At 36.6% G+C, this 288,358-nt stretch overlaps 1 protein-coding gene across 3 annotated transcripts; it reads right to left on the bottom strand.

Annotated features, from left to right (window-relative positions):
- Positions 1-55,888: 55,888 nt before the first annotated feature.
- PCDH11X (protocadherin 11 X-linked) lies at positions 55,889-225,448 on the bottom strand. Of its 3 annotated transcripts, XM_070366006.1 has the most exons (5): positions 225,143-225,448; positions 155,222-155,808; positions 118,222-120,705; positions 116,565-116,615; positions 103,951-115,106 (listed from the first exon to the last, which is right to left on the bottom strand). In XM_070366006.1, exons 2-4 carry the CDS (start codon positions 155,759-155,761, stop codon positions 116,577-116,579), a joined length of 3,063 nt encoding a protein of 1,020 aa, XP_070222107.1. In that variant the 5' UTR covers positions 155,762-155,808; positions 225,143-225,448; the 3' UTR covers positions 103,951-115,106; positions 116,565-116,576. The 3 variants fall into 3 exon arrangements, with proteins under 3 accessions (XP_070222105.1, XP_070222107.1, XP_070222106.1); XM_070366004.1 differs by lacking the exons at positions 103,951-115,106; positions 116,565-116,615 and adding an exon at positions 55,889-57,624; XM_070366005.1 differs by lacking the exon at positions 116,565-116,615.
- Between the last annotated feature and the right edge of the window lie 62,910 nt (positions 225,449-288,358).

Here is a 288,358-nt window from a genome sequence, read left to right as displayed (position 1 = left end):
ATAATTTTTGACTTGCGTTTTTTTTCTAATTAATTCCTCTTTTGTACAACAACAGCAGGCAGTGGTGGGCTCATCAGGTAGCCACTCATGCTTTTCATCAGATCTTGCATTATTGTAGACTGTCAGACCACTTAGCAAACCACAACTATAAATGCCTGTTGAATATTTGATTTTTACAAGAATGAGTCATGTTTCTGTTGGATTAACTAAAAAAAAAAAAGAGGTTTATCTGGGGTAGTGATCAGTTTGAAGGAACTCAGTTCATTTTTTTTCCTTATTCAATTTGTCATTCAATGATTGAATGGTGAGGGAGGTATAGCTAAAAAAAAAAAATAAAACAAGCAAACAAAAATACTGTCAGTTATAGCACTGTAGAGTCCACTATTAAACATTTTTTGATTGTAAGATGTTTGCTATACTATGAGCATCTTGGAGACATGGAGCAAATCTTCCCTACTATTTATATCCAGAGCCTAGCAGAAAATTTTAGTAGCCACTCCATAATATTTACTGAATTAATAAAATAATTTCAATTCTCCTTCCTTTCTGATATGAAATAAGTGGTAATGCACCTTCATCATTTTTACACATACCCTTCATTAAGGCAACACAAAATGCTCTATAAAATCCCTCATTCTTTGCAATTATCACTTGTTAAAATTGCTTTTTGTCCTTTTATACACTTTGGAAGGACTGATGCTGAACTGCAGTATTTTGGTCATCTGCTGCAAACCGACAACTCATTGGAAAAGTGCCTGATGCTGGGAAAGATTGAGTACAGAAGAAGAAGAGGGTGTCAGAGGATGAGATGACTGGATAGCATCACTGATGCAATGGACATAAACTTGGACAAACTTTGGGAGTTGGTGAGGGAGGCCTGGAATGCTGCAGTCCATGAGGTCGCGAAGAGTCGGACAGGATGTTGGACACTGAAAAATAACAACAAAAATTGCTTTCCTAAGCTGTCCATGAAAAGATATCATTAAAGAGCCAGAAGAAACTTGGAATGCTATGAGAAATCATTTAAATGGGATGTGCCTGGTCAAGGGTCAGCTTGACTCTGCTTTGAAAGAAATGTGGTATGTCGTTGGTGGAGATGTGTGTGGAGTGCAGTTCAGAAAGAAGGAATGGCTTAATCCAGGATCCCAGAGCTATTATTAAAAGATTAATACTTCTAGTTCAGGTTAGAGTCGTCAGTTTCTTAAACATTAAATTTTCTACTCCACATCTTGCTTTCATTCACTTCAATTTTGTCCTAAACTTAGAGTAAACAACCACAGCTGTCTTTAATTATTAGAAATTAGAGACCGAGAATATTCTTGCTAATTTTAATGCAGCGTAAGATATTAATATATCATTCTGTAAACTCCTCGGTGCCTCCTCAGTTTCTGATGTACCCCTCTAACCATTGATTATTGAGAACTTCAATTCTTATTTGATGTATCAGAACTTGGAAAATTGTATTCACCTGAATTCATTGCTTTCAAAAAATGTTTGCTTTCAGGTAAGACATTTGACAATAGCTGCTATATTACTCTTTTGCTATTCAGTAATTGCCATTTGGTTATACTTCCATTGGTTATGAAGATAAGGATTTTCCAAAATTTTGTATTTCAATTTGTAGGAACAAGTATGATGACTATAGTTCCACACAATTTATAATCACTTTATAGAGAAATAAAAGCATCTTTCCTAAAATTTCACACACTCTGGGGGAAAAAAATGTCAAATGGAGGGGAACAGCATGGAATAGTGTAAAGATTCCCAATGTAGGAGTAAAGAGACTTGGATTTTAGTCCAAGCCCTGTTATTAGCTACTTGTATGTCTTTGAGCAAGTCATTTAGATTCCCTGAGTTTCTGTTTTCTTATCTATAAAATTATGTGCTCCATTTTCATGGTAAAAATAATCTAATACAAATGTTGATAGGAAGAAAAACAGAAATGCATTAAAGAAGACAATATAAAAAGTAATAGCCGGTCATTATTCTTTCTTGTCTTGCACTGACACTTTAGCAAAAGTATTAAGGTGCTTTTAATAGTTTTAAGCAATACAAATTATACATTAATCTCAACCCTAGAAGATTAACTTTTCTCCATTCATATTCTATATTTTGCTGGATAGCAGACTTGATGTTTTAGAATTTGTGTAATCTCACTCTCAAGAATAAATCTACTGCTTTTACCGTGGTTATTTATTCAAAATTGATACCCTATTCATGTTTGTTACAGACATATAAACAAGATATCATTAGTACACTATGTTTTCAACCTAAATTTTATCTGAATGCTGTTCAAACAGTTTCAAAACGCATTCAGATATATAGAAAATTCAATATCTTTGATTTGCTGTTAAATTTTAAACTGACAAAACTGCCCTTTAAGACATATTGTATAATAAATGCAGACATGAAGTACTAAACTACACATATCATAAGCCTCAAATCATCAGAGATATCACTAGAATTTTACTATGACCTAAGATATTGGAAGAAGTCCTGGAAATTAAAAAAAATGATGGCAGCTGCTGTCATTGATGCTGGAGCCAAACCAAACTGCAATGTCCACATGTAATCAATCACAGTGCCCTGGGCCTTGCCTTTATCACCATCTCCAAAACCAGAGCCCATGGGTATAAGATGAATAAGCATGATGTCATGAGGAAGTCTGAGCAGTGATGAGAGGGAAATATTGAGAATCAGGCAAAGAAGCAGTGGGATAGCAGCTGTCCGCAGAATATAAGTAGGGGTAAAAAGCGAGATCACTATTTCACCTATTCAAGAATCATGCTTTCTATACCTATTATGTACCAGACACTTCTGTGTGCTAGTGATTCAAAAATGAATTAGACCCAACCTTGTTTATCAGAGAGCTCCTTGTATAGGAAGTGAAGCATAGACACATAAATATTAAATCACATTTAGCGGTGATAGGTGCTACAAAAAAGCTATGTGCAAAATGCAATTGGTAGTCCAAAACAAGAATCAACTGCCCAGAAGACTCAGGAAACTGTCTGCATGGGACAAGGGGATCATCCAACGATTTGGTGCTTATGAAGAAAATAGGAATTTTCCAGTTGAATTAGAGAGTCAAAAGGAGTATAGGCAGAAAAAAGCACAGGTGAAAAAAAAAAAGGGACATGAAAAAAGAATTCAGGCTAAATGGACTAAGTTTAGCATGCTCAGCTGGAGGTCTTGGTGCATGTTGTGGAGGCAGGAAGTTAAGAAAAAGTAGAAGTGAAGAGACTAGAATAGTAGACTGGAACTAGCTGATGAAACATCTCATCTGCCATGTTAGAGAGTCTTGATCTTACCCTACATTCAACAGGGAAGTCAACAGGATTTATAAAGAAGTGCTTTTTAGAATGTTATATCTGAGGAAAGTGCACAGGGGTAATTTGATAGGGAAGACTACAGGAATGAAGGGTGAAATATTAATTGGGAGACTGGGTTACAATAGTATAAACAAAGATTATAAATCCAAATGTTTTCAAGTGATAGTCTCTCAGTCATGTCTGACTCTTTGCAACCCATGGACTGCAGTTTGCCAGGCTCCTCTGTCCATGGGTTTTTCCAGTCAAGAACACTGGAGTGAGGAGTCATTCCCTTCTCCAGGGGATCTTCTTGACCTAGGGGTCGAACCTGTGTCTCCTACATTACAGGCAGATTCTTTATTGTCTGAGCCACCAGGGAAGCCCAAATGCTTTCAAAGGCCTGGCAAATAATGCAAATGTGAAGCTGGTTCCTGCCCTTGCCCCTTACCTCAGACATTTAATTAAAATAATTAAATAAATAAATGTCTAGGCCAAATATCACTTAGGATAAAATTTGCTTTAGGGATGCAAGTTTTTTTTTTTTTTAACCTAGGAAAAAGGAGGATAACATTTTGAATTATGTAATGAAGAAATTAGGAATACAAAAGAGATGGTGAATTCCAGATCTATTTGAGTGCTGCATAGAACTGTTCCAGCTATTTCTGAATCCCTAGGAAATCAGCTGTTGTTCAGTCAGTAAGTCATGTCCAACTCTTTGCCACCCCCTGAACTGCAGCCTGCCAAGCTTCCTTATCCTTCACTCATGCCCATTGAATTGGTGATGCTATCCTATCATCTCATTTTCTGTCACCCCACTTCTCTTGCCCTCAATCTTTCCCCACATTAAGCTCTTTTCTAACGAGTTGGCTCTTCAGATCAGGTAGCCAATATACACTAAAAATTCCATGTGCGCTGACCGACTCCATCCAATAACAGCTAAGGAGAAAGTAAGAGAGAAAACCCTGCTCCTCAAGCACTGTGAGTGGAAAAGAACTCTGCAGATATTTAAGTGCTAAATCATTTCAGTCATGTCCGACTCTGTGACCTTATGGACTGTAGCCTGCCCGGTTCCTCTGTTCATGGGGATTCTCCAGGCAAAAATACTGAAGTGGGTTGCCATTTCCTCCTCCAGGGTATCTTCCCAACCCATGGATTGAATGGGAGTCTCTTATGTCTCCTGCATTAGCAGGCAGGTTCTTTACCACTAGTGCCACCTGGGAAGCCCAGATACTAAAGATATAAGTCAACCCCATTAAAAAAAAAAAAATATATATATATATATTGAAATCATAACTTGGCCCTAGCAATACAGAAAATTGCCTAGCCTTAGTCAGAAGCTGTTTTATTTTTTTATATTATATATTTGTTTTAAGGTGGACAGTAACTAGATTAAACAACTGTGTAAAAACAAATGAACAAAACTATGCTAAAGCAGTGAGAAAAGCCAAAATGACTATACCATTAAAAGTTATTTTCAATTGCAATTCTGCTATAACTTTATACAAATAATCCTTTTACTCCTTCAATCTATACCTAAATAGATATATATCTAAATATTATCTACAACCATGGTATGGCAGGAAAGATTGCAGACAGAGTCCATTTAGACTTGAAGTGAGAGAAACATAAATGAGGAAGTACAGAAACCTAATTCTAAGGGTTGGATAATTTCTGGAAAAAAGGGAGATTCTAATGGATAAGAAGAAGAATAGATTGAATACAGGTGGTTATCTCAAAATCAATATGGAATGTTAAAATGATTTCCCCCACTTAAACTAACTTGATCATAAATTATTATTGAGGTAATATGGATAAATATTATTTTAAAAACTACTATATGTGATTTTAAAAAAGCACCATATGCAATTCTGATACATTTAAGCATACGATTTAAATGCATTTCCTGCTTTTGAAAATGACTACAATTTACATATTTCATTTACCTAAATATAGTAGGTCTCATATATGTCAGGTGGTTAATGAATAGGTTAAGTGAACAGTGGTTAGTTAGCATAATAGAATGGCAGACTTTATGTCAGAAGATTGATATGATATGCTTAAAAAATTTAAGAGCTCAATGAGAATTTAGGGTCTTGATCATATCACAGCTGGTTGCTGTGCAACCTTAAATAAAACACTTAATCTCTGTGTTCAAATTCTTCTTTTGTGAAGAAGGATAAAGGAAGGCCAAATTGCAAACCAAGAGTTCCTTTTAACAAGCAGTCTAACATTCAGTGCCCTTGTAAAATGAGAGAATGTCTAGCTTTGAAATAAATTTGGGTGAAAATTTTAATTACCCCAAACTAAAAATCAAGATCTTTTATCTGTAAGAATGGAATAACTGTGCCTTCAAAATTACATCAATTAATTTCACTGCATGAAAGCAAAAGTGCACTTAATATCTAGGGGTTACAAACTCAAAGCTTCCAAGAGCCAAGCAAAAGTCATAAATATGTGACGTTTCCAAAATACAAAATAATATGAGATGATGGGTTCTATGAGCAATGAGAGAAAGCATATCTTACAATAACTCTCACATTCTTTTTTTTTTTTTTTTTGTCCTAAACATTGCCTGTAAAAGCCTGTCTTTGGCTGGATTCAGACAGTGTGCCATAAGATTGTGACCTCCAAAGCTTGCCATCTATTAGTAGGCCCTAAAGTGTCTCTTTTCACTTGGGAAGTCATACTGCTTCTTACAAGTCAGTAAACTATCTTATCAATGGCCAGTTTTTTCTTCATTTTATCTGATGCCATCAACAGCATTTAACCTATTGGATCACCCCCTTCTCTTAGACAACTTCATTCATCTGGCTCCCCAGACACCACATACTCAGGTTTGCTTCTGAGCCACTCCTCAGTCTCCTAGTTAGTCTCCTAGATCTATAAATGTTGGATGACTCTAGGGTTTATTCCCCTCTGTTTCTACACATTCACTCCTTTGGTGAATTCCAGTCTCTCATCTTTAAATAACAGCCATATGCTGTCAATCACCAAATGTGTATTTGCAGCCCAGAGTTTTCTCCTAAACTCCAGATTCCTATATCCAACTGACCATTTAACATTTGGATATGGATGTCTGACATTTCAAATTTAAGATGTCTCAAACTAAAATCCTGTTTTCTTCCACAAATGTGCCTCACTTACATTCTTTACAATCTCAGTTAATAGCAACTCTATTATTTCAGTTACTGGACCCAAAAATCTTGGTGTTATTTGGAAATCTCTGTTGTTCTCACACCTTACATCTTAGTCTGTTGGGGCATCATCCTAATTTTACCTTCAAATAAATATAGAATCTGGTTACTTTTCAGCACCTTTGCTGTTTACATCCTGTTTCAAGGCACTAGTCTCTCGCTCCTGGGAATCACCGAAGTTTCTACTTACTCCATTAAGGCAAAGACAGTATTCTCAGCACAGCCGCCAAAGTGATCTTTTCAAAATTAAAGTAAAATTATTTCACTCTTTTGGATAACAGCCTGCCACAGTTCTCTGTTCTACTCTGAGTTAAGTGATTACCCTCACAGTGGCTTCTTCAGTTCAGTTCAGTCGCTCAGTCGTGTCTGACTCTTTGCGACCCCATGAATCGCAGCACACCAGGCCTCCCTGTCCATCACCAATTCCCGGAGTTCACTCAGACTCACGTCCATCGAGTTGGTGATGCCATCCAGCCATCTCATCCTCTGTCATCCCCTTCTCCTCCTGCCCCCAATCCCTCCCAGCATCAGAGTCTTTTCCAATGAGTCAACTCTCTGCATGAGGTGGCCAAAGTACTGGAGTTTCAGCTTTTGCATCATTCCTTCCAAAGAAATCCCAGGGTTGATCTTCAAAATGGACTGGTTGGATCTCCTTGCAGTCCAAGGGACTTTCAAGAGTCTTCTCCAACACCACAGTTCAAAAGCATCAATTCTTCGGCACTCAGCTTTCTTCACAGTCCAACACTTACACCCATACATGACCACTGGAAAAACCATAACCTTGACTAGACGGACCTTTGTTGGCAAAGTATTGTCTCTGCTTTTCAATATTCTATCTAGGTTGGTCATAACTTTTCTTCCAAGGAGTAAGCGTCTTTTAATTTCATGGCTGCAGTCACAATCTTCAGTGATTTTGGAGCCCCCAAAAATAAAGTCTGACACTGTTTCCACTGTTTCCCCATCTATTTCCTGTGGCTTCTTACAAGACCCTTAAAATTATCTCCCTTGCCACCATCAGCATCCCCTCCCACTATGTTTTCTCCTAACATTTCCCCTCAGTTTAAGTTGCTTTATCTGCACTGGCCTCCTTGTAGTTCCATGTACATCCTGGTAGTGTTTTAATGTAATCACCTAATTATTCCCTCTGAGCGGAAAATTCTCCCTTAGATATTTTCTTAGCCAAATTCCATACCACATTTAATATTTCTTCAACTATTACCCTTTCATGAATCAGACCCTGACCATCTACAGAACTGCCACCACCCCAAGCCCTGGCACTTCTAATCCTGTTTACAATGCTCCAGAAAGGCTATCATATATTAATATTCTCTAAAATTTAGTAACTTGATTAGCATTTAATATTTTCTCTTCCTTTGCTAGATTCAAAGTGCTATGAGAACAGATATATTTTATTGTTCATCTCAAGCACCTTGAAGAATGTCTAGGCCACAAATATTCAGTAATTATTTGTTGTGGTTTATTAAATCATCAGAAAAGACAATTCATCAGGGAATTTAAATTCAGTTTTTAGAGTCTTGGTGTTATTTTTATGATTATCAATAAAAGGAAGTAAAATAAATGATGTGTTAAGTGCCTACTATGAATTAGTCACTGTGCTAAGGTATTTACATATATTATCCCATTTTATTCTTAGACAACCATGTCAGAATGGCATATTGTGTCCTGTTTTCCAATAATAAAGTCATATAACTTGTAAGTTACATAGTCAAGCTTTGCACCTATGGTTACTTAACACAAAATCTATGACACTCAAAAAGAAGTTGTATGACGTATATTCTTTAAGATAATTAATACACAACTGTAAAATAAACCCTGGAAACATAAGGATAACTGTCCATAAGATTGATGTACAATTAACCAAAGTCATCCATTTACAATTTAACATTTCTGTTAATGGTTTGCTCATATTATAGAAAAAAAAATCAGATTTGTAAAAAGCCTTCTACCACTATAAAACTGAGAGTAGAGAATTGATACAAATGGGAAATACCCCTAAATATAGAAGCTTCACAAAATATCTGGTAATTTTATTTTTAAAGTATAGCTTACATGTAGCTAACATGTTGTTTAGGCTGATTTTTAAAAAAATATGTGAAAAATTATACTAAAGACAGTAAAACGTGTTTTCTTCCAGTTTCACTTAAGCTTTCAATGCTTAGAATTGAACAGATCAGCTACTTGAAGAAATATCAAGGGCTTGTCTGAGAGCTTCTGTTCACTGTCAGAATTCTGCCAACTAGTTTCCAGAACAGGCCAAAAAATGTGTCACTTAAAACGCTAATGCATTGTCTACAAGACAAATTGTTCACTAAGGGTGAAGTAACTGTTTTCAAGAAGAAACAGCTGTGTTATCATTAGAAGTAAAGCTCTCATGATTATACAGCCACTTATATCAGAAATTCAGCCACCTTAACTGCAGTGTACAATTTGTCTTCCTGATTGGATTCATTGTCTATGTAACTGACAAAACTCCCTGGTTTAAAGCCTATTCACATGATGGAAATTAAGTAGTATGTTTGTAGAGATATAAATTACTCTAAAGCCTTCCTCAAAAGAAGAAGTCAATGTCCTTTCCAACCTTGCTAAAACACCAAAACATGCTGAATAAGCTTAATTGAATTGTTTTATTTTACCAAAGTACGAAAAGCTGTTCCTTTTTATAATAATTGTGACCCCAGGCTCTCATAAATGAATTTGCTGCTCCCTTTGAAGAAAAAGATCAAGAAAAATTTCCCAAGTGCAAAATCAAAGAGAAACGAAAGCTTTCTTTGCTTACTTGAACTATACATCTTGTCTTACTGTTACTTTAATGTTTTCTTAAGTAGTGAAAATTAGTACAGAACAGGTAGTTATGCTTTTTTCTCCCTTTCCCATTCTTCTAAAGAAACATATTTATGAAAATTTCTGTGATTTTTAAATTATGATAACTAAGTACATTTGCATGACATTAATACTACAGTTTACAATGCCTTGCACCTTCACTATCATTTGGACTTCATAGTCCATTCAAAATTTGCAAGTAACTAACAGTGACAGACTTTACTGTCTTGGGCTCCAAAACCACTGTGGATGGTGACTGCAGCCATGAAATTAAAGGAGGTTTGCTCCTTAGAAGAAAAGCAATGGCAAACCTAGGCAGCATATTAAAAAAAAAGACATTACTTTGCCAACAAAGGTCCATATAGTCAAAGTTGTTTTTTCCAGTAGTCGTGTATGGATGTGAGAGCTGGACAATAAAAAAGGCTGACCACTGAAGAAACGATGCCTTCGAACTGTGGTGCTCGAGAAGACTCTTGAGTCCCTTGGACTGCAAGGAGATCAAACCAGTCAATCCTAAAGGAAATCAACCCTGAATATTCATTGGAAGGACTGATGCTGAAGCTGAAGCTCCAATATTTTGGCCACCTCATGCAAAGAGCTGACTCATTGGAAAAGACCCTGATGCTGGGAAAGATTGAATGCAGAAGGGGAAGGGAATGACAGAGGATGGGCTGGTTGGATGGCGTTACTGGCTCAATGAAGTTGAGTTTGAGAAAATTCTAGGAGATGGTGAAGGACAGAGAAGCCTGGTGTGCTGCAGTCCATGGGTTCACAAAGAGTCAGACATGATGGAGTGACTGAATAAAAACAGTCACTGAAAGTTTATGAGGCTAAACCCTGTATAAGGTATACTAGCTGTATCATAGCATTTTACTCTCAATGAAATAGGTATCTTTATAGCCCAATTTTGAGATGCAGAAACTGAGTCACATAAAACCAAGGAAATCACATATGAACACACAACTCATAAAACAAAGTAGAATTCATGCTGTCATAGGTCTGTGCCACTATTAAAAGTTATTCTCAATTGCATTTATAAATTAAGCACTCTCTCCCATTTTGTTGATCTATAATGCAAAGGATTGTGGTGGGGTTTTTTTTGCATCATGTTTTATGACATTTGATGTTTAAAAAAAAAACTATAAGAATCAGAACTGCCTTTATTGAGTGTCTGCTAGGAATTCATTACGAAATTTGCCTTATTGCTAATTTTGACTAGAACCATGCAAGATAGGTATTATTATACTTATTTTATGAATGAGAAAACTGAGGCTCAATGAGTTTAATTAAAATATCCCAGGTCACATAACAAGAACGGGAAGAATCAGGATTCCAGGTCATTGACTTTCCATAGACCATATGGCCAAAAGGATGACAGTCCTTTGACCATCTTACTACTTGGATGCTCAGTGAATTCTAAGCAATGTGTCTCTAACTTCCTAAGGGGACAGTATGTTTTAAAACAATCACAACTATTTTCTATATATAAAAAAAAAAAAACAACTTATTTTCTGTCTAACAAAACATTATTTTCTAAGACATTGCATGCAAAATGAGCAAAGTCTTGTTTGGATACTAATTTTATAGTGTAAATTGGTACAGGGAAAGCTGCTTCGACATGTGGATATATTTGTAAATGTTGCCTTTGGGCTTGCAAACTATTCTTCTCTGGAGTAAACAAAATGCAAATATAATTAAGCTACCCTTTCTGAGGTGACCTCTTTTTAACCAACTATCTTTTTTAATATCAGCTGCATTCCTTTGGGTAATAATGGGATAGTTGGAATTATGCAATTATATTGTATAGTATTTTAATTAAAAGATGTGTCACTGAATACTTAAACATTATGTGTCTGCCAGAACCTACAATGATTACGCAAATGTGAGAGAGCAGGGGAAGAAAATATACATCTTTTCTGTTTATATTTCAATTAGATTGTGAAAATTCATTGCTGAAACTGAAAATTTCACATTTTCTAACAGATACAAAAAGTGCAGAAATGCTGTTTTTTAGTTCTAAGCTACATCAAATTCTACCAATATTAAAATATAGCAAATTCATATTTTATATGTATATGTTATATATGAACCCACAAAGTACAACTAAATTAGGTGATTCATTTTTAGATTTATAACAATATAGGGTCAGAAATCACTATGTTTTATTGTAATATTTCAGTGTGGCATGGTGAACTAGATTCTTCCAAATTGATAAGTTCTTCTGGAGTTGAAAATAACACTTCTAATACAATTTTTTCAAGTTATTTGATAATAACATGGAGTGTTAAGCATGGCTGAAGCACATTATGTTAAAGTCCTATCAGCCTCAGAACAACTAAGCTAAGACTGAATAAGAGGAGATGTACAAGAGAAGTAAAAATATACTTTTGCTGTCAAAAGGGCTGTGGTCTAGAATTAGGAACATGAGTTTGGGAGATTTGTGTTTAACACAAACTAGCTGTGAGATCTCATGTACCATTCTTTACTTGCGCAGGACTCGGTTGGTTTAATTGTTAAATGGAAAGGAATGGGAAAGGGAAAAGGAAAGGAAAGGAAAGGGAAAAATAGATGCATTTGTAGTATGAGAGGGGAAATACTATTGTACATACAAATCTAAGGTATTTCTATTTTTATTTTACTGTTCATACTGAAGATAGATTGACTATTAATAGTTAATGGCATGGCCCTATTGGGAAAATATTAACATGCCTCAGAAAGAACTATAAAGAAAAGTGAACTCCCTATCCAAAATCCATTCTTCAGAAATCATCACTGCTAGCAATTTCTTCTCTTATAAGATTTAAAAAATAAATGCTAAGGCTTTCTATTTGAGTGAAAAGTTGTTTTTAAATCAGTTTATATTTGAAGACTTGCTTTTCCAACCCACTACACCGCTCTGATTTATTTTGTAGTACAGATGTGTGTGTGTGTGTGTGTGTGTGTGTGTGTGTAATGGGGGTGGAAGCAAATAGGCTGTAGTAGGAAGACCTTGTTCAAGTCCCAGCATTGTACCTTATCAGCTGGGTTGCTGGGTAAAAAGTAAAAACTCTAAGTATACATTTCTTATCAGTAAAATCAGAATAGTAATATTCCCTCTCAGAGCTATTAATGAAATAAGAATATGAACATGCTTTTTAAACGTGAAATATTAAGTTGTCATTATGAGTATAGTTTTTAGAAAACACAAATATTGATCTGTCTAGTAGGAACAATGGAATAAAGTACTCCCAAATTCAAGATGCCTACTCATATCATATTGTTAAGCTGTTCTGCCCTTTTTCTACTTTGTCAGCTCTCTGGGAATGTTGAAAACTGACTATGAAATAAAGAAACATTTCTGCTTATCTCCTTTTCACACAGCAGTCTCACCTACAGAGGTTGCTCACAACTTTCCAATAAATATATACAGGTAACTAAAAAAACAAAGGAAGAGCAAGGGAAGAAAGTGACACAAAATCAGTTCCCTTCAACATCTCTCCCATAAATTTAATTTCCCTTCACCCAACAAACTGTCAAAAGCAATAGGAAAAAATATAGGACAAAATCTTCAGGTAAAAAACACATTTTCTCTATATTCTAGGAAATAGTGTTCCAAATAAGTCAATTTACCTCTGAAAGTATCAAATATTCATGTGTTCAACTCACAGAATGTTGCCTTCTGAAAAAGCTTAGAGAGCCAAAAGTACCATTCTGTAAACTTCCATTCCTTTATAGGTCAATGTGTTTGACTTCAGAGCATGTAACTAACAGTTGCTTAAAGAACTCTCTTAATTGAAGCTGGACTTATATTAAGAGATAGCTATAAGGAAACAGAGAATGGGAAACCAGTTCTTTCTAAACTGAAATAAAGAAATCAGGTTCCATGATTTGTGGAACTGACTTTGTGTTCTTTGTCAAGTCCCTTAATTGTTTGGTCCCTGTCTTACTCAACTATAAATTAAGTTTAACTCACAAATGTCTCTAGAAGGCACTGAACTTAATGCCTGCTGTCAATAAAGTCAAAGCTTGGAATTGCACATTTGACATACACGGCCTCTAATTCTTCTTTTAGCCATGAATACAGGGGAAAGAAGGGTATCAAAAACTGGGGCTGCAAGGGCCCATCACCATGCTTCACATATAAGAATGATAAATTGTGTTTGTGTGAATGACCTCTATTTCTCCTCTTCTGTGCCCTCAAATGTAACTGAAGAATAGAATACAATAAAGAACCTTCCTAGCCACTATAATTTTGTCATTCCATATTCTTCTCTCCCATTCACTGTCTTTCATTTTATGTTATTTTCTACTCATTATAATTCATTAAATTAGAGGAATATCATAACTTTGCATCCTCGTTCATTCCTTCTATTTGTGATAACTTTAAATGCATCCTCTGTTTTTCCTTTAAAAAGCAGAATGCACTTTACTGAAAACAAAAGTGAACAGACTGTTTCCCATTTTCATGTATCTTTAAAATGCTGACAACTTCAAATTCAGTATCTTTCATCGTTATGTAAAAAACATCTGCAAGAAAGATAGAAACTCATTGACCCACAAATTATAGCTAGATTTGGCACCATTTAAATTAAATGTCAGCAGTTTCCTTCAGCTCAGGCCTTATCTCTTTCTCCTGTTTTTCAAGAGCTGTTGCTGAAGACCTAAGGGTCTAAACTTTTACTCTATTCATTACAGGCCATCTCACATTGCATGTTGCTAGGCCACAGAGGCACAGATATGAGATAGCATATGATCTAGCACAATCTGTTGGTTCTCTAAACAAAATATATGTTAAGTGCTGCTGATGGAGGAAAGTCCAGAAGAGAAAACCACACTTTAGCAAGATCATTTTCAAATAGAAAAGAGGATGTAGAAACATTATTTAAGTTCAATGGGTATAAAACTTTATAGTATAACCACCAAAATTCTCTTTTAAGTGGCCTTCATGTAGCCACAGTAAATAAGTTTTCAAACAAAAATGCTATTGTTTATTAATATAACATGGTTTAATCATATTAACATTGGCTTGTATTTCTAGCTAAAAATCTGGATGTAGCCTACAATATAGAGTTTTAAGCAAGATTCAATGTCTTTATAGTCAACCGACTAATAAAAAGCATATAGTGTGAAAATTTTGCATCTTTAACAAAAATTAAGTTCAAATTCTCTTAATCACTTCAGGGAGAAAAAAACAAGCCTTACGAATTTGTTACTACTGCAATAGATGCTATCAACAAGATACTAATAAAAATATTATCTGTCTAGTGGGAACAGTGCCAATTTGTCTTGAGGGCCATCTTATTAGCATTTTTTCCAACATTATTAATTATTAACATCAATTCATATCTCAAAATTGAGACTTACACTAATGTTCCTAACATCATGAACTTTTCTATAATGCTGCTATTCATACGTATAATAAACATTAATCTTATATATATAGATGTCGACATGATCCATGTTATCAAACTACATAGTAGAAAAGAATCTGACTTCCAGACCCGACTCCCAAATAATAGTGATAGAGCAAATATATCTTCTCTGGTTCTCAGTCTAATTATAGACTATTAAGTAATATACTAAGATACATTGATACTTTTGTCCTAGGGCTTATAGAAAAAGTAAAACCTATTGGTAAGATACTAACATGCATGTAGGAACAAGATACAAATTTGAAGAAGACAAGGCATTTTGTATTTGTGGCTAGACCTCTAATGAAAAAATGAATAGTGGATGCTGAATTTCTGACTTTTTCCCTCCTGTGCCAACTTTCTCTGAAATTAAAATGGCAGAGCTGTAACTAACACAGATACCCTGGTAATTATTTAGTGAACCAGATGTGTCAATTCATTTTACTTTTGTTACAATAGCCAATCTGATATCTCTTCAAGGTCTTTCTGCATCACTTTGTTTAGGTTGTGATTAGACTCTCTACTGGTTGATATGTCCCAAAGCAAATTTTTTTTTTTTACTTGCAATATAGTTACACAAAAAAGCATCAAAAGAGCTGTTGCATCCTAGCTTTATTTGTCTATCTATCTGTCTCTTTATTGGCAGTTTTATCATTTTTCAAAGTTGAAAAGTGGTAACTTCTTCTCAGCAAAAATGAGAAATCATTAAACTGACCAAAGAAAAATGATAAATAGAAAACTATTACTAGATGCTGAACTTAAGTAGTCAAGAAAATGTCATAAAATGTTTTTATTCAATCTATTTCAAACTTTATGTGCCAAAACAGAACTCAAGTGTTAATATGTTTACATTAAAACAGAGGTTACTGATTAATAACTCATCCACTGTCAAATCAACTCTCATTTGCAACAAATTTACCTAATTCATCTGTTATGTGTATTCTTAAAAGTAATTGTCATTCTAAAGTATTTTAAGTATGTAGAATCTTTCATAATGGATAGATCTTCTAGAAAGTTTGCTATAAAATGAATTTCCATTAAGTCTATTTTCCAATAGAGAGGCATGGCAGAGAGGTAAGGAATATTGTTGGGATACTTAAGGGAGTTTTGTTTTTGGCATCCAGCTCTGATAACTAACAACACTTTTTAGAGGTATTTTAGAAAGAACAAGGCATTAAGAGTTACAACACTCATGATAATGACAAAATAGCTGCCATACCAATGGGCAGGTCTAGGATTTGCTGCTAGCACTTCTACTGCAACTTTAGCAGGCAAGGGCCCCTCAAAGAGCGATGGGAAGCTTTCCTTCCCAGCAATGCTGAGGGATAATCCCTCATCTATAATAATGAAAACGTTATAAATTTCCAAACCCTTAGCTGAGAATCAACAGAAAATGCAATTTTCTCCATGGCTTTATTAATTTGATGAGAGGAAAAGTCATGCATGTTGATTTGCTGTTTATCATGTGATTGTTGGATTGGGACAATTGTGAAAAACAAATACAAAGACGTCAGAAGTTACAGTAATTTTTCCGAAAATTTTGTGTTGTTAAAAGTTCATGTCAATGTACTGCAAAAATCACTACAATATAGTAAAGTAATTAGCCTCAAATTAAAATAAATTAATTTACAAAATACACAGAATATCAAAATTTAATAGCCCTCAATGATTCTAATTTGTGTCCGAAAAATGTCTGCCCTGTTCTTAATATTGATAATAATGCAAATGATTTATAAATCTCTTATGTTTAAATATTAGGGTTATGACTTTAAAAATCACGTAGTAGAACAGAAAGGCAATTCTTCAAGTCTGCAGAAAAATGAAGTCCACACAAATGCTGTACCATGAGTACATCTACTGTCGTGCTGTTTTAAATTGTTTCAAATACTATACTCACACAGTTTTCCATAGCAAACAGCAGTTGCAGTTGTACTGACTTTCAAATGGCTTTCACTCCAGTGGCAGAGGCTGTTTTATAATCCAGGTACACTCACATTTAACACAGTGCCCCAAGAGTAAAATAACAAACCATGGTTGACTATTTATCATTTCTACTTGAAAAATGAAGATCCATTATTTACCAATATTTAGGATGTAGTCATAAATGCCTTCAGCTGAAAAGCTACAAAAATGTCTAGATCTCCTTTTAAAAAAATAATAAGGCTTCTCATAGTAATTGTAACTTCCTTATATCTCTCTAAACATGGGAGTGATTTCACAAGACTCCTTTAATGTACACTATCCCATTTTTCAAGATGTGAAAACGAATTCTGATTTTTTGAAAGCAAACTTTAACCTAGGTAAAATGTATCTTGTGCTAGGCACTATTCTAAATATTATGAATAAAGAAGGAACAAAGTAGACAATAATCACATGGAGCTTACACACTAATGGAGAGAGCAAAATACTCTACCCATAACTGTGTATTTTAAAATATTTTATGTTTTGAAGTATATTTTGAAAGGTAGAAATATATTTTGGTCTTGTAGTATGTTCTATGAGAACTTAATATGCTAGGATAAATTGCTAAGTCATGCAGTTCTGTCTGATGTGTCATTTTCAACTCTCAACTCCTATGAGGCTGTTCTCTTTAGTGGTTCACTTGCAATCAACTGCCCTTCCTGTCAAATATGCCCTTACTTTTCCTCATCATTTACTTACTAGTACTGGCTTTTTGTTCTTATTTTTCTCATTGCCTACAAAATTCTTGCCCAGCTTTTTAAGCAACCATGATGTATAAAGTTTAAATTCTACTCCATTTGTAATATCCTCCCAATCATTTCAGTCTTTATTTCCTCCTCCTCTGAACTTTTATAGTACCAATTAATTAATTATTGTTCCTTTCTGATTAATTTTGCAAAGACTAAACTCTTACAATATATCTAGAATGGATTTTAAAGGTCTTCAAATCTAATCTCATTTTATAGCAGAGAAAACTGGGTCTTAGAAGCTGAGTAATTTACTCAGTCATCCAGGTTACAAATGCAGAAGTAGGTTTGAAGCCTTAGCACTTGATTCCCAGTGAAGATTTTTCCACTCCACCAAATCTGTTTATACACAACTATTTTGCTTTTTTTTTTTGTGGTCAATAATCTGTATTTTATAATAATAAAATACAATCAAATTCCAAACTCTTTAGCCTACAATAATATCTCTCAGGTTAATTAATTTATTTAGAAACCAAAGTACTTTCTATTGTATATATTTCTTCTTACATAGGCCTCTCTGAAAAATCCTTGGAAATTTTTATCTGATTAACTAAAAGTGGACTGTTTCAGTCATTTCCTGTGCTTGTTTAGTTCCTATTGTTTGAACTCATTTTTGTAAGAATCTTCCTTGAGATAATCAATTCCCAAAGATCATACATACCTTTTTACTGCCCCTTCCATGCAACTTAACCTTCAAGTGACAGACCCACCACATTATTGCCAACTCCATGTTGCCCATATAGTGGGCAAAACTTCAACTATCAAATACAGCTTTTTCCTTTGGCTTGCTTTGCTTGCTGATTTATTGTGTTTTTATTTTACTAGTATTTCTTTTTAAAGGAGATAATATTGGGTTTGGGTGGCTTCCCTGGTGGTTTAGATGGCAAAATATCTGCCTGCAGTGCAGGAAACTTGGGTTCAATCCCTGGGTCAGGAAGATCCCCTGAAGAAGGGAATGTCAACCCACTCCAGTATTCTTGCCTGGACAGTTCCATGGACAGAGGAGCCTGGCAGGCTACTGTCCATGGAGTCACAAAGAGTCAAACATGACTGAATGACTAACACAACACAATATTAGGTTTAAGCTTCCCTTCATAGGAAAATTAAAGATTTCACTTAAAAACAACTTTATTCTAATAGCAATTAAAAGCTCTCAGTTAAAGGACAGCACTGGAAGCTTGAAATCCAAGAAGAGTAAGACTGTTTACATGTGAATAAAATATATGAATACCGGAAGCATCTTAGGTTTGCTCCTAGGAAATTCTAAAAACAAGATTGCCATATTGCAAAATTCAAAACATTTCAGGGGCTTCAGGCACCTAGATTAGAAAGGTGAAATAGGTTGAGTGGAACAACTCAACAGAATGCCTTGAAGGCACTTCTATCTTAGTGCTTGGGTCTGATTTTAGAACTAGAAAGAGAATCTGCCCTCTGATTTTCAGAAATTTGAGTAATTGGGTGGCTACCAGCAGGTTGTTCAAGTTGCTGAATGTGTATACCTAGAGAGATTATGATTTAAGGTGGCCATATTCCACATACCAATCAGATAACTGGAAATGACTCGATTCACTAATTTTGGTACAGTTTCCATGCTGAGGCCTAAGGCAAAATCACTCTATATGTTACCAGAAGAGTGGTAGAAAAATATTACTCACACAGAACCCTGCTCTATAACACTTTTGAGAAAAATCTTTGTAGGCATTTTTTTTCCTCCCTAAAATTTATTTTTCACCTTTTACATAGTTCGTGAGGTTCTCATGGCAAGTATACTGGGGTGGTTTGCCATTCCCTCCTCTAGTGGATCATGTTTTGTCAGAACTTTCTGCTGTGACCTGTCCATCTTGGGTGGCCCTTAACAGCATGGCTCATAGCTTCATTGAGTCACACATGCCCCTTCTCCACAACAAGGCAGTGATCCATCAAGTTAGGAGAGAGAAACATCAACAACCTCAAATATGCAGATGATACCACTCTAATGGAAGAAAATGAAGAGGTACTAAAGAGTCTCTTGAAGAGGGTGAAGGAAGAGAGTGAAAGAGCCAGCATAAGACGAAATATTAAAAAAAAAAAAAAAGCCTAAGATCATGGCATCTGGTCCCATTACTATATGGCAAAAAGAAGGGGAAAAGGTGAAAATAGTGACAGATTTCCTCTTCTTGGGCTCCAAAATAACTTCAGACAGTGACTGAGCCATGAAATCAGAAGACGATTGCTTCTTGACAGGAAAGTGATGACAAACCTAGACAGTGTGTTGAAAATCAGAGACATTACTCTGCCAACAAAGGTCCATATAGTCAAGGCTATGGTCCTCCCAGTGGTCATGTATGTTTATGAGAGCTGGACCATAAAGAAGGTGAGCGCTGAAGGATTGATGCCTTCAAATTGTGGTGCTGGAGAAGACTCCTGAAAGTCCCTTGGCTAGCAAAGAAATCAAACCAGTCAATCTTGAGGGAGATCAGTTTTGAATATTCACTGAAAGGACTGATGCTGAAGCTGAAGCTCTAGTATTTTGGTTATCTGACATGAACAAACGACTCATTGGAAAAGTCCCTGATGCTGGGAGAATTGAAGACAGGAGAGAGGGCGTCAGAGGATGAGATGGCTGGACGGTATCACCAATGCAATGAAAATGAACTTGGGCAAACTCTGGGAGATGGTGAGGGACAGGAAGGTCTGTCTTGCTGCAGTCCATAGAGTCACAAAGAGTGGGACACGACGACCAGGTGACTGAACAACAACAACAACAAAGATTTCTTTAAAGACTCTAACTGCAAAATTATATTTATTTATATATTTTTTCTTTTTTTTCTTTTAAATATAAATTTATTTATTTTAATTGGAGGTTAATTACTTTTACAATATTGTATTGGTTTTGTCATACATCAACATGAATCTGCCACAGGTATACATGTGTTCCCCATCCTGAACCCCCTCCTCCTCCTCCCTGTACCATCCCTCTGGGTTGTCTCAGTGCACCAGCCCCAAGCATCCAGTATCATGCATCGAACCTGTACTGGTGATTCGTTTCATATATGATATTTTTTTTTATTTTATTTTTAAACTTTACATAATTGTATTAGTTTTGCCAAACATCAAAATGAATCCATCACAGGTATACATGTGCTCCCCATCCTGAGCCCTCCTCCCTCCTCCCTCCCCATACCATCCCTCTGGGTCGTCCCAGTGCACTAGCCCCAAGCATCCAGTATTGTGCATTGAACCTGGACTGGTATCTCGTTTCATACATGATATTTTACATGTTTCAATGCCATTCTCCCAAATCTTCCCACCCTCTCCCTCTCCCACAGATTCCATAAGACTGTTCCATACATCAGCGTCACTTTTGCTGTCTCATACACAGGGTTATTGTTATCATCTTTCTAAATTCCATATATATGTGTTAGTATACTGTATTGGTGTTTTTCCTTCTGGCTTACTTCACTCTGTATAATAGGCTCCAGTTTCATCCACCTCATTAGAACTGATTCAAATGTATTCTTTTTAACGGCTGAGTAATACTCCATTGTGTATATGTACCACTGCTTTCTTATCCATTCATCTGCTGATGGACATCTAGGTTGCTTCCATGTCCTGGCTATTATAAACAGTGCTGCGATGAACATTGGGGTACACGTGTCTCTTTCTCTTCTGCTTTCCTCAGTGTGTATGCCCAGCAGTGGGATTGCTGGATCATAAGGCAGTTCTATTTCCAGTTTTTTAAGGAATCTCCACACTGTTCTCCATAGAGGCTGTACTAGTTTGCATTCCCACCAACAGTGTAAGAGGGTTCCCTTTCCTCCACACCCTCTCCAACATTTATTATTTGTAGACTTTTGGATCGCAGCCATTCTGACTGGTGTGAAATGGTACCTCATAGTGGTCTTGATTTGCATTTCTCTGATAATGAGTGATGTTGAGCATCTTTTCATGTGTTTGTTAGCCATCTGTATGTCTTCTTTGGAGAAATGTCTGTTTAGTTCTTTGGCCCATTTTTTGATTGGGTCATTTATTTTTCTGGAATTGAGCTGGAGGACTTGCTTGTATATCTTTGAGATTAGTTGTTTGTCAGTTGCTTCATTTGCTATTATTTTCTCCCATTCTGAGGGCTGTCTTTTCACCTTGCTGATAGTTTCCTTTGATGTGCAGAAGCTTTTAAGGTTAATTAGGTCCCATTTGTTTATTTTTGCTTTTATTTCCGATATTCTGGGAGGTGGGTCATAGAGGATCCTGCTGTGATGTATGTCAGAGAGTGTTTTGCCTATGTTCTCCTGTAGGAGTTTTATAGTTTCTGGTCTTATGTTTAGATCTTTAATCCATTTTGAGTTTATTTTAGTGTATGGTGTTAGAAAGTGTTCTAGTTTCATTCTTTTACAAGTGGTTGACCAGTTTTCCCAGCACCGCTTGTTAAAGAGATTGTCTTTAATCCATTGTATATTCTTGCCTCCTTTGTCAAAGATAAGGTGTCCATATATGCGTGGATTTATCTCTGGGCTTTCTATTTTGTTCCATTGATCTATATTTCTGTCTTTGTGCCAGTACCATACTGTCTTGATAACTGTGGCTTTGTAGTAGAGCCTGAAGTCAGGTAGGTTGATTCCTCCAGTTCCATTCTTCTTTCTCAAGATCGCTATGGCTATTCGAGTTTTTTTGTATTTCATATATGATATTAAACATGTTTCAATGCCATTCTCCCAGATCATCCCATCCTCTCCCTCTCCCACAGAGTCCAAAAGACTGCTCTATACATCTGTGTCTCTTTTGCTGTCTCACATACAGGGTTATCGTTACCATCTTTCTAAATTATATTTAAATCTCTAACAAAATTATAGCTTAAATCTGTATCTCAAAAATTAGATCAATATCTAGTATCACATGAAAGAGTTTTAAACATAAATTTCCCTCCAACTACTGTGTCAAAAAATAATAAAATTTTTTGTAGAAAGTATTTGTGTGAAATATATCATGCAAGTGCATATATGTCCCCTAAGTGTGAAGAGACAGAAATGGATGACTCCTGTCCTCCCTATTCTTAAATTGCTTCTTACCTGTGAAATGGAGCAGGACTCTATGGCATCATTCCAGGTACAAATCCCTGGTTTCCTGTTTGTAGGAAATAAGTTTCATTCAGCCTCCTTGAAGTTCTCTGAATTCCAAAGGACAAATTCAAACAATTGCTAACCAGGGAAGGAAACAACTACAGAAACTAATAAGGAGCAGCCAAGAGACACTAGTGCAGCCTTGGGGCAGGGTCCTGGTTCCTCCTCAGTTCAGATCATTTCAGTAGCTCAGTCATGTCCAACTCTTTGAGATCCCATAGATTGCAGCATGCCAGGCTTCCCTGTCCATCACTGACTCCTGGAGCTTGCTCAAACTCATGTCCATTGAGTCACTGATGCCATGTAACCATCTCATCTCTGTCATCCCCTTCTCCTCCTGTATTTCCCAGCATCAGGATCTTTTCAAATGAGTCAGTTCTTTGCATCAGGCAGCCAAAGTATTGGAGTTTCAGCTTCAACATCAGTCCTTCCAATGAATATTCAAGACTGATTTCCTTTAGGATGGACTTGTTGGATCTCCTTGCTGTCCAAGGGACTCTCAAGAGTCTTCTCCAACACCACAGTTCAAAAGCATCAATTCTTCAATGCTCAGCTTTCTTTATGTTCCAACTCTCACATCCATACATGACTACTGGAAAAACCCTAGCTTTGACTAGGCAGACCTTTGTCTACAAAGTAATGTCTCTGCTTTTTAATATGCTGTCTAGGTTGGTCTTAGCTTTTCTTCAAAGCAAGAAGTACGTGTCTTTTCATTTCATCACCATCTGCAGTGATTTTGGAGCCCAGGAAAATAAAGCCTGTCATTGTTTCCATTGTTTCCCCATCTATTTGCCATGAAGTGATGGAGTGGTACATAACAAAACACCTTTGAGTTCTTCTGCTGGAACTAAGGCCCACAGCCAGATGGAGAATGGTACCCTCAGGCTAAACACAACATTCCTGCAGCAGTACCCTGTCATTTCACCAAACACCAATCAGAAAAAGTCACACATCCTGCAACCCTGACTCCAAGTTTGGCTGTAAAATCCTCTTCGCGGAAACCATTGGGGAGTTTGGGGTTTTGAACACAAGTCACACATTCTCCTTGCTCAGCCCAGAAATAAACATTTCTCTGATCCAAACTCTAATGTTTTGGTTTATTTGGCCTCACTGTTCATGGGATATACAAACTTGTATTTGGTAACACCTACCGTTTCTTTGAGTTTCCCTGGTGGCTCAGATGGTAAAGAATCTGTTTGCAGTGCAGGAGACCTGGGTTCAATCCCTGGGCCAGAAAGATCTCCTGGAGAAGGGAATGGCAACCCATTCCAGTATTCTTGCCTGGAGAATCCCTTGGACAGAGGAGCCTGCCAGGCTCAAGTCCATGGGGACCTGAGATTTGGACATGACTGAGTTATCATAGTTTCTGTTATCTTATTAATATCAAGACTTTCACCTGGGTGAAGTTAAAACAACTGTTTCTGGAACCCCAATATCAAGGTGTTTCAGCCTGCTATATCCTGCTCCCAAAACACACACTCCCTTAGTTTGCAAGCACAAGTGTATACTTTTAGTGTCAAAATTTTTATCACAGGTCTCAGAAGGAAAGTAAAATTCTTCCTGGGGAATAATTTGATAGTATGGTTTTTATGGTAAATGCACCCCCTTGTTGACCACTAGCCAAAATCAGCTCTGTGCATATAGGCACTTGGGATTAATTTTCATCATCTATAGATACAGTTTCACTAGGCATTTCAGAATTAAATTACATGCCCCCCAGCCCAAAAACTGAAGCATGCATTCAGGTAGAAAACATGCAGAGTAAATAAAATGAAGATTGTATTAAGGTCCAACTTCAGTGATTTTAACTCAGCCCGCTTTATAAAACACCTAGAAGTATTGAACTATCTCTATAAATATGGATGAACTTTGAATAATTATAATGGATAGAAAAAAAGGAAAAAGTGGGAATTAGAGAGAGGGTCAGAGAATGAAATCTAGAATTAATGAAATGCAAATTATTGCTATATGTTTAAAATGTACATTGCTTCAAACTGTGCTTTGCATAGAAATGACAAGCTTTTCCTAATTGAATATTTTAAATACAAAAAAAAAAAAAAATAGAAAAAGGAGATAGATTTGAATCCAAATCCAAACTCCAGACATCAAGCATGGATGACAGAAACACAGTTCCCCTATAATTTTTATGTTCATTCACAGTGTTGCTGTTGTTCAGTAGCCCAGTCATGTGTGACTCTTTGCAATCCCATGGACTGCAGCTTCCCTGTCCCTCATCATCTCCCAAGTTCACGTCCATTACATCTATGAGGCCATCCAGCCATCTCATCCTCTGATGCCCTCTTCTGCCTTCTATCCTTCCCAGCATCAGGGACTTTTCCAATCAGTCAGCTGTTTGCATCAGATGACCAAAATACTAGAGCTTCAGCTGCAGCATCAGTTCTTCCAATGAATATTCAGGATTGATTTCCTTTAAGATTGACTGGTTTGTCTCCTTGCTGCCCAAGGGACTCTCAGGAGTCATCTCCAGCAACAAAGTTCAAAGGCATCAATTCTTTGGTACTCTTCCTTCTTCATTGTCCAGCTCTCATAAACCTATTTGACCACTGGGAAGACAATAGCCTTTACTAGGAGGACCTTTGTTGGCAAAGTGATGTCTCTGCTTTTCAACACACTGTCTAAATTTTTCATAGTTTTCCTGCCAAGAAGCAATCATCTTCTGATTTCTTGGCTGCAGTCATCATCTGCAGTGATTTTAAAGCCCAAGAAAAGAAAATCTGTCACTACTTCCACTGTTTCCCCTTCCATTTGTCATGAAGCAATGGGGTCAGATGCTATGATGATTCCTGGGTCGGGAAGATCCCCTGGAGAAGGGTTAGGCTACCCTCTCCAGTATTCTTGGGCTTCCCTGGTGGCTCAGATTGTAAGGAATACACCTGCAATGTAGACCTGGTTTCGATCTCTGGGTAGGGAAGATTCCCTGGAGGAGGGCATGGCAACCCACTCCAGTATTCTTGCCTGGCAAATCCCATGGACAGAGGAGCCTGGCAGGTTACAGTCCATATTGTGGCACAGAGCTGGACATGACTGAAGTGACTTAGCACACACAAACAGTCATGATCTTAGTTCTTTTTTAATATTTAGTTTTAGCTGTTTTTTTCACTCCCCTCCTTCACCCTAATCAAGAAGTTCTTTAGTTACTTTTCACTTTCTGCAGTGAGAGCGGTATCATCTACATATCTGAGGTTGTTGATGTTTCTCTCGCCTATCTTTCTTCCAGCGTGTAACTCATTCAACCCAGCATTTCTCATGATGTGCTCAGCATATAATTTAAATTAAGAGGGTGACAGGAGATACTCCTCTTGTACTCATTTCTCAATCTTGAACCAATCTCTTGTTTCATAGAGTGTTCTAACTTATAATGTAGAAAGCTTCCTCAACATTTATACATTAATTGTATAATGTTTAAAGTATAAATTATAATATCCCCACAATAAGAGTATGAATAAAAAATAAAATTTAATGTCTAGTTGAAGCAAAGTAATGTGGATGGGCACTTCAAAAGTGCCTCCTCTATATTTGATTCTGGGACTGTATATAATCTATGTGTTCTTTCTTTTTTGTCAAATGGAGATAAAAATAACACCTATAGCTGAAGGTGTATTGCAGGGATTGTGAATACTGCAATCAATGTAAAATACTGAAACACACTAGTGCACTAAATAAAATAGCTCAGAGTATGCAAGAAGGAGATTATTTTTTTCATATGTGTGTATATGTGTACACACACGTGCATGCAAAATATTCCTCATCCACTGTATTTGGTGTGTGCCTCATTTAAAATTATTATATAGGTACAGCATCTACTAAAAATTGTTTTGCTACTACTGGAATAATTGAACATACAAAAAACGTATTACCAACTAAGTTATGAGGGAAGCTATTTTGAACACACTGCATTTTCAGAACATCAAAAGACATGCTTTCTTACTCATACAATTTTCAGATTTATTATAAAGTACTTGTGCTCTGATTTTAAAAGATGTTTAAAATAATAGAGATTACATTTTTCAAGGTTAGTACCAGGAAATTGTGCATCTAGCTCATCATGAACAACAAAATTGGTCTTTTGTTATTTTAGGGATTAAAGAGGACTTTGAAAATTAGGAATTTCATTTAGGGTATATTTCACTTTACTTGTAAAGGCTAGAGTTATTTATATTTCCTTCTAACCACCATAAAATCTTAGTGCTTCAGTTTTGATTGCTAACATGTGACAACAAAACGAATGTATATGTCACTCTAGTATTGGAAGATTTACTTGCATATTTTAGGGGTGAGGTTTAAATATTTACTCCTGAAAGATTATAAAGTAGAAATAAAATTAGTGACTTCGTACAGAGTTTTTCACTTTATCACCTGAATGGTATTTCACTTTAATATAAACTTGACATTAGCTTTCCATAGGAACACTGTGATTTTAAAAACCTGATAATTTCCAATATATATGAAAACAGTGACATCATCTTGACATTGTAAAAGGTATACATAAGCTCTATGATGACACAGAAAAATAAGTGAGGCAGCTGCATTTATTATAAAGACTTTCAGAGAATAGAGATTTTAAGTATGACTATAGTACTGTGTGCCAGGTGGTGGTTTTGACCTAATTATTCATGTGATTACTTCATAGATTGATGTATTTGATATGTTTTAAAGAGTATTCATTTTAATAGTTTTAAATGTCCTTTTAATAGTTCTACAAAAGGATTATTTTCTGTCAACTAATGATATTAAAAACGTTACACTAAATAATAAACACCTTAGTTTCATATTACATGGGTTGCTTCAATGTGTAAGTCCATTTCAAAACTAAACCCACACATAATTCTTTCACTATTTTGAAAGATCAACTAAAATAAACTATTTCAATTTGCATTCTATTAGAACATTTTCCTTCCAAGCTATTTTCCACAGACAGAGTTAGTGTATAAATATTCAAGAAAAATGAGGATTTGTTAAAGGATTTGATGTTATACAATGCACTGCACAATTCATTCAAAAAATCACTTCATATATTTTATGTTAAAATTTAAAAATTAGTATTGTATAGATTTTGAGGGTGAGTATTCCTATTGCCTGATCTGAAATACAAAAACGTTAACAATTTTTGAGATGCTGCAGACCACTACTTTTCAACACAACAGTTTCAATGTAGTTATGGTTCTCCTATTAGAATTTCATAGTAAACTATTTCTGTGGTACTTCTTACCAATTTTACTCATTTCAACATTAGTTTCAATTTCATCTTCTGTGTGTGGAATAGTTAACCCTAATTTTATCATGATGTGATCAAGGAAGTCCTACTGTTGTTCTGTCGCTCAGTTGTATTTGACTCTGAAACCCAGTTGACTGCAGCATGCCAGGCTTTCCTGTCCTTCACTGTCTCTCAGAGTTTGCTCAAACTCATGTGCACTGAATCGGTGATGCCATCCAACCATCTCATCCTCTGTCTTCCCCTTCTCTCCCTGCTTTTCAATCTTTCCCAACTGTGTATTGAAAGTGGAAAGCTGTTGTAGGTCTGTTTCTAGTATTGAAAAATAACAGCAAAAACAAAAATCCAGAAAGACATATGATTTTGGACCAAGCAGTTCTAAAAGGAGAAAAACAGTTAAGCAAGCTAAGGTGAAATCACAGATGGTTCTCACCATATATGTCAATTATTTTAAAGATTATATCAAAAGCTGGAAATAAACTTTTAACCTGTTATTGTTTTTTTTTAATTTAATTTTATTTTTTTACTTTACCATATTGTATTGGTTTTGCCATACATAAACATGCATCCAGCACGGGTGTGCACATGTTCCCCATCCTGAACCTCCCTCCCACCTCCCTCCCCATACCATCCCTCTGGGTCATCCCAGTGCACCAGCCCCAAGCTTCCTGTATCCTGCATCAAACCTGGACTGGAGATTCATTTCTTATATGATATTTATATGCTTATTGCCATTCTCCCAAATCATCCCCCCCCCTCCCACAGAGTCCAAAAGACTATTCTATACATCTGTGTCTCTTTTGCTGTCTCGTATACAGGGTTGTCATTACCATCTTTCTAAATTCCATATATATGCATTAGTATACTGTATTGGTGGTTTTCTTTCTGGCTTACTTTACTCTTTATAATCGGCTAAAGTTTCATCCACCTCATTAGAACTGATTCAAATGTATTCTTTTCGCTGGCTGAGTAATACTTCATTGTGTATATGTACCACAGCTTCCTTATCCATTAAACTGTTATTGTTACTTACATTCTAGTCTGAATGAAATAGAGAACGTCATGGTTAACATAGTTTATGTGCTCTCTTTTAAGTTTGTCAAAATTTTTTTTCCTGTTTTCAAATGTCAAATCTGATGTACTGATGGATTAAAAATTACTTGTTACCTTCTTAGTACTCTACCTGCAAAAATAATTTTAAGCAACTGTTTATGATTTATGTATGCATCAAAAACAATTTTGATTCCAAAGTATAGAAATATAAACTTTTGTTTTAACAATAGTTTCAAGTCATGAAACAAATGGAGGAAGGGAAATATGATAAAGAAAAATACAGTAAAAGCATCTAATAAAAATTACATCCTTAGTATATTTTATGTTTCTTAGTATTAAAATTTTTAATGTATTGATTTTGGAAATATCCCTATTTTCTGAACTCAGATACAAGCATTTTTAACAATTTCTGAGGTACTAGAGACCATTACGTTTTTCATCAGTTTCAATGTAGCTATGCTTTCGAAACTATTGGAATTTCTATCTAAACTGCTTTTGTAAGTATTTCTTCAGTCAGTTCAGTTGCTCAGTCGTGTCCGACTCTTTGCGACCCCATGAATCGCAGCACACCAGTCCTCCCTGTACATCACCAACTCCCGGAATTCACTCAAACTCATGTCCATCGAGTCGGTGATGCCATCCAGCCATCTCATCCTCTGTTGTCCCCTTCTCTTTCTGCCCCCAATCCCTCCCAGAATCAGGGTCTTTTCCAATGAGTCAACTCTTCGCATGAGGTGGCCAAAATATTGGAGTTTCAGCTTCAGCATCAATCCTTCCAATGAACACCCAGGACTGATCTCCTTCAGAATGGACTGGTTGGATCTCCTTGCAGTCCAAGGGACTCTCAAGAATATTCTCCAACACCACAGTTCAAAAGCATCATTTCTTCAGTGTTCAGCTTTCTTCACAGTCCAACTCTCACATCCATACATGACCACTGAAAAAAATCATAGCCTTGACTAGACAGACCTTTGTTGGCAAAGTAATACCTCTGCTTTTCAATATGCTATCTAGGTTGATCATAACTTTTCTTCCAAGGAGTAAGCGTCTTTTACTTTCATGGCTGCAATCACCTTCTGCAGTGGTTTTGGAGCCCGGAAAAATAAAGTCTGACACTGTTTCCACTGTTTCCCCATCTACCTGCCATGAAGTGATGGGACCAGACGCCATGATCTTAGTTTTCTGAATGTTGAACTTTAAGCCAAATTTTTCACTCTCCTCTCACCAATAAATAAAAAACATGACTTTTTAAAAGTTAAGTTTTTGGTTGTCTAACTTAAATATTTAATAGTATGATTTTGGTGAGCTGATTTAAATCGAATTTCTAAAATATGTTCAGTCGCTCAGTCGTGTCTGACTCTTTGCGACCCCATGAATTGTAGCACACCAGTCCTCCCTGTCCATCACTAACTCCCGGAGTTCACTCAAACTCACATCCATCGAGTTGGTGATGCCATCCAGCCATCTCATAAAATATGTAACTGCAACAAATTTATTGAGATATAATTGTTATATAATAAATCATACAAAAAGTAGACAATTTGATCAGATTTATGTATATGCAGAGCATACCATGAGAAATGCTGGATTGGATGAAGCACAAGTTCAAATCAAGATGTTGGAAGGAATATCAATAACCTCAGATATGCAGATGACACCACCCTTATGGCAGAAAGCAAAGAAGAACTAAAAAGCCTCTTGATGAAAGTGAAAGAGGAGAGTGAAAAAATTGGCTTAATACTCAACATTCAAAAAACTAAGGTCATGGCATCTGGTCATATCACTTCATGGCAAATAGATGGGGAAACAGTGGAAACAGTGACACTTTATTTTGGGGGGCTCCAAAATCACTGCAGATAGTGACTGCAGCCATGAAATTAAAAGACACTTGCTCCTTGGAAGAAAAGTTATGACCAACCTAGACAGCATATTAAAAATCAGAGACATTACTTTGCCAACAAAGGTTTGTCTAGTCAAAGCTATGGTTTTTCCAGTAGTCATATATGGATATGAGAGTTGAACTATAAAGAAAGCTGAGCGCCAAAAAATTGATGCTTTTGAACTGTGGGTTGGAGAGGACTCTTGAGAGTCCCTTGGACAGCAAAGAGATCCAAGCTGTCCATCTTTAATGAAATCATTCTTGAATGCTCATTGGACGGACTGTCGCTGAAGCTGAAACTCCAATACTTTGGTCACCTAATGGGAAGAAATGACTCATTTGAAAAGGCTCTGATGCTGGGAAAGATTGAAGGCGGGAGGAGAAGTGGACAACAGAGGATGAGATTGTTTGATGGCATCACCGTCTCAATGGACATGAGTCTGAGTAAACTCCAGGTGTTGGTGATGGACACGGAGGCCTGGCATGGTGCACTCCATGAAGTCGCAAAGAGTTGGACACGACTGAGTAACTGAACTGACCTGAACTGATACTCTTGAAACTGAGAGCACAAAATAATGAAAAATTTCCTCAACCCAAATATCCCTGATACTTCCCACTCTGCAGGTAATCACTGTTTTATGCTTTTTTATCATTATATATCAGTTTACATTTTGTACAATTTTATGTAAATTGAACCAAACAGTATGTGCTATTTTTAAATCTAGACTCTTTCACTCAGCATAATTGTGATTCTTCCATATTGTACATGTTCATTAATTTATTTTTTTACTGCCAAGTAGTATTCTATTGTATTGATATATCAATGTGTGCTTATCCATTCAATTATTGATAGATGTTTTTGAATTGTTTACCATTTTTGATTCGAAACAATAAAGTAGCTAGAAACATTCCTATACAAATATTTATAGAAACCTAAAGTTTCATTTATTTGGGGGTAATCATGAGTGGAATGCCTAGAACACATGACAGGTGTGCACTTATCATTTTAATAAACTTCCAAACTTTTTACCTAAGTGGTTGCACCATTTACATTTAGACTAGCAGTTAGATTTCCAGTTCCTCTAAACACTCATCAACCCTTGGTCAATAATTGGACACTATGGTCTATTTTTCACATTTTAGCAGTTTTAACTGGTGTGCAACTGACTACCCTGGTGACTCAGATGGTAAAAGCATCTGTGTACAATGGGGGAGGACCCAGGTTTGATCCCTGGGTCAGGAAGATCCCATGGAGAAGAAAATGGCAACCCACTCCAGTACTCTTGCCTGGAAAATCCCATGGATGGAGGAGCCTGGTAGGCTACAGTCCATGGGGTTGCAAAGAGTTGGACACAACTGAGAGACTTCACTTTTGCTTTAATGACTAATGATGGAGAAGGCAATGGCACCCCACTCCAGTACTCTTTCCTGGAAAATCCATGGACGGAGGAGGCTGGCAAGCTGCAGTCCATGGGGTAGCTAAGAGTAGGACACGACTGAGCGACTTCACTTTCACTTTTTACTTTCATGCATTGGAGAAGGAAATGGCAACCCAGTCCAGTGTTTTTACCTGGAGAATCCCAGGGATGGGGAAGCCTGGTGGGCTGCTGTCTATGGGGTAGCACAGAGTCAGACACGACTGAAGCAACTTAGCAGCAGCAGCAGCAGCAGCAGCAGCAATGACTAATGATACTAAGCATCTTCTCATGTCTTTTTTTGCCATCTGCATACCATTTTTGGTGCATTGTTTGTTCAAATTTTTTGCCTATATTTTAATTGCATTATTATTTTTGAGTTTTGAGCATTCTATAAATTCTGAATTTACAACCTTTATCAGATATATGATTTGTAAATTTATTTCTTAATCATTGGCTTGCCTTTTCATCCTCATAAGTGTCCCTTGAAGAAATTTAAAATTTTGAAGTTAAATTGATCAATTTGTTCTTTTGAAGATCATGATTTTTGATGTCATGTTTAATAACACTACCTGATGCAAATTCATAAATATTTTATTTTTTCCTCTAAAATTTTCATAGTAGTAAGTTTATGACATATTTGTATTAGTTTTTGTATATATTAAAGTTATGAATTAACATTCATATTTTGCACCTTGATATCTAATTTTTCAGCATAATTTAGTGAAAATACTATGCTTACTCCTTTGCATTACCTTTACACTTTTGTCAAAATTCAGTTGTTCATAAACAGGTAGATTTGTCTATGGAATCTCTTTTCTATTCCACTGATCTATGTGCCTCCTCTTCTATCAATACTACCTGCATTTCTTAACTATAACTTTACAAGTCTTGAAATTTGAATTGTTAGTTGTCAAATTGTGTTCTTCTTTTTCAAAGTTGTTTGGAATGTTGTAGTTCTGGTTCATTTTCAAAACAGTTTTAGAATCAGCTCAATTTCAAAAAAAATCTGCAATTTTGAAAGGGGTTGTGTAAATCTATAGATAAACTTGTAAGATAATTAATATCATAATAGCAACAGTTTTTACCCATGAACAAAGTATATTGCTATTTATTAATATAAATCTTCTTTGAATTCTGTTGGTAATATCTTGCATGTTTCTGTCAATTTTATCCCTACTTAGTATTTTTATTCTATAGTAAATAGCATTGTTTTATTTTTATTAATTTTTATTGAAGTATAATTGATTTATGATTCTATATTAGTTTCTGGTGTGCAGCAGAGTGAAAAAATATACATATTTCATTTTCCATTATAGGTTATTACAGGATATTGAATATAGTTCCTATGCATTACAGTAAGACCTTGCTGTTTATCTATTTTATATATATAGTAGTTTTTGTATCTGTTAATCCCAAATTCTTAATTTATCCCTCCATCAGTGTAAAGAAATCCAATCTGAATAACTTTTATTACTTTCTATTGCCTAAATGCACTGGCTAGAACCACTAGAATCATGTTTAAATTACTACTGAGATATCTTTGGCTTTTTTTTTTTAATATATATTCAGGGTTAAAGCGGAGAAGGCAATGGCACCCCACTCCAGTACTCTTGCCTGGAAAAATTCCATGGACGTTGGAGCCTGGTAGGCTGCGGTCCATGGGTTAGCTAATAGTCAGACACGACTGAGGGACTTCACTTTCACTTTTCACTTTAATGAATTGGAGAAGGAAATGGCAACCCAGTCCAGTGTTCTTGCCTGGAGAATCCCAGGGACGGGGGAGCCTGGTGGCCTGCCATCTATGGAGTCGCACAGTCGGACATGACTGAAGCGACTTAGCAGTAGCAGCAGCAGCAGGATTAAAGCATTAAGTTTTTTTACCATTATGGTGACGTTAGCTTTAAGTTTTTCATAGATGCTCTGTATCAGGTTGTAAAAGTTCCTTTCTATTCCTATCTTGCTTAGAATTTTTATGAGGATCAGATGATAAATTTTGTTAAATATCTTTTCAACAACCGTTATGATGACCATGTTTTATTTTCCTTCTTGAGTTTTTAATATGGTAAAATGCATTGATTAATTTTTAAGAGTTAAATCTGTCTTCTATTCTGGGATAAATCCCACTTGATCATGATGTATGTTACATTGAGTTTGATATCATTTGATATAATTTTGTTTATAATTGTGTGCCTATATTCCCTAAGGTCTTGAGTTTTCTTTTGTTGCTTTTATTTAATTTGATATAGGATGGTCTTGGCTTGATACAATGAAGTGGGAAATACTCTCTCCTCTTCAGTCTTCTGGAATATTTTTTGTGCAATTAGCATTATGTCTTCCTAAAACACTTGGTAGAAATCACAAGTGAAGAAATCTCATCTTGTTTCCTGTGTGTGAAGGCTTGAAACCATAATTATTTATCTTTAATAGATAGAGAACTTTTCACCTTATCTATCCTTCAGTAAAAATTTAAAATTAACTTTTGGTTTGATTGGTTTTCTGTTCTTTGTTTTGTTTTATTTCTAATTTCATTGGTTCCGACTTTGGTATTTATTATATTTTTCTCTGATTACTTTGAGTTTAATTTGTTTGTTTGTTGTTGTTGTTGTCATTGTTGTTCCAGTTTCTTAAAGTGGAGATTGAAGTCTCTGATTTTACACTTTGCTTCTTTACTAATAAAGGCATTATAAATGTTCTCCTATTTCCTTGTTTAGCAGCATCCCACAAATTCTGATAAATTGATGTTTTCAGTTTTATTCAGTTCAAAACATTTCTTATTGGAAACATGATTTATTTATGTATGTTATTTAGTTTTCTCAATTATTTGGATACATTTTCTAGATGTCTTTCAATTATTGATGTATACTTTTGTGGTCACTGAACATATTTTGGATGCCTTGAATTCTTGAAAATTATTGGAAAAAAAGAAAAGTGTTATAGTGCAGAGTCTTAGTAAATTCTCTGGCAGTGCTTGAAAAGAATATATTCTGTTGAGTGGAATGCTGAATAAATGTCTTAAGGTCAAGTTGTTTGATAACGATGTTCATATATGCTGCATCCTTTTTGATTCTCATTATATTTGTTGTATCAAATAATGAGAGAAGACTATTGAAATCTCTTATTAGAATTGTTGATTTGTCTTTTTTGGCAGTTCTATGCTTCATGTATTTTTAGTTATATTATTGGATGCATAAACATATAGAATTACTATGTCTTTTGGATGAACTGATGTCTTTATTGTTATGAAATATCTTTCTTTGAGATAGTGAAGTACAGGGAAGCCTGGTGTGCTGTAGTCAAAGAGTCAGACATGACTTATCAACTGAACAACAACAACAAATACCTGTTAGTATTCTTCACTTTTATATCTGTTCTTCTGGTATAAATATGAAAATGAAACTCGCTCAGTCATGTCCGACTCTTTGCAACCTCCTGGACTATACAGCCCATGGGATTCTCCAGGCCAAAATTCTAGAGTGGGTAGCCATTCCCTTCTCCAAGGGATCTTCCCAATTCAGGGACTGAACCCAGGTCTCCCACATTGCAGGCAGATTCTTTACCAATTGAACCACCAGGGGAGATCTGGTGGTGTCAATATAACCATTCTAAATTTTTGGCTATTTTTTGCATAGTATATAATTTTCTATCATTTTAACTATTTGTATCTTTATATTTAAAATGTATTTTTTGTTAGTAGCATTATAGTAGTCTTGTTTTTTTTAATCAAACCTGACAGTTTCTTCATTTTAATTATTTATACCTATTCCATTTAATTTGATTATTGATATATTTATGACTGTTAATAATTTTGCTATTTGTTTTCTGTTTGTTCTTTGTTCAAGTTTTCCCTTCACTGCCTTCTTTTTTAAATTGAACCTTTATGATTCAGTTTTGGGCTTCCCAGATGGTGCTAGCAGTAAAGACCTCTTCTGTCAATGCAGGAGATGTAAGAAACACAGGATTGATTCCTGGGCCTGGAAGATCCCCTGGAGGAGGGGGGTTTGCTTTAGAATTAGAATTGCTTTAGTATTATTCTGTATGTCTTTTAACTTTTCATAAATTTCTTCAATTGGTATTATAGTAATTCTCATGTAATATAAAATATTTACTATTGTATACTTCCATTTTTCCTCTCCCATTAGCCATTATTGAAATATACTTTACTTTTTACTTGTATGTGCTATAAACTCCACAATATGTTCTTTGATTTTGTGTAGTCAAGTTACCTTAAAAGAGAGGAAATAATATGGAAATATCTTATATAGTTAACCTGTTGTTGTTTCTAGTGCTGTACATTCCTTCATATATACCCACATTTTTATCTTATGTTTTATCTTTTTTTGCTTGAAGAACTTCCTTTTACATTTCTTGTAATGTTTGTCTTCTGGTAATAAATTCTTTCAGCTTTTGTGTGTCAAGGATATCTTTATTTTTGCCTTCAGTTTTAAAAGATATCTTCAATGGCTATATATATATATTTTTCTTTTAGCACTTTAACAATCCTCCTTTTTTCATATTTTATTTTCAATAGTTTGTAGCATGATTTCTTCATATTAACAGATCTTTTATTCTTCCATGTCTAATCAGATGTTTATCCCATTCTGTGAATTTTTCCATCACAAAGATTGTAGCTTTCATCTCTAGAAGTTTGATTTGAGCCTCTTTAATATCTTTCATGGGGCTTTCCTGGTGGCTCAGACAGTAAAGAATCTGCCTGCAATGCAGGAGACCTAGGTTCAATCCCTGGGTTGGGAAGATGCTCTGGGGAAGGGAATGGCACTCCCGTATTCTTACCTGGAGAATCCCTTGGACAGAGGAGCCTGGTGGGCTACAGTCCATGGAGTTGAAAAGAGTTGGGCACTAATATCTTTCATATCTAAACTTAAATTTTGAACATACAGAATATGATTCTAATACATTTTTAAATGTCATTTTATGCTAATTCTCACATCTGTTTCAGTTCTGGGTCAGTTTCTATTAATTCATTATTCTCCTCATTATAGTTTATGTTTTCCTGCTTTTATGTATACCTGGCCATCTTTATTTGGATGCCATCCATTTTACATTCACTTTTTTGGCTGTTGGATATTCCCATTTTATCTGAGATTCATTTAACTTATTTAGAAATAGTTTGATCCTTTCAAATCTTCCTTTTGTTATTTGTTAGACAAATCCAAAATAATACTCCATCTAGGGCTATAGTCCCCACTGCTAAGCAAGATCTTCCTGTGTATTTTACTCAATGCCCCAGAAGTGTGAATTATTTCAGTCTTACTAGTGGGAACAAGTACTATTCCCAGCTTTATGTAAGCAACTGACAACATTTCCTAGTACTACCAGATAGCTTTTCACTGGCCTCAGATGGTTTCCTCGCACATACACTGATGAATAAGCTGAAGAATACATGAAGGAGATCCTCTACTCATCACCAGGGCTCTCTTTCTTTGTAGCTCTCTTCTATTCAACACTGTGTCCTGGAAACTCTAGCCATCTTGGTCTCTTTGGATTCCCATCTTTGTCTCCTCAACTCAGGGAGTTTTCAGGCTCCATCTAGATTATCTCTCACTGTGTTTTGCCCTGGAAACTCCCTCAAGATTGTACACTGTGGTAATCTTAGAGTTTACCTCATTCTTTCCTGTTTCTAAGGGATCACTATCCTTCACTGCCTCAAATTCACAGTTTTGTTTTATACATTATTTCTCTCTTTCTTTGCGTTGTTTCAGGTGGTATGGTAAAGTTGATCTCATTTACTCCATCTTGGGCTGAGGCAGAGTTTTTATGTAGTTTTAAAAGCCACAAGCTTGCTTCTGAGGATGTACTTTATGAAAAGAGGTTTCAATTCATAAATTTCAGGCTGGTTTGACTTCTCCGACCTTTGGCTATTAAAGGGAACTTGTAGCAATTTTGATTCATGGCAATATTTATTTATGCATAGTATTATTCTTTTGAAAATTTGACATGAAGACAGATACATAATTGAAGCTAATTCATTTTTGAAGGGATTGACACAGTTTCATTATGTCATGTCCTATTATTAATTTTCTCAATATGGGAAGAATTGCATAACATTTAATGGCCAATTTAAAATTAATGGTGGCTTTATTGGCCTAACTAGACAAGTAGACATATATAATAAATTTAATTCAATTACATGAGATATAAAGGTCTTATTTGCATGAGGAAATTGAGCTTAATTTTTTAAATTGATGAAGAAAATAAAAATGGCTTAAATTATATCATACATTAAAGTTGCACTATGGATGAAGGAAAATTATGTACAGGCACTGAAGGCAAAGAGTAACATTGTAATGCATTAAACTAATGAGAATAACTAATAAATGTAGTCACTATTCTACACTTATAGTAAAAGCTATGTATATCAGAGTCAAAATCTTAAATCAGAAGATTATTGAAAGTAACACAGGATTATCAAATATATTTCCTCATATTATTTTTTAGATACATGAAAATGTGGATAAAATAAAATGGAAAAACTGATAGCAGTAATTTCACAAGCAGACAATATCCAAATCTCCTAAATGTTATTGCATTCATTTGAACTAAATGATATCTCATTTCCTTCATGATGCATAAATTTTGGACTTTTAATATTTTTTCCTATGTATGATGCACTGAAACATTATTCTGACTTAAATCACCAGGCATGTTCATTTTACAAATTGCAGAAAACAACTGGACAGACAGTAGTTAAGAGGAAAGCAAAGAATTTCATATATTAAATATGAAAAAAAACTTTTAATTGCACTATGCTTCTAAAAATATAACAGCACACTATTTGTGCATATTATTGTTTAAAAGGAAAAATAGTCATGTAAACTGAGTTATAGACATACAGAAGATGCCTATTCTTTTGTTTTCCTTCTTATTCTGTATATGGATAATTGAGTGAAAAAAAGTCAGTGAGTTTAAACCCATCCTCTTTTATAAAATCGATATATAGTTTTAGGAATATGGATGATATTAGGTGGCATTTATATAATCAGTTATATAGCATTTCAATATAGTCTCTTAAAAGCTATTATTTAACAAAAATTATTCTTTTGCCAGTTGTGACTTTGAATTAAAGTATTTAGGTCATTATCTAAATAATTAAAATAACATATAACATATTTGCATACATGCATGCTAAGTTGCTTTAGTTATGTCTAACTCTGTGCGACCCTATGGACTGTAACCTGCCAGACTCCTCTGTCTGTGGGATTCTTCAGGCAAGAATACTGGAGTGGGCTGTCATGCCCTCCTATAGGGGATCTTCCTGTCTCAGGCATCCAACACGCATTTCTTATATCTCCTGCATTGGCAGAATGGTTCTTTACCATCCAGAGCCACCTGGAAAGCCCATAACATATTTAAGCTTATTGAAATAATAGTTAATACTAACAGTGAGAAAGTAGTAAGGATCCTCACTGAACTTCTAAAAAAGAGATAAAATATTAAATCCATTCAATTATCATTTTCTTAACAACACTTTGATACAGACAAGCAATGAACTTTACTCATTCAAGGCTTAATGCTATGATAATACAAAAACTTCAACTAAATCTGAACTTAAATAATAAATCAATCATAAATCTTTCATTTCAAGATTCTCAAAGACCAAAACAAAGCAAATAACTTAAAATCTTACCTCCAAGTTAATAGCAAATGGCAAAAATCATAAGCAAAGAATCATTTCCAATATTATTAAAATTATACTTTCTAAGGGGCAGGCTATATATTTCAAAGGGAGTTTTAATTTCAAAATGATAAACAAGTCAGGAATGAAAATACAGTTGTAATTTGTAGGAGTTTGAGATAAGAGATCAAATATGTTCCTATATGGGTATGAACCAAGTAAGTGTGAAGAAAGTTCACATTTTTCAGGAAAATCTAATTTTCATCTTGGAAAGACTACCAAATACTATTTATCTTCAAATTTTTCCAATTTTTTTAAACCCCATTGATTGCAGAGTACTGAGGAGAAATACTACTCCAGTAGATCCCAATCAACTGAAACAACACACCCACTCCTGTATCTTATATAACTTGATAGAAAAACATAAAGCTCCTGGATAGAACAAAGAAATTCATGTTTATCCCCAAAAGGAGCAGTAACAAACAAAAAAGTGATAGAGTTTGGTAGATATTTTCAGGACTAGGTCACTGTGTGTGTGTGTGTGTGTGTGTGTGTGTATGTGTGTCAGTCGCTCAGTTGTGTCTAACTCTTTGTGATCCCATGGATTGCAGCCCACCAGGCTCCTCGGTCAGTGGGATTCTCCAGGCAAGAATGCTGGAGTGGGTTGCCATTCACTTCTCCAGGGGATCTTCCCAACCCAAAGATCGAACCCAGGTCACCCACAATGCAGGAAAATTCTTTACCTGCTGAGCCACAAGGAAAGACACTAGGTCACTCTAAAGGTTTAATTCTCTATCATTAAAATACTGAAACACTGATAATATAAAATAGAATATAAATTTAGGAATGAATGATGCTTTCAGAAAATATCTTTAGAATAAGTGACAACAGAGTGGGGAAATTTCAGTGTAAAGAATAGAAAATAGCTATCTGTGAAAACTGAAATATTTTCTTTTATCTGTCACTTATGTCATGGTACTCCTTTCATTATCCTTTTAGGAACTTTCCTTCAGCTCAGTTCAGTTCAGTTCAGTTCAGTCGCTCAGTCATGTCCAACTCTTTGCGACCCCATGAATCACAGCACGCCAGGCCTCCCTGTCCATCACCAACTCCCGGAGTCCACACAAACTCATGTTCATCGAGTTGGTGATGCCATCCAGCCATGTCATCCTCTGTCGTGTCCTTCTGCTCCTGCCTCCAATCCCTCCCAGCATCAGGGTCTTTTCCAATGAGTCAACTCTTTGCATGAGATGGCCAAATTATTGGAGTTTTAGCCTCAGCATCAGTCCTTCCAATGAACACCCAGGACAGGTCTTTAGAATGGACTGGTTGGATCTCCTTGCAGTCTAAGGGACTCCCAAGAGTCTTCTCCAGCACCACATTTCAAAAGCATCAATTCTTCGGTGCTCAGCTATCTTCACAGTCCAACTCTCACATCCATACACGACCACTGGAAAAACCATAGCCTTGACTAGACAGACCTTTGTTGGCAAAGTAATGTCTTTACTTTTTAATATGCTATCTAGGTTGGTCATAATTTTACTTCCAAGGAGTAATTTCGTGGCTGCAGTCACCATTTGCAGTGATTTTGGAGCCCCCCCAAAACAAGTCTGACACTGTTTCCACTGTTTCCCCATCTATTTCCCATGAAGTGATGGGACCAGAGCCATGATCTTAGTCTTCTGAATGCTGAGCTTTAAGCCAACTTTTTCACTGTCATCTTTCACTTTCACCAAGAGGCTTTTTAGTTCCTCTTCACTTTCTGCCATAAGGGTGGTGTCATCTGCATATCTGAAGTTATTGATATTTCTTCCGGTAATCTTGATTCCAGCTTGTGCTTCTTCCAGCATAGCATTTCTCACAATGTACTCTGCATATAAGTTAAATAAGCAGGGTGACCATATACAGCCTTGACGTACTCCTTTTCTTATTTGGAACCAGTCTGTTGTTCCATGTTCAGTTCTAACTGTTGCTTCCTTTTTTAACATAAATTTATTTATTTTAATTGGAGGCTAATTACAGTATTGTATTGGTTTTGCCATACATCAACATGAATTGGTGACGGGTGTACACATGTTCCCCATCCTGAACCCCCGTCCCACATCCTTCCCCATACCATCCTGTTGCTTCCTGAACTGCATATAGGTTTCTCAAGAGGCAGGTCTGGTGGTCTGGTATTCCCATCTCTTTCAGAATATTCCACAGTTTTTTGTGATCCACACAGTCAAAGGCTTTGGCATAGTCCATAAAGCAGAAATAGGTGTTTTTTCTGGAACTCTCTTGCTTTTTCCATGATCCAGGGAATGTTGACAATTTGATCTCTGGTTCCTCTGCCTTTCCTAAAACCAGATTGATCATCTGGAAGTTCACGGTTCACGTATTGCTGAAGCCTGGCTTGGATAATTTTGAGCATTACTTTCTTGGCATGTGAGATGAATGCAATTGTGCGGTAGTTTGAGCATTCTTTGGCATTGCCTTTCTTTGGGATTGGAATGAAAACTGACCTTTTCCAGTCCTGTGGCCACTGCTGAGCTTTCCAAATTTGTTGGCATATGGAGTGCAGCACCTTCACAGCATCATCTTTCAGGATTTGAAATAGCTCAACTGGAATTCCATAACCTCCACTAGTTTTGTTCGTAGTGATGGTTTCTAAGGTGCACTTGACTTCACATTCCAGGATGTCTGGCTCTAGGTCAGTGATCACACCACCGTGATTATCTGGGTCATGAAGATCTTTTTTATACAGTTCTTCTGTGTATTCTTGTCATCTCTTCTTAATATCTTCTGCTTCTGTTAGGTCCATACCATTTCTGTCCTTTATTGAACCCATCTTTGCATGAACTGTTTCTTTGGTATCTCTTATTTTCTTGAAGAGATCTCTAGTCTTTCCCATTCCATTGTTTTCCTCTATTTTTCTGTATTGATTTCTGAGGAAGGCTTTCTTATCTCTCCTTGCTATTCTTTGGAACTCTGCAACCAAATGGGAATATCTTTCCTTTTTTCCTTTGCTTTTCCTTTCTCTTCTTTTCAAGCTATTTGAAGGCCTCACCAGACAGCCATTTTGCGTAGCAAACACCCTCTTCCAACAACACAAGAGAAGACTCTACACATGGGCGTCACCAGATGGTCAACACCGAAATCAGATTGATTACATTCTTTGCAGCCAAAGATGGAGAAGCTCTATATAGTCAGCAAAAACATGACTGGGAGCTGACTGTGGCTCAGAGCATGAACTCTATTGCCAAATTCAGACTTAAAATGAAGAAAGTAGGGAAAACCACTAGACCATTCAAGTGTGACCTAAATCAAATTCTTCACCTAATAACCCTTAAAACTGTTAGTACTAGATCTTCTCTAGTAGCATGATATCTATAGCCATGATAAATTGAAAATACATTCCAATATTTTTCATATTTGCATAGTCTATCTTTTTATACAATGGCTCTTTTAAAATTTGTATTTCCTAGACTTGATAAATAATTGCGATAACACAACTTGCTGAGATATTTTCTACCTGAATTAGCGTACATTGAAATATACTTGTTTCTCTTTAAAATTTCTTGTTTTCATTAAGCTGTGTCTGTTGAATTTCATTGCTTTTTTACTTTTTGAGTTGCATCTTATAAAATTAACTGTTCTCCCAACAGCCCAATAACTCTCTGTTCATTTTCCACTTTAAGATGATTTGTTTTAGACACAGTGTTATTTCAATTTAATTATACTAACAGATATACAGTAGGATTCCAGTCTATCTTCTTTTGTTTGTCTAGGACTCTCAGGTGGGAAAAAGCAAAACTGAAATATCCTTTAATTCAGTAAAGAACAACCAGAACAAAAATCCTCTATTGAAAAAAAAAAAAAAAATGAAGATGGCCTCATTTGGATTTGTGACATATCAGGCATGTGAACACCAACAATTTGATGGACAGAACAAAGTTACTAGGACTTTGTGTATAAGATTAATTTAATTAGTGTACCCCAAAGTGAGATTTTAAGATCATATATTGACCTAAAGTCTAACATAAACTGTTTCTAAAACGTTCTGAAGAACTGGATCGGATCTCCCCAGCCTATTTTAGCATATCCCAGAGAGACTCATAGACCATGTCCTAGTACTAATGTGTATGAACCTTATATCCGTCAGAAATAATCTAGCTAATAGAGGAGTATTGTTCCAAGAATTTCCAATTTGAACAAGAAACAAAGGGTGACCTCTAAATCTCAGGAAAAATAAAGCCACGCTCTCAGAAAGAGCAGATTATCTGTTTAAAAAGTTAAAACTAGAGGCACAATAGCAATTGACAGACATCTTCAATTACGGATTCTAGTCTAACTCAAGCCTGGAGGAACTAAGTATTCCCCTGGTGCTGGTAAAATTTGAATGCCATTAATCAATGATTCTTATCACTTGGACTGTGGAGCTCTACAGTAACATTCCAATGGTCAAGGACAACTAACAAAGGGAACAGCAAAGTGTAAGATGAAGAAAAGCCCATCTTAAAAGAAAATAAAAGTTAAATAGCTGAGGTGAAATATTTAGCTATCTCAAGAAAATAATAGTGTGCCTAGGATTTTAGGCCTGTTGCTGTCATAATTAACAGACTGAGAATTTTTTGGGGGGGGGGGTGGAGACATATCCTTAACCACAACACTGCTATCACTCTTTCTCAAAAGCATCCTTAACAAAAGGACCATTAAAAATGTTTATACTCAGAAATCTGATTTTTTCATGTGATTTGTGTTTATTGCTCACATGTTATGGTTGTTACCACTTTCTTACTAGAAATTTTTTAAGGGGAGAATTTAACACTGATTTCAAGAAATTTGCTTAGGCTTGTCTGACACCTAAAACATTCACTTATTCACACCAACTATCCATTCAGCAATTCTTATTTACTGACAAATTTAGAAATAAGTGCTTACTACCTAAGCGAGTTCATAAATATGCATTGATTTTATCAACAAACTAGGAAACTAGAGTATATTTTAATAAAAAATGCATCTAAATATATCAAAATTACCAGCTCACATTAATGTTGTCTTTCCTATATAGGCTGGATTCTTTTTTCCTAGAGACATTTGCTTTAAAATAATCAAGGGTGGAATTATCTTCAAATATTTGCACAGAGAACCGTGCTAAATTGTGTTTGAAGGTTGAAATAATGTATTGTAGGCATTTGAACTGCCTCTCTTGTAATAAAAATCCACTGACTGAAGTAATATCATACATATGAAAAAACGAAAGTGTGAAAATGTTAGTCATTCAGTTGTGTCCGGCTCTTTGTGATCCCATGGACTGTAGGTCACCAGGCTCCTCTGTCCATGGAATTCAGCAGGCAAGAATTCTGGAGGGGCAAGAAGAAGAAATCTTCAGGCAAGAAGATTCCCTTCTCCAGGGAATCTCTCCACCCTAGGTATCAAACCCCAGTTTTCCTGCATTGCAGGCAGATTCTTTACCACCTGAGCCACCAGGGAAGCCTTATTATACATGTAAATATCCTCCAATATTTTTACATAGGGCAGCTCACTCTTTTCTTTAAAAAGAAATGGTCAATGAGTAGCCCATTCTCTCTCCCAAGGAAATAATTTACTCTGGTGTGTCAGAACTTTCTGAATACAGCTTGGCTTGTAAATTACTTCAGTCTTTCAACTGGCTTCAGTCAGGGATTAATAAGTAGCAACTAGTTTGCAAGGCATAAGTCTTCTTTTACCAGTTAGAGGTGATTTTCAAAATAAGTGAATCAAGGACCCACTTATAACCAAAACAGTGATGTTTAGTAAGTCAGCAATTAAATAATGTTTTTAATGATAATTTTTTATGATATCTACAGAAAATGCATCATTTCAATAATGATCACTAAAAGAGGATTTTCCACCCAAAGATAAAGGAATCAAGGTTAAAAACAGTTGTGTAATTCCAGGAGCCCTATACTCCTGTAAGAGTTGTGGAGAGAAAGGCAGTACAACCAGTCTATACCACCTATTTGAAATCCTAATTTTAATTAAATCATTACTTTAATAAAATGATTGTAGTATGTTTTACATTATTAAATAGATACTATTTAATGATCAGTATGTTTCAGTACAGAGTAACTCTAGAAATTATCACTATCTTGTCTCTGTTTCCCCCTTCTACACACTTATCCATATTTGTGCTTCTCTCTTCTCCACCCCCATGTTCTTCATCTCTTTTCCCTCTTACTATAGATTCTCTCTGCCTTATTTCTCCAACTGTCACCCTTTTTTAATTTGCTTTTCACTGAAATATAGTTCATTTACAATATTTTGTTAGTTTCTGGTGTATACCAAAGTGATTCAGTTTTTATATATATATATATGTATTTATATATGTATACACACACACACACACACACATATATATATATATATAAGAATATACACACACATATATATAAAAGAATATACATATATATATATTCTTTTCATGTTCTTATCCATTATGGTTTATCACAGGATATTAAATATAGTTTCCTGTGCTAGACAGTAGGATCTTGTATTTTTTTAATTGTCACTCTTTCTTTTTAACTGTACTTCTCTTACTCCTCTTTGCCCTCTTCCCATATTTCTCCATATTTCTCCCCTTCATCTTTACTGTTCTCTGTCCCTATTTCACACTCCCTTTCTCACTTTAACCTCTCTCTCTGTCTCCCCTCCTACCCTTCTTCACTCCTTTTCTTTCCCCCCATTTTCCCATCCAAAAATCACAAAACTGCATGCCACATTTTGTCATTTCTTTTTTTTTACACTCACACATAATCATATATAATGTTTCAAACCCACAATTTTTGTTTGGCTCAACTTTGGTCAGGAACAGACCATAAAACATTAAAAGAGTATTTTTGAGTGGATAATTTTTTTGAATTTTTTTTTTTAATTTAAATTTATTTATTTTAAAATTAGACTTCTTTCTAGGATTCAATTGCATTCATCAAACATGGAAAAATATTATTTTAGACATCATTTGCTGAACCCAATCCTTGACAAAAGGCTGGTTTATGCATATCTAAAATGCTTTTTTTCTTTTGCAGTTAGGAATTATTAAATAAATCATAAAATTTTAAAAACACAGTTAGGATTAGCCTTAAAATTAATGCAGTACAAACTATTATGAACTTCTTCAACAGAATCCTCTGTAAGTGGCCATCTATCCTTTGCTGTTTAAATTCCGGTATTGAGAATCTCACCACCTCATTAGATAGTTCATTCCATTTTATTAGAAAACCATGCCTTCTAATGAAATAAAATCTGTCTGTGTAAACTCCACTCATAGGTTAATACTAATTACTCCTAGTACATTAGTAGGCCGTTTCAAAATAATTAATTTTGCCTTTCATAATTTTTTTCTGGCAGCCCAACATGCACATAATTTTACTGCATCTTATTATTATATATTAAAAAAAAAACCTTAAAAAAAAAAAGTTAATTGAGTCATCCCAGTGCACCAGCCCCAAGCTTCCTGTATCCTGCATCGAACCTGGACTGGCGATTCATTTCTTATATGATATTATACATGTTTCAATGCCATTCTCCCAAATCATCCCCTCCTCCCTCTCCCACAGAGTCCAAAAGACTGTTCTATGCATCTGTGTCTTTTTTGCTGTCTCGTATACAGGGTTATCATTACCATCTTTGTAAATTCCATATATATTCATTAGTATACTGTACTGCTGTTTTTCTTTCTGGCTTACTTCACTCTGTATAATCGGCTTGGGGCTGGTGCACTGGGTTGACCCAGCGGGATGGTATGTCGAGGGAGGTGGGAGGTGGGTTCAGGTTTGGGAACACGTGTACACCCATGGCGGATTCATGTTGATGTATGGCAAAACCGATACAATATTATAAAGTAATTAGCCTCTAAAATAAATAAATATAAATTTTAAAAAATTAAAAAACTAAAAAAAAAGTTAATTGGAACAAATTGAAAAAGTTTCCAAAAGGTTTTCTTTCCTGCAAATTTATGCTGACAGTTAATTTAAAATTAATGATCACATACACACACACACCTTTGTGGGAAAGGGAAAGAGAAGTGAAAATATTGCCTATAATGAACCCGAAAGACTAAGTTCTCTTTCCAGAATACTGTTTCTGAATATTTCTTCTAGAATTTCTTCAACTTTCAAATATTATATATTTAGAGACCTAAGTCTACTTAAGACTAACCATAGAATGGCCACACAGAATTTGTCCATGTGCATGTAAATTTTATGCTTAGATTTTGTGTCTGAACACCATGATCACAGTTATATTTACACTATACTGACTGACTCTGGGAAGACATTAGGCCATTTTCAGAGCTTACCCACCATGCCTTGTAGTGCCAGCATCAAGGGCCAAGTCATGGCATCAAACCAAGTTCCAAGTCAAAATGAATACTTCTCACTGTGTTGGGAATTTTGTGAAAAACTAAGCTCTAAATGGGCTGGAGGTTGTGACAAGGACACCAGCTCTGTTGTATCTGGTATCTAAAGGCTAATCATTCCACTTTTCACTTTCAAGTTGTACCCCAAAGTTTCCTTCTCTTCTGATCAAGAAATAAAAAATGTCTCTCTGAATAGTCTCCTTTTTAGCCCGTACTCTTTTTCCCAAATATTTCCCCTTGTGCATTGTTTAATATGTTATTGTTATAGAACTACATGACTGTGTTTTCCCACAGTTCTTTAGGAAAAATTCTTTTTATTCTCTTACTAATCTTCTCTCTCTCTCTCTCTCTCTCTCTCTCTCTCTCTCTCTCTCTCTCTCTCTCTCTCTCTCTCTCCCTCACATACACAGTCACCACTACTATCAGATAAGCTTCTAAATTTGGTCATTTTTTTATATTTAAAATAGTTTCTACCCATCTCTAACAAGTTTTTCCTATCACTTTAGTGCACTAAATATCCTATGTTTCAGAGCTATCTATAGACTTTGGACTGATATAACATCTTTATGAGTGTTTTGCCTTAAAAACGCCTCTTATTGGGTCTATTTCCTCCTATTTTCTTTCTAATTCCTGAATTTATTCTGAGATATTATTTATATGTATTAATATTAACCAGTTTTCCTACTATTTCATGAATTGCAACTTGCTTTCTGTCATTTCTAACATCTTCTTTTTAAATAGATCATCCACTGTTTTCCTCAATGGAAATTTTTTGTAACTTGCCAAGTGTCTGAAGAACATCTAATCACCAACATATCATGAATTTGCATAACACTAATGGAGGAACAGCAGTGGTAAAACTAACAAACTTTCTGGGAATCAAAATTTACAGAGTCAACTAAATCTTTATCATGTATCTTTCCATATAGACTCCTGGAATCTGTTTAAATGACTGAAATTATTAAATGTGCTAATTTCTATTTCACTTCCTTTTCACTTTCTCTACTATAAAGTTTAATTTCATTAAGTGTTCCAGATTTCTAGTTTTAAGAGAAAGCCTGAACCCTTACAAGTGTACAGGTAAGAATGTTATGTGCTTTGGGGACCAATTGAACCAAGATAATCAATAAAGATCCCCTTCGTGGATCACAGTGTTGTTGTGGCAAAGGGCCTTGCAGTTATGAAGGTATGAGCCATGCTGAGCAGGGCCGCCCAAGATGATGGGTCATATTGAAGAGTTCTGACAAAATGTGGTCCACTGGAGGAGGAAATGGCAGTCCATTCCTTGATTCTTGCCTGGAGAACCTCATGGACATAATCAAAAGGCAAAAATATGGGACACAGGAAGATAAGCCTCCCAGATTGGAAGGTGTTCAATATGCAACTATGAAAAAATTGAGGGCAAATACTAATTGATGCAGAAAAAATGAAGTGGCTGGGCTAAAGCAGAATGACACTCAGTTGTGGATGTGTCTGGTGATGAAAGTAAAGCCCAATGCTGTAAAGAATAATATTGCATAGGAACTTGGAATGTTAAGTCCATGAATCAAGGTAAATTGAAAGTGGTCAAACAGGAGATGGCAAGAGTGAACATCAACATTTTAGGAATCAGTGAACCAAAATGGATGGGAATGGATGAATTTAAATCAGATGACCATTATATCTATTACTGTGGGCAAGAATCCCTTAGAAAAAATGGAGTAGCCCTCATAGTCAAAAATGAGTATGAAATACAGTACTTGGTTGCAACCTCAAAAATGACAGAATGATCTTGCTTCATTTCCATGCAAACCATTCAATATCAAAGTAATCCAAGCCTATGCCCCAACCACTGATGCTGAAGAAAGTGAAGCTGACCAGGTCTATGAAATCTTACAAGACCTTCTAGAAATAACACACACACACACACACACACACATATATATGCTTTTCATCATAAAGGATTGGGATGCAAAAATAGAAAGTTAAGAGATACCAGGAATAACAGGCAAGTTTGTCCTTGGAGTACAAAAAAAAGCAGGGGAAAAGCTAACAGAGTTTTGTCAAAAAACAACACTGGTCATAAAAAACACTCTTTTCCAAATATCCAAGAGATGACTTTACACATGGACATCACCAGATGGTCAATATCGAATTCAGATTGATTATTTCTTTGCAGCTGAAATGGAGAAACTCTATAAAGTTAGCATAAACAAGACCTGGAGCTGATTGTGTCTCAGATCATGAGCTCCTTATTGAAAAATTTAGGCTTAAATTGAAAAAAGGAGAGGAAATAACTAGGCCATTCAGGTATGACCTAAAACAAATCTCTTTTGATTATACAGTGGAGGTGACACATAGATCCAAGGGGTTAGATATGATTGACAGAGTTCCTTAAGAGCTGTGGACAGAGGTTTATAAGATTGTACAGGAGACAGTGACCAAAACCATCACAAAGAAAAAGAAATGCAAGAAGGCCAAATGGTTGTCTGAGGAGGCTTTACAAATGGCTGAGGAAAGAAGAGAAGCAAAATGAAAGATAGAAAAGGAAACATATACCCAACTGAGTGCAGAGTTCCAGAGAATAGCAAGGAGAGATAAGAAGAACTTCTTAAAGGAATCATGCAAATAAATACAGGAAAAAAATAAAATAGGAAAGACTAGATATTTCTTCAAGAAAATAGGAGATATCAAGTGAACATTTCATGCAAGAATGGACATGATAAAGGATAGAAACTGTAAGGACCTAATAGAAGAAAAGGTGGCAAAAATGCACAGCAGAACTATGCAAAAAAAGATCTAAATGACCCAGATAACCATGATGGTGTGGTCACTCACCTAGAGCTGAAACCCTGGAGTGTGAGGTCAAATGAGCCTTTAGAAGCATTACTACAAACAAAGCTAGTGGTCATGACAAAACTGCAGTTGAGTGATTTACAATCCTTAAACATGATGCTGTTCAAGCGCTGCACTTAATATGCCAGCAAATTTGGAAAACCTAGCAGTGGCCACAGGACTGGAAAAGTTTGGTTTTATTTTAATCTCAAAGAATGATGATGCCAAAGAATGTTCAAACTACCACACAATTGCACAAATTTCATACGCTATCAAGGTAATGTTCAAAATCCTTTAAGCTAGGCATCAGCAGTACATAAACTGCTGAAAACTCCAGGTGTACAAGCTGGATTTAAAAAAGGCAGAGGAACCAGAGATCAAATTGACAACATTCATTGAATCATTGAGAAAGCAAGGGAGTTACAGAAAAACGTCTACTTTTGCTTCATTGACTAGGCTAAAGCCTTTGACTGTGTGAATCACAAAACAACTGTGGAAAATTATTCAAGAGATACGATTACCAGACTATCTTACCTGTCTCCTGAGAAACCTGTGTGCAGGTCAAGAAGCAACAGGTAAAAATGAACATGGAAAAACTAACTGATTCAAAACTGGGAAAAGAATAAGACAAGACTGTATATTGCCACCCTGCTTATTTAACTTATATGCATGCATCATGTGAAATGCCAGGCTGGATGAATCACAAGCTGGGATCAAGACAGTTAAGCTAAATCTAAACAACCTCAGATATGCAAATAATAGCACTCTAATAGCAGAAAGTGAAGGAGAACTAAAGAGACTTTTCATGAGGGTGAAAGAGAGTGAAAAATCTCACTTGAAACTGAACATTAAAAAAAAAATAAGATCTAAGATCATGGCATCCTGTTCCATCACTTCGTGACAAATATATTGGGGAAAAGAGGAAATAGTGCCAGATTTTATTTTCTTAGGCTCCAAAATTACTGCAGATAGTAACTGCAGCCATGAAATAAAAAGATGTTTGCTCCTTGGAAGGAAAGCTATGACAAACCTATACAGTATATTAAAAAGTAAATACTTCACTTTGCAGACAAAGATCCATATAGTTAAAGCTATGGTTTTTCCAGTGGTCATTTACCGATGTGAGAGTTGGACCTTAAATAAGACTGAACACTGAAGTATGATGCTTTTGAATTGTGGAGCTGGAAAAGACTCTTGAGAGTCCCCTGGACTGTAAGGAGGTCAGATGAGTCAATTCTAAAGGAAATCAACCCCGAATATTCATTGGAAGGACTGATGCTGAAGTTGAAACGTTGGAAAAGATCCTGATGCTGAGAAAGATTGAAGGCAGGAGGAAAAGGGGGCGACAGAGGATGAGATAGTTGGATGAAATCACTGATTCAAATAACATGAATCTGAGCAAACTCCAGGAGATAGTGGGTAACAGGGAAGCCTGGTGTGCTGCAGTCCATGGGGTTGCAAAGAGTTGGACAGGACTTAACAACTGAACAACAACAACAATCAACAAAGAGAGTTAAAACTGGATTTTCTCCAGTCAGACTTCTTGGGCTTGAATGCCAGCTCCATTACTTCTTAGGTTGGTGATCTTGAGCAATTTACTTAGTGTTTCTGGGCTTCAGGTTTTTTTTTTTTTTTTTTTTTTTTAACCTAAAAAATAGAAATTACAGAAATGTATTTCATAGGGCTCATATGTTGCACACATTCAAGTGCTTAGATTAGTATTGGTATATCAGATCAGATCAGATCAGTCACTCAGTCATGTCCGACTCTTTGTGACCCCATGAATCACAGCACATCAGGCCTCCCTGTCCATCACCAACTCCCGGAGTTCATTCAGACTCACATCCATTGAGTCAGTCATGCCATCCAGCCATCTCATCCTCTGTCGTCCCCTTCTCCTCCTGCCCCCAATCTCTCCCAGCATCAGAGTCTTTTCCAATGAGTCATCTCTTCACATGAGGTGGCCAAAGTACTGGAGTTTCAGCTTTAGCATCATTTCTTCAAAAGAAATCCCAGGGCTGATCTCCTTCAGAATGGACTGGTTGGATCTCCTTGCAGTCCAAGGGACTCTCAAGAGTCTTCTCCAACACCACAGTTCAAAAGCATCAATTCTTCGGTGCTCAGCTTTCTTCACAGTTCAACTCTCACATCCATACATGACCACAGGAAAAACAATAGCCTTGATTGGATGAACCTTTGTTGGCAATGTAATGTCTCTGCTTTTGAATATGCTATCCAAGGTGGTCATAACTTTCCTTCCAAGGAGTAAGCAGCTTTTAATTTCATGGCTGCAGGCACCATCTGTAGTGATTTTGGAGCCCAGAAAAATAAAGTCTGACACTGTTTCCCCATCTATTTCCCATGAAGTGGTGGGACCAGATGCCATGATTTTCGTTTTCTGAATGTTGAGCTTTAAGCCAAATTTTTTACTCTCCACTTTCACTTTCATCAAGAGGCTTTTTAGTTCCTCTTCACTTTCTGCCATAAGGGTGGTGTCATCTGCATATCTGAGGTTATTGATATTTCTCCCGGCAATCTTGATTCCAGCTTGTGTTTTTTCCAGTCCAGGATTTCTCATGATGTACTCTGCATATAAGTTAAATAAGCAGGGTGACAATATACAGCCTTGATGAACTCCTTTTCCTATTTGGAACCAGTCTGTTGTTCCATCTCCAGTTCTAATTGTTGCTTCCTGACCTGCATATAGGTTTCTCAAGAGGCAGATCAGGTGGTCTGGTATTCCCACCTCTTGAAGAATTTTCCACAGTTTATTGTGATCCACACAGTCAAAGGCTTTGGCATAGTCAATAAAGCAGAAATAGATGTTTTTTTCTGGAACTCTCTTGCTTTTTCTATGATCCAGCGGATGTTGGCAATTTGATCTCTGGTTCCTCTGCCTTTTCTAAAACCAGCTTGAACATCTGGAAGTTCACAGTTCACATATTGCTGAAGCCTGGCTTGGAGAATTTTGGGTATTACTTTACTAGCGTGTGAGATGAGTGCAATGGTGTGGTAGTTTGAGCATTCTTTGGCATTGCCTTTCTTTGGGATTGGAATGAAAACTGACCTTTTCCAGTCCTGTGGCCATTGCTGTGTTTTCCAAATTTCCTGGCATACTGAGTGCAGCACTTTCACAGCATCATCTTTCAGGATTTGGAATAGCTCAACTGGAATTCCATCACCGCCACTAGCTTTGTTCGTAGTGATGCTTTCTAAGGCCCACTTGACTTCACATTCCAGGATGTCTGGCTCTAGGTCTGTGATCACACCATCGTGATTATCTGGGTCGTGAAGATCTTTTTTGTACAGTTCTTCTGTATATTCTTGCCATCTCTTCTTAATATCTTCTGCTTCTGTTAGGTCCATACCATTTCTGTCCTTTATTGAGCTCATCTTTGCATGAAATGTTCCTTTGGTATTTCTGATTTTCTTGAAGAGATCCCTAGTCTTTCCCATTCTGTTGTTTTCCTCTATTTCTTTGCATTGATCACTGAAGAAGGCTTTCTTATCTCTTCTTGCTATTCTTTGGAACTCTGCATTCAGATGTTTATATCTTTCCTTTTCTCCTTTGCTTTTCACTTCTCTTCTTTTCACAGTTATTTGTAAGGCCTCCCCAGACAGCCATTTTGCTTTTTTGCATCTTTTCTATGGGAATGGTCTTGACCCCTGTCTCAAGTACAATGTCACAAACCTCATTCCATAGTTCATCAGGCACTCTATCTATCAGATCTAGTCCCTTAAATCTATTTCTCACTCCCACTGTATAATCATAAGGGCTTTTATTTAGGTCATACCTGAATGGTCTAGTGGTTTTCCCTACTTTCTTCAATTTAGGTCTGAATTTGGCAATAAGGAGTTCATGGTCTGAGCCACAGTCAGCTCCTGGTCTTGTTTTTGCTGACTATATAGTAAGAACTTAATAAACCTTCTTATTCCTCTTTTTACACTCTCTAAGTGCTTGACCATCAGATGGATTAAAGTGTAATACAGTAACTAAAATAAAATATAAACCAAATAATTCACACCAACTATCATTCTCAAAATGATTATAATGATTTTATGAAATATCAGGAAAACAGGTAATTTCAGTTTTCAGAAAAAAATGACTAAACAGAATTAATTGATTGTCAAAATTTGAATTTATTAATTCATCTTTACTAATTCAAAATTACTAAATAGTATAGAAAATATAATATTCATTACCATATAAACTAGGCACCACTTAATCAGATTAAAATATTTATGTATATATACTATACCTAAATATTTGATTCATTTGCTCCTGTTAACTTTTTTTCACAAGCTTATACAATTCATTCATTCCCCTAATCTACCATGGCATTTGATCACTTCCATGACATCCTGGTGCAGTGAATTCTGTAAGTTTAAATATAATATTTAATGTCAATTTCAAGGATATTGTATCAGATCACAATACTTGAAAAGTCAACAGCATTTTGTATCATTTTCAGAGCATGTATCATTCATTATGAACTCTTACACATGCTATTTACATTCTCAACTAAGATATGCCAGTCATTCAATTCCCACTATAAAGACATTTCCACACACATCAAACAACTAATTGTTAAACTGCAATTTGAGAGTTTGAGAGTGTCTTAAAGTGTACTGTTTAGGTAAAGTCCTGTTAAATTTAAACTTCATTAAGTGTAATAACATCCTTATTTTCTTCCTCCGCCTAATATTTGCATTCGACTTAGGCTACGTTTTTTTTTTTTTTTTTCCCCTAGACTTACAGTAACTATTCATATACTCCATCAAGTCTGATAAATTAATCATAGTCCTTTTAACATATTCTCTATTCAAAGCAATCACTTCTTATATAATATATATGAATAAATGATGCTCCTTTGCACGATATAAGGCTATGTTTTTACTATAGGTGCCTGCAAAGAATTCAAACCACAAGAGTCAAGTTTCATTAGGTTTTTCATTTTATAAAACCCCAGGGTAAATAGTGCAGTCTTTTATATGCATAATGAGTGAAGTGTTAGTGCAACATCCAAGAACATATTCACAGCCTACTGTCAGTAGTGAGTACAGATAAGGGGAATCACTATAATAAATCTTGAAACTTAATTTCCAGTCTAGGTGTCTATTTGTCTCAACTTTTTTTTATTTTTAACTGAAAAATAAGTGCAGAGAAATATATGTACTTTTACCTGGCCATTTATTTCAACTATAAACTAGACTAAGTTTAACTTTTGATGGTGGACAAATTATTAATACTCTCCTTCATTATGGGCCCTTAATACAATACTTCCTCCTTCAAAATCTTGTGAATTATGACACCTACTCAAGTCTAAGTGAAGTCGCTCAGTTGTGGCCAACTCTTAGCGACCTCATGGACTGCAGCCCACCAGGCTCCTCCACCCATGGGATTTTCCAGGCAAGAGTACTGGAGTGGGGTGCCATTGTCTTCTCTGAAAGAAAGCACTGCTGCTGCACTCAAGTCTAAGCCAATGTCTAATTAAGTAGTAGATTCAGAACCTGAAAACAGATTCTGTAGGTGTTACACTGCCTCTCTCAGTATTCTCAGTATGTTTTTTTTTTTTTTCCCCTCTATCTTCCCCATCAGCAATGGGGGAAATTCTCAGAAGGATTATGACAGATATCAAAGATATGCTGCATGAGCTTCAGTTCAGTTCAGTCGCTCAGTCATGTTCAACTCTTTGGGACCCCATGAACCATAGTATGCCAGGCCTCCCTGCCAATCACCAACTCCCAAACTCATGTCCATTGAGTCAGTGATGCCATCCAATGATCTCATCCTCTATTGTCCCCTTCTCCTCCTGCCTTCAATCTTTCCCAGTATAAGGGTCTTTTCAAATGAGTCAGCTCTCCGCATCAGGTGGCCAAAGTATTGGAGTTTCAGCTTCAATATCAGTCCTTCCAATAAACACCCAGGACTGATCTCCTTTAGGATGGACTGGTTGGATCTCCTTGAAGTCCAAGGGACTCTCAAGAGTCTTCTCCAACACCACAGTTCAAAAGCATCAATTCTTCAGCACTCAGCTTTCTTCACAGTCCAACTCTCACATCCATACATGACCACTGGAAAAACCATAGCCTTTATTAGATGGACCTTTGTTGACAAAGTAATGTCTCTGCTTTTTAATATGCTGTTTGGGTTGATCATAGCTTTTCTTCCAAGGAGCCAGTGTCTTTTAATTTCATGGCTGCAGTCACCATCTGCAGTGATTTTGGAGCCCCAAAACATAAAGTCAGCCACTGTTTCCACAATTCCCCCATCTATTTGCCATGAAGTGATGGGAGCGGATGCCATGATCTTAGTTTTCTGAATGTTGAGCTTTAAGCCAACTTTTTCACTCTTCTCTTTCACTTTCATCAAGAGGCTCTTTAGTTCTTCTTCACTTTCTGCCATAAGGGTGGTGTCATCTGCATATCTGAGGTTATTTGTATTTTCCCAGAAATCTTGATTCCAGCTTGTGCTTCTTCCAGCCCAGCATTTCTCATGATGTACTTTTCACATAAGCCGGTGTAGGAGCAGTGGCTGTATGGCGCAGGAGCGGCAGAGAGGATCTACCCCACGTCCAAGGTCAGGAGCGGCAGCCGAGAGGAGATAACCCATGTCCAATGTAAGGAGCAGTGGCTGTGCTTTGCTGGAGCATCCGTGAAGAGATACCCCATGTCTAAGGTAAGAGAAACCCAAGTAAGGTGGTAGGCACTGAGAAAGGACATCAGAGGGCCGACAGACTGAAACCACAATCACAGACAACTAGCCAATCTGATCAGATGGACCACAGCCTTGTCTAACTCAGTGAAACTAAGCCATGCTGTGTGGGACCACCCAAGACAGGCAGGTCATGGTGGAGACGTCTGACAGAATGTGGTCCACTGGAGAAGGGAATGGCAAACCACTTCATTATTCTTGCCTCCAGAACCCCATGAACAGTATTCATGAGCTTAGACGAATCCTTTCACTTACCTGTTTCCTGATATTCCTCATCAATAAAGTGAAAGAATAAGACAAGGAAGCTCTTCTACTTTCATGAGGCTAAATTCCCTGCCATTTACCTTGTTTACAATATCAGTCATATCACAAGATTTTTTTTTTAATCTTCTTTGAAAGGCAGGATGCTTGATTGTTAAGAACATGGCCTCTAGAGCCAAGAAGCCTAGATCTTTTCATTACCACTTACTAGTACAACCAATTATCTAAACGCTCTGTTCCTCAGTTTGCTTATCTATGAAATGGGGAGGATAATGGAATCTATACCATACAGTTATTGTGAAAATTAAATGAATTGGCATATTAAAACATTTAGAAAAGTCCTTGACACTTAGATAGATGGTGAATTTGTTATGTGAGCTACGTGCTAATGACAACAACCTGGAATCAAATTGACTTATCACTATTTTTCTGAGCAATTTCCAAAAAGACTGTCTTGCATTGAAGAACATTCAGATATTCTGAAAAAATATGTGGCATGCTTATGTGTATTAATTTCCTGTCAATTTCCTGTCACTGCTGTAACAAATCACCATAGACTAGTGGTTTAACAAAATCTGTATTATAGACTAGTTTAACAAAATCTATATTATAATTCTGACCATCAGAAATCCAAAATGGGTCTTGCTGGGCTCTAAAGGCAAGGTGTCAGTTGGGCACTGTTCCTTTCTGGAGGCTCTTGGGAAGAATCCCTTTCTAGTTTCCTGAGCCACTCATATCCCACTTTTCTCCATTTTCAAAGCCTGTAGAGGTCAGAATGCCCAGCTTCCCATCACCATGATTTCCTGATCTGTCCTTCTCTTACACATTTAATTCCACTTTTGATTACATAGAACTCACCTGGATAATTCAGGCTACTATGCCTATCTTAATATCATCTGGTTAGCAACCTTAATTCCATCTGAAAATTTAATTAGCCTTTGTTACCTAAAGTTTCACATTCACTGATCCCAGGGATTACAACATGAATGTCTTTGGGAGGACATTATTCATCATAGCACACCATGTATTTTTTACATTGAAGCCCACAAAATATGAGTTAGTTTTTTTTCATTTTTATTAATTCAAGAACATGTTTCTTTTGATTTAGAATTTCCAGGAAGTGTTACTTCTTAGAGTCTATGTGAAATTGCAGATCCTCTGAATCTGGTTTAAGACTTAGTAGGGCATAAACATTGCTCGCTTTTCCTAAAGGTTATATGTAACAAAAGTATTTTTAAGCTCTGAAAGATATTTGCAATAGAGATCTAAGGTTCTATTATCCAGAATATCTTAAGATTTCTACTATAGTCTCAAAGTTAAGAGCATGGATTCTAGAAATAAGTGACTGTGTTTACATCTGAGATTTATGCTATGCCTCAGTTTCATAATCTGGAAAACAGAATTCAAAATATTTCATAAATAATATAATATGCATTAATAGAACAGAGTCTGATACTCAGTTAAGTGGTATATACATGTTTACTATTATTACCAAGTTATAATAAATGTTGAAATTATTTAAAATAAATTATTAAAATAATATTAATAGATCTTGACTGATTTTATAAGTACTAATTTAAGATCATGGCATCCGCTCCCATCACTTCATGGCAGATAGATGGGGAAACAGTGGAAACAGCGGCTGACTTTATTTTTCTGGGCTCCAAAATCACTGCAGATGGTGATTGCAGCCATGAAATTAAAAGACACTTACTCCTTGGAAGGAAACTCATAACCAACCTAGACAGCATATTAAAAAGCAGAGACATTACTTTGTCAACAAAGGTCCATCTAGTAAAGGCTATGGTTTTTCCAGTGGTCATGTGTGGATGTGCGAGTTGGACTATAAAGAAAACTGAGTGCCAAAGAATTGATGCTTTTGAACTGTAGTGATGGAGAAGACTCTTGCGAGTCCCTTGGACTGCAAGGAGATCCAACCAGTCCATCCTAAAGGAGATCAGTCTTGGGTGTTCATTGAAAGGACTGATATTGAAGCTGAAACTCCAATACTTTGGCCACCTGACACGAAGAGCTGACTCACTTGAAAAGACTCTGACACTAGGAAAGACTGAGGGCAGGAGGAGAAGGGGATGACAGAGGATGAGATGGTTGGATGGCATCACCAACTCAATGGACATGAGTTTGGGTGGACTCCGGGAGTTGGTGATTGGCAGGGAGGCCTGGCATACTGCGGTTCATGGGGTTGCAAAGAGTCAAACACGACTGAGTGACTGAACTGAACTTAATTATATTATAGAACACAGGCTCATTTAAAAATGTAAATTTTATATGTCCATGTGTAACGGAGAATATGGACTAAAATAAAGGTCACTTCTATATGATAGAAAATATTGAGTCATAAAATGGTTGAGATATTATCTGCTACCATATTCAAAATGAAAGAAGATCAAATATTTCTAAGGTGAGAGATGTTCTGACAGCAAGTTTGTAAGTGAAAAATTCATCCACAGACCAATCATCACTGGAGGGGCTCTGTGGCAAATTTTATTAGTAACTTTCTGGGTTATATTTTGAGTCTGTCTGGAAATCTACATAGTCAAAGGCATTTGTAGATCCAAAATTTTTCAGGTGTATGCTATTGGCAAACACTCATATTATTAAATTACAAATTAGGGTAACTGGCTATTTAGGTCTCAGTTGAGATTTACCTAAAATCGAAGATCTGCTAATGAGCAGGTAAAAGAGAATTTACATGATCCCAAGATTCCTAAGACAGAATTTTTCAAATTGTGAGCATTGTAACAATAAAATTATAGTTAATGGGAGAAAAAAATAAAACTAAAAGATAAATTCAGGAATTTTTTCCATTAATACATTTTTCTGATTATTATGTTCATTCAAAAATGTAAATAATAAATATAGACTAAAATGTCTCAATTGTCAGGAAAGAATCACAAATCAAATTTTAATAAGCATAAATGCCTACATATTTTGTAGGTTGCCCGTTATCTCTGTTAATCTTACTCTTAGCAATTCAGTAGACAATTTGGGATCGTTTTACGTATTCACTTTCCTTTTAAGTTTAAAAACTTATACTGACTGAGCAAAACTCTTTTTACAACTTCATTACCTTTTCTTTGTAATTGTTTACTGAATACAAAATATACATTTGAATTATTTAGCATAGAAGGGACTTACTGAGGGCTCTAGAGAAAATGCTTCTGGTACAATATAGTGCAACCCTATTTTATCCACCATTGCACAGAACATCTATAAATGGCCCCAGCGCTTGCACAGTGCTATAGGACTCATTACCATTATCCCTGAGCTGTGGTTCCTTCAAATGTTCTGCTAATCATTCTGTGCTCTAACATGCTCTGGAGGAAAATCTAAATGTTCCCGCAAAGTCAAAGAGGAGTCCTGCTAATGGAATTAACTGAAGGGAACAAAATGTGTTTTTGTCAATGTAGACCCCTCAAGCTAAACTTTGGAAGGTAATGCACATGGATTATTCATTAGAAACATTTTTAATTAGTGTTACTTTACACTTACTCCATAAAGGGCAAAAATAATCAAAACAAGCCATTAGGCTTGCTGAATGTGTAACTAAGCAAATTTTCAACAAGATGAGTTTACATTAGTTATCTACTTGAAAAGTACCTAATTTAAAACAAGTCACAAAGAGTGTCTAATCAAGTTATTTCAGAGGAAACATACTTTGTTCCTTTAATATTAATAATAATAAAAGTTATTTTTTTTAAACCACATTTCATTCTAGTTATTTCTATTATGAATTCCTTTCTCTTCCTGACTGGATTCTCCTTTTCTCATTACCTCACTCTTTAGTCCTGGTTGTGGAGTGTAAAGTGCATTCAAAACACTGATTTCTAAAAGATTTGGTGACAACATAGTGACAGAGAAAAAAAATATGGAAATATTCAGCCTCTGCCTCAATATTGATTTCTAACCAGCCTGAAGTGTTAATGTAATTGCTTTAATGGACAATTGTCTACAGCTTGTAAATCTGAATCAACCCATATCACTCTTAGAGTGCAGTGCCCCCAAAATTATTGATTCAAATATTGTCTCTAAAAACAAAGATAATCCTTTTTTGAGACTTCAAATTTAATTTAAAGACTGTGTGTAAGTGACACTAGGTCAGTGCTGCCATCAGCTGAATGTCAACTGACCTTGACTGCTCTGACATTTTAAACAGGCAGTTGGTAGTGATTGACTCACCAGAAAACAGCTCATTATTTATAGTGCTCTTACTGTACTGACTTGATTCTGACCTAAGTAGTTTTCATCTGCACCTGAGCAGTGTAAAATTACAGACCCTTATTGAATTGAAAAGTAATCTGTTCCTTTGTATTCTCTAATTTTAGGCTTTCATTTTTTCAGTCTCCCTGAAGGATTTATATTCTCTCCTGTGAGTGATATTCTATCAACAGTGTCCCAGGGGAAGTATTTCTGGTTTGTACATGTCTCTTAAGTGTGTATTGTCCTGAGTTTTATTTGGTGAATTAGACATTATCTTAATATTTGAATAGAGAGAACCAGAATACCAGTGCTTTTTGGATGAAGTCATTTATCATGTTCAGTTCAGTTCAGTTGCTCAGTCATGTCCGACTCTTTGTGACCCCATGAACGGCAGCATGCCAGGCCTCCCATCACCAACTCCCGAGGTCCACCCAAACTCATGTCCATTGAGTTGGTGATACTCATCCTCTGTCATCCCCTTCTCCTCCTGCCCTCAGTCTTTCCCAACATCAGGGTCTTTTCAAATGAGTCAGCTCTTCCCGTCAGTTGGCCAAAGTTCTGGAGTTTCAGCTTCAATATCAGTCCTTCCAATGAACACCCAGGACTGATCTCCTTTAGGATGGACTGGTTAGATCTCCTTGCAGTCCAAAGGACTCGCAAGAATCTTCTTCAACACCACAATTCAAAAGCATCAGTTCTTTGGCACTCAGCTTTCTTCATAGTCCAACTCTCACATCCATACATGACTACTGGAAAAACCATAGCCTTGACTAGATGGACCTTTGTTGGCAAAGTACTGTTTCTGCTTTTTAATGTGCTGTCTAGGTTGGTTATAAGTTTCCTTCCAAGGAGTAAACGTCTTTTAATTTCATGGCTGCAATCACCATCTGCAGTGATTTTGGAGCCCAACAAAATAAAGTCAGTCACTGTTTCCACTGTTTCCCCATCTATTTGCCACAAAGTGATGTGGTGGCACCCTGGTGTCCTGCACTGCAGGCAAATTCTTTACTGACTGAGCTACGATGGAAGGCCCTGACTATAGGAAAATTATTCTCATACCAATTGGTTCGATTGTCTGCAGAGGACACAGCTTGAAACCAGAAAATCATTTATAAAATAATCTTAATATTTAAGATGAAAGATAGTAAAATTGTATGCTTTACTTCAATACAAAAAAAATTACCAAAACATAAGAAAATAAGATCATAAATTTAGATGTTAATAGAAACATATGAACTATTTTGGACTTGAAGAGAACTTGGAATCAGGTAGATATGAAGGTGATAAAGAAAGATGTTTATCATCATAGCTTTATTATTTTTGTATTACTTCAAAAATCTCAGAAACCTATTATTTGTGATTCAGTTCAGTTCAGTACAGTCGTTCAGTCGTGTCCGACTCTTCACGACCCCATGAACAACAGCACGCCAGGCTTCCCTGTCCATCACCAACTCCAGAAGTTCACTCAGACTCACGTCCATAAAGTCAGTGATACCATCCAGCCATCTCATCCTCTGTCATCCCCTTCTCCTCCTGCCCCAATCCCTCCAAGCATCAGAGTCTTTTCCAATTTGTGATTAATGTCCTATAAATGATGTAAAATTAAACACATGAACAACTCTCATCAAAAGTTATGCATAAATAGGCATTCCAAATAAACTTTCTATCTTCATAAAAATGAATATATCTTAGCTGTATGACTGCTATGCTTTTGGACTCCTACATGTAAATAATTCAGATAATTTTAAATGCTTGAATTAAAAATTTTATAGATGGCTTCTTATATTTAATTCAATGATGTTATAATTCAATGCTAATGTCAGAAAATTGTTACCATTTATTTTACTCAAAAGCAACTTCAATAATAATTGAAAGATAAAACAAGTTGCAGCAAACCAAAGTTAAAGGAAATCTTATTACCTGATTATGTATATTTGATGGTTTTATAGGAATCCATTATGTCAATAATCAGTGGTGAAGAAATTTTCTTTAGAGAACAAAGAAGATGGATGACTGCAGTTTGAGTTCAGATAATTATTTGCATAAGTTTATTTGCTTATACCATGTTTGGAGAGAAATATTTGAATATATTTGATACTTCACCAGTTGAAAATAAATCTCCTTAAAGGTCTATACACACACACACAATGTTGTATTAATTTCAGAAAAGACTCAGGAAGAAAAACACATGAAAGGAAAGAGGATAGATTCACTTTTTTAAAAAAAGAAATCAGTGATTATTATCTTTCTTTTATGAGTTTGGTAAAGTTTGTGTTAGAAACAAAGGACAAACTAAAAGTCTTATGTTCCTTACAAACTTCAGGATCTTTAAATTTTATTTTTTTATTTTTTGAATCCATTTTACTTGTATCTGTAGTTTTATTTATTTTTTTAGTTTTTTTATCATGTAATTTTGTTTTCTGCTTTATTTATTTTTTTTATAGATTCCTGAACTTTATTATTTTTAATTTATTTTATTTTTTAAATTTACAATATTGTATTGGTTTGGGCATATATCATGTTAGTTTCTAAATGGAAGAAAGAGTGAATAAACACTCTATACTCTATGTTTAACTATTTCTAATGAGGTGGATGAAACTGGAGCCTATAATACAGAGTGAAGTAAGTCAGAAAGAAAAACACCAATACAGTATATTAATGCATATATATATATATATATATGAAATTTAGAAAGATGGTAACTGTGTCCCTATATGTACACAGCAAAAGAGACACAGATATAAAGAACAGACTTTTGGACTCAGTGGGAGAAGGTAAAGATGGGGTGATTTGAGCAAATAACATTGAAACATGTATATTACCATATGTGAAAAGAATTACCAGTCAAAGTTCAATTCATGAAACAGGTCACTCAAAGCCAGTACACTGTGACAACCCTGAGGGATGGGATGGGGAAGGTGGTGGGAGGGGTGTTCAGGATGGTGGACACATGTACACCCATGGTTGATTCATGTTAATGTGTAGCAAAAACTACTACAATATTGTAAAGTAATGAACCTCTATTTAGCTTGGGGCTGGTGTGCTGGGATGACCCAGAGGGATGGTATGGGGAGGGAGGTGGGAGGGGAGTTCAGGATTGGAAACACGTGTGCACGTGTGGAGGATTCATGTTGATGTATGGCAAAACCAATAAAATATTGTAATTAGCCTCTAATTAAAATAAATAAATTAAAAAAATAAAAAAAGTGCATGATTAAATAAATTAATTCATTAAAAATACTGCTACTTTGTTTACACAATTCTAAAAAGAGGACAATGATTTAAAAAAATATATATATATATACACACACACATATGAACTGAAGAGCCTCTTGAAAGTGAAAGAGGTGAGTGAAAAAGCTGGCTTCATACTCAGCATTCAAAAAACAACAGTCATGGCATCCAGTCCCATCATTACATGGCAAATAGATGTGCTTTCCTGTAGCTCAGTTGGTAAAGAATCTGCCTGCCACACAGGAGATCTGGGTTAGACCCCTGGGTCAGGAAGATCCCCAGGAGAAGGAAATGACAACCAACTCCAGTATTCTTGCCCAGAGAATCCCATGGGCAAAGGAGCCTGGCAGGTTGCAGTCCCTGGGGTCACAAGAGTTGGACATGACTTAGCAACTAAAACCAAAAACCAGATGGGTAAACAATGGAAACAGTGATAAACTTTACATTCTTGGGCTCCAAAATCACTGCAGATGGTGATTGCAGCCATGAAATTAAAAGAATCTTACTGCTTGGAAGAAAAGATATGACCAACATAGACAGCATAGTAAAAAACAAAGACGTCACTTTGCCAACAAAGGTCCGTATAGTCAAAGTTATGGTTTTTCCAGTAGTCATGTATGGATGTAAGAGTTGGACCATAAAGAAAGTTGAATGCTGAAGAATTGATGCTTTTGAATTGTGGTGTTGGAGAAGACTCTTGAGAGTTCCTTGGACTGCAAGGAGATCAAACCAGTCAATCCTAAAATAAATCAATCCTGAATATTCATTGGAAGGGCTGATGCTGAAGCTAAAGCTCCAATAGTTTGGCCACCTGATGTAGAGAACTGAATCACTGGAAAAGACCCTGATGCTGGGAAAGATTGAAGGCAGGAGGAGAAGAGAATGACAAAAGATGAGATGGTTGGATGGTATCACCGACTTAATGGACACTAGTTTGGGCAAACTCTAGGAGTTGGTGATGGACAGGGAGGCCTGACATGCTGCCATCCATGGGGTCGCAAAGAGTCAGACTCCACTGAGCAACTGAACTGAACCAAGTACATATGTATGGACTTCCTAGTGGCTCAGATGGTAAAGAATCCACAAGCAGTTCAGGAGACCCAGGTTCAAGCCCTGGGTCCGAAAGATCCCTTGGAGAAGGGAATGGTTACCCACTCTTGTATTCTTGCCTGGAGAATCCCATGGACAGAGGAACCTGAGATGCTGCAGTCATGGGGTTGCAAAGAGTTGAACATGTTTGAGTTACTAAAACACATACATATATATATCACACACACATATTAGAATGCCAAAACTCTAATATCAATTATTTAACTTTAAATTAGTTTATTTTTACTTAATATTTCATTAAAGTATTAATTTGCATTATTTGATCATAATTCTAGCATATATCAATTGAATTTACAGAGTTTTCATAGAATGTCTTCTATCAGTCTTTTGATTCAAAATTTTTAAATTCTAACCTATGGCATGGTTTTAGAGCTATATTCATAACAGTTGTGACCTCCAAACATTCTTCCCCTTTCTTTATGAACTCAAAATCAGCTAGACAGATTTTCAAAATAATTAGCCTCCTTAGATGAATATTAAAAGCTATCAAAATCTATAAAGTTGTTATGAATAAAAGGAGAAAGCCACAAAGCTAATTGATTTTGCAACTTATGATCGCTTATTGGACTGTCAACTCTTCTAGAGGGGACCACAATGCATATATATCTATGCATTCCAGCATTGTACCTGGTAAAAAACAGACCCTCAGCACATACCTTTGTTGTTTTTGAATGACTCATTATAAACCAAGTAATTTTCAATCCAACAAAGTATATATCATCAGACAGAAAATTTACCCTATTCTTTCTGTGGAGGTAGATTTATCTTTAGGAAGTTACCAAACAATCAAAAGAGATATGGAAATTGTAAAGTGCCATAAATATCTTGTGGTTATTTTGAGAAGGTTGACTTTAAACACAGAAAATTTCTACATGATTTATTTCGATGACTTAAAAGTCTGGTTACATGCTAAGTGAAATAGTTCAAAAAATATATTGCATCATCCAAATCATTCTGCACATTAAGTAATTAGTCATGTGTGAGATGGCTCACAGAACTGGAACACATACCCAAAAAGTCATGATTCACAAGTCACTCTATGGTAAGTATAACCCCTTCTTTAAAATTACTGCTTTAGAACATTTAATTTCATTACTTAATTCATTATTTAATTTCATTACCTTAATTTCTTTTTTCTTGGTAGTTTAACAAGTGTTATAAATATAGAGGCTAAAATGAGATACGCTGGACTGGAAGAAACACAAGCTGGAATCAAGATTGCCAGGAGAAATATCAATAACCTCAGATATGCAGATGACACCACCCTTATGGCAGAAAGTGAAGACGAATTAAAAAGCCTCTTGATGAAACTGAAAGTGGAGAGTGAAAAAGTTGGCTTAAAGCTCAAGATTCAGAAAACGAAGATCATGGCATCCGGTCCCATCACTTCATGGGAAATAGATGGGGAAACAGTGGAAACAGTGTCAGACTTTATTTTTTGGGGCTCCAAAATCACTGCAGATAGTGACTGCAGCCATGAAATTAAAAGACGCTTACTCCTTGGAAGGGAAGTTATGACCAACCTGGATAGCATATTCAAAAGCAGAGACATTACTTTGCCACCAAAGGTCTGCCTAGTCAAGGCTATGGTTTTTCCTGTGGTCATGTGTGGATGTGAGAGTTGGACTGTGAAGAAAGCTGAGCGCCAAAGAATTGATGCTTTTGAACTGTGGTTTTGGAGAATATTCTTGAGAGTCCCTTGGACTGCAAAGAGATCCAACCAGTCCATTCTGAAGATCAGCCCTGGGATTTCTTTGGAGGGAATGATGCTGAAGCTGAAACTCCAGTACTTTGGCCACCTCATGTGAAGAGTTGACTCATTGGAAAAGACTCTGATGCTGGGAGGGATTGGAGGCAGGAGGAGAAGGGGGCGACAGAGAATGAGATGACTGGATGGCACCACTGACTCGATGGACGTGAGTCTGAGTGAACTCCGGGAATTGGTGATGGACAGAGAGGCCTGGCGTGCTGTGATTCATGGGGTCGTGAAGAGTCGGACACGACCGAGCAACTGAACTGAACTGAAAATGATAAAAGCCTAAAGTATGCAAAATCAATTTCTGATAGTACTGTAATTTCCTTTTACTTATTCCATCATACTTAAATGTAGCAAATTAAATGATGCAAAGATTTATCAAAAACATTAAAGTTAAGTGTTTCAATGGAAAAACACATTAAATAGATTTTCTAACAGTAATGTCTTATAGCATTCCAGTTTCATAAATTGAAACAAGTATTACAAAGTTTGTGATAAAATATGTTCATCTAAAACAGCTTAAAGTAATTTATACTAAATATAATATAACCAGAAAAAGTCGTAATTACATGTTACCAAGTATTTAAGAAAGTAGGGGAAACCACTAGACCATTCAGATACAACCTGTCAAATCCCTTATGATTATACAGTGGAAGTGACAAATGGATTCAAGATATTAGATCTCATAGACAGAGTGCATGAAGAACTATGGATGGAGGTTCATGCCATTGTACAGGAGGCAAGGATCATGACCATCCCCATGGAAAAGAAATGGAAAGGGCAAAATGGTTGTCTGAGGAGACCTTACAAATAGCTGTGAATAGAAGAGAAGCTAAAGGCAAAGGAGAAAAGGAAAGATATAAGCATCTGAATGCAGAGTTCTAACGAATGGCAAGGAGAGATAAGAAAGCATTCCTCAGTGATCAATGCAAATAAATAGAGGAAAATAACAGAATGGGAATGACTAGAGATCTCTTCAAGAAAATTAGAGATACCAAGGGAATATTTCATGCAAAGATGGACACAATAAAGGACAGAAGTGCGATGGACCTAACAGAAGCAGAAGATATTAAGAAGAGGTGGCAACAACACACAGAAGAAATATACAAAAAAAAAAAAAAAAAGATCTTCATGACCCAGATAATCACAATGGTGTGATCACCAACCTAGAGTCAGACATCCTGGAATGTGAAGTCAAGTGGGCCTTAGGAAGCATCACGGCGAACAAAGCTAGTGGAAGTGATAGAATTCCAGTTGAGCTATTTCAAATTCTAAAAGATGATGCTGTGAAAGTGCTTCACTCAATATGCCAGCAAATTTGGAAAGCTCAGCAGTGGCCACAGGACTGGAAAAGTTGTTTTCATTCTAATCCTTAAGAAAGGCAATGCCAAAGAATGCTCAAACTACCGCACAATTGCAGTCATCTCACACGCTAGCACTCATTTCACACACTAGCAAAGTGGTGCTCAAAATTCTCTAAGCCAGGCTTCAACAGTACGTAAACCTTGAACTTCCAGATATTCAAGCTGAATTTAGAAAAGGCAGAGTTACCAGAGATCAAATTGCCAACATCTGTTGGATCGTTGAAAAATCAAGAGAGTTCCAGAAATAACATCTATTTCTGCTTTATTGACTATGCCAAAGCCTTTGACTGTGTGAACCACAACAAACTCTGGAAAATTCTTAAAGAGATGGGAATACCAGACCACCTGTCCTGCATCTTGAGAAATCTCTATGCAGGTCAGGAAGCAACAATTAGAACTGGACATGGAACAAAAGACTGGTTCCAAATAGGAAAAGGAGTATGTCACTCTGCTTATTTAACTTCTATACAGAATATACCATGAGAAATGCTGGGCTGGAAGAAGCACAAGCTGAATCAAGATTGCTGAGAGAGTATCAATAACCTCAGATAAGCAGATGACACCATCCTTATTGCAGAAAGTGGAGATTAAAGAGCATCTTGATGAAAGTTGAAAGTGGAGAGTGAAAAAGTTGGCTTAAAACTAAACTTTCAGAAAATGAAGATCACGGCATCTGGTCCCATCACTTCATGCCAAATAGATGCAGAAGCAGTGGAAACAGGGACAGACTGTTTTGGGCCTTCCAAAATCACTGCAGATGATGACTGCAGCCATGAACTTAAATGACGCTTACTCCTTGAAAAAAAATTTATGACCATCCTAGACAGCATATAAAATAGCAGATACATTACTTTGCCATCAAAGGTCCATCTAGTCAAGGCTGTGGTTTTTCCAGTAGTCATGTATGGATGTGAGAGTTGGACTATAAAGAAAGCTGAGCGCCAAAGAATTGATGCTTTTGAACTGTGGTGTTGGAGAAGACTCTTGAGAGTCCCTTGGCCTGCAAGGAGATCCAACCAGTCCATCCTAAAGGAAATCAGTCCTGAATGTTCATTGGAAGGGCTGATGTTGAAGCTGAAACTCCAATACTTTGGCCACCTGAGGCAAGCAACTGACTCTTTGGAAAAGACCATGATTCTGGGAAAGATTTAAGGTAGGAGGAGAAGGGGGCAACAGAGGATGAAATAGTTGTATGTCATCACCGACTTGATGGACATGAGTTTGAGGAAACGCTGGGAGTTGGCAATGGACAGGGAGGCCTGGCGTGCTTCAGTCCATGGGGTGCCAAAGAGTCAGACACGATTGAGCGATTGAACTGAAATGAACTGAAGTATCCCCAGTATCTCCGAAAATATTGAAATATACATGGTTCAATGCTCTGCCTAAGTAATTTTACAAAACATATGCAAATCATTTTTATGCTCCCATAATATCAATAAAACTTTGATGCTTGGCATTATCAGGAAGTTTGGTATTCTACTGATAAAGCACTGTTTTATTTAACCTATTAGATAATATATACTGAGGCTTTAGAAACATGCAAGACAAAATCAGCAGACCCCATAGTGTAGCTGATGGCATGCTCAATGCAAATACAATGCTTCTTCTTTTCTTTCTTGAATATTTACTTTAGAGACTATATTTGTGAATAGTTAGGCTAATTAGCTTTTCAGTAAGGCTGAAATTGCTGTTCATTAATGATGGAGGACAATACACACTGTTCCTACCTCTTCCAGTGTTGTCTGTTGAAGTCAATCTCACATTGCTTTAGCCAGAGAATATGCAATGGTATATTTTGCTTATTTTTTCTTCACCTGAGGTAGAAGTAAAATGAACAGCCCCTGAAAAATTGATAGTATGTATTATAAATTATCCAGAGTCCACTTTACTTCCATAGACTGGTTTGGTAAGAATAAGTTGAACGATTCTATGAAGACTTACAAGACCTTTTAGAACTAACACCCCAAAAAGATGTCCTTTTCATTATATGGGACTGGAATGCAAAAGTACGAACTCAAGAAACACCTGGAGTAACAGGCAAATTTGGCCTTGGAATAGGGAATGAAGCAGGGCAAAGACTAATAGATTTTTGCGAAGAAAATGCACTGGTCATAACAAACACCCTCTTCCAACAACACAAGAGAAGACTCTACACATGGACATCACCAGATGGTCAACACCAAAATCAGATTGATTATATTCTTTGCAACCAAAAATGGAGAAGCTCTATACAGTCAGCAAAAACAAGACCAGGAGCTGACTGTGGCTCAGACCATGAACTCCTTATTGCCAAATTCAGACTTAAATTGAAGAAAATAGGGAAACCCACTAGACCATTCAGGTATGACCTAAATCAAATCGCTTGTGATTATACATTGGAAGTGAGAAATAGATTTAAGGGCCTATATCTGATAGATAGAGTGCCTGATGATCTATGGCATGATATTCGTGACATTGTACAGGAGACAGGGATCAAGACCATACCCATGGAAAAGAAAAAAAAAAAAAAAAAAAGGCTGTCTGGGGAGGCCTTACAAATAACTGTGAAAAGAAGAGAAGTGAAAAGCAAAGGATAAAAGGAAAGATATAAACATCTGAATGCAGAGTTCGAAAGAATAGCAAGAAGAGATAAGAAAGCCTTCTTCAGAGATCAATGCAAAGAAATAGAGGAAAATAACAGAATGGGAAAGACTAGAGATCTCTTCAAGAAAATCAGAGATACCAAAGGAACATTTCATTCAAAGATGGGCTCGATAAAGGACAGAAATGGTATGGACCTAACAGAAGCAGAAGATACTAAGAAGACATGGCAAGAATACACAGAAGAACTGTACAAAAAAGATCTTCACTACCCAGATAATCACGATGGTGTGATCACTGACATAGAGCCAGACATCCTGGAATGTGAATTCAAGTGGGCCTTAGAAAGCATCACTATGAACAAAGCTAGTGGAGGTGATAGAATTCCAGTTGAGCTATTCCAAATCCTGAAAGATGATGCTATGAAAGTGCTGCACTCAGTATGCCAGCAAATTTGGAAAACTCAGCAGTGGCCGCAGGACTGAAAAAGGTCAGTTTTCATTCCAATCTCAAAGAAAGGCAATGCCAAAGAATGCTCAAACTACCACAAAATTGCACTTATCTCACACGCTAGTGAAGTAATGCTCAAAATTCTCCAAGCCAGGCTTCAGTAATACGTGAACTGCGAACTTCTGGATGTTCAAGCTGGTTTTCGAAAAGGCAGAGGAACCAGAGATCAAATTGCCAACATCTGCTGGATCATGGAAAAAGCAAGAGAGTTCCAGAAAAACATCTATTTCTGCTTTATAGACTATGCCAATGCCTTTGACTGTGTGGATCACAATAAATTGTGGAATATTCTGAAAGAGATGGGAATACCAGACCACCTGATCTGCCTCTTGAGAAATTTGTATGCAGGTCAGGAAGCAACAGTTAGAACTGGACATGGAACAACAGACTGGATCCAAATTGGAAAAGGAGTACGTCAAGGCTGTATATTGTCACCCTGTTTATTTAACTTCTATGCAGAGTACATCATGAGAAATGCTGGACTGGAAGAACCACAAGCTGGAATCAAGATTGCCAGGAGAAATATCAATAACCTCAGATATGCAGATGACACCACCCTTATGGCAGGAAGTGAAGAGGAACTAAAAGGCCTCTTGATGAAAGTGAAAGTGGAGAGTGAAAAAGTTGGCTTAAAGCTCAACATTCAGAAAACGAAGATCATGGCATCCAGTCCCATCACTTCATGGCAAATAGATGGGGAAACAGTGGAAACAGTGTCAGACTTTATTTTGGGGGGCTCCAAAATCACTACAGATGGTGACTGCAGCCATGAAATTCAAAGACCCTTACTCCTTGGAATGAAAGTTATGACCAACCTAGATAGCATATTGAATAGCAGAGACATTACTTTGCCACCAAAGGTTCGTCTAGTCAAGGCTATGGCTTTTCCTGTGGTCATGTATGCATGTGAGAGTTGGACTGTGAAGAACGCTGAGCACCAAAGAATTGATGCTTTTGAAGTGTGGTGTTGGAGAAGACCCTTGAGAGTCCCTTGGACTTCAAGGAGATCCAACTAGTCCATGCTGAAGGAGATCAGCCCTTGGATTTCTTTGGAAGGAATGATGCTAAAGTTGAAACTCCAGTACTTTGGCCACCTCATGCCAAGAGTTGACTCATTGGAAAAGACTCTGATGCTGGGAGGGATTGGGGGCAGGAGGAGAAGGGGACGACAGAGGATGAGATGGCTAGATGATATCACTGACTCAATGGACGTGAGTCTGAGTGAACTCCAGGAGCTGGTGATGGACAGGGAAGCCTGGCGTGCTGCGATTCATGGGGTCGCAAAGAGTCGGACACGACTGAGCGACTGATCTGATCTGATCTAGGATAATTTTCGTTCAACATCTTTGCAATAGGCAGAATACTAAAATTCCTCTCTCAAGTTGTACATCAGACTCTCTGGGACTTGGAATATGATGAGATGTCTATGATTGTGTTAAAATAATATCAAGAGGAATTTTGCAGATGCAATTAAAGTTACTAATCAACTGGCTTAATGTTCATAAAAAAGATTAGTAGGCCTGATCTAATTACATAACCCCTTTAAAAATAGACCATTTTCTCTAGCTGGTAGCAGAAGATGTCAGAGAGATTCGAAATTCTAAAAGGATTCAACACATGGGAGCTATTTCTTTTGTGGAGATGAAGTGGACCAAGGATTAAGGACCTAAAGAGTGGCCTCTAGAAACTAAGAGTGGTCCCTGGCAGATAGTCAGCAAGAAAATGGGATCTCAGTCCAGGAACTAAAATTTTCCACCACCTGAAAGAGCTTAGAAACAAATTCTTCCCCATGGCTCCAGATAAAAGCCTTGGCCTTGTGAGACCCTAGGCAAAGAACCCAGTCAAACTTGCCTGAACTTCTGACCCAAACAATTGAAAGATAATAAATGAGTAGTTTTAAGTTTCTAGGTGATCAAAGACTAACACAATATTCATTTTTTATAGATAAGAAAACTGAGTCCCAGGTAAGTCTACAAATATAAAATGATGTCCTTAATTTTCATTCTTCTTATCCAACTTACACTTGCTTTGTATTCTTACATTGGCAACTGTCTGTGAATCCCACAAAACACAATATATAATTATTTTTAAATATCCAAATATTCATAAAATTCAAAAAGCTGACAAGGAAATAATACATGAATTACTGAGTTATCAAGCGTATTAATGTGGGAATTATGATTATATACCTCCACACTCTAATTATAACCATTTTCCTTTTTGCCTTGACAGTAATAAACTGATTAAACTCCTTATTTTACTAGGTCCAGAATCTTTGGGTGTCCATAATAGCTTTTCTACATATATATTCAATTAATTATTTCAAAAAGCAACCTCTAGAGATAAGCTTAATTACTCTGACTTAGCTAGTTTCATGATTTCATAATGAATTAACATGTGAAAGTCCCTATGTGTTTGCAAATTTCAGAAATAAATATAAAATTAACTATTTTTGTGTAGACATAAATGGGCTTTAAAAATACATCATATCAAATTAATGGAATTTCAGTAATACTATTAAGGGAGAGAAACTGCTGATGTGACTTTGAAATCTGTCACTTGCTTCAGTTAGCATGTATTTGTTCTAAGTAGCTTGTCAGCCATAAGAAAAATATCAGACTATGGTTATATTAGAGTTCTATAGAAAAATAAAAGGGACAAATTAAAGTAACCCTTCAGAATGTGTCCAAATAGCAGTTTGACATTGTGTGTGTGTGTGTGTGTGTGTGTGTGTGTGTGTTTGCACGTGTTTTTTTTTTTTTTTTTTTACTTTACAATATTGTATTGGTTTTGCCATACATCAACATGCATCTACCACGGGTGTACACGTGTTCCTCATCCTGAACCCCCCTTCCACCTACGTGTATATTTATGTATGCTTCTTGGCATTATTGCTGGTTAAATACAGTTAAATGAAGTAATATGAATTGAGAAGGTAGGTAAATTTCTTGGAAAAAAATAAAAATCAATGAACTAAGTAGCAGTCAGGAGATTTGACTAGTCTGTCATAAATCCTGTTTCCCAGTCTGTGTTCCCTGTAAAGCCCCTTCCACTTCATGGGTACAATTTATACGTGGGCCTAATTAAGCTACCTTGGGTCATATTTAAGATTTATTTTTTTCATTTATATGTCCTATTCCTCCTCCATAAATATAACTCTTATGATGATCACAGCATTATAATGTTGAAGATTATAAGAATGCACCTAGAATTTTTAATCAGTGGAACTTCAGTCTGACCTATCTTCCCTTTGATTCTATACTCCTTCAACACAAATTGTTTTACTTCACTCATATTTTTCAGGCTCTCAATTAATTATTAAGATTCACTTTTATGGACGATGACTCAGGGTGGCTTGATTTTTCTGGAGATTAATCATTACTTTTGAGAAAATGTTTTCTTACTGTTATGTACCTCTGTATTTTGGTACCTGGAAAACATGAAACATACTGATGTGCTTTGTGCCAAGTGTACTGATTATATTAACTGAGGACATTGATATAATATGAGTCAAGAATGAATATTTGTTTCTGATAAGATTAAAATTATTTTTTAAGTTAAGCAACAAGATAATTAGTTCTCTACATGTTAGCTTCAACATGCCAGGGTCAGGATTACAGTGAGACGATGAGGTTTCTCTATCAGAGCACTTGCAAGACCTTGAAAGTGAGTGCCTTTTAATTTTGTAGACTAAGTGTCTCCTTCATTTCAACTTAGTCCCGGCCATGTAATGTACACTAACTGATGTTTATATTATTTAACTTTAGATCTCTTCTTCTGTCCAGATGTTCCATTCATTCAGAATTGAAGGTATATAAAATTTTCATGTATGTGTACATTTTCAGTACTTGAGAATTAAGGACAAAAGTGTGATATGTTTTACAAGTGGTGTTTGAAGGTACTAAAAAGGATGCTCACCAAATACTTGATTTCAAATGATAAGGCATCTATTTTTAATATAAATTACAGGGTAACAGATTTATCCCTGGACATGAGAAGTAGACTTTGCTTAATATAGTTATTAAAATGGTCATGCATATGTCAGTCAGTCAGTTCGGTTGCTCAGTCAGGTCCAACTCTTTGCAACCCCCTTAACTGCAGCACACTAGGCTTCCCTGTCCATCATCAACTCCCAGAGTTTGCTCAAACTCATATCCATTGAGTTGGTGATGTCATCCAACCATCTCATCCTCTGTTATTCCCTTCTCCTCCTGCCTTCAATCTTTCCCAGAGTCAAGGTCTTTTCCAGTGAGTCAGTTCTTTGCCTCAGGTGGCCAAAGTATTGGAGGTTCAGCTTCAGCATCAGTCCTTCCAATGAATATTCAGGACTGATTTCCTTTAGAATGGACTGGTTTGATCTCCGTGCAGTCCAAGGGTCTCTCAAGAGTTTTTCCAACACCACACTTTGAAAGCATCATTCTTCGGCTCTTAGCTTTCTTTATGGTCCACCTCTCACATCCTTATATGACTACTAAAGAAATCATAGCTTTGAATATACAGACCTTTGTTGGCAAAGTGATGTCTCTGCTTTTTAATTCACTAAGTTTGTAGTAGCTTTTCTTCCAAGGAGCAAGTGTTTTTAAATTTCATGGCTGCAGTCAGCATCCACAGTGATTTTGGGGCCCAAGAAAATAAAACTGCCACTGCTTTCATTTTTTTCTCCATCTATTTGCCATGAGGATATGGGATTGGATGTCATGATCTTTGCTTTTTTCTTTGTTTTTTAAAAATTTATTTTTAATTGGAGGATAACTGTTTTCCAATATTGTTTTGGGTTCTGCCATAGAGCAATGTGAATCAGCCATAAGTGTACATGTCCCCTCCCTTTTGAACCTTCCCCCTCAACCCTCCACCCCATCCCACCCTTCTAGGTTGTCACAGAGTACCACATTTAGCTCCCTGTGTTATATAACTTCTCATTAGCTATCTCATTTACATATGGTAGTGTATATGTTTCAGTGTTACTCTCTCAGTACATCCCACTCTCTTCTTTCCCTGCTATGTCCAAAGTCTGTTCCCTATGTCTGTATCTCTATTCCTGCCTTGCAAATAGGTTCATTAGTACCATTTTTTCTAGATTCCATATATATGCATTAATATATGACATTTATTTTTCTTTCTGACTAACTTCAGTCTGTTTAGTGGGCTCTAGGTTCATCCACCTCATTAGAACTGCCTCAAATGTGTTCCTTTTTATGGCTTAGGAGTATTGCATTGTATATATGTACCACAACTTCTTTATCTATTAATCTGCTAATGTATATGTAGGTTGCTTCCATGGCCATCCATTGTAAATAAGTTTCAATGTTCACTTTCAAGACAGCTTTTTCACTCTCTCTCACTTTCATCAAGAGGCTCTTTAGTTCCTCTTCACTTTCACTACCTTTTGCATTTTGTGATTTTACTTCCAAATAAATATCTTTAAAGGTTACAAAAGCTGTGTTTGAAATTCAGATAATAAACATTAAATTAGAAGTGGTAGTTGTATGAAATTCATATTGAACTATTTTGACAGGGTTTTATGAATTTTATCTCATGATATATGGTATAAAAAAACAGCCAGTCAAATTACTTTGTATATCTTAACTGAATCAAATTACTATGATTTAGGGAATAAGATGAGAGTGACATTTTGAATAAAGGTCAGACACTTTTATAGAAAACAAAATATGTATTTGACATTGCTGAACTTTGTGAACTAGACAATATGATCTGATCTAAGAATACTTCCAAATTTTACACTTGGATGTTTTGCATTTTTGCAGATCATCATGTATGCCTTCTGTGAGGATTGCAAATGTCAGTATTAGGATATATCTTATTTAAGAAAGTTAAATGTTGTATATCTAAAAGTTATTGAGAATGGTCTTTTTTGTTTGTTTTGATGAGTGTTTGTATGAACACTTAAGAACTTGCTTAGTTTCATTCTTTTACAAGTGGTTGACCAGTTTTCCCAGCACCACTTGTTAAAGAGATTGTCTTTAATCCATTGTATATTCTTGCCTCCTTTGTCAAAGATAAGGTGTCCATATGTGCATGGATTTATCTCTGGGCTTTCTATTTTGTTCCATTGATCAATATTTCTGTCTTTGTGCCAGAACCATACTGTCTTGATAACTGTGGCTTTGTAGTAGAGCCTGAGGTCAGGTAGGTTGATTCCTCCAGTTCCATTCTTCTTTCTCAAGATAGCTTTGGCTATTCGAGGTTTTTTTGTATTTCCATACAAATTGTGAAATTATTTGTTGTAGCTCTGTGAAGAATACTGTTGGTAGCTTGATAGGGATTGCACTGAATCTATAAATTGCTTTCAGTAGTATACACATTTTCACTATATTGATTCTTCCAATCCATGAACATGGTATATTTCTCCATCTATTAGTGTCCTCTTTGATTTCTTTCACCAGTGTTTTATAGTTTTCTATATATAGGTCTTTAGTTTCTTTAGGTAGATATATTCCTAAGTATTTTATTCTTTCTGTTGCAATGTGAATGGAATTGTTTCCTTAATTTCTCTTTCTGTTTTCTCATTATTAGTGTATAGGAATGCAAGGGATTTCTGTGTGTTGATTTTATATCCTGCAAATTTACTATAGTCATTGATTAGTTCTAGTAATTTTCTGGTGGAGTCTTTAGGGTTTTCTATGTAGAGGATCATGTCATCTGCAAACAGTGATAGTTTTACTTCTTCTTTTCCAATTTGTATTCCTTTTATTTCTTTTTCTGCTCTGATTGCTGTGGCCAAAACTTCCAAAACTGTGTTGAATAGTAATGGTGAAAGTGGGCACCCTTGTCTTTTTCCTGACTTTAGAGGAAATGCTTTCAATTTTTCACCACTGAGGATAATGTCTGCTGTGGGTTTGTCATATATAGCTTTTATTATGTTGAGGTATATTCCTTCTATTCCTGCTTTCTGGAGAGTTCTTATCATAAATGGATGTTGAATTTCATCAAGGGCTTTCTCTGCATCCATTGAGATAATCATATGGTTTTTCTTTTTCAATTTGTTAATGTGGTGTATTACATTGATTGATTTGTGGATATTGAAGAATCCTCGCATCCCTGGGATAAAGCCCACTTGGTCATGGTGTATGATCTTTTAATGTGTTGTTGGATTCTGATTGCTAGAATTTTGTTAAGGATTTTTGCATCTATGTTCATCAGTGATATTGGCCTGTAGTTTTCTTTTTTTGTGGGATCTTTGTCAGGTTTTGGTATTAGGGTGATGGTGGCCTCATAGAATGAGTTTGGAAGTTTACCTTCCTCTGCAATTTTCTGGAAGAGTTTGAGCAGGATAGGTGTTAGCTCTTCTCTAAATTTTTGGTAGAATTCAGCTGTGACTCCGTCTGGACCTGGGCTTTTGTTTGCTGGAAGATTTTTGATTACAGTTTCAATTTCTGTGCTTGTGATGGGTCTGTTAAGATTTTCTATTTCTTCCTGGTCCAGTTTTGGAAAGTTGTACTTTTCTAAGAATTTGTCCATTTCTTCCACATTGTCCATTTTATTGGCATATAATTGTTGATAGTAGTCTCTTATGATCCTTTGTATTTCTGTGTTGTCTGTTGTGATCTCTCCATTTTCGTTTCTAATTTTGTTGATTTGATTTTTCTCCCTTTGTTTCTTGATGAGTCTGGCTAATGGTTTGTCAATTTTATTTATCCTTTCAAAGAACCAGCTTTTGGCTTTGTTGATTTTTGCTATGGTCTCTTTTGTTTCTTTTGCATTTATTTCTGCCCTAATATTTAAGATTTCTTTCCTTCTACTAACCCTGGGGTTCTTAATTTCTTTTTCTCTAGCTGCTTTAGGTGTACGGTTAGGTTATTTATTTGACTTTTTTCTTGTTTCTTGAGGTATGCCTGTATTGCTATGAACTTTCCCCTTACGACTGCTTTTAAAGTGTCCCACAAGTTTTGGGTTGTTTGTTTTCATTTTCATTAGTTTCTATGCAAATTTTGATTTCTTTTTTTATTTCTTCTGAGATTTGTTGGTTATTCAGCAGCGTGTTGTTCAGGCTCCATATGTTGGAATGTTTAATAGTTTTTCTCCTGTAATTGAGATCTAATCTTACTGCATTGTGGTCAGAAAAGATGCTTGGAATGATTTCTATTTTTTTGAATTTACTGAGGCTAGACTTGTAAAAGAATGAAACTAGAACACTTTCTAACACCATACACAAAAATAAACTCAAAATGGATTAAAGATCTCAATGTAAGACCAGAAACTATAGAACTCCTAGAGGAGAACATAGGCAAAACACTCTCCGACATACATCACAGCAGGATCCTCTATGACCCACCTCCCAGAATATTGGAAATAAAAGCAAAAATAAACAAATGGGACCCAATTAAACTGAAAAGCTTCTGGACAACAAAGGAAACTATTAGCAAGGTGAAAAGGCAGCCTTCAGAATGGGAGAAAATAATAGCAAATGAAGCAACTGACAAACAACTAATCTCAAAAATATACAAGCAACTCCTACAGCTCAACTCCAGAAAAATAAGTGACCCAATCAAAAAATGCGCCAAAGAACTAAATAGACATTTCTCCAAAGAAGACATACAATGGCTAACAAACACAAGGAAAGATGCTCAACATCACTCATTATCAGAGAAATGCAAATCAAAACCACTATGAGGTACCATTTCACGCCAGTCAGAATGGCTGCGATCCAAAAGTCAACAAGCAATAAATGCTGGAGAGGGTGTGGAGAAAAGGGAACTCTCTTATACTGTTGGTGGGAATGCAAACTAGTATAGCCACTATGGAGAACAGTGTGGAGATTCCTTTAAAAACTGGAAATAGAACTGCCTTATGATCCAGCAATCCCACTGCTGAGCATACACACCGAGGAAACCAGAAGGGAAAGAGACATGTGTACCCCAATGTTCATCGCAGCACTGTTTATAATAGCCAGGACATGGAAGCAACCTAGATGTCCATCAGCAGATGAATGGGTAAGAAAGCTGTGGTACATATACACAATGGAGTATTACTCAGCCATTAAAAAGAATACATTTGAATCAGTTCTAATGAGATGGATGAAACTGGAACCTATTATACAGAGTGAAGTAAGCCAGAAAGAAAAACACCAATACAGTATACTAATGCATATATATGGAATTTAGAAAGATGGTAACAATAACCCTGTGTACGAGACAGCAATAGAGACACTGATGTATAGATCAGTCTTATGGACTCTGTGGGAGAGCGAGAGGGTGGGGAGATTTGGGAGAATGGCATTGAAACATGTATAATATTATATATGAAACGAGTCGCCAGTCCAGGTTCGATGCACGATACTGGATGCTTGGGGCTGGCGCACTGGGACGACCCAGAGGGAGGGTATGGGGAGGGAGGAGGGAGGAGGGTTCAGGATGGGGAACACAGGTATACCTGTGGTGGATTCATTTCGATATTTGGCAAAACTAATACAATATTGTAAAGTTTAAAAATAAAATAAAATTTAAAAAAAAAGAAATGCACAGAACAAATAATAATAAAAAAAAGAACTTCCTTAAATCTGTGGCTGAATGTTTCTACACAAGGCACCTAGAGCTCTCTTTCTGTAACATTTCATTGTTTATGCAAATCACCAAGTTGCTAAAGTAAGGTGTTTCAGCTAGGCATATGAAAGGAATACATATCATAGTTGAATATTAGTATCAACCTTTTCCAGCTTCTAATTTCATCTCTTCCTACCTTAGGTAGTACTTACTGCAAACTAATAAGACTCAACATGGGAAACATTAGCGTTGTTATTTTCATTGCTTCATATGAAGTGAAACCTTATCAAGGTGATATCCATAGACAAGCCAGAGACAGAAAGGCAAATTTGCTCATCAGCAGTCTTCTCAGATTAGTTGGAACATTTTGTTTCACTGACAGATGCTATAAATATATACATTCCAGGGATCAAAGCTTAGTGAAACTGGCTTCAATGGCTAGGTACTATTGGGCAGTGACTCTCTCCAAGCCAAAAACACGAAGTGTTATAAAGCAGACATTACTGAAGACTAAAATTACTTTAAAACTGGAAATCTAACCATATAATGTGCCTTTTCAGACAAATTAAAAAATGGATGTGACATGCCAGTTTCCACGATCTCTCCTGAACTGGTTTTCTAATATTTATTCAGTTCAGTTCAATTCAGTCACTCAGTCATGTCTGACTCTTTGTGACCCCATGAATCGCAGCATGCCAGGCCTCCCTGTCCATCACCAGCTCCTGGAGTTCACTCAGACTCACATCCATCGAGTCAGTGAGACCATCCAGCAATCTCATCCTCTGACATCCTCTTCTCCTTCTGCCCCCAATCCCTCCCAGCATCAGAGACTTTTCCAATGAGTCAATTCTTCGCAGGAGGAGGCCAAACTACTGGATTTTCAGCTTTAGTATCATTCCCTCCAAAGAAATCCCAGGGCTGATCTCCTTCAGAATGGACTGGTTGGATCTCCTTGCACTCCAAGGGACTCTCAAGACTCTTCTTTAAAACTACAGTTCAAAACCATCAATTCTTTGGTGCTCAGCTTTCTTCACAGTCCAACTCTCACGTCCATACATAACCACTGGAAAAACCATAGCCTTGACTAGATGGACTTCTGTTGGCAAAGTAATGTCTCTGCTTTTGAATATGCTGTCTAGGTTGGTCATAACTTTCCTTCCAAGGAGTAAGCATCTTTTAATTTCAAGGCTGCAGTCACCATCTGCAGTGATTTTGGAGCCCAAAAAATTAAAGTCTGACACAGTTTCCACTGTTTCCCCATCTATTTCCCATGAAGTGATGGGACCAGATGCCATGATCTTCGTTTTCTGAATGTTGAGCTTTAAGCCAACTTTTTCACTCTCCTCTTTCACTTTCATCAAGAGGCTTTTTAATTCGTCTTCACTTTCTGCCATAAGGGTGGTGTCATCTGCATATCTGAGGTTATTGATATTTCTCCCGGCAATCTTGATTCCAGCTTGTGTTTCTTCCAGTCCAGTATTTCCCATGATGTACTCTGCATATAAGTTAAATAAGCAGGGTGACAATATACAGCCTTGTTGTATTCCTTTTCCTATTTGGAACCAGTCTGTTGTTCCATGTCCAGTTCTAACTGTTGCTTCCTGACCTGCATATAGGTTTCTCAAGAGGCAGATCAGGTGGTCTGGTATTCCCACCTCTTGAAGAATTTTCCACAGTTTATTGTGATCCACACAGTCAAAGGCTTTGGCATAGTCAATAAAGCAGAAATAGATTTTTTCTCTGGAACTCCCTTGCTTTTACAAGGATCCAGTGGATATTGGCAATTTGATCTCTGGTTCCTCTGCCTTTTCTAAAACCTGCTTGAACATCTGGAAGTTTACGGTTCACCTATTGCTGAAGCCTGGCTTGGAGAATTTTGAGCATTACTTTACTAGCATGTGAGATGAGTGCAACTGTGCGGTAGTTTGAGCATTCTTTGGCATTGCCTTTCTTTGGGATTGGAATGAAAACTGACCTTTTCCAGTCCTGTGGCCACTGCTGAGTTTTCCAAATTTGCTGGCATACCGCGTGCAGCACTTTCACAACATCATCTTTCAGGATTTGAAATAGCTCAACTGGAATGCCATCACCTCCACAAGCTTTGTTCGTAGAAATGCTTTCTAAGGCCCACTTGACTTCACATTCCAGGATGTCTGGCTCTAGGTGAGTGATCACACCATCGTGATTATCTGGGTTGTGCGGATTTTTTTTGTAGAGTTCTGTGTATTCTTGCCACCTCTTCTTAATATCTTCTGCTTCTGTTAGCTCACTACCGTTTCTGTCCTTTGTCGAGCCCATCTTTGCATGAAATTGACCTTGCCTGTAACTAAAGATCAGTTATTTACAAAAACACCAAAATCAATTTAATATGTGCTAATATTTAAAAATCTTACTAGTGAAAATAGTTTAATAGTACACATGATTTTTATATTTTCTTTTGCCATATGATTTTAATTTATTTTAAAGATAGAATTACATACTGTACCTTGTCTGTATGTCATTAGAACAGCTCCTTAAAGTTTATTTTTTAGTAATTATACAGTGTGTTCATCTAGCATTATAATGGTGAAATGCATTTTTAGACAAATTATTCTTGAGTTTCCTCCAGAAGGCTTATCTTTCTTAGAAAAAAGATCAATAAGAGAGCAATGACAATATTTGTTCCAAAAGTATTAATAATTTTGTGTTTTATTTTTAAATACTGTTTTCATAAACATTTTATTTGTCACTTACTATTGTCGGGAGGAATAGCAATAACCTCGGATATGCAAATGACACCACCCTTATGGCAGAAAGAGAAGAGGAACTAAAAAGCCTCTTAATGAAAGTGAAAGAGGAGAGCGAAAAAGTTGGCTTAAAGCTCAACATTCAGAAAACGAAGATCATGGCATCTGGTCCCATCACTTCATGGGAAATAGATGGGGAAACAGTGGAAACTGTGTCAGACTTTATTTTTTTGGGCTCCAAAATCACTGCAGATGGTGACTGCAGCCATAAAATTAAAAGATGCTTACTCCTTGGAAGGAAAGTTATGACCAACCTAGATAGCATATTCAAAAGCAGAGACATTGCTTTGCCAACAAGGGTCTGTCAACTCAAGGCTATGGTTTTTTCAGTGGCAGTGTATGAAAATGAGAGTTGAACTGTGAAAAAAGCTGAGTGCTGAAGAATTGATGGTTTTGAACTGTGGGTTTGGAGAAGACTCTTGAAAGTCCCTTGGACTGCAAGGAGATCCAACCAACCCATTCTAAAGGAGATCAGTCCTGGGTATTCTTTGGAAGGAATGATGCTGAAGCTAAAGCTCCAGTACTTTGGCCACCTCATGAGAAGAGTTGACTCATTGGAAAAGACCCTGATGCTGGGAGGGATTAGGATCAGGAGGAGAAGGGGACGACAGAGGACGGAATGGCTAATAGTATCACCAACTCGATGGACATGAGTTTCTGTGGACTCTGGGAGTTGGTGATGAACAGGGAGAACTGGCGTGCTGTGATTCTTGGGATCACAAAGATTTGGACACGACTTAGCGACTGAACTGAACTGATCCATCTAACCAGTGTCATGATTCTTCATTGATTTAATGATCTCTATTACTACATGAAATAAACAAACAAACAAGCAAAAGCATTTCCTAAGTGCCTACGTGATTAAAACTGAGCTGGTTACTGTGGGTAGAAAACTAATATAGACATTGTACCTGCCATTGAAAAAATCAGTCTAGTGACTAAGTTTATTAATGAGCAATGTGTCAAAGACAGGGATGAGGATTCATTTAACGGAGGTATGTTTGTATTCAATGTTCATCATCTTTGTTTGCACATCCAAATCACCTGTTAAGCTAATAAAAAACAAAGATAGCTAGGCTTAAATTCAGATCTACTCTATCAGAATCTCACAGGAGAGATTCTGACCTCTAAATGCAATGTCAACACATAGCCAGTGTTGTTAATCACTGGTCTAGACAGTGATCAAATGAAAGGTCATCTTTATCAAAATGGTTAATATAATGTGTCAGTCAGTGATGATTCAGCTTGTTTGTCTCATTCTAATAATAGGGGAGAATGAAGTTTATTTTACTTTTAAATAAAAACAAATTGAGAAAATGCTGAAGAATATTCAATATATCATTGCTTATTAGGTATTTTAACCCTCTATGACCAACACAGAAAACAAAGACTTCAATATGCTGAATTTTATTAAAATAAGATTTAAAAGTTATTTATATATATTTGTACATTAAAGTGATGCAAATGTCAGCTTCTAGAGATATTTGGAAGCTAAAAATGTCTTCTTTATTACAATATTAAATATTTAGCATTGTACTATTTTCTAGTGTGGAATATGCTAATTTTTATTTTAAATATGACCCAACAATTAAAAGATATTATGTGTACACTGAAAAACCACCTCCTGAATTGTACTTTTTCTAACTGAATGCTCTGAAGTGCGAATTTTGAGTATAAGAATAACAAGTGGTTGGTTTTATATGTTAAAGATTAAGAATTAATGTGTTGACATCCTCTTGGATAGGAAGAACTAATACTGTTAAAATGTCCACAGTACTCAAAGCAATCCACAGGTTTAATGTGGTCCCAATAAAACTACCCATGACATTTTTTCACAAAATTAGAACAAGTAATACTAAAATTTATACTGAACCACTAAAGACCTAGAATTTCCAAAGCAATCCTAAGGGAAAAGAATAAACCTCGAAGCATAACACTCCCAGACTTCAGATAATACTAGGAAGCCACAGTAAGCTAAACAGTATTGTGTAACAAAAACAAATATATAGATAAATAAACCAGAATAGAGTCCAGAATTAAAACCCATAAAACTATGGTCAATTAATATTTGATAATAAAAGGCAAAATGTACAGTGGAGAAAATACAGTCTCCTCAGCAGGTAGTAATGGGAAAGCTGACAGCCTCATGTAAATCAATGAAACTAGAACACTCCCTCACAGCATATACAAAAATAAACTTAAAATGGTTAAAAAATCTAAATAAACTTCTAAGAGAACATAGGCAATACATTGTCTGACATAAATTGTGGCAATATTTTCTTAGATCAGTCTCCCAAGCCAAAGAAATAAAAGCAAAAATGAACAAATGAGACGAATAAAACTTCAGAGGTTTTGCACAGCAAAGGAAAACATCAAGAAAACAAAAAGACTCTTACTGAATGAGAGAAAGTATTTGCAAATAATCTGACTGATAACAGGTTAATTTCCAAAATACACAAACAACTTGTATAACTCAATATAAAAAAAGCAATCAAAAAACAGAAAATCTAAATATGCATTTTTCTAAAGCAGACATAAAGATAGACTTCTCTGTCCATGGAATTATCTAGTCAAGAACACCGGAGGCGTTAGCCATTCCCTTCTCTAGGTGATCTTCCTGACACAGGGATGAAACCTGGGTCTCTTGCATTGGCAAGCAGGTTCTCTACTTTGTGAATCACCAAAGACGCCCAGATAAAAAAGAGGCACATGAAATGATGCTCAACATTGCTAATTATTATAGAAGTGCAAATCAAAACCATGATGAGATATCACTTCACACCAGTGAGAATAGTCATCATCAAAAGAGAACATCCTCTTCCAACAACACAAGAGACGACTCTACACATGGACATCACCAGATGGTCAATATCGACATCAGATCGATTATATTCTTTGCAGCCGAAGATAGAGAAGCTCTACACTGTCAGCACAAACAAGACCAAGAGCTGACACTCTCAGATAATTAACTCCTTATTGCAAAATTCAGATTTAAATTCTACTTCATTGACTATGCCAAAGTCTTTAACTGTGTGGATCACAACAAACTGTGGAACATTCTTAAAGAGGTGGGAATATCAGTCACCTTACCTGCCTCCTGAGAAATCTGTATGCAGGTCAAGAAGCAACAGTAAGAAACAGACATGGAACAATGGACAGGCTTCAAATTGGAAAAGAAGTACTTCAAGGCTGTATATTGTCACCCTATTTATTTAACTTACATGCAGAGTACATTAGGTAAAATACTGGGCTGGATGAAGCACAAGCTGGAATCAAGATTGCCAGGAGAAATATCAATAACCACAGATATGCAGATGACACCACCCTTATGGCAGAAAGCAAAGAGGAACTGAACAGCCTCTTGATGAAAGTGAAAGAGGAGAGTGAAAAAGCTGGCTTGAAACTCAGCATTCAGGAAACTAAGATCATGGCATCCGGTCACATCACTTCATGGCAAATAGATGGGGAAACAACAGAAACAGTGACAGACTTTATTTTCTTAGGTGCCAAAATCACTGCACATGGTAACTGCAACCATTATATTAAAAGACCCTTTCTCTTTTGAAGAAAAGTTATGACCAACACAGACAACAGAGACTATTAAAAAGCAAAGACTACTTTGCTAACAAATGTCCATCTAGTCAAAGCTGTGGTTTTTCCAGTAGTCATGTATGGATGTGAGAGTTGGACTGTAAAGAAAGCTGAGTGCCAAAGAACTGATACTTTTGAACTGTGGTGTTGGAGAAGACTCTTGAGAGTCCCTTGGACTGCAAAGAGATCCAACCAGTCCATTCTAAAGATCAGTCCTGGGTGTTCTTTGGAAGGACTGATGTTGAAGCTGAAACTCCAATACTTTGGCCACCTGATGTGGAGAACTGACTCATTGGAAAAGACTCTGATGCTGGGAAAGATTGAAGGCAGGAGGAGAAGGAGGTGACAGAGGATGAGATGGTTGGATGGCATCACCGACTCAATGGACATGAGTTTGAGCAAGCTCTGGGAGTTGGTGATGGACAAGGAAGCCTGGTGTACTGCAGTCCATGGGGTCACAAAGAGTCAGACATGACTGAGTGACTGAACTGAAACCATCAATAATAAAAGCTGAAGAATGTGTGGAGAAAAGAGAATCCTTGTACATTCTTGGTAAAAATGTAAATTGGTGCAATCGTTATGGAAAACTGTATGGAAGTTCCTTAAAAAAACTAAAAAAATAGAGTTATCATATGGTTCTGCAATTCCACCCTTGGAGATATATCTAGAGAAAACTCTAATTCAAAAAGGTACATGCACCCAAATGTTCATAGCACCACTATTTATAATAGCCAACACTGGAAGTGACTTAAATGTCCATCAACAAATAAATGGATAAAGATGTGTGACATATACAATGGAATATTACTCAGCCATAAAAAATAATGCCATTTGCCACAACATAGAGGAACCTAGAGAAAGTCAGACAGAGAAAGACAACTATTATATGAGACAAAGAATATACTAAATATTATATCATATTTTCAGCCATTAAAGGAAAAATATGTACAGTGGGTATAAAGGGGGAAAGATAACAAAAAAGAAAATGGAAATAACATTCACTCTCCAAAAATTGACTTTTTATTAATTATGTAGTGTTTTGCAATTGGAAGTAAAAATATAATTTAACAGAAAAAAATTCTGTTAAATGAAACTACAACATTTCTCTATAAAAATTACATTCAGTACAAATATCAGCTATTGTGTATGAAACAAAAAAATATCTAATAATGATATTTATTAGAGTAATTGATAACCGATAGGATGAAATATAAAGATGTTTTAAAATTTAGTTACCTTAAAAATTTTTCCTATTTATGCTTATAATACATTTCTAAAACTGTAATTTCAGACTTTTGGTAAGCATTACCAAAGTTTACTTCTAAAAGCTGCTGCTTACATACTACCACAGTGTCTCTTGGCATGTCTCAGTAGATGATGCCTATATACTAAAAGCATTGAATTTCATTTTCAGTATCTATTATTTTCCCACATAATTATTTTGAATAAAATATCTGGAACAATTTTAAACAAATAACACTTTAGTCACTAAATCATGTCCTACTCTTGCGATCCCATGGACTTTAGCCCACCAGGCTCCTCTATCCATGGTATTTTCCAGGTAAGAATACTGCAGTAGATTGCCATTTCCTTCTCCAGGGGATCTTCCCAACCCAGGAATCAAACCCTGGTCTCCTGCATTGCAAGCAGATTCTTTACCAACTGAGCTACGAGGGAAGCCATATTATTACTTAGTACAAACTTATTACTGATTTTAATGAAATCTCCTCTGGTATTTCTCTATGAATTGTAATGTTGACTGCTGGATAAGTGCACAAGGTGATTTGTGTTCAATGACGTTCATTATAAGTTTGTTTATAATAGCATATAATTTAAACATCTAACAATATATTAGATAATTCATGTATTATGGAATATCTATATAATACAATAGTATATAACAATCAAAATTTTTATTTTAGAAGAATATTTAATAAAATAATAAAAGACCCATATTTTGTAAAAAAAAAAAAAAAAAAATCACTGGCGTATATACACAGAAAAAAAAACTGGAAAATATACACTAAAATAACAATATCTATTGTTTTTGAGCTGGTGGGATTGCAGGTAACTTATCTTTTCTTCTTTGTTTTATTTATCCATCTTATTTTTCAAACTTTCTACAATTATTACATGCTATTTTATAGTTCAAAAAGTGTCAATTACTGAAAAGTACAAGTTATTTTGGGAAAACTTAATGTCCAAACTTGATGGTAGTTGAAGAACTCTTTGCTCATTCATCAATTAATCATAGTTGGATTATTTCCACTAAACTATATAATAAAGAAATATAAATACATAGTTGTACTAAGTTGAATATATTTCCATCATGTAAAACTATGCTAAATACATTTATATGGGCCATATGAATGTATTTCAAAATATTTAATCCCTCAGCTCATCTTCTCACGCTCCCCCCGCCATAGATTAAAGAAATTAGAGCATCCCCAGCTTTATCTAGAAAACACAAACACATTTTTTTCATCTCAACTTTCAATTCTTTACAGAACCTTAGTTCAAAGTCTAAATACTAATCTCCAACTAAGTGCCTAAAATTTGGGAATCATGTTAGAAATGTTATTCACTGATCTCCCCATTTAATTTGTCAAGACTGATTTTCAATTCTTACCTCTATCACACTAGTCTACCCTTAATCACTTATTTTTATCTCAACACAACATTCTCCTAGCTAATTTCCCTACTTTAAACTTGGCTTCTGTCTTCTGATATGATCCTTAATTCTTTAATTAGCTATCTCATAAATAGTTTTCACTGTAATATTTTCCCACTCATTATATACATTGCATATATTGTATATGTATTATATCTTAGAAATGTGCTTATGCTGGAAATGCAGGAATTATTCTCCCAAACAACTCAAAGTCTAGTGGATTGAAAAAGATTTTATGTGACTGTGGTAAGAAAGAGGGCTTCCTGGCTAGCTCAGGTTGTAAAGAATCTGCTTGCAATGCAGAAGACCCCAGTTTGATTCCTGAGTCAGCCAACAAGTTCCCCCTGGAGAAGGCATAGACTTCTCCAGTATTCTTGGGCTTCCCTGGTGTCTCAGACGGTAATCTGCCTGCAGTGTGGGAGATCTGGGTTCAGTCCCTGGATTGGGAAGATACCCTGGAGGAAGGCATGACAACCAACTCCAGTATTCGTGCCTGGAGAATTCCCATGGACAGAGGAGCCTTGCATGCTGCACTCCATGGGGTCACAAAGTGTCGGACATGACTGAGCAACTAAGCACAGCACAGCACACACACACACACACACACACACGGGTAAGAAAGAAGTTGGTTAGGGAAGGCTTCATAAAGATGCCTGATCTGAGTCATAAAGAATTCATGGAAGTTAATCACCTGAAAAAGCAGGCCTCCACTAGGAAAAACAGGAATGAATTTGCAGAGACTAAGAGCAGAATGTTGTATAATAGAAAACGGAAAGCAATTTGACTTTCTTGAAGAATATATTATGACCCAGGGAGGGATGGGTGAAACCTAAGGCTGAAAAGTAAGCAGAGAGCTTTGTATGCTATGTTAAAAAGCTAGAGTACTTATGAAAATTATGAAAAGCCAGTTAAGGATTTCAAACAAAGAAGTGGAATGATAAAATGTACAATTGAAATAGAGCATCCAGTTATTTTATTTTTTTGGCTCACTAAGTAGTTTGCAGTTGAGCTATTTCAAATCCTGAAAGATGATGCTGTGAAAGTGCTGCATGCAATATGCCAGCAAATTTGGAAAACTCAGCAGTGGTCACAGGACTAGAAAAGGTCAGTTTTCAATCCAATCCCAAAGAAAGGCAATGCCAAAGAAGGCTCAAACTACCACACAATTGCACTCATCTCACACCATAGTAAAGTAATGCTCAAAATTCTCCAAGCCAGGCTTCAGCAATACATGAACTGTGAACTTCCAGATATTCAAGTTAGTTTTAGAAAAGGCAGAGGAGCCAGAGATCAAATTGCCAACATCTGCTGGATCATGGAAAAAGCAAGAGAGTTCCAGAAAAACATCTATTTCTGCTTTATTGGCTATGCCAAAGCCTTTGACTGTGTGGATCACAATAAACTGTGGAAAATTCTTCAAGAGATGGGAATACCAGACCACCTGACCTGCCTCTTGAGAAACCTATACGCAGGTAAGGAGGCAACAGTTCGAACTGGACATGGAAAAACAGACTGGTTCCAAATAAGAAAAGGAGTACGTTGAGGCTGTATATTGTCACCCTGCTTATTTAACTTATATGCAGAGTACATCGTGAGAAACGCTGGGCTGGAAGAAGCACAAACTGGAATCAAGATTGCCGGGAAAATATCAATAACCTCAGATATGCAGATGACACCATCCTTATGGCAGAAAGTGAAGAGGAACTAAAAAGTCTCTTGATGAAAGTGAAAGAGGAGAGTGAAAAAGTTGGCTTAAAGCTCAACATTCAGAAAACGAAGATCATGGCTTCTGGTCCCATCACTTCATGGGAAATAGATGGGGGAACAGTGGAAACAGTGTCAGACTTTAATTTTGGGGGGGCTCCAAAATCACTGCAGATGGTGACTGCAGCCATGAAATTAAAAGACGCTTACTCCTTGGAAGAGAAGTTATGACCAAACTAGATAGCATATTCAAAAGCAGAGACATTACTTTGCCAACAAAGGTCCGTCTAGTCAAGGCTATGGTTTTTCCTGTGGTCATGTATGGATGTGAGAGTTGGACTGTGAAGAAGACTGAGCACCAAAGAATTGATGCTTTTGAAGAGTGGTGTTGGAGAAGACCCTTGAGAGCCCCTTGGACTGCAAGGAGATCCAACCAGTCCATTCTGAAGGAGATCAGCCCTGGGATTTCTTTGGAAGGAATGATGCTAAAGCTGAAACTCCAGTACTTTGGCCACCTCATGTGAAGAGTTGACTCATTGGAAAAGACTCTGATGCTGGGAGGCATTGGGGGCAGGAGGAGAAGAGTACGACAGAGGATGAGATGGCTGGATGGCATCACTGACTCGATGGACGTGAGTCTGGGTGAACCCCGGGAGTTGGTGATGGACAGGGAGGCCTGGCATGCTGCGATTCATGGGGTCACAAAGAGTCGCACATGACTGAGAGACTGAACTGAACTGAACTGAACTGAATAGCTATTTGGTGGTCCATATTTGATATATATTTTTGTTTATCTCTAATATGTCTCATCAGCTTAATTAGAAATTCATAACTATACTGAATGCATTATGTTCATTTTTATTATAAATTGATATAGAAATTAACATATTTGGTAACATACATTTATACCCTTCTCTTTCAAACTCATCTTGTAGCTTACCAAACTGCAGGACATTAGAATCATACTGTATTTTAAAAATTGCAAAGGCAAATTGAAAAAGGAACTATGTGGAGAAAGTTCAAGTTGATTAAATACTTTTTGAATAGCTGCTGTTTTCAAAGTTTATTTGGTTGTTCATATACTGAGAGTGCACGTAGATGGAAGAGAGCCTTCTTTGTCTATGCTATTCACATTTTTCCAACTGACCTGTTCAGAAAGAATTATGCACCATAGTTTTCAGAATGAACTTGTTGCCTGCCAACCTTATGAAATCTAGCAACAAAAATCATTTAAAGATCATCTATCTTAGCTTAATACATGAGCATGCGTCCAGAAAAGGGCAAAGATAATGGAGAAAATCTACATCGGTTTATTGGGTGTTGATTTGGACACCAGAGGAGAAATTTGATAAGAAGGTGATAAAAGTGAAGGAACTATGAGCTTCAGAGCAAGAGCTGTGGGAGCCATAGATATGCCAGATGTGATTAAGTAGAGAGCAAGGAAAACTTGAGAGTTAATCAGATCTAACCACAGATCCTATCTTGGCCACTTACTCTGAGATAATGAACTATCATATGTAAGGTGTCTAGCTCCTTGGAAGGAAAGTTATGACCAACCTAGACAGCATACTAAAAAGCAGGGACATTACTTTGCCAATGAAGGTCCATCTAGTCATAGCTATGATTTTTCCAGTCATGTATGGATGTGAGAGTTGGACTATAAAGAAAGCTGAGCACCGAAGAATTGATGCTTTTGAACTGTGGTGTTGGAAAAGACTCTTGAGAGTCCCTTGGACTGTAAGGAGATCCAACCAGTCCATCCGAAAGGAGATCAGTCCTGGGTGTTCATTGGAGGGACTGATGTTGAAGCTGAAACTCCAATACTTTGGCCACCTGATATGAAGAGGTGACTCACTTGAAAAGACCCTGATCCTGGGAAAGATTGAGGGCAGGAGGATAAGGGGACGACAGAGGATGAAACGGTTGGATGGCATCACCGACTTGATGGACATGGGTTTGGGTGAACCCCGGGAGTTGGTGATGGACAGGGAAGCCTGGCGTGCTACAGTTCATGGGGTTGCAAAGTGTTGGACATGACTGAGCGACTGAACTGAGCTGAACTGAGCACACTGCCTGACATAAAATAGGTGCTCATTAAGTTCTCTCTCTGGCCCTTGATTCCACCATCTTTCAAATAATACAGGCAGACTTTAGGAAACTTTAGGAATGATCATTTGTAAAAGGATATTGTAGAATTGTATTGTAGCATATCACATGATATTTAAGATTCATTATTTCTGAAATAGAAGCATATCCCAGATGTAACAATACAGCTCATAAAGGTTATCAGAAATACTACAGATCTGGGAATTAGATTGGTTAGCATAATATAAAAAGAAGAGCTAGAAAGCATTTTCAATAATTCAAGTAAAATATTTATCCAAGTTCAAAACAAAAAATTTATCATTAGAAGAAAATATTTGTCTTCTTAGTTTTTCTTTTTGAATTAGGATTTAAATTTGTTGTATTAACTCTATAACATTAGTTTTATATAGATCTAGATATCTCTGGAAATTCAACCTATATGGAGATCTTTCTGGACTATTAGATTCCTTTCGGCAAAGGGAAACCTTGAGGGGAGCAAAAATGACTATTTGATGTTTCTGCCAAAGAAGATAGAAAAAGTAAAGGCTTGTGGGATGAATAGATAAAACTGTACAAATGGTCATTTGTAGAAGGGCCAATTGTAGGCATATCAGAGAGAGGCAAATTAATGAATATATAAGTTGATGAAATTGAAGAAATCTTAGCATGAAAGCCATATTTTTTTTTTGTATCTATGGTCTACTTTGTTTAAATTGGAAAAGCGTTTGGAAATGTAAAAAGAAAATGAAAACTAAGAAGCCAAATCGCACTAACCCATAATTAAGAAATGCTAAATTATCTATATAACCCAATACTTACTTCATAGTGACAAGAACAAAATATCAAAATTTCAAATCTTACCAATAAAACAAATAGATAAAAAGAGAAAGTTTAAAAATCCATGTAAGTACTTTCTTTGGGAATGTGTATGATAAAGACATTTCTCATTATTAAATTAACCAGTTAGATTTAATTAGAGAAGTAGCTGTATCTATACCTCAGTTAATACTGCAAATACCAGTTAACACAAAACTTTCTGATATAACAGTTATTTTGCTGAAAAAAATTAGAAGTATTTTTTAAATTTATTACCATGTATAAGAGTACTGGTTTTGTGGTCCACTTGGTAACACATCATTTGCATACATATCTTCTATTATTGAACTACTTTCCTTAAGGATAAATACAGGCATTACCTATCCTTGTAGTAAGGCCTTATGAAAAATGTGTACTCAGTAACTATCTAATGGCTGAATGAATGAGAATGATCATTCATCCTTATTCTTGAAAGCCATGGTTTTAGTTTTAACCCTCTGGCTACTACTGCCTCTTTTTCTTTTCCTGTTAAGCTTTTAGTTTTTTCAGCACTAGCACACTCTCCTTGTGTCTCAAGCTCTTTTTCACTAGACTCAAGTACCTTATTGCTTTAGCTATGAAAACTATACTTCTTTCAGTGTGAAAAATGTAATTTCAAAACAGCAGGTTATGTGGGTAAATGAACTTTACTCTCCATACAGTGCATATTTACCTTACAATAAGTGCAGTGTTCACTGCTCAGGGAATAAGAGAGTTCAGGTGATTTGATTGAAGTACATCACAGAGTGGTTTTACTAAGTGTTATGAAGAGTATTATAAGGACAGGATGGTCAAAGACTTATTTTCCAGGGTAGAAAGGACCAACTAGTCCAGAATTTGTCTAAGTAACTGAGGCTTTTTCTCTTATTGGATTGACAGAGATAGATACAAGGCAAGACACATGTTCTTATCTAAACATGGGGCCAGAAAATGGAGAGGGTTGGCCTATCACATACTTCCAATGTATGTTAACATGACAAGTCTCTGTCAACGGGTCAAACATCTCCCATGCCCATACATGATTGTCAACTTGGGGTTTCATTCTTTTTTTTTGTTTGTTTGTTTGTGGATGTTTTTTTCTTTTTTCTTTTTTTTAATTGGAGGCTAATCACTTTACAACATCGTATTGGTTTTGCCATACATCAACATGAATCCACCACGAGTGTACACATGATTCCCATTCTGAACCACCTTCCTCCCCATACCATCTCTCTGTGTCATCCCAGTGCACCAGCCCAGAGCAGCCTATATCATGCATTGAACCTGGACTGGCGATTCATTTCACATACGATATTATACAGGTTTCAATGCCATTCTTCCAAATCATCCAACCCTCACCCTCTCCCACAGAATCCAAAAGACTGTTCTATACATCAGTGTCTATTTTGCTGTCTCGCATACAGGGTTATCTTTATCATCGTTCTAAATTCCATATATATGTGTTAGTATACTGTATTGGTGTTTTTCTTTCTGGCTTACTTCACTCTGTATAATAGGCTCCAGTTTCATCCACCTCATTAGAACTGATTCAAATGTATTCTTTTTAATGGCTGAGTAATACTCCATTGTGTATATGTACCACTGCTTTCTTATCCATTCATCTGCTGATGGACATCTAGGTTGCTTCCATGTCCTGGCTATTATAAACAGTGCTGTGATGAACATTGGGGTACACGTGTCCCTTTCAGTTCTCGTTTCCTCAGTGTGTATGCCCAGCAGTGGGATTGCTGGGTTGTATGGCAGTTCTATTTCCAGTTTTTTAAGGAGTCTCCAAACTGTTCTCCATAGTGGCTGTACTAGTTTGCATTCCCACCAACAGTGTAAGAGGGTTCCCTTTTCTCCACACCCTCTCCAGCATTTATTGCTTGTAGACTTTTGGATAGCAGCCATTCTGACTGGCATGAAATGGTAACTCATTGTAGTTTTGATTTGCATTTCTCTGACAATGACTGATGTTGAGCATCTTTTCATGTGTTTGTTAGCCATCTGTGTGTCTTCTTTGGAGAAATGTCTATTTAGTTCTTTGGCCCATTTTTTGATTGGGTGGTTTATTTTTTTGGAATTGAGCTTCAGGAGTTGCTTGTATATTTTTGAGATTAATTCTTTGTCAGTTGCTTCATTTGCTATTATTTTCTCCCATTCTGAAGGCTGTCTTTTCACCTTGCATATAGTTTCCTTTGTTGTCCAGAAGCTTTTCAGTTTAATTAGGTCCCATTTGTTTATTTTGCTTTTATTTCCAATATTTTGGGAGGTGAGTCATAGAGGATCCTGCTGTGATTTATGTCAGAGAGTGTTTGCCTATGTTCTCCTTTAGGAGTTTTATAGTTTCTGGTCTTACATTTAGATCTTTAAACCATTTTGAGTTTATTTTTGTGTATGGTATTAGAAATGGTTCTAGTTTCATTCTTTTACAAGTGGTTGACCAGTTTTCCCAGCATCACTTGTTAAAGAGATTGTCTTTTCTCCATTGTATATTCTTGCCTCCTTTATCAAAGATAAGATGTCCATAGGCCCATGGATTTATCTCTGGGCTTTCTATTTTGCTCCATTGATCTATATTTCTGTCTTTGTGCCAGTACCATACTGTCTAGATGACTGTGGCTTTATAGTAGAGCCTGAAGTCAGGCAAGTTGATTCCTCCAGTTCCATTCTTCTTTCTCAAGATTGCTTTGGCTATTCGAAGTTTTTTTGTATTTCCATACAAATCGTGAAATTATTTGTTCTAGCTCTGTGAAAAATACCATTGGTAGCTTGATAGGGATTGCATTGAATCTATAACTGCTTTGGATAGTATACTCATTTTCACTATTGATTCTTCCAATCCATGAACACGGTATATTTCTGCATCTATTAGTGTCCTCTTTAATTTCTTTCACCAGTGTTTTATAGTTTTCTATATATGTAGGTCTTCTCTTTCTTTAGGTAGATATATACCTAAGTATTTTATTATTTCCGTTGCAATGGTGAATGGAAATTTTCCCTTAATTTCTCTTTCTATTTTCTCATTATTAGTATATAGGAATGCAAGGGATTTCTGTATGTTGATTTTATATCCTGCAACTTTATTCATTTCTTAGCTCTAGTAATTTTCTGGTGGAGTCTTTAGGGTTTTCTTTGTAGAGGATCATGTCATCTGCAGTGAGAGTTTTACTACTTCTTTTCCAATTTGGATTCCTTTTATTTCTTTCTCTGCTCTGATTGCTGTGGCCAGACTTCCAAAACTATGTTGAATAGTAGTGGTGAGAGTGGGCACCCTTGTCTTGTTCCTGACTTTAGGGGAAATGCTTGCAATTTTTCACCATTGAGGATAATGCTAGTTGCGGGTTTGTCATATATAGCTTTTATTATGTTGAGGTATGTTCCTTCTATTCCTGTTTTCTGGAGGGTTTTTTTTTTTTTATCATAAATGGATGTTGAATTTTGTCAACGGCTTTCTCAGCATCTATTGAGATAATCATATGGTTTTTATTTTTCAATTTGTTAATGTGATGAATTACATTGATTGATTTGTGAATATTGAAGAATCCTTGCATCCCTGGGATAAAGCCCCCTTGGTCATGATGTATGATCTTTTTAATGTGTTGTTGGATTCTGATTGCTAGAATTTTCTTAATGATTTTTGCATCTACGTTCATCAGTGATATTGGCCTGTAGTTTATTTATTTATTTGTGGTGTCTTTGTCAGGTTTTGGTATTAGGGTGGTGGTGGCTTCATAGAATGAATTTGGAAGTTTACCTTCCTCTGCGATTTTCTGGAAGAGTTTGAGTAGGATAGGTGTTATCTCTTCTCTCAATTTTTGGCAGAATTCAGCTGTGAAGCCTTCTCATCTTGGGCTTTTGTTTGCTGGACGGTTTCTGATTACAGTTTCAATTTCTGTGCTTGTTATGGGTCTGTTAAGATTTTCTTTTCTTCCTGGTTGAGTTTTGGAAAGTTCTATTTTTCTAAGACTTTGTCCATTTCTTCCAAGGTATCCATTTTATTGGCATATAATTTCTCATAGTAGTCTCTTATGATCCTTTGTATTTCTGTGTTGTCTGTTGTGATCTTTATATTTTCATTTATAATTTTATTGATTTGATTTTTTCCCCTTTGTTTCTTGATGAATCTGGCTAATGGTTTGTCAATTTTATTTATCCTCTCAAAGAACCAGCTTTCAGCTTTTCAACTTGGGTTTTCTAATACTAAAATGTATAAGCCAGACCAGTCTGAAGAAGAAAGAGAATGTTGACAACTCTATTAACAGGTTTCGGTTTTCATATGAGAGGGGATATGGAATTTTTCTCCAGGAAAAGCAAAATGCACCATGAAATTTAAAATTTCACACACAAGCCCAAAGACAGTTGTGGTAGGATTATAGTTAAGGCAGATTTGGCATATAGCTGGGAGGGATTGGGGGCAGGAGGAAAAGGGGATAACAGAGGATGAGATGGGTGGATGGCATCACTGTCTCGTTGGACATGAGTTTGAGTGAACTCTGGGAGTTGGTGATGGACAGGGAGGCCTGGCGTGCTGCAGTTCATGGGGTTGCAAAGAGTTGGACATGACTGAGTGACTGAACTGAACTGAACTGATGGTAATATTTGAGTTAGATTGATTTTAGATAGGATTGTTCCCCCAAAATAAATCAGAGTAACAAATACATTTTGACTTTAGCAAATGAAAGAAAAGGGAGGGTGTATTTTATGAATGATAATGATTATCTTCCCAGGGCCATGTCATATTGAGAAGCTCCTTTTGTTAAATACCCAAACGCAGAATGTGGTTCTCTGGTATATGGACTACATTAAGATGAACTTCAAAAATACGATATTAAAAACCATACAAATATGAAGGGAAAGTTCGTTCACTAGAAATGTGGCAATGTTTTACTCTTGCAAGCTTTTCCTGTTATTAATCCCTTAGCCTTATCTTTATATCCAATCTTCAAATTTATTACCCTATTCTATTATTGGCTCTACATTCCCAAGGTGTGTGTTTTGAAGAAAATAGCTACTGACTTTAAGATTGTTAGTAATTGTTTTTTATTTTACTTGGTATAGCTGGAAAACTCTCAGTAATTATAAATGAGCTAACAAAACATTACTTTTCTACTCATGGTGACGTTCATTTCCTTTACACAAAAAGGTAAAATAATTAATGAAATTTTGTTAACAATCACCAACTAGTATGGAAATGTTTTATAGTAATTTTGGCATTCCAGCATCCTGATATAAGGCTGCTTAGCAACAATATGAAAGAAAACTAGCCAAAACAAAACCGCAGTCTCCAAGGATGCTTCCTGCATGCAACTTAGAAAGATTATTTTCTGTCATAATAAGAACCAAAGAAAAAACATACCAATTCAAGAACTATCTGGTTCATTTTCATCTATTTCTAGGAAGTAGGTGGTGTATTTGCTTTCAGTGCGTGTGCAAGAAGTGCATTCCTTAAAGACGTGTATGTGTTTATGTGTATGCATATTTGTGTAATACACTATCAATTTTGGGAAGGGATATGTAGTTTCTGAGTTTTCAGGGTAGCTCTACCACATTATAATTTGGATGTTAGCTACACTTGATATCCCACGGCTTTCTCCATCTGTCCTGTTTTCACATTTTGATAACTTTGATTTTCAGTATTGAGGGGAAAGTGATAAAATGAGTTCTATCTGTGATAACCATTTCATCTCAATATTTTGGTGACAGTTTTTATGAATATACAAGCACATTTTAACTAGAGTTCTCAATATCTGTTTGCTACAATTCACTATGGAAAAAGTTTTTCTATTGAGGACAAGAATACATTTTTCTTACTGCATTTATAAGAGATGTCACATTGAGATGCTCCTTGTGCTAAAATACCTAAAAGCAGTATGTGGTTCTCTGGTATCTGGATGCTGTTAAGACCAATGGGTTAAAATTTCCCACTTATAATTTTAAGTGCAACTCATGGATGGAAAATGTAACAAGAATCAATTTAACTGAGTTAAATACTTAAAATCTTTCTAAGAATAATGAATAAAAATGATATAATATCATTTTTTTGGAAATAGTTTCTGGAAGCTACTGTTTGAAAGGTTATATGATCTAGTCATTTATTGAGACTTTGCATTTTATAAGGATTATACTAGTTTAATGTTAAGAAATAAGAAAGATATTGAAGAAAGCGTACCATCCAGGCTTCTTTCATTTTTAATAAAATCACAGGTAACATTCTTTCATTTTATCATATTCTTTCTGCTCCTAAAGGTATGTTTTCTAACATTATCTCCACAATTACACTTCTACTTCACTGACAATGGGTTAATTACTTTTGTTGTTCTCACAGAAGTATCTTAACCAAAGGAAGTGCTCAACATAATTCTGGTAAGTCATTCAGTTTAATGGAAGTACCAAAGTGCAACATACAGTCAAGGAACAAGAAGTAGTAGGTATGACAAAAATTTTGGGTGCGTGGAGTAGTAGAAGATAAGGGTGAGAAAGTATATCTGATTAAACATGTAAAATCTTTGAAAAATAGAGTAATTAAGGTTTTATCCGATATACAACATCTGCTTTATTGACTATGCCAAAGCCTTTGACTGCGTGGACCACAACAAACTCTGGAAAATTCTTGAGGAGGTAGGAATACCTGACAACCTGACCTGCCTTGAGATATCTATACGCAGGTCAGGAAGCAACAGTTAGAACTGGACATGGAACAACAGACTGGTTCTAAATAGGAAAAGGAGTATGTCAAGGCTGTATATTGTCACCCTTTTTATTTAACTAATATGCAGAGTACATCATGAGAAATGCTGGGATGGATGAAGCCCAAGCTGGAATTAAAATTGCTGGGAGAAATATCAATAACCTCAGATATGCAGATGACACCTTTATGGCAGAAAGTGAAGAAGAATTAAAGAGCCTTTTGATGAAAGTGAAAGAGGAGTGTGAAAAAATTGACTTAAACTCAACATTCAGAAATCTAAGATCATGGCATCTGCTCCCATCATTTCATGGCAAATAGATGGGGAAACTGTGGAAAAGGGGCAGAACTTATTTTTGGGGGGCTCCAAAACCACTGCACATGGTGACTTCAGCCATGAAATTAAAAGATGCTTGCTTTTTGGAAGAAAAGTTATGACCAACCTAGACAGCATATTAAAAAGCAGAGACATTACTTTGCCAACAAATGTCCGTCTAGTCAACGCTTTAGTTTTTCCAGTAGTCATGTACGAATGTGCGAGTTGGACTATAAAGAAAACTGAGTGCCTAAGAATTGATTCTTTTGAATGATGGTGTTGCAGAGGACCCTTGAGAGTCCCTTGGACTGCAAGGAGATCCAACCAGTCCATCCTAAAGGAAATCAGTCCTGAATATTCATTGGAAGGACTGATGCTGAAGGTGAAGTTCCAATACTTTGGCCACCTGATGCAAAGAACTGACTCATTAGAAAAGAACCTGATGCTGGGAAAGACTGAAGGCAGGAGCAGAAGGGGAGGACAGAGGATGAGATTGTTGGATGGCATCCCCAACTCAATGGACATTTGTTTGAGTAAACTCCAATTGTTGATGGTGTACAGGGAGGCCTGGTGTGCTGTGAGTCCATGGAGTCACAAAGGTTTGGACACGACTGAGTGACTGAACTGAACTGAAAGGGGACTTTTTTCACTTCACTGATCAAATCCGTATTTTAGGAAAGTGTTTCGGGTACAGGATAAAAAATAACTTGGACCAATGAAAGTAGGAAGCAGGCCAAACTATTAGTAGTGGAATCAGTAATTCCTGATGAAAACCTGAATAAGTAAGTGGAAAGGCTTTTAAAATGTCCAAGGTATTTTAGAGGCAAGATCAACAATATGTGGTTGCTATTTGGGTGTGACTCTGAAAACTGTTGATGACTTTACGATTCTTCCTGAAATGGGTTAAGTAAATATGCTTGCTCACTTCCAATTTCAAGGAATTTGGAATGAACAACTAATGCATGTAAGATACTCTAGTAGTGATACACACAGACACACACACACCCTTCTAATTATTACAATAAAACATTTTAATTTTTTTCTTAAAAAAAAAAAACTGTATATTCAGGGATTTTCTGCACCAGAAAAACTGAAAAATTTTTTAAACATATTTTCCATTAAACTTGCTGGGCAAGAGACTTTTTACACTAATAAAAAACAAGAGATAAACTTGACTGTTCCACATATCTACCCCTTAAAACCCCACCCCTCACCATAACCACTATCATTCTCTACATTTCTTTGCTATAGTAGAAGCTTGAGAAATATTTAACCTCATTTGAGCTCGTTGTAAACTCCATTATGTGTAGCATGTTCTAAGAAAAACAGTAGTTAGTAAATGGTATCATATTAACAATGTTCAAAGAATTTGAGTACAATAAAATGCACAAAACTAAAACTTCAGTTGAATATGAGTCACTTCAATCTACTTCACTGCTTTGAATCAGTTATCTCACAATATTAGTGACCAGGGATGCCAATATATAAAGTTCTAGTTAACACAACACAGATAATGAGTTATAACATCAAACTGCAAGATATTAATGTATTAAAAATTATTTTAGGATCCCTGATGATGTTAATGAAATTGGTAGACCCTACTGACAACAAGCACTTCAAAAAATATCAAAAGATATGTTATTGCAATGCAGAAACAATTTTATTTATAGGTATTTCACTTATACAGATTTACACATACTTTATGCACTGAAAAATACATCAAACAACCAGTGTTAGTAATTACATGTATTCCAGTTTAAAGATGCTCTATAATAGTCATTCCAACATATTTACACAAAAACCTGTTTATTCCTTTTTAAAAACTACAGCTACAAATAACAAAGCCAAAACAAAATTTTAAGAATGACTGTTTATGATGGCTCTTGTACTTTTAATCTTCACAATTTTAATGTTACTTTACACAACTTGTCTACAATGGTAGTTCTTAATACTGCTGCTGCTGCTGCTAAGTCACTTCAGTCGTGTCTGACTCTGCAACCCCATAGATTGCAGCCCATCAGGCTCCCCCGTCCCTGGGATTCTCCAGGCAAGAACACTGGAGTGGGTTGCCATTTCCTTCTCCAATGCATGGACGTGAAAAGTGAAAGTGAAGTCGCTCAGTTGTGTCCAACCCTCAGTGACCCCATGGACTGCAGCCTTCCAGGCTCCTCCATCCATGGGATTTTCCAGGCAAGAGTACTGGAGTGGGGTGCCATTGCCTTCTCTGGTTCTTAATACTAACTCCATTCAAAAGCAGAAATGATAATTACACACATCACCCAGTCTAAAAACTGAACCTATTCTCACAAATATTTCCAAAATTTATGTCAATTAATAGTCTGCACTGAGCTGTTTATAAAGTATATGTGTGTATACACATTAATAAATAATTATGTATGCATGTATATGATTATGGCAAATCCATATCTTAGCCTATATAAACCCATAAAGTGGCAGATTCATGAAACTGAAAATATGACATTGTATAGAGCACTAAGAGTCATTTATGTCTTTTTTTTGTCTCAGAGATATTAAAAGTAAATAAGGTGTTAATTCAAATAAAGATGATTATTTTAATTAATTGTTTGGTAAATATTTTAGTTATGCCAACCGAGTAAAAGTTGACCATTACTGAAGGCAAATTTATCTTAGCTTTTTTGTGTGTGCAAAAGAAGTAGAATCTGCACAGGTACTTAGGAAAAAGTTTAATTTTTCATGTATAATTTAATGTTACTGGATCTGTGAGCCTTCAGAAAACAAGGAAACTTTATGAAGAGATGCACCGCAGTTACATTAGAGGCAAAGCAATTTGGAAGTAAAAAAAATAAATAAATAAATAACAAAACACATAAGCATGTATTCAAAATGCACTGGATATGACAGGAGTTTTATTAAATAAAAGGTGCTGTGTAGGATGATATAAGGGATAAGGGATAATTAAAGTTTGGAAGTGAGGCATGAGTTTAAAAGAGGAGAGAATAACATTGTCAATGTAGATGCATGATCTTTGAACAAGTTGTCTTTATGCTTATATTACGTTTTTTTCTGCTAAAAATTTGACAAACATATAAACGCAAACATGTATGTACTTATTATACATACCGTAATCCATTTTATTCCCACTGTATAAGAATTACATAAACATCAAATTAAAATGAACTTTCTTCTAGACTCACAATTAGGTCTCTCAATTTTAAGAGTTCGATATGACTGTCTTTCAAGTTCCACATCTAAAAAGACTTCATTGTATGTACCTCATCATTTCTACAATTTGCGTGCATTTTGAAATAAATGTGTGTATAGTCTTGGAACCAACTAAAATGTATGTACGTAAAACAGAGTTGTAGCACAGTGTAGAATTTTGTTGTTAAATGTTATCAGTTGCTCTAGATTCAGATAATGATAACTTCATATAGCATGCCACTTTTTGTCCTATTTAAAATGTTAAATGTTATCAATTGCTCTAGATAAATGTTAAATGAAATAAAATAAATAAAATGTTAAATGTTATCAATTTGTTGTTAAATGTTATCAATTGCTCTAGATTCAGATAATGATAACTTCATATATCATGTCCCTTTTTGTCCTATTTAAAATGAAAAAATAATATTTTGTAGCACTAAAGTCTGGATCTTTATAGAGTCAAACAGTTTTATCAGATAGACAAAATATACCCATGTTCAATGAAAAACTGCATTTTGGCTCCAGATATTTTGGCAACACATAGATAAAGCTATGATACCTATCTGGAAGAAAAATCAGCACCTTCTCTTGAATAACTATATTTATGTGAAAAAAAAAAGGTTCAATCTGAACATCATAAATAATGTATATAATTATCTACAAGAAAGGCACCCAATACATAGTTCCAAATGAGTGATCAAATAAAATTAATAATAAGATAAATTAAAAAATAATAATAAGATAGTCTCTCATTTAAGAGTTCATAAATTAGTTTTCCAGAGTCCATGCAATTTCATTTTTGTGTGTTTTTTCTCAGCTTGAATATGAGACTTGTGTGTATGTGTGAGGTTGTGTTGAATTACTTCAAGGCTGTGATACTGAACAACTATTTGAGCTCTATATTTGTATTACTAGAAACTTTTTTGTTTAAGGTGATAGCATTTATGAGCAATTCTGTTTAGTTTTAAAGTATTATTGTAATAAAGATCTGCATTTTGAAACTGAGGTTAGAACTGATATGTAATAAGACAAATAAATATATTTTAATGCTTATTATTGGATTTCTGAAAAAGTTTTTCACCAGTATTGTATATTCGTTTACTTCTAACAACAACCAAATAGAGTAAAAGTGGTATTATTCAAAATTTCTCTAAGTATCTAATGAAACCATTATTTTGCTATCTAATGTGTTTTATCAAGTATTAAGACAAAACAATGAAAATGCTTCAAAAGTGTATTTCAAAGAGAACAACATTTTATGAAATAAATCAATGAATAATTAATAAATATAAGGCTCCAAGACAAGGGATAAAAGTGCAAATATTTCTAGAATATCCATTGAGATACTTCATTTTCATTATTATGTCAATTTGACTATCTGAAACCAAATAGAATGTGACTTTTTTTTACTTCACAAAAACACTTACTCCTAATTGGGTAGTACAGTGTATGTGTAGATAATTAAATATAATTAATCACTTATAAAGGGACAGTTAATTTTAACTGAGAATATCTAGAATATGAAAAAGGCAAGAGTTGGTTATGAGACTTTTTGGAAATAATTATATAACTTGGTTGTTCATTCTAAGGGAACTTATGGAAGGTAATTAGATGGCATTCTTTTTATCGAAAAAGCTTTTTCATTGACTTGATATTCTCACTGAGGGGAGATTAGTCTCACAGTTGAGATATAAAGCATGCCTCTTTATTATATCTTCAACTAGTCAGACTCTGCTATTTAATAAATGTCTAATCATGCATCAATAAAAATAAACAATATGCATAATAATTGAGTCAATCACCACTATTTATAAAAAATCCTGCATGTATAGTTTATCATAAAAAAAGAACATGTTTCAGTGCCATTCTCCCAAATCATCCCACCCTCTCACCCAGAAGGATGGTATGGGGAAGGAGGAGGGAGGAGGGTTCAGGATGGGGAACACGTGTATACCTGTGACAGATTCATGTTGATATATGGCAAAACTAATACAATATTGTAAAGTTAAAAAATAAAATAAAATAATAACAGGATGTAAAAAAAGGAAAAAAAAGAATAGAATACTTCTTTAATTTTAAAGTGCACCACTTTTAAAGGTTAAACAGAATTACCAACTGAATTATAAAGAAAAACTTACTGGAATAGCTTGAAATAAAAACAAATAGTTTAAAATTCTTCATGTAAGATCTATCTAAGATTTACTAAATTTTTCTACAACAAATAAGTATTATATGTCCAATAAAAATAAAGGCATATGACTATGCTACAATTTTAAAAAGTCTGCTCCTAATTCAAATACCATATAAGGCCACAGGTGTTATAATATGAACATCCATAATGCATGAAAAAAACACATTGCACAGTAGTTCTTTTGAAAAATAATTATATACAACACATACAGCTTCATAATATCATGAGAACTTTGGGTATGCTAGAAATCTAAATATTTAAAGTACACAAAACTAAGGAAAATCTAAGAAACATGTCTATTACACAAAAGCACCTACAGGAAACATTTACAGAGTATTGCCCAAGTTCATATAAGATTACTAAAATCTGCTTGTCCTATAGCACTTCAGTTGCGATGAGGTTTCATATCACACCTAACTAGAAGCACAATTACAAAATCTAATTAATTGTGACTAATGCAGGTGACAAAATTGTAAAATGAGGCAGTATTAATTTGTGTTAAAATTAGATTAGCAAATATTGTACAAAATAATGATTGAATCCAAATTCAACTTAAAAAATTATTCTAAACTGTAAATTTCCTCATTGATAACATCAACAGGATGTTCAGCCGAGAAAACAAAATTATACATAAAAGATTAACTAATAGAGTTTTGCAAAGAAAATGCACTGGTCATAGCAAACACCCTCTTCCAACAACACAAGAGAGGACTCTACACATGGACATCACCAGATGGTTAACACCGAAATCAGACTGATTATATTCTTTGCAGCCAAAGGTGGAGAAGCTCTATGCAGTCAACAAAAACAAGACGAGGAGCTCACTGTGGCTCATATCATGAACTCCTTATTGCCAAATTCAGACTTAAATTGAAGAAAGTAGGGAAAACCACTAGACCATTCAGGTATGACCTAAATCAAATCCTTATGATTATACGGTGGAAGTGAGAAATAGACTTAAGGGCCTAGATCTGATAGATAGAGTGCCTGATGAACTAGGAATGAGGTTCGTGACATTGTACACGAGACAGGGATCAAGACCATACCCATGGAAAAGAAATGCAAAAAAACAAAATGGCTGTCTGGGGAGGCCTTACAAATAGCTGTGAAAAGAAGAGAAGTGAAAAGCAAAGGAGAAAAGGAAAGATATAAACATCTGAATGCAGAGTTCCAAAGAATAGCGAGAAGAGATAAGGAAGCCTTCCTCAGTGATCAATGCAAAGAAATAGACTAAAACAACAGAATGGGAAAGACTAGAGATCTCTCCAAGAAAATTAGAGATACCAAAGGAACATTTCATGCAAAGATGGGCTCGATAAAGGACAGAAATGGTATGGACCTAACAGAAGCAGAAGATATTAAGAAGCTGTGGCAAGAATACACAGAGGAACTCTACAAAAAAGATCTTCACGACCCAGATAATCATGATGATGTGATCACTGACCTAGAGCCAGACATCCTGGAATGTGAAGTCAAGTGGGCCTTATAAAGCATCACTAAGAACAAAGCTAGTGGAAGTGATGGCATTCCAGTTGAGCTATTTCAAATCCTGAAAGATGATGCTGTGAAAGTGCTGCACTCAATATGCCAGGAAATTTGGAAAGCTCAGCAGTGGCCACAGGACTGGAAAAGGTCAGTTTTCATTCCAATCCCAAAGAAAGGCAATGCCAAAGAATGCTCAAACTACTGCACAATTGCACTCATCTCACACACTAGTAAAGTAATGCTCAAAATTCTCCAAGCCAGGCTTCAGCAATATGTGAACTATGAACTTCCAGATGCTCAAGCTGGTTTTAGAAAAGGCAGAGGAACCAGAGATCAAATTGCCAAGATCTGCTGGATCATGGAAAAAGCAAGAGAGTTCCAAAAAAACATATATTTCTGTTTTATTGACTATGCCAAAGCCTTTGTGTGGATCACAATAAACTGGAAAATCATGAAAAAGATGGGAATACCAGACCACCTGACCTGCCTCTTGAGAAACCTGTATGCAGGTCAGGAAGCAACAGTTAGAACTGGACATTGAACAACAGACTGGTTCTTAATATGAAAAGGAGTACGTCAAGGCTGTATATTGTCACCCTGCTTATTTAACTTATATGCAGAGTACATCATGACAAATGCTTGGCTGGAAGAAGCACAAGCTGGAATCAAGATTGCCAGGAGAAATATCAATAACCTCAGATATGCAGATGATACCACCCTATGGCAGAAAGTGAAGAGGAACTAAAAAGCCTCTTGATGAAAGTGAAAGTGGAGAGTGAAAAAGTTGGCTTAAAGCTCAATATTCAGAAAATGAAGATCATGGCATTTGGTCCCCTCACTTTATGGGAAATAGATGGGAAAACAGTGGCAACAGTGTCAGACTTTATTTTGTTGGGCTCCAAAATCACTGCAGATGGTGACTGCAGCCATGAAATTAAAAGAGGCTTACTCCTTGGAAGGAAAGTTATGACCCACCTAGATAGCATATTGAAAAGCAGAGACATTACTTTGCCAACAAAGGTCCATCTAGTCAAGGCTATGGTTTTTCCTTTGGTCACGTATGGATGTTGGAGTTGAACTGTGAAGAAAGTTGAGTGCCAAAGAATTGATGCTTTCTGGGATTTCTTTAGAAGGAATAATGCTGAAGCTGAAACTCCAGTACTTTGGCCACCTCATGCAAAGAGTTGACCCATTGGGAAAGACTCTGATGATGGGTGGGATTGAGGGTAGGAGGAGAAGGGGATGACAGAGGATAAGATGGCTGGATGGCATCACTGACTCGATGGAGGTGAGTCTGAGTGAACTCCGGGAGTTGGTGATGGACAGGGAGGCCTCACGTGCTGTGATTCATGGTATCACAAAGATTCGGACACGACTGAGTGACTGAACTGAATTGAATGGATAGAATGAAAATTGTTTTATAAGATTTTCAATTTAAGTCATCGAAAATAAAAGTAACTTATAAATATATTACGGCAAAACTATTCTACTTATAAAAATAATCTTTTATATTTAATGAAAAATAAGGAATTGAATTTAGCAATATTATTTTTCAGTTTATGTTCTGTGGATTTTAATCAAAAGAAAGTAATAGTCCTTTGAGTGCTTCCAGGTGTGAAGTTATACAGCATATTCTAGTTAATCAATTAGATAGTCCATAAAAGTTTATTTGATGACTAGTCTTAAGATTTGGTTTCCTTCAGTTTTCTCTATTCACTGGCTAGAATATGAACCAAAGAGACCATCAAGGACACTTCACTGAGAATATTCTAGGAGTCCATTAATGGCAACACAATAGATGCGAAAATATCTGAGATCTTGTAAGGCAAACATGTAAGAACACCAATGATTAAATTAAAAGTGTCAGCAAAGCAACTGACAAAGAAGGAATCAACTAGAAAAGTACATATTTTTGTTCTCTCTGGCCATTGTGAAAAATAGATTCAGTGATGTCCATACTATTCTCAAAGGGTAATATTATTTCTTCAAGCATAAGCAAAGGACAGACCAAGGGTAGTCAATAATCAAAAGCAGGATCCATTTTCATCAATGGCCGAATTTTAAATACTGTTAAATCTCGATCATCATTAGTTTATATGGGTAAATATTTAGCCACAAAAGCAGGAAAGAAATCATTTCAGAAGTTCCTTTCTCACAGAAATAGTATTCTGTGAGATGGGATCACTAGCAGCTTTCAAAATAATTTCTATTTTCATCTTTTACAAAGATGACACCCAAACAAATATTGAGAAATTTTGTTAAGGGATTCTAAATAACTATTTCATACTGTTCATGGGGTTCTCATGGCAAGAATACTGAAGTGGTTTGCCATTCCCTTCTCCAGTGGAACACATTCTGTCAGACCTCTCCACCCCATATGCTACTGAATATCAGTGGAGAAATAACTCCAGAAAGAATGAAGGGATGGAGTCAAAGTAAAAACAATACCCAGTTGTGTATATGACTGGTGATAGAAGCAAGGTCTGATGCTGTAAAGAGCAATATTGCATAGGAACCTGGAATGTCAGGTCCTTGAATCAAGGCAAATTGGAAGTGGTCAAACAAGAGATGGCAAGAGTGAATGTCGACATTCTAGGAATCAGCGAACTAAAATGGACTGGAATGGGTGAATTTAACTCAGATGACTATTATATCTACTACTGCGGGCAGGAATCCCTCAGAAGAAATGGAGTAGCCATCATGGTCAACAAAAGAGATTGAAATGCAGTACTTGGATGCAACCTCAAAAACGACAGAATGATCTCTGTTCGTTTCCAAGGCAAATCATTCAGTATCACAGTAATCCAAGCCTATGCCCCAACCAGTAATGCTGAAGAAGCTGAAATCGAATGGTTCTATGATGACCTACAAGACCTTTTAGAACTAACACCCCACAAAGATGTCCTTTTCATTATAGGGGACTGGAATGCAAAAGTAGGAAGTCAAGAAACACCTGGAGTAACAGGCAAATTTGGCCTTGGAATATGGAATGAAGCAGGGCAAAGACTAATAGAGGTTTGCCAAGAAAATGCACTGGTCATAGCAAGCACCCTCTTCCAAAAACACAAGAGAAGAACACATGGACATCATCAGATGGTCAACACCGAAATCAGATTGGTGATGGACAGGGAGGCCTGGCGTGCTGTGATTCATGGGGTCGCAAAGAGTGGGACACGACTGAACGACTGAACTGAACTGAAATAACTGTTTCAAGACATTTTCATCTTCATATATACAAAGGAGTAATTAGGAGTTTTCCTTATTACAGTCATAAAGGAAATGTTCACAGAAGTAGAAGAAAAATGAAGTGTTCTCTAGTTCACAGAATGTTTCTAATATTTAAAATGCTCTTTTATAATAATTATATGTACAAATGGTCATGAAGCCCCAGTAGTTGATCATGGGACATGTGAAGTATTAATTCATTTTCTTGGGTTTCATCACTTTACTTACAATTAAACTGAGGCTATGGATTTTCGAAACTCCTACTCTTAGTACACCATCTTGGTACCTGCAGGGCCTTGACTCTAAGGGTATAATGAGTTGGCTCAATTTTCACATTCCTTGAAATGATTTGAATTAAACTCAAATATTTAATTTAAGAAGTGGGAGAGGAATTATAAGATTATTCTATATGAATAACTTTCACAAAGGTAAAATTTAATTTTAAGTATTTTTCTACAAGTTGTTTATAAGTATTGCAATATAATATTGTAATTTACGTGACACTTCTCATTACCAGTAAGAGCTACAATCACAATCTTTATCATTAACTAAGTTATATTTAAAACACCAAATAGCAAGTATGTTCAAGGAATTTGATATTAATGGAGGTACCAGAGATTTGTACTGAGTAAATGCAAATGCTAACTTTTAATAGAAATCTTAAAAAAATACTGCCTATATGTCAGATATATAAGAATTACACTAATTCTAAATGCTAAATAAATCATAAACCACTTGTAAATACCTTTACACCAAAGAACACTTCAAATACTACACTAATTTAATGTATATACATAATAGACCAAATTCTATTCTCACTTTGCAAGGTAAGATGATACACAATGAAGCATTTGAATGAGAAGCCAGGAAACATCTGTTATGTAATAATTTTAAGGGTCCTTTATACTCCCTTTTTGTCACACAAAATTGTGTGTTTCTTTAACTTTTATTAGTATTGTTAGTAAATCATAAGCAGCTTAAAAAATACAATATAAAATTAAGACACATCATTCCTTCCTCAGTAAATATGTACACCCAGTTTGAGGCATTCAGTCATTTGTATAGGAAATTGGTTGATCAACATATTGTGGAGAATATGTTTAAGTGCAAATTACTCAAAGCAATGGAATGTATTCAGAAAATTAATGCCAGAGAAATAATGCAGATCTATCTAGCTGTGACTATAGTGTTGTATATTTTCCTTTGTAGTTTCAAAATTAAGATTAAAATCTTTCAAAATATCCTATTTAAATCCTTATCTCTACTCTCATATGATAGGAATTAATGAGAATTACGTTTCATTACATAAGAAATACCAGCATGTTTTTTCCAAAATGTCAGGGAGTATAAAGAACTGACATTCTTGAGAGGTAAAAATATTAAAAAAAAAAACCAACCTTATTTTTCAGTATTTATAGAAAAAGAAACATAATTACAGCAAAAATAAATTTTTAATGATTAAAGTAGTGAAACAACATGATTATAGTCGACATAAAAACCTATTAAAATTTGTTTATATAATCTAACTTTTAAGCAGAGTGATGGATATTTATACTTATTTTCTCAACAACACTGTATTAGTGAATATTTTTCAAAAAATCAACTAGAGTGTTTTTGCTTGTTGCTGTTTGGAGTATTAAAGACAATCTCTTTCCCTGGATACCTTTCAGAGTGTAGCTTGGATAATTCAGCTTCACTTCCAAACTCCTGGAGATGATGTTTAAAATCTTCAGCAATCGAACCAGGCAAGTAATTCCATGTTTCATGATTGATATATTAATCATCAGTTTGTACATCAAGACACATTATATTACATCACAATTGTTGACATTCAGAGCAAGCAAATGGAGAAATAGCATGATAAAACTTTTTTTTTTTTATCACACTGCACTATTTCTTCCACAAATTTAAAATTTTGATTGCAAATTATAGCCAAAGTAATATGAGGTTCAGTGGGACATAATCTTTAATGTGGTTTTTGTTTTGCTTGCCTTTATAGTGGGAAATCCAGACTACAAGATTAATGATCTTAGCCAAATTTTGAAATCACAAATCATTGATTTTTTTGGAAGGGGAATGGAATTATGTTGTTCCTAGAAAGTTATATCTCACTGTAGATTTCAATAGTTGATGTCCTGGAATCAGTCTAGGACAAGAAAAATAACATGTTATCAAAATCAGGTGGCTGTGTTCTAGGAGTCTTAGTTGCCAATCATGCTATGTGGCTAAAATTCATATTGCTAAAATACAGATACACAAGATCAAGGTTATGGAATTTAACAGTGGTGAATACCAATCTTATTCCAAGCTAATTCAGACTCCTCTTACATTTAAAATCCATTTATAATACCTACATTCATGTAACCATGAATTGTTTCTTTTTGAAATGAAGTATCTTAAATACATGGCTAAGACAGTGACTTGTACACAGAAGGCCATTTCAAGATAATAAATTCATTTTTTCCTATTTTCCAAATATATTTTCTTCACAATATTTTAATGGGAGAACTGTGTTAAGCAAGGCTTCTTTTTGGCATTGTATCTCTTTTATACAAGTATCAAAATTGATTCTAAAATGATTATTCTTACTGTTTTCCCAGAGTCACACCAAGCAAACCCTATCTGCTTACTCTGAAAGATGGAAATAAAAAGCAAACTGTAAGATCATCTTTCAAACTTCTTGTTTTTAATTTCTACTACAATATATACAGAAATGCCATCCAGAATACTTGTAAAAATTTATATCAAAGAGGAGTATCTTTGCTGGGTTTATACCATTAAATGAAGTGTATATAGAAAGAGTGAAGAACATTGCAAATGTTGCAAAAAATACAAGGATTCAAATTATTTTTAGTATCACATTAGTCTCCCTAAGTTCACCAATTCATGTCCAGAAGATATTTAGTAATTAATCTGAAACATCTGTCAACCAATGACATAAAATATATAATTTACCTATTTCCTAAGATCTGAAAAAGTAGAATTTCATCTGAGAACACATTGATTTTAAGATAGTCCTTTTAGCTAATTAAGACCAAATCATAACCAAGATTTTATTCTCATTAGCATCTACTTTCCTTATTTTGCCTGTCCTGTGAAATTATTATCCTATGTTTAGGAAAAGATTTCTTTGCTAAATAAAATAAAATGTCTGAATAAAAGTTATTAATTGTATTGACTTTCTCAAGATTAGAAAATAGTTTAAAAAAATAGTTTAAAAGAAGCAGAAGATATTTGGAAAACCATCTATGGTTTGCTTACTGTATGTTCTTGTCTTCATGTAAAATAAGTCTAGCTCTTAAACATCTCCATGCTTTTGAAAACAGTTGAAACCAGAATTTTCTCTTTTAACAAACTTTAAAAGCCATTCTATTAAAAATGATGCTTTGTGAAAGTAATTCACAAACCCTACTCATTGTAGGTTTTTAAGTGAATCACAAATTTACCCCCAGGAAAAGTGATATTAGGCTACACAAAACACATAAAGTGCTAGTCATAAAAAATACTTTTTTGTTGAGAAATGTTTCCAAAAACAGAATGATAGCAATGAGAAATAGGAAATGAGATCACACTTTTTAATGGTTACATATAAATAAAAACTCACCATGATGAGATGTTAGGCATCTGTTATGTTTGCCACCCATTTAAGATCCACCTTGGTAGAAAACATGGGGCTCATGTAAACTGTAGAAATAACCACTGCCCTGTAAACTTATTCAAAGCATATAAAAAACTCCACAGAGAGTAGGGTTCTATTTTACCATTTACAATAGCATAATTATGAAATTATTGTAACAAAAATGAACGCACAGCTAAATTAGTTTCTTAATTTTGCTCAGTGATTGAGAAAGGCTAACATTGTATTATTTAACTATGCATTGATCCTTGAGTGACTTCGATTCTTAAGACATTTCCTAATCATAAATTATTTTCATTGCTATTTGGAATCCTGATAGATTTCTTTAATATCTCTAACTTTGGTGAGAAGAAACTTATTCTGACTTTCATATTACTACATTTTATTAAGCCTAACTAAGTTTTTAGAAGCTTTTATTCATTGAAATTGAGATGAAGACCTTCTTAAGAGTAACACAAACAAAGTCAACATATGGCATGATTTTGCAAGAAAAAAAAAGTAGATAAATTCCATCATATAACTTTATTAAGGAAATAATCATACTTAAATTATTTAATTTAGTTGTGGATTTCTAGATACATTTTTATTCATTTCTCCATGAAATATCGTTAAGAAGACTATATAAGCTCTTGTTTTCATAATTCATTGGATTTTAAATTGCTGTACGCAGGTGCCTTGGGTCTTAATATGCTCATATTTTCCTTCAGGCCCATTAGAGAAAGCAATCATATTTCATTTTCCAAAAGTCATTATCTCTTAAGAATGTCTCTTGAAGTGCTCAATACCTTGCATGAATATGCAAATACTCAAATGAATATCTAGAGTAGAGGTCTCATATATATTTCATTCTCTTGACTGAACATGAGACTAGCATGACTTCATTTTCCTAATTTCATTCTTGCTACATTGTGTCAATACAGATGTATAAACCAAAATAATGGTGAGTTCCTAATCTGAACATTATACTCCCTTTTCATTGTGGGGGCTAGGAAGCATGGTGAGTGGGGAGGATATCTGGATGCTATTCGACTATCTTGGGTAGACAGATTTTACCAACTGAAGATGGCAGTCTCAGTACCATTAAGATTTGCTTATCAAATTCCAAAAGGTATTATTGTGATATATGCAGCCCGGGCTGTTCTCGTCCTCATGCACACAACTGTACTGAGGACAGTGTCATGACCTCCAAAAATTTTGGAGTTTTTCCAGTATATTGGAGAAGGAAATGGCAACCCACTCCAGTACCCTTGCCTGGAAAATCCCATGGACTGAGAAACCTGGTAGGCTACAGTCCATGGGGTCACAAAGAGTCGGACACGACTGAGTGACTTCACTTCACTTCACTTCACTTCTCTCTAACAGGAAGTGTCATAGTGCCATCTACAGACAACACTGCCTCTATTATAATCATCATTTCTCACCCAATTTTCCTATAATTAGGAGTCATTTTGTTGTGATTTTCCATTAAACTTAAATGAATCCATATACCTATTTGGATAATTCTGAAAAATATGATCGTTTTGATCCCCCATTGAGTCAGTAGATTCTGTAAAGCCCTACTTCAACTGAAAATAATTTTGAAAAATAAAGTTAGAAAGGTTAGTGAGAAACTTTGATTACCTACCAGTCTGGTGTGTACAGACACAGGGGTCTTGATATTTGTCACTGGATAGCTGCACTCAGAAATGCTGTAGGGATCAGAACTGCTGGAGGAACACTTGGAGATGGAATCACAGCCCACAAAGGTGTTATCAAGAGGCAGTTCCTGGATGATGTGGTGCTTTAAATTTAGGGGAGTTTCTGGCTGGATCTGGAAAGCAGGCTGTGGAGAGGCAGATTTGTAGTGCTGGGCCAAATCAGGGCTGTCAGGCTTGAAAGTAGTAGGTGTAGTGCCCCAGTTGTACTTGACCATAGTTTGCTCTTCCAGTTCAACGGGAAGGTCTAGTGTGACGGTGTTTCTATCATTGTCAGCATCGTCTGCCTTAGCTTCTTCAATAGTGACAAAGTTAAGCAGTAAGTTCTTAGGGGTATGCTTCTTCTTTTTCTTCATCATCATCATCTGCCTGTTTTCAGGGTTTGGAGTAACCCATTCAGAATTCTGCTTGTTTTTCTGAGCAGCCTTAAGGTGTGGTGATTGGCGGCATCTTACTACAGCAGTGATGAAAATAACAAGAATGACAGTTATGGTGCCAGCAACAATGGCAACCATGATTTTGACATAGTCACTTGATGGTGAGGATGTATGAGTTGTCTCAACATTTTGGGTCACTGGTATTTCAATGTTTTTGCGCACCAATTCATAAATTAGTGTAGCATTGGTCATCGACTCATTAACAAATAGATTAACATTTATGACACTGAAGAGAGAATCAGGTTGCCCTAAATCCTTGGCTTTGACTATCAGTTTGTGTAAACCAAGATCTGCAAGGACACATTTCTCCTTCAGTGTAATGTTGCCTGTTGTTTGGTCAATCATAAACAGACCTTTTGTGTTTCCTCCTACAATGCTGTAACGAAGCTCTGCATTCATGCCAGTGTCATTGTCAATAGCAACTACCGTGAAGACCACTGTGCCTGGATTAGCAGATGGTGAAACCAATTCAAAAGAGTAGTTGGAAGGAGGGACAACAAAAACTGGTTTATTGTCATTGACATCGACCACATTTATAGTGACTTTGGCAGTTGAAGAATGTGATACCCTACCACCATCCTCAGCCTTTACATTGAAAGTATAAGATTCTTGTTTTTCTCTATCAAATGAAATATTCGGTTGGATGACACCACTCTGTGGATCAATTGTGAAGTCATCATTTGCATCTAAAATGGAGAGAGTTACTGCAGAATTTTCTCCATAATCAGGATCAGTTACAGTGATTAGTCCTACTGTGCCATGTCTTGGAAGGTTTTCTGGGACATAGAAGTTGTACTCATTGTGAGTGAAAATTGGACTATTGTCATTCTGATCAAGAATGGTCACTAAGACTGTGGCATTGGTTATTAAAGATGGCATCCCATTATCTTTTGCCAGAACTGTGAATGAGTATTTTTCCTGTTTTTCTCTATCCAATTTCTTCACTGCAGTCAGAATGCCTGTACGATGATCCAGGTTGAATTCAGATGGAGCATCAATGCCTAGCAGGTAATGTATCTCAGCATTACGCCCAGTGTCTGCATCTGTTGCACTTATTTTTGTCAACTGGGTACCAGGAGAGTTATTCTCAGGAACAGAAAGACTTATGAAAGGCTGAGTGAAAACTGGAGCATTGTCGTTTTCATCTTTTAATTTGATGAGGAGCATGGATGATTGATTCAAAGGAGGTTTGCCAGCATCTGAGGCCAGTAATTTAATTGCATATTCTCTTGTGGACTCATAGTCAAGATATGCAGCAGTCTCTAGGAGGAATTGATTACTGAACACTGGCCTTAATCTGAAAGGGACTTCATGATCTGTAAAGCACGTCACCCTACCGTTATGGTCAGCATCCTTATCTGTCACAGTTATGAGAGCAATTTTGGTGTTGAGAGGAGCATTTTCTGAAAGAACCACAGTGCCATTGATTGGATTAATGATGTATCTTATGTCAATCAATGGGACATTATCATTGACATCAGTAACATTTACTAGCACCATTGCTCTTGCTGGCATCAATCCACCATCACTTGCCAAAACCAGTAACTTGTGGTTTGGAGATTCCTCCCTATCCAGTGGTTCTTTTACTGTGATAAGTCCAGTGGTAGAGTTGAGGTGAAATAACCTCTTGGCCACGCTGGAGACAAGACTGCTGAAATAGAAATGAATCCTGGCATTTTCACCTATATCAGCATCTGTGGCATGGAGCTGTGTTACTGAAGAACCTACAGGAGCATTTTCTGGTATACTGACTTCAATCTCATTCTCCTTAAAAACTGGATGGTTGTCATTTGTATCAGCAACACTGACTTGCAAAATAGCAGTACTGGATCTTTGAGGAAAGCCACCATCTTCAACCTTTACTTTCATTACATATGTATCTTTCTCTTCCCTATCTAACTCCTTTTGAACTATTAGTTGTGGCATCTTTTCTCCTTCTGGGGTTTCAATGATATCAAGCCCAAAAATATTTTGACCCTGAAAAACAAAGAATTAAACATTTTAGCTTATGTTATTATTTAATGAGACTTGTTTTCAATTACTTGAAGCCACATGACATAGGATCAACTCAGAAATAAATGCCAGAGACTTAGGTTCTAAGTCCCAAATTTGTCTATAATAGTGTCAACACAAACAAGGTGCTTAACATCTCCAAACATTTGTGAAATTTGAATTGTTCTAGAAGATGTTCTCAGGTTACAGCATTTTACAGTGATAAGTATAACTAATTTTTTGAATTACTAAAGATTTCAAAAAGAAGAATAATGTAGAATTTAAAAAGAATTATCACCATTTCACATGGAAAATGAAATTATAAGTGAATTAACCATGGTTACTTCAAATGAATTAAAATATCTTACTGTAGATTTCAGCTGTTTAGGGCACTTTTCACTACCGAAAGTAACAATTAAGTATAAAATAACCAACACAAAAGTGCATATACAACGTCTAACAAATAAAGCTAAAACCTTTGGCAAAGGGAGTAAATATGCAAACTCTGATAAGAATAAAACTTTGTGTAAAGAATACAAAATTTCCCTTTTTTTCCCCCTATACAAAAAGGTGTTAAAATGAATTTTCGGGAATTCCCTGGTGATCCAGTGGTTATGACATGGCACTTTTACTACTAGGGCCCAGGTTCAATTCATGGTCAGGGAACTAAAATGCTGCAAATACGGGGTGGCCCAAAAAAAAAAAAAAAAAAAAAGCATCTTAGAGATTAACAGCACAATGTTATTTTAAATTCTTTTTGTTTTTTTTTGTTGTTGTTGTTGTTTTTTAATTAGCGGACACAATAGACTGAACCTACAGTCAACAAAAACAAAACCAGGAGCTGACTGTGGCTCAGATCATGAACTCCTTATTGCCAAATTCAGACATAAATTGAAGAAAGTAAGGAAAACCCTAGACCATTCAGGTATGACCTAAATCAAATCCCTTATGATTATACAGTGGAAGTGAGAAATAGGTTTAAGGGCCTAGATCTGATAGATGGAGTCCCTGATGAACTATGGAATGAAGTTTGTGACATTGTACATGAGACAGGGATCAAGACCATCCCCATGGAAAAGAAATGCAAAAAAGCAAAATGGCTGTCTGGAGAGCCTGACAAATAGCTGTGAAAAGAAGAGAAGTGAAAAGCAAAGGAGAAAAGGAAAGATATAAGCATCTGAATGCAGAGTTCCAAAGAATAGCAAGAAGAGATAAGGAAGCCTTCCTCAGTGAACAGTGCAAAGAAATAGAGGAAAACAACAGAATGGGAAAGACTAGAGATCTCTTCAAGTAAATGAGAGATACCAAGGGAACATTTCATGCAAAGATGGACTCGATAAAGGGCAGAAATGGTACGGACCTAACAGAAGCAGAAGATATTAAGAAGAGGTGGTAAGAATACACAGAAGATGGTGTGATCACTGACCTAGAGCCAGACATCCTAGAATGTGAAGTCAAGTGGGCCTTAGAAAGCATCACTAAGAACAAAGCTAGTGGAGATGATGGAATTCCAGTTGAGCTATTTCAAATCCTGAAGGCTGATGCTGTGAAAGTGCTGCACTCAATATGCCAGCAAATTTGGAAAGCTCAACAGTGGCCACAGGACTGGAAAAGGTCAGTTTTCATTCCAATCCCAAAGAAAGGCAATGCTAAAGAATGCTCAAACTACTGCACAATTGCACTCATCTCACACGCTAGTAAAGTAATGCTCAAAATTCTCCAAGCCAGGCTTCAGAAATATGTGAACTGTGAACTTCCTGATGTTCAAGCTGGTTTTTAAAAAGGCAGAGGAACCAGAGATCAAACTGCCAACATCCGCTGGATCATGGAAAAAGCAAGAGAGTTCCAGAAAAACATCTATTTCTGCTTTATTGACTATGCCAAAGCCTTTGACTATGTGGATCACAAGAAACTGTGGAAAATTCTGAAAGAGATGGGAATACCAGACCACCTGATCTGCCTTTTGAGAAATTTGTATGCAGGTCAGGAAGCAACAGTTAGAACTGGACATGGAACAACAGACTGGTTCCAAATAGGAAAAGGACTATGTCCTTGCTGTATATTGTCACCCTGCATATTTAACTTATATGCAGAGTAGATCATGAGAGACGCTGACTGGAAGAAACACAAGCTGGAATCAAGATTGCCAGGAGAAATATCAATAACCTCAGATATGCAGATGACACCACCCTTATGGCAGAAAGTGAAGAGGAACTAAAAAGCCTCTTGATGAAAGTGAAAGTGGAGAGTGAAAAAGTTGGCTTAAAGCTCAGCATTCAGAAAATGAAGATCTTGGCATCTGGTCCCATCACTTCATGGGAAATAGATGGGGAAACAGTGGAAACAGTGTCAGACTTTATTTTTTTGGGCTCCAAAATCACTGCAGATGGTGACTGCAGCCATGATATTAAAAAATGCTTACTCCTTGGAAGGAAAGTTATGACCAACCTAGATAGCATATTAAAAAGCAGAGGCATTACTTTGCCAACAAAGGTCCATCTAGTCAAGGCTATGGTTTTTCAGTGGTCATGTATGGATGTGAGAGTTGGACTATAAAGAAAGCTGAGCACTGAAGAACTGATGCTTTTGAACTGTGGTGTTGGAAAAGACTCTTGAGAGTCCCTTGGATTGCAAGAGATCCAACCAGTCCATCTTAAAGGAGATCAGTCCTGGGTGTTAATTGGAAGGACTGATGTTGAAGCTGTAACTCCAATACTTCAGCCACCTCATGCGAAGAGTTGACTCATTGGAAAAGACCCTGACTCTAGGAGGGATTGCAGGCAGGAGAAGGGGACAACAGAGGATGAGATGCCTGGATGGCATCACAGACTCGATGGACATGAGTTTGGGTGGACTCCGGGAATTGGTGATGCGCAGGGAGGCCTGGTGTGCTGTGTTACATGGGGTCGCAAGGAGTCGGACACAAAGGAGTGACTGAAGTGAACTGAACTGAATAGAACTATGACATTCATAGCATATCGTTCTTTGGTGTTAATGTAAGTCCCAAGAAAAGTAAGTCCTTCCATTGACTTATTTTTTCCCTCCATTTCATCAGATTTCAACACTAGGAACAGTTTACTCTTTTCTTTCTTATGAAAGAGTAGGTACTCATGAAGGTCACTGAAAATGACAGCGTCTTGATACTACCTCTGTCTTTTTATTTTAATTGTAGTATAATTGCTTTAAAGTGCTGTGTTAAGTTTCTGCTGTAGTGAATCAGCCATATCCCATCCCTCGTGGACCTCCCTCCTACCTGCCTTTTTCACTCACCTAGGTCATCACAGCACTGAGCTGGGCTTCCTATGCTTTATAGCAGGTTCCCACTATTTCACACATGAGTGTGTATATGTCAATCTTAATCTTCCAGTTCATCCCACCCTCTCCTTCCCCCTTTGTTTACGTGTCCATTCTCTATGTCTGCCTCTCTGTTCTTGCCTTGGAAATAAGTTCATCTGTACCATTTTTTTTCTAGATTCCACATATATGCATTAATATATCATATTTGTTTTTCTCTTTTTTTTAAAAAATTATTTTTTTATTACACTGGGTTTTAATTGCTCTGCTTGGGCTTTTTTTAGTTGTGGAGAGCAGGGACTACTCTCTTGTTTGAAGCATGGCACAGGATCAGTAGTTGTGGTCCATGGGCTTAGTAGCTTCATAGCATGTGGGATCTTCCCAGACTAGGGATCAAACCAGTGTCTCCTGAATTGGCAGGTGGATTCTTATTCGCTGTACTACCAAGTAAGTCCTATTTTTATCTTTCTGACTTACTTCACTCAATGTCTGTCTTAAAGTGTATTTTTCTCTTACTTCAGAATGTGTGTGTGTATGTGTGTGTGTGTGACATAAGATAAATCTATATCTTTGCTTTTTTGTGGTCATGTGTCACTATCACTATTCTGTGTCCTCCAACTAAAAGAACAATCAAACTATGTGACTATATTATTTGGAATAAGCATTTGGGTTGAAATGTTTTAAAGTGTTCACTTAAATTCATAATGTTATAGACTGGCACAAAGGAGATTTAATTGAAGATACCAGGGTGATTATATACATGAGAACAGATGGGAACTGAAAGAAATTCATTCATCAGGTTTCCACTTTTTTCAGTAACTTAATTTTGAAAAGCCAGATTTTGACTTTTAAAAAAAAAAAAAAAAAAGGAAAGTCTTAAACAAATGACTAAATATGAGACATATATAAATGAAGCAGAGAACAAAATCTGATTCACTCTACCAACATCCTAGGAGGAAACCAACATTTTTTATGAGTATGTATAATAACTCAACATTATCTTTCTTACTTGTTCCATTGCCTGCTAGCTCACTCTCTTTCTCTGCAATTTCTAACACTTGCAAAATCTAAGCATGCCTCATAATATTAAAAAAAAAAAAAGCTCTTTAATACTAGCAAATGTTTAGAATAAAAATTGGACTTGATCCCAGACATTTTAATGTTTTACATTTTATTTGAAAATATTGTCTTTTAAGGACTATATTTTCAAGCATGTGATTTTAATCACTAACTGTTTTTAATTGAAAACACGTGCAAAACAAATGAAATGTCACTCCTAATTGTTGATAGTCAGCTCTTTTTAGCAGCTGCTTCCCTTGTGCTCAAGTTAGATGAGCTGGTTTCATAAGAAAACAAGAATACAGTATATTGAATCCTTCAATCTCAGTACTAGAAGGAACTTCAGATATCATCTAGCCTTCCTTCTTCTCCTTTTACAAAAAGGACAATGAGATTCAGTGAGGTTGGGTGATTTGCTCATGATCACACAGTTAGTTTATTGTAGAGGCATATTTGAGCACCAAGTCTCTTGACTTTGAGTTCAACAGTTTCAACTATAGTTGCCTCTTAAAAGGGATGCCTTACTGATGTTGGCAAGAATTCTTCTACTATGGAGAGTTCTCAGGTGTGAGATAATCAGCAGGTAATCATCACCAAAAAGAATAAAACAAAAAAAACCTGTTACTTGATCCCCATTGTGCCACTGACAGAAAGATTTCTATATGATATTTCACTAATAGATACTTTTGAAAACCTAGCTGATTGTTATTAATATCAGAATGATAAAATTCAAGATGCTTCTGACCCATTGTCAGAGAAAACTTTAGGTAAAGACAGTTAGTATGTAAGATAAGGTAAATCTGGGGGTCAAGGGGAAAATACTGTTAGAAAATCTAAGATCTTATGAAGACATTTTATCTTTTAAGTCTCAGAGCTTCTAGAGTGATTATAACTCTGATTGGTTCTATACTCTCTGAATTGTGGAAAGTTCTCAACCAATTTCTGTTGGATTTAATCCTCAAAGCTCAGAAATCTCCTTTATTCCAAAAAATGATTTCAGTTTCTATATCATATGGGAAGGTCATTTCTTCTCTGTATCAGGGTGTTGGAATATTGATTAACTGGATGCCATGATAAATATGGCGGCAGATTTTTTTGAGAAAAGTTAAATAAATGACAAAGTTATCCTTGGATTACATTCTCTTGAAAATGAATAATCACTGCAAGAATATGTCAAATCCTTTGCTCTTTAGGGAATGGAGTTTCAAATGGGCAGTGACTAATAATAGATGGCTCATTCTAATCAAGGCAATGCTGAATAATTGGAAGTCATTAATGCTAATGCTATCATGGGTGAACAGACATATCCTGTGGATGATGATGATGAGTGTATAGTATTCTTAGTCACCAAAACATTGTTCACATTTGTTAATGAAAATACTAGATTTCTCAGTGATCTAGTTTTTAATAGGTAGGTTGTAGCCCAACAGTCAGAGGCATATCATCATGGAGGTAGGGGGAGGGTTTGTTGGAATATGGATGGACAGCAAACCTGGGTCTTTTATCCCCTGCACATTTCACAGATTAAAAGAGTCTTTTTCGTAGTGGAGGTGAAAGTGAAAGTCATTCAGTCGTGTCTGATTCTTTGAGACCCCATGGACTATACAGTCCATGGAATTCTCCAGGCCAGAATACTGAGTGGGTAGCCTTTCCCTTCCCCAGTGGATCCCACATTTCAGGCAGATATTTTACCAGCTGAGCCACCAGGGAAGCCGAAGAATCCTGGAGTGGGTAGCCTATCCCTTCTCCAGGGGATCTTACTGATCCAGTAATTGAACAGTGGTCTCCTGCATTGCAGGTGGATTCTTTACCAACTGAGCTACAAGGGAAGGATTGGCAATTTTAGACTTGGCTTTCTACAGTTCAGACTTTAACTCAAATGTGTGTTCTTTGTGGGTTAAGACTGGGCAAGGAATAGAGGACATGAGATAGCTTTGAAACGCCTCTGGAATAAGAGCTAATTATAAGCAGAAAAAAAATTAGGACAGACAATATTAAATCATGCCCAGATAAAAGTATCTTATCCACTGAATCATAGAAAGCTCCAGGTAAGGCCATTTACAGTCCGAGTTATTTTCATAATCCAAGGCTTACCAAGCCAGTACTGACCCTTTGGGCTCTATCTTGAGACATTGAAACACTGAGACATTAAGATGTTACCTCTGACCTATGCTTTCCTGTTTTAATTTAAGGGGAAGAGGAACTCATTTCCATTTACCTAAATGTCTTCCTGATTCTATTTTAGAAGGAAGTACCATGTCCTCTGAGATCATTTCCAATTCTTCATTATTGCCCATGTCTTTAGCAAAATGGAAACATGAAGCCCAAATCTCTTTGATGTTAAGTATTTTGTCAGTAGTATGCTTTTTTAATATCATAAAATAAATAATAATCACTGGGACTTCCCTGGTGGCTCAGATAGTCAAGAATCTGCCTGCAGTGCAGGAGACAGGGAATCGATCCCTTGGTTGGGAAGATCCCCTGGAGAATGGAATAGCTACCCAATCCAGTATTATTGTCCAGAGAATTCCATGGACAGAGGATCATGGTAGGCTACAGTCCATGGAGTTACAAAGAGTTGGACATGACTAAGCACACACACATATATATGTCAAAGTGATCATCATTAGAAAATTCATCATTTTCATCATGAACAGTATGGTCATCATTGCCATTATATTCATTACATTCATTATCATCATGATTCTTGCAGTAATTTTCCTCCTCTGAAGGCACTACCTCTTCTGCATAACTGGCACACCAGTTCCATAAGTCAAGACAGGTATCTTCTACAAAACACAAGGAACCAACACAGTCAAAATAAAATTTTAATATCTATTCACTTTGAAAATTAAACACATAAGCTACTGCTATCTAAATGAATTATCAGCATCAGTTCAGTTCAGTTCAGTCGCTCAGTAGTGTCCGACTCTCTGTGACCCATGAACTGCAGCAGGCCAGGCCTCCCTGTCCATCACAAACTCCCAGAATTCACTCAAACTCATGTCCATTGAGTCAGTGATGCCATCCATTCATCTCATCCTCTGCCGTCCCCTTCTCCTCCTGCCCACAATCCCTCCCAGCATCAGAGTCTTTTCCAATGAGTCAATTCTTCACATGAGGTGGCCAAAGTACTGGAGTTTCAGCTTTAGCATCATTCCTTCCAAAGAACACCCAGGGCTGATCTCCTTCAGAATGGCCTGTTTGGATCTCCTTGCAGTACAAGGGACTCTCAAGAGTCTTCTCCAACACCACAGTTCAAAAGCATCAATTCTTCGGCGCTCAGCTTTCTTCACAGTCCAATTCTCACATCCATACATGACTACTGGAAAAACCATAGCCTTGACTAGACGAACCTTTGTTGGCAAAGTAATGTCTCTGCTTTTCAATATGCTATCTAGGTTGGTCATAACTTTCTTAACAAGGAGTAAGCATCTTTTAATTTCATGGCTACAACCACCATCCGCAGTGATTTTGGAGCCCCCAAAAAATAAAGTCTGACACTGTTTCCCCATCTATTTGCCATGAAGTGATGAGACCAGATGCCATGATCTTAGTTTTCCTAATGTTGAGCTTTAAGCCAACTTTTTCACTCTCCTCTTTCACTTTCATCAAGGGCAGTCCTAAGATGGCAGAGGAATAGGATGGGTAGACCACTTTCTCCCCCACAAATTCATCAAAAGATCATTTGAATGCTGAGCAAATTCCACAAAATAACTTCTGAACGCTGGCAGAAAACACCAAGCACCCAGAATGGGAGCCTATTTTCTTCAAAAGGAGGTAGGACAAAATATAAAAGATAAAAAGAGAGACAAAAGTGTTAGGGATGGAGACCCGTCCCAGGGAGGGAGTCGTAAAAGAGGAGAAGTTTCCAAACACCAGGAAACCCTGTCACCAGCGGGTCTGTGGGGAGTTTTGGAATCTCAGAAGCCAACATAACCAGGAGGGAAAATATATAAATAAATAAATAAATAAAACCCACAGATTATGTGCCTAAAGGCAACTCCCAGCAGAAAAGTAGCCCAGACACTCGCATTTGCCACCAGCAAGTGTGGGCTGAACCGGGAGGTGCAGGATGCATTGCTTAGGGTAGGGAACGGGCCTGAATACCCTGGGGAAAATCTGAGGGATCTAACGTGAGATATCAACCCAAACTGTGGGATAGCCAGAGAGGGGGGGTGGGGGGGGGAACAAGAGAGAGAGCTTTCCCGCGAAAAGCTCTAACCTAAGGCACTGCCAGCCTGTTCACAGAACAAAGAACTGAGCAAATACCAGAGGAGAGCAAGCAGGCTGCAGACTGGCCCATCCCCCACCAGAGGCAGCTGGAAAGGGGCAATCTTGGCCCCAGAGATGGCATCCTCTACCAAATTGAGAGCAGGCTGCCAGTTGCTAAGAGTCTTCCTGGGATCCTGGACAGTTGCCATCCCCCAGGAGGGTCATAGCCAGAGACCAGCTCCCCAGAGGAAATATATGGCACACCTGAGACAGCGCTTCTGCTGTGCACCCAGGAAACAAAACTGCTGGGGCAGGGGAGGTGATAAAACGCACCACCCCACCTAGGAGTGCACTCGCCAAGCACCTGGTTGCCAGAGTTGCTCAGGTCTGGGAAGGGCACAAAACGCAGGCCCAACCGAATCTGTGCCTTTGTGGAGTACCTGAGAACCTGAACATGAGTGACTTAGACTGGGAAGGGAATGCAACCCAGGACCCACTTTAGACATTTGACCTGCAGAGCAACCTGGAGCCTGAGTGTACACTGGGAAAGCACACATGCCATGAGCAGGGGCAAACCCAGTGAGGCTGAAACACTGCAAGCACTCCATACACATGCCAGTGATATTTGTTTGCAGTGTTCCTCCCTCCCCACACCACAACTGAACAAGTGAGCCTAAATAAGTGACCACTTTCGCCTCCTTGTGTCAGGGCAGAAATTAGACACTGAAAAGACTAGCAAACAGAAGAAGCCAAAATAAACAGAGGGAACAGCTTTGGAAGTGACAGATGCAACAGATTAAAACCCTGTAGTTAGCATTGACTACATCGGAAGAGGCCTATAGATCTTGAGAAGTATCAGCTGAAACAAGGAACTATCTGAAACTGAACTGACCCCACACTGCCTGCAACAGCTCCAGAAAATTTTCTAGATATATTTTTACTTTTATCATTTTTAAATTTTTAGTCCTTTATTACTCCTTTAATTTTCATTTTATAACTTACTATTACCTTGCAAAAAATAGACCCTATTTTAAAGCAAATTTCATTTTTTTTTTTTTATAATTTGTGGGATTTTGTTTTGTTTTGTTTTGTTTTTTAAGATTGTATTTTTGAGAGTGTAACCCCTACTCTAGATTTTTAATCTTTCCTTTTTGGTATTTGTTATCAATACTGTACCTTTAAGAATCCAATCGTCATTACCCAGTTTTACTTAAGAGTGTGATTACTGGCTTGATTGCCCTCTCCTCCTTTTAACTCTCCTTTTTCTCCCCTAAGTCATCGCTATTTCCTCCCTCCCCCTTCTCTACTCTACCCAACTCTTTGAATCTGTTAGGGTATTCCAGGCTGTGGAGAACACTTAGGGAACAGTTACAAGCTAGATCTGTCTCTCTCCTTTTGACCCACCACCTCTCCTCCTGGTCACCTCTGTCTCCTTCCTCCCTCTTCTCTATGTAACTCCGTGGGCCTCCCTGGGTTTTCCAGGCTGTGGAGAGCACATAAGCATTTGATTACTGGCTAGATTGCTCTCGTCACTTTTGATTCCCCCTCTTCTTCTCCTGGTCACCACTATTTCCCTCCTCCCTCTTCTCTTCTCCATGTAACTAAGTGAACCTTTCTGGGTGTCCCTCACTGTGGAGAATCTTTTCTCCATTAACCTAGATGTTTTATCATTGGTCCTGTATGGATGGAGAAGTCTTGAGGCTACTGTAAGAATAAGACTGAAAGCCAGAAGCAGGAGGCTTAAATCCAAAACCTGAGAACACCAGAGAAGGCCTGACTCCAGGGAATATTAATTGATAAGAGCTCATCCAAAAGCCTCCATACCTACACTGAAACCAAGCTCCACCCGAGTCAACAAATTCCAGAGCAAGACATACCACATAAATTCTCTAGCAACTCAGGAACATAGCCTTGAGCTATAATATTCAGGCTGCCCAAAGTCACACCAAACCCAAAGACATCTCAAAACGCACTACTGTACACTTCATTGCACTCCAGAGAGAAGAAATCCAGCTCCACCCACGAAAACACTGACACGAGCTTCCCTAACCAGTAAACCTTGACAAGCCACTCGTCGAACCCCACCCACAGGGAGAAACATCCACAATAAAGAAGAACTACAAATTGTCAGAAGGCAGAAAGGCCACCCCATACACAGCAATCTAAACAAGATGAAAAGGCAGATAAATACATGGCAGGTAAAGGAATCTGATAAATGCTCACCAAACCAAACAAAAGAGGAGGAGATAGGGAGTCCACTTGAAAAAGAATTCAGAATAATGATAGTAAAAATGATCCAAAATCTTGAAAACAAAATGGAGTTACAGACAAACAGCCTGGAGACAAGGATTGAGAAGATGCAAGAAATGTTTAACAAGGACCTAGAAGAAATTAAAAAAAAAAAAAAAGTCAATCAATAATGAATAATGCAATAAATGAGATCAAAAAGACTCTGGAGGGAACCAACAGTAGAATAACTGAAGCAGAAGATAGGATAAGTGAGGTGGAAGATAGAATATTGGAAATAAATGAAGCAGAGAGGGGAAAAAAAAGAATTAAAAGAAATGAGGACAACGCCAGAGACCTCTGGGACAATGTCAAATGTCCCAACATTTGAATCATAAAAGACCATGAGAAAATACTTGGGGAGATAATAGTTGAAAACTTTCCTAAAATGGAGAAGGAAATAGTCACCCAATTCTAAGAAACCCAGAGAGCCCCAAACAGGATAAACCCAAGGCAAAACAGTCCAAGACACATATTAATCAAATTAACAAAGATCCAACACAATGAACAAATATTAAAAGCAGCAAGAGAAAAACAACAAGTAACAAACAAGGGGATTCCCATAAGGATAACAGCTGATCTTTCAATAGAAACTCTTCAGGCCAGAACAGTATGCAGGACATACTTAAAGTGATGAAAGAGGAAAATGTACAACCCAGATTACTGTACCCAGCAAGGATCTCATTCAAATATGAAGGAAAAATCAAAAGCTTTACAGACAAGCAAAAGCTTAGATAATTCAGCACCACCAAACCACCTCTTCAGCAAATGCTAAAGGATCTTCTATAGAGAGGAAATACAGAAAGGGTGTATAAACTCAAACCCCAAAGAACAAAGTAAATGGCAACAGGATCATACTTATCAATAATTACCTTAAATGTAAATGGGTTGAATGCCCCAACCAAAAGACATAGACTGGCTGAACGGTTAAAAAAACAAGACTCCTATATATGCTGTCTATAAAAGACCTACCTCAAAAGAAGGGACACATACTGACTGAAAGTGAAGGGCTGGAAAAAGATATTTCACGCAAATGGAGACCAAAAAAAAAAAAAAAAACCAGGAGTTGCAATACTCACATCAGATACAATAGACTTTGAAATAAAGGCCATGAAAAGAGACAAAGAAGAACACTAAATAATGATCAAATGATTAATTCAAGAAGAAGATATAACAATTATAAATATATATGTACTCAACATAGGAGCACCGCAATATGTAAGGCAAATGCTAACAAGAATGAAAGGGGAAATTAACAGTAATACAGTGATAGTGGGAGACTTAAATACCCTACTCACACCTATGGATAGATTAACTAAATAGAAAATTAGCAAGGAAATACAAACTTTAAATGCTACAGTGGACCAGTTAGACCTAATCGATATCTTTAGGAAATTTCAATGCAAAACAAGGAATTTCACCTTTTTCTCAAGTGAACATGGAACCTTCTCCAGGATAGATCACACCCTGGGCCATAAATCTAGTATTGGTAAGTTTTTAAAAATTAAAATCATTTAAAGCATCTTTTCTGCACACAATGTGGTAAGATTAGATGTCAATTACAGAAAGAAAAAAAAAACTATTAAAAATTCCAACATATAGAGGCTGAACAAGATGCTTCTGAATAATCAACAAATCACAGGAAAAATCAAAAAACAAATCAAAATATGCATAGAAATGAATGAAAACACAACAACCCCAAATCTATAGGATTCAGTAAAAGTCGTGCTATGGGGAATGTTCATAGCAATACAAGCTTACTGAAGAAACAAGAAAAAAGTCAAATAAATAACCTAACTCTATACCTAAAGCAACTAGAAAAGGAAGAAATGAAGAACTACAGGGTTAGTAGAAGGAAAGAAATCATAAAAATTAGGACAGAAAAAAATTGAAAATAAACAAAATAGACCATAGCAAAAATCAACAAAGCTAAAAGTTGGGTCTTTGAGAAGATAAATAAAATTGACAAACTGATCGAGGAGCTAAGATGGCGGAGGAATAGGACGGGGAGACCACTTTCTCCCCTACAAATTCATCAAAAGAACATTTAAACGCTGAGTAAATTCCACAAAACAACTTTTGAATGCCGGCAGAGGACATCAGGCACCCAGAAAAGCAACCCATTGTCTTCAAAAGGAGATTTTTAACTTAGCTTTTTGGTATTTGTTATCAATTTTGTACCTATATTTTCTTTATAATTTTTATGACTTTGTTTGTTTTTGTTTGTTTGTTTTTTCTCTTTCTTTTCCTTCTTCCTTTCTTTAACCTTGTATTTTTGAAATTACAAACTGTACTCTAGATTTTTAACTTTGGCTTTTAGGTTGTTTTGTTTTGTTTTGTTTTTGTTTTTGTTTTTTTTACCAATATTATACCTTTAACAACCCAATCTTCAGTATCCATTTTTAACTTGGGAGCGAGATTACTGGCTTGACTGTTCTCTCTCCCTTTGGACTCTCCTTTTTATCCACCAGGTTGCCTGTGCCTCCTCCCTAACCCCTCTGTACTCTACACAACTTTGTGAATTTCTGTGTGTTCCAGATGGTGGAGAACACTTAGGGAATGGATTACTGGCTAGATCTGTCTCTGTCCTTTTCAATTCCCCCTTTTATCCTCTTGGCCACCTCTGTCTCCTTCCTTCCTCTTCTCTTCTCTGTATAACTCTGTGAACATCTCTGAGCGGTCCAGTTGTGGACTGCATATAAGGAAGTGATTACTGGCTAGCCCACTTTCTCCTCTACTGATTCCACCTCATCTCATTCGGGTCACCTCTAACTCCCTCCTCCCTCTTCTCTTCTCCAAGTAACGCTGTGAACCTCTCTGGGTGACCTTCATGGTGGAGAAACTTTTCATCTTTAACCTAGATGTTTTATTGATGGTGCTGTACAGAAGGAGAAGTTTTGAGACTACTGTAAAAATAAAACTGATAACTGGAAGCAGGAGGCTTAAGTCCAAACCCTGACTCCAGGGAACTCCTGACTCCAGGGAATATTAATTGACAGGAGCTCATCAAACGCCTCCATACCTACACTGAAACCAAGCACTACACAAGGGCCAACAAGTTCCAGGGCAAGATATACCAAGCAAATTCTCCAGCAACACACGAACACAGCCCTGAGCTCCAATACATAGGCTGCCCAAAGTTACTACAAAGCCATAGACATCTCATAACTCACTACTGGACACTTCATTGCACTCCAGAGAGAAGAAATCCAGCTCCACCCACCAGAACACGACACAAGCTTCCCTAACCAAGAAACCTTGACAAGCCACCTGTACAAACCCACACACAGTGAGGAAATGCCACAATAAAGAGAACTCCACAAACTGCCAGAATACAGAAAGGACACCCCAAACTCAGTAATATAAACAAGATGAAGAGAAAGAGGAATACCCAGCAGGTAAAGAAACAGGATAAATGCCCACCAGGCCAAACAAAAGAGAAAGAGATAGGGAATCTACCTGATATACAATTCTGAATAATGATAGTGAAATTGATCCAAAATCTTGAAATCAAAATGGAATCACAGATAAATAGCCTGGAGACAAGGATTGTGAAGATGCAAGAAAGGTTTAACAAGGACCTAGAAGAAATAAAAAAGAGTCAATATATAATGAATAATGCAATAAATGAGATCAAAAACACTCTGGAGGCAACAAATAGTAGAATAACAGAGGCAGAAGATAGGATTAGTGAAGTAGAAGATAGAATGGTAGAAATAAATGAATCAGAGAGAAAAAAAAAAAATTAAAAGAAATGAGGACAATCTCAGAGACCTCCAGGACAACATTAAATGCAACAACATTCGAATCATAGGGGTCCCAGAAGAAGAAGATGAAAAGAAAGACCATGAGAAAATACTGGAGGAGATAATAGTTGAAAACTTCCCTAAAATGGGGAAGGAAGTAATCACTCAAGTCCAAGAAACCCAGAGAGTCCCAAACAGGATAAACCCAAGGCAAAACACCCCAAGACACATATTAATCAAATTATCAAAGATCAAACACAAAGAACAAATATTAAAAGCAGCAAGAGAAAAACAACAACACACAAGGGAATTCCCATAAGGATAACAGCTGATCTTTCAATAGAAACTCTTCAAGCCAGGAGGGAATGGCAAGACATACTTAAAGTGATGAAAGAAAATAACCTACAGCCCAGATTATTGTACCCAGCAAGGATCACATTCAAATACGAAGGAGAAATCAAAAGCTTTACAGATAAGCAAAAGCTGAGAGAATTCAGCACCACCAAACCAGCTCTCCAACGAATACTAAAGGATCTTCTCTAGACAGGAAAGACAAAAAGGGTGTATAAATTTGAACCCAAAACAATAGAGTAAATGGCAACAGGATCATACTTATCAATAATTACCTTAAACGTAAATGGTTTGAATGCCCCAACCAAAAGACAAAGACTGGCTGAATGGATACAAAAACAAGACTCCTGCATATGTTGTCTACAAGACACCCACCTCAAAACAGGGGACACATACAGACTGAAAGTGAAGGGCTGGAAAAAGATTTTCCATGCAAATAGACACGAAAAGAAAGCAGGAGTAGCAATACTCATATCAGATAAAATAGACTTTAAAACAAAGGCTGTGAAAAGAGACAAAGAAGGTCACTACATAATGATCAAAGGACCAATCCAAGAAGAAGCTATAACAATTATAAATATATATGCACCCAACACAGGAGCACTGCAATATGTAAGACAAATGCTAACAAGTATGAAAAGAGAAATTAACAATAACACAATAATAGTGGGAGACTTTAATACCCCACTCACACATATGGATAGATCAACTAAACAGAAATTAACAAGGGAACACAAACTTTAAATGATACAGTAGATCAATTAGACCTAATTCATATCTATAGGTCATTTCATCCCAAAACAATGAATTTCACCTTTTTCTCAAGCGCACACGGAGCATTCTCCAGGATAGATCACATCCTGGACCATAAATCTAGCCTTGGTAAAATCAAAAAAATAGAAATCATTCCAAGCATCTTTTCTGACCACAGTGCAGTAAGATTAGATCTCAATTACAGGAGAAAAACTATTAAAAATTCCAACATATGGAGGCTGAACAACACGCTGCTGAATAACCAACAAATCACAGAAGAAATCAAAAAAGAAATAAAAATTTGCATAGAAACTAATGAAAATGAAATCACAACAACCCAAAACCTGTGGGACACTGTAAAAGCAGTCGTAAGGGAAAGTTCATAGCAATACAGGCATACCTCAAGAAACAAGAAAAAGTCAAATAAATAACCTAACTCTACACCTAAAGCAACTAGAAAAGGAAGAAATGAAGAACCCCAGGGTTAGTAGAAGGAAAGAAATCTTAAAAATTAGGGCAGAATAAATGCAAAAGAAACAAAAGAGACCATAGCAAAAATCAACAAAGCCAAAAAGCTGGTTCTTTGAAAGAATAAATAAAATTGAAAAACCGTTAGCCAGAGTCAAGAAACAAAGGGAGAAAAATCAAATCAATAAAATTAGAAATGAAAATGGAGAGATCACAACAGACAACACAGAAATACAAAGGATCATAAGAGACTACTATCAGCAATTTTATACCAATAAAATGGACAATGTGGAAGAAATGGACAAATTCTTAGAAAAGTACAACTTTCCAAAACTGGACAAGAAAGAAATAGAAAATCTTAACAGAACCATCACAAGCATGGAAATTGAAACTGTAGCCAGAAATCTTCCAGCAAACCAAAGCCCAGGTCCAGATGGCTTCACAGCTGAATTCTACCAAAAATTTAGAGAAGAACCTACACCTATCCTACTCAAACTCTTCCGGAAAATTTCAGAGGAAGGTCAACTTCCAAATTCATTCTATGAGGCCACCATCACCCTAATACCAAAACCTGACAAAGATGCCACAAAAAAATAAAACTACAGGCCAATATCTCTGATGAACATAGATGCAAAAATCCTTAACAAAATTCTAGCAATCAGAATCCAACAACACATTAAAAAGATCATACACCATGACCAAGTGGGCTTTAACACAGGGATGCAAGGATTCTTCAATATCTGCACATCAATCAATGTAATACACCACATTAACAAATTGAAAAAGAAAAACCATGTGATTATCTCAATAGACGCCGAGAAAGCCTTTGAAAAAATTCAACGTCCATTTATGATAAAAACTCTCCAGAAAGCAGGAATAGAAGGAACATACCTCAACATGGTAAAAGCTATATATGACAAACCCACAGCAAACATTATCCTCAATGGTGAAAAAATGAAAGCATTTCCTCTAAAGTCAGGAACAAGACAAGGGTGCCCACTTTCACCATTACTATTCAACACAGTTTTGGAAGTTTTGGCCACAGCAATCAGAGCAGAAAAAAAAAAGAAAATAAATAAAAGGAATCCAAATTGGAAAAGAAGAAGTAAAACTCTCACTATTTGCAGATGACATGATCCTCTACAAAGAAAACCCTAAAGACTCCACCAGAAAATTACTAGAACTAATCAATGACTATAGTAAATTTGCAAGATATAAAATCAACACAGAGAAATCCCTTGCATTCCTATACACTAATAATGAGAAAACAGAAAGGGAAATTAAGGAAACAATTCCATTCACCATTGCAACGGAAAGAATAAAATACTTAGGAATATATCTACCTAAAGAAACTAAAGACCTATATATAGAAACTATAAAACACTGGTGAAAGAAATCAAAGAGGACACTAATAGATGCAGAAATATACCTTGTTCATGGATTGGAAGATTCAATATAGTGAAAATGAGTATACTACCCAAAGCAATTTATAGATTCAATGCAATCCCTATCAAGCTGCCAACGGTATTCTTCACAGAGCTAGAACAAATAATTTCACAATTTGTATGGAAATACAAATAACCTCGAATAGCCAAAGCTATCTTGAGAAAGAAGAATGGAACTGGAGGAATCAACCTGCCTGATTTCAGGCTCTACTACAAAGCCACAGTCATCAAGACAGTATGGTACTGGCACAAAGACAGAAATATAGATCAATGTAACAAAATAGAAAGCCCAGAGATAAATCCACGCACATATGGACACCTTATCTTTGATAAAGGAGGCAAGAATATACAATGGATTAAATACAATCTCTTTAACAAGTGGTGCTGGGAAAACTGGTCAACCACTTGTAAAAGAATGAAACTAGAACACTTTCTAACACCATACACAAAAATAAACTCAAAATGGATTAAAGATCTAAACGTAAGACCAGAAACTATAAAACTCCTAGAGGACAACATAGGCAAAACACTCTCCAACGTACATCACAGCAGGATCCTCTATGACCCACCTCCCAGAATATTGGAAATAAAAGCAAAAATAAACAAATGGGACCTAATTAAACTTAAAAGCTTCTGCACAACAAAGGAAACTATAAGCAAGGTGAAAAGACAGCCTTCAGAATGGGAGAAAATAATAGCAAAGAAGCAACTGACAACAACTAATCTCAAAAATATACAAGCAACTCCTACAGCTCAACTCCAGAAAAATAAGTGACCCAATCAAAAAATGCGCCAAATAACTAAATAGACATTTCTCCAAAGAAGACATACAGATGGCTAACAAACACATGAAAAGATGCTCAACATCACTCATTATCAGAGAAATGCAAATCAAAACCACTATGGGGTACTATTTCCCACCAGTCAGAATGGCTGCAATCCTAAAGTCTACAAGCAATAAATGCTGAAGAGGGTGTGGAGAAAAGGGAACCCTCTTACACTGTTGGTGGGAATGCAAACTAGTACAGCCACTATGGAGAACAGTGTGGAGATTCCTTAGGAATCTGGAAATAGAACTGCCTTACGATCCAGCAATCACACTGCTGGGCATACACACTGAGGAAACCAGAAGGGAAAGAGACACGTGTACCCCAAAGTTCATTGCAGCACTGTTTATAATATCCAGGACATGGAAGCAACCTAGATGTCCATCAGCAGATGAATTGATAAGAAAGCTATCGTACAAATACACAATGGAGTATTGCTCAGCCATTCAAAAGAATAAATTTGAATCTGTTCTAATGAGGTGGATGAAACTGGAGCCTATTATACAGAGTGAAGTAAGCCAGAAAGAAAAACACCAATACAGTATACTAACGTATATATATGGAATTTAGAAAGATGGTAACAATAACCCTGGGTACGAGACAGCAAAAGAGACACTGATGTATAGAACAGTCTTTTGGACTCTGTGGGAGAGGGTGAGGGTGGGAAGATTTGGGAGAATGGCACTGAAACATGTATAATATCATGTATGAAACGAGTCGCCAGTCCAGGTTCGATGCATGATACTTGATGCTTGGAGCTGGTGCGCTGGGACGACCCAGAGGGATGGTATGGGGAGGGAGGAGGGAGGAGGGTTCAGGATGCGGAACACATGTATACTTGTGGCGGATTCATTTCGATATTTGGCAAAACTAATACAATATTGTAAAGTTTAAAAATAAAATAAAATTTAAAAAAAAAACAAGGAAAAAGGAATCTTTTATCATAAATGTCCAATATTTTGAGGTTTATGATATCTATAAAGTCCAATCTGAAATTCCCTTTAAAAATCCTCCCAATTCTAAATAAGCACAATTGGCTTTGATCTACCCTCTGAGAACAGGGAACATGCTGCTCCCTATAAAATACTTTCTATATAATAAGAAACCAAAGACAATGGTGCTACAACAATGAACTGAACTAAAGAGGGTAGTTTATTAATAACAGGAAAAAAAAATTCTAATGGAAATGTGAGATAATCCAATCCCTTGAATAATTCTGGAATTTAAAAATGTTTTCTGTGAACCTTTTTTTTTTTTTAGTTGAGATAAAGCTGATTTACAATATTGCTATTACAACATTGTTAGTTTCAGCTGTATAGCCTGAGAGACTTGATATAATTTGTTGATATTTGTTGATATATTTGTTGAAGTGGAAAATTTCTAGGAAATATTTTTTAAATATTTTTAACATAAAATGTAATGGGAAAAGACAAAATTCACCTAAAATTGATTGTTAACTACAGAATAACAAAGTATTGACTAGAGTTTAGAATGATTAGCTTATAGAGTAATGATCAATTACATTCATGCACATACTAGCAAGCACAAGAAGCAATGCTAAAAATATGTTTTATTATCTAACTCTAATTTAATGTAATCGCAATTTCTCAGGAATTTGACAACACTGGGATATACATTTTTGAAGTATAGTAAAATCCTATTAGTGACTGTTAAACATTTATTAAATAATAGTTTTAACTTCTGAAAAAAGACATTCTTCTCTGATCAAAATCATTTTTTGATCTGGTAAACTGCCTAGAGATAGAAGAGGAACCCTTAATTAATGTAAAGTTAAGAAATTAAATAATAAGCAACTTGCATTTTAAAACACCATTGCTCTAAAATTGAATGTATACTATTAAACCATTGAATTATTAAAGTAACTGAACTCTATACCACATCTTGTATTTCAGTTGATTTTTATTATCGAAAAAATTATTTAGAATTGCTATTAACACTATGAACTAGGTATCTGAATCTAATCAATTATTTTTATTGAGGGCTATGATAAAATATTCAAGTTATCTCTAATAATTAAAAACAAATTTCAAAATAAACATACTTGAAATGTGTTTACTAATTCATTGAATCACTTTGCTTTTCATGAATAAAGTTACATAAAAGAACAATAATACTGATATGCACAATTGACTTTTAAAATAGAATACTGCATCATATCTGGTTCAATGAGTCAGTGCATATAGAACATTTAGGGGGTGAAATTTAAATTTATCTTGAGAAAAATGATTAGCTCAACTAGAATAAGATTATAATTGATTTGTACAATACATATATATATATATGCATATATATCTTCTGAGGGTGTCTTAAGTGCCCTATCTATCTATTTTTAAAATATACATATTTTAAAAATTTTCAACACTCTTAGTGAAATCCATGCAAATTATGAAGAAAATCCAGGAAAATTATGAAGCATATGATATAAAAATAATTCATTACTTGTGACATGATGGTTTCTAATGTTGGTGAGTGGAGAAACAACAGAGTACAATTTGATACTGCATCCATAGTATCATTTATTCTCAAATCAGTATAATGAAGGAAAATATAAACTGTTCTTTTTTAATATAAATTTATTTTTAATTGGAGGCTTATTAAACTATTTATGAAGAATATGTCCATGCAGACAAAATCACTATTATTCTCTTATGAAAACCACTCTATGCTCTAATCTACAACCTAACTTTTATTTCAAAAAGATTTGCAAGAGAGTCTCTAACTCATCAACTCTTTAGGCTATATTCAAAAGACTTCTAGATAAAAAGATACTCAGGGAAAACTGTGTATAAAAGGAGAAATGGGGTAATATTTAGCATCCTAAAACCTTAAATGTTTAGAACCTTGGACAGAGGCTGAAAGTGAAAGTAACTCAGTGGTGTCCAACTCTTTGCGACCCCATGGGCTGTAGCCTGCCAGGCTCCTCTGGCCATGGAATTCTCCAGGGCAGAATACTGGAGTGGTTAGCCTTTCCCTTCTCCAGGGATCTTCCCAACCCAAGGATCGAACCCAGGTCTCCCACGTTGCAGGCAGATTCTTTACTGTCTGAGCCACCAGGGAAGCACAGAGGCTAATCCTTTTTTAATTTTTGTGAGTCAAAGTTTAGAAGCAAAAGATAGATAGCCCTATATATTTAAATAATGATTAAGAAAATCATATGTTCAAAATAAAAGAATTTTTAATGAAATTACATCTGTTTTCCATGTTATTCTCTTGCCTGTTTAGCTTTAGTGAGTACTACATGAGATGAACAATGCCAGCTCAGAAAATGATTCACCCTATATAAATGAGATGCTTGTGTCTCAGGTGGTAAGAATCCACCTGCAATGTGGGAGACCTGGGTTGGAAACCATGGGTTGGGAAGATCCCCTGGAGAAGGGAAAGGCTACCTGCTGGGCTGGAGGAAGCACAAGCTGGAATCAAGATTGCCAGGAGAAATATCAATACACTCAGATATGCAGATGATACCACCCTTATGGCAGAAAGTGAAGAACTAAAGAGCCTCTTGATGAAAGTGAAAGTGGGGAGTGAAAAAGTTGGCTTAAAGCTCAACATTCAGAAAACGAAGATCATGGCATCCAGTCCCATCACTTCATGGCAAACAGATGGGAAAACAGTAGAAACAGTGGCAGACTTTATTTTTCTGGGCTCCAAAATCACTTCAGATGGTGATTGCAGCTATGAAATTAAAAGATGCTTACTCCTTGGAAGGAAAGTTATGACCAAACTAGACAGCATGTTCAAAAGCAGAGACATTACTTTGCCAAAAAAGGTCCTATCTAGTCAAGGCTATGGTTTTCCATTGGTCATGTATGGATGTGAGTGTTGGACTATAAAGAAAGCTTAGCACTGAAGAGTTGATGCTTTTGAACTGTGGTGTTGAAGACTCTTGAGAATCCTTTGGACTGCAAGGAGATCCAACCAGTCCATCCTAAAGATCAGTCCTGGGTGTCCTTTGGAAGGACTGATGTTGAAGCTGGAACTCCAATACTTTGGCCACCTGATGCGAAGAGCTGACTCATTTGAAAAGACCCTGATGCTGGGAAAGATTGGGGGCAGGAGGAGAAGGGGATGACAGAGGATGAGATGGTTGGATGGCATCACTGACTCAATGGACATGAGTTTGGGTGAACTCCTGGAGTTGGTGATGGACAGGGAGACCTGGCGTGCTGCAGTTCATGGGGTCGCAAAGAATTGGACATGACTGAGTGACTGAACTGAACTGAACCAACTCCAGTATTCTGGCATGGAGAATTCCATGAACTGTATAGTCCATGGGGTCACAAAGAGTTGGATACAACTGAGAGACTTCAACTTCACTTCACTTCAGCATGTCTACTGCCTAAGCAATAATCAAAATAAGCAGTCATCTTTTAAAGCAACTACTGATAACTGCAAATAGGACAGCAAATTCAGTTATCTGTGAAATAGAGATTGCTAAACATGTGGGAAAGCACAGAATTATGCAGTCCATTATTTGTGGGGAAAAGAACAATGAAAAATCTTTCAATATCACACTAACACAAAATACAAAAGCTGTTGTCAGTGAAAAGAATTGTCAATAACTCATTGTGGCAATGTATTGCAAATATGTGTGAATCAAGTATCACTAACTCATTGGAGCAATCAAGTTTAAGAATGCTTAACAGTTGTAGCAGATGAAACAATTGTCAGTAAACTGTAGCAAAGCATGAAGATACTTTGAAATAACTCTTGAGGTTATGTAAGACAATAGTTCATGTTTACTTACAGCTGAATTTGACTAATACACCAAGCTTTAAAGTGAGGAAAAATAGAAAAATAATTGCTTACTAAATCCCACAGTTGTCTGATAATGTCAGGGAGCTATTCGGTAAAATGCTGCTTTTTACATTAATCAATACCCAAATAAGGTCAGCCACTAATTTGTAGGTTATGCATTTAACAGACAATTACCTCAGATAGGAGTCAATTTTTTTGCCTCAAACCTTTAATAGTCTAGATGATAGAAGGCCAGACATCGTTAATGAGATTACTATGTACAAAATATCAAATAAAACTAGTGGAGAAAAATTTTAAATTATGTTAAACAACTTAGACTTGCCATGCTGCTACTGCAGCTGCTGCTAAGTCACTTCGCTCACATCCGACTCTGTGTGACCCCATAGATGGCAGCCCACCAGGCTCCACCACCCCTGGAATTCTCCAGGCAAGAGTACTGGAGTGGGTTGCCATTGCCTTCTCCGAGATTTGCCATAGTATGACTATATTTGTGTAGACAAATATAGCTCAATAAGTCATGTCTATTACAATAAATAACCAACAAATCAGATTTCTGAGTTAAAGAGATTAAAATCTCAGTTTTATTAATCTAGCTATTCTACATGTAAACTGGATTTTATGTAAGACTTCTAGCTTTATAAAAATCTGTTCATTTTACCAATTATGTATTTGATCTAAAGCATCATTTGAAAGAGAAAAGTAAAACTCTAGGTAGCTAAATATGCCTGAAAGCTCAAGACAGGTTTTCTGGAGAAAACAGACTTCAGAGAATGTCTAGAATCCTAAAAGCTACAGATGGATAAACTACTTCAGAAGCCAGCCAACAATGTTTCAACCAAGTGCCATATATTGCTATACATACACACACACACACACACACATACACATACCATCCCCAATGAGTAAATTTTCACTTTTCCAGTCCTATGAGTACTTCCAGTTAAAGGTGCATTCCCACACCATTACAGTGGCTTTCAAAGGTAAAAAGGATGGGATGGCCATCACAACTTCTTTGACTTAAGGAGTTCTAGACTGGTTTTGGAATCTAGGATAATGAGGTATTTGAAGGGGTGATATGGTGTTGAAGAAAATGGTATGGCTATCTGTAGGTAATTCTTTAGAATCATTTTCCTTACAGAAAAATTAAAAGATTTTTTAATTCTTTTTTTTTTTAATTTTAGTGTCTCCTGCAATTCATAAAATCTATTAAATATTTAAGTTCTCAGAGAAAAAGCAGTGAGACACCACTAAATGAAGGCAAGGATATAATAATCAAAATGAGAATTTTATAATTTTTGTGAATTCAACCAACCTAAGTAGCCTTCATTTCATATTTATTTATTGAAGCGAGCTGAATAGCTAAGTTAATTTAATAATCATTAGTTTGTAACTAAGCATGATTGTATTTTCCAGCTTTTTGATAGCTATATGTACTCTCATATTCACCCATACTATCATTCAGTGACTTCAATAAAGCACTATGTTCAACTAAAAGTAATCTATAAAGTTCTACACTTCTTTATTTATTTATAATCCATCAAACTGTTTTTTATTTATGCATTCCTACATTGTTTAGAACATCATTTTGTTCTTCTGTTAACTATTTACTTCATTATTTTCTTTACTGACAGCAAAGGTCTTCTTGTCCTTAACTTAGCGACTTTAAATCCATGCTTCTAAGCAAACTCTTGTCCTCAGTGAATATAATGCCTCCCTCATAAACCAGGAAAACATACCAATATCCATGAAAGGCTAGTTTTAGCAAATCTCTTATTTGAAACTGATATTTAAAACATTTAATTTAGAATGGCTAAAAATTAAAAATTAAAATTTTCCATATCTCTCCTACAGAATCCACTGCAAAAGACAATTTTGACCGACTTACAAGAAAAGAAATAGGAAAATAAGAAACGTTTTCAGTGTGGAAAAAGACAAGATAGAAAATCTTATATTTTAAAATGGCATATGAATGAAATGTAAATAAAGCAATCCCAGATGGTAGAAGCTATATATGAGAAAGTATTCACATTAGCAGCATCACAGTCATATGGAGGGCCAGGAGGAGGGAAAGACAAATGAAGGGAAGGAAACATTTGATTAAAGAGGTAAGCTAAAGAAGGTAAATGGTTGTTTTAAAATGAACTAAGTCCAGAAATATATGTGGTGCCAGTGGCATTGATTAAGCAAGAGAATAATGTCACAGTTTCCTCTGTATACATACATAAAATATGTATGAAAAGATTAGGCTGTAAAATAAGCTTTTTAAAGAGTATAAAGCATAATTTTAGAAAAATTGGGAAGAGTATAATTAATCTTAAACTACAGGGCAAAACTGATGACTGTTTATAATACAATTTTCTTCAAGGCACTCAGCAACTTTTATGTATTTTTCTTATTTCATTAATTTTTATAATATCCCTACCTGCAAGATAAGGATAATTTTAATTTTATCCATTATAAAGGAGAGAAATTGAGGGCATAGATAACAAGTTTGAGAATTAAGATAATAGAAAGACTCATGTAATTACCACCACAAGAATAGGAACTAGATGACCCAGAGGGATGGTACGGGGAGGGAGGAAGGAGGGGGGTTCAGGATGGGGAACATGTGTATACCTGTGGTGGATTCTTGTTGATGTATGGCAAAACCAATACAATATTGTAAAGTAATTAACCTCCAATTAAAAAAATTATATTTTAAAAATATATTTTATTTCCAATCTCAAAATTGTTTTGAAGATAAGTGTTGAGAGGAAGTACAACTGTCATAATTGCAGACCTAGTAAAAAATAAAATATCAGAAATTAATGAGAGTGCTAGGTGAAAATCTACTACAAGTAGATTGGGAAATTTTAGCTTGTCTGAAACTGTGAAGACTTAAAGATAATTCCGTTCTTAATGTCAGAATGACCAATTCAAGATAAAATGTTTTTTTAATATAGTGAATGTTTTCTTCCTTACTATCATTAGTGTGAAATATACTCCCCAGAATGCCTGTTAAAGGCTCCTTGGGGACAGTGACTATTTTTCAAACATATTTTTATCCCTAAAGACTTTGTATATTGGGCACTCATTAAGTATATGCTAAATGTAGATGACTAGAATTGGGCTAAGATATTAGTTGGTAGTCAATTACTGTTACAACTAAAAATATTTAGTAGAACATCTTTCCATTCTTTAGAGTTCCACTTCATTCTATTGAAGAAACTTAAAATAATGGATTTCTATGTTTAAAATAAGAAAAAGGATGAAAATATTCATGAGAATATCCTGATTCCATAAAAATAAAAATCCTGATTGAGATCACAAGGATAAATATAAATTAGGTTAGATAACCTAAAGTTTCATTTTACAATATTCCACTATTAAAATGCCTTTTTTTTAATGAAACAAAGTTTAAAAATACTTTTTTCAAAAAAGTATTTTATTTGTATCTCCTATTATATAACTTTGTATTACTTTTCTTAGTTTACCTGAAAGTTTACAGATGTCTACATGCAGTAATTAAAATATTATGCCACTGAACATTCTTTGGGGCTTCCCAGTGATAAATTACCACTTTGGGGCACTAGTGGTAAATTACCTATTTGCCAATGCAGGAGACATAAGAGATGCGGGTTCACTCCCTGGGTAGGAAAGATCCCATGGAGGGCATGAAACCCACTGCAATATTCTTGCCTGGAGAAGCCCATGGGAAGAGGAGCCTGGTGGCCTGTGGTCCATAGGGTCGCACAGAGCTGGACACAACTGAAGTAACTTAGCATGCATGCACATTTTCTGTACCATCTGAGCCACCAGGGAAGCCCTAAACATTCTTTAAGTGTGTTTAAAAACAAAAACAGTATGTTTCTTATGTCTGGTCATCTAAAATTATATCTTATATTTCACAGCAACTGAAAAATATATGCAAGCAAAAAACCAATGTAAAAATAATATTTCAAAAATAGTTATTTAAGCTCTGTGTTTTAAAGTTAAATTGAAACTAATACTTTCTTTTCTCTGGTACATTCTACCTGCATTTAGAAACTAAAAGATACTTCAGCAAAGATATACTAAAATTTAATTTGTAGTCAAAGTGATTTATTTGAATCTATTGAATTATTCACACTTCTTATTGATTTATGAAGATGACTCAAAACTGACAAATACAAAGGGAAAATGCTAATTTTTCAGCATTTTATTTTGAAATGATAACTATTTTCATATGCATTTTATATTTTTTGCTAAAGAATCATTTCTTCAAAACTGGTCCAAATTCACATAAAGCTTGGTAAAGGCATAAAGTGTGGTAAAAACATAAAGCTATATAAATTAATTTCTTGATCAAATTAGGTCAAAATCAGAAATTTCTCCCAAAATGACCTCATTGCCTTTATCATCACTTTCGAACAAGAAATTTTTACCTCAGGTGCAAACACTTTACCAATGCACTTTTTTTGGTGTAAGACTGAATGTAAGATCATATTTCAGTTCTCTGAGTGTTGTTATACAGTCAGTACAAAGTGGTATAGACAAAAAAATAATAATTTATGCTCAACTAACTACACACACTTTGGAAAATTCTGAAAGAGATGGGAATACCAGACCACCTGACCTGACTCTTGAGAAACCTATATGGAGGTCAGGAAGCAACAGTTAGAACTGAACATGGAACAAGAGACTGGTTCCAAATAGGAAAAGGAGTACGTCAAGGATGTATATTGTCACCCTGCTTATTTAACGTACAGGTAGAGTACATCATGAGAAACGCTGGACTGGAAGAAACAGAAGCTGGAATCAAGATTGCTGGGAGAAATATCAATAACCTCAGATATGCAGATGACACCACCCTTATGGCAGAAAGTGAAGAGGAACTAAAAAGCCTCTTGATGAAAGTGAAAGTGGAGAGTGAAAAAGTTGGCTTAAAGCTCAACATTCAGAAAACGAAGATCATGGCATCCGGTCCCATCACTTCATGGGAAATAGATGGGGAAACAGTGGAAACAGTGTCAGACTTTAGTTTTGGGGGCTCCAAAATCACTGCAGATGTTGACTGCAGCCATTGAATTAAAAGACGCTTACTCCTTGGAAGGAAAGTTATGACCAACCTAGATAGCATATTGAAAAGCAGAGACATTACTTTGCCAACAAAGGTCCGTCTAGTCAAGGCTATGGTTTTTCCTGTGGTCATGTATGGATATGAGAGTTGAACTGTGAAGAAGACTGAGCGCCAAAGAATTGATGCTTTTGAAGTGTGGTGTTGGAGAAGACCCTTGAGAGCCCCTTGGACTGCAAGGAGATCCAACCAGTCCATTCTATAGGACATCAGCCCTGGGTGTTCTTTGGAAGGACTGATGCCAAAGCTGAAACTCCAGTACTTTGGCCACCTCATGTGAAGAGTTGACTCATTGGAAAAGACTCTGATGCTGGGAGGAATTGGGGGCAGGAGGAGAAGGGGACGACAGAGGATGAGATGGCTGGATGGCACCACTGACTCGATGGACATGAGTTTGGGTGAACTCCTGGAGTTGGTGATGGACAGGGAGGCCTGGCATGCTGCGATTCATGGAGTCCCAAAGAGTCGGACATGACTGAGTGACTGAACTGACTGAACTACACACATTGGAATGTTTATTATTTTAGGTTCCTGGTATCAGTCAGAATTATGGGAGCCAAACCTCATGTTTTCATTAGAGTTCTATACCAAATAATTTTCACTTGTAATTAAATACATATTTATTTAGGTTGTATGTCGTCAGTTTTGGCAGGCACAAAATTAAACATCAAATTGATTTTTATTTAGATATAGTGAACAATGGAATAACAGATAAATAAACCTGTGCCATATATTAATTGATGTAAAACTTAGCAGTATTTCTTAGAGCTCATTGCTATTATCAGGTCAAATAGTAGAACGTGAGTAAATTAATCAAAGTTGGGGACATATTTGCTGTTCAGAATCTCAGTTTATAAATTCTACAATTGAGCTATCTAAAATGTCCTACCTATATGTGCTTCATTTGGGACTATTGATAACACATGTATTTAATGAAAGGCAGTAATGAACTGTACTAACCAGGACTCTGATAATAGCAATGGAGTCAAAAGTTACTTAATCCTATTAGTGTCACACTCTCATTTTAATAAGACCTGACAGCATTAATAAAGATCTATTTATGAAGAGAACAATTTTTATGTTGTCATTTTTCCCCACTGGAGGTGCACTTTAATAATAATCCCCAGCTTTCAGGGACCTAATGGTCATTAGCATTTGATTGTCATCTCTTTTACTTTTTAATACAGATCAAAAATGTTAATCTGCACATCACAGAATTCAGAGAACATAAAATCAAATTATCTTAAAGTGGAAAGGGTGAATTTCCAAATAAAATTTTATAGTAGAAAAATGAAGAAATCACTATATTCAGACCTTTCTGAACATCTTTAGAGGTAACTGTGTTCTAAAGCAGTTAAACACATTGTTATACCATATTATGCCTGCAATGGCATTATTGAATCTGTACTCACTCCTCCTGATACTACATACTATGCTAATCTATGCATACATATGATAAAGAAATATTAACTCCTTCAGAATAATAAAGTTTGCTTGCTCATTGCCTCCACAGCATATTATTCGATGTCTCATTCTTGGCAAGTGTATTCAAGATTACTAAATCTAATGGTAGACACAATTTGCACAATGCGTATTTTGTAGTCCCAGATTTCAAAGCAAATCTAAGTCTAACCTTAGTTTCATAAATCCAAATTCTTGATCAAGAGGGAAGATACTTGGTTCTCATTTAGTCGTAAAAGTAAAAATCAAATGTATCTTATTTTAAACAAAATAGAAACAAGGACCCAAACCTTGATTATTTGAAGACTCTGTCCAAGGTTAAATTTTTCTGGAGGTGGATGGAAAATATGAGGATGCTTTATGAGATGGGCAAAGATGTGTGAGGGCTTTGAGTGTGGTCACCAATCTGAGAAAAACGTGATCTTCACGCTCCATCAGCACAGTCAACCTTTGAAACACTGTCATTCCTGCCTCAAGGGAACTCATCAACATGCTGTCACAGGGCTAGTATAGAAATATTACTATTGGTATATATGGGGGAAGATGAAAATCTGAAGCAGAAAATGAAGACATATGCAACATCATTACATAAACTAATTTAACTTCCCCTGAGTTCCAAACATAGGAAGAAGTAGATCCTTGTGCTTTATATCCATATCCTGAGTCAGACTGGGTGCTTGAAGTATATTTCTATTTGTAAATATACTGTCTCCCTGATGCCAAAACTTAGAATTTGAAAAGATATTTTATAACTAACAGGCCATTGGAATAAAAAAGCGGAAGTTAGAAACACACTGTAATTTCTTACTCCTGGACAACAACTCTATCAAATACTACTAAGCATATACATAATAAATGACACATAGATGCAGATAATTATATATATATAGTATACAATATGTAGTGTATACTATATACCATGTATAATATATATAGTTTAAAATATATTATTTAATAACATTTTAAAATGGTATATTTATCACATATTAAAATGGCATACATGCCCATAAACATATATGTGTATATAATAGATATATACTTATAGATCTTTAGCATGTTGCTGCTACTGCTAAGTCTCTTCAGTCGTGTCTGACTCTGTGTGACCCCATAGACGGGAGCCCGCTAGACTCCTCTGTCCCCGGGATTCTCCAGGCAAGAATACTGGAGTGGGTTGCCATTTCCTTCTCCAATGCATGAAAGTGAAAAGTGAAAGTGAAGTCACTCAGTCGTGCCCGACTCTTAGCGACCCCATGGACTGAAGCCTACCAGGCTTCTCCGTCCATTGGATTTTCCAGGCAAGAGTACTGGAGTGGGTTGCCATTGCATGGTTAGTCCAAATTAAGGATAATTAAATCAGAATATCATAGGAAATTCTCATTATAGCATGAGTTTACTTGAAAGAGGGGAAAGAGAAGATTTCATTTCTGGATGCTTTTTTAAGTGACAATTTCACATCAAAAACTTTTATACATGAATCTTTTGTCTTTAGAGTAATCTAATCTCTCAAAAAAGCTGAAATTCAACCTTGCCATGGTAGTATAAGCTTTATTTTATCATAACTTTTTTGTACTAAGCAGAATCATTTGTTAATCATGTTACTCATTCATTCCTCACTTTTTTTGCCTTCTTCTTTTGTTTCTTTTCCCTCCTGTTAAACTTTCTGTGATCCCCACTCTCAAGGTTATCTGTCTGTCTGTGTTTCTGTCAGTCAAATCTAAGATTCAGAAGACCTTAGTCTGGTTTCCAATTTACTAATCATATCAGTATAAGCAAAATAAATTATTACTTTGAAATGAAATGAAATTTCCATATATTTAAAATGTGAAATAATAACATTTTCCTGTTTATTTCAAAGCACAGATAATATCATAAAAATGTATAAATGAAATTAAACTATATGTTATGGTTTTGAAGATCAATATTATTAAAGTTTTGTCTAGACTACTTTTTATTATACACAATTTGACATTTATCAAATGACTGCATTTTCAGTTAATTATCTTGTTAATTAACATACATTTGTTAATAACAAGACCTTTCATGTGTAAATTGACCTAATTTTTTCCTATATCTTCATCTTCTCTCCCTTTGTTATCTGAACATTTAAGTACAAATCTTATACTTCCTTAGGATAAACTGTGATTTTGCTAGTCCTATCTATTCAGCAAATATAAAACAAGTTAATATTAATTCAATTTTCAACCTATTCTGCAGGACAGGGTATCTTTTAAAAGAAATTATTATGGTTGGCTTACTTTCAAATTATAACACTTTAATAAAGTTTATGGGTGAATTGTAACATGTTTATTTTCTTTCTTTTCGTTTAACCTCCCTATCTCCCCCCCAGTATATATGCCACTTTCATGACAGGACCTTCTTGTAAGTCAGAGTGCACTCAGTTAACACATGTCATGACCTTCTGCAAGCCCAGGGGTATGTTTTGTGTTCCATTCTCATTATTTTTAACAAGCTGTCAGGACAATATTTGCCCACAGGGCCATACAAATGCCCCAGTGCTTTAGGTACATCGTATAGTTCACTTTTGGCTTAGCACACATTCTAAAACAGAATGAAATTTTAGAGCATATCTATTTCTAAGACTCATCTCAGTACCTCTAATGAGCCTGTCTTTATGTCACTTGCTGACAATCTTTCGAAGAAATTCAAGTGAAAAAAGACTTCAACAAACCTAAATCATGCCAGTGGGTTTATTTGTTTAATTAGAATTTGTTAAGCAGCTTTCATGACAACAGAAATTTCTTGGAAGTTCATTAAGTTTCCCTAAGGGAAACATGACAAAATTATTCTTTGAGTAAAGCACTACATTTCAAAATAACACTTTTGTCAGGATAATTGGGAGAGATCCTATTGCTAATTCTTGATTTAAATTTGGTAAGGCCTCATTTTTATTTCAATAAACTTTTTTTTTTGTTTGGTTTTAGCTGTGCTCTCCAATACGGTAGCCAGTTATCACAGGTGGCTATTAAAATGAAGTAAAATTAAAAATTCAGTTCCTTTGTAACACTAACCACATTTCAAGTATTCAATAGCCACTTGTGGCCAGTAGCTACCATATTTGATACCACAGATTACAGAACTTCCCTCATTGCTGCATAAAGTTTTACTGGACATTGTAACTTTAGAGATGCTATTTAAAGTGATAAGCCTCACATTTCTATAAACAGTTAACTGTTTCAATGCATCTCCAAAAATCTTTTATGCAGGTATATCGATCCTCTACTTAGTGCTTACTCTTCCCAATTCTACTCCTGTGACATTTATAGCACCATCCTCATATTATGATTTGAGAAACTAAAGGTCAGAAAGATTAATCTGGAGGTGGCTTTTCTAGTTGGTGGCAAGCACAAAATTGTGATCTATATCTTTCTGACTCCTGCATATTTTTCCATTTCATCAGATAAGGGGATGCCATTGAAGGGACCTTACCTAAAAATGCTCATTTATAACATCTATCCTTTTTCAGTTTTTACTTCTTATAATTCACACACAAATTTGCATTTCATTTGAAATTACTCAAAAGATCTCTAGAGTTAGATTTCTGAATCTATTTATAAATAAATACATCTCCACAACATATCAGCATCAGCAAAAATCTTCAGATGATATACATAAAAGTATCTTATTTATATGTTCTTTTAATAATTTTAACATTGGTCATCATGATGATCATAATCTAGTAGTGAATAGTCAGAAACTGCTTATAAAACTTTGAAAATCACTTGATCATGTCTACATAATATCTGCACATTTGTTCTTTTACACATTTGCCAAAATCATTCAAATGATTATGTGTGTATTACTTGGGTATGTATTATTTCACATACCCAAATCTGAGTTTTCTACTACTCTATATACCATATAGGTAATTAAAAGGAATCACCCATTCACTTGATAAATGAATTCCTTCTTCACGATTTTAAAGAATATCCAATATTTCATCTATCCTTCCCTCTGCATTTCCCATCACAAGGCCCAAATCAAACCAAAAAAGGTTCTTTAGAGTAAGGAATTTTTTAGCTGAAAAAAAAAAAAAGAAAAGAAAATTTACCCTTTATAGCAAAGTAATGTTCTGTGTTTTGAAAGATTCAGAACAAAATGAAAACATTTAACATTAACAACATGTGTCTAAAATTTAATCTCATTTTGTGATTCAAGAGATGCTTAAAGATCTTTCCTTGACTTGAAATCAGCATGAAATATATTTGTTATTACTATATAAGTGTAGAAATGCTCGTAATAAAAAAGTTCTATTCACCTAAAGTAGATTTATTTACAAATGACAAGATAAAGCTTCTGTCAAAAATAATCACTTAGAAAAACTGATAGGTTTTGTGGATTCATTCTTAATGAATTCTTAGATTTGCTTGTTTAGGCCAAGTTTGAGGCACAGCCATGACTAGATAGATTACAAATAAGATGTTGGGTAAGTTACTGATTTGTAAGCAGCAATGCTGAGCTCCTTGTCTGACTCCTATAATAGATTGTTAGTGGAAACACAAACAATTGCTTGAAAATGAATATACTTAAAATGATTCTTAAACCCCATGCCATTGCAAAAATTGCATTGATAAATTTTCTCTGCTATGCATTAAACTTTGAATAATTGTAAAGATGAATTACTCAAAGTGTGAAGTACACTAAGATTCCCTTTTTTTCCCTTTAAAAATTGAGCTATCTTTAACAAAGTATTTTAAAACGTACCTTAATTAGTTGGTAGTTTTGAACTCCGTTTATTCCTGTGTCTGGATCAATGGCCGCTGGGAGAGCATATCGAGAGTTTATAGCCGAGTTCTCTGGAATTGATATATTGATAACCGTTGCAGGGAATAATGGTGCATTATCGTTTATGTCTTCTATCAGAAAACGTATTTTAACCAATCTAAATATTTCATCCGGCAGAACGGCAACCTCCACTTCATAAAAGCAATGGGTGTCCACTATGATGCCAGCACACAATTTCTCACGATCAATGCGAGCTCCAGTAGTGAAGATCTCACCTGTGCCCTCTTCAATTCGAATCAGTGGCACATCTCCGGTCTTGTATACCAACTTGAATTGCATAGGAGTTGTTAAAGACTTGTCTGGAATTAGCGACAAGTTGAGGTCTTTCAGCAAGTCGCCTATGAGGACGTTTTCTGGCATTTCTTCCCGAATGGTGTAGTTCTTCTCCTGGGCGCCAGACTGAAACACGACACATGCTAACAGAACCGCAAATATATACGTCCCGGACAACAAGTCCATACCAGGCAGGATTGCACTAGGGTGTTTTTTGTATCCCCCACGGAGAACTGTCAAAGAGAAGAGAAAAGAAACAGGAAGAGGAGGAAGAAATTATTAAAGCCAAGTACTAAATGTAGTTAACTAAATGCTCAGTTTTAAGTTAAAATCATTAAATGAAATAACAAGGTCCTACTGTATACCACAGGGAACTATATTCAATATCCTGTAATAAAACATAATGGAAAAGAATATGAATGAGACTATGTATATGTATAATTGAATCACTTTGCTGTACAGCAGAACTTAATAAAACAACCTTGTAAATCAACTATAGTTCAATAAAATTAAAAAATACCCAAATCACTAACTGCAAATACTAGCACAGTAGACTCTGTTAAATAAACTAATGACAGATTTGTTTTTACTCTAATATGTATCTTTACATTAAAATGAAAGATAAATTAAGCAAGATACCTTGAGTATATGAGACCCAGAGTATTTATAAAGGTGTTCACTGTTGAGAAAATATATAAAAATAATGTTATAACAAGATAGTTAAAAGTAATGCAGTATGGCACAAACCACTACCATATTGTAAAGTAATTAGCCTCCAATTAAATTTAAAAAATTTTAAAATAAAATAAAAGTAATGCAGTATGGTAAAACAATTGTCCTTCAATTAAAAATAAACAATTTTAAAAAGATAGTCAAAAGTAATAAAAATAATTTAAAACATTTCATTCAATAGTTAAGGAAAAGTAAAGGGATATTTGTCACTAACAACAAAAATATACTCATTTGTTACAATGTGGATTTTAAATGTAGTTCTTCCATGTGAAATGAATGTTTTATGCAATATTCCATGTGTTCAGCTCTGGGCATCAAAGTGTAAATATAGGTCTAGATTAGGAAGTTTGGATTAAAGAAGAAATATCTTTTCAGAGATAGATAGAGGGTTTGATATGGCAAATGCGTAAACATGGGAAGAACAGTTGTGTAAAAAAGGGATTAAAGTTGTCTTTCTTTGAATGAGAGGAACAAGATCTGGTATAAAATTACAAGGAGGCAACTTTCATGTTGATGAAGAGCTGTCTATTAATTCCAGAAAAAGAATGATCTTCAGGAAAGACTGAATTCCATATAGTTGGAGATACTGAAACAAAAGCTATTTCACCAGTTTAAATTTGTATATTTATGATTTGTTAGCATCTGAACATTCAGTGAGAGAAGTGGAATACAAGACATAACAACTCACAGAATTTGTTTATAGTTTTCATGAAGTAGTCCATGTAAAAATGGGTTTTCACATCTACAAACTGACATAATTGTTGTTGTTTTTCAGTCACTAAGTTGTGTCTGACTCTGCAACATAAGAATTACCCAACTAAAATAAACAGCTTGACTAGGGTTTAGAAATAAGAAAGGGATTTTAAAAGATTTTGTCAAGTTAAAATAGAGAGTCCAGGGGAGGGGAGGGAGGAGGGTGGAGGGTTCAGGATGGGGAACGCGGGTATACCTGTGGCGGATTCATTTCGATATTTGGCAAAACTAATACAATATTGTAAAGTTTAAAAATAAAATAAAATTTAAAAAAATAGAGAGTCCAAAAACAAACAATATCTCTGGTGCTTTTCCTCTTCTTGTTTATTACTTTTCATTCCCTAAAATTTGCCGTTTTATTTCAGTTGAGTTCTGAAAATGTTCAAACAGGAATTTGTATTTCTTTGTAATTTGCAAATTTCTCTTCAATTTCCTGTATTAATTCTCAATTCCTATTCTCAATTTTATTGTATAAAGTCTCAATTTGGTATATTAAATATGTTTTATATCTAGTATCATGATACGTCATAATATGCTTCTGGATGTTATTTGTATGTGTCAATGATATGGTTTATAAACACAAAGAGAAATTTGTATTACACTGCTCTAAACCCTGTAGGACATCATATTTTTATAATTAAGTATGGATTAATATAGCTATCAATTCATTCCAAAGTTTTAAAGAATCAGATGACAGATGGTCATTTTAAAAATCTGTTAAAGATTTTTAAAAAATAAAAAATAGTTAGAGAAAACTATTAATGCACAAAGGTATCTAATTAAGGAAATTCTCAGTTTTCATTGGTAGTTGATAACCAATTTAAAATTTTCAAAACCTTTTAATTATTCTAAAAACATCATGAAATGATATAAATAACTTGCTATGGATATTATCATATGATTATGCCAGACAATGTATTACATTAAATAATTTTAGAAAACATGCATATTGACAGGCCTGAAGACAAAAGTGGGAAAAAAGAAACCTTCCCATTTGCAATCAGTAACAGAATAAATTCATTTGTTGCAATCACTGAGATAGTTTGGATCATGAACAAAACCAAGTAATGAAGTAAATAGATCTGAAGCGTCTCATTTTATAAATTTTTATCACAGAATTTAAAAATTATATATCACAGGTCAAACCACCTTCCTATGTTAAAGAGTTAATGTCATTTTTTTTAATTAAGTATTATAGTGAGTAATGCTAATACTGAAGACATTTTCTATTCTAGTAAACAACACAAAAAGACTATTGCCTGTAGTATTTTTAGCATCATTTGCTCAATGATGAGCACTGGGATTACATAATATAGAAACCTTTTCGACTCATTCTCTTATGAATTATTGGTCTTACACTCCTCTATGAATGTGACAGAATGGAAACACCCCATTTTTGCTTACTATAAGTCAATATACATACATATACATGTGTCCTACTGTGAAGCTAGGACATCTAAAAAAATTGAGTGTCTGTGTGTGATTTTATAAATACCATGCAAACACAAGCAAAAATAAAAATAGGGCAGTTACAATAAGAATTAAAACTACCACTCTATTCTTATCTTACTCTTAGGTATTACACATTATTACAACTGGCAGAAGAATACTACAGATCTCTTTTTTAAGCATTGCATGCATTTGCAATCTCTACACAAGAAGGAGGATTAAGAAAATGACCTAATTCTAAGCAGTCCTGTTATCACAATCCATTTGAAATATGTTCTATTCTATCTTTAATAATAGCATCAAATAAAACATTTTAAAATGTGTTTCATCAGTTGAAATTCTCTCAGAGGTTTTGAAAACCAGAAAAATAAGTTGGGAAAAAAACATACTTCAATTTCTAAAATTTAGCCGAAAATACATATTGCAAACCTAGAAGGAATAGTTGCTGTCCAGTTAGTCATTACTTTCGTGAAGGCGTAGTCACATGTTCAACAGATATTTTTAAGGAGTTCGTATATATCAGGCATTATTGTAGGCACTGAGAATGAATCAGTGAACAAAACAAGCAAAATCCTCCGCCCTCACAGAAGATAGTTGATAATTCAAATATACCAGACCGTTTTTGAGTGTTCGACCAGTGTGTAACAAAATTTACTCTGCCTCTATAAGGATGTAAACATGCATGATATAAATATGCATGAAAATTACCTCAATCTCCAGAATTTGATTCAAAACCTTGCATTTACCACTTGAAAATGTATTGTTATATTTAAAATTTTGAAGTTCCTTTTAAAATGCTGAGTTTAATTTTTTGAATGACCAGTACAGAAATTTAACTAATAAATATGGATAGAAAGAGCCATTGTTTAGCTTTATGGAAGCATGATGAATTTAACTCAGATACTCAGGGTAAAGATTCCTATGCACATACCTTTGTTGGTGTTGTTGTTTGGTTGCTAGTGTTTGATTCATTGGGGGTCCATAGACTGTAGCCCACCAGGCTCCTCTGTCCATGGGATTTTCCAGTCAAGGATACTGGAGTGGGTTGCCATTTCCATCTCCCAGGGATCTTCCTGACCCAAAGATTGAACCTGAGTCTCCTGCATTGGCAGGAGGATTCTTTACTACTGAGCCACCAGGGAAGCCTGCACATAACCTTTATTTGGCTCTAATTTTCCCTCTCCCATGAACAACTATAAGATAACATTAAATTTCTTTACCATGCTCCCACATCCACATGCTGCTACTATAGTCTACTGTTCATTAGGAAACTGATAAGGGGGATACAATGAAAGCAGTTACAGAGAATTAAAATTGTCTACAAGTTTCAGTAGTGCCAACATTATTTAAGTACTGTTTTTACAGGCAATATATGGTGATTAGGTAGGCAACAGTCATAGTTGGACAGAATCATAACAATCAGAGAAAGCAAAAGTAGAAACAAATAAGAAACTCTGAAATTTTAAAATATGAAAAGCAAAAATGCAAGTTTATTTTATAGTCTCTGAGCAATTTGGATTAAAAAAAAAAAGTAAATAGATAGGGGAACTAAGTCTTTACTATATGCAGTTCTAGAGATTTCAAGCCATAAAAGTGGTATTCAAATAGTTTGTCAGAAGAATTCCACTGCATAATTTCCCTGACATGCTTATTATATTCTCCTTCAATGTAGTGCTGTATTTAACTTGTAATAAAGTATATGGAGCTTTCCTGGTAGTTCAGACAGTAAAGAATCTGCCTGCAATGCAGGAGACCAGGATTTGATCCCTGGGTCTGGAAGATTCCCTGAAAAAGGAAATGGCTACCCACTCCAGTATTCTTGACTCGAGAATTCCATGGACAGAGGAGCCTGGTGGGCTATTGTCCATGCGGTCACAAAGAGTCAGAAACAACTGAGCGACTAACACACACACACATATTTGAAGTAATTCTATATGAATGAGTGTCTTACATGCTACAACAACAAATTGTTAAAAAATAGTACAAATTTAAGTATTATATGAAAATAAGAAATATGTATGTTGCACATGATCCTAACTCCACTTGGCTCTCATCACTGTAATTACTATAATGTCTCATGACGTCAAAAATAGACAATTGAACAACCATAATATATTATATTGGAGAAGGCAATGGCACCCCACTCCAGTACTCTTGCCTGGAAAATCCCATGGATGGAGGAGCCTGGTAGGCTGCAGTCCATGGGGTCGCGAAGAGTCAGACACGACTGAGAGACTTCACTTTCACTTTTCACTTTCTTTCATTGGAGAAGGAAATGGCAACCCACTCCAGTATTCTTGCCTGGAGAATCCCAGGGACAGGGGAGCCTGATGGGCTGCTGTCTATGGGGTCGCACAGAGTCGGACACGACTGAAGCGACTTAGCAGCAATATATTATATAGTTGCTTCCACGTTCTTGTTCTCATACACAAAGCTTCTTTCATGGACTGGGGAAACAATAATGTAGTTCTTCAGGTTGACAGGAAGACATGTAGGACATTTCAAGAAGAGTAACCACATCTGGAGAAAAACAAATGGGAGCAACTGATAAACTCAAATACTTTCAAAGAGATTGACTACAAGTAGAGTGGGGTAGGTGCATTGGCTGTCCTATTTTACCTGACTATTTCCTATGTACTCTGAAACTTGAAATGTCAAAATGAAAGATTTAGTAAGGTAATTTAATTCTATAAAACTGATATTTTTATTAAATTTTACTCCACAAAGGACTCATTTATGGTACATTTGTATGGGTCTAATATCCAAGAAGTGGATTCCATCAATGTTTCTTTCTTCTAAAAAAAGTTTATGTTTTATCAGGGATGTGCTTGGCAGTACAGTGGTTAAGATTACATGCTTCCACTGAAGGGCACATGGGTTTAATCCATGGTGAGGAAACTAAGATCCCCGAATACATGTGGTGCTGCTAAATTTTTTTAAAATAAATAAATATATAACATGTTTATGTTCTTTTCATTCTATGGGATCACAAAGAGTCAGAAATAACCGAAAGACTAACACTAATACTAATAGTTAGTGTAGTGTTCTCTAACAGGGCTTCTAATATGTTAATAATCAGTGCTCAAAAATCACTTATAAGAAAATTTGTGAAGGTTGTTCTTTTATATTAATTTATCTGGATGCTTAAACATGATTTAGGGAGCATTTGAAAAATGACTTTACAGATTAATCAAGCAAGAGACTTATTTCATTTGACAAAAATATAATTGTTGCTCATCATCATATATCCTTTTATCACCTTGTTCAGTTCAGTTCAGTTCAGTCGCTCAGTCATGTCCGACTGTTTGTGACCCGATGGACTGCAGCATGCCAGGCCTCCCTGTCCCATCAGCAAATCCTGAAGCTTGCTCAAACTCATGTCCATCGAGTCACTGATGCCATCCAACCATCTCATTTTCTGTTGTCCTCTCCTCCTCCTGCCTTCAGTCTTTCCCGGAATCAGGGTCTTTTCCAACGAGATAGTCCATTGCATCAGGTGGCCAAATACTGGAGTTTCAGCTTCAGTATCAATCCTTCCAATGAATATTCAGGACTGATTTCCTTTAGGATTGACTAGTTGGATTGCCTTGCAGTTCAAGGGACTCTGAAGAGTTTTCACCAACACCACAGTTCAAAAACATCAATTCTTCTGCACTCAGCATTTTTTATAGTCCAACTCTCACATCCCTACATGACTACTGGAAAAACCATCGCTTTGACTAGACGGACCTTTGTTGGCAAAGTAATGTCTCTGCTTTTTAATATGCTGTCTAGGTTGGTCATAGCTTTTCTTCCAAGGAGCAAGTGTCTTTTAATTTCATGGCTGCAGTCACCATCTGCAGTGATTTTGGAGCCCCAAAACATAAAGTCTCCCACTGTTTACACTGTTTCCCCATCTATTAGCCACAAGGTGATGGGACCAGATGCCATAAACTTAGTTTTCTGAATGTTGAGTTTTAAGTCAACTTTTTTACTATCCTCTTTCACTTTCATCAAGAGGTTCTTTAGTTCTCCTTATTGACAATTCTCCTTATCAACAAGAAGTTATTGACAATTTTCACAGCAATCTTGATTCCAGCTAGTGCTTCATCCAGCTTGGCGTTTCACATTATGTGCTCTGCATATAAGTTAAATAAGCAGGGTGACAATATACAGCCTTGCATACTCCTTTTCCCTATTTGGAATGTGTCTGTTTTTCCATGTCTAGATTTAACTGTTGCTTCTTGACCTGCATACAGACTTCTCAGGAGGCAGGTCAGGTGGTCTGGTGATACACACAGTCAAAAGCTTTGGCATAGTCAATAAAGCAGAAGTAGATGTTTTTCTGGAATTCTCTTGCTTTTTCAATGATCCAAATGGATGTTGGCAATTTGATCTCTGGTTCCTCTGCCTTTTCTAAAACTAGCCTGAACATCTGGAAGTTCATTGTTCACATACTGTTCAAGCCTGGCTTGGAAAATTTTGAGCATTACTTTGTCAGTGTGCGAGATGAGTGTAATTGTGTGGTAGTTTGAGCATTCTTTGGCATTAACTTTCTTTGGGATTGGAATGAAAACAGATATTTTCCAGTTCTGTGGCCACTGCTGAGTTTTCCAGATTTGCTGGCATACTGAGTACAGCCCTTTCACAGCATCATCTTTCAGGACTTGAAATAGCTCAACTGGAATTCCATCACCTCCACTAGCTTTGTTCATAATGATGCTTCCTAATGCCCACTTGACTTCACATTCCAGGATGTCTGGCTCTAGGTGAGTAATCACACCATCGTGGTTATCTGGGTCATTAAGATCTTTTTTGTACAGTTCTTCTGTGTATTCTTGCCACCTCTTCTTAATATCTTCTGCTTCTGTTAGGTCCATCCCATTTCTGTCCTTTATTGAGCCCATCTTTGCATGAAAAGTTCCCTTGGTATCTCTCATTTTCTTGAAGATATCTCTAGTCTTTCCCATTCTATTGTTTTCCTCTCTTTCTTTGCATTGACCACTGAGGAAGGCTTTCTTATCTCTGTGCTATTCTTTAAAACTCTGCATTCACATGGGTATATCTTTCCTTTTCTCCTTTGCCTTTTGGTTCTCTTCTTTTCTCACCTATTTGTAATGCCTTCTTAGGCAAACCTTTGCCTTTTGCATTTCTTTTCCTTTGGGATGATCTTGTTCACTGCCTCCTACAATGTCATTAACCTCTGTGCATAGTTCTTCAGGTACTCTGTCTATCAGATCTAATCTCTTGAATCTATTTGTCACTTCCACTGTATAATCATAAGAGATTTGATTTATCACCTTGAAGTGAATTTAACCATGATTACTTCAATACCTAGCAATTACTTTAATATGTTTGGTCTGTAAGTAACATGTTATCATAACAAATAATTCCTAGATTCACTGAGGATAAAAGGATAATCTCCATTTGGTGTAACATTTTAATTTCTCTAAGTAGTTTCAAATCAGTTATTTCTTTTAATCTTTATACCAACCATATGATTTTCATGAATATCTGTAGGCACTGATATATGTATTAAATATTTATATCGAATAGGTGGTAATTTCATACTTTAGAGATCCTCTAAATGGTCATGTTTAAAGAAGGTCAAAAAATGGGATACATTTCTGACTTCACTGAGAATTTATTGAAGAGTCTATTTTGATTTTTAGATATGTAAGGCTAAGTGAATACTTTTATTAATTCCTATCATCAGAAACTAATAATAAAACAGTGTAGGTCTAATCAGAAAAATAAGTGATGACTTGGTATACTTTCTATTTGTGTTAGCTTCTAATTTATCAAAATCATGATGCAATAACTTCAACAATTAAAAGCAAATGAGATATACCACCAGAATCTTGGAAATGGTGTTGAAAACAAGATTCCAGTTGATAGTCTGAAAAATGAATCAAGGTAAGTTATCAGTTATAGGAAAATGAATGGTGACTATCAACCTATTGTTCGAAGGAACAAAAAGATGACTTTCATCCTTAATAGCTGCATTCATTCACCCAGATAGACAAAGAAGCTTTTCCTGGTAAGATGACTTCGAGGTGACATAAATCCTCAATCAGTGGCTACACTTCATAGACCACTAAGCAAAAATGACACAGCAACTTTTAAAAAACCAGTATTGCTATTTGGTTAATCAACTACTTAATAACAAGTACCTCAGTCTAAAAGTTCAGCCAAATTCCCTTCTCCTTTTAATTCTTATTCGCTTATACATATTTTAATATCCATACTGATATTTTCATTTTGTTTCACTTCAAAACTCAAACAAATTGGATGACAAGTTTAAAATGACAACATCAATGAATCATTTGGTAGAAAAATATTTGAACCCCTAAAGGAGACATACACAAGGCACATTTTGATGCATTTAATTTGGGGCAGAACAATAATCATACAGAATTCTGGCTTTAAAAATAGAATTAGCATTTATGAATTAAACACTACTTCCTGCCAGTTCTTAATTTGTACAAGAAACTTATATTGTAGGGTCAACCCACTTTTCATAAAGAAATTGTTTCTATAACCATTTTTTTTTTAGTTTAGCTCTTTCCTTGCTTATGAAGAACATAACTAACTTTGCTTATTTATGAAGATTTGCAAAAAAACAAAAAAAAAAGAAAAACGTAATCTTCTGGAAAATACATTTCACATTGATTTTAGAAAAGTTTGCCAAAGAATGTACCTAAAGACATAATTCTTCCCGTTAGGTATCACCTGAGGTTCAAATTATTTGTATTACTTTACTCCCCCCTAAAAACAAGCAAAAACAAAGTTTGGTTTTTAGAATTACAACTTACATTGTGATTATTTCAACTGAAATAGAGTATGAAATAGGTGAAAAATGGTCATTCTATTATTTTAGATAGCTCACAATTTCTGAACAGATGATAAATGTATAACAGTGTTCTCACATTTACTTATTATTCTAAGAAATATTTGAAATACTGAAAATTATTTATCCTTTGCAAAGGTATTCAGTACCTTAATGGAGATGATAGAATGAGCTATCATGACCAGAAATATTTGACACTTGTTAAACAGACACTCATTCTAGGAAATTGTGATCACATGCTGCATTAATTCTTCCTATAAACTGACAACCCTGGAAAATGAAGGCCAGTAATATTTACGACAAAATTGATTTGTATCAGGACTTGATCTTATAGGTGGCACAAGAATAAAACTTTAGAGAAGAAAAGGTGATTAGACCCTCAAAAATCAAAGAAGTATATTTTCCACTGTATAGTCATATTTAGACCATAAGCACCTGGAAATATGCAATTCAGTATAGTCACCCTGGCCATATGTATCTATAAAAATTAAAATAACAGTTCAATTGTTCAGTTGTATTAGGCACATTTCAAGTGTTTAAGGCAAATAGGCAAATGTGGCTAGGGGATACAGTATTGGACACTGCAGGTTATAGCACATTTCTACCATGGCAGAAAGTTCTATTGGACAGTGCTAATTTAGAGCAAGAAGAAAATAATCTTGAGCTATGCATGCATCCAGGAAAGTGGCAATCATGCTGGGGTATCCAATTCATAGGCAAGGGACAAAAAAAAAAGATAAACTGAGATGATGCAGTAACATTTATTATTGAATTATTTAATAATGAATGCTTTTTTTTAGATTTTATTTTTTTAATAATAAATTTAATAAATTTTCCACCATTAAATCTTGAAACTAGTAGATAGTGAATATTCTTAAGAGATTGGTAACTTGTTTATTCAAACAGAAACAGTCAAATTTCCTCTCAGTTTAAATTAGAAATCAAACTGCTTGAGATCCTCTGAGAGAAAAAATGTGCAGTTTTACAGTTATAAATAAAAAGTATCTGACAATTATTTTCATAAAATATTATATGATCCCCATAACACCTATGAGAAATACTATGTAAATAAATGTACTGTATCTGATACACTAAAATTATGAAGATGTAGTATACCAATGCAACTACCCATTTTGATAGTTTTTAGGATATTGTATAGAGTCAATATTAGTGTGAGGTACTGACTATTTTCTCCTGATTTACCACCATCATAATCCTTATAAGGATATGAAGAATATAATGCATGATAAAAATCAATCTTTCAAAAACTCCAGACAGGAAACTGAAGGGTATAGTGCAAATATGCCACATAGACTTCTATTTAAGTGTGTCTTGCTTTAAAATACCAGAAATTCATGCATACTATAAATAGTATAATATAGAACCAGCTTCCCTGGTTGCTCAGCTGGTATAGAATCTATCTGCAATGTGGGAGACCTGGATTCGACCTCTGGGTTGGGAAAATCCCCTGGAGAAGGGAAAGACTACTTACTCCAGTATTCTGGCCTGGAAAATTCCATGGACTATAGAGTCCATGGGGTCACAAAGGTTGGACACGACTGAGTGAATTTCACTTCACTTAACTTCAGTAGAGAACTATGCAATGCAAGCCTGTATTGATTGTTGTGTTTTCTTATATTTCTATTTTTGTGCCGATTTAATCCTTCAACTCCAAGTTCTCCACAGTGCTGGATGCAGTCTTAACAAATGTTGCTGATTTTTAATTTTTATGTACATATATACATTATAATAAAGAAAGATAATTTAATAAATAAAAGACAAAATTTTTAAATGTAAAGAAAGTGATTTAGTTTAAAAACTGAGACAAGTTGATTTAAACCACTAGTGTGAATTAAAATGGACTGGAATGGGTGAATTTAAATCAGATGACCATTATATGTATCTACTATTGCAAGCAAGAATCCCTTAGACTAAATGGAGTAGCCATCATAGTCAAAAAAGAGTCTGAAAGGCAGTAATTGGATGCAATCTCAAAAACGACAGAGTGATTTCCATTCATCTCCAAGGCAAACCATTCAATATCACGGTAACTCAAACTATGCCCTGACCAGTAATGCTGAAGAAGCTGACGTTGAACAGTTCTATGAAGACGTACAAGATCTTCTAGAACTAACACCCCAAAAAGATGTCCTTTTTATTATAGGGGACTGGAATACAAAAGTCGGAAGTCAAGAAACACCTGGAGTAACAGGCAAATTTGGCCTTGAAGTACAAAATGAAGCAGGGCAAAGGCTAATAGAGTTTTGCTAAGAGAATGCACTGGTCTTAGCAAACACCCTCTTGCAACAACACAAGAGAGGACTCTACACATGGACATCACCAGAAGGTCAACACCAAAATAAGATTGATTATATTCTTTGTGACCAAAGATGGAGAAGCTCTATAGAGTCAGCAAAATCAAGACCGGGAGCTGACTGGCTCAGATCATGAAGTCCTTATTGACAAATTCAGACATAAACTGAAGAAAGTAGGGAAAACCAATAGACCATTCAGATATGACCTAAATCAAATCCCTTACGATTATACAGTGGAAGTGAGAAATAGATTCAAGGGACTAGATCTGATAGACAGAGTGCCTGATGAACTATGGACAGAGGTTTCTGACATTGTACAGGAGACAGATATCAAGATTATCCCCAAGAAAAAGAAATGCAAAAAAGCAAAATGGCTGTCCGAGGATGTCTTACAAATATCTGTGAAAAGAAGGGAAGTGAAAAACAAAGGAGAAAAGGAAAAATATACCTATTTGAATGCAGAGTTCCAAAGAATAGCAAATAAAGATAAAGCCTTCATCAATGATCAACACAAACAAATAGAGGAAAAAATTGAATGGAAAAGACTAAAGATCTCTTCAAGAAAATTAGAGATACCAAGGGAACATTTCATGCAAAGATGGGCTCAATAAAGGACAGAAATGGGATGGACCTAACAGAAGCAAAAGATATTAAGAAGAGGTGGCAAGAATACACAGAGTAACTACACAAAAAAGATCTTCGCCACCAAGATAATCATGATGGTGTGATTACTCACCTAGAGCCAGACATCCTGGAATGTGAGGTCAAGTGGGCCTTAGGTAGTGTGACTATGAACAAAGCTAGTGGAGGTGATGGAATTCCAATTGAGCTACTTCAAATTCTAAAAGATGATGCTGTGAAGGTGCTGCACTCAATATGCCAGCAAATTTGGAAAACTCAGCAGTGCCCACAGGACTGGAAAAGATCAGTTTTCATTGCAATCCCAAAGAAAAGGAAAGGAAAGTCGCTCAATCATGTCCAACTCTTTGCGACCCCATGAACTGCAGCCTATCAGGCTCCTTCATCCATGGGATTTTCCAGGTGAGAGTACTGGAACGGGTTGCAATTTCCTTCTACAATCCCAAAGAAAGGCAATGCCAAAGAATGCTTAACTACCACACAATTGCACTCATCTCACATGCTAGTAAAGTAATGCTCAAAATCCTCCAAGCCAGGCTTCAACAATACGTGAACGGTGAGACTCCAGTTTTCAAGCTGGATTTAGAAAAGGCAGAAGAACCAGAGATCAAATTGCCAACATCTGTTGGATCATGAAAAAAGAAGGGAGTTCCAGAAAAACATCTATTTCTTCTTTATTGACTATGCCAATGCCTTTGACTGTGTGGATCACCACAAACTGCAAAATTCTGAAAGAGATGGGAATACAAGACCATCTGACTTTCCTCTTGAGAAATCTGTATGCAGGCCAGGAAGCAACAATTAGAACTGGACATGTAACAACAAGATCGTTCCAAATAGGGAAAGGAGTACGTCAAGGCTATATATTGTCACTCTGCTTATTTAACTTAAATGAAGAGTACATCATGAGAAATGCTGAGCTGGAAGAAGCACAAGCTGGAATCAAGATTGCCAGGAGAAATATCAATAACCTCCGATATACAGATGACACCACCCTCAAGGCAGAAAACAAAGAAGAACTAAAGAGCCTGATGAAAAGAGAAGAGTGAAAAAGTTAGCTTAAAGCTCAAGATTCAGAAAACTAAGATCATAGCATCTGATCCCATCACTTCATGGCAAATAGATGGGAAAACAGTGGAAAGAATGGCAGACTTTATTTGGGGGGGCTCCAAAATCACTGCAGATGATGACTGCAGCTTTGAAATTAAAAGACACTTACTCCTTGAAAGGAAAGTTATGACCAACCTAGACAGCATATTAAAAAGCAGAAACATTACTTTCCGACAAATGTCCATCTAGTCAAATCTATGATTTATAGTAGTCACGTATGGATGTGAGAATTGGACTATAAAGAATGCTGAGCGCTGAAGAACTGATACTTTTGAACTGTGGTGATGGAGAAGACTCTTGAGTGTCCCTGTGACTGCAAAGAGATCCAATCAGTCCATCATAAAGGAAATCAGTCCTGAATATTCATTGGAAGGACTGATGTTGAAACTGAAGCTCCAATACTTTGGCCACCTGATGCAAAGAACTGACTCATTTGAAAAGACCCTGATGCTGGGAAAGATTGAAGTTGGGAAGAGAAAGGGATGACAGAGGATGAGATGCTTGAATGGCATCACCAACCCAATGGACACTAGTTTGTGTAAACTCTGGGAGTTGTTGATGGACAGGGAGGGCTGGAGTGCTGCAGTCCATAGGGTCACAAAGAGTTGGACAGGGCTGAGAGACTCACCTGAGAAAAGCCTTTCCTGAAATGAAAATGGAATCATTCAGTTTCTTTTTTCTCTAAAATTCTTATTTCTTTGGAGTCAGATGTTCCCAACTTTATTATCTTTAAATTCTATTTGGAAAAAAAAAATGGACAAATAGATTTCATGTGTAGAGGAAGATCAATCATTCTAATTTTGTTTATATAATTATCTTTCAGAATTTATTATATATAAAACAGTAAACTCACATGGGCATTTTTGTGCATAAAGTATTGGATTTTATATTTTCTATATCTACTATATAATACTGCTTTGTTTTCATTTACTTATAATTATTTCCTTCCCACCTATCAATAAGCTAACATGTCATTATTAAAACATGCCCTTTTTAAAAGGGCAAGATTTAACCGTTACTTTCAAAATAGCAATTGAATTCACAGACTAAAACAAGCTAGAAGAAAACAGGACTTTTATTTCTGTGTTATGGGCCATATTCATGAGAAAATGTAAAATCAGTTTTTCTTAGGCATTATTAAGTGTATGAAAAAATAATCCATTGATGGCTAATTCTACCGTGTTTACCAAAAGAAGCCATTTTATAGAAATATTGTTAAAATATACTTTTGGTGTGATCTTCTTGCTTTAAGAGTAAATGAAAAGTTATTTATAACCAGAATGAACCAAAAGACTCCATAAAGCTCCATTCCCCAGTCTTTATTGGTCTTAATGACCAATATTAGTGATTTCAAACAAATCATTCAGGGGTTCACACTGTAGCAAGATCATTCGTGTAGAGCTATTGTTAAATATGTTTTATATGGAAATTGAGACAAGCATTTGTTTCCCAACTTAAAAATCAAAATCACAATATTATATCCAAATATAAATTGCCTTGATACAATGAAATTAAGAAACAAAAGAAACAAACACTTATTTAAGAGTTTTCATCATGAGCTAAGGAGATTGATTGCCTGGTTCTGAATCCACACCACTTATTAGCTGTGCAACTTTGTGCAAGTTTTAAAAAATTCTGTCTCATTAAAAAATATATATAATAACAGCATCTACCCCATAGTCTGAAGACTAAATGAATTAACATATGTAAAGCATTTACTTCCTGGGATCCACACGTGTTTGCAATCATTAATGTTGTCACTATTTAACTAAAGAAAACAAACAAATGCATTGTATTTCCTATACTCACTGAAAGCAAAAAATGTCTAACCCCATGGGAGAAAAAAAAAATGGACTTGAATTCTAGTATTAACTCTGACTTTAAGGGCTTCCCTGGTGGCTCAGTGGTAAATAATCCACCAGCGAATGCAAGAGACATGGGTTTGTTCCCTGATCTGGGAAGATCCCACATGCTGTGGAGCAGCTAAGCCTGGGCACCACAACTACTGGGCCTGTGTTGTAGAACCTAGGAGCCACAACTACTGAAGCCCACCTACTGCAACTACTGAAGCTCACTTGCCCTAGAGCTCTGGCTCTGCGGCATTGAGAAGCCCATACATCAAAACTAGAGTAGCCCCTGCCCAGCTCACTGAAACTAGAGAAAAGCTCTTGCAGCAACAAAGACCCAGTAAAGACAAAAATAAATAAATACAATTAAAAAAAAAATTTGCCTTTAAGTATTTATGACTTTGGATGAGTCATTAATCTTTCTGTGCCTCTCTTCATTATGGTGAGTAGAATTGGAGACCTCTAACTTCCTTTTTGTTTCAGCATTTTAGCTTGAAATAAGCTTTCATCACAAATCCACACTCATTTGCATAATGGATCTCAATTATGTGTAGTGCTACAGCTTAAAAAATTTTACATCCCAATTCTATATGTAAATCCAAAATATCTTATTGTTATCAGCTGCATATTTTATATAATTTTAATCAATTAAATTTATGTTTACATGGGTTAAAGACTACATGCTTTGTTTCCAGGAGGTAGTGATTTTATGGATTCTAGCCTGGCAACAAACACTTCTTCATATAATTTAGAAATAAAAACTTTGTTGTAAAAGAGTATTTTAATGATTATTTTCTGTTTTCAAAGTTTTATAGTAATAAAATTTCCCCTCAAAAAGGATATATTCCAATAATGTTTATCTTTAGATACTATGGTCAGTTTTCAAATGTATACATTGAACAGTTTATCCCCTTGATGAAATAGAAAACATACTAACTCATGGGTAATTTTAATTCATATTTGCAATTTTAGGAACAAATGTAAGTTAGAGAAAGTGGGAGTTTATTTTCATTGGATAATTATAATACATTTTGAACCACTGTAATACATTTTGACTATGTGGATCACAATAAACTGTGGAAAATTTTGAAAGAGATGGGAATACCAGACCACTTGACCTGCCTCTTGAGAAGCCTGTATTCAGGTCAGGAAGCAACAGTTAGAACTGGACATGGAACAATAGACTGGTTCCAAATAGGAAAAGGAGTACGTCAAGGCTGTATATTGTCACCCTACTTATTTAACTTATATGCAGAGTACATCATGAGAAATACTGGACTAGAAGAAACACAAGCTGGAATCAAGATTGCTGGGAGAAATATCAATAACCTCAGATATGCAGATGACACCACCCTTATGGCAGAAAGTGAAGAGGAACTAAAAAGCCTCTTGATGAAAGTGAAAGAGGAGGGTGAAAAAGTTGGCTTAAAGCTCAACATTCAGAAAACTAAGATCATGGCATCTGGTCCCATCACTTCATGGGAAATAGATGGGGAAACAGTGTCAGACTTTATTTTGGGGGGCTCCAAAATAACTGCGGATGGTAACTGCAGCCATGAAGTTAAAAGATGCTTGCTTCTTGGAAGGAAAGTTGTGACCAACCTAGATAGCATGTTAAAAAGCAGAGACATTACCTTGCCAACAAAGGTCCATCTAGTCAAAGCTATGGTTTTTCCAGTAGTCATGTATGGATGTGAAAGCTGTACTATAAAGAAAGCTGAACACCAAAGAACTGATGCTTTTGAACTGTGGTGCTGGAGAAGACGCTTGAGGGTCCCTTGGACTGCAAGGAAATCCAACCAGTCCATCCTAAAGGAGATCAGTCCTGGGTGTTCATTGGAAGGACTGATGTTGAAGGTGAAACTCCAGTTCTTTGGTCACCTAATGGGAAGAGGTGACTCATTTGAAAAGACCCTGATAATGGGAAAGATTGAAGGCAGGAGAAGGGGTTGAGATGGTTGAATGGCATCACCGACTCAACAGACATGAGTTTGGGTAAATTCTGGGAGTTGGTGATGGACAGGGAGGCCTGGCATACTGTGGTTTATGGGGTGACAAGGAGTCGGACACGACTGAGGGACTGAACTGAACTGAGTTGAATACAGTTTTAATACATTGTAATACATTTTGAACTCCTGTGTTGAAAATATTGAAGCAAACATATCTCAGAAAATCAAACAATTTTTTAAAGTTGTATTTCCAACTAAAATATGCCATCATGATTTTGTATTGAAAATGATAAAAGTTCAAATTCTCTAAAGTTTATCACTTTAAAATTTAAAAAATAAATTAAAACCTGTTACAGCTGACAACTGCAAAGTTGCACCTTAAAATTTTTCCAGTAATTACAGCTGCTAATTTTCAAGGGGAACAACAATGAGTCAGATTTTACCTAAGGACAGTTATTCCACCTTTTTTTTTTATTCAGAAGAAATGTGGTTTTTAAAAAAAAAAATAAGAAAAAAACATTGCAAATATATTATCTATCCAACCAGTACATTTTTGTGGACTACTTTTACTTTTTTTGTGTTAGAAAATAAGTAGTAATTGTTTTGTAAAACTTTACATACAACAACCAACATGAAACAACAGAAACTGAAAACCAAGAAACTCCACATGTTGCCTATTAATGCTACCTATTAAAATTTACATTTTCTAAACTCTGAGACTAAAACTCAAAGGTCCTTGATTAGTTGTTTCCAACATAGGTCTTTTCTCATTAATTTATAATCCATGACATCCTCTCTTCAGTCAAACCAACACCCAATCTTTAATCATAACATTTTCCAGATCTCTAGTCATCCAATGTCCTCATCTGCCCCAGGGCATTTCACACAACTCATTTTCTCTAAGAAACTTTCATAGATTAACATTACATGGGGGATATTTGAATACGTATAAAAGTAAGCATAAGCTTAGAAGTAAGTGCTTAAGGGACTTGTTAAAATACGGCAACTATGGAGAAGGCAGTCAACAAAGTTTGGAGTAATCAGCTTTTCATTTTTTTTAACTTTAATTTGGAATAAAAATCTCATTAACAGTTATTACATGTCATGTGCATTTGAATAGCACATTCCTTTACTTATCTATTATTTCTCTCTCAACCTGTAAAGGTATACAGAATATTGTTTTGAACTGAATATACTGTTGAATAAAAATTTTACCTTGGTTTAATTTGGCTTTGCTATCTTAATGGTAGGGCTTCCCTGGTTACTTAACGATAAAGAATCTAACTACCAATGCAGGAGAAGCGGGTTCCTTACATGGGTTTGGAAAATCCCCTGGAGAAGGAAATGGCAACCCAATCCAGCATTCATGCCTGGGAAATTTCATGGAGAGAAGAATCTGGTGGGCTACAGCCCATGGAGTCACAAAAGTGTAGGACACAAATTAGCAACTAAACAACAACAACAATCTTAATACTAAACTATCACCAAGAAAATGGGGACCGTGCATTCTAATTTTTTTTTTTTTTTGTAAGTCCAAAGTTTACCAAAAACTTTTGGTAAGATTTCTTTTTTTGGTAAGTTCATTATCTCACGTCCCATTGAAAGCAAATCTGGTACATGTTTTAGGTCTTTAAAACATTGTGTGCATGTTAAATGGCAATAATGAAAAGGATTTAATCAGCCCGTTGATGATTAAATTATAAATGATCTTATTCATCAGTTCAATTCAGTTCAGTTGCTCACTCATGTCCGACTCTTTGCGACCGCATGGACTGCAGCACCTCCCTGTCCATCACCAACTCCCAGACTTTGCTCAAACTCATGTCCAACGAGTCCGTGATGCCTTCCAACCATCTCATATCATCCCCTTCTCCTCCTGCCTTCAACCTTTCCCAGCATCAGGGTCTTTTCCAGTGAGTCAGTTCTTCCCAACAAGTGGCCAAAGTGTTGGAGTTTCAGCTTCAGCATCAGTCCTTCCAATGCATATTCAGGACTGATCTCCTTTAGGATGGACTGGATGGATCTCTTTGCAGTCAAAGGGACTCTCAAGAGTCTTGTCCAACACCACAGTTCAAAAGCATCAGTTCTTCAGCGCTCAGCATTCTTTATAGTACAACTCTCACATCCATATGTGACTACTATAAATCATAGCTTTGACTAGATGGACATTTGTTGGCAAACCAATGCCTGTGCTTTTTAATATGCTCTCTAGGTTGATCATGGAGAAGGAAATGGCAACCCACTACAGTGTTCTTGCCTGCAAATTCCCATGGACAGAAGAGCCTGGTGGGCTACTGTCCACAGGTTCACACAGAGTCGGACATGACTCAAACAACTTAGCATGCACACATGCGCTGGAGAAGGAAGTGGCAACCAACTCCCATATTCTTGCCTGGAGAATCCCAGGGACAGCAGCCTGGTGGGCTGCCATCTATGGGGTCACACAGAGTCGGACATGACTGAAATGACTTAGCAGCAGCAGGTTGATCATAATTTTTCTTCCAAGGAGCAAGCGTCTTTTAATATCATGGTTGCAGTCATCATCTGCAGTGATTTTGGAGCCCCCCCCCCCGCCAATTTGTCATTGTTTCCACTGTTTCTCCATGTAGTGCCCATCTATGAAGTGATGGAACCCTATGCCATGATCTTAGTTTTCTGAATGTTGAGTTTTAAGTGAACTTTTTCACTCTCCTCTGTCACTTTCATCAAGAGGCTCTTTACTTCTTAGCTTTCTGCCATAAGGATGGTGTCATCTGCATATCTGAGGTTACTAATATTTCTCCTGGCAATCTTGATTCCCACTTGTGCTTCATCCAGCCAAGTGTTTATCATGATGTACTCTGCATATAAGTTAAATAAGCAGAGTTATAATATACAGCCTTGATGTACTCCTTTCCAGATTTGGAACCAGTCTGTTATTACATGTCCAGTTCTAACTGTTGCTTCCTGACCAGCAAACAAATTTCTCGAGAGACAGATCAGGTGGTCTGTATTCCCATCTCATTTTCCACAGTTTGTTGTGATCCACACAGTCAAAGGCTTTGGTGTAGTTAATAAAGCAGAAATAGATATTTTTCTGGAAATCTCTTGCTTTTTTCATGATCCAGTGGATGTTTGCAATTTCCTCTGCCTTTCCTAAAACCAGCTTCGTGAAGTCACTCAGTCATGTCTGACTCTTCGTGACCCCATGGACTGTAGCCCACCAGGTTCCTCCATCCATGGAATCTTCTAGGCAAGCGTACTGGAATGGGTTACCATTTCCCATCTAGAAGTTCACAGTTCATGAACTGTTGAAGCCTGGCTTGGAGAATTTTGAGCATTACTTTGCTAGTGTGTGAAATGAGTGCAATTGTGTGGTAGTTTGAGCATTCTTTGGCATTGCCTTTCTTTGGAGTTGGAATGAAAACACACCTTTTCCAGTCCTGTGGCCACTGCTGAGTTTTCCAAATTTGCTGGCATATTGAGTGTAGCACTTTCGCAGCATCATCTTTTAGAATTTGAAGTGCCTCAACTGGAAGTCCATCACTTCCACTAGCTTTATTCATAATGATGCTTACTAATGCCCGACTTCACATTCCAGGATGTCTGGCCTGGATCACTCCCAGGGGAGTGATCACACCATGGTGGTTATCTGGTTCATTAGGATCTTTTTTGTATAGTTCTTCTGTGTATTCTTGCCACCTCTTCTTAATATCTTCTGCTTCTGTTAGGTCCATCCCATTTCTGTCCTTTATTGTGCCCATCTTTGCCTGAAATATTCCCTTGGTATCTCTAATTTTTTTGAAGAGATCTCTAGTCTTTCCCATTCTATTGTTTTCCTCTATTTCTTTGCATTGATCTTATTCAGGACAGTTTGATCTTATTCATGACAGTCTGTAAAGTCAAGATTTTGTAAATGTAGTAATAATGTGATGAATTATGTTCCAACTACCTGTAATTGAACAATTTGGGAAGGGCTATGAGTCAGTAGCAGAAAAGGCAATGGCACTCCACTCCAGTACTCTTGCTTGGAAAATGCCTTGGGTGGAGGAGCCTGGTAAGCTGCAGTCCATGGGGTTGCGAAGAGTTGGACACGACTGAGTGACTTCACTTTCATTTTTCACTTTCATGCATTGGAGAAGGAAATAGCAACCCCCTCCAGTTTTCTTGCCTGGAGAATCCCAGGGACAGGGGAGCCTGGTGGGCTGCCGTCTATGGGGTCGCACAGAGTCGAAGATGACTGAAGCTACTTCACAGCAGCAGTGAGGCACTAGAGAAATGAGGAGTGGCAGAGGGTATGGATGAAACTGTGGAGGAAACTTTAAAAAGAGTGGGAATACAAAGGATAGGTAGGCAAGGGATCATTTTGAGTATTGGGATGGACTAGGAAAAGTATTCATGGAATCTAAACAGGACAAGGATGGATGAAAACTACCTGGAGGAAATTGAAGTTGGAAACCTAAAAAGTAGGTAGAGACCTGGAAGAATTATACAGACTCAAAAGCACAGTGAGGAATGCGGCAAAACTGTAATGAACTGATCAGGACTTCATTGAGTGGGAGACTTGAAGGACTGAAAAAAAAAAAAAAAAAAACAGGGAAGGTGTGAGGAGATTTCATGGATCTGGGAGGACTCAGGCATCACTGAGTGTGGATCTGAGTAGAGTGTGGATTTGAGTACCTAAAGTGGATGGAGGGAAGAGATAGAGGTAATAGAGCTAATAGAAGGGAACAATGAAAATAATGATGTAACAAGTAAAAGAAAGTTGTTTAAATTTTCTTCCCTAAGTAAAAATTAAATTACTGGAGAAATTTTACATAGACTAACAATTTTAATATATTTCTTCTTTTAGTAATGCTGCGAATGGGGGTGGGTTGGGGTGGCACATATTTCACTTTCTTATTCTGCCACATGGAAGAGAAAAACTAAGAATGGGAATTTGTGACAAATAAATACATTATTTTAAAATATAAAATATATTGTACTACTTTATCACAGTACTACTCAATACTGTAAGAAGGTTGAAGGGTTTCACTGGGGACATTATTCACTAAGTCTACAAACATAAATGATTTTTTGAAAAAAAATTAAAACCTCCCATGACACCTTGAACATTATTTCAAATTTCATTTAATTAAATAGAATCTTAAAAACTTTTAATCACTTAAATGAAGAATGGGGATACACTACTAGCTTATTTATTTATTTATTTATTTTAATTTTAATTTTATTTATTTTGTTATTATTATAATATATAATATAAAGTTCCAGAAGAAGTGTGATTGCCAGGTCAGGAAGCAACAGTTAGAACTGAACATGGAACAACAGACTGGTTCCAAATAGGAAAAAGTGTACGTCAAGGCTGTATATTGTCACCCTGCTTATTTAACTTATATGCAGAGTACATCATGAGAAACGCTGGGCTGGATGAAGCACAAGTTGGAATCAAGATTGCCAGGAGAAATATCAATAACCTCAGATATGCAGATGACACCACCCACATGGCAGAAAGTGAAGAGGAACTAAAGAGACTCTTGATGAAAGTGAAAGAGGAGAGTGAAAAAGTTGCCATAAAAGTCAACATTCAGAAAACAAAGATCATAGCATCTGGTCCCATCGCTTCATGGGAAATAGATGGGGAAACAGTGGAAACAGTGTCAGACTTTATTTTTCTGGGCTCCAAAATCACTGCAGATGGTGACTGCAGCCATGAAATTAAAAGACGCTTAGTCCTTGAAAGGAAAGTTATGACCAACCTAGATAGCATATTGAAAAGCAGAGACATTACTTAGCCAACAAAGGTCCATCTAGTCAAGGCTATGGTTTTTCCAGGGTTATGTATGGACGTGAGAGTTGGACTGTGAAGAAAGCTGAGTGCCGAATAATTGATGCTTTTGAACTGTGGTGTTGGAGAAGACTCTTGAGAGTCCCTTGTACTGCAAGGAGATCCAACCAGTCCATTCTAAAGGAGATCAGCCCTGGGTGTTCTTTGGAAGGAGTGATGCTAAAGCTAAAACTCCAATACTTTGGCCACCTCGTGCAAACTGTTGACTCATTGGAAAAGACTCTGATGCTGGGAGGGGTTGGGGGTAGGATGAAAAGGGGATGACAGAGGATGAGATGGCTGGATGGCATTACTGACTCTATGGACACGAGTTTGAGTGAACTCCAGGAGTTGGTGATGGACAGGGAGGCCTGGTGTGCTGCGATTCATGGGGTCACAGAGTCATACATGACTGAGCAACTGAACTGAACTGAACTGAACATATATAAAACTCACCTTGAAATATCTGAATGAAAACCCGCTTTCGCACAGTCCTCATAGTGCTCTGCAATCAGATGTGTGATGGAGGACAAAAAGAGGGAGAGGAAGAAAGATCTCTGCCTCAAGTACAATGTAATTGATTGAAACTTAAAATAGGTGTACTAAAATGATTGGGCTATGTTAATCCTAGGTGGGAGGTTCCACAGCAGGACCTGCAAGGTCCCTTTAGTTTTAGGGATGCATTGCCTCTGTTATACCCTGATTGATAAAGTGTTGTTAGCAGCAAATCATTCTGGACTCTGAAATGCAGGCACAAGGTAGTCTAGGAATTCAAAATGAGGCAAAGACTCTGCTACCTTTATTTGCCTGCTAGAGGAAGGTCAAATAAAAATGTTGTATCCACTAAATGGGCTTTCTCCCTTTGAATTATATGACAGTTCTCTATACCTAACACATAGAATTGGGAATCTGTAGTAGGATTATGAAACAATAGAAACCATCAGAAAGCCATATAGACTCACAGTACTATATATATGTGCACTAGGTGTGATCCTAGTCCTTCAATTAACAGTATTTCTTCCCCGAAGCTGAGGAAAAAGGTCATTCTTTGAATACTAATCACGTATTATGTCATTAAGAATTAATAATCACCAATATGTTAAAGTTCCTTCAATTATTAAACTGATCTAATGCTTCTTGGTATAAATTCACACTATCTTATAGGGGGATTTCTAATTCTGTAAGGAGGATAACAGAATGTTGTCTCACCCAAGCTTGTCCCTTTTTCACAAGACTACTAAGTTGAGAGCAGCTGAGGCAGGACCTCTCTGGCATGTGGATAGAATCCTTCTTACTCACAAAACAATTTTCCAAAGGTTAAACACTTGGATTTCAATAAACCAAAAATCTAAATTCAAAAATTAGACCACACAATGGCAGAAGTCCATCATTATACATCACAATCTTCCAGTTTGCTGTCACGGCTACAAATTAAGAAAAGGTAAATGACCTTTCCACAATTTTAGATTTTGGAAAAAGGGAAGCAAACCACATAAATTTGTGATTTCAATATGATCTTATGGTCTTTCTTGGATTAAAAAACAAAAAGTCCACAGCAATTTTGGAGGTAGGGTATGCTAGAAGGGTATTCAGGCTTTAGACTAGAAGAAGCTTTAAAATTTTTGAAAAGCCAACCCACACTGTTGCATTATTAATTCCAATTAAGTCAGATCTTTTAAAGGATTTAATGCATATTTGTGTAGAAATCCTGGAAATTTGCTATCTATTTCTATTATATTTTTAGTTTTATATCGGTGTTGCAAAAACATAGATTAACTGAAATTGTGACTAGAATCTTACTGGTATAAATTTTCTTCAGGGAATAACAATTTACATTGCAAATGGCTGGAATTTATACTTTTTAATATGAGAAATGGGAGTGCTATGCCTTATTATTGCATGATTATGACTTTTCTAGAATTCCAGACACATTCATTTCTCACATCCATTTCTCTATCAAAACTTTTTAGGGCAGTACTATGCAGAACTTCCTGTGATGATAGAAATAGTCTATATCTGAATGTTCCAATATGGTAGTTAAAGGTGGCTATCAAACCCATAAAATGTTGCTAGTGCAACTAAGAAAATCCATTATTAATTTTACATAATTTTAATTAACTTTGATTTAAATAGTTACATGTGCTAGTAACTACCTTATTGAATATCACAGTACAGAGATACTTTGTATTCTGTATTTAATTTAAGGTATGCATGATTTGGAACAATGAACATGATTTGATCATTTGGACATGGAACAATGGACTGGTTCCAAATTGGGAAAGGAGTACATAAAGGCTGTATATTGTCACCTTGCTTATTTAACTAATATGCAGAGTCCATCATGCAGAATGCCAGACTGGATGAAGCCCAAGCTGGAATCAAAATTGCAGGGAGAAATATCAATAACCTCAGATATGCAGATGACATCACTCTTATGGCAGAAAGCAAAGAGAAACTAAAGACTCTCTTGATGAAAGTGAAGGAGGAGAGTGAAACAGCTGGCTTAAAACTCAACATTCAAAAAACAAAGATCATGGCATCCAGTCTCATCATTTCATGGCAAATAATGTAAAACAATGGAAACCATGACAGACTTTATATTCTAGGGTTCCAAAATCACTGCAGATGGTGAATGCAACCATGAAATTAAAAGATACTTGCTCCTTGGAAGAAAAGTTATGACCAACCTAGACAGCATATTAAAAAGCAGAGACATTACAGACAAAGGTCCATCTAGTCAAAGCTATGGTTCTTCCAGTAGTCATGTATGTATGTGAGAGTTGGACTATAAAGAAAGCTGAGTGCCAAAGAATCCATGCTTTTAACTGTGGTATTAGAAAAGACTCTTGAGAGTCCCTTGGACTGCAAGCAAATCAAACCAGTCCATCCTAAAAGAAATCAGTCCTGAATATTCATTGGAAAGAACAGTGCTGAAGCTGACTCTCCAATATTTTGGCCACATGATGCGAAAAACTCACTCATTGGAAAAGACCCCGACGCTTGGAAAGATTGAAGGCAGGAGGAGAAGGGGATGACAGAGGATGAGATGGTTGGTGGCATCACTGACTCGATGGACATGAGGTTGAGCAAGCTCGGGGAAGCCTGGAGTGCTGCAGTACATAGGGTCACAAACAATCAGACATGGCTGAGCGACTGAACTGAACTGAACTGAAACTGAATGCATGATTTGGCTTTCCTGGTGGCTCAGGTGGTAAAGAATCCATCTGCAATGCGGGAGACCTAGGCTTGATCCCTTGGTTGGGAAGATCCCCTGGAGGAGGGCGTGGCAACCAACTCCAGTATTCATGCCTGGAGAATTCCCATGGACAGAGAAGCTTTGCAGGCTACTGTCCATGAGATCACAGAGTCAGACATGACTGAGTGACTAAGCACAGCACAGCATTCATGATTTACTTATGGAAAATGTGTGTTATTAGGATACTCCTGTTTTTCCATCCATGCATCCATTCATCAACCATCTAGTTGATCTTTAATTCTGAAGCACCTTCAGTATGTAAAACAACATGTTAAGTTTACATAATAAAGGAGATTTATGTTAGGTTAAGTTTAGGTGGTGCAGTGGTAAAGAATCCACCTGCCAATGCAGAAGATGCAAGAGACATAAGTTTGATGCCTGGGTCAGGAATATCCCCTGGAGTAGAAGAAAGGAAACCACTTCAATATTCTTGCCTGGAAAATTCCGTAGACAGAGGAGCCTGGCAGGTTTTAATCCATTGGGGTCGCAAAGAGTCAGACATGACTGAGCATGCATACCCACATATGGTGGGGGAGATAAGGCAAGACCTGTACAGGATAAGTAATACTGTACATTGAATAGGCTAACTGACAAAGGAAAGAGCAAAATGATATGGGAATACCAAAGAACACTTTTGAATAATGGAATTAGGAAGAGGTTCATGGAGTTCTTTAAATGTTTTTGATAAGTATGCAAGGCATATGAAGGACTGTAATAAAAGAAGATTGCAAGATAGGAAAGTCGGACGGCTAGCCTGAAATGTGGGGATTAGAAAGAGAAGATATTCAAAGGCTTTTTAAATGACTGAAAAAGTTAGTGCCAAGAACAGAAAAGGTAAAGTCAGGAGAATGAATATGTTTGTAGGAAAATGTTGAGGCTGAATAAGAGAACGCATTTTAATCTAAGATTTTTTAATTTATTTAATTATAAATAGTTATTTGTTATAAAGTTCATTTTAAAAGAGTTAAAATTTTAGCCAAAATAAATTTATATATTAACTTTAATTGTACTATTGATACATATGATCAACATAGAGACCACTAGTAAAGTGAAATCATCAATCATCTACCGTAACTTCCATCTTGGCCTCTAAAGACTAAAGATTAGGATAGCTACAATAAGGAAAGCTAAACACAAATGTGAATTTTCCTTTAATTCCTGTACAGAATTCCTATGGGGCCATGCCAGATAATCTAAGATGTATTGAATGATTTTTCATTCCCTAGGAGAGTGACTTGAATTCCTCAGCAAATATTGAATTATGTATTAATCTAAAGGCAAATATCAAAACACTTTGGGAAAGCAGACACCTTTACAATGTGATATAGGTAGCTAATCAAATACCACAAATATAAAAACAAACTGATGGATTTATTGATGCCCAGATCTATCACATGTTCCTTTTGAATATAAATATAAAAATGTATTAAATTTGAATAAAAGTTCACATCTATTTGCAGAGATCGTTGATACTTTTGCTTTGCTTCTATGAATTAATGTCTATTGTTTCAAACAAAAAATAATTTTTGCTTCCTTTGCAAGTAGAAAATTAAATATTTCCATAGTTTTAATAAATATGATTTTATTTAAACACTCAGATAATGAATTTCAATATATAATTAATTTGAGTATACTTTGAAGTATGGGAGATAATCAGGGTTTTATCTTTGCCTTTAATAAAGACTGGACCTATAATGTTATCTTCATAGCTAAATTTTCATCTCTGGATTTATAGAACTAACAGATATGGGTGTTCTCTTCTGAGGAAATTATGATTTCAAGGAATTTGATTAACATGAGTGCTCATTTCTTCCTTTAATAAGAAATTTGAACGTTGAGAATTTGTAGACCTAAATATTTTATTTAATATCAAATATTATTTTATTATTAATATTTTATTAATTATTTTATTTTAAATTAATTTATTAAATAAAATGATTTTGATTAATTTTTTCTTTTTGTTATTGTTATTATTATGAATAATGATAGTTGTATAATATTAAATTTAATATTTTATTAACTGTTCAGGTACACTTTATGACTTAGGGGCCATGCCTATGTAGGTAATTTTCTTCCTACTAGAATGATATACAAGGATCAATGGGTTGTGAATATACAGTTTGCTGACACATAGATTCTTAACTCCTGGAATTTCTGCCCTCTAATAAAAAGTATCTCTATTAGCTTGTCCATCCAATGGTATGTTGCTGTTGGGTGAATTAAAATGCTACTTTTCTAATCTCTCTCTCACACACACACACACTATTCACACACTTTCTCACACACACATACCATTTTCCTTTTTAATTAAGAGCATAAATGATGAATGTTTGAGGACTGATCATATTTATCTCTTCAAATTACTTTTAGTCCTTGGTAAAGCAACATGTCAATGTGACTAATTCACTTCAAACAAAATATTAAAGAAAGAACTGTCTATGAGAATAAGTTTAAGTAGTAATTGACTTGATTGTACATTTAGGATATGTATATTTTATGTACAGATATAGTTCCTGTGAAATTCAAGATGAACTTGAAGCCAAAATATAGCTAATTACATTTGACCACCTCTCAGAAAATAGCTTCCTTCCTGATAAATTGTTATAATAAAACTGAAATGGCCAATAATTAATTCATGCTTTGAGTTCTTCCACTTTATTCCTGCTAGCTGTTGACTTACTAGTAAATTTGTATAATTGCAAACTGAAGCAAAAATTACTTAAATCTTAAGCACACTTATTGTAGGAAAATCTGGTATTGGGTGGGATACCAAATTCAGGTACAGCATTATTAAGATGAACTACATGCTAAATGTTGAGTCTAGTAATACTAATGGTAATATGCACTGTACAGAATAGCAAAGGATCACGCAAATTTTCAGATGTAGAAAATATAGAGATTACAGTAATATTAGAGAATGTTTGAAGGTTGATAGAAAGCAGTATGCTACTTTCAGGAGCTTCCCAGGTGGCGCTGGTGGTAAAGAACCTGCCTACCAATGCAAGAAACATGGGTTCGACCCCTGGGTCAGGAAGATACCCTGGAGGAGGGCATGGCATCCAATTCTAGTATTCTTGCCTGGAGAATCCCATGGACAGAGGAGCCTGGTGGGCTATAGTCCACAGAGTCACAAAGAGTCCAACACACTGAAGTGACTGAGCACACATGTGTGCTACTTTCATTAGGTTATACTTTCTCCTGGTTGGCCAACATATTTTAACCAGTTCAGATAATGAAACTCCATGATTTTTTTCCATGAAGCCCTAAGAACTTAATAAAGAAGTCTTGGAATAAAACAAATAATAAATCTTTAAAAAAAACTGTCATTGATAAGTATTTCTAAGTGTAAAAAAAATATTCTCATGTTTTTAAGGTTAAGAGATCATCAAGCAAACAACACATGGCTAAAGGTTGAAAGATCTAACCTAAGATTTTGCTATTAATAATATACAAGAAAATCAGATAAAGATGACTGGGGAGAGAGTAAACTAACTTATCAGCTAAAGGAAACAATAGTCTCCACTAGACAATCACCTTCACTGGTTGATTTGACCTTATGAATTTATTTATCAATTCCAGTCACTATCTGCCTTAAGTATTGATTCTCCCTGGTCACCTTTACATCACTAAAGTTTACTAAGAAGTTTCTGTTAGAATTTAAACTATTCGAACTTTTTAAAAATTTATGTTTTTATTTATTTTAATTGGAAGCTAATTTCTTTACAATATTGTCGTGGTTTTGCCATACATTGACTTGTATCTGAATTAGGAGTATTTGACTCATTGACTCTTCCTGATCATTAGATGCATAGGTCTATAAGAGACCAAATCCTTAGTGTTTTTGATAGTAGAAAACGTTCATCTTTATTCACATTTCACAGAAACTATGAATAAAACAATGCTTACTCTCTGATCTTCTGCACATGTTCAGATATGGCTGCATGAATCCAGCAAGGTATATAGAAACTAGCCCCTGCCAATATCAAAAAATTTTATAAATATTGTTGTATTTTTCCTGCACTCAGTAAGTGTGATCAAGTACTAAATTCCACATTGCCTATTATCTTTCCACCAGCTTAAGTCCAAGCCTAAACTCAAATTTTAACTTGCTTATGCAAATTTAATTTACATAGAAATATTTAGTTCTTCAGTGAGATTAAAATTTCTGAGATGCCAGTCCAGGTTCAATGCACGATGCTGGATGCTTGGGGCTGGTGCACTGGGACGACCCAGAGGGATGGTATGGGGAGGGAGGAGGGAGGAGGGTTCAGGATGGGGAACACATGTATACCTGTGGTGGATTCATTTTGATATTTGGCAAAACTAATACAATTATGTAAGGTTTAAAAATAAAAAAATAATAATAAATAAAAGAAAAAAAATAAAATAAAATATCATATCTGCCAAGCAGATAATTTACCCTCTTTTTATTAATATCATTTCTATTTTTACTCAGCTTTTCTTTCAATGTAATATTAAGACCAATGCCCAAATATTACATGGCCACTCAGGGTCTGGGAAATAGCCATACTAAATAGTTGTTCTTGAAATAACCTAATTAGTTATATTGGTCTATTCAGCTATTCATCTTCATTTAATGTTCCAGGCCTCCACTACCCAATAGAGTAGCCACCAGCCATGTATGGCCATTGACCACTTGAGATGTGGTTAGTCCAAACTGAGTTGTGCCATAGCTGTAAAATGCACATCAGATTTCAAGACTTAGAAAACAAATAGGTAAAATATACTCCTTCTATTTTATACTGAATGCATGTTTAAATGTTAATATTTTTGATATATTGAGTTAAATAAAATACATTATAAAAAAAAAAAATTTCCATTACCTCGGTGCCTTATTAGTTGGAAGTAATAGGAAAAGACATTCTCATGGTGAGGTGACTGAAATTTATACTCCTTGTGACTTATCATCTTGAGTAAGGTTTCTTTTGTGGTTTCAGATTTCTTCAGGCTACAGTTTTTTAAACAGGTGTACCGTGGAGATTATTACAAATCTGCACATAGAGAATTTAAGATATCTAAGAGAATTGTCACAACCATGAAAAATGAGAAACATCCAATGCCCATGGTTTCCTTTTAAATCAAAGCAACTTTTTCCAGTGGAACTCAAACCCTTTTAAGTGGTTTTGTTGTAGTAAATACAAGACATTCCTTCACTTTCATTCTTTCTATTCTAACAAGTTTGTTGTTGTTGTTGTTGCATACATCAAGACAAGAAAAAGACATCTATATTTTGCCTCAATTTAAAAAAAATTAGTAAACTTTTATGTTTAGAATATCTCCTTATAAAGAAATCAAAACATTCAGCTATGTGATTACAAAGGCAATCAATTTAAATCGAGTTTGAATAGTAATCTTTCTTCTCTCCTTTACTTATATAGTCCTGCTGACATCCCCATATTATAGTCTTTTAAATTATTAATATAAAATGCACTAAATTATTCAATAAAAATGTCCTAGTCACTTCACTCATCCAATGTCACTTTCATATTACTGAACATTGTTTTCACTTTTTTTGAGGGGGGTAAGCATTCTGTCTATTTTGCCTACATCTTTTTGTCCTGATGACTTATTTTAGTGTGAAAATGCTCTAAATATAATACATGTAACTAATGGAAATTATTGTGGTAAATATAATGGTTCTATTCCAATATTAGAGCCTTAGACTATTTGAACTTCCTTTTTGAGAGGTTACTACAAATACAGATTTAAAAATACATAATGTACTTGTATGTATATATGGATGTGTATATATTTAACATATATATATGAAATACATAGTATTTAAATCAAAAGAAGCAAGTGTCCAGTATAAAGAATGCCAGAAGACTGTATGAAACTAAATTTTGGAGAGAATGATAATTTGGGGGCTCAAAAATTAATCTTCTATTTGGGGAGAAGGGGGACTAAAATAACTGAACATTAAATATGTAGTTATAAGCATTTTTAAATAGATCAAGTGAGTAGGAATAGAATTAACAGAAAAAGTTAAATCTGACTATTACTTTTTATATTCACACACAAAAAAAAGTCTTTCTGAGAATAAAGTTTGGTATGTTCATTATCCTTAAATACATCACAAAGGGAATCTCCAACTTCTAGAAGTAATGACAGTAAGTGATTCTATCAGTATTTTGTCATATTTACTTTCATAAATGAAAATTGAGTGGTTTTTGCAATTTTATATAGGTTATATTTACTAGTTTTCAACACTCTCTGACTTTATCATGTTAAAAAAATGAAAGAAAATTATTATTCTTGGATCATTTTCTAGAACTGAGTTAAGTTTCTCAGGAAAATTAAGAGTTTATGAGTAGAACCAAGAAATGTCTTTAACCAAATGTCTTTTATCATAACATTTTATAGTATGTCTATTATTATCATTTTTATATGAATTTTTTCAAAGCTTGCATACTCAGCTTATTTGAATATCAGGTAGTTCAAAACTAAAATATTTACACATATTCAGTGTTAAAAAATTACACTTTACACTATACCCTTTTGATCAAAATAATTAGTTTAGAAATAAAATGTCATTTCAGGCATAAAGAAGGAAATTCACTACCACATATATGTAGACTGAGTAGTCATTTGATAAGGATAAAGTAATACATTTATTTTAAAATAGAATTTTCTAAGATAAACCAATAAATATATTATTAAAAATTTGAAGACAATAAATTTAATTTGCTTCTAATTAAGTAATGGTATTTTAGAGAGTCACATTTGTTCTTTACCCCTGTTTCATTAAAAATGATCAGAACCACTTTAAATATAATACTGCTGTTTCACATTATGTGGCATTCTTATCGATAAAATACATTTAGAATCACCACAAAAATCCAAATTAGAATGACAATTTTAATGATATAACTACTATTAAAACAATTTCAAATATTTTTTTTAATTGGGATTAATCTTAGAGTATGAAAAGACTTGCTTTTCTAAAAAGATATCATATTACATTAACATTGCTTAAACTGTCAAAAATAATCTTCTTTATTCCTACTGACTTCCATTGCCAGCACTGGTACCAATTCAAGAAGTCTAAAATTTCCACTATTTAGCAAAGAGCAGGCTTTATTGTAATCACACTATCAATATGTGATTGTTTTAATTCTAGGAAATTGGGTAGACCTCCACTCAGGCTATTGAACTCCTTCCAAGATTATTTAAGTACTGGTAAATTCTTGCAAGCCAAAATTCTATTAAAATAAAATATAAAGGAAATAAACGTCCATTTACTACAAATTATAATGGGGACAAATATCTCAATAGATTCAGAGTTAGATTCATCTTATAAGTTTAAATTCAGTAATTCAGTTCAGTCACTCAGTGGTGTCTCACTCTGCCACCCCATGGACTGCAGCAGGTAAGGCTTCCCTGTCCATCACCAACTCTTGGAGTTTACTCAAACTCATGTCCATCAGGTCACTGATGCCATCCAACCATCTTATCCTCTGTCATCCCCTTCTCCTCCAGCCTTCAATCTTTCCTTGCATCAGGGTCTTTTCCAGTGAGTCAGTTCTTCCCATCATGTGGCCAAAGTATTGGAGTTTCACCTTCAGCATCAGTCCTTCCAATGAATATTCAGGACTGATTTCCTTTAGGATGGACTGGTTTGATCTCCTTGGAGTCCAAGGGACTCTCAAGAGTCTTCTCTGACGCCACAGTTCAAAAGCATCAATTCTTCAGCAATCAGCTTTCTTTATAGTCCAACTCTCACATCCATACATGACTACTGGAAAAACCATAGCTTTGTCAAGATGGATCTTTGTTGGCAAAGTAATGTCTCTGCTTTTTAATATGCTGTATAGGTTGGTCATAGCTATTCTTTCACAGAGCAAGTGTCATTTAATTTCATGGCTGCAATCAATATCTGCAGTGATTTTGGAGCAAAAAATAAATAAAGTCTCTCACTGTTTCCATTTTTCCCATCTATTTGCCATGAAGTTATGGGATGAAATGTCATGGTCTTAGTTTTCTGAATGTCGAGCTTTAAGCCAACTTTTCCACTCTCCTCTTTCACCTTCATCAAGGGGCTCTTTAGTTTTTCTTCACTTTATGGCATAAGGGTGGTGTCATCTGCCTATCTGAGTTTATTGATATTTCTCCCAGCAATCTTGAAGCTTGTGCTTCATCCTGCCTGGTATTTCATATGAAGTATTCTGCATATAAGTTATATAAGCAAGGTGACAACATACAGCCCTGATATACTCCTTTCCCAACTTGGAACCAGTTCATTATTCCATGTCCAGTTCTAACTGTTACTTCTTGACCTGCATACAGACTTCTCAGGAGGCAGGTAAGGTGTTCCAGTATTCCTATCTCTTGGAGAATGTTCCACAGTTTTTTGTGGTGATCCACAGTCAAAGGCTTTGGTGTAGTCAATAAAGCAGAAGTAAATAGAAGTTTTTCTGGCACTCTCTTGCTTTTTCTATGATCCAACAGATGCTGGCAATTTGATCTTTGGTTCCTTTGCCTTTACTAAATCCACCTTGAACATCTGGAATTTCCCAATTCACATACTATTGAAGGTTCGCTTGGAGAATTTTAAGCATTTCTTTGGTATCCTGTGAGATGAGTGCAATTGTGCAGAAGTTTGAACATTCTTTGGGATTGGAATGAAACTGACCTTTTCCAGTCCTGTGGCCACAGCTGAGTTTTCCAAATTTGTTGGCATATTGAATGCAGCACTTTAACAGAGTTATCTTTTGGGATCTGAAATAGCTTAACTAGAATTCCATCACCTCCACTAGTTTTGTTCATAGTGATGCTTCCTAAGGCCCACTTGACATCACATTCCAGGATGTCTGGCTCTAGGTTAGTGATCACACCATCGTGATTATCTGGGTCATGAAGATCTTTTTTGTATAGTTCTTCTGTGTATTTTTGCCACTTCATAATATCTTCTGCTTCTGTTAGGTCCAAACCATATCTGTCCTTTATTGAGCCCATTTTTGCATGAAGTACCCCTTGGTATCTCTACTTTTCTTGAAGAGATCTCTAATCTTTCCCATTCTATAGCTTTCCTGTATTTGCATTTCCTCTATTTCCTCTATTTGCATTTTCCTCCTTTGCATTGATCACTGAAGAAGGCTTTCTTATCTATCCTTGATCTTCTTTGGAATTCTGCATTCAGATGAGTATATCTTTCCTTTTCTCCTTTGCCTTTCACTTCTCTTCTTTTCTCAGCTATTTATAAGACCTCCTCAGACAACCATTTTGCCTTTTTGCATTTCTTTTTCTTGGTGATGTTCTTGATCACTGCCTCTTGTACAATGTCCTGAACCTCCATCCATAGTTGTTCAGAAACTTTGTCTATCAGATCTAATCCCACGAATCTATTTGTTACTCCAAATATCATAATATTTAGATCACTCCAAATGAAAATAAAATTTGACTTTCACTACTGAAAGGAAAGTTTACTTCATTCTGGGATATCATGCTTGACTATTTCCTTTCCTTTGAAAATAATTAAGGATACATGTACCATTTCTATGCAAATGCTTTTCAATCAGTTTATGTTGAAAATTTTTTTGTTATTTAGATACAAAATGTAGCCCATCTTAGCTTTTGTTAACAATTTTAAAATGAAGTAACAAACCACCCCTGTCTCCTGAGAAACCTGTGTGTGGATCAAGAAGCAACAGTTAGAACCCTACATGGAACAATAGACTGGTTCCAAATTGGGAAAGGAGAGTACATCAAGGCTGTATATTGTCATCCTGCTTATTTATCTCATATGCAGAGTACATCATGTGAAATGCCTGGCTAGATGAATCACAAACTATAACCACGATTGCTGGGAAAAATATCAACAACCTCAGATAGGCAGATAATATCATTCTAATGGTAGAAAGTGAAGAGGAACTAAAGAGCCTCTTGATGAGGCTGAGAGAGGAGAGTGAAAAAGCTGACTTAAAACTCAACATTCAAAAAGCAAAGATCATGGGATCCGGTTCCATCACTTCATGGAAAGTAAAAGGGGAAAAAGTTGAAACACTGACAGATTTAATTTTCTTGAGCTCTGAAATCACTGCAGACAGTGATTGCAGCCTGAAATTATTAATAAAAGATGCTCACTCCCTGGAAAGAAAGTTATAACAAACCTAAAAAACTTATTAAAATGAAAGACATCACTTTCCCAATAAAGGTCTGTATAGTCTGAGCTATGATTTTTCCAATAGTCATGTGAGGATGTGAATGCTGGACAATAACAAAGGCTGAGTGCGGAAGAATTGATGCTTTTGAATTGTAGTGTGGAGAAAACTCTTGAGCATCTCTTGGATTGCAAGGAGATCAAACCACTCAGTCCTAAAGGAAACCAACCCTGAATATTCATTGGAAGGACTGATGCTGAAGCTAAAGCTCCCATACTTTGGCCACCTGATGACTCACTGGACAAGACCCTGATGCTGGGAAGATTGAGGGCAGGAGGACAAGAGGCAACAGAGGATGAGATGGTTAGAGAGCATCGCCAACTCAAAGGACATGAATTTGAGCAAACTCGGGGAGATTGTGAAAGACAAGGGCGTGTTTCAGTCCATGAGGTCGTAAAGAGTTGGACATGACTTCATAACTGACCAACAACAAGTCCTCATTGAAACTCAAGAGCGGTTTTTATATTGACAAAGGAAGATACAAATGATTCTCTTTAAAACTCTGCATTATTGGCTTTAAATTCTTCTGAGCTGAATAAATAACGGCCCTACTTATTAAATCAGCTTATTTAAAACCCATATGGGATAATGAAGTTTTTTTTAAAAAAACATGTCTATATCAAGAAAAAAAGAACGAAAAACTTGAAATATTTAAACTAAGCATTCCTAAAAATTAAATATAAGCTATCACATGCCTTAAATTGTTGATGATGGGCAAAATATTATGATAGATTAGTTTGGCTTTGGTTTTGCTGTTTTCTCAAGTGTGGTGGATAGTAGCAGAAAGTGTCTCAGTTGTTACAAGAAAGCTATTGCTGCCTCAAATCTTAGATGAAAAACAAATAGGTACATAAACATGTTACACATAGATAATCATTTTCTTTACAACAAAATTATCCATTTCATATCACCTTTGTTCAAAATGCTAGTTAAAAAAATATGCCTACATGTTCCTTTTTATCAGACAACATTTAGCTATATAAATCAAAGCCTTATTCTCCTGGGCATATATTCCTTTATTGCACATCTCCAGATTACTGAGGTGCTTCCCAGTGAGAGAGTCAGTTCCTAGGCAGGTTGATAGGGAGTCTAGGGGTCCCCAAGGAGAGAGGGGTCTGGAATTCTCAAGGAGGAAGAAAGGACAAACCTTTTTTCTTTCTCCACATTCCTTAGGATTATATACCAATAATGTATCCTGCCTAAGGACAGTCTTTGGATTCAACCTTCTGTTATCTTAAAATGTTAATTATGGGAGTAGACCTGGTCTTTACAAGAATGTATCTTGCCTGAGGACAGTGTTATCTTAAAATGTAAATTATGGGAGTAGGTCTTATGAGGTCTTTACAACCTCCAGACATTCTTTGGATTATATAACTTCGTTGTTAACACTAGTAAGCGGGTACTCTTTCTGCCCCCTTCTGATGCCTATGTCAGAAGCTTTCTCTATCTCCTTTATACTTTAATAAAACTTTATTACACAAAAGCTCTAAGCGATCAAGCCTCGCCTCTGGCCTTGGATTGAATTCTTCTCCTCCGGGGGCCAAGAATCCCGGTGTATTTGCATGATTCAACAACCTTTCACCAGGTGGCTCAGTGGTAAAAGAATCCACCTGCAATGCAGGAGTTTGATCCTTAAATGGGGAAGATCACATGGAGAAGGAAATGGCAACCCACTCCAGGATTTTTACCAGGGAAATCCAATGGAGAGAGGAGCCTGGCAGACTACAGTCCACAGGATTGTAAAACACAACCACAGACTACTGAGAGAAAGCAAGGAGCCAAATTCACAGCAGGGGGCAAATAGTTGCTTTAAGGAGCCCAAGAACACATTTCTAACTGTTAATTTTGTTCTAATTTTTAGAAAAAGGGACATTTTTAATATAGGATAATAAGGGTTCCTAAGATGGCAGAAGAATACGATGGGGAGACCATTTTCTCCCCCACAAATTCATCAAAAGAACATTTAAACTCTGAGTAAATTCCACAAAACTACTTCTGAATGCCAGCAAAGGACATCAGGCACCCAGAAAAGCAGCCCATTGTCTTCGAAAGGAGGTAGGAAAAAATATAAAAGACAAAAAGAGGGACAAAAGAGGTAGGGATGGAGCTCCGTCCAGGAAAGGGAGTCTTAAAAAGAGAGGTTTCCAAACACCAGGAAACACTCTCGCTGCCGAGTCTGTGGCAAGCCTTGAAACCACAGAGGGCAACATGACTGGGAGGAAAAATAAATAAATAATTAAAACCCACAGATTACATGCCCAATGGTAACTCGCCCAGTGGAGTAGCAGTGCAGATGCCAGCACCTGCCACTAGCAAGTGGGGGCTGGGCAGGGAGGCGGAGGCTGCATTGCTCAGAGTAAGGACCGGAACTGAATGTCCCGAGGGCAATCAGAGGGAACTAACTTGGGCTAGCAAACTAGACTGTGGATAGCTACCACACTAAACGCCCTAACCTAAGACACCATCAGGCCCGCTCACAGAACAAAGGACTGAACAGAGCTAGCAAGATGCAGACCCTCTCCCTCCTGTGACAGGCAGCCAGAGCTGGAAGGGGGTAATTGCAGCCTAAGAGAGGCATTATCTAGCAAACTGCAAGCAGGCTTCTTTGCTAACTAAGACTTCTTGGGGCTTTGGACGGTCAACATCCGCCTGAGAAGGTGTGTTGGCTGTACACCCAGAAAACTGAGTGGCAGGGACGGGGGAGGCGATAAGTCACAGCGACTGCGCTTGCCAAACAACTGGTCACCTGAGCTGCTTGGACCTGGGAAGGGCACAAAACGCAGGCACAACTGAGTCTGCGCCTCTGAGGACTTCAACTCCTCTGCGCCCGAGTACCTGAACCTGAGCGGCTTAGACCTGGAAGGTGCATGCAGCCCAGGGCCAGCATTGGACAGTTCCTAGTGGAGCAAACTTGAGCCTGAGCAGTGTGGGCAGGGAGGGCACACGTGCTGTGAGCAGGGGCAGGCCCAATGTGACTGAGACACTGAGAGCACATGCCAGTGTTGTTTGCAGCATCCCTCCCTCCACACAGTGCGACTGAACAAGTGAGCCTAAAAAAGTGTCCACCACCGCTCCCTTGTGTCAGGGTGGAACTCAGACACTGAAGAGACCAGCAAACAGAAGAAGCTAAAACAGAGGGAACCACCTTGGAAATGACAGGTGCAATAGATAAAAACCCTGTAGTTATTATGGACTACATAGGAAGGGGCCTATAAATCTTGAGAAATATAAGCCAGATCAAGGAACTATCCGGAAATGAACTGACCCCACACTGCCACAACAACACGAAAGTCCTAGATATATTTTCACTCTTTTTACTATCTTTTTTAAAAAAAATTTTAAGTCCTCTTTTACTCCTTTAATTATCATTTTTATAACCTACTATTACTTTGCAAAAAAAAAGAGACCCTATTTTTTAAAGCAAACTTCATATATATATATATATATATTATACTTTGTGTGACTTTTTTTTTTTTTTCTTTAATATTGTATTTTAGAAAATCCAATCTCTACTCTAGATTTTTAATCTTTGCTTTTTGTTATTAATGTGTTATCATTTTTGTACCTTTAAGAACCCAATCTTTAGTGCCCATTTTCACTTGGGAGCAAGATTACTGGCTTGACTGCTCTCTCCCCCTTTGGACTCTACTTTTTCTCCACCAGGTCGCCTCTATCTCCTCCCTCTCCCTTCTCTTCTCTACCCAAATCTGTGAATCTAGTTGTATGTTCCAGATGGTGGAGAACACTTAGGGAACTGATTACTGGCTGGATCTGTCTCGCTACTTTTGATTCCCCCCCTTTATCCTCCTGGCCACCTCTGTCTCCTTCCTCCCTCTTCTCTTCTCTGTATAACTCCATGAACATCTCTGAGCGGTCCAGACTGTGGGCTGCACATAAGGAAGTGATTACTGGCTAGCTTTCCCTCTCCTCTTTTGATTCCACCTCATCTCATTCGGGTCACCTATAACTCTTCCCTCTTCTCTTCTACATGTAATTCTGTGAACCTCTCTGGGTGTCCCTCACTGTGGAGAAACTTTTCATCTTTAACCTAGATGTTTTATCAATGGTTCTGTATAGATGGAGAAGTCTTGAGGCTACTGTAAAAATAAGACTGAAAACCAGAAGCAAGAGGCTTAAGTCCAAATCCTGAGAACACCAGAGAACTCCTGACTCCAGGGAACATTAATCGACTGGTGCTTATCAAATGCCTCCATACCTACACTGAAACCAAGCACCACCCAAGGGCCAACAAGTTTCAGAGCAAGACATACCATGCAAATTCTCCAGCAATACAGGAACGCAGCCCTGACCTTCAATATGCAGGCTACCCAATGTCACTCCAAACTCATTGAAATCTCATAACTCATTACTGGACACTTCTTTGGGCTCCAGAGAGAAGAAATCCAGCTCCACCCACCAGAACACCGACACAAGCTGCCCTAACCAGGAAACCTTGACAAGCCACCAGTACAACCTCACCCACAGCTCCAAAACTCCACAATAAAGAGAACACCACAAACTGCCAGAATACAGAAAGGCCACCCAAAACACAACAATATAAACAGGATGAAGAGATAGAGGAATACCCAGCAGGTAAAGGAACACGATAAATGCCCACCAAACCAAACCAAAGAAGAAGAGATAGGGAATCTACCTGATAAAGAATTACAAATAATGACAGTGAAGATGATCCAAAATCTTGAAATCAAAATGGAATCACAGATAAATAGCCTGGAGACAAGGATTGTGAAGATGCAAGAAAGATTTAACAAGGACCTAGAAGAAATAAAAAAGAGTCAGTATATAATGAATAATGCAATAAATGAGATCAAAAACACTCTGGAGGCAACAAATAGTAGAATAACAGAGGCAGAAGATAGGATTAGTGAAGTAGAAGATAGAATGGTAGAAATAAATGAATCAGAGAAGAAAAAAGAAAAACGAATTAAAAGAAATGAGGATAACCTCCGAGACCTCCAGGAAAATGTTAAATGTCCCAACATTCGAATTATAGGAGTTTCAGAAGAAGAAAACAAGAAGAAAGACCATGAGAAAATACTTGAGGAGATAATAGTTGAAAACTTCCCTAAAATGGGGAAGGAAATAATCACTCAAGTCCAAGAAAACCAGAGAATCCCAAACAAGATAGACCCAAAGCGAAACACTCCAAGACACATATTAATCAAATTAACAAAGATCAATCACAAAGAACAAATATTAAAAGCAGCAAAGGAAAAACAACAAATAACACACAAGGGGATTTCCATAAGGATAACAGCTGATAGTTCAATAGAAACTCTTCAGGCCAGAGGAGAATGGCAGACATACTTAAAATGATGAAAGAAAATAACCTACATCCCACTTTACTGTACCCAGCAATGATCTGATTAAAATATGAAGGAGAAATCAAAAGCTTTACAGAAAAGCAAAAGCTGAGAGAATTCAGCACCACCAAACCAGCTCTCGAACAGATGCTAAAAGATCTTCTCTAGACAGGAAACACAAAAAGGTGTATAAACTCAAACCAAAAACAATAAAGTAATGGCAACGGAATCATACTTTTTAATTATTACCTTAAAAGTAAATGGGTTGAATGCCCCAACCAAAAGACAAAGACAGGCTGAATGGATACAAAAACAAGACCCCTACATATGTTGTCTACAAGAGACCCACCTCAAAATAGGGGACACATACAGACTGAAAGCTTGCAAATAGTGACCAAAAGGAAGCAGGAGTAGCAATACTCACATCAGATAGACACTAAAACAAAGGCTGTGAAAAGAGACAAAGAAGGACACTACTTAATGATCAAAGGATCAATCCAAGAAGAAGATATAACAATTATAAATATATATGCACCCAACATAGAAGCACCAAAATATGAAAGACAAATGCTAACAAGTATGAAAGGGGAAATTAACAATAACACAATAATAGTGGGAGACTTTAATACCACACTCACAACTATGGATGGATCAACTAACAGAAATTTAACAAGGAAACACAAACTTTAAATGATACAATAGACCAGTGAGACTTAATTGATCTATAGGACATTTCACCACAAAACAATGATTTTCACATTTTTTTCAAGCACACACGGAACCTTCTCTAGGATAGATCACATCTTGGGTCATAAATCTAGCCTTGGTAAATTCAGAAAAATTGAGATCATTCCAAACATCTTTTCTGACCACAATGCAGTAAGATTAGATCTCAATTACAGGAGGAAGACTATTAAAAATTCCAACATATGGAGGCTGAACAACACGCTGCTGAAAAAGCAACAAATCACAGAAGAAATAAAAAAAAAAAAAAATCAACATATGCATAGAAACGAAGGAAAATGAAAACACAACAACCCAAAACCTATGGGACACTGTAAAAGCAGTGCTAAGGGGAAGATTCATAGCAATACAGGCATACATCCAGAAACAAGAAAAAAGTCAAATAAATAACCTAACTGTACACCTAAAGCAACTAGAAAAGAAAGAAATGAAGAACCCTAGGGTTAGTAGAAGGAAAGAAATTTTAAAAATTAGGGCAGAAATAAATGCAAAAGAAACAAAAGAGACCATAGCAAAAATCAACAAAGCCAAAAGCTGGTTCTTTGAAAGGATAAATTAAATTGACAAACCACTAGCCAGACTTATCAAGAAACAAAGGGAGTAAAATCAAATCCATAAAATAAAAGTGAAAATGGAGAGATCACAACAGACAACACAGAAATACAAAGGATCATAAGAGACTACCATCAGCAATTATATGCCAATAAATTGGACAACTTGGAAGAAATAGACATATTCTTAGAAAAGTACAACTTTCCAAAACTGAACCAGGAAGAAATAGAAAATCTTAACAGACCCATCACAAGCACAGAAATTGAAACTTTAATCCAAAATCTTTCAGCAAACAAAAGCCCTGGTCCAGACGGCATCACAACTGAATTCTACCAAAAATTTAGAGAAGAGCTAACACCTACCCTACTCAAACTCTTGCAGAAAATTGCAGAGGAAGGTAAACTTCCAAACTCATTCTATGAGGCCACCATCATCCTAATACCAAAACCTGACAAAGATGCCACAAAAAAAGAAAACTAGAGGCCAATATCACTGATAAACATAGATGTAAAAATCCTTAACAAAATTCTAGCAATCAGAATCCAACAATGTATTAAAAAGATCATACACCATGACCAAGTGGGCATTATCCCAGAGATGCAAGGATTCTTCAATATCTGTAAATCAATCAATGTAATACACATTAACAAATTGAAAAATAAAAGCCATGTGATTATCTCAATAGATGTAGAGAAAGCCTTTGACAATATTCAACACCCATTTATTATAAAAACCCTCCAGAAAACAGGAATAGAAGGAACATACCTCAACATAATAAAAGCTATATATGACAATCCCACAACTAACATTATCCTCAATGGTGAAAAATTGAAAGCACTTCCCCTAAAGTCAGGAACAAGACAAGGGTGCCCACTTTCACCACTACTATTCAACATAGTTTTGGAAGTTTGGCCACAGCAATCAGAGCAGAAAAAGAAATAAAAGGAATCCAAATTGGAAAAGAAGAAGTAAAACTATCACTGTTTGCAGATGACATGATCCTCTACATAGAAAACCCTAAAGATTCCACCAGAAAATTACTAGAACTAATCAATGAATATAGTAAAATTGCAGGATATAAAATCAACACACAGAAATCCCTCGCATTCCTATGCACTAATAATGAAAAACTAGAAAGAGAAATTAATGAAACAATTCCATTCACCATTGCAATGAAAATAATTAAATACTTAGGAATATATCTACCTAAAGAAACTAAAGACCTATATATATAAAACTATAAAACACTGGTGAAAGAAATCAAAGAGGACACTAATAGATGGAGAAATATACCATGTTCATGGATCGGAAGAATCAATATAGTGAAAATGAGTATACTACCCAAACCAATCTATAGGTTCAATGCAATCCCTATGAAGCTACCAACAGTATTTTTCACAGAGCTAGAATAAATAATTTCACAATTTGTAATGAAATACAAAAAAAAACTCGAATAGCCAAAGCAATCTTGAGAAAGAAGATAGGAACTGGAGGAACCAATTTGCCTGACTTCAGGCTCTACTACAAAGCCACAGTCATGAAGACAGTATGGTACTGGCACAAAGACAGAAATATAGATCAACGGAACAAAATAGAAAGCCCAGATATAAATCCATGCACCTATGGACACCTTATGTTTGACAAATGGGCAAGAATATACAATGGAAAAAAGACAATCTCTTTAACAAGTGGTGTTGGGAAAACTGGTCAACCACTTGTAAAAGAATGAAACTAGAACACTTTCTAACACCATACACAAAAATAAACTCAAAATGGATTAAACATCTAAATGTGAGTCCAGAAACTATAAAACTCCTAGAGGAGAACATAGGAAAAACACTCTCTGGCATAAATCACAGCAGGATCCTCTGTGACCCACCTCCCAGAGTATTGGAAATAAAAACAAAAATAAGCAAATGGAACCTAATTTAAACTAAAAGCTTCTGCACAACAAAGGAAGCTATAAGAAAGGTGAAAAGACAGCCTTCAGAATGGGAGAAAATAATAGCAAATGAAGCAACTGACAAAGCACTAATCTCAAAAACATACAAGCAACTCCTGCAGCTCTATTCCAGAAATATCAACCAACCAATCAAAAAATGGGCCAAAGAACTAAACGGACATTTCTCCAAAGAAGACATACGGATGGCTAACAAACACATGGAAAGATGCTCAACATCAGTCATTATCAGAGAAATGCAAATCAAAACCACAGTGAGGTACCGGTACCATTTCACGCCAGTCAGAATGGCTGAGATCCAAAAGTCTACAAGCAATAAATGCTGGAGAGGGCGAGGAGAAAAGGGAACCCTCTTACACTGTTGGTGGGAATGCAAACTAGTACAGCCACTATGGAGAACAGTGTGAGATTCCTTAAAAAACTGGAAATAGAACTGCCTTACTACCCAGCAATCCCACTACTGGGCATACACACCGAGGAAACCAGAATTGAAAGAGACACATGTACCCCAATGTTCATCGCAGCACTGTTTATAATAGCCAGGACATGGAAGCAACCTAGATGTCCATCAGCAGACGAATGGATAAGAAAGCAGTGGTACATATACACAATGGAGTATTACTCAGCCATTAAAAAGAATACATTTGAATCAGTTCTAATGAGGTGGATGAAACTGGAACCTATTATACAGAGTGAAGTAAGCCAGAAAGAAAAACACCAATACAGTATACTAACACATATATATGGAATTTAGAAAGATGGTAACAATAACCCTGTATGTGAGACAGCAAAAGAGACACAGATGTATGGAACAGTCTTTTAGATTCTGTGGGAGAGGGTGGGATGATTTGGGAGAATGGCATTGAAACTTGTATAGTATAATATATGAAATGAATCACCAGTCCAGGTTTGATGCAGGATGCTTGGGGCTGGTGCACTGGGATGACCCAGAGGGATGGTACGTAGAGGGAGGTGGGAGGAGAGTTCAGGATGGGGAACACATGGACACCCGTGGTAGATTCACATTGATGTATGGCAAAACCAGTACAATATTTTAAAGTAATTAGTCTCTAATTAAAACAAATAAATATAAAAAATTAAAAAGAAAATTAATGACTGAAAAAAATGAATAAAATAGGATACTAAAAAAATTAAACATTAATTTTTTGGCATAGATGTGCATATTGTGGAACTGAAATAGAAAACAGAGTGACTTGTAGTAAAATATTTAATCTTTCAAGAACTTAATAAAGAAAAGGGGTGAAAATTCAATGGTAAAAGGAAACACATAGTAGAAGGAAAAGATAAGGGGTTGTAAAGTGAAAGAGCATGAATGTGTTGTGCAAAAACTCTTATAAGGTATCAGGTCAGTCTCCCTACTGTGTGAACTTGGCAACTTTCTCTGACAGAATGTAGTTGTGCTTGCTATTAAGGGGTCAAAATTCTGCTAGTGTGTTAGAATTGGTTATGTAGATGAAAACTTAAAAGATCTAATTTGTTTTCCAATGATTATTATATATAATATCTCAAACATTTTATGAACATGTGTCTAATAATTATATTGCCACTTGCTTAAGCAAGAATACATGGGCACATTTATCCATAAAAGTCTTTCCATAAGTATTAATGTCTCATATATGAATAATATACACATATCAAAATTCTACAAATGCATTTGAAATAATATTTGGAAAAATATACAATTTAGTTATATACCATCTCATCCAAATTTATAAGGTTATGTATAACACCTAATTTTAAAACCTTATTTATGAACATATCAGTGATCAGTGTTTGTGGTCATTTATGAATACAAGTGTATACCATTTAAAATAGTTAAACCCTCATATCTTTCAGCTCTATTATTCTGAGTAATACAACTGTTTTCGCATCTCATGATTATTTGCAGTCTCTCAAAAAAATATTCAATGAGCATTATTTTTAGTTCACAATCAGGAAATTATTTGGACAGTTACACAGAAATTCATAATAAATCAACTGAATGGGCAGAAATCTATCTTCTCTTGTTAATCTTTAAGAACATTCTTAAGTTCATTTAAATCACTTATCACACTATATCAAAAAATGTGTTTGACTCATTATAACAAGTAGTATATTAAAGTCTATTCCACATTTACTCTTGTGAGTTTAGCAAAATCCCACAATAGAAGCAGAGTCACTTAACAGAACTACATATGTTTATGATTGATTATTTAACTGGAAGGTGATACAAATTTCAGTTGCAGATATTTCTTTTGAAAATCCATCAGAGATACAATCATTTTCATCTAGGAGAGGATGATTTTAGTTCAAATCTCTAACTTTGTGTAATTTTCTTCTAAAATTTCTATTTTAAATTACCAAGGATCCAAAATAGTTTTTTTCAAATAAAATAATACAGGAAAATATTACAAAACATTAAATAAATCAGAAATAAGCTAATCAAAGTCTGGAGAAGAGCAGGGTTTGAATGAGTACTAAATTGGTGATATAAATAAACTATAATAAGTTGGACCCAAATGTTTATTTTTCATAAGATTTTTAATACATATGTAGTTGTGATTTTTGTATAATTTCAGACATTCAATATATTAGAGGAAGAAATAATCCATGCCTGGATGAAACATCTACCGAACAAAAACTGAATTCTTACAGCACCACAGCTATCTGGTGGTATTAATAATATAGCCCAATATCAGGAAAACAACTAAAGTTTTACAAAATAGTTTCTTTTCTGTGAACACTAGAATTCTCAAGTAACAAAGAGGTATTGAGTATTAGTAATGGAAATACAATTGCTAAGAATTACTAAATAAAAATGTATACTTGTTATTATCTAATTTGAAGGCCACCGTGTATCACAGATTTTAAAATTTGTGCCTATATGTTTGTATACTTTTATTTTATAAAAGTGATTCTATTTTTCAAAGGTTCATATATCACTATAATTTTAAAATGTGCAATATTGGCCTAATAGGATGAGAGTCTACTTAGGCAAAATTCCACCAGGTTAAGCTTCTCAATGCTGTGCTGCACTCAGTATGCCAGCAAATTTGGAAAACTCAGCAGTGGCCACAGGACTGGAAAAGGTCAGTTTTCATTCCAATTCCAAAGAAAGGCAAGGCCAAAGAATGCTCAAACTACCACACAATTGCACTCATCTCACATGCTAGAAAAGTAATGCTCAAAATTCTCCAAGCCAGGATTCAGCGATACATGAACCGTGAACTTCCAGATGTTCAAGCTGGTTTTAGAAAAGGAAGAGGAACCAGAGATCAAATTGCCAACATCCACTGGATCATCAAAAAAGCAAGAGAGTTCCAGAAAAACATCTACTTCTGCTTTATTGACTATGCCAAAGCCTTTGGCTGTGTGGATCACAATAAACTGTGGAAAATTTTGAAAGAGATGGGAATACCAGACCACCTGACCTGCTTCTTGAGAAACCTGTATGCAGCTCAGGAAGCAACAGTTAGAACCGGACACAGAACAACAGACTGGTTCCAAATAAGAAAAGGAGTATGTCAAGGCTGTATATTGTCACCCTGCTTATTTAACGTATAGGTAGAGTACATCATGAGAAACGCTGGGCTGGAAAAGCACAAGCTGGAATCAAGATTACCAGGAGAAATATCAATAACCTCAGATATGCAGATGACACCACGCTTATGGCAGAAAGTGAAGAAGAACTAAAGAGCCTTTTGATGAAGGTGAAAGAGGAGAGTGAAAAAGTTGGCTTAAAGCTCAACATTCAGAAAACGAAGATCATGGCATCTGGTCCCATCACTTCATGGCAAATAGATGGGGAAACAGTGCAAAACAGTGGCTGACTTTAGTTTTCTGGACTCCAAAATCACTGCAGATGGCGATTGCAGCCATGAAATTAAAAGACACTTACTCCTTGGAAGGAAAGTTATGACCAACCTAGATAGCATATTAAAAAGCAGAGACATTACTTTGCCAACAAAGGTCCATCTAGTCACAGTTACGGTTTTCCAGTAGTCATGTATGAATGTGAGAGTTGGACTATAAAGAAAGCTGAGCACTGAAGAATTGATGCTTTTGAACTGTGGCATCAGAGAAGACTCTTAAGAGTCCCTTGGACTGCAAGGAGATCCAACCAGTCCATCCTAAAGGAGATCAGTCTTGGGTGTTCATTGGAAGGATTGATGTTGAAGCTGAAACTCCAATACTTTGGCTACCTGATGCGAAGAGCTGACTCATTTGAAAAGACCCTGATGCTGGGAAAGTTTGAGGGCGGGAGGAGAAGGGGAAGACAGAGGATGAGGTGATTAGATGGCATCACCACCTTAATGGACATGAGTTTGTGTAAACTCCGCGAGTTGGTGATGGACAGGGAGGCCTGCATACTGCAGTTCACGGGGTCACAAAGAGTCGGACAGGACTGAGCGACTGAACTGAACTGAAGCTTCTTGTTTGTACTTACCAAGTAGAGAAATCTGAGGTCATCTGTGTTCTATATTTGCACTGCATTTGCAACATTATTGCATGACTATAATGGTAATTATTTTAAAAAATACCTAAGACAAGATATTTTAACTTCTGACCAATCTTTGTTCAATAACCTTGACTCACAGTTTTCCATTCTGGCTAATAAGCCTTAAGGATATGATTAAATGTTAAGGAATTGCTGTACTGCATTTGTCTGAAGTAGAAACACAAACTTAGTTATTTGGACAATAGTCTAATGTCTACATAAAAATAAAACAGTTAATTTGAAAAAGAAAATCAGTTACAATAATTGATTGATTCAACTAAATGTGATACTATGAAGATTAATTTTAAGTTCAATTCTCCCTTTGTGGTTCCAGAGAATGTTAGTGATTTAGTTGTTTAATGTTGAGACATTTCATTCTTCTAGTATTTATTCTAGCATTATGTATAAAGTTTTCAGAACAGAGACTAAAATTGAAGGCTCTTATTTTAACTTGGATAGTTCAAGCAAATTCATTAAAAATAAAAATTACTACATGTCTCTAGATCAAACCTGTCAAATTTCAAATACAAATGAAACAAAATACAACAATCTTTGATGACAAAGATCATAAGCCATCTATAATTTTAATTTTCTTAAACTGATTATATAATCTACAACAAAAATGCAGTTATCAAAGGATAAATCTAGGTTTTATTTTTATTTTTTTTTAAATCTAGGTTTTAAATTAGATCAGTAAAGTGTGTGTCTGCATTTGTCAGGCTGTAAATGAATTGTTATTGACAGGTGATTTATAGATGGAATATTTCTCCTACAAGGGGCTTCCCTGGTGGCTCAGAGGTTAAAGCATCTGCCTGCAATGCCGGGAGATCTGAGTTCGATTCCTGGGTGGGGAAGATCCCCTGGAGAAGAAAATGGCAACCACTCCAGTATTCTTGCCTGGAGAAACACACGGACGGAGGAGCCTGGTGGGCTACAGTCCACGGAATTGCAGAGTCGGACACTACTGAGTGACTTCACTTTCACTTTCAAGGAAAAAAAATATTTAGTTTAACTGATGTAGTTTATTGTTTCCTCAAGGCATGCCATTCTACAGCCTTAATACAGTTAATAAAGCTGAGAAATGGATTATTGAAACATGTCTAAAAGAAATAAAAATATCCATGTACACAGTCATTATTAATACAGTTAAATGGTATTTAAAAAATGTAGACAATACTCAATACTGATCAATATTCTGAAATAACCTAAATGGGAAAATAATTTGAAATAGAATAGATATATGTAAATGTATAACAGAATTACTCGGCTGTACACCTGAAACAAACACATTGTTACTCCAGTATAAAATAAAATGTTTAAGAAAATATGGACAAAAATATACTTCTATTTATCATTGTAGTTAAAAGTCTGGGCTGGGAAGTAAAAAATATCTGAAGTGGATTCTTGACATAGTTGTTTACTATCTGTTTAACTCTGTGCTCAGTTGATCAATCATTTCTGACTCTGTGTGACCCCACGGACTGTAGCCCACCAGGCTTTTCTGTCTATGGGATTTTCCAAGAATAGTGGAGTGGATTGCCATTTGGAGAAAGTCTCAATTTTCATATTTAACACAGGCATAGAATACACATATATAATAATGATTATCAAATGTGCAAATTATATATATAGTACAAAAATATAGAGAGATTAGCAAGTGTACAAAAATAATAGTAGATGTGCACTTGTAATCATCACTTTCCAATAAATGACCATGGATTTTTCAGTTATTGTAAATTTTTTAGTTTTGAGAATCAGCTTTCAAGTAAGCCTTTTCTAGACGAAGAGCTAAGAAAATTTGATCAATAAGTATGGAAAATAAAATGCTGTTGTTTGTTCCAAGTGAAAACTCTTCAAACTTTGAAAGAAAAAAGATATAAGCTTAGTTACATAAAATAAATTTTGATTCAAACAAGTATAACTAGAGCAAAATATGACTAAGGTTTTTGGTTTTTAGACTATTTCCTTACATTTAACCAAAAGTCATTAATTTATGTTTTGAAAAACAGTATGACCTTTGAAGGTGTGTTTGCTAAGCAAAAGTTTACAACTCTATTCCATTAATCTATTAAAAGCCTAATATGTTAGACATTTTTAGCAGGAGAGCATACACATTTAAAATAAACAGGAGAAATATTTAATTTACTGTAAATAAGCAAAACATAAGTTTAATACATTGGATCACTCATAATGTTTATGGAACATTAAAAGTTTAATATATTTTTGGCCCAAGGTTACAGGGACATGCTGTTAAAGTCAAGATGATTACAAAACTGTTTTTGTAGTATTTCTTCAAAAAGAATTTTTAGATTCAAGACCGATCTATATTGTGATACAGAAAAGTATTATAGTAAAATTTCCATCAACTTAAGTTGCAGTATAAAAACTTCATGTAGAAGATATATCTAATATTCAAGTTGGTAAATTATATAAAATATGTAACATTGTCTTATAAAACATAAGATTTTTTCATAAAATTTGTCAATAAATTAACATTTAATTTGTTCAAAAAAAGTCACCATTTTTGCTATTTAATACACTCTTGTTTGATATTTACTATTCAAATCTAAAACCAAAATTAGCGGCAACACTTTGGAACATTTCAGGCCTTTGATCATTACACATCTAACTTTTCATTATTAATGTAAACCCTTTTCCTATGATAAAAGATATAATATTGTATGATACAATGAAAAGCATATCTGCCAGAGAGACCTAAATTCAATTCCAGACTGTCACTGACTAGCTTTTTTTACATTCTGCAAGTCACTTCAAATGAAATGGGACCTTCTGGAAAAAAGCAAATCTTAAGTAAGTGCAATTCATCACACTTAAACAGTATCTGTGTTTTATTAAGTTACTTATGAAAAAGTGCAAATTATGCACAAAGTCCAAAAATTCTAAAGGGTGACCTTCCTAAGCAAAAACAAACAAACCAAAAAAAAGAAAAAAAACTAGAGATTCAAGGATATTTCATAATGTCTATTAGCATGCGTTTCACAAAAATGTCCCTATTTCTCTGGTTGGAGTCATTAATAATGAGAGCAGAAGGAAAATCCTAACAGCAAACAAGTTAAGAATATTTTTATCAAAGCATTGCTGGTTAATAGTTACCTCAGCATACCATTAATTCCCTCAAGCTTGAGTATCTGTCTCATCACCTTTGCATTATTGTCCTCAGAGAAATGTTAATCTTAACCCAGAGTCTGTATCTAGGAAATATATCCTTTCTCTTTCTTCCTTTATTAAAAAATTTAGATCATTACATAATTCCCAGGATAAGTTACTTACAAACAGTGACCCAATCTATTTAGCATAGTAAGAAGTTCACTGAATTTGAAGTTAAATTCTAATTTGGTGTGGCTTTAGGCAAACTATTTAGCTAATTCTGGATGTTGATTCTTTATTTGAAAAGAAAAAAGAAAGACAAGGAGGATAAAAATGTCTGTGACACTTAACTTACAGTGTTGTTTGGAGTGTTAGATGGTTAATGTGAAGTCTTTTGTCAGGATAAGTTCATCAACAAATATCAATTTTATGTAGAGGAACTGTATTTTTAAGGAAACATTACAATGAGGGTAGTGTTTGTCTTTTATATCCAATAGCACTTTGGCAGAATATGTGTCATCATTTACACTTTAAGTCTACTAATTATCTCATGAGATTCATTAAAGGAACTAAACAGGGTTTGCTTCTCTGACAACAAAAGATATTTTTGTAATACCTTCTAATAATCTAGTTCTTCCAAGGGAAAACAAAATGTGATTTCCCAGTGGGTAAAACTATTCACCCCACGTGATTAACTACTATTACAAAAAATTATCTTAAAGAAATGCTTGAATGTAATTCAAATAAAATGAGAAACCTGAAACCTCTCAAAGTTGCAGGTTGCAAGCATTGCCAAGACTTAGAGCAATACACCTTAGTTTATGACTTAACATTCTATATCTAAGCCAACCCACTGCAGTAATAGATTTTCCTTTTTTTCCTTTCAAATACTCTGCCTCCAGACCTATTCTCATAAATAATTTTATCTTTACAGAGAAAGAAAACTCTTAGGAACTTGGCTTTTGTGTATTTTAAATTGGAAACAAATCCTCATTTCTTTTTGTAAAAAGCCTTATTGGATTTATCCATCACAAGTACTCTTTTCTTGTTCAATATGATCACATCCTTATCTCCCAGCTCACAATGACAATTGTGTCATTGCATACTTATGTTATATGTTTGAAATGACTAAAACCAGTGATATCCTAATTGTGCCAAATAAAATTCAATAAGTGCTCACTACAACTTTCTAATACAAATTAAAGACTCCTAAAAGATTAAACATAATAAACAATTGTTCCTTTGATGCATAACCTTAATCATATTTGAACCCTCAATTATATTACATACACTGGCTGATGGAATGAATATTTTTCCAGGGATCATGAGAATAAGGATCTAGTGCAGTCTTTGACATTCAATAGGTATGTGAACTTAAGAGGGAAAAAATCTTGTCCAAGTGGCTTTGCTCATAAGTCAAAATGGTTAATACCTATTTCACAGGACTGTTGTGAGATTCAGATGAGATAAAATTTGTAAAATCCTAAAGTGCAAATAAAACAATTTAAATGATAATGTAATCAGTCACATATTTAGAAACCTGGTGTTAGTGCCTGTCATATTTACCAAGAGGTGCCATTTCAGGTAATTTCTTGATAATTTCTTTAGATTTAATGCAAAGACTCATGATGCATCTACTTTGGGTTTTGTATGTTTTTTTTGGTAAATTATTAGTTTTTTCCATAAATGCACTTGTTTCAATTTCTGGAAAAGCTTGTGTTTAAGTGATTTAGTTGCTATCATTAGTGTATGATATAAATAATATAGAAAATATAATAACTTTCTCAAAGAAAATATTAAACATTATATTATCAGAATGTCCTCCATTTATTTGAAAGATGATACTTCCTTGAGTTGTCAGTCTCTATCCTGGAATCTAATCTTAACTTGGAATTCTCAGTTTTTTCCAGTGAATATAATCAACCCATTTCCTTAGTAATGCTATTACTAACTTTTGCAATTCTGTATTATTAGCAATGACAAGCACTTCAACATTTAATGTATATTATATGACATTATCTACTGGCTGATTGTGTTTAATCTTCACTGACACCTATTTTAAATGTTTACTAAAATTATATGACTTATGATTCAAATTTTGTCCAGTGAAACAATATTTTCCTCTTAAAAAATTTCATTCTATTAAGATGTATCCATATTTCCTCTGAAACAGGAAAAAGGAGAACTGGTCTAAAGTTATACAGCTGGATTTGATTACTCTAGTTCACAAAATTTTGTTTAATATTTTCAGCATTTCTCATAGTTGTTAGATTAGTCCAAGAAATTATCTTATATTTTTATTCTGGTTGTTGTGATCCTGAAGTATTTTGGTGTTTTACATGAGTCAATTTTATATAATTTTTGAGTTTTAGGGCCATTGTAAATTAACTCAATTTTTTCCTCATTCTGTCTTAAGTTTTGACCAGCATATTTTCATAGAAGTACAGTAATATCTCTACTTTCTATAGTTTCCATCACTAGCCTTTGAAAATTGAATTTGAAGAAGTCTGTTATTTTCTCTTTTTTGGTCCCTTTTTTTTTTTTTGCTTTCTTTTTTTAAATTTTATTTTATTTTTTAATTTTTATTATTATTATTATTAATTTTTTACATTACAATATTGTATTGGTTTTGCCATACATCAACATGAATCCACCATGGGTGTACACATGTCTTTTCCTCTTCATGTACTTCGGAGTTTCCTCCTTAAAAAAAAAAAAAAAAAAAAAAAGATATATGATATTTTGCTTGCTATACATGCTTCCTCAGGCACATGGAAACAGTCTATGCTTAAAATTAATAAATAAGAGTAATGAAATCCAAGGCAATTTTGGCAGACACCCAAGTTCATTTAGCACTTACAAAAGTATTTTAGTCCAGTTGGCCCTTTAGTTCACTGAGATCATGAAGTTGCACCAAACAAGCTTTGCTGTTGCTATTAAAGTATCAGAGCTTAGCAAAGACTAATAAAGTTTCATTAGGAAGGCCGTAGCTGCTGAATCCCAATGCCACAATTAAGACACGAAGTGACAATTTTTTCATTTCCCTCACCCTGCCAGAACCACAACTGTGCCTAACAAACACAGTCTAAACACTCACAACTTGACTTATCTCAATAGCTGTTTTCAACATTGTTTGACACTGGTTCTATACCAAATTGTACTGCATACAAAGAAACGGAACTATGAAAATTTCTTAGACAGATTATGAATGAAAAGTTCTGTTGGATTAAATGGCTATTCTGCTGCAATCTATGATAAAAATCTAGGTGTGAAGAAAGCAGATCCATGGGCTTTGAGTAGAATTTTAGGGGATAGCAAATATAAAATAACCTTTACCAAGTATCTTTTGTTGCTGTTGTTGTTGTTACCTTGAAAAATGTCAGACACAAAAAGAAACTAAAAATAATGTTTTCAACTTAGGTAAATGAAAATTTAATTAATCATTGTACCCTGCATGCAAGCATACATGCTAAGTCGCTTCAGTCGTGCCTGACTTTACAACCCCACGGACTGTAGCCCACCAGGCTCCTCTGTCCATGGAATTCTCCATGCAAGAGTACTGGAGCAGGTTGTCACGCCCTCCTCCAGGGGATCTTCCCAACCCAGGAATCAAACTCACCTCTCTACCATGCAGGTTCTTTACCACTAGCATTACCTCAGAAGCCCCATTTTATTCTGATATCTGAATAATTAACTGTTATGTTCATTTTAAATATGTCATAAACAAATATCTTCAAGGATCTATGCCATATTAAATTCAGAATTTTTGGATCTTTTTGAAAAACATTTTATAATATTAGCAAGCTATTGACACTGTGGTCAATGGTTTTCTTTTTGAAAAAGTATAACTGTATGTATGTAGTCCTTATACATATATTTGACAATATAATGAGCAAGAAACTTTTATTCTGAACTATAGTTTCAACTGATCTAGCTACATCAAAGATTAAGATCAATTTTAATATCCATGCACAATAAGCATATATCATTTTTAATTTTTATATATTACATCCTTTGCAAAATAGCTAAATTCAATCTTTAAATCTGTAAACTTTTGCTTACTTCACTTTTTTCATGCTTGTTTACCAGACTAAAAATTAACCCTTCTTTTTCAATGTGGATTGAGAGGCAACAGCATCCTACATTCCTAGGGAACTTGTTAGAAATGCAGAATTTCAGGCCCCAGCTACAATCTACAGAATCAGAATGTGCATTTTAACAGGGTTCACAGATGAAAGGGATGTGCATTAAAATTTGAAAAGCACAGGAATAGAACTTAACTTCCTAGAAACTAGAGTTTAAAATAAATCATCAGCAGTGATGGTGACTGATTAGAAGCTCTATTTCTTGCTCAAGTGCTTAGCTTCTATTATAGCTGCACTGTTTTATATATATATATGTATATATATTAGCATTGGCCTTATATTCCCATGGGCTTCCCAGGTGGCTCAGCTGGTAAAGAATCTGTCCACAACGTGGGAGACCGGTTCGATCCCTGGCTTGGGAAGATCCCCTGGAGAAGGGAACAGCTATTCACTGTGGTATTCTGGCCTGGAGAATTCCATGGACTGTATAGTCCATGGGGTCACAAAGAGTCAGACACGACTGAGTGACTTTCACTTTACATTCCCATAACTGTTTACTCTTGTATGCAATTTGAAGGTATTTAGAAGCCATGTGATATTTAATGTATTCCAACTCCCTTCCTCAAATAATCCTTCTTTGCACTCATTCAGTTTATAAAATGGAAAGCATAGATTGTAACTGTTTTATCTCGTGAATGTTAAAACTGAATTCATGGGCTTAGAAAAGTTGCAGGACAAGGGATGATATAAGAAATGTGGAGCCTGACTGAAGGCTAAAATGTCGGTCTTAAACTGAGCGATATTTTCCTGGTGTGAGCAGAAAGAACAATGGAAATTCTTCCTCATGACCATAAAGCAAGCTCTCTGTAAAAGTTTTATCCTATTTGTGTGTTTTTGCATGTGTTTATTACCCATCCTTAAGTCTCTGTTTTTTAAAAAAATTCATGTATTCCCACATTTCTTTTGAAGATTTTTGATCCTAGTAAAATTAGCAAACAAGTATCAAATAACAGTTAAGGTATTCTAAATACACAATATGAGGAGTGAGAGAGAAGCCAGCCTAGGCATTTTCAAAAAGGTTGCATATTTCACACTAAACTGAAAACCAGGTCCTATCACCTAACACTCTGAGAGTGTTCTTCTCTTTTTGATTTCCTTTCCCCTATTTCTTCCCCTCTGCCACAAAGTAAAATAAAGCAGTGTAAGGTTATTCAGGGGAGAAAAGTAAGCTTTGTTTAGCACATTCTGCCTGACCCATACTCCGGCCTGACCTTTGCCTGACCCATACTCCTGAAACTGTGTACAAAGCCCTGTGTCCTTGTTTTTTGAAGTAAAATGCTGTCTCAAGAGTTAATGACTGTGAAATGTGCAGACACAGAAACAAAGAATATCTGTTGGGCTAAGGAACTGGTAACAATTTAGACTGCAATTCTGCCACATAACAGAATCACCAAACTCCCAGTTCCCTGAAAGATACAGATAAAGGCCTGACACACATTTCTGAGTTGTTTTTACAGGAAGCAGACCCCCTACCACCACCACCCAGATGAAAACTGCTGATCACAAGCACATAGACCCCAAACTGGCTGAAACCAGAATGCTGATGATGCTTGAAACCTCACCGTGATGCCAATCAATCCAAGAACTGTCCACCAGCTGATCATGCCCTGCTCCTCGAACACTATAAAACTCCTCCCTACTCCCTCCAGGGTGAGTCACATGGTCTTCAGGGCATTAGCCCACTGTGGCCTCTTTTGCCTGGCAAAGCAATAAAAGCTACTCTTTTCTACTTCACTGAAAACTCTGTCTCCATGTTTCTATTTGGCATTGGTGAACAGAGGCCAAGTTTCTACAAAACTCCCTTACACACAATCCTGACATGAGCTGCAAGATCATGCAACATACCAAAGTTTAGAAAATTCACTTACAAATTTTCCCAAATTATATTTAAACATTCAGAAAAATGTACATTTAAGTCCTTAGGTAAATATCCATTTATAAAAACAAAACCATTCTTTGGGGTATGTATACATCTTGCTATCTTAAGTAAATGGGCTTTTCAAGTAATTTTAAAAGAGTTAAAATATTTATACACTTTAATGCATAGATACTTTATTCACTTTGCCTTCATGTCAAGACTACATTTTTCATGTTTTATAACATAATATGCACAACAAAGGTGTTTTTAATAATCTAAGTTAAAAAAAAAGTGTAGAAAATATACCATTTTCTATGTCTAAGTCAGATTGGGAAATTTTCCAGCTTAATAAAGCCAAAGAAATAAACAAACAAATCCTGGATATTTTTAACTTTCTGATAAGGTACAAAACTATTATGGCATTTGAGCAAAGGAGGGAAAAGGCAAGGTTGCAGAGTAAACTAACTAATGTTATCCCCTAATACCTCGTATGAGCTCCTGTTACACTCATTTTACATTTCTGAGCCTTAGTTTTCTTGTCTGTGAAATTAAAGAGTTGGATTAAATGCTCTTTCTGGCCCCTTCCAGTTTCAGAGTTTATGAAACCTGGGCCATTCTTGGCGTACTGTAATGAACCACCTGACAGTATTTGTTAAATTTAATATGACTATATGTTACATCTTTGGTGGTGCTTACTATGCCCAATCAGAATATAAGCTTCTCAAAGGACATACTGCCTTAAACTTCTTTAAGAACTCCCTTTCTTAACCCAGTCCAACCACTGCATTTAAAATTTGCAATGCTGAACAAGCAATAGGCTTTTAGATATTGAGGACTAATGAATCCAGGTATTGAAACCGGAAATATCTGTAGAGCCACATGATAAGGACGGAATATATGGTAGAGCTTTCTGTAAAACATCATAAACATTTTTTCCTTCATTGGAAAGGGCCTTGAAATAATGTAAAATTTCTCCAAGTTACTTTTGGGAAAACTGTATTCCAGGGAGATGAAGTTATTTGCCTAAGATCACTCTCTGGATACCAACAAAATATCAATCATAAAATATATTGTGTTCACACAATTTAAATAAACCTTTTGCTCTCATTTCCTATACCAAAAATCGCAGGATGAAGGAGTTCATAATCCTGAAGGCAACAGAAAATGGTTTGCACATCAGGAGCTTAATGTCCTTCAGTTTAAATGATATAAACCTACACACAATTGATTCCTAAAGATATTTTGCTTCAAAGATGGCATATCAGAACAAAGTCAGTATTTGCAAATCACTGTCAAACAGTCTCTAAAACAAATCATATATAAAATATAAATGTCTTTCAAGAAAAATGAATTAGGCAATAACACTAAATATTTTCCACATTAGGTAAGCTTAAACTTTATGGAGGGTCATTTTGATGGGTCATATTTTGAATTATTCTTATAAATAAAATAGAGAAAGTATATGAGCATATATGAGCATGTACTGTTAAATTTCAATAGTCTTATAAATATATATATATAAAGATATATATATATATATATATCTTATATAGTTTTTACAGGGTTAGTGCACAAAGACTTAAAAGAGGAGGAGAATATGACACAAGTAGACAGTTAATCGACAAGCTTATTTAGATATATTCAAATATACTTTGAAAATGTTTTTTTTAATCCAAGAAGCATTCTTTTTTTTCTTTTTTTTTTTAACATTCAGATCTTTGAGGAAATATACTCAAAATAAATGAGTGGCAAGACAGGGTGTTGGCAAAAGCCCTTGCTTGGAAACCAAAAGTCCTATATAAACTTCCCCTCTTGCTACCTGGAAAGCCTTAGACAGGATTTCATTTGTTTGACCTTCAGTTTCCCCATTGAAAAAATAGGTACAACCATGTTTTTTCTACTTAAAAGATTTTTATGAGACTAGAATGATATACTTTTAAAATTATATAAAATACTCTGTAAATTAAATTAGCGGAATGAATTGAAACAAAAAGGTACCTTAAATTTTAATGTTTTGTTTACATTTCATATGATGACAATAAATGAATTATAAAAATCAGTAATATCTCAATTTGCATTCTAATCAATTGAAATTTTAAAAGAAATGAATTTTCACCTGCCGTTGCTACTGCTAAGTCATTTCAGTCGTGTCCAACTCTGTGAGACCCCGTAGACGGCAGCCCATCAGGCTCCCCCGTCCCTGGGATTCTCCAGGCAAGAATACTGGAATGGGTTGCCATTTCCTTCTCCAATGCATGAAAGTGAAAAGTGAAAGTGAAGTTTCTCAGTCGTGTCCAACTCCTAGGGACCCCATGGACTGTAGCCTACCAGGCTCCTCCGTCCATGGGATTTTCCAAGCAAGAGTACTGGAGTGGGTTGCCATTGCCTTCTCCGGAATTTTCATCTAGTTTAATTCAAATCCATCAGGAAATTAGTTTTATTATCGTGCTAGAAGATAAGTTAGATTAATAAAATAACTTTAAGAGAAGAGAGAAAAATCCTCTCCTAGATTTTATTCTCTTCTTTCCTCTTTCCTCTTTCCTCTTTTTGGAGGAAGAAAATTTGGTAGTAGTTTTTCCAAATGTACGTATTCAAGATGAGCAGATTAGGTGGAAAAAAAATTCTTTCAAATCTGGGATGAAAATGGCAACTATAGCTATCGTTACTTTAAGTTTCAAAATTTATTATACTGATTTCACACTTAACACATTAAAGACAATTAAAAGGACAGTTTAAATCCTTGATCAGTTGAGGGTGTTTAAACTGCAAAAGATAATAGAAGCATTCAGGATTTCTGCCAAGTCACTCTTCTAATTCAAAAACTATAATTGAAAAAAGACCCTTTATTCAATTTATTTTCACTGTCTGATAATGAGAATGCAGTCTTTCTACAGATATAACCAAATCTCAACACACTTTATACCCTAAAATAGTTTGCTTCATGTGATAAACCTGTGCTTTACAATTAATGTTGTATTGAACATAAATTTTGAGGGACCTTGGCAGACACATCATTTTATACTTTTTCTTAACAAAAGACACTACATTTCAAAATGAACTTCTATTGAAAAATAACACCTTTTCAAACAGCATTAGACTAACTTAAACAATGCAAGTCAGTCTGGAATATCAAGGCATCTTCATTCTAGATACTGAATGATCAATAAAATCTTCCAATAATAGAACTCTGTTCAGACAATGACATACAATTTGAAATGTTATAAAGTCAATCTAATTAAATGTACTTATAAATTTTATTTTTCCCAAAGGTAAAATTTACATATGTCATTGATGGAAGAATGTGTCATCTATTTTTATGGCATACACTTTCTTAAATACCCAATTCCCAATGATGCTGAGCCAACCTCAGTACATGGAGAAGTATGGACAATTTGAGAATTGCCCATTTCCCTCATACACAAAAATATCTTTTCACCAACACATAAAAAGCAAGGGTTCCTTTGACTCTGAAGAGGCAAACCTGTTGTTGAGGAAAACCTGTCTGAGGAGGATGGCCTCTCAAAATACTTAAATCTGAGCCACTATGACAATTCCACAAAGCAAAAAGGAGGAGGAATAAAACAGAAATAAACTTTCACTGAAAATATAAATAGAATAACCCATGGGAAGAGGAAAAACCAGAAAGAATGGGATGCAAAGAAACAGATTCAGAGTGTGTGATGAGAAATTCAGAAAAGTTGTAATTACTACCAAAAGTACAATGTTTAAATCCCTTGTGGTAACCAAAGGAATACAGACATTTTCAGGCATTATATATATATATATATATATATATACACATATATATATATACACACATACACATATATATAAGCTAGTGGAGGTGATAGAACTCCAGTTGAGCCATTCCAAATCCTGAAAGATGATGCTGTGAAAGTGCTGCACTCAATATGCCTGAAAATTTGGAAAACTCAGCAGTGGCCACAGGACTGGAAAAGGTCAGTTTTCATTCCAATCCCAAAGAAAGGCAATGCCAAAGAATGCTCAAACTACCGCACAATTGCACTCATCTCACACGCTAGTAAAGTACTGCTCAAAATTATCCAAGCCAGGCTTCAGCAATACATGAACCGTGAACTTCCTGATGTTCAAGCTGGTTTTAGAAAAGGCAGTGGAACCAGAGATCAAATTGCCAACATCCACTGGATCATGGAAAAAGCAAGAGAGTTCCAGAAAAAAACATCTATTTCTGCTTTATTGACTATGCCAAAGCCTATGACTGTGTGGATCACAATCAACTGTGGAAAATTCTGAAAGAGATGGGAATACCAGACCATCTGATCTGCCTCTTGAGAAATTTGTATGCAGGTCAGGAAGCAACAGTTAGAACTGGACATGGAACAACAGACTCGTTCCAAATAGGAAAAGGAGTTTGTCAAGGCTGTATTTTGTCACCCTGTTTATTGAACTTATATGCAGAGTACATCATGAGAAATGCTGGACTGGAAGAAATACAAGCTGGAATCAAGATTGCTGGGAGAAATATCAATAACCTCAGATATGCAGATGACACCACCCTTATGGCAGAAAGTGAAGAGGAACTAAAAAGCCTCTTGATGAAAGTGAAAGTGGAGAGTGAAAAAGTTGGCTTAAAGCTCAACATTCAGAAAATGAAGATTATGGCATCCGTTCCCATCACTTCATGGCCAATAGATGGGGAAACAGTGCAAACCATGGCTGAGTTTATTTTTGGGGGCTCCAAAATCACTGTAGATGGTGATTGCAGCCATGACATTAAAAGACACTTGCTCCTTGGAAGGAAAGTTATGACCAACCTAGATAGCATATTCAAAAGCAGAGACATTACTTTGTCAACAAAGGTCCGTCTGGTCAAGGCTATGGTTTTTCCAGTAGTCATGTATGGATGTGAGATTTGGACTATAAAGAAAGCTGAGCGCTGAAGAATTGATTCTTTTGAACTGTGGTGTTGGAGAAGACTCTTGAGAGTCCCTTGGATTGCAAGGAAATCCAACCAGTCCATCCTAAAGGAGATCAGCCCTGGATGTTCATTGGAGGGATTGATGTTGAAGCTGAGGCTCCAATACTTTGGCCCCATGATGTGGAGAGCTCATTCACTTGAAAAGATCCTGATGCTGGGAAAGATTGAGGGCAGGAGGAGAAGGGGACAACACAGGATGAGATGTTTGGATGGCATCACCGACACAATGGACATGGGTTTGGGTGGACCCGGGGAGTTGGTGATGGACAGGGAGGCCTTGCGTACTGTGGTTCATGGGGTCGCAAAGAGTCGGACATGACTGAGTGACTGAAATGAACTGAACTGAACTGAATGGTTGATAGAGAAACAGCTGAAGCTGGTAGTTCAGTTCAGTTGTCACTCAGTCGTGTCCGACTCTTTGCGACCCCATGAATCGCAGCACACCAGGCCTCCCTGTCGATCACCAACTCCTGGAGTTCACTCAGACTCACGTCCATTGAGTCAGTGATGCCATCCAGCCATCTCATCCTCTGTCGTCCCCTTCTCCTCCTGCCCCCAATCCCTCCCAACATCAGGGTCTTTTCCAATGAGTCAACTCTTCGCATGAGGTGGCCAAAGTACTGGAGTTTCAGCTTTAGCATTATTCCTTCCAAAGAAATCCCAGGGCTGATCTCCTTCAGAAGCTGGTAAGGGTGGGAGAAATGATATGGGACATGGAGATGATGCAAGGAGGTATGTGGAAAACGGAGTGCAGTGGGCTTTATAAATGTGCTTGCAAGTTGCTGAAGGAGTTTACTCTAATGGTAGAAGATGGGGAGTTTGGAAGGCTTGGTGGGGAAGGTGAGATGACCCAAAAGATAAAACTATAGAGATGATTAGAACTAAAGAGAAATTTTCTTTCAGCAAATAGCATTCATTTATTTCTTAGTTGTACTGCTTTACCTTGTGTGGTGTGTGGGTTTAGGCCCTCTTCAAAATGTGTCCTGCTTTCTGGATATGACAATATCTTCTTAACTTATTTACCTTCACTCTCTATTCCAATATCTTAGTTTACTCAAATACACATTTAAAGACATTTAAAAACAAGAAAAATATTTCTATTGTGTGCCATCTACTGCCCATTTTTTTTCACCCTGTTTTGTTGTTGTTAACATACCTACTTGTTAACATACCTACTTTAAAAATGTTCAAAGTGGCCTATGCCTACAACATACACACAAAACTGCTAACTCCACAGTGGGACATCAACCCCACCACCACCACCACCTTACTTAGTCTGTACCAGGCTCTTTCAAGTCCATTTCTTGGCTAGTCACTGCTTAGGAATGCCTATTTTTCAAAGCCATAGAGACATCGTCTTTATGAATCTTTTCTCAACCTCTTAGCAAAAATTAATTCCTCCCTCGATTATGTTCAATTAGAGCATTAATCACATTGTATTATAAATTTGTCAGTCTCCTGGCTCACAGAAGCCCCAGATACCTTTCCACATGCTCTTTTATATTCCTGGAGCCTACCACATTGTCTGGCACAGTAGGTTTGCAGATTCTTTGGTGAATAAGTAAACATATTACACCTCCTTTAAAATACATGAAACAAGATTATTGAAGAAAATTAGATTTCAAAATTTCATCCCCTGAATAATTCCCCTTCCCACTAATAGAAAAATGTGGCAGCTATACATATTTTGTCAATTTGGTTTAAAGCCAGTGGCTTCTATAAAGGCTCCTTGTCTGGGAGCCTCCCCTCCCTTCCCCAAGAACCTTATAAATCCTGGCTAAAGTCTGTTATGGATTGCTTGCACAGAGAAAAGGAGAATTTTCTGCTTTCTAAATCCCTTACCAGATTTCTCCCTGCCACCAGCAGTCTGGAAGCTCTCTATCAGGAATTTCTATCTTGCAAAGAAAATGAAGTTTTGAATACCAGGAGAAGAAATGTGTAAACTGCAATTCCTTCTGCCGGGACTCCCAGCTGCCAAAAGCCAACACGGCTTGGACATCCATCAGAATTGCATTCAGGTGATTATTTTTTAAAGGGGGGCTCCTTTCAATCCTAAGCAAATTATGGAACCCTAGAAAATGAATGCACTTTTATGCTTGGTCTGAGTTTTCTTTCCATTCCTGTATTGCAAACGCATAGGAACTTTTTTGCTGCTGTTGCTGATATACAAAACCCTAGATTTACAAAACGGAAGAATTCTCTGCTTCTGCTCCCTTTTACCCAAAATCCCCTACCTACCTCCAAACCAAAATACAGTCAGTAGGTAAGCTTTTTATTGCGATCCCCTCTGATGGTAATTTCCTTGGAAAGGAAGCTCAGTTCCGAGGCCCAGATGCCTCCACACACCCTGCCTCCGCCCCTCCTTCTTGCCCTGTACAGCCTTCTCCAAGGGCGCGCTGCGGTCCTTCTCCCAGAGCTAAAGAAAGAATTGTCCGTAATCAGGGAAAACTGATTAGCCTCCAATTCCGGGAAGTAGGGGTTTGCTCCGTAAAAGGAGAAGAGCAAACTCAGAAAGGAAGACGCAGCGGGCTTCCGTCTTGTAAAACCCCATTCCTGAACGTTCCCAATTTGGCGCTCCGGCCTCTGGAAGTGACTGCGCAGCCTTATAATAAAGAGGACGGTGGCCTCTCCCCTGCGGCAGCAGCCCTCAGAGCCTTTCCGCAACTTCCAATCATCAGTCCCTTCTTTCACTGAAAGGGGACCCTCCACACAGTGCAAGCCCACCTCCGATCGCCCTCCTTCCCCACCGCACCATTTCACTGGGAATAAGACCCTCTTCGCCTTCTAGGGGGCTTACTCTGTTGAAGGCAAAGAGCCACAAGATTTTAAGGATGCCAGTCTTCATATCACCCGGGGAGGACAGATGACAGTGGAAATTTAATGCTGGTAACTGTTATTATTTCATCTTTAAAACTTGCCCTCCAGAACGAAGCTAAATAAGTGGATTCACGTTGAATAGTGAAGGTGTAAGCTGAAAAGGAGCGGGGTTATTGGGTGGGGGTCGTGGGGAACAGGGAAACGGAGGGAAGGAGTGCAGAAAGACCCTAAATCTGTATTAGACTCCGGGGTTCAAAACCTGCCCCGGTCCAGGCTGCAGTAACCCCTCCACCCCACGCCCCCGGCGCCTCGGCCAGGGAGCCGGAAGGAGGGGCCGAGAGCTAGTGCGCGGGAAGGAGGCCGAGAGAAGCGAGGGCGGCTGCGCACAGGGAGGGCGCCGGGCTGGGCCGCTCGCTCAGCCTCCTCTCGGCCCGCTGAGCAGTTCTGGGGCTGACATCATTGCCAGAAGGAGGGGCTGCCCGTGCCAAAGCGACTGGAGAACAAGGTTCTCAGGCCTCGCTGGCGTAGGCGCTCCCTCGCCGCTTAGCAGGCGCATCGCGGTGGCGACCAGATTCAGCCCGCGTGAGCTGAGCAGGGCAATTCTTAATTTAGCGGAGGAAGGAAGATATCTTTAGACCTTAGCGCGTCCATCTTTGGGTTCATTCGTCAGAGCAGCCCGCACATCGTCCGCGCTTTCCTCTGATAAACCAGACAAAGGCAAGAAAGGGGGGAACATGTACAAATACTACTATTACTTCGACTTGCTTTCAAATGCCACCCCACCCCCCTACCCAGCGAAAGGTCAGCTCTGATTGTTTGAAACAAGATTAAGAGTGAAATTCTATCTAAGTTCACCAAGTTCAGAAGGTGCCCTCAAGTATCTTTTTTTTTTTTTTTTTAAGTCACACCTGTTTTAACCTTTAAGTGACGGGAGGGAGTCGCTTTAGTGTAAAGCGAGGCTACCTTGTCCGGTGTTTTGCTCACTGTTCAGTATTCTCGGCAGGCTCCTCAGGTTGTTTCCTTATTGCAACGTTAAGAGCACCAAAGCAGCTCTCCCAACACCATCGCCCCCTCCCATTATTTCCTGTCCCCCTCACCGTCTATCCCCACGTTTAAACACTTTATTCCACACACTCTCCTTCGCACAGAAACGGTTCCTATGTGAGGTTTAAACCCAACCTGAAGATGTTTCCACTCAAGGACTCGCTTTTGTTTGGTTCTCCCAATTCAATTTTATTTATTCTTTTGTCCTCGCCTCTCTTCTCTCAAGTCTTTTGCTTTGTGCATTTGTGCCGCAGTGGCGCAAGTTTCGATTCCCAGCCCCCAGCCAACATTTTTAGAAAGGTACCCCGCTGGGAGACTCCAAGACAAGCCCTCAGACGCGCGGGCACACGCATTCAACACGCGCACTCCTGCGCCCCGCAACCCAAAAGCGGCCAAAGCAGTGAAGCGCGGAAGAGGCCATTTGCAGTTGAGCTTTATAAGTCTTTCCTTAGGGAAGGAAAGGAAGTGGCTGGCGCTATACACTCTTCAAAAGTGGCACCTCCCCCCTTTATTTTTTGCAAGGGGAGGATGTCAATTTGAGGCTAAGAGTGCACTTTCAAGTCGTGTTTCCAATCAAGGGCAGACTGCCGCTCCGCTCTTCTAAGTCTCTGAAGAAAAGACTCATTTGCGGCTATGCCTTTTTAAAAAGTCACCTTTTCTGAAGACTCTCTTAAGAGGCATTCATTTTCGCGAAACGGGACTGTTTTATGGCTACGCGCTTTAAAAATTAATTCCTTTATGGACACATAAACTGTTTCTCGGTCCTATCTTAGTCAACGTCATTCATTTATGAGATAGCTAAGCGGGTTTTGGCTAAGGGCTGAAAAGTCATTTATTTTGGATAAAGAGCAGTCCCTTTATGTTTGACTAAGCTCCTAGAAAAAGTCTTTCTTTTTTTTTTTTTTTAATGAGAAAATGATGCGTTTTTCGGCTACGAGACTGTAAGACGTTTCTTTAAAAAAAAAAAAAAAAAGCTAGGCAGAATTTTCCACACCTACCATCTCCATATACAGCAGGTGCTGACTGAGCACGGCCCCAGAAGTAGGGCGGGAAGGAAGGGCGGGGAGGCGAGGGGCAGGCGAAATTACATGGGAGACCCTGAGCGCTCCGTGGCGCGCTGCGATTTCCTCTCTACGCCAAGGGTCGGGTCCCCAAGGACTAGGGCCAACCTGGCAAGGATCCAGACCTGGAGCCCCCAGAGATGGGAGTGCAGCGGTGCCAGACCAGGCGAGAAGTCCGGAGCGGGCTCCAGGCTTTGCCGCTCGGTTCAGACCGCTCCTCCTGGCTAACCCGAGAATCTGGAGTGTGATCTTTTCTCAATCCCTGCTCTAATCTTGAGAGTTTGTCTCAGCTTCGCTGAAGCTGAAGCGAAAGACATTTTTGCACGGCCAATGTCGGGCAAATTCACGTGCGGACACTTTTCTGACACAAGTGTTTTCTTAAAGTAACCAAGGCAAGCCGACTGGTGGCTATGCCAAAAAGAGATTCTAGCTGCACTCACCTCCGGGGTTTGCTCTTAAATCCCGGGAAGAGATGGGGGAAGGGGGAAGGGAGGACACGGGAAGAGTTTCTAAAACCACTCTGTGGTCCTAATAAAGACCCTGAGAGCAGGCAGCCGGAACCTCCACTCACTAAGTGCGGGACTCACGCTTCACACGGCGCACTCTGTTCTGGCCCCGGGACCGGATACTTACCTTGTTGTCCACGCCACTAGAGTAGAAATGAGGTGGTAGGTTAAAAAAAAAAAAAGCTTCTGCTCGCTCCACGGAGACTGCGATTGCTGTAGCGGGGCTCTGCCGCCACAGCTCGCAGTCCGCGGAGCAGTTGGAGTCTCAAAGCCTTCCTTTTAGGCTGATTGGCCCCCCGGATTGCCTGGGGTTGCCCGGGCTGTCTGCGACGCCGTTGCCGCTGCCACTCTACGCACTCTTTTTCAGCTGGCTTTCCGCTTTGCCGCGCGGGTCGCTGCGTGCAGCTCAAGCTCACGGCTCCTCCTGCCCTGACAGTTCGCCGACTGCAAGGAGCCAGGGCCGAGCCAGCCCTTTTCAATGGCGAGGGGGAGGGACTCGATAGAGGGGGAGAAGGGGGAAGGAAGGGGGGTGAGCGAGTGGAAGGCGGGCGTGGGGAGAGAAGCGAACCAGTGCCCTGGCCGCCTGCTGGGAGGGGATGGCGCAGCACCAACTGCTGGGTACCCACCTCTGGTCCCCACTCCTTGCATCCCACATCCCCCACCGCTTCGGGGGAGGCCCCTCCTGGCTGACGGGCAACCGGGAAAGAAGGGCGTGGGCGAGATGGAGGTAAGCTTAGGAAGTTACTGTTCGCCGCCCCAAGCAGGCGGCAGAAAGCGTTCTGGCTGCACCCTCGCGTTCGGGACCCGGCTGCTGGGAAAAACGCGCCGCTTTCCGGCTTCCAGCTTTGCTGAGCGAAACCGAGGGCACGTTCCGCTCCGCTCGGTCCTCCGCTCGCTGCTCTCTTTGGCTTCCCTTTAAGTTGAACTCATTCACATTATCTTACAGAAGTTTTATTTTTCTTGTTATGTGTGCTTTTCTCGTGATCCCGCTGACCGCCCTCAGTCCCGCTAGAGAACGAGCATCCAGCAGCACCATTGTCTCATACAAAGGATACTTAAGGCAGACTAGTGGAAGTAGGGGCAAAGCTGCAGTTGGAGCCGAGAGACTGTCTGTGCATATATTACACTCTGCTGTGAACCGGGTCTAGTCCCTCGATTTCCTTCAGACGGATCGTCTGGGGGTAGCGGAGAGAGGAGTGAGGGGCGAAATCTAGCATTTGGCTACCCCAGAGAGCAAGTATGAGTGAGCCTAAGCAGGTTTGGGCTTTGGGCTGCTTTAGTGGGGTCCAGCCGCTTCTCTGCCGGGGACCAGGCAGCATCGCGGGCTTGGACAGCGCTTTTCCGTGGTGTAGGAAAGGATACAGGAGAGGGAGGAACCCAGCCGCAAGACATGCTTGCCAGCGCGCTCCGGCTGCCTAGTCGGTGACGCCCGGGCGAGCATCGCGGTGCCAGGTCTTCCAAGACTACTAGAGAGATCAGGGGCAGTCTGGCTGGTTTGTGACTCGGAACGGTTGTGGGTGTCTAGAAGCAGGGCTAATTCCCCCGTCCCTGTTATGGAATTACAAGCAAATAGCAACACCAACCAAAACCTTCCCAGCTGGTCTACTCCGATTCTTACTCCAAGGAACAAGTCCTTAAATTTACCCAGTGGCTGGAGAATGAACCAGGTGAATGCTTTAATTTTTTTCCCAGAAAAAAAAAAAAATGTAGTATTTTAGGTTTAGGTTTTAGCATCCGTTTTCCATGCTTAACCAATAGAAAAAACTTATCTTTCTAGTGCTCTGCTTTTTGGGGGAAAGAGGAAGCTCTCTTTCCTAAAATAAAAGAAGGAAAAGTAGATAATGTTTTCCGGCACCAAGAGCGCAGTATTCATTTTTACTTTTGTCTACTGAATCGTAGGGGGAATACATCTGCATAGGGCTAGAACATCAAGAAGGGGATAATTTGTTCCAATTATCATGAGTTGATTTTATCTAATAGCTTATTCGTGGAAAGTTATTATTATTATTATTGAAGGGCAAATCTTTCTGACTTCTTTCGCCAGTATATCCCTCATTTCATAACTGCTTTCTTTCCAATTCCTGATATTTTAAAAGGATAAAACCCTAGTTCAGATAATGCTCACATAACCTTTTGTTTTTCTGTTGCTTTTTCTTTTCTTTTTTAAACATTTACAGCCACTACCAGAAGGAATAATAGCAACGCAGTTCAGGGCAGTCTGCATGAAAAGAGGATACAGGAAGTATTTACTGTTACATTTTACTCCTCATGTAACTCTGCTTCCATCAGTCATGGTATCCAGCACATGCATTGTCCTCTTCTTGGGAACTAGGAGATGTCTTGGAGTTGAAATCAGAAGTTGTCAAATGGTTATGGTTTACAGCTCTGATTCTTGGGATTTGCACTGCTACATGAGACTCAGTCATAGGTGATGGCAGGAAGTCAATGAAAATAAAATCAGTGATTGATCCAGGAAAGTGTGGCAGAGCCATGCTATGGAGGCACTCACTCTCAGAGCATTAATAATCATTCATAACATCTACATTAGACATAAATTAATTGATGTGTTAAGAGGAGAGAACTGTCCAGTGAATATTATGAAGTATTTAAAGTTATCAAGGCAGACTCATGAAGTTAATATTAATTATTTACATTTTACAGTTTCTAGAACTGAAGATTTGCACAAGATCATGGCGCTGAAGAGTAGCAGACTCTGGATTTTCATTTAGAGTATAAATCTAAACTTTAGCTACATGCTTGCTTTACAATGAATCTAGATTCTTCTATATATATAGCACAACATTTAGTCTTAAGTGTCTCATACAGTAGAAAATGATCTCTGTAGATTAGAGACATTACTTCCAGACCTAGTTCAACTAAGTAACCCAGAAAATCATCTGAGAAATTCATTTTTGTTGATAAAAGTGGCAGAAATCCACATTTGAAAATAATGAAAAATGTTCCCATTTTCTCTTCTTGGTGGCACCAATGAGCAACGGAATAACCAAAAGCCAGGCCACCCAGCAAAAGCTCTTTACTTGGTGCTCTAACTCTAAAAGGACTGATCAGGAATCTACTCTGCTTGCACACAGAGAGAATTCCTTGACTGAATGCCTTTTATGCACCATTTGAATTATTATATATTGTCCTGCTGCTGCTAAGTCGCTTCAGTTGTGTCCAACTCTGTGCGAACCCGTAGGCGGCAGCACACCAGGTTCCCCTGTCCCTGGGATTCTCCAGGCAAGAACACTGGAGTGGGTTGCCATTTCCTTCTCCAATGCGTGAAAGTGAAAAGTGAAAGTGAAGTCATTCAGTCGTGCCAAAACCACTCTATGAGATAGGTATTATTAGCTTTTTTTTTTTTTTTTTAACAAATGAGGAAACAGAGACTCACAGAGACTAGGTAAAATGCCCAATGTTATAGAGCTATAAAGTATAGAGTTGGGAAAATCAAACTCATATCATTTCCAGTTCACTATGCTGACCCTCAGCATATGGTCTTCAGATTGTGTGATTACACATTTTCAGAATTTGCATTACATCAAGAATTTTATAATTAACAAAAGGAAACTTTAGGAATTTTTTTTTTTTTTTTTTTGGTAGGAGATGCCATGAGCGAAGTGCTGTATTTATTGCATTTGTTTATTCAGTGTTCCAATTTGGAACTTTAACCAGGGTTCTACTAAGATTGGAAAAAGGAAGTTATGGTAATGTCTACCCATAAGCATGGAAATATGTGTAATCTCTGAGGATTAAACTATAAAATCATCATATAATTATAGAATGGCTCATACAAGAAAATTAAAATACTTCAGTGAGTTAGGATGTTTCTCAGGCCAGTGAGAATTGATTAAAACTGAGAAATAATGTGGTAATCTGAAGAAGGTTGATCAGCTGTGCAGAACTAAAAAAAGAAGCCTCAAAGAGATGAGTATTGGTAACTCTTATCCATGTACATTTTCATCTCACTGGCAAAAAGCATCCTTGATATGAGATTGATGAAGCTAATCACATACTCTGCAATTTCAGTTGCCTTTGCATTGAAACACCTCTTATCAAGCAGTCTACCATCTGATTGTGATTTGCTTTCCCATGTACACTGTCTAGAGAGAGAATGCATAGGTCTTAAAGATGGATGAAACTATGTGCTAGTTATTTTACATCAAATTCCATTCATCTTTATGTCATCCACTACAACTTGTACCTATATTACACGTGAATGCTATAATCAGTAAATCATCACTGTTATTGAGAAAGTATGTGTTTGTATGGACAGAAAACTGTAAAAATGGATAAATTACATTCTCTGTGATATTTTTCATATTTAATGTTAACCATCAACAGCAATTAAAATTAGTAAGAGGCAGTAAAGCCTAATGCTTAGAAAAGAACTTTAGTTTTAAACCAGATTTGAAATTCTGGCTCTGCCATTTTCTAGTTGTGTAGCTTTAGGCAAATTAATCTCTAGATCTGTATGTACAAGACAGAGACTAGCCACATGTGCTGCTGAGCCTTTGAAACTTGACTAACCAAAACTGAGATGCACTGTAAGTATAAAATACATACCCTATTTTGAAGAGTTAGCACATGTACATACACACATGTATATGAAATATGTAAGTAATATTTTTCATAAATTGCATGATGAAATGTTTATGTTTTGACTAACAGTAAATAAAATATTATTAAACTAATTTAACCTGCTTATTTTCAATATTTTAATGGGCTGCTAGAAAATTTAAAATTATATATGTGGTCTGAATTATATTTTTGTTGTAGAGAGCTATTCTAAGAAGCTTTAGTTTTTTCATCTAAAAATGAGGATGATAATCTTATGTAGCTCAAATTGTTGTAATGATATTTAAATAAAATAATGTACCTCAAATGCTTAGCACAGTGCTTGACTTTTAGTTTAAAAGTTATCACTCTGCAAGAGTTAGGAAATAAATTAAGAAATAAAGATAAGTAAAATTACAAAACAAAATCTGTAATCCTGAATGGGTTAAGGACTGCTCAAAGGAAAGGCTTTAGTTATGAATTGGTTTTCTTTAGCTCAAGTGAAATCATTCTAATTCTCTCTAGAAACAAAGGCAAAGATACATGTCTGGTTGTGGGGGGAGAACAATATTTGTGACATACAAAAATAATAATGTGCAGGCAAATGTTTTGAACAGTTCAAGGTACTTTCTCAATTCCAAACATTTTTACTACCGTAATTTGTGAGGCACTTTTACATTTAATTGGTAGATATTTCTAGTGTTGGGGCATTCAGGTTGTAATAGCCACGCATTCCGGGAAACAAACTCACTCAGAAGGTCAATGCACATAGTGGAGTGCAGTTTATTACACCAGCAGGCCCAATGCCAAGGACCCCGACCAGCATTTTTGAAAATATTCTATACCTCATGTGTACGTTTCCGAACCCACCACCCCAATTTCTTTGAGACTTACATAAAACAAAGGAAGGATAAATACAATCACAATAACCCCATCATTCATGTGCTATGTGTTCAAATGGTTAATAATCAATAAGAATTTATGACCTGTCCGGAGGCAGGGGTGATTAGAGAATGTTTTCTCTTAGGCGATGAGTAACCTGGATGTGATCTTCAAATTCCCCTGTCCAGAGGGGGGTCTTATCCTTCTATTGTAGTTTCCATAGGCACTAAGCAAAGAGTTCAGAGTCCATTGGAGAGGTGGCCGAGCATGATCAGCATGAACAGGCCTAAAATGGAGTCCAGCTCTGTCTGTTTCCTCCTTCAAGGTGACGTAAATAAGGCTGAAAGGCAAATACTTTTCTGCAGATACAGAAATGGGAGAAAGCATAGTAGTTCACTGTACCTCAGTTCAGTTCAGTTCAGTCACTCAGTTGTGTCCAACTCTTTGCAACCCCATGAATTGCAGCACACCAGGCCTCACTGTCCATCAACAACTCCAGGAGTTCACTCAGACTCAGGTCCATTGACTCAGTGATGCCATGCAGCCATCTCATCCTCTGTCATCCCCTTCACTTCCTGCCCCCAATCCCTCCCAGCATCAGAGTATTTTACAATGAGTGAACCCTTCCCATGAGGTGGCCAAAGTACTGGAGTTTCAGCTTTAGCATCATTCCTTTCAAAGAAACCCCAGGCTGGTCTCATTCAGAATGGACTGGTTGGATCTCCTTGCAGTCCAAGGGACTCTCAAGAGTCTTCTCCAACACCACAGTTCAAAAGCATCAATTCTTCAGCACTAAGCTTTCTTCACAGTCCAACTCTCACATCCATATATGACCACTGGAAAAACCATAGCCTTGACTAGATGGACCTTTGTTGGCAAAGTAATGTCTCTGCTTTTCAATATGCTATCTAGGTTGGTAATAACTTTCCTTCCAGGGAGTAAGCGTCTTTTAATTTCATGGCTGCAGTCACCATCTGCAGTGGTTTTGGAGCCCCCCAAAATAAAGTCTGACACTGTTTCCACTGTTTCCCCGTCTATTTGCCATGAAGTGATGGGACCAGATGCCATGATCTTCGTTTTCTGAATGTTGAGTTTTAAGCCAAGTTTTTCACTCTCCTCTTTCACCTTCATCAAGAGACTTTTTGTTCCTCTTCACTTTCTGCCATAAGGGTGGTATCATCTGCATATCTGAGGTTATTGATATTTCTCCTGGCAATCTTGATTCCAGCTTGTGCTTCTTCCAGCCCAGCATTTCTCATGATGTACGCTGCATATAAGTTAAATAAACGGTGACAATATACAGCCTTGATGTACTCCTTTTCCTATTAGGAACGAGTCTGTTGTTCCATGTCCAGTTCTAACTGTTGCTTCCTGACCTGCATACAAATTTCTCAAGAGGCAGGTAAGGTGGTCTGGTATTCCCATCTCTTTCAGAATTTTCCACAGTTGATTGTGATCCACACAGTCAAAGGCTTTGGCATAGTCAATAAAGCAGAAATAGATGTTTTTCTGGAACTCTCTTGCTTTTTCCATGATCCAGAGGATGTTGGCAATTTGATCTCTGGTTCCTCTGCCTTTTCTAAAACCAGCTTGAACATCAGGAAGTTCACGGTTCATGTATTGCTGAAGCCTGGCTTGGAGAATTTTGAGCATTACTTTACTAGCATGTGAGATGAGTGCAATTGTGTGGTAGTTTGAGCATTCTTTGGCATTGCTTTTCTTTGGGATTGGAATGAAAACTGACCTTTTCCAGTCCTGTGGCCACTGCTGAGTTTTCCAAATTTTCAGGCATATTGAGTGCAGCACTTTCACAGCATCATCTTTCAGGATTTGAAATAGCTCAACTGGAATTCCATCACCTCCACTAGCTTTGTTCATAGTGATGCTTTCTAAGGCCCACTTGACTTCACATTCCAGGAGATCAGTGATCACACCATCGTGATTATCTGGGTCATGAAGATCTTTTTTGTACAGTTCTTCTGTGTATTCTTGCCACCTCTTCTTAATATCTTCTGCTTCTGTTAGGTCCATACCATTTCTGTCCTTTATCAAGCCCATCTTTGCATGAAATGTTTCCTTGGTATCTCTAATTTTCTTGAAGAGATCTCTTGTCTTTCCCATTCTGTTGTTTTCCTCTATTTCTTTGCATTGATCACTGAGGAATGCTTTCTTATCTTTTCTTGCTATTCTTTGGAACTCTGCATTCAGATGTTTATATCTTTCCTTTTCTCCTTTGCTTTTCCCTTCTCTTCTTTTCACAGCTATTTGTAAGGCCTCCCCAGACAGCCATTTTGCTTTTTTGCATTTCTTTTCCATGGGGATGGTCTTGATCCCTGTTTCCTGTATAATATCATGAACCTCATTCCATAGTTCATCAGGCACTCTATCTAACATATCTAGTCCCTTAAATCTATTTCTCACTTCCACTGTATTATCATAAGGGGTTTGATTTAGGTCATACCTGAATGGTCTAGTGGTTTTCCCTACTTTCTTCAATTTCAGTCTGAACTTGGCAATAAGTAGTTCATGATCTGAGCCACAGTCAGCTCCTGGTCTAGTTTTTGTTGACTGTATAGAGCTTCTCCATCTTTGGCTGCAAAGAATATAATCAGTCTGATTTCGGTGTTTACCATCTGGTGATGTCCATGTGTAGAGTCTTCTCTTGTGTTGTTGGAAGAGGGTGTTTGCTATGACCAGTGCTTTTTCTTGGCAAAACTCTCTTAACTTTGCCCTGTTTCATTACGTATTCCAATGCCAAATTTGCCTGTTACTCCAGGTGTTTTTTGACTTCCTACTTTTGCATTGCAGTCCCCTATAATGAAAAGGACATCTTTTTTAGGCGTTAGTTCTAAAAGGTCTTGTAGGTCCTCACAGAACCGTTCAAATTCAGCTTCTTCAGCGTTACTGGTTGGGGCATAGGCTTGGATTACACCCAAAAAAAAGAAAAGTCTGTTGTTTGCTGATGAGAAAAGTGCATAGCTCAACTGGAGACACTAGAGGGTGCTATTAGTGAGGGTTTAGAAGGACGAATAAAGCCTTTCAACACCCTTCCCCCTCTCCATTGCTATAGATTATAAAAATTTGAAAAGGGCATACCTGTGAAAAGAAACTAACACTTCTCCATTCACTCCTGGACATGACTTGCAAGGCTTTTCTTTCTTTTTTTTTTTGTTAGTCTTGAGACTCCTTTACGACATTCCCCAAATAATAAAATATTAGAAGTTTCCTATAGTACTTGGACAAATAATTGAGAAAAGTTTGAAATGGTTCCCTGCTCTTGGAAAAACACTACCAAAGCCCAAGGAAGGAAGTAGGAGAAATAAAAATACACAAGAAAGGGCTTCTAATGAAAGAAAGACTCCAACAACATCCATAATTAAGTTGGGGTGAGAAAATTGTTTGATAGTCATGCCATATAATATTTTTTCTCTCTCTCTCTAGGCTTGAACAGCTTTGCACTTGCAGAGGACGAAACTGCAGCTGACTTTCTTTCATCAAAGCCTGGAAATTACAGCCTTATGTGTATAACTGAACTTTGCTGAAGCACTGAACACTGATTAAGGCAAGTAAATGAATACAGGTACGTGGTGTTGTCCTCAAGGTTACAGTTTCCTACTAAAGAATGCACTTCTACTGTACTCTCATTTTTTCTTTTTTACAGATAAGTAGTTGCAAACTGTACCAGATAAGGCTTCTCATCTGTGTGTTATTTGCCTGTATTGTGATGTAAGCACACGAGCAGGGAAAAATATTGTGTATTTCAAACAGTAGAAGGATCAGAATACTATTAATGGTTTCTATCCTTCTTATTTCCTTAGGACAAGCTTTAGCTTGAGTTATCCAAATATTGCCTGGTGAGGTGAAAAATTCAAAGAGATTTTGGTTGATGAGGAAAGCAAATTCCTTTTTGTTGTTTCTTTTAACAATGAGATTGAATTTTTTCTACCCTGTCAAAACTCCTATGCTGTCATATCTTCAGGAAGTAAGCATCAGGGACTACTTTAAATTTAGGAAATAAACACACTATGAAAATAATCACATAATGTTTCCAAAGCAACATATTGGGATTGATAAAAATATAATTTTTTAAAGAATCCTGAATCAATCCCATACCACTTAGCCTTCTTTATTTTTTAAGCCTCTTTATTTCTATTATAGGATATGGCTATGAGGTAAGTAGATTTAACTTTCGTATGGTTTGTAAAATCAGTTACATTTTCTAATGTATGATAACAAATATACTGTTCATTTCATTGAACCATGTAGGAAAACTGCTTTAAGTTTTGTTTCTGTTTTTAATTAACAAACTACCATGGCTGTGGTTTAGTCAAAGAAGTGTTTAATAGATGACTACTTTGAGCCATTTTTCATTGACTGAGGTGCTTTAGAAATCCCATAAGTGATTAGACTGCATTTAGATAATCAACATAGGGTTTCTGTTTTCTTTTAAGACTGAACAGTTTTATCTCATAATTACTGAAACTTAGCTGAATGTCAATTTATTTGGATAAAATACAAAAAAAAAAAAAAACAAGAATTCTTCTTAGTTGCCAAAATACAGCTGGTCTCAACTATTCATTTTAGATTTCCTGCCACACAAGTTGAAGAATGGTGATTCATTTTACTTTTGAAAAAAAAAAAAAAAACAATCAAAACCAGTGAGTTGAATCTTTGAATTAATTTTTCTTTCTTGACTAACTTAACCACATATTCAGTCAGGCACACTATTGAATCTATCATGGTTATCTTTTGTGTCAGGCTAGATAGGGAAGGAAAAGTGTTTGGAACATAGCAGGGCTCTCCTTTTAAGGAAAAAAAAAAATGTGTATACAAAACTGGCAATGAAAATGAAATATTGTTCCTGGGTTCCTTCCATTGTGAATATTGTTATTATTAGGTTCCATTTTCCCTACATCTGTTGTTGGAGCTCAAAGCAATAAAGGAGCTTCACCTTCAGACTGAACCTAATCCTGTCATACTGAAAAATCCTTCAAAAATTTCCACCTTGTCAGATGGCTTTTCAGATTTGATGTCTTTTCAGACCCACTGTTCAGTGTTCTTTTGGTGAATCTAACAAATCTGAATTTTACTACAAGTCCAATACTGGTGATTTAGTTTGTGCAGTTAGCCATCTACCTCAGATATGTGAGTGGCACTTTAGTACCCACTGCTAGGACAAGAGTGCAAGCTCTGATAATCAGTTCAAGCATTGGCATATTATTTACTTTCCACCTATTTCCCTGGTGCCCTAATCTCAGTATCAATGAACTATTACCTGCTTGGCTAAGGTTTATGATCCCAACAAGAAATCTTTCTTAGAAATGTCCTATTAATACCAAAATAACTTACGATTCTAGCCTCACGTTTTATGTTTTACATTCTTGGACCATTTATTCTATAGAAGATGCTTAAGTGGGTAGGGTATGTTTGTTAAGCTTTTTATACTTCATCACATTAAGTAATGACATTCAACGATGGTTATTATTCTTGAAGAGTACAACTGAATTACTTAGCACCCACACTTTCACGCCCATCAATTATAAATTATTCTCCAAAAACAAGCATAGAGATGTAACAATCATAGAAAAATTACAAGTAAAACATCGGAAAGTGTAAAAATAACTTTGTCATAAACTTGTTAAATGACAGAGGTTTCTAACTGTCTTATGAATGAATAAATTTCCCCCGTTTTACAAGGATCACTTTGGGTAGGGGGCCTGAATCAATTTCTGAAAATGAAGTAGTATTTTACAAGATAGGATGTGTGGTCACTTTGACAGATACACCAATTAGTGACACAGACAATGAAATGTATATCTACAAATGTAGTGAAGAACCTCAAGAATTATATACTTATATTGAAAGTATTAAACATGTATTTGTCAGCTATTGTTCTAAACTTACATCTCATGGAAAATTAAATACCAGTATCAGATCAGATCAGATCAGTTGCTTAGTCATGTCCGACTCTTTGAGATCCCATGAATCGCAGCATGCCAGGCCTCCCTGTCTATCACCAACTCCAGGCGTTCACTCAGACTCGCGTCCATCGAGTCAGTGATGCCACCCAGCCATCCTCATCCTCTGTCGTCCCCTTCTCCTCTTGCCCCCAATCCCTCCCAGCATCAGAGTCTTTTCCAATGAGTCAACTCTTCCCATGAGGTGGCCAAAGTACTGGAGTTTCAGCTTTAGCATCATTCCTTCCAAAGAAATCCCAGGGCTGATCTCCTTCAGAATGGACTGGTTGGATCTCCTTGCAGTCCAAGGGACTCTCAAGAGTCTTCTCCAACACCACAGTTCAAAAGCATCAATTCTTCAGCGCTCAGCCTTCTTCACAGTCCAACTTTCACATCCATACATAACCACAGGAAAAACCATAGCCTTGACTAGACGAACCTTTGTTGGCAAAGTAATGTCTCTGCTTTTGAATATGCTATCTAGGTTGGTCATAACTTTCCTTCCAGGGAGTAAGCGTCTTTTACTTTCATGGCTGCAGTCACCATCTGCAGTAATTTTGGAGCCCCCCAAAATAAAGTCTGATACTGTTTCCACTGTTTCCCCGTCTATTTGCCATGAAGTGATGGGACCAGATGCCATGATCTTCGTTTTCTGAATGTTGAGCTTTAAGCCAACTTTTTCACTCTCCGCTTTCACTTTCATCAAGAGGCTTTTTAGTTCCTCTTCACTTTCTGCCATAAGGGTGGTGTCATCTGCATATCTGAGGTTATTGATATTTCTCCCAGCCATCTTGATTCCAGCTTGTGTTTCTTCCAGTCCAGCATTTCTCATGATGTACTCTGCATAGAAGTTAAATAAGTAGGGTGACAATATACAGCCTTGACAAACTCTTTTTCCTATTTGGAACCAGTCTATTGTTCCATGGCCAGTTCTAACTGTTGCTTCCTGACCTGCATACAAATTTCTCAAGAGGCAGATCAGGTGGTCTGGTATTCCCATCTCTTTCAGAATTTTCCACAGTTGATTGTGATCCACACAGTCAATGGCTTTGGCATAGTCAATAAAGCAGAAATAGATGCTTTTCTAGAGTTCTCTTGTTTTTTCCATGATCCAGCGGATGTTGGCAATTTGATCTCTGGTTCCTCTGCCTTTTCTAAAACCAGCTTGAACATCAGGAAGTTCACAGTTCATGTATTGCTGAAGCCTGGCTTGAAGAATTTTGAGCATTACTTTACTAGCATGTGAGATGAGTGCAATTGTGTGGTAGTTTGAGCATTCTTTGGCATTGCCTTTCTTTGGGATTGGAATGAAAACTGACCTTTTCCCGTCCTGTGGCCACTGCTGAGTTTTCCAAATTTGCTGGCATATTGAGTGCAGCACTTACACAGCATCATCTTTCAGGATTTGGAATAGCTCAACTGGAATTCCATCACCTCCACTAGCTTTGTTCATAGTGATGCTTTCTAAGGCCCACTTGACTTCACATTCCAGGAGGTCAGTGATCACACCATCGTGATTATCTGGGTCATGAAGATCTTTTTTGTACAGTTCTTCTGTGTATTCTTGCCACCTCTTCTTAATATCTTCTGCTTCTGTTAGGTCCATACCATTTCTGTCCTTTATCAAGCCCATCTTTGCATGAAATATTCCTTTGTCATCTCTGATTTTCTTGAAGAAAACCCTAGTCTTTCCCATTCTGTTGTTTTCCTCTATTTCTTTGCATTGATGGCTGAAGAAGGCTTTCTTATCTCCTCTCGCTATTCTTTGGAACTCTGCATTCAGATGTTTATATCTTTCCTTTTCTCCTTTGCTTTTTGCTTCTCTTCTTTTCACAGCTATTTGTAAGGCCTCCCCAGACAGCCATTTTGCTTTTTTTACATTTCTTTTCCACGGAGATGGTCTTGATCCCTGTCTCCTGTACAATGTCACGAACTTCATTCCATAGTTCATCAGGCACTCTATCTATCAGATCTAGGCCCTTCAATCTATTTCTCACTTCCACTGTATAATCATAAGGGATTTGATTTAGGTCATACCTGAATGGTCTAGTGGTTTTCCTTACTTTCTTCAATTTAAGTCTGAATTTGGCAATAAGGAGTTCATGGTTTGAGCCATAGTGAGCTCCTGGTCTTGTTTTTGCTGACTGTATAGAGCTTCTCCATCTTTGGCTGCAAAGAATGTAATCAATCTGATTTTGGTGTTGACCACCTGGTAATGTCCATGTATAGAGTCTTCTCTTGTATTGTTGGAAGAGGGTGTTTGTTATGACCAGTGCATTTTCTTGGCAAAACTCTATTAGTCTTCGCCCTGCTTCATTCCCTTTCCAAGGCCAAATTTGCCTGTTACTCCAGGTGTTTCTTGACTTCCTACTTTTGCATTCCAGTCCTCTATAATGAAAAGGACATCTTTTTTGGGTGTTAGTTCTAAAAGGTCTCATAGGTCTTCATAGAACCGTTCAACTTCAGTTTCTTCAGCATTACTGGTTGGGGCATAGACTTTGATTACTGTGATATTGAATGGTTTGCCTTGGAAACGAACAGAGATCATTCTGCCATTTTTGAGATTGCATCCAAGTACTGCATTTCGGACTCTTTTGTTGACCATAATGGCCACTCCATTTCTTCTGAGGGATTCCTGCCCACAGTAGTAGATATAATGGTCATCTGAGTTAAATTCACCCATTCCAGTCCATTTCAATTCGCTGATTCCTAGAATGTTGACATTCACTCTTGCCATCTGTTGCTTGACCACTTCCAATTTGCCTTGATTCATGGACCTGACATTCCAGGTTCCTATGCAATATTGCTCTTTACAGCATCGGACCTTGCTTCTATCACCAGTCACATCCACACCTGGGTGTTCTTTTTGCTCTGGCTCCATCCCTTCATTCTTTCTGGAGTTTTTCTCCACTGATCTCCAGTAGCATATTGGGCACCTACTGACCTGGGGAGTTTCTCTTTCAGTATCCTATCCTTTTGCCTTTCATACTGTTCATGGGGTTCTCAAGGCTAGAATATTGAAGTGGTTTGCCATTCCCTTCTCCAGTGGACCACATTCTGTCAATACTACTATACTATAGCTTATACTAAATTAAATTTGTTTTTAACTCTGTCATTCTAGTCTCTTCTTCTAAGGTCTTTTTAAGTTAACAATGAATAAAAATAACATAAATTAAAGTTTTCTCTGAGATATAGTGCTTGATTCTTATACTTTACAGAACACCTACAGCATGAGATGCAGTCTTAACTGCCAAAATGTCTGATAATATCTTTATTGTTACATTAGATTTGATATACCAAGAAGCTATCAATTATAATCCAATAAATTCTTAACGAAACTTACTTAGCTTAGAGTTCTATTCGACTAATAATAAATGAAAAGACATTTTACAGCTAGAAGATAGTCTTTTGTCTCCCAAGCATGTGTGTCTCTCAGAAAAGGAATAGGAAGAGAAGAAGGGGTATGAAGAATAGGCAACCTCAGTGTCCTTGAGGGAAACAAGGCAGTACAGGTCCCTTTTCATTTTAAAATTATTTTGTAAAGTTTATTCTTCAACTTCACTATCATTACTTTAAAAACTTATTTTATGCAACTTCTGTTTCAAATTTTTTCAACTTTTAAGTATTCTGGCAGGGTAAAATGCTCACATGGAGACTGGTGTGGGGCTAAGTGAAAGTGACAACAGAAAGATAATTAAAGTCACCATTCTCTTCACAGTGACTTTTCATAAGGCAGACTCTGGAAAGAAACAAATAGAGAAGGAGGAGGGAGGAGGGTTCAGGATGGGGAACATGTGTATACCTGTGGTGGATTGATTTTGATATATGGCAAAACCAATACAATATTATAAAGTTAAAAAAATAAGATAAAATAAAATAAATAAAAATAAATAAATTGCCAATAACATAAAAAAAAAAAAAGAAAGAAAGAAAAAGAAAGAGATACTGGACAGGTACAGGTAGATGTTCAAACCCCATCTCCAACCTCTTAACCTCTTTACTTTGAGCTGCCAGTCCTGAGTTCCAGCAGTGTAGTTTACAGTAGAAATACAAGTCAGCAGGAAAAGTACGGTGATGGTGTGTGTACTGTCTGAGGCCCTTTGTTGTTGTTGTTTAATTGCTAAGTCATGTCCTACTCTTCTGCAATATGATGAACTTTAGCCCACCAGGCTCCTATATCCAGGGGATTTCCCAGGCAAGAATACTACAGTGGGTTGCCATTTCCTTCTCCAGGGGATCTTCCCCACCCAGGGATAGAACTCACATCTCCTGCATTGGCAGGTGGATTCTTTACCACTGAGCCACCGGGGAAGCCCCTGAGGCCCTTCAAAGGGCAACAAAGTAACAAGATTGGAGTTGGGAGAGTTGGAGACATGCCCAGAGGGGAAACAGGTTTATTTAGAGAAGGACTTGCTATGTCTTTAATATGCAAATATGTGGCAAGGGCTTGTGAAGAGTTTATTCAGCCATGGGAACCCTTTTGAAATAGCACAAAAAGTGTTGCTAGTTAGTTTTAGAAGCACCTCTCTGAACTCTTCAAACCTGTCTACCCCATGGTGACAAGGTTAATCTTTCTCCATATAGCTGTGTCATGCTATTAATATTAACATTCATGTCACCCTTGATGTGCTGCTGTTCAAAGCAGACCAGACCCCATTTCAAAACTGGGGATAGGAGGAGTAATTTGTGGATATGGAAACGAAAAGGAATAAATTGAAGAAATCTGTGCATTGTACTACAATAATGAGAGGTTTTATTGTAACTTTTGCCATAATATATTACAATTTTTGTCTGGAACTTGTCTAGAATACAATTTTAATTTAAACTGGTCTCCTAAAAATTATTTGGCTATATTTTTTGCACACGGCCTAATGGGAACAAAGTCTAGAAAACTTGGATTCAGTTTATGATTCTGTGGCATTCTGGCTGCAGAATATTTGACAAGTTACTTTAACTCTCTAAATCCAATTTTAACAACTGTGTATTGAAAAATATAATTACCTTGAGAATTGATATGAGGAATAAATGAGATGATGAACATAAACACAGCTAAAGCAGTGCCTGACATAGATAGCTTAACATAGGTGAATGCTCCAATAGATTTAGACTTCATTACACACCTAAAGCAGTCACTGAGGTAAAAGAAAATGGGAGGTAAGGATTGAAGTATTATTCATCAAGTCATTTGCTAGTTCATTTATTCATTCATACACAAATATTTAATGAAGAAGTATATATTCAAGGCACATTTTAAGGTAAATTAATTCCTTAAATAGTCTTTCCATCTTATGTGTATTTGATAGATTTGGATGTTGAGTAATACAATGCTGAGTACAGCTGAGTTAATTGAGGGAGTCAAGGGGAAAGGATTGGTAACCTCAGCTTATTTGCAGAAAATAAATACCACCTCCTAACATATACCTTACATCTTCCCTGGGGAGCCATTGCCCTCAAGTACACTCCAAAATTAAAATTAATACTTTGTATTAATGTGTGTATATTTATGTGTGTATACATATATACATATAGATAGATAAGTAGATATAGATAGACAGACAAACAGATATTTTGAAATAGTTGTCACTAGTTTAGACTATTTGAGCAGCCACATAGTGAGAGAATGATTTATGTAAACAGAGACAGATTTATTATGAAGTGAATTAAATTTTAGCTTAAAACCCCCAATGCACATGGACCTCTTCTGAGGCCTGGTATTAGAAAATCAAATGTCTTAGGAGGGAGAGATAATAAAATGATATGTCGTCAAAAATGTTGGGGGAAAAAAAAAAAAACTATTGTAGAGATATAGCAAGAGTTTATTTATATATGTATGCAATTGCAATTTTTGTGATGGCAGCTTTTATAAATTTGTTAGTTGTCATTCTTTCTTTTTATTTGGCTGTACTGTGAAGCTTGCTGGATCTTAGTTCCCTGACCAGAGACTGAACCTGCATCTTTGGCAGTGAAAGTGCAGGGCACTAACCATTGGACTGCCAAGGAATTCCTGTTGTGATTCTTTTTTGTCTGTAAATTAATATTTTGTTCATACCAAATTTTACATTGGTAATTTTCTATCATTTTGTTAAAAAGAGCCCCTGTGTTTAAGCTCCATATTCCAGAACACCAGGGTTCATCCCCTACTTACAATGTCAAAATACTTCCCTTTTGTTCTTCCCAGAGGAAATAAAAATACCATCAAAAGTAGAATTTAAGGTATAGGCTTGGGTCTTTACTGAGTGGATTGATTTAAGCCTACAAAATGACTTCAATTTTTGATTTTGAAAAGATTTTGATCATTTCTTTTACCTTCTGCAATATGATTCTTAGCCATATCAGCAACTAAAGGGAAAATAAAAACAAAATCTCCACATACTTATGGAAGAGATCTCAGTGGTTTAATTAAAGGACAAAAAACATGCAGTCTGTACAATATGGATCTCTGAGAACTAGGAGGGACCCTTATCATCTTAGAAATTATGAAATTTGTTCAAGTTTTGCACTTTTGGTCATAGGATATTTTTCTTCTCAGATAATCATCTGTCATGTTTAAAGGATATATGAAATTCCTGAGAAATCAAATTAAATGGAATTTTGTATTGAACATAAAATAGAAAACTATCAAATCAGTCTTTCTTTTGAGTTTTATGGTGACAATTCTCTCTTGGATTAGACTTTTTTCCACTTTAAACTACTAAGTATATTGTATCCCACACAAAGGAGCATAAGTCAAACTTCAAAACTGTTCTTTAGAACAGTTGTCATTTTTGTTATTTTTAAATGACAAGAGATTGGAAGCAGTGCAATGATTTTATCCACTCCAATTGAGATTCTGTGCCATTATTTAAAATCTGCTCTGAGAAGAAAAATGGAATAATAATTCATAGACAAAATTAAAATGAATAGGATTTTTATATGAAAATAGAGGAATGAGATTTTAGTATATAATAATAATGCAAGAAAGTCTTGTTGTTATGTTTGTTGTAATACTATACATAGTATTTTTCAATTACAAAATGGTTGATACTAATAAAAGAAAAAGAGCAGTTTGAAATTTGTTAAAGGGAAGCATTTGTTAAAAGTATGATTAAATCTTGACTATTTCCTCTTGGGAAAGTTCCGTTAAGTAAAGTACGTGTTTAGAGGAATGGCTTAAGATCTGTTAGTTAATAATGATGAACAGTGTGCTGCCCACATATGCATATGATCCTGCTTTCTCCTTTTAAAATAAAGAATAGCATCAGTGACAGGTTTCCTTTAAGATTAAAAAAAGAAAATAGACATTCGTTAGAGGGTTGGTTAATGACAAAGGACCTAGTGTGGGTGGAAACAAAATATTATTTTCTGGACAAAATTAACTGGCCTATATGTGGCTCAAATCCATGGCCTTGGACTCATTAGCACAATGTTCTAACTAATTAAACTAATGAATCTCAAAATAATGACAAATCCTCAGTTTGAAAGAATAAGGTTCTTCTTTAACTTGGCTTGTTAAAACAGATACAGATGGCAAAACCAATACAATATTGTAAAGTACTTAACCTCCAATTAAAATAAATAAATTTATATTAAAAAAAAACCAGATATAGACTATTAAACAAGGATGCCAAAAATATGCTAACACTTCCTGAAATCACAATGACAATAGGGAGAAAGAATTGCCTTTTTTTCCTCCTGGTACTTGTTCATAGTGACAGAGAATGTCATAAGTTAGCATTCAGTAGTCTACTGGCCAAGTGTTGATAATACTAATAAATATGAAAGATGATAGGGGGAACTCAAAAATAGAGATAGAGATCAGAAATGGTGGTCATTGTTAAATACTATGTTTGTATGTTCATAAACAAAATTGGAAACATAAGAATTCTAATAGGTTTTCTATTTGAGACATTTGGTGCTGAGTCGGAGCTCAGGTACCACCAAATCTAGTATTGTGGGATCAACATGTCTAAATTGGGCAATTGAATCTTTTGCTCATTAATCATTTCAGTGATTTTAAGTGCAAGAGAATTGAGGGCTGATCCATCAGTTTGCTTATTAAGCTACCTTAAAGATTCATTCAGACAACCATATAACCCTGGCTATTAGTTCAATGATATTTTACTTATTTTACTTCTAAAGTAGGTTCCTTAGATTTGTAATTAATATTAGCTTTAAAAGCTCTGAGATATGTTACAACAAAGAAATAGGTACAGCAGTTTGTAGCCCAGAATTTTCTCAAATTAATCACCTGTGGAATCTGTCTTTCTCTTTTCTTTTTATTATTGTTCTGTTGAACTCATTTTGAGAAATGGTGACTCATAAGCTAATTATATTCTTACTGAGAAAATATATAAATAAATAGATGAAAATTACTTGTATATTGAAGAAATATCACGAGGAAGAAACAGACCCAATTATGTTAGGATTTGCTTCCTTTATTTAAAAATAAAATATTTTTATTTTTATAAAATGTAAAATTTTAATATATAAAATTATGCAATATCATATTTTAAATGATTAAAATCAAATTAATACATTTAAATAACAATTCTTTAAAATCTATGCGTTTGAGCTAGAGTGTCTTCATTATGAGTCAAATCATGCATGAGTACAAAAGAAGCAATATCAGATACATGGTCAAAGTACAATTCCTGCTAAACTGCTTTCTGCCTAATTAAAATTTTCCTTATAAAATCCATTTCATGTAGTTTTCTTTCACTTCTTGCCTCAAACCTCTGTTATGTTGTCTTATATTATTTTGTTGCTAAGTAACACCTACAAGACCTTCTAGAACTAACACCCCAAAAAGATGTCCTTTTCAGTATAGGGAACTGCAATGCAAAAGTAGGAAGTCAAGAAACATCTGGAGTAACAGGCAAATTTGGCCTCGAATTACAGAATGAAGCAGGGCAAAGGCTAATAGTGTTTTGCCAAGAGAAGGCACTGGTCATTGCAAACATCTGCTTCCAACAACACAAGAGAAGATTCTACACGTGTACATCACCAGATGGCTGACACCAAAATCAGATTGATTATATTCTTTGCAGCCAAAGATGGAGAAGCTCTATACAGTCAGCAATAACAAGACCAGGAGCTAACTGTGGCTCAGATCATGAAATCCTTATTGCCAACTTCGAACTGAAATTGAAGAAAAAGGGGGAAACCACTAGACCATTCAGGTGTGACCTAAATCAAATCCCTTAGACTATACAATGGAAGTGAGAAATAGATTTAAGGGGCTAGATATGATAGACAGAGTGCCTGATGAACTATGGACGGAGATTCATGACATTGTACAGGAGACAGGTATCAAGACCATCCCCAAGGGAAAAAAAATGCAAAAAAAAAAAGCAAAGTGGCTGTCTGAGGAGGCCTTACAAATAGCTGTGAAAAGAACGGAAGTGAAAAGCAAAGGAGAAAAGGAAAGATATAAGCATCTGAATGCAGAGTGCCAAAGAATAGCAAGGAGAGCTAAGAAAGCTTTCCTCAGCAATCAGTGTACAAGAAATAGAGGAAAACAATAGAATGGGAAAGACTAGATATCTCTTCAAGAAAATTAGAGATACAAAGGGAATATTTCATGCAAATATGGGCTCAATAAAGGACAGAAATGGTAGGGACCTAACAGAAGGAGACGATATTAAGAAGTGGCAAGAATACACAGAAGAACTGTACACACACACACAAAAAAATCTTCACAACCCAGATAATCACGATGGTATGATCACTGACCTAGAGCCAGACATCCTGGAATGTGAAGTCAAGTGGGCCTTAGGAAGCAGCACTATGAACAAAGCTAGTGGAGGACATGGAATACCAGTTGACCTATTTCAAATCCTGAAAGATGGTGCTGTGAAAGTGCTGCACTCAATATGCTAGTGCTGCTAGCAAATTTGGAAAACTCAGCAGTGGCCACAGGACTGGAAAAGGTCAGTTTTCATTCCAATACCAAAGAGAGGCAGTGCCAATGAATGCTCAAACTGCTGCACATTTGCACTCATCTCACATGCTTGTAAAGTAATGCTTAAAATTCTCCAAGCCAGGCCTCAGCAATACGTGAACCATAAACTTCCAGATGATTTTAGAAAAAGAAGAGGAAACAGAGATCAAATTGCCAATATCCGCTGGATCATGGAAAAAGCAAGACAGTTCCAGAAAAACATCTATTTCTGCTTTATTGACTATGCCAAAGCCTTTGACTGTGTGGATCACAATAAACTGTGGAAAATTCTGAAAGAGATGGGAGCACTAGCCCACCTGACCTACCTCTTGAGAAACCTGTATGCAGGTCAGGAAGCAACGGTTAGAACTGGACATGGAACAACAGACTGGTTCCAAATAGGAAAAGGAGTTCGTCAAGGCTGTATATTGTCACCCTGCTTATTTAACTTATATGCAGAGTACATCATGAGAAACGCTGGACTGGAAGAAGCACAAGCTGTAATCAAGATTGCTGGGAGAAATATCAATAACCTCAGATATGCAGATGACACCACCCTTATGGCAGAAAGTGAAGAGGAACTCAAAAGCCTCTTGATGAAAGTGAAAGAGGAGAGTGAAAAAGTTGGCTTAAAGCTCCACATTCAGAAAACTCAGATCATGACACCTGGTCCCATCAGTTCTTGGCAAATAGATGGGCAAACAGTGGAAACAGTGTCAGACTTTATTTTTTTGGGACTCCAAAATCACTGCAGATGGTGACTGCAGCCATGAAATTAAAAGACACTTGCTCCTTGGAAGGAAAGTTTTGACCAACCTAGGCAGCATATTGAAAAGCAGAGATGTTACTTTGTCAACAAAGGTCCGTCTAGTCAAGGCTATTGTTTTTCAAACAATAGTGATCATGTATGTGATCATGTATGGATGTGAAATTTGGGCTATAAAGAAAGTTGAGTGCTGAAGAATTGATGCTTTTGAATTGTGGTGTTGAAGAAGACTGTAAAAAGCCCCTTGGACTGCAAGGAGATCCAACCAGTCCACCCTAAAGGAAATCAGTCCTGAATATTCATTGGAAGGACTGATGCTGAAGCTGAAACTCCAATACTTTGGCCACTTGATAGAAAGAGGTGACTCATTTGATAAGACCCTGATGCTGGGAAAACTTATAGGCAGGGGGAGAAGGGGATGACAGAGCATGAGATGGTTTGATGGCATCACTGACTCAACGAACATGGTTTGAGTGGACTCCGGGATTTGGTGATGGACAGGGAGGCCTGGCGTGCTGCAATTCATGGGGTGCAAAGAGTCGGACACGACTGAGCAACTGAACTGAACTGAACACCCCTGAGAAGACTGATTGAAAAATAGTTGATTTGAAAAATGATTTCAGATGATAGTCACAGTGTAAGCAAATCTCATTTTATTTTACCATAATTTCCTTGTCTTTGTTTTGTTAAGAGATTTTTTTTTTTTTTTGCAGACATGAAGGGGAACTCTCATGTATTTCAGTGTATATAATTCAACAGATCGCTTGTATACCAATTTTATAGATTATTGACTTCTAAGAGATTATTATGCCAAGTATCAATTTTGCCTGTTGACAGCCAAAGCAATAGACATTAAAGCCACATATTTAAATCACTGTTTGTTTCTGTTAGGATTAAAAACTATGTTCAACATAGGAGATATTGAAAGTAAGACACTTATTTTTTAGTATTTTTATTAAATGCTCCACAGGAAATAATATACTTAAAAGATCTGTGACATTGTAGGTGCATTCTGTTTACCAAAGTAGTTTTTGAAAAATAATGAAGAAATTTCTAGTATCAACTTTGTCATTTCTATTTGTATTCCTGTTTAAATCTATCAGATATATTCTCTTCTAAAATTAACCTGACTCAGATATACATATGGGCTTTCAATTAATTTTAAAATTATGTTTCTAATTGGATAACAAAGTATTCCCTCATAGCTGTAAATGGTTGCTTATATGGTAAAGTTTATCATAAGTTTAAGAAAAATGCAAGTTTTCTTTCAAGTGGAATTCTGAATTCATGTAGTTTATGTGCTTGTGCACAGGAGATGCATATCCATTAATTACATATCTCTTTGGAATAGTGGCACTACCTACTTTTAGCACACTTAAGACCATTTTTTAAAATTATTTATTTATTTATTATATTTTTAGCTGTCCTGGGTCATTGTTGTTGTGCAGGCTTTTCTCTAGTTGTGACAAATGGGGACTACTCTCTAATTACTGTGCACAGGCTTCTCATTGTGGTAGCTTCTCTTGTGAAGCACAGGCTCTAGGGCTCCCAGGAAGCACATGGGCTCTGTTGTTGTGGTTCCCGGGCTCTAGAGCACAGGCTTAGGCTCAATAGTTGCAGCGCCCGGGCTTAGTTGCTCTGTGCCATGTGGGATCATCTTGGACCAGGGACTCAACCCCCTGTCTCCTGCATTGGCCAGTGATCCTTTACCACTGAGCCACCAGGGAAGTCCATAACCAAATATTTCTGATATCCTTTTTAGAAGAGCATCTAACTTCCCTGGTGGCTCAATCAGTTTTGAATCAGCCTGCAATGAAGGAGACCTGGGTTTGACCCCTGGGTCGAGAAGATTCTCTGTAGAAGTAAATGGCAACCCACTCCAGTATAATTGCCTGGGAAATCCCATGGACAGAGGAGCCTAGCAGAGCTTGCAAGAGTCAGACACGACTTAGGGACTAAACCACCATAATCCCAGTCATATAATCCCATCGTCACAAACTTAGTTTTTGTCATTTGGAAGGAAATAAATATTGTGTTCTGAAATGTATCAGTATAATGGGGTCTGGGTCTTTCATAGGTCTAATAATCTCTGTGGGATATTGACTTTACTTGGCTTTTATTATAGACTCTATTGGTACTGCTATACAAATTTCACAATGACTTTTGGAGCTGGTAATAACTAATACTTTGTGTGATGAGAACACAAAAAGTTGTTTTTCAGTGATGTTTTAAATGAAAAATTAATCTGCTTTAAAATCTAACCAATAAAGTAGAAAAATTAAATACATTTTATGACAGTAAACTTCATTTCATAATTGAGAAACATTGTGGTCTTTTAAAGTATGAAAATCAAAGGACAAATAACACAAATGAAAAAAAGTTGCTATGACAGTGTTGGATTTTCTTCCTATTCTGTTCTTAGACAATAAAATATTCTATATAAAGAAACAGTGAATGGGTCTTTTTTTTTTAATGTGTCTTTTAATTGCCATGATTTTAAACAGGCATTTGAAACTAGAAGGCATATTAATGATCAGCTTTAGACGTTTCACACTATTTCTCAGAGTCCTAGGGCTTCAAGGAGATGGATTAGAAGCTAAAGAATGAGGTGTAGTGAGAAGCAGCAAGGTTGTTGGGAAGGTCCTGGATTATACTTAGCTTTTTTCTGTTGTGTATGTGTGGCTTCACTTAATAATTTGTTTGAAGCCAGAGTTTTGCTGCTAAAAACTGAAAAGTAACTTAAAAAAAATCACTGATCTAGGCCATCATCAACATTTTACAGTTGAGAAAACTGAGGTCCAGTAGATTTAAAAAACTTACTTATGATCATACCCATTTACTGAGTGGTATAATAAATTGTTCATCAAAGTAACTTGGCAGGATATATTTATTATTCCTTATATTTACATATGATTTTGAACTTTTCAAAGCAGCCTCACATCTGGTAGTTGATTTGATCCTTGGAAAATAACACTATTAAGCAGTTATAGAAAGCCTTAGTTCAATTTTAAGATGAGGAAATGAGGTTCAAAGAAATAAAACCACCAGAGTTATACCACTTTATTGGTAGAGACAGGGTGACACACAGAAGTTTGCCCTATATCACAGTTTGTTCTAATAATAACTTGCCTAGAAAGTGGCAATTTATACAAATGTGGCATATGTCCTTACAAAATGCTTATCAGAAGTTCATGATGCTGTTACTATAGACTCTCAGTACTCACAGAGGGTTTTTTTATCCTTTATTTTTGTATATGGGACTATGTTATTATTTTAATTTTAAGTGGAGGCTAATTACTTTACAATATTGTATTGGTTTTGCCATACATCAACATGAATCTGCCACAGGTGTACACGTGTTCCCAATCCTGAACCCCCCCTCCCACCTCACTCCCCATACCATCCCTCTGGGTCATCCCAGTGCACCAGCCCCAAGAATCTTGTATCCTGTATCAAACCTGGACTGGCGATTCATTTCTTATATGATATTATACATGTTTTATTGCCATTCTCCCAAATTATCGCCCCCCACCACAGAGTCCAAAAGACTGTTCTATACATCTGTGTCTCTTTTGCTGTCTCACATACAGGGTTATCGTTACCATCTTTCTAAATTCCATATATATGCTTTAGTATACTGTATTGGTAAGGCCTGCCCAGAAAGCCGCTTTGCTTTTTTGCATTTCTTTTCCATGGGGATGGTCTTGCTTCCTGTCTCCTGTACAATGTCACAAACCTCAGTCCATAGTTCATCAGACACTCTATCAGATCTAGTCCCTTAAATCTATTTCTCACTTCCACTATATAATCCTAAGGGATTTGATTTAGGTCATACCTGAGTGATCTAGTGGTTTTCCCCACTTTCTTCAATTTAAGTATGAATTTGGCAATAAGGACTTCATGATCTGAGCCACAGCCTTACAAACAGCTGTGAAAAGAAGAGAAGAGAAAAGCAAAGGAGAAAAGGGAAGATATAAACATCTGAATGCAGAGTTCCAAAGAATAGCAAGAAGAGATAAGAAAGCATTCCTCAGTGATCAGTGCAAAGAAATAGAGGAAAACAACAGAATGGGAAAGACTAGAGATCTCTTCAAGAAAATTAGAGATACCAAGGGAACATTTCATGCAAAGATGGGCTCAATAAACGACAGAAATGGTATGGACTTAACAGAAGCAGAAGATATTAAGAAGAGGTGGCAAGAATACACAGAACTGTACAAAAAAGATCTTCATGACCCAGATAATCACGATGGTGTGATCACTGACCTAGAGCCAGTCATCCTGAAATGTGAAGTCAACTGGGCCTTAGAAAGCATCACTACGAACAAAGCTAGTGGAGGTGATAGAATTCCAGTTGAGCTATTCCAAATCCTGAAAGATGATGCGGTGAAAGTGCTGCACTCAATATGCCAGCAAATCTGGAAAACTCAGCAGTGGCCACAGGATGGGAAAAGGTCAGTTTTCATTCCAATCCCAAAGAAAGGCAATGCCAAAGAATGCTCAAACTACTGCACAAATGCACTCATCTCACACGCTAGTAAAGTAATGCTCAAAATTCTTCAAGCCAGGCTTCAGCAATATGTGAACCATGAACTTCCTGATGTTCAAGCTGGTTTTAGAAAAGGCAGAGGAACCAGAGATCAAATTGCCAACATCCGCTGAATCATGGAAAAAGCAAGAGAGTTCCAGAAAAATATCAATTTCTGCTTTATTGACTATGCCAAAGCCTTTGACTGTGTGGAACACAAGAAACTGTGGAAAATTCTGAAAGAGATGGGAATACCAAACCACCTGATCTACATCTTGAGAAATCTATATGCAGGTCAGGAAGCAACAGTTAGAACTGGACATGGAAAAACAGACTGGTTCCAAATAGGAAAAGGAGTACGTCAAGGCTGTATATTGTCACCCTGTTTATTTAACTTTTATGCAGAGTACATCATGAGAAACGCTGGACTGGAAGAAACACAAGCTGGAATCAAGATTGCCGGGAGAAATATCAATAACCTCAGATATGCAGATGACACCACCCTTATGGCAGAAACATCTGATCTGATGTTATCTGGCAGCAGAAGCCTTATGAGTCTTAGCTCAAACTCTATATAGACCATGATTTTTGGTGCCAGATAGCGTTCATATGTCCCTATCACTGGTGCTGGTGATTCCTTCTGTCTGGGCTCTGTAGTGTAATAACTCATTACTGACTGGCAGTCGAGTCATAGCATTTCAGCTTTTGAAAGTCTCCTCATAATAACTGCCATGTATTATTCAATTAGCACTGCTTCATAAATTACTCTGTGACAACTGTATCTGGTGGTATCATGATGGTAATTTCCTGCTCATGCATGACATAATATCACTTCAGTTCAGATCAGTTGCTCAGTCGTGTCTGACTCTTTATGACCCCATGAATTCAAGCACGCCAGGCCTCCCTGTCCATCACCAACTCCCGGAGTTCACTCAGACTCACATCCATCGAGTCGGTGATACCATCCAGCCATCTCATCCTCTGTTGTCCCCTTTTCCTCCTGCCCCCAATCCCTCCCAGCATCATAGTCTTATCCAATGAGTCAACTCTTCGCATGAGGTGGCCAAAGTACTGGAGTTTCAGCTTTAGCATCATTCCTTCCAAAGAACACCCAGGGCTGATCTCCTTTATAATGGACTGGTTGGATCTCCTTGCACTCCAAGGGACTCTCAAGAGTCTTCTCCAACACCATAGTTCAAAAGCATCAATTCTTCAGCACTCAGTTTTCTTCACAGTTCAACTCTCACATCCATACATGACTACTGGAAAAACCATAGCATTGACTAGACGGACCTTTGTTGGCAAAGTAATGTCTCTGTTTTTGAATATGCTATCTAGGTTGGTCATAACTTTCCTTCCAAGGAGCAAGCGTCTTTTAATTTCATGGCTGCAGTCACCATCTGCAAGGATTTTGGAGCCCCCCCAAAATAAAGTCTGACACTGTTTCCACTGTTTCCCCATCTATTTCCCATGAACTGGTGGGACCAGATGCCATGATCTTAGTTTTCTGAATGTTGAGCTTTAAGCCAGCTTTTTCACTCTCCTCTTTCACTTTCAACAAGGGGCTTTTTAGTTCTTCTTCACTTTCTGCCATAAGGGTGGTGTCATCTGCATATCTGAGGTTATTGATATTTTTCCTGGCAATCTTGATTTCAGCTTGTGCTTCCTCCAGCCCAGTGTTTCTCATGATGTACTCTGCATATAAGTTAAATAAGTAGGGTGACAATATACAGCCTTGACAAACTCTTTTTCCTATTTGGAACCAGTCTGTTTTTCCATGTCCAGTTCTAACTGTTCCTTCCTGACGTGCATACAGGTTTCTAAAGAGGCAGGTCAGGTGGTCTGGTATTCCCATCTCTTTCAGAAGTTTCCACAGTCTATTGTGATCCACACAGTCAAAGGCTTTGGCATAGTCAATAAAGCAGAAATAGATGTTTTTCTGAAAGGCTTTGGCATAGTCAATAAGCAGAAATAAATGTTTTTCTGGAATTCTCTTGCTTTTTCAATGATCCAGTGAATGTTGGCAATTTGATCTCTGGTTCCTCTGCCTTTTCTAAAACAAGCTTGAACATCTGGAAGTTCACAGTTCACATACTGCTGAAGACTGGCTTGGAGAATTTTGAGCATTACTTTACCAGCATTTGAGATAAGTGCAATTGTGCGGTAGTTTGAGCATTTTTGGCACTGCCTTTTTTTGGGATTGGAATGAAAACTGACCTTTTCCTTTCCTGTGGCCATTGCTGAGTTTTCCAAATTTGCTGGCATATTGAGTGCAGCACTTTCATGGCATCATCTTTCAGGATTTGGAGTAGCTCAACCGGAATTCCATCACCTCCAGTAGCTTTGTTTATAGTGATGCTTTCTAAGGCCCACTTGACTTCATATGCCAGGATGTTTGGCTCTAGGGAGTGATCACACCATCGTGATTATCTTGGTCATGAAGATCTTTTTTGTACAGTTCTTCAGTGTATTCTTGCCACTTTTTCTTAATATCTTCTGCTTCTGTTAGGTACATACTATTTCCGTCCTTTATCGAGCCCATCTTTGCATGAAATGTTCCCTTGGTATCTCTAATTTTCTTGAAGAGATCTCTAGTGTTTCCCGTTCTGTTGTTTTCCTCTATTTCTTTGCATTAATCACTGAAGAAGGCTTTCTTATCTTTTCTTGCGATTCTTTGGAACTCTGCATTCAGACGCTTAGGTTTCCTTTTCTCCTTTGCTTTTTGCTTCTCTTTTTTTCACAGCTATTTGTAGGGCCTCCCCAGACAGCCATTTTTTTTTTTTTTTTTTTTCATTTCTTTTCCATGGGGATGATCTTGATTCCTGTCTCCTGTACAATGTCACAAATCAGCCCATTGTTCATCAGGCACTCTGTCTATCAGATTTAGTCCCTTAAATCTATTTCTCACTTGCACTGTATAATCATAAGGGATTTGATATAGGTCATACCTGAATGGTCTAGTGGTTTTCCCTACTTTCTTCAATTTAATTCTGAATTTGGCAATAAGGAGTTCATGATGAGTTTATATCTAATGTTATGATATTTAGAAGCAAGTATCACCTTACAACTCAAATCTGTTGTTAAGGGTAAAGAATGCTCATGTTTTAATCTTGTATATCTAACCAACAGGGAAAAATAAGTCACCATTTATTAATTTTATCAAGCTGACTGGACGAGGCCTTATAAAGCAATTATGCCCCGTTTGTGAGTGGTTAGTAGCTTTACAGAATGAGGTGTTCAGAATTATAAAGAGCTCATTTGCACCCTTGTCCACCGTGCTAATTTCACAGTTGCAAAAGCTGAAGTCCAGGTAAGTTATAGTTGCTAGTTAGTGTAAGGTTAGGAATGAAAGCCAGCACTTTTGACCTTCAGTTAAATATCTTTTGACATGAAGCTAAGTTTTCATCATCATATCTTACAGAGCTATAATGGGTTATCATGCATGGTGCACCTGCAATATAAAAACACATTGAAACATTCTTTCTGGTGATTAAAAGGCTGCTTTGGAAGTTGTTACCTCATATCCTGTGGTAGGCTTAAATTGGGCACGGTTTTATATAACATCATATTTATAATGTAAAATAAAACTAGTAAATAATATTTCTAATGCCATTATTTTATTTTTAATATAAATTTATTTATTTTAATTGGTGGGTAATTACTTTTCAATATTGTAGTGGTTTTGCCATACATGTTATTGGGCCCCAGAGCAAAAAGAGGTCACCTTACTCATTCAAGTGCTTTGAAAACAATTGCTTCACAAATGTGAATTTATAGCATTGCTTTCTATTATTCAAACAATATTTCCTTGGGGGAAAGAGATCTTTTTTCATGCCCTTCACCCAAATTTTAGCAATGCAGGGAGTACTAGTGCTAATTATGCCTATATTATTTAGTTGCTGGATGACGGTTTTGAGATTAAATGGATCTCTATATGTAAATGGTCTTCCCTGGTGGCTCACAGAGTAAAAGCATCTGCCTGCAATGCGGGAGACCTGGGTGGGATCCCTGAATCAGGAAGATACCCTGGAGAAGGAAATGGCAACCCACTCCAGTATTCTTGCCTGGAAAAATCCCATGGACGGAGACACCTGATAGGCTACAGTCCATGGGGTCACAAAAAGTCAGACACCACTGAGCAACTTCACTTTCACTTTTTCACTTTCTATATGTATATGAGTTAGAACAGTGATCGTGTGTCATAAATTCTTGTTGTTGTTGTTGTTCATTCCCTAAATTGTGCCAGCTCTTTGCAACCTTATGGACTGTTGCCTGTCAGGCTCCTCTCTCCATGGAATTTTCCAGCCAAGAATACTGTAGTGGGTTGCCATTTCCTTCTCCAGGGAATCTTCCTGACCCAGGGATCAAACTGGCATCTCTTGCATCTCCTGGATTGGCAGGCAGATTCTTTATCTCTGTGCCACCTAGGAAGCCCTGATCTATAAAATTGGAACATCAATAATACATACCATAGGTTATTTGTAAGGATATGAGTTAATATATGTAAAAGACTTAGAACAGTACCTGGTACATAGAAAACACTTTGTAAATTATAGACATTACTATTTTATTATGCTTAATATTTTAATATTATTTATGTATTAGTGTATTAATTCATCCAAAATATCATTTGCAGCTCTGCTATGTTTGACTCATGATGAGGATACAGTTTATTGTGGGAAGTAGGCAAATAAATAAGCATTCTGAAGTGTCATTAATGATACACTGTGGGGAATGCAGTGTGTTCAGGGAGCATATTAAAAGCCATCTTCCCTGTTTGTGTATCTATATGATGGGAAGGGGACTGAAAGATGGGAGTGGTAAGCATGGTGGGTGATAGATAATGGCTCAAAGAAGACTGCCTGGCTGAAAGAAAAAGCATGAATAAGAGGATGGGATGAAAGGGATGGAAGAAAACAAAATTCAAAAGAAATTATTCTGAAACTATATTACTATATGCTAAATCATATATGCTAAATATTTAACTGTGTATTATGTGTCAGGTTTTGGTATTAGGGTGATGGTGGCCTTATCGAATGAGTTTGGAAGTTTACCTTCCTCTGCAATATTCTGGAAGAGTTTAAGTAGGATAGATGTTAGCTCTTCTCTAAACTTTTGGTAGAATTCAGCTGTGAAGCCGTCTGGACATGGGCTTTTGTTTGTTGGAAGATTTCTGATTACAGTTTCGATTTCCATGCTTGTGATTGGCCTGTTAAGATTTTCTATTTCTTCCTGGTTCATTTTGGAAAGTTGTACTTTTCTAAGAATTTGTCCATTTCTTCCATGTTGTCCATTTTATTGGCATATAAGTGCTGATAGTAGTCTCATATGATCCTTTGTATTTCTGTGTTGTCCATTGTGATCTCTCCATTTTCACTTTAATTTTATGGATTTGGTTTTCTCCCTCTGTTTCTTGATGAGTCTGGCTAATGGTTTGTCAATTTTATTTATCCTTTCAAAGAACAAGCTTTTGGCTTTGTTGATTTTTGCTATGGTTTCTTTTGTTTCTTTTGCATTTATTTCTGTCCTAATTTTTAAGATTTCTTTCCTTCTACTAAACCTGGGGTTCTTCATTTCTTCCTTTTCTAGTTGCTTTAGGTGTAGAGTTAGGTTATTTATTTGACTTTTTTCCCGTTTCTTAAGGTATGCCTGTATTGTTATGAACCTTCCCCTTAGCACTGATTTTACAGTGTCCCATAGGTTTTGGGTTGTTGTGTTTTCATTTTCATTCATTTATATGCATATTTTGATTTCTTTTTTGATTTCTTCTGTGATTTGTTGGTTATTCTGCAGCATGTTGTTCAGCCTTCATATGTTGGAATTTTTAATAGTTTTTCTCCTGTAATTGAGATCTAATCTTACTGCATTGTGGTCAGAAAAGATGCTTGAAATGATTTCAATTTTTTTAAATTTACCAAGGTTAGATTTATGGCCCAGGATGTGATCTATCTTGGAGAAGGTTCCATGTGCTCTTGAGAAAAAGGTGAAATTCATTATTTTGGGGTGAAATGTCCTATAGATCAATTAGGTCTAACTGGTCTATTGTATCTTTTAAAGTTTGTGTTTCCTTGTTAATTTTCTGTTTAATTGATATTTCCATAGGTGTTATTGGGGTATTAAAGTCTCCCACTATTACTGTGTTATTGTTAATTTCCTCTTTCATACTTTTTAGCATTTGTCTTACATATTGTGGTGCTCCTATGTTGGGTGCATATATATTAATGATTGTTATATCTTCTTCTTGGATTGATCCTTTGATCATTATGTAATGTCCTTCTTTGTCTCTTTTCACAGCCTTTGTTTTACAGTCTATTTTATCTGATATGAGTATTGCTACTCCTGTTTTCTTTTGGTCTCTATTTGCATGGAATATCTTTTTCCAGCCCTTCACTTTCAGTCTGTATGTGTCCCTGTTTTGAGGTGGGTCTCTTGTAGACAACATATATAGGGGTCTTGTTTTTGTATCCATTCAACCAGTATTTGTCTTTTGGTTGGGGCATTCAACCCATTTACGTTTAGGGTAATTTTTGATAAGTATGATCCCGTTGCCATTTACTTTATTGTTTTGGGTTCGAGTTTATACACCTTTTTGTGTTTCTTGTCTAGAGAAGATCCTTTAGCATTTGTTGAAGAGTTGGTTTGGTGGTGCTGAATTCTCTCAGCTTTTGCTTGTCTGTAAAGCTTTTGATTTCTCCTTCATATTTGAATGAGATCCTTGCTGGGTACAGTAATCTGGGCTGTAGGTTATTTTCTTTCATCACTTTAAGTATGCCCTGCCATTCCATTCTGGCCTGAAGAGTTTCTATTGAAAGGTCAGCTATTATCCTTATGGGAATGTCCTTGTGTGTTATTTGTTGTTTTTCCCTTGCTGCTTTTAATGTTTGTTCTTTGTGTTTGATCTTTGTTAATTTGATTAATATGTGTCTTGCAGTGTTTCACCTTGAATTTATCCTGTTTTGGATTCTCTGGGTTTCTTGGACTTGGGTGATTATTTCCTTCCCCATTTTAGGGAAGTTTTCAGCTATTATCTCCTCAAGTATTTTCTCATGGTCTTTGTTTTTGTCTTCTTCTTCTGGGACTCCTATGATTCCAATGTTGGGGCATTTAACACTGTCCTTGAGGTCTCTGAGATTATCCTCATTTCTTTTAATTCGTTTTTCTTTTTCCTTCTCTGATTCATTTATTTCTACCATTCTATCTTCTAATTCACTAATCTCATATTCTGCCTCTGTTATTCTACTATTTGTTGCCTCCAGAGTGTTTTTGATCTCATTTATTGCATTATTCATTATATATTGACTCTTTCTTATTCCTTCTAAGTCTTTGTCAAACCTTTCTTGCATCTTCTCAATCCTTGTCTCCAGGCTATTTATCTGTGATTCCATTTTGATTTCAAGATTTGGATCATTTTCACTATCATTATTCAGAATTCTTTATCAGGTAGATTCCCTATCTCTTCCTCTTGTCTTTGGTTTGGTGGGCATTTATCCTGGCCTTTACCTGCTGGGCATTCCTCTATCTCTTCATCCTTTTTATATTGTTGTGTTTGGGGTGGCCTTTCTGTATTCTGGCAGTTTGTGGTATTCTCTTTATTGTGGAGTTTTGGAGCTGTGGTGGGGTTGTACAGGTGGTTTGTCAAGGTTTCCTGGTTAAGGAAGGTTGTGTCTGTGGTCTGGTGGGTGGAGCTGGGTTTCTTCTCTCTGGAGTGCAAAGAAGTGTCCAGTAATGAGTTATGAGATGTCAGTGGGTTTGGAGTGACTTTGGGTAGCCTGTATATTGAAGCTCAGGGCTGTGTTCCTGTGTTGTTGGATAATTTGTGTGGTATGTCTTGTTCTGGAACTTGTTGGCCCTTGGGTGGTGCTTAGTTTCAGTGTAGGTATGGAGGCGTTTGATGAGCACCTGTCGATTAATGTTCCCTGGAGTCAGGAGTTCTCTGGTGTTCTCAGAATTTTGACTTAAGCCTCTTACTTCTGGTTTTCAGTCTTATTTTTACCGTAGCCTCAAGACTTCTCCATCTATATAGCACCACTGATAAAACACCTAGGGTAAAGATGAAAAGTTTCTCCACAGTGAGGGACACACAGAGAGGTTCACAGAGTTACATGGAGAAGAGAAGAGGGAGGAGGGAGTTAGAGGTGACCCGAATGAGATGAGGTGGAATCAAAAGAGGAGAGAGCAATCTAGGCAGTAATCACTTCCTTATGTGCGCTCACAGTCTGGACTGCTCAGAGACGTTCAAAGAGTTATACAGAGAAGAGAAGAGGGAGGAAGGAGACAGAGGTGGCCAGGAGGATAAAGGGGGGGAATCAGAAGGAGAGAGACAGATCCAGCCAGTAATCAGTTCCCTAAGTGTTCTCCACCATCTGGAACACAGAAAGAAATTCACAGAGTTGGGTAGAGAAGAGAATGGGGAGGGAGGAGATAGAGGCGACCTGTTGCAGAAAAAGGAGAGTCCAAAAGGGGAGAGAGCAGTCAAGCCAGTAATCTCGCTCCCAAGTAAAAATGGGCACTGTAGATTGGGTTCTTAAACATACAAAATTGGTAACAAATTGATAACAAAAAAGCAAAGATTAAAAATCTAGAGTAGAGGTTGGATTTTCAAAATTCAATATTAAAGAAATGAAAAAAATCACACAAATTATAAAATATATATATATATATGAAGTTTGCAAAGTAATAGTAGGTTATAAAAATGAAAATTAAAGGAGTAATAGAGGACTTAAAATTAATAAAAATTTAATAAATGATAGTAAAAATAGTAAAAATATATCTAGGACTTTCTCTGCTGGTGTTGTGGGCAGGGTGGGGTCAGTTCATTTTTGGATAGTTCCTTGGTCTGGCTTATATTTCTCAAGATCTATAGGCCCCTTCCTATGTAGTCGGTACTAACTACAGATTTTTAATCTACTGCACCTGTGACTTCCAAGGCGCTTCCCTATGTTTTAGCTTCTTCTGTTTGCTGGTTTCTTCAGTGTCTGATTTCTGCCCTGCCACAAGGGGGCGGTGGTGGATAGTTTTTTAGGCTCACTTGTTCAGTCGCACTGTGGGGAGGGAGGGCCGCTGCAAACAAATAACACTGGCGTGTGCTTCCAGTGTCTCAGCCACACTGAGCCTGGCCCTGCTCATGGCGCATGTGCCCTCCCTGCCCACACTGCTCAGGCTCTAGGTTGCTTCACCGGGAACCGTCTGAGGCCGGCCCTGGGCTGCATGCATCTCCCAGGTCTAAGCCGCTCAGGTTCAGGTACTCCAGCCCAGAGGAGTTGAAGTCCTCAGAGGCGCAGACTCGGTTGTGCCTTCATTTTGTGACCTTCCCAGGTCTGAGCAACTCAGGTGACCAGGTGTTTGGTGAGCACAGTCGCTGTGACTTATCGCCTCCCCCATCCCTGCCGCTTGGTTTTCTGGGTGTACAACCGGTGCACCTTCTCAGGTGGATGTTGACAGTCCAGAATCCCAAAAAATCTTAGTTAGCAAAGAAGCCTGCTTGCAGTTTGGTAGATAATGTCTCTCTGGGGTTGTGATTGCCCCCTTCTGGCTCTGGCTGCCTGTCACAGGACGGGGATGGTCTGCAGTTGGCTAGGTTTGTTCAGTCCTTTGTTCTGTGAGCGGGCCTGATGGTGTCTTAGGTTAGGGCTTTTTGCGTAGCTCTAGTCTGTCCTTTGCTCTGTGAGCAGGCATGGCGATGTCTTAGGTTAGGGCTTTTCACGTGGTAGCTAAATCAAAGTCTGGTTTGCTAGCCCAAGTTAGTTCCCTCAGATTGCTCTTGGGGCATTCAAGCCAGGTCCTTACTCTAAGCAATGCAGCCTGGACCTCCCTGCCCAGTCCTCGCTTGCTACTGGTGGGTGCAGGCGTCTGTGTTGCTTCTACACTGGAGGAGTTACCGTTGGGCATGTAATCTGTGGGTTTTAATTATTTATTTATTTTTCTTCCCAGTTATGTTGCCTTCTGTGGTTCCAAGGCTCGCCACAGACTCGGTAGTGAGAGTGTTTCCTGGTGTTTGGAAACTTCTCTCTTTTTAAGACTCCCTTCCCAGTATGGAGCTCCATCCCTACCTCTTTTGTCTCTCTTTTTATCTTTTATATTTTTACCTACCTCCTTTTGAAGACAATGGGCTGCTTTTCTGGGTGCGTGATGTCCTCTGCCAGCATCCAGAAGTTGTTTTGTGGAATTTACTCAGTGTTTAAATGTTCTTTTGATGAATTTGTTGGGGAGAAAGCGGTCTCCCTGTCCTATTCCTCTGCCATCTTAGCATTGCCCCCCACTTTCGGATATTTTTAACAATTGCGATGTGATATAAAATTATCTGACTTTTGTGAATGACAAATTTATAGGTATTATTTATAGTGTTTTAATTTTTTAAAGTAATACTAACTTTCATTTTGGGGAAAGAAATGGCAACCCACTCCAGTGTTCTTGCCTGGAGAATCCCATGAACAGAGGAGCCTGGTAACTGAAGTCTATGGGGTCACAAAGAGTCGGACACAACTGAGTGACTAACACAACTTTCACTTAAACTCTTAGAGGTTAGTGAAAATAAAGATGTAATACATCTGTACCCAAATCACATGACTATTATTCTTGAGATCTTTGAAATCTGTGGACTCCAGATTAACAGGCTATTAGAGCCCTGATAAACAGTGATACCCAATGGGATGTGCAGAGTAGAAGGAGCTCAAAAAGGAGGCCAAATTCAAAATGTGAGTGAAGCCAGAGAAAACCTTTTAGAATGGAAAGCAAGACAAGAGGATATTTCCAGAAGTAGTGATTCCTGGTGTTGAATGCTATGGAGAAGTCAAATAAAGTAAGAACTGAAAAGTGTTCTTTAGATTTTGCAGGAAAGAGATCAATGTTAGACTTGACAAGAGGTTTCAGTGATGGTAGTAGGTGTCCTACTGGTGGTAGTGACAGAGATTAGCTAAATTTCAGTAGGTTAAGGAATAATCATTGGTGGTGAAAGGCAGATGGCAAACAAAAATGTCTTTCTGGAAAGGTGATGATATAAAGAACCATACATAGATGTAAACATGGGCCCAAAAGAAAAATTTTGTTTTTTATTTTTAACATAGCAGACAGTTGATCATATACACTTATAAAAAAACATCTATAATGTTAAAAATAGCATAAATACATTGAGTTAAATTTTTAGAACTGGCAGAGGAAGAAGTGGACTAGGAGAATTACTAAAAATGCTTTGAAAGTTCCCAAGTAAAATTTTGTCCAGAGCAATGAACAATAACATCTCTTTAAAGCCTGAGAAGTCTGTGACTGTATAGCCCTTCCTAGGTCAGGGATTTTAGTCTTTGATTACACCAAGACAGTCTGAATATGAAATGCCCTACCCTAGGATTCACCTTTCCATAACCTCTTGATCTATAGTTTTCTTCAATTGACAGGGTTCTTTCTCCATATTATTGAAGTTTTTTTGTGTGTGTATTAGATGAAAGTCCACATTAAAACATGCAAGCTGTGGGACTTCTTTGGTGGTCCTGTGGCTAAGACTCCATGGTCCCAATGCAGGGGCCTGGGGTTTGATCCCACTAGATTCCACATGGAACAACTAAGACTCAGTGCAGCCAAGTAAATAAATAAAAATTAAAATTAAAAAATGTACAAAACTTCCTTAATTGCTCTGTAAGTATCAATATTACTAAGATTATATTATTTAGTCATTTTTTAATGGAAATCATATTTTCCCACAGGTAGCTTAACCCACCTCTGTGACGTACATTTAACAGTATGTTGAAACACACTCTAATTTTTAAATAATGTTTAGAGATGTTGTACCCTTTCTACTGTTACTTTATAAATCATCTTCTAAATTTTTGCTCTTGAAATATACATTTAACAAAGCATTTGTGAGAAAATAGGCTTCCCAGGTGGAACTAGTGGTAAAGAACCCACCTGCCAATGCAGAAGATATAAGAGATGGATTCAATCCCTGGGTTGGGAAGATCCCCTGGAGAATGGAATGGCTACCCACTCAGGTATTCTTGCCTGTAGAATCCCATGGACAGAGGACCCTGGTGGGCTACAGTCCATATGGTCATAAATAGTCAGACACCACTGAAGTGCCTTAGCACACAAGCACATAAGTCCCATGATGCAAATCTAAGTTATATGGAGTCATATTGTCAATATGGGTCATATTGTCCCTGATCAAGAATGTGGGCTCTGAAACCAGACTGTCTATCTTTGAATCTTGCCTCCACCACTGAGTTGCTGTGTGACCTCTGACAAGTTACTTAACCTCTTCATGACTCAGTTTTAACATCTATATATAGGGATAATAGTGGTACCTGTTTCCTAAAATTCAGTTCAGTTCAGTCACTCAGTAGTTTCTGAGTCTTTGCAACCCCATGGACTGCAGGACGCCAGGCCTCCCTGTCCATTGCCAACGCAGGGAGTTTACTTACACTCATGTCCATTGAGTCAGTGATGCCATCCAGCCATCTCATCCTCTGTTGTCTCCTTCTCCTCCCACATTCAATCTTTCCCAGCATCAGGGTCTTTTCCATTGAGTCAGTTCTTCACATCAGGTGGCCAAAGTGTTTGAGTTTCAGCTTCAGCATTAGTCCTTCCAATGACTATTCAGGACTGCTTTCCTTTGGGATGGACTGGTTGGATCGTCTTGTAGTCCCAGGGACTCTCAAGAGTCTTCTCCAACAACACAGTTCAAAAGTATCAATTCTTCGGCACTCAGCTTTCTTTATAGTCCAACTCTCACATTCATACATGACTACTGGAAAAACTATAGCCTTGACTAGATGGACCTTTGTTGGCAAAGTAAGGTCTCTGCTTTTTAACATGCTGTCTAGGTTGGTCATAGCTTTTCTTCCAAGGAGCAAGCATTTTTTAATTTCATGACTGCAATCACCAACTGAAGTGATTTTGGAGCCCCCCAAAATAAATTCTGACACTGTTTCCACTATTTCCCCACCTATTTCCCATGAAGTGATGGGACCAGATGCCATGATCTTAGTTTTCTGAGTGTTGAGTTTTAAGCCAACTTTTTCACTCTCCTCTTTCACTTTCATCAAGAGACTCTACTTCTTCACTTTCTGCCATAAGGGTGACGTCATCTGCATATCTGAGTTCTTAGAGTTCCTAAATTTCTTAAAGTTCCTTAATTCCTAGAATTGCTCTGAAGTTAAGACAAGTCAGGGTAGATAGAAATTTAAGACGATGCCTGGCACGTGGTGAACACAATGGTTCACATGCTAAACACCATTCCCTATACCATGTTTGCTATAGAGCAATAATGGAGAAGGAAATAGCAACCCACTTCCATATTCTTGTGTGGGAAATTCCATAAAACAGAGGAACCTCGGGGTTTACAGTCCAGGGGTCGCAAAGTGTTGGACATGACAAAGCACAACACAACATAGGGCAATAAATGTTTTGCTAAGAAGGCTAAAAATGCTTCATCATTTTATTGAACATAAATCTGCTGTATGTAAAAGTGCTAACTGGATGTTGTGTCCTGAATGGTGGGCCTCAAAAAGTTAAATACATTTCCCAATGCCCATAACCTGTGAATATTAGTTTATATGGTAAGAGTGAATATTACCTTATATGGCAAATGATGTGATTATGATTAAATTAAGAATTTTGATAAGAGATTGTAAGATTATCCCAGTTGGTCCTAAATCCAATGACTAGTGTCCTTTTTAGAGTGAGACAAAGGGACATTAGACAGACGAGGAAGAGGCAATATGACTATGGAGGCAGAGCCAGGAGTAATGCAGCCACAAGAAAAAAAGCCTGAAGCTTCCAGAAGCTGAAAAATGGCAAGGAATATATCAGAGCTTTCTGAGGAATTACAACCCTGATGACATCTTGGGTCAGACTTCTGGACCCCATAACTGAGCAAAAATATATATCTGCTGTTTTAAATCACCAAGTTTGTGGTAAATTTGTTATGACCATCCTAGGAAATTAACATACTGGGACTAGTTGCTTAGCTCATTTGTGTTTCTTTGACTAGCTTTCCTTTTTAATCTGTTACAAAGTATTTTGTTTGATTTTTTTTTCAATCCTCTTATTTGACTGTTTACAGCATTTTTGGACTAGTAGAGGGAAGCAGTTCCAGTATTAATTTTTCAACACACAAAGGGAAAAGTTTAGATATCACTCATTATTTTCATCATAGTAAACATCATCATACTTTAGTTAACAAAGAGCTACTATTTGTTTAGAAAGTGCACACCATGCTAGTTTACACTTTATTCCTTGACATAATTGTTTTTCTTCTTTTTTTCTTCCTCACTTAGTTTTTTGGCATATATTGATTTAATTGCTCACCATTCCATCTGTTTTCCCTCTGTGTTATTCTTCCACCCTTGAATCTGTCCTAACGAGATAAACCACCATATTGTTTCAATCTATCTTAATGTTTTGCATTTCACAATATTTTCACATAAATACTAATTTGATCATATATTAACTCTGAGGTAGCCATGTCAGAATTATCTGTCAGAATTATCTTTTTATAGATGAGGAAGCTGAGACTTAGAAAGGGGAAAGAAATGTGCTCTTCCAAGTTTTGTGGGCACAGAAGTCTTCATGGGACCTTGTTAAAATGCAGATTATGGTTATGTACATTTGGAATAGGACCTGAAATTCTACATTTCTGTTAACTTTCCAGGTGATGCCTATGCTACTCTTTTGTGGAACACACTTTGAGATGCAAGGAAGATTTAGTTGATAGATTTATAATAAAAACTAGAAATCAAAACTGTAAAATTATAAAGGCTATAGCTGTAAACTTTATATGGTGGTTCATAGCCGTATTTTGCAAGGCAAAAGAAGATTAGATATTTGGATGCCAAAAATTCAAGCATAAAGGTTTTTACAAGTGCTGCAAACTCTTTTGTAGTTTTTTCAGTAATTTGTGAAGTTCAGTTCATTTGCTCAGTCGGGTGTGACTCTTTGTGACCCCACAGACTATAGCACGCCAGGATTCCCTGTCCAAATTTGTGAAAGATGACCCATAAAAATGAGACATTTATCACATCTTTGTTTATACAGGAAATTCTGATTATATATACATATATATATGGAAATTCTGATTCATATATATTTATATATGAATAAAAGCAAGTGTGGCATTTAAACTCTCATGAACATATCAATGATATTATATATTTTTTTAACTTGGAAGGTTAGCTGTTCATCGAGCCCATTTGCCATTTATAAAGTACTGTGTTAGTATTGCATTAGTTTACATATTGTTTTAATAATGAATTGAAGCAGTAGGGTGTATAATTATTTGAATGTGTCTTTGCAATGACTGTACAGTGTTGCATCTCCTTGCACCTGAGAAAGTGTTTTCTTCTACCTGCAACTTTAACGAGCAAATTTCTAGTCCTTTGGCAACAAATGCATACAATTTTGAATACATCTCATTCATATAATTAGGATTTAAAATGAAGTATATTGCCAAATAGTATTAGGACAGCAGACGCACAGGGACAATTATCTTCTCATTATTCTACATTTTATTAGGCATTATCTTGTCTTTGAAACCACTGAACCATTCAGGTATGACTTAAATCAAATCCTTTATGATTATACAGTGGAAGTGACAATAGATTCAAAGGATTAGATCTGATAGACAGAGTACCTGAAGAACTATGGAATTCATGATATTGTACAAGAGGCAGTGATCAAGACCATCCCCAAGAAAAAGAAATGTGAAAAGGCAAAATGATTCTCTGAGGAGGCCTTACAAATAGCTGAGAAAAGGAAAGTCACAAAAGACAAAGGAGAAAAGGAAAGATATACCCATCTGAATGCAGAGTTCCAAAGAATAGCAAGGAGAGATAAGAAAGTCTTCCTCAGTGCTCAATGCAAAGAAATAGAGGAAAACAACAGAATGGGAAAGACTAGAGATCTCTTCAGGAAAATTAGAGATACCAAGGGATAATTTCATGCAAAGATGGGCACAACAAAGGACAGAAATGGGATGGACCTAGCAGAAGCAGAAGATATTAAGAAGAAGTGACAAGAATACACAGAAGAACTGTACAAAAAATATCTTCATGACCCAGATAATCATGATGGTGTGATCACTCACTTAGAGCCAGACATCTTGGAATGCAAAGTGAAGTGAGCCTTAGGAAGCATCACTACAAAGGTAGTGAAGGTGATGAAATTCCAGGTGAGCTACTTCAAATCCTAAAAGATGATGCTGTGAAAGTGCTGCACTCAATATGCCAGCAAATTTAAAAATTTAAGCAGTGGCCACAGGACTTAAAAAGGTCAATTTTCATTGCAATCCCAAAGAAAGGCAATGCCAAAGAATGCTCAAACTACCACACAATTGCACTCATCTCACACACTAGCAAAGTAATGCTCAAAATTCTCCAAGCCAAGCTTCAACAGTATGTGAACCATGAACTTCCAGATGTTCAATCTGGATTGGAAAAGGCAGAGGAACCAGAGATCAAAGTGCCAACCTCCTTTGGATCATCAAAAAAGCAAGAGAGTTCCAGAAAAACATCTACTTCTTTTACTGACAATGCCAAAGCCTTTGACTGTGTGAATCACAACAAACTGTGGAAAATTCTTGAAGAGATGGGAATACCAGACCACCTGACCTGCCTCCTAAGAAATCTGCATGCAGGTCAGGAAGCAACAGTTAGAACTGGACATGGAACAATAGACTGGGTCCAAGTTGGGAAAGAGTACGTCAAGGCTGTATATTGTCACCCTGCTTATTTAACTTCTATGCAGAGTACATTATGAGAAACGCTGGGCTGGATGAAGCACAAGATGGAATCAGGATTGCCAGCAGAAATAGCAATAACCTCAGATATGCAAATGATACCACCCTTATGGCAGAAAGCAAAGAACTAAAAAGCCTCTTTATGAAAGTGAAAGAGGAGAGTGAAAACGTTGACTTAAAACTCAACATTCAGAAAACTAAGATCATGTCATCTGGTCCCATCACTTCATGGAAAATAGATGGGGAAACACTGGAAACAATGACACAGACTTTATTTTCTTGGGCTCCAAAATTACTGCAGATGGTGACTGCAGCCATGAAATCAAAAGACGCTTGCTCCTTGGAAGAAAAGCTCTGACCAACCTAGACAGCATGTTGAAAAGCAGAGTCATTACTTTGTCAACAAAGGTCCATCTAGTCAAAGCCATGGTTATTCCAGTTGTCATGTATGAATGTGAGAGTTGGACTACAAAGTGAACTCCCAAGAATTGATGCTTTTGAACTGTGGTGATGGAGAAGACTCTTGAGAGACCCTTGGACTGCAAGGAGATCCAACCTGTCCATCCTAAAGGAAATCAGTCTTGAATATTCATTGGAAGGACTTATGTTAAAGCTGAAAATCCAATACTTTGGCCACCTGATACAAAGAACTGACTCATTGGAAAAGACCCTGATGCTGGGAAAGATTGAATGTGGGAGGAGAAGGAGACGACAGAGGATGAGATGGTTGGATGGCATCACCGACTCAGTGGACATGAGTTCAGTAAGCTCCGGGAGTTGGTGATGGACACAAAGGCCTGGCGTGTTGCAGTTCATGGAGTTCCAGTCAGACATGACTGAGCGACTGAACTGTCTGATCTTGTCTTTATCCTCTCTCTCTTTCTGCCTCTCTTCCTTGCCACCTGCCCATCTGTCTCTCTATCTCTCTATCTCTGTCTCACTAAGATATCAGAGAAGTAAAAGAACCAATGGATCAGTGTTTCCTCTCACCATGACTGTCATGCTTCCAGACTCAAGAAAAGTAGTAAAAGTAAATTACTTAATTTTCCCTGTAATTCAGTTATTAATGTGTAATGGGAAAGTATCTAGAGTGTTGCACTTAAAGGAGGGACAATACCCTGTAGCAAAAAGTTAAGTACTTCTGAGCAGTAATAATATACTCACTTGAGAAATGATGGGCATTATGTTTTATATTTAGAAAAAAAAATGTTCCTTCAAAACCTACATGACTAGGACTTCACTCAGCAATGATTCAAGGTTATGTTCTTGAGTCTTTGTACAAGGGTATTTACTTGTTCAACTCATAGTCAGTAAGGACACAGGTGTTCTAAAATTCTTGTAAGCTTAGAAGTTGCTTGAATATCAACAAGTACATATATTTAACCTGGTATTTTCATTCCTACTCCTTATTTTTGAAAAAACAGTCTGCATTTCCCATTACTGCACATGTTTGCTTTTTTTTTTTTTTATTCAGGAGGGCAAAGGCTCATGTAGTGAGAAATTTCATTGATAAATATTAGTGGCATTCACAGGGCAAATACAAGATATGGGGAAAAGCCTTTTACATGTTCTATATATTATAAAAAGAAGTGTAAACTCTCCTTTTTGACTTAAAAATTCATGATAAAAATATTCAGTCTCCTGAACTAATTTGTTCCTACCTAACTGCTGATTTGTTCACCTACCCCCAGAGTTTTTTGAAAGATGGAAAATAAGATTCCTTACTATTTTTTATATAGATTTGTCTTCCCTCCCATAAAGATCTCAGTCAGATGGAAAGGGGAGATAGGCTTTTAAAATGTCCCAGATTCAAACATGAACAATATGATCCATCTGGTAGCAGGGAAAAAAAATAAGAGAGTTATTCTGAAATAGATGTTGCTGCACCAACTCTGACATGCAAATACTTATTTCTTTCTAAATATACACCATTGAGAGTAAAATGTTAACAATTATTCATGTTATTTATTTATCTTACAATGCATATATTTGTAAATAATTAATTTGCCCCTATTCTTAGACACTAATTCATTACATTTGCATCAGTAATAAACTTTGTATAATATTTTAATAGATACTATTTGACAGGGTAAACTTATTATAGGAATAGAAGAGTTTTAAAAGGACAAATTTTCCATTAGCATTAAGCAGAAATCAATTTCTTGCTGTTATGAGTTTCAAATAATACTCAAAACTGTGCATTCACACAGCAGAATAGTAAGATAATTTTTTAAATTTTATTTTATTTTTAAACTTTACAATATTGTATTAGTTTTGCCAAATATCAAAAAGAATCCGCCACAAGTATACATGTGTTCCCCATCCTGAACCCTCCTCCCTCCCCATACCCTCCCTCTGGGTCGTCTCAGTGCACCAGCCCCAAGCATCCGGGAGCTGAAATAATGGAGATTAGTCCTGATCTCTGCCACTGGCTTCCTTTGTGACCATGACTACATGTTTCCTGCCTTCTTTTTATAGTTGGGATAATAATAAGCCTAATCTTTCTCAGAAAGATTTTATATAAAAGCACAGAATACTTCTTCATATTAACACTCACTGAATCTTTCTGGAGGGAATAGTGGGCTCCAAGTCATCGAATTTTCAGTGGATGAACTGCAGGTGCCTTCAAACCGCAGGTACATCTGTTCAAGACTCCTATTGACCACAAAGCATCTATCTTCAATATAAAAACATTCATTGATAGAAGAAGAGAAGAGAAAACTCAGGTAAGATAGAAAATTGAGGGACTATTTTGAAGGAAAATGGTTCTAAGGTAGTCACAAAAGACAATTAGACTGTACTTATTGAAAGCCAGAAACAATGTCTTATTCAACTTTATATTCACAAGATCTAACATAGTAATTGGCACATAGAGAAGCTCTATACAGTCAGCAAAAACAAGACCAGGAGCTGACTGTGGCTCAGACCATGAACCCCTTATTGCCAAATTCAGACTTAAATTGAAGAAAGTAGGGAAAACCACTAGACCATTAAGGTATGACTTAAATCAAATCCCTTATGATTATACAGTGGAAGTGAGAAATAGATTTAAGGGCCTAGATTTGATAGATAGAGTGCCTGATGAACTATGGAATGAAGTTCGTGACATTGTACAGGAGACAGGGATCAAGACCATTCCCATAGAAAAGAAATGCAAAAAAGCAAAATGGCTGTCTGGGGAGGCCTTACAAATAGCTGTGAAAAGAAGAGAAGTGAAAAGCAAAGGAGAAAAGGAAAGATATAAACATCTGAATGCAGAGTTCCAAAGAATAGCACGAAGAGATAAGAAAGACTTCTTCAGCAATCAATGCAAAGAAATAGAGGAAAACAACAGAATGGGAAAGACTAGGGATCTCTTCAAGAAAATGAGATACCAAAGGAACATTTCATGCAAAGATGAGTTCGATAAAGGACAGAAATGGTATGGACCTAACAGAAGCAGAACATATTAAGAAGAGATGGCAAGAATACACAGAAGAAGGGTACAAAAAAGATCGTCATGACCCAGATAATCACGATGGTGTGATCACTGAACTAGAGCCAGACATCCTGGAATGTGAAGTCAAGTGGGCCTTAGAAAGCATCACTAAGAACAAAGCTAGTGGAAGTGATGGAATTCCAGTTGAGCTATTCCAAATCCTGAAAGATGATGCAGTGAAAGTGCTGCACTCAATATGCCAGCAAATTTGGAAAACTCAGCAGTGGCCACAGGACGGGAAAAGGTCAGTTTTCATTCCAATCCCAAAGAAAGGCAATGCCAAAGAATGCTCAAACTACCACACAATTGCACTCATCTCACATGCTAGTAAAGTAATGCTCAAAATTCTCCAAGCCAGGCTTCAGCAATATGTGAACCATGAACTTCCTGTTGTTCAATCTGGTTTTAGAAAAGGCAGAGGGACCAGAGATCAAATTGCCAACATTTGCTGGATCATGGAAAAAGCAAGAGAGTTCCAGAAAAACATCTATTTCTGCTTTATTGACTATGCCAAAGCCTTTGACTGTGTGGATCACAATAGACTGTGGAAAATTCTGAAAGAAATGGGAATACCAGACCACCTGATCTGCCGCTTGAGAAATTTGTATGCAGGTCAGGAAGCAACAGTTAGAACTGGACATGGAACAACAGACTGGTTCCAAATAGGAAAAGGAGTTCGTCAAGGCTGTATATTGTCACCCTATTTATTTAACTTATATGCAGAGTACATCATGAGAAACGCTGGACTGGAAGAAACACAAGCTGGAATCAAGATTGCTGGGAGAAATATCAATAACCTCAGATATGCAGATGACACCACCCTTACGGCAGAAAGTGAAGAGGAACTAAAAAGCCTCTTTATGAAAGTGAAAGTGGAGAGTGAAAAAGTTGGCTTAAAGCTCAACATTCAGAAAACGAAAATCATGGCATCCAGTCTCACCACTTCATGGGAAATAGATGGGGAAACAGTGGAAACAGTGTCAGACTTTATTTTGGGGGGCTCCAAAATCACTGCAGTTGGTGACTGTAGCCATGAAAGTAAAAGACGCTTACTCCTTGGAAGGAAAGTTATGACCAACCTAGATAGCATATTCAAAAGCAGAGACATTACTTTGCCAACAAAGGTTCATCTAGTCAAGGCTGTGGTTTTTCCTGTGGTCATGTATGGATGTGAGAGTTGGACTGTGAAGAAGGCTGAGCGCTGAACAGTTGCTGCTTTTGAACTGTGGTATGGAGAAGACTCTTGAGAGTCCCTTGGGCTGCAAGGAGATCCAACCAGTCCATTCTGAAGGAGATCAGCCCTGGGATTTCTTTGGAAGGAATGATGCTAAAGCTGACACTCCATTACTTTGGCCCCCTGATGCAAAGTGTTGACTCATTGGAAAAGACTCTGATGCTGGGAGGGATTGGAGGCAGGAGGAGTAGGGGAAGACAGAGGATGAGATGGCTGGATGGCATCACTGACTCGATGGACGTGAGTCTGAGTGAACTCCAGGAGTTGGTGATGGATAGGGAGGCCTTTTGTGCTAGGATTCATGGAGTCACAAAGAGTCGGACACGACTGAGCGACTGATCTGATCTGAACCTTTTTTAAATTTTTGTTACACTGAATTCAGAACAAAAATTAAACTTTTTGAATTAGTCAGAGAGGTCTTTTGCTTTGAGGGAAATGTTTCAGGAGACCATTTTCATACTGAGTTCGTTGGGGGTTGTCATAGCAGATGTTAACTATTGCACTTGGAAAATAAGTCTTTTTGTAAAACAAAGCATTATGTTGCTGCTGCTGCTAAGTCACTTCAGTCGTGTCTAACTCTGTGCGACCACATAGACGGCAGCCCACCAGGCTCCCCCATCCCTGGGATTCTCCAGGCAAGAACACTGGAGTGGGCTGCTGTTTCCTTCTCCAGTGCATGAAAGTGAAAAGTGAAAGTGAAGTCACTCAGTCGTGTCAGACCCTCAGCGACCCCATGGACTGCAGCCTTCCAGGCTGCTCCGTCCATGGGATTTTTTCAGGCAAGAGTACTGGAGTGGGGTGCCATTGCCTTCTCCAAATATGTTGCTAAATTTGTCTAATCCAATTTCCTTCCTTTGTTGAATACATAGCATTGATTGCTGTCAGTCCCTTCATCCTTTGAATAGTATTAAACAAACTGTACTAGGTTACCAACTGTGACTATATAGCAAAGAGAAAACTTAGGTATTTACTAGAATATTCAACGGAGAAGGCAATGGCACCCCACTCCAGTATTCTTGCCTGGAAATCCATGGATGGAGGGGCCTCGTAGGCTGTAGTCCATGGGGTCGCTAAGAGTCGGACACGACTGAGCACCTTCACTTTCACTTTTTACTTTCATGCATTGGAGAAGGAAATGGCAAGCCACTCCAGTATTCTTGCCTGGAGAATCTCAGGGATGGGGAAGCCTGGTGGGCTGCCGTCTATGGGGTCGCACAGAGTTGGACACGACTGAAGCGACTTAGCAGCAGCAGCAGAATATTCAAAGTAAATAATATTTTTGCAATTATCAGTAGTTTGAAAATCCTATTAATTAACATATAATTTTGAGGTCTGATGCCACTCCACAAATTAAATGCAGGTCCTCAGGTTGAGCACAGTTTAAAAAGCTGGTGATGTGGGGGCTTCACCCAGATTTGAGGAGAGCAATGAAAGCAATAGGGACTAGTTGAGATGTCTTTCCAGCTCCTGGAGAGCAAGTATAGATTAGCCAGTTGTGAAAAACATTGCTACTCCTATGAAAGGGAAAATGATGGAAGACACAAGAGTTAGGATGTCATTACAGTTATTATATTTGTGAATGTGACATTTCCTTGAAGTCATAGCAGAGGTAATATTCCAGAGGAGAAGAAATTGGCTCTTTTTGTGTGATGCCATAAAGCCTACATTTGTGTGGACCCTGAGTTCTGTGGTTGACCAACACATCTAGGTGCAGTTAATTGCAAATAGGTGGAAAATCTAAGGTGGAACACTCTCATTGTGAGGAAAAAGACTTTTCCTGGAAATGTTAATCACTGCCTCTTTTAGGAACTATTTCCAAATTTCCCTGAAACTCCCTTGCTTTATTAGAAAATGATGGGTTATGCTGTGGTAAAACAAACAAACAAACAAACAAATCTTGATCTCAGTAGCTTAAAAGACAAAGTTTTTTCATTGCTCAGACCTGTTCTCTTATGGGTTCAGGCAACCCCATGAAGCATTTTGTCCTCTGTGTATTGACTTTGCATTCCAGATTGCTTAAGTCAACTGTATGTCAAGATATACAGTACAATTACTATAACAGGGAAGGAACAGGGTAGAAAGTAAGCATCAACATATTTTATTTGCCAAAGCATGTCACATAGCCACATTTATGGCTCTTTTTGGATGGACACTCCTTCCATTGTTTCATGATTTTTCCTAGATTGTTAATGGTCTGTGCCATCATGTTAACAACAGATTAACAGTACACTATCACAGCCTAACATGACAAATTACAGAAACAAACTGTACTACATACAATGTCCATTCTTGATAGCATCTGCCTCTAAGCTCAATATGGCCATATACCTTGTTTTGGAAGTGCTTATTGCAAGTATTTTCTACAGTTTCATGCATTTTAATCTTGTTACAAGAATTCCAACTCCCCTCACAACTTTTCCATCAAGCTATCATTACATTTTTCTCTCAAGATAAAAATCTTACATTATTTGGTTTAATTCTTCATTTAGTAGTTTAATGTACATTTATGTAATCACTGCTATTATTAGGATTTAAAAAATTGCTTTCCAAAATTACATAGAGCTTGAGTGGACTGCTCAAATATATTTTCCCTCACAGCACCATTTATTTTCATTGACTGCTTTTGCAGACTGTGAAGTTCACTTATACTACATGTATTGCTTATAGCAGAAATGCTTGTTTTGCAGCCATTGCTGTTCCAGTACTGGAGAAGTAGATATAACCAGAATGAGGCCATAAAGGGGCTTTGCTCTAGCAACCAGTCCATCTCAGGTTTGAGGTACACATAAGTAACTATATAAATCAAAGAGACCCTGGGGACTTTGAGTAGCACTAGAGTAGGCTTCAGCAATATGGGAACTGTGAATTTCCAGATGTTCAAGCTGGTTTTAGAAAAGGCAGAGGAACCAGAGACCAAATTGCCAATACCCGCTGGATCATCAAAAAAGGAGGGAGTTCCAGAAAAACATCTATTTCTGCTTTATGAACTATGCCAAAGCCTTTGTGTGGATCACAATCAACTGTGGAAAATTCTGAAAGAGATGGGAATACCAGACCACCTGATGTGCCTCTTGAGAAATTTGTATGCAGGTCAGGAAGCAACAGTTAGAACTGGACATGGAACAACAGACTCGTTCCTAATAGGAAAAGGAGTACGTCAAGGCTGTATATTGCCACCCTGCTTATTTAACTTATATGCAGAGTATATCATGAGAAATGCTGGACTGGAAGAAACACAAGCTGGAATCAAGATTACCGGAAGAAAGAAATATCAATAATCTCAGATATGCAGATGACACCACCCACATGGCAGAAAGTGAAGAGGAACTAAAAAGCTTCTTGATGAAAGTGAAAGTGGAGAGTGAAAAAGTTGGCTTAAAGCTCAACATTCAGAAGACAAAGATCATGGCATCTGGTCCCATCACTTCATGGGAAATAGATGGGGAAACAGTGGAAACAGTGTCAGACTTTATTTTGGGGGGCTCCAAAATCACTGCAGACGGTGATTTCAGCCATGAAAGTAAAAGACGCTTACTCCTTGGAAGGAAAGTTATGACCAACCTAGATAGCATGTTGAAAAGCAGAGACATTACTTTACCAACAAAGGTCTGTCTAGTCAAGGCTATGGTTTTTCCAGTGGTCAGATATGGATGTGAGAGTTGGACTGTGAAGAAGGCTGAGCGCTGAAGAGTTGCAGCTTTTGAACTGTGGTATGGAGAAGACTCTTGAGAGTCCCTTGGACTGCAAGGAGATCCAACCACTCCATTCTGAAGGAGATCAGCCCTATGCGTTCTTTGGAAGGAATGATGCTAAAGCTGAAACTCCAGTACTTTGGCCACCTCATGCAAAGAGTTGACTCATTGGAAAAGACTCTGATGCTGGGAGGGATTGGGGGCAGGAGGAGAAGGGGACCACAGAGGATGAGATGGCTGGATGGCATCACTGACTCAATGGACGTGCGTCTGAGTGAACTACGGGAGTTGGTGATGGACACGGAGGCCTGGCGTGCTGCGATTCATGGGGTCGCAAAGAATCGGACACGACTGAGCGACTGAACTGAACTGAGAGTAGTCCAGAAACTGTTTAATAATCATTTAAAAATGTTTTCGCCACCCATTGTTTTACTATGTTACTCTATATGTCTAGGATCTGCCTGTTGCAAAATGTCAGGCAATCAATACTTTCATTGTAATATAACTCCCTTTTGTCTCATTAAAGTCCAGAGTGCTTATAAATTGATGCTTTCACCTTTTGTTAGGCTGTTCAATAGATTGCCCCAATTTTTACATGGAGAATTACTCCAGTGAGAAATGATCACTTAAAATTAATGCAGATTTTTTTGTGTCATGTTTATATCTGGTCCGATTATTATACATACAACTTCACTGTTTAGAGAAGCTGCCTTTCATTTAAAAAAATGGTTTATTTAAATGTGAGGATATAATACCTGTCAGATGCCAATACTATAAAAACAGTTAAATTCACTGGTTAGGGAAGCTGCCTTCCATTTAAAAAATGGTTTATTTAAATGTCAGGATATAAAACCAGTCAGATATCAATATTATAAAAACAGTTAAATTCAAAGTTAAATTCAAGTAATTTTCACAAAAATCTTTAAAATTTTAACTGATTATTTGAAAAAAATTAATTTTATCTTAGAAAAAATAAGAATAAAAGTGATTAACAATTAGTGATTATTTTGTTTGTAATCTTTGTAAGAAATATTATTAAAAACAGTCACCTTTATTCTCTTTCCCTTATTAAAAGTATGTGAATGCATTGGTACAGTCACTGGAATTTCTGTGAGAGTTGTTACTGTCTGTACAAGAGGCTCTTGCAAACCCCATCACATCTAGGATGGGACTAGGTTCAAGGTGCTCATGACACATTTTTTGGTAATGAAAATTAAAAGATGATCAAACAAGAAGTATTTTCTATTAAAATTGCTTTTGATTTTATATAAAGGCTTAAAATATAATATTCCATCACTCCATCTCTAATTTTTGGTAAGGAAATGATAAACACTTTAAGCTAGGGTACATTTAAAATCATTACATTAAGGCAAATTCTTATAACTTGTATGTCTCTATGTAGGGTATACTACAGCTGTACAATGTGAAACCTTCCCAGAAAGATTTATTCTATTTTTGCTTTTTCAGGATTCTGTAGTCCTGGCAAAGGAAGAGATATCAAAAAGGGCTAGAAAATGATTTATTGTCAAACATAGTCCTTGACTACTAAGCTAGATAGTAGCACTAGGAAAGCTGCCACAATTTTATGAGAGGAACATAAAATAAGAGGTGAACAAGCTTTGGAGTTCTCAAAGGTCCTTTCATCAGCTACCACCTTCATCCTGGAGAAAGGAGCTCTTATTTCTCCAAAGCAGGTGTATCCAATACTTTTCTATGCCAGATGTATAAAAGATATTTCATTGTTAAAATAAATAATAGAGCATTTGTGGAAAATTCTTTGCAAAATACTTTGACTTCAAAGAAAAGTTTGAGAAAATAGTGTACATGAAGTGCTGTATATTTGTAGTTCTTGCTCTAGAGAGTAACTCAGTTCCTATTAGACATTACCAATTAGTATGTTAGATGGAAGATGCTATAAAAAATAACAACAAAATTTGGATATTTAATAGATTCTGTAGAAATATGCACTTTAATGTCTAATATGTTGCATTGCAAATGCAACTGTTTTCTTTTGGTACTCATCATATGTGTGCTCAGTCGCTTCAGTCGTGTAGTATTCTTTGCGACCCCATGGACTACAGCCTGCCAGGCTCCTCTGTCCATGGGATTCTACAGGCAAGAATTCTGGAGTGGGTTCCTGTGCCCTCCTGCAGGGGATCTTCCTGACCCAGGAGTTGAACCCGCATCTCCTCTGTCTTCTGCATTGCAGGCTGACTCTTTACCCACTGAGCCACCTGGGAAGCCCACTCATCATATAAGTAAGTCAAATTGCTGTTAGAAAAAAAGGTTCAAGCATAAGAGGCAGGAATTCTGAACTTTATCTGCAAATTGGGAATAACATTTTTTCCCATACAGTTTTGATGAGAAATTGAATAAAATAATATATATTAATGTGCTTTGTGATTGTAAAACTTTCTGTAGATATTAATCCTAATTCCAATGTCAATTACAATAAGTATTATTATTCTCTTAAATTCCAGTAAGTGTTCTTTATTCCAATGTGAGAGAATATCTTTTATTTCTCCACCAATTGCATGGATTTTCTGGTGAAATATGGTATCTATGCAATTTGATCACTGAAAGAGAAAAAAAGAAATTACTGAAGAGAATATCTATTTTGTGTAAAGGAAAGGGAATAAAATTGGAGCTAGTCCCAGCCACCCCAGGCATTTTTCAAGAAATGGCTTCATTTTTACCTATAACTAGCATTCTATTTACCTTGTTATATGTTTTTTGAACAAATACAAGGAAAGATCAAGGGGTAAAATTGTTCTTTGTCTGGCTTTACTTTTGTCCTTCTATTTGGCTTCCTGGATCATTCTTCAGTAGGGGAACATTTCAAAGAAATTTATAATCACTATGATTTTATTCATCTTCTGCAGTAATGGACAAGATTTCTCAAGGTATGAACAAGAAAAATAGCACTGACCAATTTTTAAATTAATGTATATTTCAAGTATATAACATTATCTTAATTAACCATGATTTGAATTTATATGTTGAATTATTTCAGGGACTAAAAGATAAAATAATTATAACTCTTAAAGCATACATGTATTTGAGCATTTTAACTGCTGTTTTATAAATTTAACAATTTGTATTTCTTTGGCATAAATTGTGCTATTCTGGGTTCAATCAGTGTTTGAAAGAACCTAGTTTTTGTAATAATATCTGTGTATGAGTGTATATTTATATGTTTATCACCAAAACCAAAAAAATTTTGACATGCACTCAGTTAAATATCTGACCATGTATTATCATATATACTACATGACTTTAAGCTAACCATAGATTTAAAAATGATTATCATTTTATTTGTGGAATTAAGGTTTCAGCTATTTTTTCCCTCTCTTATCCTAAATTAATTCAATTCTTATGATGATTCCACCAAAGTTAGAGCCTCTGGAATGTGTTATTAAGCCTTATGATTCTATTGATTTCTGTATTAGTAAAGCATATACATAGTTTGATTATAGAAGTAAATACTTTTCAGCTATTAAGAAAAGAAAAATTTGAAATAATTATTTATCTGGATTGAGATGACCAGATCCTATATACTCTTTTTTTTTGTTTTTTTTTTCTTCCCAACCTGGCTAAACCTGTGATGTAGATCAAAAGCTTTCACAAAGACTATCTTGGAAGCAACATCATAGATAAGTGCTGTGATCACAAAGATAAGTGAGTATGCTTTCATTATCCTACTTCCTGCTTGGAACAACTGAAGTTTTTTGTTGAAGGAAGAGATGGGAAGTGGAAACATCCTCAAGATAGTTGTTGAACAAATGTAAAATCCCTCTAATAAATACTCTACTTGCCACATCCTATATCAGAACACAGACAGTCATGTTAATGGCTGCTGCTGCTGCTAAATCACTTCAGTCGTGTCCGACTCTGTGCGACCTCATAGACGGCAGCCCACCAGGCTTCCCCGTCCCTGGGATTCTCCAGGCAAGAACACTGGAGTGGGTTGCCATTTCCTTCTCCAATGCATGAAAGTGAAAAGTGAAAGTGAAGTCGCTCAGTCGTCAGTCGTGTCCGACTCTAGTGACCCCATGGACTGCAGCCTAGCAGACTTCTCTGTCCATGGGATCTTCCAGGCAAAAGGTATATAAAAATATTGGTTTACAAATACAAAAATATTTCATCTTTACGTGGGTTATGTGATTGTAGTAGACAGTCAGAAATACAAACATTTAGGAAATGAAGAGTCTGGGGTAAGTTGTGCAGTACAAAGATATATTTGAGTTTTGAAAAAAGAAGAAATTACTTCAGCACTTCATATCAGATTTGAAAGCACTGCCGTGGGAGCCATTTAAAAGCTGGCAGGGAGTGGAGGTGAAGGAAAATCAAACAGGAAAAAAGCCAACTGACAATAGTCATGTTTGGATTTGTTACCTATACTAAAGTAAAAATTAAAGATTATTTTATCAGGATATTTAAAACAATTTGGTTTCATTACCATTATTTTACTGACCCTTGTCCATAAATTTATTTTTAATGTAAAGTACAATAATAAGTTTATATACCATTACTAAAATCAGGTCTTATAAAGGCTCTAAATTTTTTTTTTAATTTTACAATCAGGAACAGTAAGTATAAATTTTTTATTGTACCTAAGGTTTTTATTTTTTTTTTAATTTAATTGAAATGTAGTTGATTTACAATATTGTGTTAGTTTTAGTTGTACAGCAAAGTGATTCAGTTTATATGTGTGTGTATGTGTGTGTGTGTGTCTGTGTGTGTTTGTGTGTGTCTGTGTGTGTATGTATTGGGTTGACCCAAAAGTTCATTTGGGTTTTCCATAAGATATTAATTGACTTTTTGACCAAATCTCTCTCTCACTCTCTCTTTTCATGTGCCTTTTGGCCATTTGTATGTCTCTTTTGGAGAAATGTCTGAAGGCTTTTTAAATATTGACTTAAGAGCATGATATCTTTTATGACACTTAGTATTGACCATAACAATAGAGGAGGCTCATATTTCTGTAGCTGTCACTCATTATACAATGTATTTCTGTTACTGGCTTGACATGGGTTGTGTGAGATAGCTTCAGATGAGGAGGATAATGGGTGACCCGAACCTACAATCTCTGTCTTTGAGATACATATAGCAATCAAAAAAATGCAAACTACCACTGTGGACTTAGGCACAAAGCAACGTTTATTAAAGCATAGATACTCTCTCAGAGGGGCTTCTCAGGTGGCTGAGTGGTAAATAATCCACCTGCCAAACAGAAGAGGCTGTTCAATCCCTGGGTCAGGAAGATCCCTTGGAGAAGGAAATGAAAACCACTCCATTATTCTTGCCTGGAAAATTCCATGGGCAGAGGAACTTGGCAGGCTACATTCCATGGGGTCAAAAGAGTCAGACAGAGCTTAACAACTGAACAGCAGCAACAACAACACTCTCAGAGGGAGGCAGGGCTGTTTCTACAAAGTAAAACCAACCCTCCCATATAGGGTTAAAGGAGTTGTTCTGGGAGGAAGCAGGTGTGACCATGGATGAGTGACAGGAGATTGGTATTTGATTGACTCTCCTGAGTTCTGTAACAACTTATTATTGCATATGCCTTCACTCTTGATTTGTTAAGAAATGCTCACCATGGGGAGGGAAAAGCCACACATATATTTTATTATAATGTTTGTATGAGTGTGGGTTTATTAGATATTATACGCCTGTCTAGTCTGGGCATGTGTAGCCCATAGAAGTTATCTTGTGTTACAATGCTCCCTCTTTATCAGGATAAGCTGCCCACCACTTGACCATATCCTTGCCTATCCTGGTGAGAGGGTAACAGGCAGGAAGGCCAGGGGTCTCCAAATGGAGGAAATAGGCTGCAAGTGTCAGACATTTTTATCTCTCTTAAGTGGCAGGAGGAAGCAAACTAGCATTATTTTTTTCCTTCTCTATACAAATTTAAAAGGAGATTTCTCTTAAAATACTGTGTTGCCATAATGACACCTGGTTTCACCTGAAGTTAACTATTCTCAAATCTTGAGTTAACCAATGCATTTTTCTTATGGAAATGTTTGTCTTCAGCTATGTTAATGTACTATGCATTTACCCCAAAGTCTGTCTTCAAGTTGGTTCTGCCAAATGGCTCAGAACCTACTTGACAAACCAGTATGTTATACTCAGGCATTGTTCCCCTAATCTATGTAAATTAAACTATTTGTATGGTAATCTGCCCTTCTACAAGATTCAAGACAATCCTTGTATGGCCCAGAATGAATGTTCTGGTGCCAAGATTATCCCAAAATACATCTTATGGATGAGGGGCCTGGTGCCATTCTGAGTTTTAAGATATTCCTTTCTTTCATTAACAGACTGCTAGTGACTAACATCCAGCTGAAGACTTGCAAAGGGGTACTCTTTCTGCCCCCTTCTGATGCCTATGTGAGAAGCTTTCTCTATCTCCTTTTTACTTTAATAAAACTTTATTACACAAAACCCCTGAGTGATCAGTCCTCGTCTCTAGCCCTGGATTGAATTCTTCTCCTCCAGAGGCCAAGAATCATGGCATCTTTTTGTTCAGCAACAACCTTTCATCTTAGGGATGAGTACAGGATCCTTTAGGACAAGGTAAAGATACTTGGAGCTCTAGTTCTTTGTTCTCCTAGTGAACATGTTTTCTGCTGTACTTTACTATTTTATTCACACTTTACACAAGGTGTGCTTGTGTGAATGAATGAAACACCCTGCGTGAAGCAAGTGAGGAGCCCTGCTCTGTGGTTCCACGGTGATCTTATATGGCTTATGGCAAAAACCTGTCGGGGGTTTATACCGACCTGCCAATGCCAAGAGGCACCCAATGTCTCCTTTGGGGACCGACCAGAAATGGGCAAATTGTGTGGACCGAATTCTCCTTTCCCAGTCACACTTTTTGGTCTCTTTTACCATTTCATAACTCCTTGGAAATTAGAAGCACCAACCTAATCTATCGGATCATAGACTTTCAAGGGACTTGTGATCTATGCTGTTACTGTGTACTGTGACTTAGGTCCCAAACTTGGATTGATAGTCAAAAAGTGCCTAGCCTCACTAGGAATTGGAAGTTCAAGGTCAAGAGAGGGTCTCCAGATGGTTGGGACATAACTAGACTATTCCCCTCTTGTCTTTAGCCACCATCACCTCTTTGCTGCCACTGTCAGGGGAGAGATCCCGGATGGTTGGGGTGTGACTTGGTTATTCCTCTGTAATAAGAAAAAAAATCCTTTTTTTTTTCCTGCCTATGTCACATTCTTTCTGCTAATGTCAACTATCTAACATTTCTATTTTTCACATCTGTGAATTAAATCTTAAGATAGCTTCATCATGTGGTAAAGCTGAAATAATATATGTAAATTGCATAACCAATACTCGATGCTTTCTAAATTGTAGCTCTGGTCATTCATAGTCATCACCATCTTCTTTTCTAAATGTCAGAGAAAATATTTTCATTGTATTTTATTCTTGTTATTTTTAAAGTCTGACTCTATATACACATGCATATGGGCTTCCGAGGTGGCACTAATGTTAAAGCATCTGCCTGACGATTCGGGAGACACAAGAGCCATGAGTTTGATCCTTGGATCAGGAAGATCCTATGAGGAAGGAAATGGCAACTCACTCCAGTATTCTTGCCTGGAAAATTTCATGGACAAAGAAGCCTGGTGGTCTGCAGATCATGGGGTCGCCAAGAGTGGGACATGACTGAGCATGCACACACACACATACACATGAATATTGCATCCTCTGAATTCCTTGACATGTCCTTCTTTAAATCTTTTTCTTCTCTGTTTCTAGTTATCCAATAGAAATTTCCAAATTTAGTATAGTTTAGATGTAGCTGAACCCCACTATATAGTATAGGGATATGAGAATAAGTAAGGTTCTTCGTTTTTATTATTTTCTGGAATAATTCACAGTCAATGACAACCTAAGTCCTGTTTCTTGTCCTTAAATGATAGCATAGATAACATAGTTTGGTTACCTTTTTCCCCCCTCCTGAAGTGAATTCCCTCCCATTTACTTATCTTCAAACTTTTCTAGGACTTCTCACGTGGCGCTAGAGGTAAAGAATCCACCTGCCAAGGCAGGAGATGTAAGAGACGCAGATTCCATCCCCAGGTTAGGAAGATCCTCTGGAGGAGAGCATGGCAACTCAGTCCAGTGATTCTTGCCTGAAGAATCCCATGGACAGAGGAGCCTAGCAGGCTACAGTCCATAGGGTTGCAAAGAGTCAGACATGACTGAAGTTACTTAGCACGCATGCATGCAAACTTTTCTTGAAGATTATCTGATGCTTTTTGTCAACTAAAACAATCATGTTGTAGCTTCGTATGGTTTAATGCACTCATATAAAGCGCCATTTTTTTTTCCATTTGACTCTGTGCCATTTAAATTACCAGAGAGATAGGAAGCAAAGCCATTTAACAATGCACTGCTATGCAGGCTTCCTGAAGATTTGTCCTAAAATAACTTAACAAAGGAGTATCTCCCAATAGGATATATGGCTACATTTGTGCTATCCTTTGAGGAATGCTGTGACTCCTCCCCTATCCTCATCTACTCTCTGTCACACTTAAAAATGGCCCCATTCTTAACTTTCTGTACAGTGAGTGTCTAAAGCAAATTTTAGAATGCTTTAAGTCCTAATGGCTTTCCCAGGTTCAAGAGAACCTTACTAATCATCAAAGACCCAGATTAAATATCATTTTCTCTGGGAGCACCTTCTTGATTCCTTGAGGCAATTAAACCTCATTCTCCTTCTGTTCCCTGCTCACACATTAGTTGTAGCATCAGATTAATATACTTGTCCTCACAATAGTTAACACAGGGCCTAAAAGAAAAATGCTCAATATATGTGTGAACAAATTTTAAAAAATGAATGAGCCAAATGCTTAAGGTATAGTTTTTATCTTAAGCTTAAAAAATCTCAGCAGGGAATTCTTAATGAGATCTGTATGTGAGTTGGTCTGTTAAGAATGAATGGTTGTGAGGAGTGAATGGAGTGGAAAGATGTTTCTGATCCAAATGAGAGGGGAGCTCTCTGTTGAACAGAGGTATAGAAAGACAGGTAGATAATTCTTATAGTTTTACTTAGAGCCAATTATGCCTCTGAATATCTAATCAAGAGAAATTATTTACCTTATACATGATCAAATGTAAACTAGAAATTGCTGTCAATGTGGAGAAGGCATAAAAACATAGAAACACACATATTAACAAAGAGTGACAAAATTTAAAGCTGCAATATTTTGATTTGTAAATATCCATTTAGAAGGATTCATTTCTTTGGTAAAGTATAATGTGAAATATTAAAAATTTTGAATTAAATGTTACATAAAATGAAAAGTTATAGTATCGATCTTGCATGAATCTGTGTCACTCAGATACATGATTTTCTGCTTATCCGCCTATAGTGTGGAATTTGATGGAGGGTTATTTTTTTCTTTTTCTTTTTCCTTAGCAGTTTGTCAGAAGAACAGAGGTGTTTAAGTGGGTTAATATCTTTCTGAGTGACAAACGTCTATGACTTTATTACTATATGCCCATTACTGTTTTGCTTATACAGCAATCTTTTCTATGAGATTTTCATTCAGTTTTTATGTGTTTTCCTTTATTAGAAATAAAATAAATAGGACATTTTTCCATTTAGGGAATATCTTAAGGAATGACATTCAGTTAGACAGCTGGAACTTTATAATAAAACAGAACTGATATAGACACAGATAGATGTAATGTTGAATATTACATATTGAAATAAATTTAAAAAACACTTTTAGGATTGTTAGTGGGAAACACTGAAGCATAACATAATTTTTTTTCCACATTCCAATAAATTTATTCTGTAAAAACAATACATTTTTTGTTTATGATTTTTTTTTACAGTAAACTTTTCAACTACAAACCTTGAATATGCTAAAGATGTTCCAAGGACAAGCATAATAGGATTGATAAAACCCAATTGACTAAATGTGTTCTCATAATACAAGTTGGCATAAAAATAAATAAAATTTTCTATTATCACAATTGCAGCAATAATGTACACATAATAATGGTTTGTGGATGAGTATTAACTATTCTAATTCTAGTTCCAAAAAAAAAAAAAACAGATCATTTAAAAGTCTATATTTAAAAGTCAGTGCTTTGTCTTACTTCCCATAGGGCTACTGATGAGTCCAGCTTTAAAATGTAAAGTATCCAGCTTGAGTAATTAGCTCAAATTGTATTGGCATTGGGAGAAAATAAAGCACAGCCTTTATCTTGGAGTAACACAAAAGACTCATTTAACTTCACATATGGAAACTGAGCTTGTGTATGTAAAACATGAGTTTTGAGAAGTATAAGTTGTCAACTAGCTATTTCTAATATGGAATAGGTATTTTAGAGCATGGTTCAACTGTACACATGGCCTAAAGACTGAAGGACAATTTAAAGTTCACCTTCAATATGCCAACATTATGCATCTAGTAATTGGTTCCTGGGTTCTGTCACAGAGAAGAAATCCCTTAAGCATTATGTTGAGTGGTCTTTTTATTTATTTATTTATTTTTTATAACTGACGTGGTCTCAGGATTTTTTTTTCCAATTATATTTATTTATTTATTTTTACTTTACAATATTGTATTGGTTTTGCCACACATTGACATGAATCCACCATGGGTGTACATGTGTTCCCCATCCCATCCCTCTGGGTCATCCCAGTGAACCAGTCCCGAGCATGATGTATCATGCATCAAACCTGGACTAGCAATTCATTTTACATGTGATAATTTACATGTTACAATGAAATTCTCTCATATCATCATGCCCTCGTCCTCTCCCTCAGAGTCCAAAAGACTGTTCTATACATCTGTGTCTCTTTTGCTGTCTTGCATACAGGGTTATCATTCCCATCTTTCTAAATTCCATATATATGTGTTAGTATACTGTACTGGTGTTTTTCTTTCTGGCTTAATTCACTCTGTATAATAGGCTCCAGTTTCATCCACCTCATTAGAACTGATTCAAATGTATTCTTTTTAATGGCTGAGTAATACTCCATTGTGTATATGTACCACTGCTTTCTTATCCATTCATCTGCTGATGGACATCTAGGTTGCTTCTATGTCCTGGCTATTAAAAACAATGCTGTGATGAACATTGCAGTACACGTGTCTCCTTCAATTCTGGTTTCCTCAGTGTGTATGCCCAGCAGAGGGATTGCTGGGTCATATGGCAGTTCTATTTCCAGTTTTTTAAGGAATCTCCACACTGTTCTCCATAGTGGCTGTACTAGTTTGCATTCCCACCAACAGTGTAAGAGGGTTCCCTTTTCTCCACACCCTCTCCAGCATTTATTGCTTGTAGACCTTTGTGTAGCAACCATTCTGACTGGTGTGAAATGGAACTTCATTGTGGTTTTGATTTGCATTTCTCTGATAATGAGTGATGATGACCATCTTTTCATGTTTGTTAGCCATCTGTATGTCTTCTTTGGAGAAATGTCTATTTAGTTCTTTGGCCCACTTTTTGATTTGGTCATTTATTTTTCCAGAATTGAGCTGCAGGAGTTGCTTGTATATTTTTGAGATTAATTCGTTGTCAGTTGCTTCATTTGCTATTATTTTCTCCCATTCTGAA

The sequence above is a fragment of the Bos mutus genome, chromosome X (genome assembly GCF_027580195.1).
Source record: "Bos mutus isolate GX-2022 chromosome X, NWIPB_WYAK_1.1, whole genome shotgun sequence".
Taxonomy (NCBI): domain Eukaryota; kingdom Metazoa; phylum Chordata; class Mammalia; order Artiodactyla; family Bovidae; genus Bos; species Bos mutus.
The sequence above is the reverse complement of the archived record's forward strand: the minus strand, read 5'-3'. Positions and strand labels throughout refer to the sequence as shown.

Excerpts from the sequence above, each read along its gene's own strand:
- PCDH11X (XM_070366004.1), bottom strand. The coding sequence starts at position 155,761 with ATGGACTTGTTGTCCGGGACGTATATATTTGCGGTTCTGTTAGCATGT. Across the intron at positions 120,706-155,221 it reads AAAACTACCAACTAATTAAG|GGTCAAAATATTTTTGGGCT; the intron begins GTACGTTTTAAA and ends TTTGTTTTTCAG. Across the intron at positions 57,625-118,221 it reads TGTCTGTACACACCAGACTG|ACATGGGGTATCTCTTCACG; the intron begins GTAGGTAATCAA and ends CTCTTACCTTAG.